Below are 212,007 nucleotides of genomic sequence, written 5' to 3'. Positions count from 1 at the left end.
AGGCAGGAGCCAGGTGCCTCTTCCCAGTCTCCTGGGCCATCTTCTGCTTTCCCAGGCCATGGCAGAGAGCTGGATCGAAGAGGAGCAGCTGGGACTAGAACCGGCACCCATATGGGATGCTGGTGCCGCAGCGGGGGATTAAACCACAGTGCCACAGCCCCAGCCCCTCATCGATCTCTCTTTTAAGAGTTGTATTTACTTATTTGAAAGCCAGCGTGACAAAGCAAGAGAGGGAATGATGGAAATTTCCATCTGCTCGTTCTCTCCCCAAATGGCAACAACAGCCAGGTCTGGACTAGGCAGGAGCCAGGAGCCAGGAGCTCCATCAGGTCTCTCACCTGGGTGGCAGGGGCCCACATATTGGGCCATCTTCCACTGCTTTCCCAGGCATGTTAGCAGGAAGCCACATTGGAAGTAGAGCAGCCATGACTTGAATTGGTGTTCTAACATAAGATGCCAGTGTCACAAGTGGCAGCTTAGCCTGCTATGCCACAACAGTGGCTCCAGTTATTTCATCACACAACGTTTTGTTACTAAATGAGAAGATCTCCTGTGTTATATTATCAGGTTGCCAGTCAGAGAAATGCTGCAGTGATAAAGAAAGTCAATGTTAGAAGAACCAGAATCCATACATGCACCCAGCCCAACACAACATTCTTGGTTTTCTTGAGAGTAAAGTCCCTCCAAGTCATTTCAACTTTTTTTTTTTTTTTTTTTTTTTTTTTTTTTTTTTTTTTACAGGCAGAGTGGACAGTGAGAGAGAGAGACAGAGAGAAAGAAAGAAAGGTCTTCCTTTTGCCGTTGGTTCACCCTCCAATGGCCGCCGCGGCCGGTGCGCTGCGGCCTGCGCACTGCGCTGATCCGATGGCAGGAGCCAGGTGCTTCTCCTGGTCTCCCATGGGGTGCAGGGCCCAAGTACTTGGGCCATCCTCCACTGCACTCCCTGGCCACAGCAGAGAGCTGGCCTGGAAGAGGGGCAACCGGGACAGAATCCGGTGCCCCAACCGGGACTAGAACCCGGTGTGCCAGTGCCGCAAGGCGGAGGATTAGCCTAGTGAGCCGCGGCTCCGGCTCTCTCTCTCTTACACTCCTCTCTCTTACACTGTGCCTTTCAAATAAATAAATCTTTAACAACAAAAGAAAAGGAACCCTGGCTTTGTCACTGCTCAAAGATTTCATTTCCTCATGGAGTACGAGGAGAACAGTAACACGTGTTTCACAGGGCGTGCTGGAGAATTCAGTGAAGTAACACGGATGTAGCCCTGGCTAGACGTAGCACGTGCTCAATCCATAGGCATTAGCTGGGTCACATTTTAAGCAGTTGCTTAGGGAAAAAGGCCACGCAGAAACTCGAAATCTGAACTAAGCCTGTCATTTACCAAAGACACATGGAGGGAAGGTGGCCCACACCAGCCAGCAGCCGGACACATGTGACTACAGGCCTTTTACCCATGAAGTCACCCCAACACTCCTGCCTGTGGAGGAGGGACCTCCATATCTGCAGAGGGGAGGAGACCCCACCGCAGCCAACCAGGGAGGGATGGCCACGCCCACAGCATATGCCCCCAAACTACAAAATTGCTGTTGAGGAGGGTGATGATGACAGCCGTCTGCAGGAGGTCAAAGTGTTCGGTACAACGTCCGGGGTCTGTGATGGGACGCCGGTAATCGCCCGAGGGGGTCAACTATTCAGTGTCTCCCGGGGCCTGGGCCTTACTCAGTACTGATGATCAGTGCTGTCTCGTGGCGAGCTTGTGTCCCTATCTATGCTGGGTTTTACCTCTGACGGTCTGGAGGAGCATACGCTGGGCCAAGATACCAAAGGCTGGGCCCCTACTCCACAGTACCAGTTCATGCAGGGACCTGAATCAGGCAGGTGAGCCATACCCAGATGCCAGCAGGGAGAATGGCTCCAGGCAGCCAGCAGGGGGCGTCAAAGACTGTGGCTGTCTTAGCCAGCTTGCCTGACTGGAGCATGTTTGTCATAGACTGGGTGGCTTGTAGCAACACTGCTTTATTTCTGCATGGTTCTGGAAGCTGGGTGTCTCAGATCAGTTTCCCAGCATGTCCGGGTCCTGGGTTGCAGCCAGCGGGGAAGCAGGGAGAGAAGCAAACTTCCTCAGAACTCAGAAAGGCACTACCCCCTCATGACCTCATCTGATCCTAAGAAGCCCCCAAGGGCTCCCCCTCCTAGTGACATCCCACTGGACAGTAGGGCTTCAGAGTGTGAATGCTGGGGCACACAAACGTGGAGCCCATAACAGTGGCTACTGGGGCTTGTCCATGTCCAAGCACAAAGTGTTGAGTCACTGTTAAGGGCTGCATTGTCTTCCCCCAAAACCTCAAGCATTGTAGTCCTAGGGCCCACTGTCTGTTTTGGAAAATCAAAAAATTGAGCTAATATGAGGTCATATGATGGAGGTCCTTATGTGAAGAGGACACTGGGACACAGACACACAGATAAGGAGGGAAGCCGTGTGACAACGCAGACAAGGACAGCGTCTGCCAGCCAGGGAGGGCGGCTGCAGGGAGCCAGCTCTGCTCGCACCTTGATCTTGGACTTGCAGCCTCCAGAGCTGTGCGAGAATAACTCTCTTGACTGAACCACCCAGTCCGTGAGACTTCATGGTGGTAGCTGTAGCAAACTTGTATAATGATCAGATCCTTGTGCATGAGGGCCCTTGAAAACTTTATGGAAATGGAATTAAAAGATAAGTCTGGGAGCTGGCAGTCAGCCTAGTGCTTAGGGTGCCCCCATCCCATACAGAGTCCTGGATCTGATCCCCAACTCTGAACAGATGCCAGCGTCCTGTCTGCCCTGGGGGACAGCGGTGATAGCTCAAGTAGCTGAGTTCTTGCCTCCCATGTGGGAGACTGCATTGAGTTCCTGGTTTCCGGCTTTGAACTGGCCCAAACCCTGGATGCGGTGGGCTTTGGGCAACAAGCCAGCAGATGGGAGCTCGTTCATTCTCTCCCCCCCACCACCGCCTGCCTCTTCAAATAAATCAATGTTAAATTTCTTTTTAAAAAACATAAATCTTGGAGCCGGCGCCGTGGCTCAATAGGCTAATCCTCCACCTTGCGGCGCCGGCACACCGGGTTCTAGTCCCGGTCGGGGCGCCGGATTCTGTCCCGGTTGCCCCTCTTCCAGGCCAGCTCTCTGCTATGGCCAGGGAGTGCAGTGGAGGATGGCCCAGGTGCTTGGGCCCTGCACCCCATGGGAGACCAGGAAAAGCACCTGGATCCTGGCTCCTGCCATCGGATCAGCGCGGTGCGCCCGCTGCAGCGGCGGCCATTGGAGGGTGAACCAACGGCAAAGGAAGACCTTTCTCTCTCTGTCTCTCTCTCTCACTGTCCACTCTGCCTGTCAAAAAAAAAAAAAAAAAAAAAAAAAAAAAAAAAAAAACATAAATCTTGGTGCAAAAAAATTTTGAAACCCACACATAATTTGTTAATACAAGTATTATCCACAAACTTTTTGAAGACCTTTTATAGGGCTTACTGGTGCCAATCCATCTATTAAGTCCTTTACAAATACCTCCTTATAAATCCTCATCACAGCTCTGTGAGCACGGGGGTTAAACCCATTTTAGAGAAGGCAGAACGAGGCACGGAAAGCTCGAGGGACTTACCAGCCATACAAGCGGAAACAGGCAAAGCCGGAAGGCAGGCAGCTTAGTGCCAGAGCCCAGGCTCTTAACCACGTTGCTGTGCTTTCCCTCGAGGTGGAGGGAGTATCTCTGATACTCGGGGAGCGAATGGAAACAGTGAGCAACCGAACAGGAGGACAGAGAAGCTTGGGGGCACCTTGGGGCGATGCTGAGGAATCCTGATAGGCTGCAGTCATGTCGGGGCAGGAGACAGGAAGATGGTGGAGCGCAAAAACAACCCAGCAGTGAGCTGGGACAGCATCACTGGGCAACGTCTCAGGCCCAAGCGCCCCGTGACGGGCCTGGCTACAGCAAAAACCTCCATTCAGGACAGACGCCTCCTGAGCAGAACAGGTGCGGTGGGCTGTACTCAGGGGAACATCACCGGGGCTCAGCCGGGGGGGACAGCCACTGCCTCTCAGGCTGGCCTCATCAGGAGGGGCAGGGACAAAACCCTTCCGATGCGGCTACTTGAGCATAGCTTGCGACTGACCACGTGGGACTCCGGCGGCCTGAGGAGGCAGGAGAAGGAAACAGCAGAAGCTGCGCTTCCCCATGGAGCAGGCCTGCATCGCGCTGAGGCGGAAGTGGCATCGACCTGTCTTTATTTTCTCGCAACTTGTTGCAGTGACCAAACCCAATGGGCTACCCACAGAGAGAGGTGTGGACGAGGTTTACTAGGTTTGCAAGGGAGAGAATGCCCAGAGGCAAACTAGGTCTCAGCTCCAGGGAGGAGCAGTTTCAAAGGCTGTGGAGTTCCACCTGCTCAGTACAAGAACAGCTTCCAGGCCCTTCGAACGCTTCTGCAATGCTGGCATCTGGTGTTTTGGAAACATCATCCAGGCAGGCTATTACTGTCTCTGAAGAGAGAAATCCTTTGAAGACGTGAACTTCTAAGCATCTGGATTGAAGGCGTCCCCGACATGAAGTCGTCCAGCTGCAGAATCTGCTGTTTTTTTGTGGTTTTGTCTTGTCTGTGCATTATAGCACTTCCACTTCCTATCATTTAGATGCTGATAAAGTTAGATTCAGATACAGATATCCACTAGTCATGAATCTATTTTAATATAAAATAAAGCCTTCCAAACCCATTGAGGATAAATGGGCTCATTAAAGAGAAAATTGCATTTAAGCTTTACCAGTGTATTTATATTCAAATACACATAATTAATTCATTCATTTGTGACCAGATTGGATCAAATATTTACAATATGGATTTATTTTTAGCACTCAGATAGCAGCAATATGTTTCCAAGACTTTGTTTGCTAATCAAAGTCTTTATTAACTTGCATCCAAATAATGTGAATGCTTTACTTCAGCACAGCTATTTAAATTTTTTAGAAAATGTTTGTTTACTGAACTACCAGATGCTGCTATAAACTAGCATTACAGCTTTCGCCTTAATGGAGAGAAGAAAAATTAAAATTTCAAAGAAGACACTCAAGCAGCTCTTAAAGTATGTATAACAAAAGTAATCAATGCTGCACTTAGAATTCTGATTTTATAATACATGTGTCATCTGCACTGACCTCATAAATAATATTAAACCACCCATTTCTTACCAATTATGAGCTTGTTGTTTTAAGGCCCTAATCAAGCTAAGGGATTTTTTTAACTGTATTACCAATGCATGTGCTGTGTCTGGCTGGTCCTGTGTTGGAAAGGGACACGTGAAGCAGAAAGGCACTGGACTGTGCCCAGGGGAGAGGTGGGAAGAGGAGCTCTGAGTTTCCCAGTACTTGCCAGGCACGGTGAAGCACACGTAGCCCACCTACCTCCCCCAGAGTCCTCCAGGAATCACACACTGTTACTGCTCCTGTTTACAGCCGGGGAAACTGAGCAGTGATTTGCTGGTAAATGGTAATAACCAGGTTGGGAAAATGAAGCCAGCACTGATTTTGCGGTATTTGCCAAGTTTTTGTGGTATACATACTACCCTAGGGACCAATATCAAGCCAACATTGTCACATCTACAGACGTGCAAAAAAAGTTCCTGAAATATTATCATGTTCTTGGAAGTATATCTACAGGCCAGCACCGGAACTCACTAGGCTAATCCTCCGCCTGTGGTGCCGGCATCCCGGGTTCTACTCCCCGTTGGGGTGCCGGGTTCTAGTCCTGGTTGCTCCTCTTCCAGTCCAGCTCTCTGGTGTGGCCGAGAGTGCAGTGGAGGATGATCCAAGTGCTTGGACACTGCACCCGCATGGGAGACCAGGAGAGGCACCTGGCTCCTGGCTTTGGATCAGTGCAGTTGGTGGGGTGAACCAATGGGAGGAAGACCTTTCTCTCTCTCTCTCTCACTGTCTAACTCTGCCTGTCCAAAAAAAAAAAAACAAAAAAGTATATCTACAAATCACGTTGAATCTGTTGAAAACTAATTAACAATTAAAATTTAATAATTAAAAAGAATTCTTTAAAAGTCGTTGAAGATTTAACAATCAGCTATCTCTAGCCCAACAAGTCACTTGCCCAAGTTCTTACACAACCAATAAATGGAGGAGCTGTGATTTGGACTTGAGAAGTGTGACTTCAAAGCCCCTGTTCTCAACCACTGTGTCAGGGACAATCGCCAGCGCCGTGGCTCACTAGGCTAATCCTCCACCTTGCAGCGCCGGCACACCGGGTTCTAGTCCCGGTCGGGGTGCCGGGTTCTGTCCCGGTTGCCCCTCTTCCAGGCCAGCTCTCTGCTGTGGCCCGGGAAGGCAGTGGAGGATGGCCCAAGTGCTTGGGCCCTGCACCCCATGGGAGACCAGGAGGAAGCACCTGTCTCCTGCCTTCAGATCAGCGCAGTGCGCTGGCCACAGCGCGCCGGCCACGGCGGCCACTGGAGGGTGAACCAACGGCAAAAGGAAGACCTTTCTCTCTGTCTCTCTCTCTCTCACTGTCCACTCTGCCTGTCAAAAAAAAAAAAGTATTAGAGTGGAAAGGACAAGAACAGAAGAGGGACCCTAGCATCCCGGAATGCACCTGAGCAAGAGTAACTGGGTCAGGTAGGGATCAGCATTCAGTACTCTGGAGACTTAAGAAAAGGGAAGAAAGAGAAATCATAGATATAATGAACTCTTAGAGGGGAAAAAATGGACAAATTTGACAGCTAAGTTTGGAGAAATGCCTTTTTTTTTTTTTTTAATAAAAATGCTCAGTTCCAGAGAGATCCTTAGGTGATGGGGCAGTTAAGCTGCCTTTATTGACACAGATTTCTTGAACCACTAAGGAATGGTACATAGCTGGGAGCAGCAACACTCCACAGACTTGTGCCAGGGCAGAGGAAGCCAGTGTTCTGGAACTTTCTTTGTGGCCAGTCCTCATGCCTCTGCATTCTTGGCAGATTTTGTTGTTGTTTGCTTATTTGGGGAGTTTGGAGAGAAAGAGAGAAATACAGAGCTCCTCTGTGCTCATTCACTCCATGGGTGCCCTGGACCAGAACTGTAAGCAGGAGCACAATGCAGGCCTCCCACGTGGGTGTCAGCAATCCAGTTCCTTGAGCCATCACTGCTGCCTTAGCAACATTAGCGAGAAGTTAGAGTCAGGAACTGGAACCAGGAATCAAACTAAGGCACTCTGATATGCATCACCGACATCCTAGGCTAAAGCCCTGCTCCTTATCAGAAGTTTTCTGGAATGTTCTAGAAAATTCTGGAATATTCTGGAAAACATAAAAGGCATTGTTTTTCCAAATCGAGTTATGAAATCCATATGTGGGCCACATTTCATTGCCTGTTACACACTTTGTACCTAGGCACTGAAAGGACAAGAACAGATAAGATCTCTGAGTTCCAGGGTGAGGACTGTCCTGTTGAGTCTGGAGGCTGGTGAGGGGAGTGTGGTGAGGGCTGTCCCAGGAGCCAGGGCTGCATAGGATTAGTGGGCGCTTGTAGGAGATCAGGAGCCCCATTTTAGGGAGCTAGGAGGTAGGGTTATCTGAGTGGAGACCCAGGGGTTTCGTGAGTCCTAAGGCTTATCAACTTTAAGAAAAGGAAACCAGGTTACCAAACTGGATACAAGAGCTTGGCACAGACCCTGAAGCTTGATTAGTTTCATGGTAAGTATGCTATTTCTGCTAAGATTTGCAGAAGAAGTAGGAAGAAGCAGGCCAAAGAGCTGTAGGGACAGGGAGAAAGCAGAGAGGTTGACAAGCACAGCAACAAGCGTGTGTGTCCCACCGGCCTTCCATCCCTTCTCCAGCCACTCAGAGGCAGCCTTCTGAGCTCGGTGGGCCAGCAGCCTGAAGGGCCTTGGAAGCAGAGAAGCAGGAAGCACAAGACGTAAGGTCCAGTCCCCAGCCTGGGGAACTGTGGAGCCAAGACTCGCTCTATGAGGACCCCAGGCACCTGTCAGAGCAGAGTGAGCTGTCAGGATTGCTATGATAATAATCCTCTACTGGAAGAAGCAGCCTCTTCTACTGGAATGCTCAGTCTCTCACATTTGGGACCAGAACACTTTTTACACAGCACAACTCAGGACGGGCATGAACAGTTTCAGAAAACACCCTTCCATTTAACGTGCAAGGTACCCTGCTGTTTTCTATTCTGCTCCATTCCACTTGGTAAATGCAGGTGTGACACACTCCATTGCTTTCACTCGCACCAATGGTTGCCAGTTTTGCAGGCTTGATGGAAGGTTTTACGTTACCCACCATCTTATAAGTTCCCACATCTGCCCCACTAGCTGCAAGCACTCCCCCCTCACCACCCAACCCCTGTGTGGGCCACGTCCCTCTCTCCTCTCCCTCTCACCTGCATTCCTTTTCACACAGGGCAGCCCCATTTCATCTCCAAGTCCTGCAGCCCTATCTTCAGAAAGCGAATAACAAAATAGTCACCCATAAAACTGTGCTTCTTGCAGCCTGCTAGGAAATTAAGATTTTCAGGGCAGGCATTTGGCACAGAAGTTAAGATGACACGTGGGCCGGCGCCGCGGCTCAATAGGCTAATCCTCCACCTAGCGGTGCCGGCACACCGGGTTCTAGTCCCGGACAGGGCGCCGGATTCTGTCCCAGTTGCCCCTCTTCCAGGCCAGCTCTCTGCTGTGGCCCAGGAGTGCAGTGGAGGATGGCCCAAGTGCTTGGGCCCTGCACCCCATGGGAGACCAGGAGAAGCACCTGGATCAGCACCTTTGGATCAGCGCGGTGCGCTGGCTACAGCGTGCCAGCCGTGGCGGCCATTGGAGGGTGAACCAACAGCAAAGGAAGACCTTTCTCTCTGTCTCTCTCTCTCACTGTCCACTCTGCCTGTCAAAGAAAAAAAAAAGGATGACACGTGGGACACCTGCTTCCCATGCGAGAGTGCCTGCGGGAGTGCCTGGGTTTGAGTCTCAGTTCCACTCTCAACTCCAACTTCCTGCTAATGAGAGCCCCCCGGGAGGCAGCAGATGATGGCTCAAGTAGTTGGGGTTCTGCCACCTACGTGGGAGACCCAGGTGGGGTTCCTGGCTTCCTTCAGCCTGGCCTAGTCTTGGCTGTTGCAGAAATTTGGAGAATGAACCAGCAGACGGGAGATTCTCTCGCTCGCTCGCTCGCTCTTTATAAATCTAAAAAGAAATTAAAATTCCCTTGAAATCAGTACATGTTTCTCTTTTCCCTGCTGGATATGAAGAACTTTAGAAGACAGACTCTGGGTCCTCAGTCAATGTTGAATAAATACATTAAGTAACAAGTTAACCAATTTAGTGATGTTAGCCCCATTTTACAAATTAAGAAATGATGTGCGTGTTTCCGGAGGACGTGGCGGCTCTCGCCTGGGTTGCTTCCCAGCTTCACTTCTCCTGACTCAGCTCCCCAGCCTGGGCAGCCCGAGCTGCTGCCACCGCTGCCCTCGTTGCCACAGCCATGATCTCCATAACGGACACCCAGAAAGTTGGAATGGATTCACAGGATTTGCAGTGTCTTTCCTGTTCTTTGGCGTGATTCTCCTTTTTGACAAAGCACTACTGGCTATTGGAAATGTTTTGTGGCTGGCTTGGCTTTTGTAATTGGCTTAGAAAGAACATTCAGATTCTTTTTCCAAAGACATAAAATGAAAGCCACTGGATTTTTCCTGGGTGGTGTATTTGTAGTCCTCGGCGGTTGGCCTTTGATAGGCATGATCTTTGAAATTTATGGATTCTTTCTCTTGTTCAGGGACTTCTTTCCTGTGGTTGGCTTTATTAGAAGAGTGCCAGTGCTTGGATCCCTCTTAAATTTACCTGGAATTGGATCATTTGTAGATAAAGTTAGAGAAAGCAACAGGCCGGCGCCGGGGCTCACTAGGCTAATCCTCCGCCTTGCGGCGCCGGCACACCAGGTTCTAGTCCTGGTCGGGGTGTCGGATTCTGTCCCGGTTGCCCCTCTTCCAGGCCAGCTCTCTGCTGTGGCCAGGGAGTGTAGCGGAGGATGGCCCAAGTCCTTGGGCCCTGCACCCCATGGGAGACCAGGAGAAGCACCTGGCTCCTGACTTCGGATCAGCGTGGTGCACCGGCCACAGCGCGCTGGCCGCGGCGGCCATTGGAGGGTGAACCAACGGCAAAAGGAAGACCTTTCTCTCTGTCTCTCTCTCTCTCACTGTCCACTCTGCCTGTCAAAAAAAAATTTTAAAGAAAAAGAGAAAGCAACAATATGGTATAACGACATATGAATTTGAAGACTCATTTAAAATATTGTATTATTTATAAAGTCCTTTGAAGAATATTCAGCACAAAATTAAATTTTGTGAAATAGCTTGTAATGTTCTTTACAGAAGTTTAAAATGCATAGCCTAAAAAGTACCAACAGCAGTTAGCAAAGAAGCATCGAAAGCAGGCTTCTAATCAAGTGACCTGAAGTCAGCAAGCAAGTGAGGGAGAGGAAATCCGTGTTGCAATGCGTATTGGAACTCCTGGAGGCTGTCTTTATTGTTTTCCACCATGTATGAAACAGCCATCTTCAGAGAACTGTGGTGCCTGGTTGTCTTTTATTTCTTTTATTTTGCAAGTTCAGAAGCACCCATAGGCATTTGCTTTTTAGAAATTTCCACTGCAATGGCAAAGATATTTCCAATGCACCATAACTTTGAAAGTGTTGCCTGAGTTAGATTGGATTGTGTCATTTTGATGTATTAGAACCAAGGAAAACCCAGTTTTCACGTACGAATCACTTTTTTTTATAAACATGTGGTTAAAATAAAACTTCTGTGGTCTTTCTGAATCTTAATATTTTACAGCCAGATGAAAATCTGAACTCTATAATAGTCTTTTTTTCTGGAATAGGCAGAGGTCTATTCTGTTACTTCCTAAATTACTGCTGACTAAGCACTTCTCTGGTCAACCACACGCTCTAGAATATGGATACTTCTTTGGAGTCTGAACTCCTGAGTATGTGGACCCTTCATCACATGGAAACATTTAACAGAAAGCATTTTTGACCATGACGCAGTCTGTTACATAGCTTGTCTCATTGAATATTCTCTTACTTATGATACCAAATGATGCAAACCAAGTCGATTTTTCTACATCACGATGTGGTTTTTCTTCTTTCTTTTATTTTTTTAATCTTAGCAGTGGTTTTTTATTTTGTTTTTAATAAATTAAAATTGACTTTTAATGATGTTTACTTTAAGACATAAAGCATGTTAAAAGGTTAAACTTACAACTCTTTCTTAAGGGCTTTTCATTTAATCTGAATCTCCCTTTATTTTCATAATAAACTGTCGCTCCCCCTCTTCATGGAGGAACGACACTAAACCCTGCCTAGGCTTCATATTCGAGTCACGGCACCATTATGTCGCTCCCCCTCTTCGTGGAGGAATGACACAGGACCCTGCGCTGTTCTTTCGTCTGCTCGGCCCTCCCTGGGTTTGCTGCTGGTTCTTCCCGGGTTGGCTACCGGCCCTTCCACCTCTGTGGAAGGGCAGTTCCCCCTGGCCACTTTCCCCACTTCCGCAGGGGAGCGGCACACCGCCGGCCGGCTCTCTCGGGGGCTGCACAGGTGTTCCTTCAGATAGATGTTCCCCTTAGATGTTCCTCCTGCATGTTGTCTCTCTCCTCCTTTATAGTCCTCTTCCACCAATCCCAACTCTGCTACCCACACGCCGAGTACGCTGCCCTCCTCCAATCAGGAGCAGGTCCTGCTGTTTATTGGTTGAACTGGAGGCAGCTGTGTAGAAGCTGTTTCTCCCTTCTCAGCGCCATATTGTGGAAGAGCAGATGCATAGAATAAGTCTTAATTCCAGTAACTTAGTCTAGTCCGAGTTGCTCCCCACAATAAACAAAAATGAATACATGTGACCTGTGCTTCATATGATCATTCTTTGGGTTAAGGAAATGGAGAAAATACTTAAGTTCACATCCTAAAGTTATTTTATTAGAATGAAACTGGCTATGGTTTCCTGAAAGCATGACACTAAAAAGAAAGGGGAGGGGTGCTGATTGACAGCAAGAAACAGCAGTTGTTTCTTTTATAAAAGATGTAGGAGCACATTTCAGCAGCCACAGCACTATTTATTGCACCACTAATGTTTGCACTATTTATTTTTTAACACTTTCAAAGCTTTTTAACGCATAAAATCATAATTGAAATTTGTGGTGTGTGTTTACAAACATGTCTACAAAATATATTACAGCTTGTATTCTCTTTAGTAAATCTTTTGATGTACATAGAACTCCTAACCTTGCTCGTCTAAGGAAGGAAAGACTTGGTCCATAGTCTGATGGTTCAGTCTGGGGATTTCTATCTTTGTTGGTTCTTGCATTTGACTTAAGATGTATTTGTGGTTTTTTTTTTGTTTTTTTTTTGTTTTTTTTGTTTGTTTGTTTGTTTTTGACAGGCAGAGTGGACAGTGAGAGAGAGAGAGACAGAGAGAAAGGTCTTCCTTTTGCCGTTGGTTCACCCTCCAATGGCTGCCGCGGCTGGCGCGCTGCGGCCGGCGCACCGCGCTGATCCGATGGCAGGAGCCAGGAGCCAGGTGCTTTTCCTGGTCTCCCATGGGGTGCAGGGCCCAAGCACCTGGGCCATCCTCCACTGCACTCCCTGGCCACAGCAGAGGGCTGGCCTGGAAGAGGGGCAACCGGGACAGAATCCGGCGCCCCGACCAGGACTAGAACCCGGTGTGCCGGCGCCGCTAGGCGGAGGATTAGCCTAGTGAGCCGCGGCGCCGGCCCATTAAGATGTATTTGTGAAAATGGCGATACATGGAGATGCCTACCTCAATAGTTCGTGGAATAAGAGACCTAGTGTTGTGTCTAATGTCCTTCAAAAATTAATATCCTCACTTAGACAGTGTTGAATATATTTACTTTGAGGGTTGGCTTATATAAGGTGCCCTGTAGGACTCTGTTAAACATAGTTTTGCCATATCGTTCACAGTGGCTCAATCATTTTCACAGCAAGAAGAGTGCTGTTGATGTAAGGAACATCTGTATTGTTTCATTCCTTTGCAGACAGAATTTCTAATAAATTGTTCCTTGCACTGTAGCAGAGATCCCTGTTTCAACAATCTCATTTCGGAAAGCATTCTTGGACTAGAAGGGATTAAATCATCTTTTAGTCTTTAGCAACATTAAGAGGCTGGAGCAGTTTTCAGTTTTAAATGAGTCAAATGCATGATTGGGACTGCTTGGCAGGACTGTACATTTCTTATTCAGAACCCCTGATGAAGCTCTATTTTAAACACATTCTGACAGAAAGTACTATACATCCTATTGTTTCTTCCTTTCTAAAATCAGCCTTCTGTCTTTGTGACCAAAAAAATGTACATTGATTATGTCTATAGAGATGGAGGAAAAGGTCTAATACTGCTTAGCCTTAAGTGTTTCTGTCATTGTTCAAATGTATTTTCCATAACAGAAATATATCTGGAATGCTTTTCCCCCTTATAAATTGTAATTCCTGAAATATTGCTACTTGAAAAAGTCTCATGGTCAGATTATTTAATCTTAACAATTGAATATTGTAAATACACTTGTGTTACCTCTCAATAAAAGGGTATTTTCTACTAAAAAAAAAAAAAATTATGCCTCCTAGAGATTAAGGGATAAGGGCTGCTATACTGGTGAGCTGAGAATCAGCCTTCAAACACAGCCCAGGCAGGCAGGATTCACTTCACCAGACCCATACAGCAGTCCTATCCCGTGTGCCTGAAATGTGCCAGCAACGGGGAGAGAGCTAGCATGGTCTCAGCGTCTCTCAGGTCTGTGTTCTGGTCTATGTGTCTGATGTTGCAGGCCAAAGCAAAAAGGCCTTCAAAAAAAAATGAACAAAAAAACCCACAATTCTATTTCCATTTCTTTTTTTTAAAAAATGATTTATTCTATTTATTTGAAAGGCATAGAGACAGTGAGAGATAAGAGTGCTGGTTCATTCCCCAAACAGCCGTTATGGCTGAGGCTGGGCCAGGCCAAAGCCAGGAGCCAGGAGCTTCATCTGGGTCTTCCATGTGAGTGCAGTGGCCCAAGGGCCTGGGCCATCTTCAGCTGCTTTCCTAGGCAATTAGCAGGGAGTTGGATTGGAAGTGGAGCATCTGGTTCTTGAACCAGCACCCATTTGTGATGCCACAATGCTAGCCCCTCTGTTTGCATTTCATGTTGAAGGGCATCTCATGTGTAGCATAACTTTGTTAAATGTAATGAGTGGCAAGAACAAGTGTGTTAGTGCTTTTCAAATGAGAATGGTATAGTTTGTATCTAAATGAGATTCAGGCCATTAAGGCTATGGGAAAGTATTAAGATGGCATTTACAGCTGACTGATGCAACCATATCACAAAGACTTTCAGTGATTATACTGGAAGTTTATAAAACCAAAAGCTAGTAACATTGTAAAAATGTGTTCAAAATCAGTTTAGACCAACTGAGTATGCAAAAACTGCACACTGTACTTTTCATTTTCTAAAATTACTTATTTATTCATTTTATTTGAAAGACAGAGTGACACAGAGAGAGATTCTCCATCCACTGGTTCATTCCCCAGGTGGGCGGCAACAGCTGCTGCTGGGCCAGGCCAAAGTCAGGAGCCAGCAACCCGCTCTGAGTCTCCCATGAGGCTCAAGTACCCGAGCCAACATCTGCTGCCTTCCAGGGTGTACATTAGCAAGGAGCTGGATCCAAAATGGAGTGGCCTGGACCTGACCCCAAGCCCTCCAAAATAGGATGTGGGCATCCCAAGTGGTAGCTTAACCCCCTGCATCTCAGTGCCTGCCCCAACTTTCCACTCTTTTTTTAAATTTTTTTTTTTGACAGGCAGAGTGGACAGTGAGAGAGAGAGACAGAGAGAAAGGTCTTCCTTTTGCCGTTGGTTCACCCTCCAATGGTCGCTGTGGCCAGCACACTGCAGCCGGCGCACTGTGCTGATCCGATGGCAGGAGCCAGGTACTTATCCTGGTCTCCCATGGGGTGCAGGGCCCAAGCACCTGGGCCATCCTCCACTGCACTCCCTGGCCACAGCAGAGAGCTGGCCTGGAAGAGGGGCAACCGGGACAGAATCCGGCGCCCCGACCGGGACTAGAACCCGGGGTGCTGGCGCTGCAGGCGGAGGATTAGCCTATTGAGCCACGGCGCCACCCCAACTTCCCACTTTTTGAGATGCATAGTGGTTTAAAAGGCTGTTACACTTATGGGATGCAATTATGTAGAGGAAATGTTCAATTCCTGGACAGACCACACAGCGATATACGGTCGTGTGAAGGTACGCTTGTGATAAGGGAGAGAGTACAGAGGAGTTACTTGTTGACGTGGCCATTCTGTCTGCAGTCTTCTCTCCAAGCGTTTTCACATTCTATTAACCTCATTTTGGATGATTACCATGAGATGGAAGAGCCTGAAATGACGAGCCGCGTGAAACATGGCAGTTGAACTGCTCCTGCGCTCCCCGCAGGCTCAAAATTGTCTGTCACACCCTATTCCCCACTCTAGTTGACACTACAAAAACTTAACCACCATCAAAGGCGAGATGCAGACCTGGCAGTCCCACTTCTAGGTACAACCAGAAATAAACTCCCTCGTGTGCACATGACAGGGGCCATAAGAGCAAGACTGGCAGGGAGGCCGGCGCTGTGGCACAGCAGGTTAACGCCCTGGCCTGAAGCACCGGCATCCCATATGGGTGCCGGTTTGGGACCCAGCTGTTCCACTTCCGATCCAGCTCTCTGCTATGGCCTGGGAAAGCAATGGAAGATGGCCCAAGTCCTAGGGCCCCTATACCCACATAGGAGACCTGGAGGAAGCTCCTGGCTCCTGGCTTTGGATCAGCACGGCTCCACGGCTCCAGCTGTTGTAGCCTTCTGGGTAGTGAACCAGCAGATGGAAGTCCTCTCTCTCTCTCTTTTTTTTTTTTTTTTTTTTTTTTTGACAGGCAGAGTTAGATAGTGAGAGAGAGAGAGAGACAGAGAAAGGTCTTCCTTCCATTAAATGGCTGCTACAGCCGGCACACTGTGCTGATCCGATGGCAGGAGCCAGGTGCTTCTCCTGGTCTCCCATGCGGGTGCAGGGCCCAAGCACTTGGGCCATCCTCCACTGCACTCCCGGGCCACAGCAGAGAGCTGGACAGGAAGAGGGGCAACCAGGACAGAATCCGGCGCCCCGACCGGGACTAGAACCCGGTGTGCCAGCGCTGCAGGCGGAGGATTAGCCTAGTGAGCCGCGGCGCCAGCCTGCCTCTGCCTCTTCAGTAACTCTGCCTTTCAAATAAATAAGTAAAACCTTTAAATAAGTAAAGTAAATGAATTACAGGGTAGTCATGGAGCCTGGCAGAAAGCTTCTAGTTAAGATGCCACATTCCATATCACAGCAACTGGGTCTGAGCCCCGGCTGCACTCGGAGTCCCAGCTCCCTGCTGATGTGCACCTGGAGAGGCAGCAGGGGATGGCTCCTGGCTTTGGCCTGGCCCAGCCCTGGCAGTTGCAGCCATCTGGGGAGTGAACTAGTAGATGAAAGATCTCTATCTCTATCTCTATCTCTATCTCTATCTCTATCTCTATCTCTATCTCTATCTCTTCCTCCCTCTCTCTATAACTCTGCCTTTCAAATAGATAAAGTCTTTTAAAAAAAGATAAATAAAACAAAACTCCAGAGATGCAGTTGAGGTCTTCTTTGTTTCCCTTCCTGGTTCTATTCCATTCTTTTCCTTCCTCAGAGTTTTCCAGCACAGTAACAGAGGATAGATCTTTAAAAAAAAAGTTTTTTTTTTTAAATTTATTTCAAAGGCACAGTGGCAGAAAGGGAGAGACAGAGAGAAAAGATATCTTTTATCCACTGGTTCACTCCCTCAAATGGCCAGCGCTGAGCTAAGGTGAAACAAGGAGCCAGGAAGCCTATCTGGGTCTCCCCACATGGGTGGCAGGGGCCCAAGCACTTGGGCCATCATCTGTTGTATTCCCACGTGCATTAGCAGGGAGCTGCATAGGAGGTAGAGCAACTGGGACTTGAAACGGCACGCCCATATGGGATGCCAGTGTTAGGGCAATTGTTTAATGCACTTTACCACATTGCCAGTCCCCCAGTGGATCCTTGGTCCATGCTTTTAGACTTGAACCTTGTATGTCCATCCATCAAAATATATGATATTGTTTTGTTGTTAATTCGCCTAAAAAAGCAAATTTTGTATCTTGTTCTAAAACTTTCTCTTTTCACTCAGGACTGTGTTTTCAATACTTGTCTTATTTTATATATGTAGACCTGGTTCTCTCTCTCTCTCTTTTTTTTTTTTTTTTTTCAGTTTGAGAGAGAGAAGAGTATGATTCCATCTACTGGTTTACTCCCTAAATGCAAGCAATGGTTGGGGCAGGGCTGCGGCAGGCCAATGTCAGTAGCCAGAACTGAATCCAAATCTTCTTTGTGTGTGCCAGGGGCCCAAGCACTTGAGCCATCTTCTGCTGCTTTCCCAGGCGCATTAGCAGGGAGCTGCACCACAACACCAACCCTATCAGAGTCATCATACTTGTGTGGGCTCTGTGCGGAGCCCTGGGGTGCTTTGGTGATGCTGAGCCTTCACGGCCCTGCTTCTTTGTGGCTCACACACTTCCACGGCACCTAAGGTTACCATCCCCAAAAGACAGACTTGGCATGGCTGGCATTTGTGCTTTCTCCATGAGGTCCCAGGGCCTGCCTCAGTATCTGGTTCCAGCAGGTACTTCATAATAATTTGGTGAATTAAATTTTAAAGCAGGATGTTTTAGTAAAACATTTACACAATTTGGAAAGACGTTATAAAATTGTATATACTAATGTCACAACATAAGCTCATCTACACGACTGTGTGAGAAAAGCTATGAGTTAGCCGTTTGTGACGGGTTAATCACCAAAGGCAGGGGAGATAGCCAATGATGAATGAAGGTTGTCAGCATCATGAATTCTCAGCTGTTATAAGGACGTGGAAGGAAGTGCTAAGTACTGAAATACAAATATGATGAGGGTGAAACTAGGTCAGTTCTGAGCAACAACTGAATAAGCACATCAAGGTCCTGTGCTATACGTAAGGCGAAGGGTATTGGGGTCCTTTCCAAAGTCACAAGTTCAAATAGCTCACTCCCCCCACCGCACCCTCCCGTCCTTGCAGCCGGCCACTCTCGTACAGCCGTGATGCACCGCTCCTCTTCGTCCTCTCCAACGCTGGTGCCTATACCTCCTCCTGCACAAGCAGCCCTTTCGTGTCCTCATCTCTCTCCCTAGTCAAGTTAGATCCATCATCTAACACATCAACCTCCTTCTCACCTGCTAGAACTTGTCCCCATACCACTTCTCATTTCTTGTGTGGGTGAGCTGGGCGTGAGGCCTCTGTAAAACATTTTACTGTGTTCTTTCATGTTCTAGAGCTTGTGCTCAACAATCAGCCCTACCTTCAGGGTCACAGCTGTGTTAAGCTTCCCGAGTCTGTTATGTTCCAGTAATATTTGGATTTATTGGATTGTAGTGCCGATCACACTGTCTTGTGTGCATTGTCCATCTCTCCACTAGCTTCTGCGTGTTAGACTTTCTTTAAAAAAAAAAAAAGAGAGAGAGAGAGAGATTTATTTATTTGAAAGGCAGGGTTACAGAGAGGCATGGGTGGGGTGTCTTCTATCCAATGGTTTAGTCCTCAAATGGCTGCAATGGGTGGAGCTGGGCCATTCCTAAGCCAGGAGCCAGGAGCTTCTTCCAGGTCTTCCACATGGGTGCAGAGGCCCAAGGGCTTGAACTTCTTCTGCTGCTTTCCCAGGTGCATTAACAGGGAGCTGGATTGGAAGTGGAGCAGCTGGGACTCAAACTGGTGCCTATATGGGATGCCAGCACTGCAGGCATTGGCTCTACCCACTTTGCCACAGTGCTGGCCCCTGCGTATTAGACTTTAAAGCACGATGCCTGCCATATAGCAGATGCCTTGGGCAACAAAAGTAGACAATGGAGTGAGCAGAATCTGGCCTACCATTCTCTGTATAGTGTGGTTTTCATGACCAGAACCAAATGCCAAGGCAGGCTACTTTATAAAGAAAAGAGGCCAAAGCACAGGAAGATTGAGCTAAAATGCATGAAGCCTCTTTAGGCCTCGGGCTCAGAACTGGGTGATGGCCCTTCTCACAGGCCACACCCAACAAACACAAGCCACCCCTACTGGGAGGAACAGCAAAGTCACAGTCAAGGACACAACACAGGGAAGATTAGGGATTGGGCACAAAGTGCTTCTCAGAGAAAACACAGACATTTTAGGGGCCTGGGCCAGATGAAGGCCAGGCTAACAGAATGCAAAGAGCGGGGCCAAGGGAGAAGGGAGGCAAGTGCGGGCCAAAGGCACAGGGTAGCAATCAAGTGTCCCCCACTCGGCACTGGCAAAGCCACATGTGAACGCGGCAAGGGCGACAGTGAGAGTTGCCACCGCACAGCGTCCTCTGCAGTGGCAGACAAAACAAAGATGATGATGAAAACTACTTCTCTGCTTTCTGAAGACCAGTGGTCAGGTACACTAGACTGTCTTCTTTCTGGTCCGGCCACAGATTCCTCCCTTGACTCCCCAGGAGGAACTCTGATATGAGTCAAGCAGAACAAATGAGTTTCCGGAGGGCGCGTAACAGGCCTCTTTAGGGGGAGGCAGAGGGCTTGGTTTCTCTCCAGCTGCCCCTGGGCCTGGAGGGGTATGGCCTGGCTGGGGAGCCTTCTCGGGGATGGTTTAACTTCTCTCCAGGCTAACGGGCCCACGTGAGGCTCAAGAGGAAGAGGTCTGTCCGTGCAGGTGGTATGGTATGAAAGTGCCTTGTCTCCCACCCACAATTCATACAAGAGCGGAATCCCCACTGTCATAACTTAATGGTTTTCAGAGTGGAAACAATCCAGCTGCGATGTTTAGGAGTGAGGTCTTTGGAGAGTGATCAGATTTGGAAAAGGTCATTAGGATGAAGCCCCGTGATTGAATCCCAGTGATTTCTTTTTTTAAGATTGATTTATTTATTTGAAAGTCAGAGTTACACAGAGAGGAGGAGAGGCAGAAAGAGAGAGAAAAAGAGAGAGAGAGAGAGAGAGGTCTTCCATCTGCTGGTTCACTCCCCAGTTGGCCGCACTGGCCAGAGCTGCACCAATCCAAAGCCAGGAGCTTCTTCCAGGTCTCCCACGTGGGTGCAGGGGTCCAAGGACTTGGGCCATCTTCTGCTGGATTCCCAGGCCATAGCAGAGAGCTGAATGGAAAATGGAACAGCTGGGACTTGAACCAGTATTCATATGGGATGCTGGCACTGCAGGCAGCGGCTTTACCCACTACACCACAGCACCACCCCCGAGACAGACATTTTGTAAGTGTGTGCTAGTGCCAGGTACTTTCACATATAGTATTAGATTTAATTTTTTTAAAAACTCCTATGAGGGGGACTGGTGTTGTGACACAGCGGACATCCCATATGAGCACCCATACAGGTCCCAGCTGCTCCACTTCCAATCCAGCTCCCTGCCAACGCACCTGGGAAAGCCAAGGAAGATGGCTCAAGTGCTTAGACCCTGATAGAGTTCATTCTAGTCCAGCCCTGGCTGTTGCAGCCATTTGGGGAGTGAACCAAAATGTCCAAAGTGGACAAAAGAGCTCTCTGTTTCTTTTTCTTGCTTCCTCCCTCCCTCTTACTATGTCATTCCGCCCTTGAAATAAATAAATATTTTTTAAAACATCCTAATGGAGGTCAGGTTTTTGGTACAACAGTTAAGTCACTGCTTGGGATGCCCACATCTCACATCAGAGTGCCTGGTTCGAGTCCCAGCTCTTTGGTTTCTGATCCAGCTTCCTGCTGATGCACACCCTGGAGGCAGCAGGTGATGGCTCCAGTACTTGGGTTCCTGCCACCCACATGGGAGACCTGGATGGAGTTCTGGGCTCCGGGCTTCAGCCTGGACCTGTCCGAGCTGTCGTAGACATTTGAGGAGTGAACCAGCAGATGGAAGATCTTTCTGTCTCTCTGCCTTTCAAATGAAATGAAAATAATTTTTTTAATCTTATGATGTAGTCATTATTTTTCACATTCTGCAGACAAGGAAACTGAGGCTCAGAGGAATTAAGTAGCTTACCTACTACAGTCATAATTTTAGTGAGTGCCAGAGTTAGGATTCCAAACCAGGACTTTTGATGCCAAGCATAGCCCTATTTCCCCTACCGTACAGCTTATGAGGATCACCTGGGGTCCCTGGGGTATTCAGCTGCCGTCTGCACAAAAGATAATCACAGGGACTGGCCTGTGGCATAGCAGGTAAAGGCACCACCTGCAGTGCCAGCACCCAATATGGGCACTGGTTCGAGTCCCAGCTGCTCCATTTCCAATCCATCTCCCTGCTAATGTGCCTGGAAAAGCAGAAGAAGATGGCTCAAACCCTTGGGCCCCTGCACCCAGAAGAAGCTCCTGGCTCATGGCTTCAGACTGGCTTCTGGCCGTTGCGGCCAATTGAAGAATGAACCAACAGATGGAAGACCTTTCTCTCTCTCTCTCTCTCTCTCTCTCTCTCTCTGACTTTCAAATAAATAAATAAATCTTAAAAAAAAAAAAAAGATAAGCACTGATTTTGTCCCCTGATATTCATTCATCAGGGGAAAGAGGAGTTCACCTAGTTGTGTAGAAAAGAGAAGGAAATACTGTTTAAAAGCATAAGAGTGGAAACACCCTAGTACTCTATATCAGTTTGGATAATGAAACCTATGCGTAATTAGTTATTTCAACTTGTTCTTTAATCTTTTAAGATCAAAATTTCATCCTGTCCTCTGACTCAGAATGGCTCTGAGATATTCTTGCTGAATTAATGTAATATCATTTTGAAATTGCCATCCTCCCTAGCATTTGAAATTAATTTCTCATAAAACAGCTCTGCAATTTGGCACAAGGCTGCTCGGCATAGACTTTGGTCCAAAAGCTTTGAATTTTAATAGTGTGCTTGGACAAATACCAAAATAATGTTGATTTTTAGCCTAAACAAAAAACAACACTATGGAAAAACTTTTCTTTTTCTTTGATCTCCTAAAAGCAAGATTCTTTTTACGTTTGTTTGTTTGTTTATACTTGAAAGGCAGAAAGAGAGAAAGCAGAGAGAGAGATCTTCTCTCCACTGGTTCACTCCCCAAATGCCCACAACAGCCAAGCAGACCAGCCAGCTCAGGCCAAAGCCAGGACCCTAGAACTCCTTTCTGGGTCTCCCACCTGGGTGCCTGGGACTCAAGTACTTGAGCCATCATTTGCTGCCTCTGCTGCCTCCCGGGGTCTGCAGTAGCAGGAAGCTGAACTTGAGTGGAGGTGAACTCGCGCACTTTGAAATGGGAGGCGAGCATCCTAAGTGCTAGTTTAACCTACTGTGCCACAGTGCCTGCCCCGCAGCAGGATTCTAAGCACATCTTCAGGTGCAGACTGAACAAGGAGGCTCAGCGTGAAAAAGCCAAGAGAACAGCACAAACCTGTCTCTGCTTGTGTGCACCAGCCCCGACCACTTTACAAGCATTGATTACAGAATGTTGAAACTTGGGAAATGTGTAGCTGTGAAGAATGACAAAAAGAAATGCATCATATTATGAACAACGGAGTTAAAATGAATATTAAGAAACAGTCCTTTTAAAGGCTTTTAAATGACCCAAAGTGAGAAAGTCTAGAATCTCTCCTTTTTTTAAGATTTTATTTATATACTTGAGAAGTAGAGTTACAGAGAGGCAGAGGCAGAGGCAGGGGCAGAGACAGAAAGAAAGGTCTTCTCTCCTCTGGCTCACTCGCAAAATGGCTGCAATAGCCAGAGCTGCGCCGATCCAAAGTCAGGAGCCCTGAGTTTCTTTGGGGTCTCCCACGTGGGTGCGGGAGCCCAAGCACTTGGACCATCTTCTACTGCTTTCCCAGACTATAGCAGAGAGCTGGATCAGAAGAGGAGTACCCAACGTGAACTGGTGCCCATATGGGATTCCAGTGCCACAGGTGAAGGCTTAGCCTACTACACCACAGCACCGGCCCCCGGAGTCTCCCTTAAAAGGATTTAATATGAGGTCAAAATTGGACTGTGGTGACTGAAGACTACTAAGCACTAATAAGAAACAGACCAAATTGTACATAGGTTTTTATCTTTGCTTTTATTTATTTTAAAAGCAGAAAGACACCAAGAGAGAGACAGAAAGAGCTCTTCCACCCATTTACTCCCGAAATGCCTGCAACAGCTGGGGCTGGGCCAGGCTGAAGCCAGGAGCCCAGAACTCAGTCTGGGTCCCCAACATGAGTAGCAGGGATCCAACTACTTGAGCCATCACCGCCGCCTCCCAGAGTGCATGTTAGCAGGAAGCTCGAATCAGGAGCAGAGCTGGGACTTGAACCCAGGCACTCCGATATCGATGCAGGCACCCCAAGTGGCATCTTAACCATTGTGTCAAACAATTGCCCCTAGTTACATTTTTAAAACTTTCTCATTAAGACAATCTACTTCCTTTTTTAAAAAGTTTTACTATTATTGGCCGGCGGCACCGCAGCTCAATAGGCTAATCCTCCACCTTGCGGCGCCGGCACACTGGGTTCTAGTCCCGGTCGGGGCGCCGGATTCTGTCCCAGTTGCCCCTCTTCCAGGCCAGCTCTCTGTTGTGGCCCAGGAGTGCAGTGGAGGATGGCCCAAGTGCTTGGGCCCTGCACCCCATGGGAGACCAGGAGAAGCACCTGGCTCCTGCCTTCAGATCAGCACGGTGCGCTGGCCGCAGCACGCCAGCTGTGGCGGCCATTGGAGGGTGAACCAATGGCAAAAGGAAGACCTTTCCCTCTGTCTCTCTCTCTCTCTCACTGTCCACTTTACCTGTCAAAAAAAATAAAAAGTAAAAAAAATTTTTTTAAAAAGTTTATTATTAAGTTTATGGAACGCTACTGCCAACTACAATATGGAAATCCCCTTTTATCCATGCCCCAGAGCAGATGACTTAGGTGTGTTTATTGTTGCTGCGTGGCCCAGTGTGTTTGCTTTCCAGCGTGCAGCCTTCCTTCTTTCTTGATTACCATATAGATGATTCCTGTTCCTTCTGGTTGCCCTCTTTGCTTTCAACATGCTTTACCCTAATTTACTCTACACGCATCCATTGGTCACCCTTGGTTTTCATCCTCCACACACCATTGGAGGTGCAGGGACTCCACACGGCAGACTGTACTGTCATCAGTCCCTGGAGCACCACTCCGAGAACTCTGCCTTCATCCTTGCTGCCCACGGCAACCGAGCCATGAGGAGAGAGCCTCATGCCTGCCAGGCAGATACTCGAAGGCCCCACGGGCAGCCATGTAGCCAAGATTCCATCAATCCTAAGGAAAGTTAACGGCTTTGTTCTTATCTGCTTGTTCTTCCTGTGCTTTTCATGTTAGAATGGAAGCCCCATAAGGTGCCAGCGTTGTGGTGCAGTGGGTTAAGGCTCCGCCTGGGGCACCCACATTCCATATGGGAGCACTGATTTCCGTCCTGGTGCTCGGCTTCTGTTCTAGGCCCCTGCTAATGCACCTGGGAAGCCCAAGAACTTGGGCCCCTGTCAACCGTGTGGGAGAGCTGGGTGGTGTTCCCCGCTCCTGGCTCTGGCCAGGCTGTTGCAGTCATTTGGGGAGTGAACCAGTGGATAGACGATCTCTTTGTCTCTCTACCAAATAAATAATAAATCTTAAAAAAAAAAATAACACTCCATGAAACAAGGTAAATGTTGGTTGGCAGAAAGGAAAGGAAGGAAAAACACTATCCAAGTCAGATGACCTTTGCTTGCCTGGTGCACTCCGCACCCGTTTTTTGCCCATTTCCAGTGGCTTCACTCACTTCCAGGCCTCACCTCCCACTAGCCTTCCTCCCCATGCTTCTCTGTTGTCGTGTCTCCAACTCACTACAAACTCTAGCCATCGAAATGGACCAGGACTGAGGCATCAAGCAGCCAAAGCCAGATGAGTCTGTGACATGGACAGCACAGGAAGAACTCCCTAGCACCAAAAAAAGGAGCACTGTGGGACCAGCACTATGGCTTGGTGGGTAAAGCTGCCGCCTGCAGTGCCAGCATCCCATATGGGCGCCAGTTCGAGTCACGGCTGCTCCACTTCCGATCCAGCTCTCTGCTGTGGCCTGGAAAAGCAGTAAAAGATGGCCCAAGTCCTTGGGCTCCTGGCTCCTGGCTTCAGATGAGCGCAGCTCCAGCCATTGCGGACAATTGGGGAGTGAACCAGCAGATGAAAGACCCCTCTCTCTCTCTCTTTCTGCCTCTGCCTCTCCTTTCTCTGTGTAACTCTGACTTTCGAATAAATAAATAAATCTTTAAAAAACTTTTTTAAAAAAGGAGCATTGAAGGAGCCCTGTGGAGACAATGGACACTTCATGCTTGCTGTCAAACTGGTTAGTGACTTGATTCCAGCTCTGCCGGTTCCAGACCAGCATAGGACACGGCTCAGCTGCTGTGACCCCAGGGGCATAGTAGGGTGCATGTGTAGGGCAGACTCCTCCAGGACTGAGACGCCACCCGTGACGTTTGCTGTGGCTGATCCTGTGCTTTGCTCTTAGCCTTTGCTTTAAGCTGATTAGAAGAGAAAGAGGAAAGGGAGGAAGTGGCATCAAGATGTGCCGTTCATTACCTGCGCAAGGAGTTTGAATTGTGGCACTAACCCAAAGAACCCTCACTGTCCCTAAATCCCCTTACAGGAACGCTTCTCCTTGTGTCAAGCAGGACCTGGGATCTGAGATGCAAAGTTGAAGAATTACTCGGGCCCGCACTGTGGCATAGCCAGTAAAGCCACCGCCTGCAGTGCCGGCATCCCATATGGGCGCTGGTTCAATTCCTGGCTACTCCACTTCTGATCCAGCTCTCTTCTGTGGCCTGGGAAAGCAGCGAAGATGGCCCAAGTCCTTGGGCCCCTGCACTTGCGTGGGAGACCTGGAAGAAGCTCCTGGCTCCTGGTTTCGTATTGGTGCAACTCTAGCCGTTGCAGCCAACTGGGGAGTGAACCAGTGGATGGAAGGCCTTTCTGTCTCTACCTCTCCTCTCTATGTGTAACTCTGACTTTCAAATAAATAATAAATCTTTAAAAAGAAAAGAATTACTGAATTCAAATGCATCCAAGACAGTTTGGTTTTGTTTAAAGCAATTGTTAGAATTAATTTCTTTTCACTAATCCTTGTGAGATATTTTCCAAAGGTTAAGGGTTGACTATGCCTAATATTAGTCTGAATGTCTTCACATTCATGTTTAGGTAAATAAAGAAAACTAGCACTTGCAGACCTGACCTTATGATTCCCTGTGCACTGTTCACAACTGCTCACTGCAGTGTGTTCTTTGAGTCTCATTTCACAGAGTAGGAATCCGATACCTAGAAGTAAAGTACTTTCCTTGCTCAAGGTCACATAGCTAATACATGCAAAACTGGGGTTTTGTTTTATATTTGTCTAAGGGATTTATTGATGTGTTGGAAAGGCAGCATTACAGAGGCAGGGAGAGTCAAAGAGATCTCCCATTTGCTGGCTCACTCCCCAAATGACCAGGGCTGGGCCAGGCTGAAGCCAGGAGTCTGGAACTCCACCCACGTCTCCTACATGGGTGTAATGGCCCAAAGAATTGGGCCATCTTCCACGACTTTCCCAGGTGCATTAGCAGGGAGTTGGATCAGAAGCAGAGCAGCCAAGACTTGAACCAGGATGCCAGCATCACATGTGGCAGCTTAACCTACAATACCACAACACTGGCCCCCAAATCTGAGTTTTTGTTTGTTTGTTTTAGATTTACTTATTTTGTTTGAAAGGTAGAGTTACAGAGAGGCAGAGGCAGAGAGAGAGACAGGTCTTCCATCCACTAGTTCACGCCTCAGGTGGCTTCAATAGCTGGAGGTATGCTGACCTGAAGCCAGGAGCCAGGAGCTTCCTCCAGGTCTCCCACATGGGTGCAGGGGCCCAAGGACTTGGGCCATCTTCTCCTGCTTTCCCAGGCCACAGCAGAGAGCTGGATTGGAAGTGGAGCAGCCAGGACTTGAACCGGCGTCCACATGGATGCCAGCACTGCAGGCGGTGATTCTACCTGCTACGCCACAGCGCCGACCCCCAAATCTGGGTTTTGAATTCAGCTTTGTCTAATGGACCTGAAGAGACTTGAAAAAAATATCTGCTTATTTATTTGAGAGAGAGATTGAGAGCTCTCCCATATGCTGGTTCACTCCCCCCAAGTGCTGGCAACAGCAGGGAGTGGGCCATGCTGAAGCCAGGAGCCAGAAGCTCAATCCAGGTCTCGCCCACTTGGGTGGCAGGGACCCAAGTAGTTGACCAGTCATTGCTGCTTCCAGGAGTCTGGAGTCAGAGCCAGAGCTGGGTGTCAAGCTCGGACACTCCAGGCTGAGACACAGGTGTCTTACCACTCAGCCCAGTGCCCATCCCTGCAGAAAATACCTTGATTCCGTTTTTCCCCTTACAGAGCTGTTGAGCTTTAAATTTTATACAGCAGCTTCTGCCAGGACGGCCTAATGCGTGTTCCATCGCTTCATCCTTCTGAACTCCTAAAAATTTTTATCTTCAGGTCTCTCTAATCCTATCTTTGATAACAAAAACATTTCCTTCCTGTGTAATATCTTTTAAAAATACTTATAATCTTCAATAGTAAGAGCCTCCAAAGTCTACTGAAATTAGATTTGACTGGAAATTTCTAGATACAAATAAGAAATGTGTGTCTACAACAGTGTGTGTGCTGAAACTGAATTGGCAAGATTAATAGAAATCATTCTATATTAGGAGAAGGAGGTGCATCTTTTTTTTAAGATCTTATTTATTTATTTGAGAGGTAGAGTTACAGAGAGAGGGAGAGACAGATAAAAGTCTTCCATTCACTGGTTCACTCCCCAAATTGCCCCAACGGCCGCAACGCCAGAGCTGAGCCAACCCAAAGCCAGGAGCCAGGAGCTTCTTCCGGGTCTCCCATGTGGGTTCAGAGGCCCAAATGCCTAGGTCATCTTCAACTGCTTTCCCAGGCCATTAACATGGAGCTGGGTCAGAAGTGGAGCAGCTAGGACTCAAACTGGCGCCCATATGGAATGCTGGCACTTCAGGCAGATGCTTAACCTACTATACCATGGTGCAGGCCCCGATGTGCATCTTTTTAAAGGTAAAATGACTCATTTTGAAATACACACAATCCATATATTTTATAGCTACTAAAAATTTTCATTGTCTCTTTGAGACCAATATACTGCTTTTCATAAAAATATAAGATATGAATTTTCCCAAAGAAAAATATGTTGAAATCGCCTATTTTGAACTGATGCCCAGCTAAAGGCTAAACTAACCCTTACCAATCTTGACTGCCATTCAAAATCTCCCAACAAATTTTTCTCTACAACAAAAAAACTCAATTAGCAGCCGCAGCAGCAGCGAGGGAAGCTTTTTACTGCCACCTACTGTTGGGAAAAAATACCCTGCTGAGTGTGCAGAACGGGTAGAGGCAGGGTGACCACAAGCCCTGGTTTGCAGAAAGTCCCTTTTATCTTGGCGTCCATCTAGGTTAGCATTTGTCCTGCTCCTTTCTCTCTCAAAATGCAAACGTGGATGATCCATTACATGGCTGTTACCAGCTCTTCCATGCATCATTTAAAAAGGCTTATCTCACCCACTGAAACATACACACACTTTGCCCTGAGCCCTCTTCCCAGCTCTTGTTCCTTCTCTTTCCTGTCTTCATGGCACAGACCATGTCCGCTTCGCTACTTCTCATTCCCTCCTCGACAGCCAGTACTTCCCGTCCTGCCCTCCGTGCTGCTGGTTACCTACCCACCACCACATCAGCAGACCCCGTCTGTCTTCCTTCTCCACGCGCTGACACCACTGCACACAGCGCCTGCCCTCCCTCTCCCCTCCTCTTCTGTGCCACGTTCTCCAGTTTGCCTCCTCTGTTCTGGCTTCTTCTCAGGGTCATTCATGGTGTCCCTCTTCCTCTTGTCACAGCTAAAAGGTGATGTCTCTGTCCATCTTCACTCTACGGACTGTCCCTGGGTAACCTCACCCCACGGAGTCTACACAGTCAATTTGCTAAGGATTCCCAAATTCACTCAGGCACCCATCCCTTCCTTCTCCTTTCCTTCAGTAGATGTTAATGAAGCACCTGCCCAGTGCAGGTCACTGCTCCAGGTTCCAAGGGATACTTCAGTGACTGTAAGGGGGTGGGGGGTAAGGGGGGAGTGGTTTCTGCCCTGTGTAGACAATAAAACAATAAACAAAATAAATAAGTGAGTTGGACAGTATGTTTGAGTGAGAAGTGATAGAGAACAGTCATGGAGGTTGGGAGTGGTGAGGGAGGTTTTTAAACGGAGTGGACAGAGAAAGCCTCATTGAGAAGAGAATGACTTAGGTGACTTACAGGAGAACAGATCTGACTCAGGAGCACCCCTGGGAGTGAGCAAAAAGGAGCATAGTGCCAAAGCCTGAGACAAGATTGAACCTGTCCTGTTCACAGGATCTCAGAGAGGCCAGGGTGGCTCTGGGAGTGAGTGAAGGGAGGGTAATAGGGGACGAGGTAGAGAGTCACGGGGCTCCACTTTATTTGAAAGGCAGATAGATGGGGGGGGGCAGGAAGAGAGAGAGAGAGAAAGAGAGAGAGGAATCTTCCATCCAGTGATTCACCACTGCAATAACCAGGCTGGGCCACACCAAAGCCAAGAGCCAGGAACTCAGTCTGGGACCCAACAACCTGAGCTATCACCTGTGCCTCCAGGGTACACATCTTCAGGCAGCTGAGTTGGAAGTGGAGTAGCAGGGACTGAAACCAGGCACTCAGATACCACATGCACTCAGCTCTTCCACCAAAGGCCTGCCCTTCGTTACATTTTACCAGAATCCCTGTCTTGAGCTAGGTTACCTGGGAAGGAGACTCTGAAACATGGGGTGTGTGTGTGCAGTTTATCAGGGACTGCTCTTGGGAGCACCTGCAAGGGTGGAAGGGAGGAAGACGGAGCAAAGGAGGTAGCTGTGTTGTGATGTGGTTGCCACGGAAGCCCCAGATGGCTCTCCGGAGTTATCCCAAATCTTACCCCTACCCAACCGCTCATCGGATTCAGGAGAGGACTGTGCCCTGGGGCAGGAAGCAACTTTCAACCAAGGGCAGTTCCCAGCGGGACCTGCCTCGGTCCCCAGCAGCCGACACTGGATCCTGAAGGGGGCAGATGCGCCCCCAGACCTCTCAGAGTGACCTGGTGAGTAGAGTGAGGGTCTGGGAACACCCCGCCTTCTGGCTCTTGCTTCCATGGCCCATGTCAAGGCACAGAGAATACTGGTCGTCTGCCTCGGTCCTCCCTACTGTCACCGTTCCTCACCTTTAGCCAGTGTCTCCGCAGCACCACAATCGGAGTAATCCTGCCAGCAAAGGTCAGGGCCCGTCACTCCTTTGCTCAGGACCCATCGAGTAGGAACTCCCCACTCATCTCAGAGTAGAAATCAAAAATCCTCATCGCAATTTCTGTACTATGCTTGCTCAAGACAGCATCTCCAGGGATTGGAGTGGGCATTTGGCACTTAGCTGGGATGCTGCTTGCAATGCCAGCATCACTCCCAGTTCCAGCTCCCTGCTAATGCGCACCCTGGGAGGCAGCAAGTAAGGACTCAAGTGGGCAGGTGTTGTGGCACAGTAGGTGGAGCCACTATAGGGGAGGCCCACATCCCGAAGCAGAGTGCCTGGTCAAGTCCTGGCTCCTCTGCTTCCATCCAGCGTCCTGCTGATGTGCATCCTGGGAGGAAGCAGGTGATGGCTCAGGTGATGGGGTCCCTGCCACCCATGGGGGAGACCTGCATTGAGTTCAGGTCTTCTGACTTTGGCCTGGCCTACTCCTGGCTATTGTGGGCCTTTGGAGAGTGAACTAGCAGATGAAAGATCTTTCTCTTTGTAGCTTTGCTTTTCTTTTCTTTTCTTTTTCCTTCCTTCCTTCCTTCCTTCCTTCCTTCCTTCCTTCCTTCCTTCCTTCCTTTCTATTTGACAGGTAGAGTTAGTGAGAGAGACAGAGAGAAAGGTCTTCCTTCCATTGGTTCACTCCCCAAATGGCCGCTATGGCCAGTGCTGCGCAGATCTGAAGCCAGGAGCTAGGTGCTTCTCCTGGTCTCCCATGCAGGTGCAGGGCCCAAACACTTGGTCCATCCTCCATTGCACTCCCGGGCCACACAGAGAGCTGGACTGGAAGAGGAGCAACCGGGACTAGAACCTGGCGCCCATATGGATGCTGGCACTGCAGGCGGATGATTAGCCAAGTGAGCCATGGCGCCGGCCCCAGGTCTTCTTTTCAAAAAAAATCTTGTGTTTCCTTGAGAAAGAAAATGAACAGTTGAGGCCAGCAAAACAGCCTGGTGCTGGCATAAAAACAGACGCGTAGACTAATGGAACAGAATGGAAACTCCAGAAATCAATTCACACATCTATGACCAACTAATCTTTGACATAGGAGCTAAAATTAATCCCTGGTGCGAGGACAGTCTCTTCAATAAATGGTGCTGGGAAAATTGGATCTCCGTGTGCAGAAATATGAAACAAGACTCTTACTTTACACCTTACACAAAAGTCAACTCAAAATGGATTAAAGAATCTAAAACTACCAGAGGAGAAAATTGCAGAAACTCTGCAAGACATTGGCATAGGTAAAGACTTCTTGGAAAAGACCCCAGAGGCACAGGCAGTCAAAGCCAAATTGACAAATGGGACTACATTGAGCTGAGAAGATTCTGAACTGCAAAAGAAACACTCAGCAAAGTGAACAGGCAATTGACAGAATGGGAGAAAATATCAGCAAACTAAGCAACTGATAAAGGATTAATATCTAGAATCTATAAGAGCTCAAGAAACTCAACAACCACAAAATAAAGAACCCAGTTAAGAAATGGGCAAAGAACTTTAACAGGCATTTCTCAAAAGAGGAAATTCAAGTGGCCAACAGACACTTGAAAAAATGCTCAGGATGGGGCCAGCACTGTGGCACAGCAGATTAAAGCCCTGGCCTGAAGCACTGGCATTCCACATAGGCACCGGTTCTAGTCTCAGCTACTCCTCTTCCCATCCAGCTCTCTGCTATGGCCTGGGAAAGCACCTGCCTGGGAAACACAGAAGAAGCTCCTGGCTCTTGGCTTCAGATTGGCGCAGCTCCGGCCATTGCGGCCAGTTGGGGAGTGAACCATCGGATGGAAGACCTACCCCCCCCACCTCTGTGTAACTATGACTTTCAAATAAATCTTCAAAAAATGCTCAGGATCACCAGCCATCAGGGAAATGCAAATCAAAACCACAATGAGGTTTCACCTCATCCCAGTTAGAATGGTCTTCATACAGAAATCAACAAATGCTGGCTGGCACTGCAGCTCACTAGGCTAATCCTCCACCTTGTGGCGCCGGCACACCCGGTTCTAGTCCCGGTCGGGGCACCGGATTCTGTCCCAGTTGCCCCTCTTCCAGGCCAGCCCTCTGCTGTGGCCCAGGAGTGCAGTGGAGGATGGCCCAAGTGCTTGGGCCTGCACCCGCATGGGAGACCAGGAGAAGCACCTGGCTCCTGGCTTCGGATCAGCGCAGTGCGCAGGCCGCGGCATGCTGGCCGCAGCAGCCACTGTTGAGTGAACCAACGGTAAAAGGAAGACCTTTCTCTCTCTCTCTCTCTCTCTCTCTCTCTCTCACTGTCCACTCTGCCTGTCAAAAAAAAAATCAACAAATGCTACCAAGGATGTGGGGGAAAAGGTACCCTCATCCATTGTTGGTGGGAATGTAAACTGGTACAGCCACTGTGGAAGGCAGTATGGAGATACCTCAGAAAGCTGAATATAGACCTACCATATGATCCAGCCATCCCACTTCTAGCAATTTATCCAAAGACAATGAAATCAACATATTAAAGAGTAATCTGCACCCCCATGTTCATTTCAGCTCAATTTACAATAGCAAAGATATGGAATCAACACAGATGAAGACTGAATAAAGAAATTATGGTGTATATATACACTATGGAATACTACCCAGCAGTAGAAAAATGAAATCCTGTCTTTTGCAACAAAATGGATACAACTGGAAACCATTATACTTAGTGAAATAAGCCAGTCCCAGAAAGACAAATACCAAATGTTTTCCATGATCTGTGGTAACTAAGAGTACCAAAAATGTAATATATAGGAGTGAAATTATCATTTTAAGATTTGATGATTGTTTACAGCTCTTGTCTCTACTGTTGAGGAACAGTGTTTTCTATTTGTTGAACTCTTTACTTAGTGTAGGGTTAATCTTGTAAGTGTAAAGTAGACTGAAAGTAGATCATTGTAAAAATAAGAGAGAGAATAAGAGAAGAAGGATGAGAAAGGGTGGGAGTGTGGGAAGGAGGGAGGGTAGGGTGGGAAATATCACTATATTCCTAATTCTGTATATTTGTTTATTTTACATGAATTCATTTACCTTAAATTTAAAAAATAAAATATATTTAAAAACAAAAAAAGAATTAGAAAAATAAAGACTTTCTACAGAGTAACATCCACAAAATCATACTTTAAAAACATATATTAAACATTTTTGACTAAGAAATTTTTAAGGGCAGTTGTTAATTCATTGTTTGGTGATACAACTGGGGCTTTTACTGGAGTAAGGAGAATCAGCAAGAAGTGACCTTCATATGAAGATGAACAGAACCCTGGAACTGGTAGTCGGGGAGTAGGGGCATAAGCCAAAAGATGTCTACTAGGAGGGCTGGTGTTATGGTGTAAAGGGGTAAGCCACTGCTGTAACACTGGCATCCTGTATCGAAGTGCTTCTAATCCAGCTTCCTGCTTATTCACTTGGGAAAGCAGCAGACAATGGCCCAGGTACTTGGGCAAGTCATCCATGTGGGAGAGCTGGATGATGTTCCCGGAGTCAGCCTGTTCCAGCCCTGGCTGTTGGTGGCCATCTGGAGTGTGAACCAGCAGATGGAAGATCTCTCTCTCTCTCTCTCTCTCTCTCTCTCTCTCTCCCTCCCTCTCCCTCTCCCTGCCTCCCTCCTTCCCTCTCTCCCTTCTTCCATCTAACTCTGATATTCTTTTTTTTTTTTTTAAGATTTATTTATTTGAAAGTCAGAGTTACACAGAGAGAGGAGAGGCAGAGAGAGAGAGAGGTCTTCCATCCAATGGTTCACTCCCCCAATTGGCCCCAATGGCTGGAGCTGTGCTGATCCAAAGCCAGGAGCCAGGAGCCTCCTCCAGGTCTCCCACACGGGTGCAGGGGCCCAAGCACTTGGACCATCTTTCACTGGTTTCCCAGGCCATAGCAGAGAGCTGGATCAGAAGTGGAGCAGCTGGGACTCGAACTGACGTCCATATGGGATTCCGGCGCTTCAGGCCAGGGTGTTAACCCACTGTGCCACAGCGTTGGCCCCGATCTGATATTCTTTAAAAAAAAAATTATTAATTTATTTGAAAGGCAGAGTTACAGAAAGGCAGAGGCAGAGAGAAAGAGAAGCCTTCCATCCGCTGGTTCACTCCCCAAATGGCTGCAATGGCCAGAGGTGGGCTGCTCCAAAGCCAAGAGCTTCTTCCAAGTCTCCCACATAGGTGCAGGGGCCCAAGGACTTGGGCCATCTTCCATTGCTTCTCCAGGCCACAGCAGAGGGCTGGATCAGAATTGGAGCAGCTAAGTCTCAAACTGGTTGCCCATATGGGATGCTGACACTGTAGGCGGCAGCTTTACCTGCTACCGCACCACAGCACTGGCCCCTATCTCTGATATTCTGCCTTTCAAATAAATGAATACATTTTTACAACAAAAGAGGGTGATGGCCAGTAGGAAATTCTAAAGACTGAATCTATAAACAATTTTGTCTCATATCTAGTTTGAAAGCTTCCTTTTTGTATTTGCTTCGGCTGTTTGGTAGGGCCTATTAAACATGCCAGCCAGGGCTTAACTGTGGTGTAGGAGATAAAGGGAGGCTCCATGTCCATGTCTGGAGTCAAAGCAGAAGTAGCCAGTGCTGTGGCCTGGAGAAGTGGTTATGGGTTGGGATGGCTGACAGAAAAGTAGTCTGGGACAGAGGTGCAGGGAAAAGCAAAGCAAGCTTGCCAAAAAGCCAGCACTCCTGGGACCCACATAACTGTTTAGGGAGAGGAAGAGAATTTCTGGAGTTATACAGGTTAAGGGCATGAACCATATTTCTGGGCATTAAAATGGAATTGTGGCTTTCTGTACTACCCGGCGAGGGTCCATACAGTGGGTTTTTTTTAACTTTTATTTAATAAATATAAATTTTGAAAGTACAACTTTTGGATTATAGCAGTTTTTTCCCCCCATAATCTCCCTCCCACCTGCAAACCATCTGATCTCCTACGCCCTCTCCCATCCCATTCTTCATTAAGATTCATTTTTAATTATCTTTATATACAGAAGATCAACTCAGTATATACTAAATAAAGATTTCAACAGATAGCACCCACACAGAAATACAAAGTATAAAGTACTGTTTGAGTACTAGTTTTACTGTTAATTCACATAGTACAATACTTTAAAGACAGAGATCCTACATGGGGAGCAAGTGCACAGTGACTCCTGTTGTTGATTTAACAATTAACACTCTTATTTATGATGTCAGTAATCACCCGAGGCTCTTGTCATGAGCTGCCAAGGCTATGGAAGCCTCTTGAGTTCACAAACTCTGATCTCATTTAGACAAGGCCATAGTCAAAGTGGAAGTCCTCTCCTCCCTTCAGAGAAAGGTACCTCCTTCTTTGATGGCCCATTCTTTCTGCTGGGATCTCACTCACAGAGATCTTTCATTTAGGTCATATTTTGCCACAGTGTCTTGGCTTTCCATGCCTGAGAAACTTTCATTGGCTTTTTAACAGCGTTGTTCTTGATTCGGGGCAGAAGCCGTCCCGATGTCTGGAGCCCTTGATGTCCTGCAAATGAAGGAAGAAGATGTCCTCAAACTCCTTGCAGCAGGAACCCACCTAGCTGGACCAACCTTGACTTCCAAAGGGAACAGTGCATCTACAAAAGGAAAGTGATGGCATCTACATCATAAATCTGAAGAGGACCTGGGAGAAACTTCAACTGACAGCTCGTGCCATTGTGGCCATTGAAAAGCCTGCTGATATCAGTGTGCTATCCTCTGGGAAGAGGCCAGAGGGCTGTGCTGAAGTTTACTGCTACCACTGGAGCTACTCCATGGCTGGCTGCTTCACACCTGAAACCTTCACTAACCAGATCCGGGCAGCCTTCCAGGACCTCGGCTGCTGGTGGTTCCTGATCCCAGGGCTGACCACGGCCTCTCACAGAGGCGTCTTATGTGAACCTGCCTCCCAGGGCTCTGTGTAACACAGATTCTCCTCTGCGCTACACGGACATTGCCATCCCATGCAACAAGGGAGCCCACTCAGTGGGTCTGATGTGGTGGATGCTGGTCTGAGAGGTTCTGTGCATGTGTGGTACCATCTCCCGTGAACACCCCTGGGAAGTCATGCCTGATCTCTACTTCTACAGAGATCCTGAAGAGATTGAAAAAGGAGAGCAGGCCGCCGCTGAGAAAGCTGTGACCGGCTGGCGCTGTGGCTCACTAGGCTAATCTTCTGCCTGCAGCGCCGGCACCCCGGGTTCTAGTCTCGCTTGGGGTGCCGAATTCTGTCCAGGTTGCCCCTCTTCCAGGCCAGCTCTCTGCTGTGGCCCGGGAAGGCAGTGGAGGATGGCCCAAGTCCTTGGGCCCTGCACCCACATGGGAGACCAGGAGAAGGTACCTGGCTCTTGGCTTCGGATCAGTGCAACGCGCCGGCCGTAGTGGCCATTTGGGGGGTGAACCAACGGAAGGAAGACCTTTCTCTCTGTCTCCCTCTCACTGTCTAACTCTGCCTGTAAGAAAGGAAGGAAGGAAGGAAGGAAGGAAGGAAGGAAGGAAGGAAGGAAGGAAGGAAGGGGGAGAGGGAGGAAGGAAGAAGAAAAAGCTGTGACCAAGGAGGAGTTTCAGGGTGAATGGACGGCCGCAGCACCTGAGTTCACTGCTACTCAGCCTGAGGTTGCAGACTGGTCTGAAGGGGTTCAGGTGCCTGTTGCTGTTGATTTCTCAACAATGTTGCAATGGATTCGTTTCTGAGAGGAACAGCGTGGTGGGGGCAAGAGGAGCGGAGTCACCACACAGACCCCGGTAGGTAGTCGGGTGAAAGCAGGCTTCAGGGGAGCAGCTGGCAGACTCGTTTATTTCAGTTGAAACTACGTCTTATATAGCCAAGACCAGCCAATCTGGTCAAGGGGCGGTCTATGCTCCATCCAATCACAGCCTGCCAGGCAGTTTCCAAAGCCATCCAATCACAGCCTGCCAGGCAGTTTCCAAAGCCATCCAATCACAGCCTGCCAGGCAGTTTCCAAAGCCATCTAATCACAGCCTGTTGCCAGGCAGTTTCCAAAGCCATCCAATCACAGCCTGTTGCCAGGCAGTTTCCAAAGCCATTCCTAAGTAACTAATGCTCGCTTGCCAGTGGCCACCTTGGCTTGGCCCTCTCATTCCACCACAGGTGTCCTCTGTACCTATTCAGCAGTTCCCCACTGAAGACCAGGCTGCAGCGTCCACTGCCCAGGCCATGGAGTGGGGAGGAACAACCACTGAGTGGTCTTACGCTGCTTCTCACAGTCTCTGAAGCAAACATGGAAATGAGTTTGATGGAACATAAACACCAGTTTCTACCAAAAAAAAAAAAAAAAAAAAAAAACAAAAAAAACAAACAAACAAACAAAAAAAAAAAACCAGGAATTGTGCTCCCTTTGGGGAAAAATTCAGAACTTATGAACAAGAAGAACTATATAGGCTATAGTGGTTACATCTGGGGAGAAGCACTGGGGTAGGCTCAAGGAGGATTCCACCATTGCACTTTCTTTCTTTCTTTCTTTTCTTTTTTTTTTTTTTTTTTGACAGGCAGAGTGGACAGTGAGAGAGAGAGACAGAGAGAAAGGTCTTCCTTTGCCGTTGGTTCACCCTCCAATGGCCGCCGCGGCCTGCGCGCTGCGGCCGGCGCACCGCGCTGATCCAATGGCAGGAGCCAGGAGCCAGGTGCTTTTCCTGGTCTCCCATGGGGTGCAGGGCCCAAGCACCTGGGCCATCCTCCACTGCACTCCCTGGCCACAGCAGAGGGCTGGCCTGGAAGAGGGGCAGCCGGGACAGAATCCGGAGCCCCGACCGGGACTAGAACCTGGTGTGCCGGCGCCGCAAGGCGGAGGATTAGCCTAGTGAGCCGCGGCGCCGGCCTGCACTTTCTTTTTCATTTGTATTAGTTTTGTATTAAACATAAGGCTCAGGGGGAAACAGAATAACTGAAAAATGATTATAAAATTCATCAGAAATAATATAATTGTGAGACGTAAGAGCAGTGATGGAAAGAATTGCCTTTTGGGTTATAAAATAATATACAAACTAATACATTAAAGGATTATGGTGCTGAGGGAAGGTCAGATTAATGCGAAAATGTGACTCAGAAGCCGGCGCCGCAGCTCACTAGGCTAATCCTCCGCCTAGCAGCGCCGGCACACCGGGTTCTAGTCCCGGTCGGGGCGCCAGTTCTGTCCCGGTTGCCCCTCTTCCAGGCCAGCTCTCTGCTCTGGCCAGGGAGTGCAGTGGAGGATGGCCCAAGTGCTTGGGCCCTGCACCCCATGGGAGACCAGGATAAGTACCTGGCTCCTGCCATCGGATCAGCGCGGTGCACAGGCCACAGCGCGCTGGCCGCGGTGGCCATTGGAGGGTGAACCAATGGCAAAGGAAGACCTTTCTCTCTGTCTCTCTCTCACTGTCCACTCTCCTGTCAAAAAAAAAAAAAAATGTGATTCAGAAACAAAAAACACTGTTGTGCTTAAAATTTTTAATAAATTAAGATGACATAAAATAATAGGGACAAAATGAACTACAGACAATAGTTAGCTCCATGGAATAAATATGTAAACAAATCTATTCAGAAAACATTTGCACCATATCACATTCTCTTTATTTAAAATTTTTATTTATTTATTTGACAGGTAGAGTTACAGACAGTGAGAGAGACAGAGAGTGCACCATATCACGTTCTCAATTAAATTTCAGGTGGATTGAAAAGATGAGTTAAACAAACAAGAATATTGATCAGATCTCATAATCAGAAACCTCCTTGGGGTGGTTGGATGATGCAGCAGTTAAGATACCACCTGGGATGCCTGGTTCGAGTCCCATCTCTACTTCTGACTCCAGTTTCCGATTAATATGTATCCTGGGAAATAGCAGATGATAGCTCAAAAGTTCTTGGGTCCCTGCCACCCATGTGGGAGACCCAAATGGAGTTCTAGGCTTCTGGCTTTGACCTGGTCTAGCCTTGGCTGTTGCAGGTATTTGGAGAGTGAACCAATGGGCAGAAGTGCTCTTGTGTGCTCTCTCTCTCTCTCTCTTTCTCTCTCTCTCACAAATATAAAATGAAAATAAACAAAATTTTTAAAGTGCCGGGTACATAACACATGCTCACTAGAATTCTGGAATGAATAGATATAGCCAAAATTAGGGGTGATTATTCTTTTTGGATTAACTCCTTATAATTCTTTACTCAAAATGTAAATATTTTCTAAAGATTTATTTTTTATTTCTTTGAAAAACAGAGTTACACAGAGAGGTAGAGACAGAGAGAGGTCTTCCATCCGCTGGTTCACTCCCCACATGGCCACAACGGCCGGAGCTGTGCTGATCTGAAGTCGGGAGCTAGGAGCTTCTTCTGGGTCTCCCACATGGGTGCAGGGCCCCAGGCACTGTGGCCATCTTCTACTGCTTTCCCAGGCTATCAGCAGGGAGCTGGATTGCAAGTAGAACAGCCAGGACTCAAACGAGCACCCATATAAGATGCTGGTGCCACAGGCCTGGGCTTCAACCTGCTGCACCACAGTGCCAGTCCCTTCTACTTTCCTAAGAATAAAAATAATATACCCTTTGTGACCCCAGTGATTACTTTCTTGGTGATTTTGGTAACTGAGGTGTAAAAAACAACGCATAAACTCTAAACAAACAGGAATCTCTAACAGATGTGCAGGCACTACATAGTGTCTTTCCTTCTTGCACCAGCTCCTGAGAGGGGGTGTGCAGATCCCGGTGACATCTGCCCACGAGGATTACAGGCTTTTTATTTCCATGTTTCCCACAAGGAGGAAAAACTGTTCCTTCCTGTCTGTAGGGCCCCTGAAGAGTCCCAAAACTGTAGAGAGCAGTGTTTCTGAAAGTTGTGTGACACTGCGAGGGCCCAGTGAGCGTCGCCTCCTGGTGTTCTCACCCTCGTGTGGCCCCACGGTCTATCTGGGCTGCTCTGGGGATCAGCAGACTGACGCAGGAGTGTGTGCCCTCCAAGGCTTCCTCAGAGAAGGCACTGGAGCATCTACCAAGTAAGTAGGACTGAGAAGGTGGAGTCTCCAGTCAAGCCTCAGGTCACTACAGCCCCAGGGGACATCTGCCTGCAACTTTATGAGAGACCCTGGACCAGCACTGAGCTTCCAAATTCCTGACCTACAGAAACTGTGAGTGGGAAATGATTATTGGAAGCCTGTGTTGTGGTCCAGTGGGTTAAGATGCCAGCATTCCATAGAGACACTGGTTCCTGTCCCAGCTGCTCCACTTCTGATCCAACTGCTAACGTACCTGGGAAAACAGCAGAAGATGCCCCAAGTCCTTGGGCCCCTGCTCCCATGTGGGAGACCCAGAAGAAGCTCCTGGCTCCTGGCTTCGGACCAGTGCAGCCCCAGCCATTGTGGCCAATTGGGGAGTGAACCAGCAGATGGAAGACCTCTCTCTCTCTCTCTTTCTCTCTCTCTCTCTGCCTCTCCTTCTCTCTCATGTAACTCTGACTTTCAAATAAATAAGTAAATCGATTTAAAAAAAAGAGTTTTGGGCCGGTGCTGCGGCTCACTAGGCTAATCCTCCACCTGCAGCGCTGGCACACCGGGTTCTAGTCCCACTTGGGGTGCCAGATTCTGTCCTGGTTGCTCCTCTTCCAGTCCAGCTCTCTACTGTGGCCCGGGAGGGCAGTGGAGGATGGCCAAGTGCTTGGGCCCTGCACCCGCATGGGAGACCAGGAGGAAGCACCTGGCTCCTGGCTTCAGATCGGTGAAGCTCCAGCCGTTGCAGCTAACTGGGGAGTGAACCAGCAGATGGAAGACCTTTCTCTGTGCCTCTCCTTCTCTCTCTATGTAACTCTCTGACTTTCAAGTAAATAAATAAATCTTTAAAAAAAAAAATTAAAGACCGTAACAGTAGACAGTTTGCCAACCAACCACAGTCATTTCAACAGTGGGTTGCTTTGGTGAAAGTAAATTAACGTTCAGTGAACCTAGGGGGACAGTGCCTGGGAGGTCTACCATTGGAGCGTTCAGTGACTTTTGGAATAAAATACCTTTTTGTCATTTAATGACAGTTTGAGGTGTTTAGGTGAATTTTCTGGCAACCATTATTTTTTTCTTTGCTTGTTTTTGCTTTTGTTTCTGAAAGGTGGAGTTACAGAGAGGCAGAGGCAGAGGCTGAGAGAGATCTTCCCTCGGCTGAATCACTTCCCCAAATGACTGGGCCAAGCTGAAGCCAGGAGCCAGGAGCTTCTTCCAGGTCTCCCATGTGGCTGCAGGGGCCCAAGTACTTGGGATATCTTCCACTGCTTTCCCAGGCCATAGCAGAGAGCTGGAACAGAAGTGGAGCAGCTGGGACTCGAACTGGCGCCCATATGGGATGCTGGCACTGCAGGTGGTGGCTTTACCTGCTGTGCTACAGTGCCGACCCCTCAACAATTCGACCCCTCAACAATTCGTGTGCCTGGGGATCTTCAGAAAGTTCATGGTATTGTGTGTTTGGAAAAACTCCGCATGGGTTTCTAAACTTTTTTGTACCCAAAAAAAAAAAAAATTTACAGTTCCCTCTTTCAACAAACCTTTTGCAGGGCCCATATAGAATTACCTTTTTTGCCCACAACTTGTAGTAACTTGGGCACACACACCCGGTAAGCCAGCCCCCCTCCGCATCACCGCCGGCCGTGTTTGTCTCCAAGGGGCGCTGCCCAAGCTCCGCCACGGCTCCCCGGCCCCGTCCTGCGGGAGGAAGGCCCCATGCTCGGCTCCCAACGAACCGGGGCGTGGGCAATCCCACCCCCGCTCCCACCATCGCCGTGCTGCGGTCCCTTGGGCGCTGCCCGTCCTGCTCGCCTGCATTCCTAGAGGACAGCCTGGGCAAGGAGCCGGGAACACACTGCACCAGAACTAATCCCTGGTGATTCACCGCTCAAAACGTCGACACACTCGGGCTGCCGTGGCCAGCTCTCCGGGCCAAGGACACGTCAGCAGGGTTCCCCCCACCCCAACACACACACAGCCGGCGGCCAAGAGATACAGCCTCCGGAGAGAGGCAGCGCCGCACTATCTCAAACTAGAGTACTGAGACCGCCTTCAACACGGAGGCGACCCGCAACCTTCGCCTCAGCAGCGTTTCCCTCCCCGGCTTTGCGGGAGCCTGAGCGCCGGGTGTCCCGGCACTACCAAACTTCTACCGCTGGGTGGCAGGAGACGTAGAGTAGGCTTGCGCATGCCCTCTGTGGGACCTCGCGCTTCGCCTTCGCGGCCGCTGTGACGTCGGCACGTGCCAGGGATTATGGGAAATGTGGTTCCTGAGCCTCAGACTTCTCGACGCGCCCCCTGCCTGGGACCGGAACGCGACTTCAGCTCCCGGCAGGCCGGCGGTCGTGGGTGGGGACCCGAGAGAAGGGGGAGGGGCGAGTGGGAGCAAACGGTGGGCGGAGCCGGTGGGAAGGCCGAGCGGGGTGGGCGGGGCTTCGGCCGGCTGAGCCGCCGCTGCCTGCGGTCTAGGGGACCTGAGACGCGGGGCCGGGAGCCGCGAGGATCCCTGAAGGCGGCAGCCGGGTGGGCGGGCGTGTCCGGAGCGGTCGCGCGGGCGTCGGCCTCCGCCCCTCGTCTCCGCACTTCCAGATCCCCTCCCTCTCCGCCGGGACGCCCGAGAGCCCGGCGCGCGGCGGGGGCGCGAGGTGGAGCCGGCGGGGGCGGCCAATGCGAAACTGGCTGGTGCTGCTGTGCCCGTGTGTGCTCGGGGCCGCGCTGCACCTCTGGCTGCGGCTGCGCTCCCCGCCGCCCGCCCGCGCTTCCGGGGCCGGCCCCGCAGGTGAGAGGTCCTGGGACCCGGGCGAGCCGGCGGCCGCGAGGGGCGGGAGGCCCGGCTCCGAGTTGGGTGCCGCGGAGCCCCACCGGGAACTGCTGGAGGGGGCGGAAAGCCACCGCACGCGACGGCCCCCTGCGAGACAAACGGTTCTTTTCATTCTCGGAGCGCTATCACGGGGCAGACTCGAGGGCGGGCTCCGCGTGCCCCCGCCGCCGCTCCTCACCTTCCCGCTCCCCTCACGGGTCCCGCGGCCGGTGCCCGCCGCGGCGAGTCCTTCGGCTGTCCCCCCGGGCCTGGCGGGCGGTGCCCCACTGCCGCCGGGACCAGAACCCCGGGTGCCCTTCAGCCGCCGGCGCCGCTGCCTGCAAGCCCGGGCTGGCAAGTTGGGGTTTTCGTCTCCAAGTTGTGGGTCTTTTTACTCGGTGCAGACTCTGAAGCCGTTAATGCCGTGGGGGGGATGTCTGCGTGTGCGAAAAGGTGGCCAGGTGTTTGCTTTTAAGGAATAGTTTTGCTGCGAGGATAATCTGGTATTCTTTGATGACGATGGAAGTCGGTTAAACAAATCTAGACGTGAAATAGGGCAGGGCTTTTGAGTGGAGTCGTTCCTGTGCGTTCGGTTCCAGTAATGAAATACACATGGAAATCACGCCCATTTGCTTTAAAGCGTAATCTCTGTGGGAGTGAAATCTTTGTTCCTGTAAGGTTCATAGCCTAGAAGAATGCTTTGCCCACAGCAGGTGCCCATTGCACTATTTTATTAGCGGGTTCCACCACCCTGAACGCCAGGTTTTTCTTGTCTTCTTTTTAAGGGCTTGCCCTGGGACATGCAAAGAAACCTTGAAAGCTGTTTTAGAGATGAATAATAGTCATTTTGCTTTTTAAGTGCGCTGGGATATTTTCCTCTTAGCACTTCTCCTCCAAACAGTTGTTTAAACTTTAACACTATTTAAACTCTAACAGTGTTAAAGTTTAAAAGTCAACATTGAGTATTTGCAATTCAGCAGATGGCTCTATGCCTTAACTTACAAGTAGAGTATTTGGCCAGTTCTCAAAACAGTCTCACTGATAAATGAGATTATATTGGGACTGTTTTTGATAACAGTCTTTTCCTACTAGACAGACCACTAGCACTTTGAAAAGGCTATTTGTGTGACCTGAATAGAATTAAACACTATTTCATCGAAGTACAGTGTTAGTGCATTCAAGCTGTTTGCAGGTCGGGGCTTTGTTTTTGTAAGCTGACCTAAGAGTGCCATATATATAAAATGCTTGGTAACGTCTGCTGAATTTGTGCCTTATAGATTTTTTTTTTTTTTTTTGCATGAGCTCTACTGGAATCTACTTGTAGAACATCCTTTTGATATTTATGACCTTAACTAGTCTTTTGTAGTTCAATAGAAGACAAAAACCTCACCGCTAAGGTTAAATCTTGAAAGCTTACCAGACAGTTTCTTAGTTTGAGACAAGTTTTCCCTACTCCCTTAATGTTTGGCTGATGCCTTTATCTGCCATCCAGTTAGACTTGCTGGATTAAGGTAACAAGTAGACCACTTAGAAAAGGACAGGATAATAGAGAAGTGCAGTACTAGCTGTATACGTTAACTATGACTTGAATGGATACTGTGCATCTGGTCAGATAATCTATTTTATTCTGAATTTAACCTGATGAACTCCTTATTTTCCTTTTTTTTCCCTTTTTGTGCTTTGCTTTTTCTTTCTTTTTTTTTTTTTTTTTAAGATTATTTAGAAGCAGAGAGAGAATCTTCCATCTACTGGTTCTCTCCCCATATGGCAGCAACAGCCGGAGCTGGGCTGATCCGAAGCCAGGATCGTCTTCCGTGTCTCCCACGTGGATGCAGGGGCCCAAGCACTTAGGCCATCATCTGCTTTCCCAGGCCATTAGCAGAGAGCTGGATCGGAAGTGGCTTTACCCGCTATGCCACAGCGCTGGGCTCCCCTTTTTGTACTTGCAAAACTAAAATTACTAGAGATATCTTGATTGCTGCAATTTTATCTTTTTTCCTATTGTGCTGTCATGTTTAAATGAAAATATTTGGATATTGTTACATTTTAACCCCACACTTTGAGTAGGAAGAGAAAGCCCAAGATTTTGCAAAGTAGTAGTCTTCCCTTGAGTTGCTATTGTAAGGTTTACTTAGATGTTCTTTTTCTCTTCTGCCTTTGTCTTCAGTTCCATTAAGCCATAGCAGTGTTTTTTGAAAGGGAGATTTACCTCCCGTGAATATTAAAAAAGGTCTTCTGGTTGGAGTTCATTCAGCAGATATTGGAGTACTGCAGTAATCAAGATAAAGTTCCTGCCCTCATGCAGTTTGCAATTTAGAAGGGAAGACTGAGCATAAGGAAATAATTAAAGCTGTCACAAAGAGTAGTGATAAGTATGGTGGAGAAAAGTAAAAGAATAGAAGAGGATAGAGAACGATTGGTGGCTGTCAGGTTGGGGCAGGCTAAGCAGGGACTGAAAGGAAAGGGGTGAGTCCCGTTAGTACCAGGATCAGCAACTTTCCAAATGCAGTGGCTACGTTGAACAGCTGGAACCAGTCAGGAACAACTGGTGAAGAGGAAGCAAGTCTCCTTTTGTGAAATCCCACACACCTTTGGGTGCGAAGACAGGAAAATGGTGGGAAAGGTAGCCGTTGGTCTGGGGAATATGAATATAGAATTTCATTACAACATACTGGTTTGGGGCAGTGCCTCAGCAAGCGTCTTTGATGGTTAATGTAGAAAAATGATGTGAGCAGGGAGGCGTTTGGCATAGTGGTGAAGACACTGCTTGGTACACCTTATTCCAAGTTGGAGTGCCTACACTGAGAGTCCCTTCTCTACTCTGCTGGCTTCCAACTAACATGCACCCTGGAAGGTAGCAGGTGATGGCTCGAGTGGTTGGGTCCTTGCCACCCATGTGGAGACGTGGATTGAGTCTTGCCCAGCGCCTGCTGTTACAGGTGTTTGGGAGTCAACCAGTGGATGGGAAATCTCTGCCCGCCTGCCTTTCAATTATTAATGAAAATGTTTTAAGAAGAAAAGAAAACTGATGTGAAAAAAGAGGATTTCTTTCTAGGATATTTGGAAACAAGGAAACCAAGAGAAAGGAAGAGAACATATCCACTCAAAAATACCTGAATGTCAGGTGTTATGCTTGCAAGGGACTCGCTGTCTGTTGGATGGAAATAGATCTAGGGCAAGTAGGAGGTCAAAGACAAATTGAGCTTGCTTTGCAATTTTGCCCAGGGCTGATTCTTCCAAATTTATCCTTGTATGCTAATTGTGTCTCTGCTTCAGTTTCCTTATTTATAAAATGATGATCTCATAGGATAATTGTGAGGATTCAATTAATAACACACCCAGAACAGTATCTGACCCATAGTAAACACTGCATGACTATTAGGGAGGAATGGTGTTGTGATGGTAGCGGATGCCAATGCTTGATGTGATTCTGGAGGTATCTTCAAGATCGACAAGAGCACACCGTGGTTGTGTGCGTCGTGACTGTCCTCTTCCTTGTCAGTAGATCTGCAGTGGGCGTGCACGTTTTCCTCATTTTCAAGATTTCTGCCTGTTTGGGTTTGATGTCATCTCAGAGCATGCACATGAAAGTGGAGTTTTGGTCTGATTTTTAACACAGTCTGGGCATGTTTTTGAACAATTAGTTTTGAAGTCAGCCTCCCTTGCACTTTAATGTACTTTGGAATATCCACTCTCATCAGCACTTCACAGGTTGCCAGACTCTCGGATTATATCACATAAGTCTTCAAGCACAGAAGGCGCCGTGCCCCTGGGGAGCTCGCTTGGGCTTGTGAACTGTCCCTGACATGTTGAAGACTTGGTTTACTGCTGTGTCTAGGCCGTCTAGAATGGTGGCTATAGGAGATGGTCAGAAGCTGGAATGAATGAATCAGGAGCATATGAATGAATTGTTCACCTATTAAACATTTGCTTACGTGCCTTGATGGCCATGTTTACATTTTTTTCTTATAAAAGTAAAAAAAGTTCTTTGTAGAAACATTTGAAATTAAAAAAAATCCATCTAAAGCACATTCATATAATGTTTTGAGGAAATTAATGTTCTTAAAATGTGATTGATGTACAGTAAATGCATGTCATTGTCAGCTTGGTGTGTTTTCACGCACCCAGCTAATCAGCACCCAGATTGAAGAGAAAGCTGCCGGTGCCCAGAAGCTCCCTCACGCTCCCTTTTCTCACTGCCAGGGGTGGTAACCGTCCTGCTCTCCAACAGAGGCTTGCCTTTTGTACTTCATACAAAGGGAACCAGACAGTGTGTGCATCATCCTTATAGCCTGTTTCTCCGACTTAATTTGGTGTAGAGTAATATTTAATGATGTGCTTCCAACATCATTTTAATGGCTGCATAGTTGTCTATCATGTAAATGCACCATAAGTTATTTAACTGGTGTAATTGTCTTGTGCATTGATGTAGCCTACAATTTTTCAGTGTTAATACGGAACACTGTGGTAAGTAGAGGGCCTTAAGTTCATCACGGATTATTTCTTTAAAGTAGGTCCTCAGATACTGACTTGTTGGAAAAAGATACCATTCTAGGGTATTTGATGTATATTGACAAATTGCAGAAGATTGTACCACATTACGTTTCTGCCAGCAATGAAGCTGTTTTTGAAATCACTATCAACATTTCCTTAATGTACCTATCATTTGGTTATTATCTTTTTTAAAAAAGATTTATTTATTTATTTATTTGAAAGGCAGAGTTACAGAGAGGCAAAGGCAGAACAAGCGAGAGAGGTCTTCCACCCACTGGTTCACTCCCCAACTGGCTGCAACAACCAGAGCTGAGTCGATCCAAAGCCAGGAGCCAGGAGTCGCCTCTGGATCTCCCACTCGGGTGCAGGGGCCCAAGGACTTAGGCCATTTTCTACTGCTTTCTCAGGCCATAGCAGAGAGCTGGATCAGAAGTGGAGCAGCCAGAACTCAAACCGGTGCCCAGTTGGAATGCCAGCACTGCAGGCAGCAGCTTTACCCGCTACGCCACAGTGCCTGCCCGGTTATTATCACTTAAAGAGACATTTGTCAGTTTGAATGTAGGAGAAAATTGATACCTTACTGCTAATATAGATTTGATTCCTAGTGAAGTTGAACATTTTTGCGTAGTTTTGTTGACTGTATACATACATATGTATATATATACACACACATATCTTTCTTTTGTGAACTGCTTTGTCCTTTTGTCTCATGTTTGCTTTTTTTTTTTTTAGCCCCTTCCTTTTTCCTGTTTCCAGACACCAGCATCAAACTAGGTACCTTACCCTTACAAAGGGTAAGGGAAGTATAGACCCAAATTGTTAAGGGGGTCTAGAAACTTCCACAGGCATTTATTAAGGATCCACTTTGGGTTTTATACTGTGTAACATAGACGTCGGGCATCTACTGGGCCGATTTATATTGACGGTTTGTGGTAGAAGAATGTTTTCTCTGCAGTCTGACCTTAGTATGTCTGGAAGTATTATTTCTCTGAAAAGCCTTGTACCTCTCTGCGAGAAAAAGAGAAATGCATAGAAAGAGAAGCAGAACAGAAGCCGCTTAGACCTGGATTAGAAGCAGGGAAGACTGACAGTGGCAGAGGTGGAAGAAGATCAAAAAGTAGTTTACATCTGTAATCCAAGGGATTTTCACATGCCACATGGTTCTCTTTGTATTTATTTGCTTACTTATTTTTAGAAGAATCTTATTTGGCAGTAAGATGGCGAAATTGGGGAGAAACCAGTTAAGATACTCTTGTGCTAGTCCAGATGAATGCTAACAGTCTGAACTGAAGCAGTAGCTAAAATTAATGGTGGAGAAGGGATCGATTTGAGAAATTTTCATGGAGATTTTGAATCATCAAGAAAAGGGTAAATTGTGTACCATGCAGTCTATTTCTAAATGATTTCATTATTCATCAAAAAGATAAATATTTGGCATTAAGAAGGATGTTTCAGTGTTTTTGAAAATTTGTTCAGCAACTTTATTTTCATTTTAAAGTTTTATTTATTTGAGAGGCAAACAGAGAGTGTTCCCACCAGCTGATTCACTGCCCAGGTTCCTTGCAACAGCTGGGGCCAGGTGGGGGTGAAGCCAGGATCACCGTCCAGGGCTCCTGTGTAGGTGGCAGGAACCCAATCACTTGAGCATCACCGCTGCCTCCTGGAATCTACACTGACCAGAACCTCGTGTCGGGAGCTGGAGCTTGGAATTGAACCCAGGCACTCTGACGTGGGACAAGGGGGTCTTCGTCACTAGGCTAATAGCCCAACCCTCCTACCTTGGTTTCTGATGATAAATAAATGCGGCGTTTAGGGTAAATGTAATTTTTGTCTTTTTGTAGCTTTTAATCTATTTCTTTTTAAAATTTATTTGAAAAGCAGAGTGACAGAGAGATGAAGAGAGATCTTTTATCTGCTGGTTCACTCCCAAAAGGGCTGCAACAGCCAGGTCTGGGCCAAGCCAAAGGAACTCCATCGGGGTCTCCAACTTGGGTGATGGGGCTGCCTTCCTAGGCACATTGGCAGGAAGCTGAATCAGAACTGTGAGTGCCAGGACTCCAGGCACCCTATATGTGGGCACCACAAGCTGCAGCTTAATTGTTTGTGCCACAGGGCCGGCCCCAGCTTTTAATCTTTTGAGAAGGCATTTTGAAGATGTAATAGAGTATCTAAACGAATGGGACCAGTGTGATGGTGCAGCAGGTTAAGCTGCCACCTGTAATGCTGGCATCCCACGTGAGCGCCTCTTCAAGTCCTGGCTGCTCCACTTCTGATCTGGCTCCCTGCTGATGCATCTGGAAGGACAGTAGAAGAGTGCTCAGGCCCCTGCCACTCATGTCGGGAACCTGGATGGAGTTTCAAGCTCCTGGCTGCGGCCTGGCTATTGTGGCGCTTTGGGAAGTGAATCAATGAGTCTCTCACTCTGTCTCTTTAACTCTACCTTTGAGATAAATAAATCTTTTAGAAGGGGAGAGGGGCTTCTGTATCTGTTTTCTCTGATTAAGAAACGGAGGCTAAAGGTTTTAATAACTTCCTCCTGAGGAGCATGCTGATGCGGAACCATGTTGGAAATGCTGCTGACTGTATTCGCCTCTCTCCTGTCACTGGAATGCACCTATTTCTGTGTTAAAAAATTAGGGAGGGACATGTCATTATCAGTTTTATGTTAGTATCTAAATTCTCCAAAGTCAGGCTCATTTAGAGTTTCAGCAATAGATACAGCTTTCATTAGTTATGTGTCTGAGAAAAAATGTTGCTGGGCCATGAATTCAAACAAAATGAGTGAGCTGACCATCATCAGTGATCCGCTTATCACTAATTGACCACTTGACCTGCTGTTAGTGATAAAGAGATCAGATAAGCTACATTAGTCAGATAAGCTACATTAAGCTGTATAGCTATAGCGTAGAACAGTGATGAAGACTGGAGTTAATTTGCCTGGGATTAGATCTCAGCCCAGCCATTTACTAGCTCTTCAGCTTAGGACAAGTTATGAATTCCGTGTGCCTGTTTCATTTGTTCGATAAATAGCTCCTTCACAGGGCTTTGAGCCTTGTTATACTGTATATGTAATACTTAGCACACATTAAGTGTTCAATAAATATGTATTAAGCTTAACCATGAAAATTTAGATTTACATTAAAGATTAATTCAACTTGTAAAAGAACTCATTTTGGTACAAGACTCACAGTTGGATGAAATAACATAACTCTATACAACTTCGAATTAAAATATATCTATGAGGCCGGCACCGCGGCTCACTAGGCTAATCCTCCGCCTTGCGGCACCGGCACACCGGGTTCTAGTCCTGGTCGGTGTGCCGGATTCTGTCCCGGTTGCCCCTCTTCCAGGCCAGCTCTCTGCTGTGGCCAGGGAGTGCAGTGGAGGATGACCCAAGTGCTTGAGCCCTGCATCCCATGGGAGACCAGGATAAGTACCTGGCTCCTGGCTCCTGCCATTGGATCAGTGCGGTGTGCCAGCTGCAGCGCTCCGGCCATGGCGGCCATTGGAGGGTGAACCAACGGCAAAGGAAGACCTTTCTCTCTGTCTGTCTCTCTCACTGTCCACTCTGCCTGTCAAAAAAAAAATATATATATGATAGAAAATAAGATATCTATGCAAAAATTCCTGTGTTCCTGTTGTTATAAAGTAATCTTTTAAAATTATCCTAGTGTAAGACTCTGTTCCCTGATTTTGTTAATTTTAATTGGTCCTTTGAAAACATAGCAACCTGTTTTTGTTATGTATTAGACTGACTACCTAGATTCTGTGTCATATAAAAACATTGCAGCTAATGTAGTAAAGATCTCTGGCCTTCAATAATTTATTTTTGGAGATATTTTGGATCATTTCCTACTACTAAAGAAAGATGAAATGGATTTCTCATCAGAGCCATATATAATTATGTAGCTCTCAAGCCTTAAAAATGGTGATGAGAAACAAGGACAAACTATCTTTCTGTTTTCTTTCTAAGGACAAGTTTTAGAAATTGAAATGTAATCCTACCCATTGGAGCTTATGGCAGTAAAAAATTGAGCCATTCACATGACTTGTTACTTGATTTTTTTGTTTTGTTGCTAAGAATGTTGCTTCTCTTCCTTCATTCTTTAGAATATTTAGTAGGTAATACAAGGTTTGCAGGCCGTAGAGTTTTTGACATAAATAAAGTCCTGATACTTCCCAGTAAAGAGGTCCTACAGCTTCATCCTCTAAGCTTAGTAATGAACACTAATGTAGGACCTCATCTTTCATACCACGTTTTTTTGTAATTGTTAATTACTAATTTGTAATTGTTAATTTGGCCTGATACCAAACTAGAATCTTTATTCACATGATCTCATTTAATGTTTACAAGAGCTTTGTGAGAAGTATTATCACTTATTTTGTAGTTGCCAAGATTCTGTGGGCTAATGGACTGTTACTACCTACAATTCTATTTATGTCACATTACCTTTTTTTTTTTTTTTTTTAAACAGGCAGAGTGGACAGTGAGAGAGAGAGACAGAGAGAAAGGTCTTCCTTTGCCGTTGGTTCACCCTCCAATGGCCACCACAGCGTGCTGTGGCCGGCGTACCGCACTGATCCGAAGGCAGGAGCCAGGTGCTTATCCTGGTCTCCCATGGGGTGCAGGGCCCAAGTACTTGGGCCATCCTCCACTGCACTCCCTGGCCACAGCAGAGAGCTGGCCTGGAAGAGGGGCAACCGGGACAGAATCCGGCGCCCCGACCGGGACTAGAACCCGGTGTGCCGGTGACACTAGGCAGAGGATTAGCCTATTGAGCCGCGGCGCCGGCCACATTACCTTTTGAAACTGATTATTATCATGAATGTCTTATTTTGAAGAACTTACATAGTTATGTGAGCACAAATACATACAAATGCATGGAAGACTAAAAGACTACACCAAAATGTAATAGTGGTTATATCTGGATGATGGGTTTATGAGTGTTTAATTAAAAAAAATTTATTTGAGAGCAGAGCATCCTCTGCTAGTCCACTCCCCAAATGCCCACAACAGCTAAAGCTGGGTCAGGCCAAAGCCAGGAGCTGGAAACTAAATTTAGGTCTCCCAAACAGGTGGCAGGAAACCAAACACTTGAGCCATCACCTGTTGCCTCCCAGGTTACAAGTTGGCAGGAAGCTGGAATTGGGAATACAGCTGGGGCAGAAACCCAGATATTCCCATATGGAGATATGGGTGTCCTAACTAGTGGCTTTAAAATTTTTATTTATTAGAGCAAGCTCTCATTTGTTGGTTTACTGCCCAAATACCCTCAATAGCTGGGGCTGTGCCAGGCCAACGCTGAGAGCTGGAAACTCAATCCAGGTCTCCTTCCTGGGTGGCAGGGATCAAACTACTTCAACCATTGTCATTGCCTCCCAGGGTCTGCATAAGCAGGAAGCTAGAATTGGGAGCAGAGCCAGGATTTGAACCTAGGCAATCTGACATGGTATGCCAGTGGTCTCAACCAATGTCTTAACTGCCAGACCAAAGGCCAGTGTTGTGGTATAGTGGGTGAAGCTGCTGCCTGCAATGCTAGGAACTCATATGGGTGCTGGTTTGTGTCCTGGCTGCTCCACTTCAATCTAGCTACCTGCTAATGGCCTGGAAAAAGCAGTGGAAGATGGCTCAAATGTTTGGGCCTCTGTGCCTACATGGAAGAGCTGGAAAAAGCTTCTGGCTCCTGGCTTCAGCCTGGCCCCAGCCCTGGCAGTTGTGGCCATCTGGGAAATAGACCAGGGGGTGAAAGAGCACACGCTTGCTCACTTTCTCTCTCTCCCACTCTCTGTAACTCTGACATTCAAATAAATAAATCTTTAAAATAATAATTAAAATAACCTGCTGGCAAAATGCTAAACCTTACTCATAACTGGCATCTTATTTGCTAGATCAAATACATCCTCTGGGTTTATGGGTGATGAAACCTTTTATTTAAGGTATACAGATTTCATGCATTTCATATATACAAAGTTAGGAACATAGTTTTGGGGAGCAACTGGGAGCAACTCGGACTAGACTAAGTTACTGGAATTAAGACTTATTCTATGCATCTGCTCTCCCACAATATGGCCCTGGGAGAGGGGGAAACAGCTTCTACACAGCTGCCTCCAGTTCAGCCAATAAACAGCAGGACCTGCTCCTGATTGGAGGAGAGCAGCATACTCAGCATGTGGGTAGCAGAGTTGGGATTGGTGGAAGAGGACTATAAAGGAGGAGAGAGACAACATGCACCAGGAACATCTATCTGAACGAACACCAGTGCAGCCCCCGAGAGAGCCGGCCGGCGGTGTGCCGCTCCCCCGCGGAAGTGGGGAAAGTGGCTAGGGGGAACCGCCCTTCCACGGAGGTGGAAGGGACGGTAGCCAACCCGGGAAGAACCAGCAGTAAACCCGGGGAGGGCCGAGCAGACGAAAGAACAACACAGGGTCCTGTGTCATTCCTCCACGAAGACGGGGAGCGACATAATGGTGCCGTGACTCGGATATGAAGCCTAGGCAGGGTTTAGTGTTGTTCCTCCGTGAAGAGGGGGAGTGACATAATGGTGCCGTGACTCGGATAGGAAACCTAGGAGGGAAGGAGTGGGAAAATACCGGAGAGAGAGACTAGCAAAGAGCCTAGGGAAAAGCTGGATGGAAAAGGTGCCGGAAGAAGCTATTGAAAGCCTAGGCACAGACTCGGATACGGACTGTGGGGAGAAGCCAGGAGAAATGAGAGGGGAATATTGTTGGAAGAAAAGTTAGGAAACATACCGGGTAGAGAAAAATATGTTAGGGAAGATGAAGCCGTGGGGATAAGAGAAACAGAAGTTTAGAAGTAAAATGAGAGAAATAGGAATGCTGGCAGATAGAAGTAAAATAGGAGAGAGAGGAATGCCCGGAGATAGAGAAATAAAGAAAAATAAGGCCTCCCCACAACACAGCAATGAGAGAGCTTGGATTTGGTCTGCCTGATTAGTAAGACGATAAGCACCTGTGGGCGGCTGCAGGTCACCAAAGACAGGCACGTTATCAACACCAATAAGTCTCCCCACAATACGGCAATGAGAAGGCTTGGATTCGGTTTGCCTGATTGGTAGGGCTTGTAAGCACCTGCAGGAAGTTCTAGCAGAGCAGAGCATGCGCTGCAGGGCACCGAACTCAGGCACTTATCGGCGCCTAAAAACCTCCTCACAACATGGCGAAGAGAGGACCCGGATTCGGTTTGCCTGATTGATAGGACTTGTAAGCACCTGTGGGCAACTCTAGCAAGCAGAGCAGAGTGTGTGCCGTGGGGCACCGAAGACAGGCGCGTATCAACGCCAAAAATAAAAAGAAAGGGGGATCTGTGGGGAGCAACTGGGAGCAACTCGGACTAGACTAAGTTACTGGAATTAAGACTTATTCTATGCATCTGCTCTCCCACAATATGGCGCTGGGAGAAGGGGAAACAGCTTCTACACAGCTGCCTCCAGTTCAACCAATAAACAGCAGGACCTGCTCCTGATTGGAGGAGAGCAGTGTACTCAGCATGTGGGTAGCAGAGTTGGGATTGGTGGAAGAGGACTATAAAGGAGGAGAGAGACAACATGCACCAAGAACATCTATCTGAAGGAACACCTGTGCAGCCCCCGAGAGAGCCGGCCGGCGGTGTGCTGCTCCCCCACGGAAGTGGGGAAAGTGGCAGGGGGAACCGCCCTTCCACGGAGGTGGAAGGGACGGTAGCCAACCTGGGAAGAACCAGCAGTAAACCCGGGGAGGGCCGAGCAGACGAAAGAACAGCGCAGGGTCCTGTGTCGTTCCTCCACGAAGACGGGGAGCGACAATAGTGATTCTTCCCACCCTCCTGCCTGCAGTCCCACCCTTCTTCCTCCTCCCTCTTCTATCATTTTTTACCAAGATCTATTTTCAATTAACTTTATACACATAAGATTAATCCTACACTAAGTAAAGAGTTAACAAATAGTATGAAAAAAATTTCAACAATGGAGACAAGGGCTGTTCAAAATCATGGCATCTCAGTGTCAATTTTACTTCTATAGATTACTTTTTAGCTCTATTAGTTACCACAGATAGGAAAAACATATTTGTCTTTTTGGGACTGGCTTATTTCACTAAGTATAATGGTTTCCAGTTGCATCCATTTTGTGCAAACGACAAGATTGCATTTTTTAAACTGCTGTGTAATGTTCCATGGGTCCATATCCCATAATTTCTTTATCCAGTATTCAGTTAATGGACATCTGGGTTGATTCCATATCTTAAATATTGTTAATTGTGCTGCAGTAAACATGGGGCTACAGATAACTCTTTCATCTACTGATTTCATTTTCTCTGGGTAAATTCCCAGGAGTGGGATGGCTGGGTCATATGGTAGGTCTGTATTCAGATTTCTGAGGTATCTCCATATTATCTTCTACAGTGGTTATATCAGTTTACATTTCCCCCACATCCATGGCAGCATTTGTTGATTTCTGTATGAAAGCCATTCTAACTGGGATGAGGTGAAACCTCACTGTGGTTTTGATTTGCATTTCCCTGATGGCTGGTGATCCTGAGCATTTTTTCATGTGTCTGTTGGCCATTTGAATTTCCTCTTTTGAAAAATGCCTGTTAAAGTTCTTTTCCCATTTCTTAACTGGGTTCTTTGTTTTGTGGTTGTTGAGTTTCTTGAGCTCTTACAGATTCTGGATATTAATCTTTTATCAGTTGCATAGTTTGCTGATATTTTCTCCCATTCTGTCAGTTGCCTGTTCACTTTGCTGAGTGTTTCTTTTGCAGTACAGAATCTTCTCAGCTCAATGTAATCCCATTTGTCAATTTTGGCTTTGATTGCCTGTGTCTCTGGTGTCTTTTCCAAAAAGTCTTTGCCTATGCCATTGTCTTGTAGGGTTCCTCAATGTTCTCTAATAATTTGATGGTATCAGGTTGTAGATTTAGGTATTTGATCCATTTTGAGTTGATTTTTGTATAACATGTGAAATAGGGGTCTTGCTTCATACTTCCGTATGTGGAGATCCAGTTTTCCCAGAACTATTTGTTGAAGAGACTTCTTGTTCCAGGCAGGGATTGATTTTAGCTCCTTTGTCAAAGTTGGATATAGAGGCATGGGTTGATTTCTGGAGTTTCTATTCTGTTCCATTGGTCTACTCATCTATTTTTTGCCAGTACTAGGTTGTTTTGATTATAACTGCCCTATATATGTCTTGAAATCTGGTATTGTGATGCCTTTTTGTTGTATAAAATTGCTTTAGCTATTTGGAATCTCCTGTGTTTCCATATGAATTTTAGTATATTTTTTCCTAGATTTGAGAAGAATGTCCTTGGTATTTTGATTGGAATCAAATTGTATATTGCTTTCAGTAGTATGGACATTTTGATGCTATGGATTCTTCTAGTTCATGAACATGGAAGGTTTTTCCATTTTTTTGGTATCTTTATCTTCTGTTTCTTTAATGTTTTGTAATTGTCATTATAGAGATCTTTGAAGTCCTTGGTTAAATTTATTCCAAGGTATTTAATTTTTTTTTTGTAGCTATTGTGAGTGAAATTGATCTTAGAAGTTCTTTCTCAAGACTAGCTCTGTGGTACAGTGGGTTAAAGCCCTGACCTGAAGCGCCAGCATCCCATATAGGCAGTGGTTCGAGTCCTGGCTGCTCTTCTTCCAATCCAGCTCTCTGCTATGGCCTAGGAAGGTAGAAGAAGAGTCCTTGGGCACTTGTGTGGGAGACCCGGAAGAAGCTCCTGGCTTTGGATTGGTGCAACTTCAGCCATTGCAGCCATTTGGAGAGTGAACCAGCAGATAGAAGACCTCTCTCTTTCTCTCTCTTTGGCTCTACCTCTCTCTGTGACTCTTTCAAATAAATAAAATAAATCATAAAAAAATAGTTCTTTTTCAGCTGTAGCATTGTCTGTATATACAAAGGCTGTTGAATTTTGTGCTTTAATTTTATATCCTGCCCCTTTACCAAACTCGTTTATGAATTCCAATAGTCTCTTAGTAGAGTCTTTTAGATCCCCTATATATAAAATCATGTCATCTGCAAATTGGGATAGTTTGACTTCCTCCTTCCCAATTTGTATCCCTTTGATTTTTTTGTTGTTGTTGTTGTTGTTTCCTAATGACTCTGACTAAAACTTCCAGGACTATGTGAATAGAATGGTGAGAGTGGACATCCTTGTCTGGTTCTGGATCTCAGTGGGAATGCTTCCAACTTTTAAAATTTTTTCTTTGTGTTTTCTGTAAACCTAAGCCTATTATAACAAACTTTCTTTTATGTTACATATTGAGGTTACTGAGGTGTGACCTATTTCTAATTTATTTTTGCTTATTTCTAGATCAATCAGCTTTATTACCTCAGTGGACATCTAGTCACTATGATGTGGTAGTTGGAGTGTTATCTGCTCGCAATAACCATGAACTTCGAAATGTGATAAGAAGCACCTGGCTGAAGCATGTGCTGCAGCATCCAACATTAAGTCAACGGTATGTTTTCTGAGTTATTCCTATGTCTGGTTTGCTGAAACAAGAACCTTTTTTTTTTTTAAAAAAAAAGATTGATTTATTTATTTGAAAAGTAGTGTTAGAGAAAGTAGTTAAAAGTAGTTACACAGAGAGATTTTCCAACCGCTGGTTCACTCCCCAAACAGCTGCAGCAGCCAGGGCTGTGCCAGGCCGAAGCCAGGAGCCAGGAGCTTCTTCCAGGTTTTCCACATGAGTGCAGGGACCCAGGGACTTGAATCATCTTCCACTGCTTTCCCAAGCACATTGGCAGGGAGCTGGATTGTAAGTGGAGCATCTGGGACTCAAACCGGTGCCCACATAGGATGCCAGCACTGCAGGCTGCGGTTAACCCTCTGTGCCACAGCACCAGCCCTAAAAACTTTATTTTGAATAATCAGAAATGTAAATCAGGTAAGTGGTCTCTTCCTGGGAGATGTAGCTATTTAATTTTTGCTTTTTTTTTTCTGTAGAATTGAGCCCCAAAAGTAAATTTAGCCAAAAATTTAAACTAAGAGATGGTGGCCCCATTGGAGAACAGTGAGCTTACCAGTTAGCATACCTAGTGTTTATGGATAATTGAATGTGGGGTTTTTTAGTTTGCTTTAAGATAGCAATTCTTTATTATTTTTTAAAGATTTGTTTATTTATTTGAGAGGCAGAGGCACAGAGAGAGAGAGAGAGGAAGGGAGAGGTCTTCCATTACTCTCCAAATGGCCACAACAGCCGAAGCTGGGCCAATCCAGAGTCAGGAGCCTGGAGCTTTTTCCAGGTCTCCCATGCAGGTGCAGGTGCAGGGGCCCAAGCACTTGGGCCACCTTCTACTGCTTTCCCAGACCATAGCAGAGAGCTGGGTCAGAAGTGGAGCAGCCAAGACTCAAACTAGTGCCCATATGGGATGCCGGCACCACAGGCGATGCCTTACCCATTACTCCAAAGCATCAGCCTCTAGAATAGCAATTCTTAAGAGGTTGTGTTCCCAAAGAGTTCACTGCTTAGACACACATTTGTAACTGCAATGTGCTTTTCACTAACTTTCTCAGAAACTTACCTTTTTTTTTTTTTTTTTCCAGTTTTACCATGCTTTTCACAGAGCTTGGTTTTTTATGTGTTCTGTGGTGTCTTCTGCTGGTGTGATCTGCATTGTGTGTGATATGCCATGCTCTTCTCCCTGACTGCCCTTCCAGAACAGCTTCAGTAGCCCCTGTCCTGCTGACGTTAAATGGCTCAGTTGTTGGTTAGGATCGCAAGGCCTGACGTTCCCAGAGAGACCAGCCTCTGGGGATTTGGTGGTGAGGGATTGGGGAAGAGCAGCATGGGAAGTTGGACTTGCGGTTACAGGAAGACCCTTAGGTGATAAGTAGAGAAAGTAGTGTTGGGGCTTTATCACACTGGCATTTTTGTGACTGAGTTGCTATATAAATGAACTGCAGTTGTAAATTTTCTTCTCACCAGTAGTAAACATTTATAGATTTTTCTCTCTTATTTCTTTAGTTCATGATCGCAATGATAATAGAAGCTAGTATTAAGCAATTGAAAGCCTTTGTCACTACTATCAGAACTACCTCCAAAATCACACTTCTTTCTTTCTCAGAAAGTGACTCCTCTCTTTGCCTGTTGCTGGGACCAAAAACCCCAGTGCTACATCAGGACGTCTTCCTGATGCCACCTGTAGGTCTTGCCCAGAACTGGACTTCCTCTTTCTACCTTTGCTACACAGTCCTGATGTAGGCCACCATCATCTCTCACCTGCATTTTTGCTGAAGCACCGTTATCTGACCTTCCTGCTTCTACCTTTGGACCCCGCCCCTGCACTGCCTCCAGTGTTCTATTTAGAAGAGCAGCCAAGGTGATCCTTTTGAAATTAGTCAAATTATGTTAATTAGCTTTTTTTTTTTTGACAAGCAGAGTTAGACAGTGAGAGAGAGAGACAGAAAGGTCTTCCTTCCATTGGTTCACCCCCCCAAATGGCTGCCACGGCTGGCGCTGCGCCAATCCGAAGCCAGGAGCCAGGTGCTTCCTCCTGGTCTCCCATGCAGGTGTGGGGCCCAAGCATGGGCCATCCTCCACTGCCCTCCCGGGCCACAGCAGAGAGAGGGACTGGAAGAGGAACAACTGGGACAGAATCCAGCGCTCCAACTGGGACTAGAACCCGGAATACTGGTGCCGCAGGCGGTGGATTAACCTAGTGAGCCAGGGCACCAGCCTGTTAATTAGCTTTTCATACTTCTCCATTGACTTGCCTTTCTTTGTTGGCGTGAAATCCCACGTCTCTTCTGGTCTTTGACCTTGTCCTTGTCTACTTCCCCTATACTGGCTACCTCGCTGTGCTTCAGTGCACTGTCCGTGCGCCTCCTCAGGGCCTTTGCTCCTGCTGTTCCGCCTGCCTGTGCCATCTTCCACCAAGTGTTCCAGGGCTCGCTTCCTTTCAGTCTCTGCTGTGATGTCACGCTAACGGAAAACCCCCTGTTAAATCCTTTTCTGTGTCTGTCGTCTCTGACTTGGCTTGATTTTTCTTTATAACTCCACCAACTGGCATGTTTGTTATGTTTAGCTGTATGTTTATAAATTGTTTGTCTTTCCCCATGAGAAAGTAGGATTCACAAGCAATGGGGCTTTCAGCTTTTTGGATGTATGAGAGGTCCTCAGGAGGGCGGTGGAAAGTGCCTATTATAAAAAAAACTGCATGGATTTCTCTTCGTTTAAAACTCACCTTTTTATTTCATTTTCTGTGAACTTTTAAAATATTCCCAGTACCTAGAGGCTAGCTTCACGCAGAGTAAGGCAATTGACTCAGAATTAAAATTAACGAGGAAAATTCACATTGAGGCATTCACCAGTAATTTATTTGCCATCATAGCAGTCTTGTGTTAATTTAAATTTAGTAAGTGTGGTGGTTTCTTTTATAAAAATGATGGACTATGTATAAAAACAGATAAAACCAAAAATGAGTTGCTGGAGCAGAGTAATATTCAGGATTGAAGTAAGAAGAAAAACAAACTTGGTACATATATTTGATAATGTAGTTGGCAAATTTATTTCTGTTTATACTTTTATTCCAAATGCTGGTTTATTTTATAAAAGATATGCTGCTTTTTTTGGCCACTATCAGAAGAAAGCACATTTCTGTGGTTCTGGCACACTCTCAAGTCTTACACTGCTCTGAGGAGCCAAACTCAACATATATTTCAAAGAAACTTATTTAATTCTAAGCCTTTGCAATAAAACCATAATTTGTCAGTTTAACATATTCATTAAGTATCCGCTGCAGATAGGTAGTGTAATATGTGTGGCAGAATACAAAGATAGATAGGTACACCCTGAGTGTTTAAGGGGGCTTGAAGTTTAGTAGGAGGAAATGGATGTGATAGTGTAAGAAGATGTACAGATACAAAATAGCATGGGTGTTTGGGAAACTCCCAGCAGCTGTGTGTACCTAGAGCACAGGGATTACCCTTGTGTAGATAAGTGACAGAGCATGTGCCAGCGAAGATGGAGGGGCAGAGGAGGATTATAGCAGAGGTGGGAACGTCCGGCTCACAGGCCGCTTAAGGACCTCACAGTTATTTTGTCTGTCCCTGCCAAGACAACCACAAGCAGGAATCAAAATTCAGTAAATCTATAGCAGGCTAGTGTTTAAGTTGACAACTTTGTATGCCCCGAAAATGATGTGATAAATATCCAAATGGCTCTTGGCAGAAAAAAAGGTTCCCCACCCGTGAAAGAGAGGGGGCCAGGCATAGGAGAGATGGGCAGTGACCAGACTGTGCAGAAAGTGTGCTGAAAGGCAAGGCCTTTTCGGACCAGGACCCATGAGGGTTGAATGAAAATAGTGACCTCGGCAGTGTGGCGCAGAAGATAAGCCTCCGCCTGTGGTGCCAGCCTCCTGTGTGAGCACCGATTTGAGTCATGGCTGCTCCACTACTGATCCAGGTCCATGCTAATAGCCTGGGAAAGCAACAGAAGATGGCCCAAGTGCTATGGCCCCAGCATCCATGTGGGAGACCTGGAAGAATTTCCTGGATCCTGGCTTTGGGTCATCCCAGCTCCAGCCATTGTGGCCATTTGGGGAATGAACTAGCAGATGAAGACCTACCTCTCTTTGTAACTCTGCCTCTTAAATAAATAAATAAATCTTTAAAAAAAAAAAACTTTAAAAAAAGATAGGGACCTATCAGAGAATTAAGATCATTGAATGTAGAAAGAGAAGGAGTTAGGGTGTCTGCTAGCTTCCTGCCTGCAACACCAGCATCCCTTATAGGTGCCGGTTTGAGACCTGACTGCTCCATTTCTGATCCAGCTCTCTGCTAATGCACCTGGGAAAGTAGCAGAGGATGGCCTAAGTGCTTGGGCCCCTGCACCCATGCAGGAGACCCAGAAGAAGCTCCTGGCTTCAGCCTGGCCCTGCCCTGGCAATTGTGGCCATCTGGGGAGTGAACTAGCAGATGGAAGATCTCTCTTTCTGTCTCTCCCTCTCTCTCTGTAACTCTGCCTTTCAAATAAAATAAGTAAGTAAAAAAATCTTTTAAAAAACAGGTACTAGATAAGAAGAGCATGTTTCACAGGGAAGCAGCTCTGTTGTGGTGATATTGACTTTGAGGACCCATAGGCAGTGGTGTACTGGTAAATGCTTATTTACTGGAAAAAAGTGCCTCTGCATGTACATACATGTTTACTATAACTTTTATTGGTATAAATACATATATCATAATTGACAAGCAACAACGTAAATCTCTTTATTTTAAATTCCTTGTAGCTGGTTGATGATGCTCATAAAATATTTTTTTTTGACAGGCAGAGTGGATAGTGAGAGAGAGACAGAGAGAAAGGTCTTCCTTTTGCCATTGGTTCACCCTCCAATGGCCGCTGCGGCCAGCGCATCGCGCTGATCCGAAGCCAGGAGCCAGATGCTTCTCCTGGTCTCCATGCGGGTGCAGGGCCCTCATGGGTGCACTCATAGGCCATAGCAGAGAGCTGGCTTGGAAGAGGGGCAACCGGGACAGAATCCGGTGCCCCGAGCGGGACTAGAACCCGGTGTGCCGGCGCCGCGAGGTGGAGGATTAGCCTAGTGAGCCGCGGCGCCAGCCCACTCATAAAATATTTTTTTAAATATCTGTAATCAGCATATAGTAGCAATTTTAAAAAGGCATGTAGTTCTGACATATTTCCTTTAAGTTAAAGAGGAAGACTGAAGTGACAACTTATGTATGTTAGAATTTTACTCTTAGTACCTTCCCAAGTGGGGCTTCAGCACAGTCTGGGTCCCAGAGGTGAAGATGCCTAATAGGTGTGTGATTCTTTACTTAGAAGGTGGGTCCCAGAGCTTCTAATTCAGGACTCATTCCCAGTCTAGTTGAAGTCCTGGGAATAAATACGTTGTCCAGAGAGAGGGGGTGAAAAGAATGAGTAGATGAGAAGAGACGCAAGGACAAGGCCATGACAAGTAGCCGTCCTCAGTCCAGCCTTCTCAACCTGGGAAAGAAGAACCAGTGAAGCCGACTGAGCAGGGCCGTGGGAGAAGGGCAGAGAACGTTTTGGGTAGATGGGCAGTGTTGAGCCGTAGGGAAGTCAGGGAGGTGAGTGTGGAAAAGTGCTGACTGCGCAGCAACATCGGCGGTGCGATAGCTCAGTGAAACGTGGGTCCTGCAGCTGAAATTCCTGTTTCATAAAACGTGGGTGGGAAGTGAGAAACTACAGGCTGCAATTGTAGTTCATTCTTACAGACCTCAGTGTAAAGCAGCAAGGATGGTAGGTTAATAGATTCAATGTCTTGGGGCTGGCGCTGTGGTACAGCAGGTTAACGCCCTGGCCTGAAGCGCCAGCATCCCATATGGGTGCTGGTTCGAAACCTGGCTGCTCCACTTCCAGTCCAGCTCTCTGCTATGGCCTGGGAAAGCAGTAGAAGACAGCCAAGTCCTTGGGCCCCTACACCTGCGTGGGAGACCCGGAAGAAGCTCCTGAATCCTGACTTCGGATGGGTGTAGCTCTAGCCAACTGGGGAGTGAACCAGAGGAAGGAAGACCTCTCTCTCTCTGCCCCCCCCCCCCCCCCCGTGTAACTCTGACTTTCAAGTAAATAAATAAATATTAAAAAAAAAAAAAAGAATTCAATGTCAGGACTTCATCAGGTCTATAATGGGAAGGGTTATGGGGTAACCAGTAAAGTGAGGTCTAGGAGAGGAGGGGACATCCTCTTGGGTAGAAAGATTAATCTTGAACAAAAGGAATACCTCCTGAAATAGAAAAAGGTAAAAAAGAGAATTGCAGACTTAGATAGGTTTTCGAGAAGCCTTCACTCCTGTAGTTTGATTTCAAATGGTCCGACCACTGGCTGTAGCCAGGCTGAATATATTTATGCTGGTTTTCACAGTGTTGCAATAAAGGTCTCACGCACGAGTCACTTGGTAGTTAGCAGCTTTAATTTGCTTATTCCCCCTTTTTGCTAGACTAGAAGAATAAAGGTAGAGAATTAATCTTCATAAATGCTTGTGTCTCCGAGTAAAAGCTCTGAAATGGGTGTGAAGATCAGTAACTGATGTTTAACGCCACCGCATCTCTCAGTGTGCTTGTGAAGTTCATAATAGGTGCTCGTGGCTGTGAAGTGCCTGTGGAAGACAGGGAGGATCCTTACTCCTGTAAACTGCTCAACATCAGCAATCCAGGTATGTCAGCTTCTTCCTAAGATTGCCATCTACAAGTTTGATGTTGGCAGAAGATGCTAAGTTTAATAGTACAGAGTCTTTTTTAGTAGACTGAATATCTTTTATTAACATTTATGTATCATCCTTTTTGACAGATTAATCACTCAGGACTTCTGTAGGAATTCTTTGCAGATACAGACTTTTGGGATCCAAGAGAAGTTTTTTGTTTTGTTTTGTTTTGTTTTGTTTTGATTTATGTATTATTTGAAAGGCAGAGTTACTGAGAGAGGAGAAGCAGAGAGGTCTTCTGTCTGCTGGTTCCTTCCCCCAAATAGCCACAACAGCCTGCACTGGGAGAATTTATTTTCCCAATGTGATTCACGTGATTCTGGAAATTCTGAGTTAGGTAATTTTGAATTACTGAATTTTGAACTTTTGGAAAACTGATTTCACTAGTTAATTTGTAATAGTGTTGACACAACTATTTTGAACCAGCTTTCTCTTAGAATTACTCCCTAATTTTACAAAAGAAACAAACATTAAAAAGTTAAAAATAAGGCAGCATTTCATGAGGATGAAGTAAGTTAACATATATTTAGAAGAGTTCTTGGGACATGGTAGTTATTTAATATTTTTTAAATCTTTTTTTAAGATTTATTTATTTATTTGAAAATCAGAGTTACACAGAGAGAGAAAGAGAGAGGTCTTCCATCTGTTGATTCACTCCCCAGTTGGCTGCAATGGCTGGGGCTGCGCTGATATGAAGACAGGGGCCAGGAGCTTCTTCCGCGTCTCCCACGTGGGTACAGGGGCCCAAGGACTTGGGCCATCTTCTCCTGCTTTCCCAGGCCATAGCAGAGAGCCGGATTGGAAGTGGAACAGCCGGGATTCGAACCGGTGCCCACATGGAATGCTGGCACTGCAGGCAGCGGCTTTACTCGCTATGCCAGAGCGCCAGCCCAGATATTTAATATTGTTAAAGAGCCTGCCTTTTTATAAAGTTGGGTTTTAGGGGCTAGCACTGTGGCTTAGTGGTTAAGTCGCCATCTGCAGCTCCAGCATTCTATCTGGGCTCTGGTTCAAGTCCCGGCTTTTCCACTTCAGATCCAGCTCCCTGCTAATGGCCTAGGAAAGCAGCAGAAGATGGCCCAAGCACTTGGGTCCCTGCACTCACGTAGGACACCTGGATGAAGCTCTTGGCTCCCGACTCTGGCCTAGCTCAGTCCTGGCCATTGTGGTCATTTAGGGAGTGAACCAGCAAATGGAAGATCTCTCTGTCTTTCCTTTACTCCGTAACTCTGACTTTTGAAAAAATGAATGAATGAATAAATAAATCTTAAAAAATAAATGAAGTTGGGTTTCAGTCATGTTTTTAAGCAAATTGGGCTATATATTCAAGTTTGCATTGTAAAGCAGGGGCTTCTTACTTAAGGATGTTAATATTGCAAGCTAAATTTTAAGTATAATTATGTTCTGGGCAGAGAGGTCTTTTAGCGTTCACTGAAGTCTTAGGGATCATGAACCTCATAAAATGTGTTACTGATAATGTGTAACCTATAAGAAATTATGGTGCAAAACTAACCAAAAAATCTTTGGGGCCAGTTAAAGCTCCCACCTGCAATGCCAGCATCCCATATGGGTGCCAGTTCATGTCCCAGCTGCTCTACTTCTGATCCAGCTCCCTGCTGATGTGCCTGGGAAAGCAGTGGAAGATGGCCCAAGTGCTTGGGCCCCTGCCACCCATGTGGTAGAACCAAGTAAAGCTCCTGGCTTAAGCCTGGCACAAAACTGGCCATTGCAGCCATGTGGAGAGTGAACCAGCAAATGGAAGATGTCTCTGTCTCTCCCACTCTCTCTCTAACTCTTTCAAGTAAATAAGTCTTTTTAGAAAGTTTAACTTCAATCAAACTTTTGTTATTCATCAACAGAAAAGGAGCAGCACTTTCCATTCATGGAAAATTTTTATATATGCATAGATATTTACATTAAAACTTTAAAAAACATATAAAACCAGATTAAAATTGTACCTAATTTTATCTTTTTGATGATCCAAAAATCCTTTAGTTATTTCAGTGCCTGGAAATCATGATGTACATTAATCATCATGATACTGTGGATGTGAGGGAGGTTTGATCAATAGCATTATAAATGCAGTGGGATTTCCTATATTCAGATAGCTTGAAATTCAAGGTACATGTTATAATTTGATTAACTGATTGCTTTTTAATAAATATGCTTCTACTGTAGATATTTTTATTTACTGAATATCGTGGAGAGAAAAATTTTGTTATTACCCAGTATGTTTGCAGTCTAGACTTGTTTAGCCAGTGCTTTGTGCAGCTCAGGGCAAAGTCTTTATATTCCTTTTTGCCCTGTTGCTCATGTCTATAATTAGATAGGAGCCATCACTTCCCTTAAGTCACATTTGATTAAGCATCTACTAAGTGTAAAATAGCTTCTAGGAACTCTAAGAGGGGGATCCAGGTGATCTGTGAGCATATGGGAAGGAAATAAAGTTTATTTATCTGAAAATAAAAAGTAATCATAATTAATTTTGAACATATAGACTAGCCACATTATATGTGTATGTGTTAGGGGCTGGTGCTGTGGCTCAGTGGGTAAACTCCCTGGCCTGAAGCGCCGGCATCCCATATGGGTGCCGGTTCTAGTCCCGCCTGCTCCTCTTCCGATCCAGCTCTCTGCTGTGGCCTGCCATAGCAGTAGAGGATGGCCCAGGTTCTTGGCCCCTGCACCCGAATGGGTGACCTGGAAGAAGCTCCTGGCTTCAGATCTGTGCAGCTCTGGCCTTTGTGGCCAATGGGGAAGTGAACCAGCGGATGGAAGACCTATTGCTCTCTCTCTGCCTCTCCTTTCTCTGTGTAACACTGACTTTCAAATAAATAAATAAATCTTTAAAAAAAAATGTTCTCTAAAAAAAAATATATGTGTATGTGTTATAAGTAAATATATGGATACACACACACACACACACAGTTTTTTTAAATGAGCAATTGCTTACTGAATGTCTCTGAACTTCCATGTCTTATCTGTAATTTGGAGATAACGCCACCATCGTACAGTGTAGCTGTGAAATGTAAATATGATAGGGAATGGCACGTAGTGGTCAGTGGTGGTCAGAAGTACTCACTGTGTTTATCTTTTATCAGTGTTTTACTTCAAGAACTCTTCAGTGTTATTTTAAGTGATTTCTGTTGCTTTTAAACTGTACTAACTGGCATCTCACAAATATTTTAAATTGCCTAACAAGAAATGCTTGTGAATTTGCAGAGCAAAACCCAATTTAGTGATTATTTATTACTTTTTATCGCCCTTGTTGATCCAGTTGTTCCAAAGAGATGCCTTCCAGCTGACTTAAATGTATTCTTTGGTGATGGTTGTATACATATATTCACACTTGTTTACGCAGGAATCCAGTAAAGCAGTTCTGATAATTGAATAACTCACATGTGGCAGAAAACTTCATTCTTAGATTTCAAAATGTTTTACTTTTCTGGAATCAGCCACGTTTATCAAGCATTTTTTTATATAAATTCCTGCCGCTTAGGAAGGCATTATAACACATATAATTTTGTAGATTTTGCTGTCAATCCATTTCACTACTTAATATTATTAAAGTAAAAGATTGTGATTCTGTGTGTTCCGTTATCTGAAACCTCTGTTGTCATTACCTCCTCAGTTTTGAATCAGGAAATCGAGGCTTTCAGTCTTTCTGAAGACACCTCTCCAGGACTCCCCGAGGACCGCGTTGTCAGCGTAAGCTTCCGAGTTCTCTACCCCATCGTGATTACGAGTCTAGGAGTGTTCTACGACGCCGGTGATGGGGGCTTCCAGAGGAACATCACCGTCAAACTTTACCAGGCGGAACTGGAGGTATGCACTGCTTTGGACAGGGTTTCCCTCATTTTTGTTTTTCAAAAACATCAACTTTTTCTTATGGTGTATGGTAGATTGGAAGGTTATATAATTCTCTCTGGCTGGGAGACTTCCCACCTTCCTTCACTGATTGATTGCATTGTTGTGTGATGTTATAATGCTGACTTGAGAGTGATTACCTACAAATAAATGTTTCATATCTAGAAAACGAGTTGGGGCCAGCATTGTGGTACAGCGGGTTGAGCCACAGTTGGCGATGCCAGCATCCCATAATGGAGTGCCAGTTCAGTCCCAGCCCTTCCATTTCTGATCCAGCTTCCTGCTGATGTTACTGGGAAGGCAGTGGATGATAGCGTTAAGATGGGGTTCGAGGTTCCTAATTTGGGCCTGGCCCAGCCCTGGTGGTTGTGCCCATCTAGAGAGTGAACTAGAGGATGAAAGACCTCCCTCTTTTTGTCTCTCCCTCTCTCTTTGTCATTCTGCCTTTCAAATGAATGGATGGATGAATGAATCTTTAAAAACCAGGAGTTGGACTGGATTAGAAATGCCCAAACTAAATTCCTTTAATTTCAAAGGAGTTTCGGAAGTTGTTAATGGATGTATAAAACGTTTGAAACTCTTAGGATATATGAGTATCATTGTCTCTTCCAACCCCCAAAGTCTATAATACAAGACTAATAGTTGCTTTAGATCTCTTTTTAAAGTTATATTTATTTTATTTGAAAGGCAGTGAGGGAGACAAAGAAATATCTCCCATCTTTTAGTTCTGTCCTCATCCAGGACTGGGCCAGGCCAAAGCCAGGTGCCAGGGACTCCACCCATGTCTGCCATGTGGGTGGCAGGGACTGCAAGTACCTGAGCCATCAGCTGCTGCCTCAGTAGGAGACTGGAATAGATAGTGGAACTGGGACCCAAACCCAGCAATCTGACATGGGATGTGGGTGTTCCAAGCAGTGGCTTAACCTCTGCCCTTCAGATAAGAGTGTAGAGGGAATAAGTTTTAAAACCACTGAGGTTACTCTGCTCCTGAATTTTGGAAAAATCTTAAAATTTGTTTAGAGGGTATGTCTGAAGTAGTATAGCATGGAGCTATATTTAAGAAAATCTGTTTTTGCAATAGTTTTTATTCATGTAGTTGTACATTTTTAAACTAAGGGCAATACACCGACATGGTTATGTGCATAAAAATTTTGATTTAAAGAACTAAAAGTTTATATACACAAGGCCTGTAAGAAACAGAAGGAAATCGGTCCACATTTTACAGTTAGCAGAGAATCCTGAATGGCACCTGGCCAGGCCACCTTTCCTTTTTACAAATGGGGGGAAGTGAAGTGTGACCTTTCTTGGCATAGGAAGTTAACTTATACTCAATAATTAGGAAACAGGTTCATTTGTGATACCCATTAATTATATAGCCTAGGACCAATATCCCTAAATCCTGTGGTTTTAGATGCTTTCTTCAGTAGCATATATGGAACAACACTGTTTCCTTTACTAAGACTTAAACTAAGTGACTTTACCTCTTAAAAATAGGAGAGAAAATCTCTGGTATTTCTCCTGCCTTTCAGTACCTTTATTAAAAGACTTCTGGCCTTGAGATAATTTTTATTCTCCAAAGTACTGTACTTTTATTATATAACATCCTTCAAAAGACTGAACTTACATCTCAGCCCTACTGACACTAAAAATTTTTAAAACTAAATGATAGTGGTGAAGCTCACTGTATTACTAAAAACTTAGACAACAGACTGTATTAGATGTATGCAAATTAGCCAAACGTTATTTTACAAAGTGAGACGGTTTTTATGTGTAAATGCTATTTCTGAATAAGTGAAATAGTAATTAGAGTAAGAGATAATAAACATTGATGTTGGAAAGATATAAAAATTTATATATCGACCAGCGCCACAGCTCAATAGGCTAATCCTCCCCTGTGGTGCCGGCACTCTGGGTTCTAGCCCCGGTTGGGGCGCTGGATTCTGTCCTGGTCGCTCCTCTTCTGGTCCAGCTCTCTGCTGTGGCCCGGGAGTGCAGTGGAGGATGGCCCAAGTGCTTGGGCCCTGCACCCTCATTGGAGACCAGGAGGAAGCACCTGGCTCCTGGCTTCGGATTAGTGCGGTGTGCTGGCCGCAGCAGCCATTGGGGGGTGAACCAACAGAAAAAGGAAGACCTTTCTCTCTGTCTCTCTCTCTCTCACTGTCCACTCTGCCTGTCAAAAAAAAAATTTTATATATCACCTTAACCTCTATATGCACAGGAGATTGGTAAAATATGGTATGAGAACAAACTAGATATAATTAGGACACTTGAAACCCTAATTGTGAACCTATTTTTAATAATTATTGAAAAAATGAAAATATTTAAAATAATGCACAATGTCTTAAGTCTTCCTAAATCAAGATTTTGGTTAAAATGCTTTTAGTCATATTAAAGCAGAGTGAATGTAGGAAAAAAAATGGTTCTAAATTTATAATAAAGTCATGTAAAATAAAAAAAAGAAAAAATCTGTTTCTGGAATTTAAAAACATATAAAACTTGAGGGTTCCCTGATAGGTGACAACTAACTGAGCACCAAAAAGGAAACCTGTTAAAGTGAAATGAACACTATGAGAAACGGTGACTTGATCAGCCCTTGCCCTGACTGTTGATGAACAACTTAATATGTTATTCCTCTTAGTATTTTTTTTTTGTTTGTTCTACTTAATACTTTTGGTTGAATACTGTAATCAATATACAATTATTCTTAAGTGCTGAAACTTAACTGAAAAGTGATCGCTGTTAAATATAAGAGTGGGAATAAGAGAGGGAAGAGATGTGCAATTCGGGACATGCTCAAGCTGACTTACCTCAAACGGTAGAGTTAGAAACATACCAGGGGATTCCAATTCAATCCCATCAAGGTGGCATGTACCAATGCCATCTCACTAGTCCCAGTGATCAATTTCTGTTCACAATTGATCATAATGATAGGACTAAGAAGCAAAGGGATCACATAAACAAGACTAGTGTCTGCAAATACTAGCTGATAGAATCAAAAAGGGAGAGAACGATCCAACATGGGAAGTGAGATACACAGCAGACCCATAGAATGGCAGATGTCCTAAACAGCACTCTGGCCTCCGAATCAGCCCTTAAGGCATGCAGATCCAGCTGAAAAGCCCATGAGAGTATTTCAGGCATGGAAAGCCAAGACACTCGGGGGAGGGGGGGACTAAATGAAAGATCTCTGCGAGTGAGATCCCAGTGGAAAGAACGGGTCATCAAAGAAGGAGGTACCTTTCTCTGAAGGGAGGAGAGAACTTCTACTTTGACCATGGCCTTATCTAAATATGATCAGTGTCGGTGAACTCAGGGGGCTTCCATAGCCTTGGCAGCTCATGACAAGAGCCTAGGGTGATTACTGATGCCATAAACAAGAGTGTCAATTTGTTAAGTCAACAACAGGAGTCACTGTGCACTTACTCCTCATGTAGGATCTCTGTCCTTAGTGTGCTGTACATTGAGATCTAATGCTATAACTAGTACTCAAACAGTATTTTTCACTTTATGTTTCTGTGTGGGAGCAAACTGTTGAAATCTTTACTTAATGTATGCTAAACTGATCTTCTGTATATAAAGAGAATCGAAAATGAATCTTGATGTGAATGGAAGGGGAGAGGGAGTGGGAAAGGGGAGGGTTGCGGGTGGGAGGGACGTTATGGGGGGGAAGCCAATGTAATCCATAAGCTGTACTTTGGAAATTTATATTCATTAAATAAAAGTTAAAATAAAAAAAAAAGAAAGACAGTAGCCTCAAAAAAAAAAAAAAACAAACTTGAGGGAACTGTACAAGTAGTTAATATTTTGTGATGATTGCCTAGTCACACATATATTCATTATTCATCAATCTGTCTTTTTAAAAAAGATTTACTTATTTATTATTTGAAAGGCAGAGCAACAGAGAGAGAGAGCTTCCATCCTCTGGTTTACTCCCCAAATAGCCACAGCAGTCAGGGTAGTGTCACGCTGAAGCCACAAGCCAGGAACTCCATTTGGGTCTCCCACATGGGTGCAGGGGCCCAAGCACTTGGGCCATCTTCTACTGCTGTCCCAGGCCATTAGCAGGGAGCTGGATGGGAAGTAAAGCAGCCAGGACTCAAACCCGACGCCTTTATGGGTTTCAGGCATCGCAGGTAGCCACTTTACCTTCTATGTCACAATACTGGCCCCTCTGATTGCTTTTTAAGATTCTCTCTTTATATTTAATTTGAAGCAATTTGGTTACATTGTACCTTGATGTAGTTTCTTCCATGTCTGTTCTGCTGAGAATTTGTCAAGTTTCTTTAATCTGTAAATTTATGAGTTGCACCAAATTTGGAAAATTTCAGCTATTTCTTCAAAACTTTTTCCAGCCTACCCTTCTCTTTCCTCCTGGGATTCAAATTACATTTGTTAGATTTTTTTTTTTTTTAAGATTTGTTTATTTGAAAGGCAGAATTACAGAGAAAGAGAGAGGTCTTCCATCTGCTGGTTTACTCTCCAAATGGCCGCAATGGCCAGAACTGAGCTTATCCAAAGCCAAGAGCCAGGAGCTTCTTCCTGTTCTCCCATGCAGGTGCAGGGGCCCAAGGACTTGGGCCATCTTCTACTGTTTTCCCAGGCCATTGCAGAGAGCTAGATTAGAAATGGAGCAGCCGGGACACCAGGTGGCGCCCACATGAGATGCCAGCACTGCAGGCACTGGCTTTACCCATTATGCCACAGCCGTGGCCCTGTATTAGAATTTTTTGAATGGTCCCACGGATCTCAAGACTGTTCATTTTTTTCAGATTTAATAATTTTGGTCAACCTATATACTCAAGATCCCTGACTCTTCTGTCATCCTAAATCTGTGATTAATCTAATGACATTTTTACTTCAGATGTAGTGCTTTTTAGTTCTTCAGTTTACTTTCAGGTGACAAACATTTGGCACAGTGGTTGAGATCTCGTTTGGGGTGCCTACGTCCCATATTGGAGTACCTGGGCTCAGTTCTCAGCTCTGTTCCCTCCCAATTCCAATTTGTGCTGATGCACACTGGGAGGCAGTTGATGCTGGCTAAGTAGTTCACTTCTTGCCAGCTACATGCGAGACCTGGATTGAGTTCCCAGCTCCTGGACATCTGGGGTAGTAAACTAACAGATGAGAGTATGTGTGCATGCTCTGTTTCTCTCTGCCTCTCTCTCTCTCTCTCTTTCTGCCTCTCAAATTAAAAACTTAAATAAATTTAAAATCTCCATTAAATTATTTTTATGGTTTCTGTTCTCTAAAATTTCATATATATTCATTAGTTTTGGGCATGTATTTCTCTAAAGTCCTCACCATAGTCATAATAGCAGTTTTAAAATCGTAGTCTACCAAGTCATCTTGGGATCCATTTTTATTGCTTATAATTTTTTTCTTGAGTACAGATAACATTTTCCTGTTATGTCTTACTTAGTAAGTTTAGATTGTATCCTAGATACTGTGACTGCTTCAGTGGAGAGCTCTGGACCCTCTTACATTCCTTGAAGAGTACTGATTTTCATTTGTTTTAGCAGGCAGTTAAATGGACTCTAAACATTTTTCCTTGCAACAGGCAGCAATTGAAATCTGTATTCAGTTCTTTTGGCCTTAGATGGGCTGCTCGGGTTCTGCCTTGAATGTGTGTTTCATGAGTCAGCCACAGATTTGGGCAGAGTTTACGTGAAGAATTTGTGGTTCTCTCTCTGACTCTTTCCTGTCTGGAGAGTTTTCATCCTCACTTTTTAGTTGATGTGTTTGCCCCCAACTCTGTCCTCTATTTTTTTTTTTTTCTTTTAAGGATTTATTTATTTATTTGAAAGGCAGGGCGACGGGGAGAGATAGAGAGGAAGAAATCTTCTGTCTACTGGTTTACTCTCCAAATGGCTAAACAACCAAAGCCAGCAGCCAGGAACTCCATCTGGGTCTCCCAGGTGGGTGGCAGGAGGCCAAGTACTTGGGCTGTCTTCTGCTAGTTTTCCAAACACATTAACAAGAAACTGGATCTGGAGTAGAGTAGCCCGGACTCCAGCCGGTTCTCTGATAGGGGATGCTGGTGTTGCAAGCAGTGGCTTAACCTGCTGAACCACAGCGTTTGCCCGTTTATTCTGATTTCTCAACCAAAAAAGCTGCAAGTTTTTATTAAAACTTTAGTTGCTGTAGGATTGTACCTTCAAACCAGTGCTTGGGGAGAGGGTACATACCCAGTGCTTTTCCCTTCTTCTAAGAATTGATTGTCCTTCAATGTCTACCTGTTTCTTTGTTTAGTTATCTTTAGGAGAGATGGTCTGATATTACTGGAAGTAGAACCTTGTTCAGTTTTTTACAATATTTTGTATGGATGTTTATTGTTAACAGTAAGGGTGGTCAGGACTCTCCAGTAAATATGTACACATCAATTTAAGATTACATTTTTTCACAATTTTTTCTGTTCTAAAGAATCTGTGGTTTGTTAATGTGTTTATAAACATAACTAACAGGGAATAAGCCGTACCAATGATTCTAGCCATTATGATTAAGTAAGAAGAGCTTTCTCCAGTTACTTGAGAATTTAACTTCTAGTTAAGTAACTCCTGCTAACTCCTAAGTAACTTAACTGTAGGACTCCATACATTATTATGGATAAAGATTTTATTAATACTGAAGCTCAAATAGGTAATTGTAATAGTAGTACTCTGAATTTTACTGTTGTCCTATTTAGGAATTTTTGATAGATTTATTTAATTTTCTTGGTATTTGTAGTTTTGTTTTTTTTTTTTTTTAAAAAAAAAAAAACTATTAATAGCATCTGAGTTATCAGTCCAGTATCTTGGTTCAGCCCTAAGTATTTTGGTCATTTCGATTTAAATTTGCCATATTTTTATCCAGGCAGAAGCTAATAATCTTTGTCCTTAAGGGAGGACCAATTTAAGGGTGTATGCTGATGGGCTCATGGGTAGTCACATGCCACAAAGACTCACTGCCCTGCTTTTGGCATGCATGAAAGAAACAGACATTCTCCATGGAAACATCCTTCACTTTGGAACTTGTGTGTGGTGTTGGTAACTTTGAGACATTTTCCCCATGGCAAGTTGATAGATGAGAATAAGGAGATGTCCTTGCCCAAAAGAAGTGTAAAGGCCTGAAGGAAACAATAGATATGAGAATAAGTCCTCTTTTTTGTTTTGCTTATATTGTCCTTTGAAGATTTTTTTAAGTTTATTTGCATTTGAAAGGCAGAGATAGACACACAGAGAGATCCTATCTACTGGTTCCCTCCCCAGTGCCCTCAACAGATGGAGCTGTAACAGGCTGAAGCCTGGAACTCCATCTGGGTTTCTCTTGGTGTGGTAGGCACACAAATACTTGAGCTGTTAGCATCTCCTGCCTCCGAGGGTACACAGTAGCAGGAAGCAGGAATTGGAATGGAGTTGGGACTTGAAACCCAGCCTCTGATGTGGGATGTGAGCATCCTAAGCAGCATCTTAACCACTGCACCAAACGTCTGCCCCTGAAGGCTGTTTTTTTTTTTTTTTTTTTTTTTTTTTTATGCAAACAGCAAGGGGAAGCTTTATTGATTATCCAGCATGCTGGGGCTGTCTGACCATACATGAACAGAGCAGCCCTGAATAACCAAAGGTTTGGGTTTATAAAGGCAAAAACCACAAAACCGGGAAGGGGGGAATACATGGTTGCTATGCACGGTTGCTATACACAGTTGCTAAAATCAAAAGAGAGTACATAAAATCAAAAGAGAGTATATGGTTACTGGGGTCAACATAACCTAAAACCTAAGTGAAATTAATATTTATCATAATCTTGACAATACCAGTTACAATATTACAATCAGCAATTAGGACTTGACATTAATGTAAGACACAGACAAATCACATCTTCATTATTAGCCCAGGTAACCCAAGTGCAACCTTTTTACTTTTAAGCTTGAGCAATCATGCTAGGGGGTTTTTGTGTGTTGCCAAGGGTGATGTAGTGCACTGCTATTGTCCGACTATTTGAGATCATAGTTTCAGACCAGAGTCTCACGGTGGGGGGGTGCTTTCTCAGAATGCAGTCTCAAGTGCTCCAAAATGGAGTCCCTACTGTCAAGGTGCTACTTCACTCTGTCTTATTTTCACAGCTGTACCAGGAAGGTTTAAACCTGTAAGCTTAAGCTTAACTTTTTACACCCGCACATATACAATTTTAACTCTTCACCAGCACAATACATACAACTCACTGTGTGTGCTTCCACTCCTGGAGCAAAGGTTACTGACTCATTTTGGGCTCTCTGGGAGATATTAAGCCATAGTATTTGATAACCAAAATGTTACTTTGAAGCTATAATGTTTAATCCAGTCACCTTGCCACGAGACCGCTCTGGGACACATATATGTGAATAATTATATGATATTGAACAGCTAGATCTGACCAATGTCCCTTTAGCAGAGGGGGGAACACCCATTCCATGTCATAGAAAGCCCATGGGTCTGACCTTGCTAAGGCAACTGCAAATGGGACTTGAAATTCAATAAACCTGTAGCAGGCTAAATCTTTTTTAAAAAAGATTTATTTATTTACTTATTTATTTGAAAAGGAGAGAGAGAGAGAGAGGGAGAGAGAGAGAGAGAGATCCTCCATCCATTGTTTCACTCCCCTAATGGCCACAATGGCTGGAGCTGGGCCAATCCAAATCAGGAGCCAAGAACTTCCTCCGGGTATCCTGAGCAGGTACAGGGCCCCAGGACTTGGGCCATCCTCCACTGCTTCTCCAGGACACAGCAGAGAGCTGAATCGGAAGTGGAGCAGCCGGAACCCGAACCAGCGCCCACATGGGATGCTGGCACCGTAGACAATGGCTTTACCTGCTATGCCACAGTGCCAGCATCCCATACGGGCACCGGCTCAAGTCCCAGCTGCCCCACCTCCAATCCACTCTCCGCCACGGCCTGGGAGAAGAGTGGAAGACGGCCCAAGTACATGGGCTCCTACACCTGTGTGAGAGACCCGGAAGAAGCTCCAAGGCTCCTGGCTTTGAACCAGCTCAGCTTCCGCCACCGAAGCCATCTGGGCAGATAACCAGCAGATGGAAGACTTCTCTCTGCCTCTGCCTCTCTGTAACTCTGTGAAGGCTGTTTTTGAAAGGGAGATTCCTGAACACTTGTCCCGAAAGAAACCTGTGATCCTTCAGTCTAGTCCGACTCTGAGTGAGTTCTGGTACTACAATATATTGGCTTAATTTAAAAGCACTTCTCGGGGCCGGCGCCGTGGCTCACTGGGTTAATCCCAAAGCCTGCGGCGTTGGCATCTTGTATGGGCACCGGTTCTAGTCCTGGTTGCTCCTCTTCCAGTCCAGCTCTCTGCTGTGGCCCGGGAGGGCAGTGGAGGATGGCCCAAGAGTGGGAGACCAGGAGGAGGCACCTGGCTCCTGGCTTTGGATCAGCACAGCGCTGGCCGGGGCGGCCATTTGGGGAGTGAACCAATGGAAGGAAGACCTTTCTCTCTCTCTCTCTCTCTCTCTCTCTCTCTCTCTCTCTGTAAATCTACCTCTCTCTCTCTCTCTCTGTAAATCTACCTGTCAAATAAATTTTAAAAAAATTTTTAAAAACACTTCTCACTTCCTGTAGTGCTTTTCATTTCAAGGTGCATTTTTTTAAAGTTAAGTGAATTATGTTTTCAGTTTTTGAGAACTTCATGACAACTTTGATTATCTTTAATATCTTTATTTAATAACCATGACCGGGGTGAAGCTGCTGCTTGCAATGCCACATCCCAGTTTGAGTCTCAGTTATTTTGTCTCCAATCCTGCTTCCTGCTGATGGGTTGGGAATGCAGCAGAGGATGGCTCAAATACTTATGGCTCAGCTATTCATGTGGGAGACCTGGATGGAAGTTCTAACTCCTGGGTTTGGCCTGGCCCAGCTTGGCTATTACAGCCATTTGCAGAGTGAATGAATAGATACAAGATCTCTGTCTATCCTTCTTCTCTGTTGTTCTGCCTTTCAAATAAATAAACACATAAATCTTAAAAACAAAGACAAAAACTGGAAAACCCAAATGATGCTGAAACCACAGAATAATGTTAGTGACCACGGTTGAGGCTATTGTGGATTTTGCATGCCCGGATGAAAGGTGTTTAAAAACTTGTCGCGGCCGCCGCGGCTCACTAGGCTAATCCTCTGCCTTGCGGCGCCGGCACACCGGGTTCTAGTCCCGGTCGGGGCGCCGGATTCTGTCCCGGTTGCCCCTCTTCCAGGCCAGCTCTCTGCTGTGGCCAGGGAGTGCAGTGGAGGATGGCCCAAGTGCTTGGGCCCTGCACCCCATGGGAGACCAGGAAAAGCACCTGGCTCCTGGCTCCTGCCATCGGATCAGCGCGGTGCGCCGGCCGCGGCAGCCATTGGAGGGTGAACCAACGGCAAAAGGAAGACCTTTCTCTCTGTGTCTCTCACTGTCCACTCTGCCCGTCAAAAAACAACAACAACTTGTCGCAAGGCTGGTGTTGTAGCATAGCAGGTAAAGCCACCTGTGATGCCACCCTCCCATGAGTGCCAATAAATGTCCTGGCTGCTTTGCTTCTGATCCAGCTCCCTGCTAATGTCCTGGGAAAGGCAGAGGAAGAGGACTCAAATGCTTGGGCCCCTGCCACCCATGTGGGAGACGCAGAGGAAGCTTCTGGCTTCTGACTTGAACCTGGCTCTGCCCTGGCTGCTGTGGCCAACTGAGGAGTGAACCAGCAGATGGAAGACCTCTCTCTATCTCTCCCTCTCTCCCTGTAATTCTTTCAAATAAGTAAATAAATCTTAAAAGAAGATGCTTGTTGCATATGTAATTTATAACACCAAGTATTTTTTCTTTTCCTTTTCTATTTTTTTCCACCCAATTTGTAGGAGGCCCTCTTCGTTGCTCGCTTTAGTCCTCCGAGCTGTGGCGTGCAGGTGAACAAGCTGTGGTACAAGCCTGTGGAGCAGTTCATCTTACCAGAGGTACAGGGTAATGGAAAGTAGTCCCAATGTACTCCTCCATGGAAGCGCGAGTGTTCTCTCAGAGGCAGGCTCTTGATATTGTCTTGTCCCAGGGTGGTGCTCCAGAGTGGTAGATGAGGCAGCCAAGGATGGAAGTACCAGAATGTAGCACCCTGTAATTATATCTTCAGAGAACTTCATAATGCCTCAGAGATTCCAAAACCACAGTTTCTGAAAAGTGTGGCCCGTTGCCATCATTTACTTACAGAGTTAGAGAACTGCATGAATGTTATAATGGCAAAGGATAGTATTAGGTATGGGTTGATAGAAGTCCAGAAAAACAGATGGCATTTATGTAAATCAGGTAGTTTACTTATCTAAAAAATAAAAGAAAAAACGAGTCATATGGGCCACATTTCCAGGTTAGATAAGACTTCTCTGTCTCTACAGGATGGACAGTGGTGCGTGATGCCCGTCCCCAGTGGGTCTCTCTAGGTCAGGTCTTAAGTAGATGTGCTCTGGAGACCAGCTCCCCTACCAGGTGCTGTCAGTCCTGGGAGTTAAACCACAGTGCGGCTGCATGAACAATTAGTCATCCACGTGTCTCAGCCTATCCAGGCTATTTTCGTATGGCCTGGGTACATTTCTGAAGGCAGTGCTGTTGGAACCAGGATAGGGGTCACTTTACTGGGCGTCTCTGGGATTCACTTCAGATCAGCTGTAGGGTTCATGTTACAACATTAAAGCTGATTTAAGATGTGAAAGCTACTCAACTGACGTCCCTTCTGACTAATCAAGAAACTTTACCACCACCTGTCTTTTGGGGTATGTTCATATTACAGTAGCTATGGGTCTTCCAGTTGAGTACAAGTGGTTGAAATTACTTAAGTTAATTCTGTGAATGTCAGAGGGATCCCCTTTCTACCCATATGTGAACCTCCATTAAAAACATTTAAACACAAACAAAACTGAAGCACACTGGGAAAAATGCAAATAAGCTAAACAATGAAGACTACCAAAATTCCATAATTTAGAGATAATCATATTTAACGGTTTCACTTCTATGCATATGTAGGTAATAGGATTGTTCTGTTCGTTGTATCTTATAACTTCCTTTCTTCAACATATCATGAACATCTTTTGATATGTACCTGATCATTTTTTATTAGCCACATAGAATTACACTGTATAGAAATGTTGTCATTTAATCTATACTTGAGTGTTGATGTATTTCTAGTGTTTCACTGCCATGACAGAGACTGAACATCTTTATACCTTTATTTTTTGTACGTAACTGGTTATTTTCTTAGAATGAATTGTTAGACCAGTAAGTATACACATTTTTTAAGATTTATTTTATTTATTTGAAAGAGGTACAGAGAGAGAGAAGTCTTCTATCCGCTAGTTCACTCCCAAAATGGCCACAACCGCCAGAGCTGAGCCGATCGAAAACCAGGAGCCTGGAGCTTCCTCTGGGTCTCCCACGTGGGTTCAGGGGCCTAAGCAGTTGGGCCATTTTCCACTGCTTTCCCAGGTGCATTAGTAGGGAGCTGGATTGGAAGTGGAGCAGCCGGAACTCAAACCGTGCTCATGTGGGATGCTGGCTCTGCAAAGCCAAGGCTTTAAGCTGCTGTGCCACAGTGCTGGCCCCAAAGTATACACATTTTTAAGGCATACAGTTCCTTCTTGGAGAGCTGTTTAGCAATTTGTATCAGTGTGGATAGTCATTAGCAGTATATGAGAATGCCTGTTTCCTTATGTTTATTTTTTTAATTTCATATATGAACTTTATTCCTTTTTAAGCACAGAATGTACCATCGGCTTTATCTTTTAATTAAGAATAGTGGCTCAACTGACTAGTTTTGTCCAAGCATTGTGTCTCAGTTTTTGAAGGAAGCCATTCTTTGCCTTGTTCACTTACTCAGAAAGCATTTATTGAGAACATACTCTGTGCCAACCACTGGGGCCATTATTAAGACATAGTACAGGGGCCAGCGCTGTGGTGCAGTAGGTCAAGCATCCATCTGTGGTACCGGCATCCCATAGGGGTGCTGGTTTGAGTCCTGCTCTACTTCCCGTCCAGCTCCCTGCTGATGGCCTGGGGAAGCAGCATAAAATGGTCCAAGTGCTTGAGCCCCTGCACCCGCATGAGAGACCTGGAAGAAGCTTCTGGCTGTTGGCTTTTGCCTGGCCCAGCTCCTGCTGTTGTGACCATTTAGGGAGTGAAGAAGCTGATGGATGACTTCTCTCTCTGTCTCTCCCTCTCTCTGTCTATAACTATGCCTCTCAAGTAAATAAATAAATCTTAAAAAATAAAAAAAGACAATTCAAACATTTCCGCCCTTAAAACAGCTTGCTCACTATTGGAGAAAGAAGAGAAGAATTAACACTTTATGCTGTGCACTGCTGTAAGAATTTGTTTTGTTTTGTTTGTTTTTTTAACTAATTGGTAAGCTTTTTTGGGATTGAAGCAAGTCAGCAGTAATGAATCTTTGCTTTCTGCTCAGGGCTAGTATGGGCAGAACCTAACTCGGACTTCATGTGCTTCCCATAGGGAGAGCAGTGGTATTCCGAGGAGACCAGGAGCACCAGCATTGTGTTAGGTGTTATCCAGAAAGCTCTGAAGCCTGACGCGGGTTGATTTTTACAAAAGACATGGGGAGATTGGTATGAGTAGGTGTGAGGAAGTGCTACACCTGGCTGTGAGTAGGTGTCTGAGGGCCCGTTTGGGGGAAGTACCTGAGCAGGCACATGTGGGTGCAGCCTGGGCGAGTTGGAATCTCTCCTCCTCTGACTCAGTGGCTTTGTGACCTTGTACAAAGTTCTTGAACTTTGCTGTGTCTGTTGCCTCCTCTGCAAGGTGGAGGTGCTGCACTGCTCTGTTCAGAAGGTTCTTCTGCCAGCTAAATGATCTAACACGCGGACTTCACGTGAAGCCTAGGACAGGACACCACATAGTAGGTGTTTGATCAGTAATGTGTACAGCCGTTATTTCCGCTACTCCTTGTCTGCATCTGGGACACTGTTTCTTCATCAGAGCGTTTGGCCACGGGGCCCATTCGCAGGGCCGGGCAGCACTTGCAGTGGTCTGGGAGCGTGGTGACATCGGCACCTCCAGTGGGTAGAGGGCCAGGGATAATGGTAAACATCCTACAGTGCACACACAGGACAGCCTCCCACAGCACAGAGTGATCTGGCCGAGATGTCTGTCGGTGGTGTGGAGGAGCCACTTCACACGTGGGGCAAAGAGGGAGGAAAACGCGTCAGGCTAATCCTAGTCTTACAGAGTCTGCCCATGATCTTTGTCAGCTTAAAGAATTACAAAACCTGGTTCGTCCATCATCATTTTGCTTTTGAGTGATTGCATAACAGTAAAGGGTGGAGGGAGCGAGAACACATGTGGCCAAAAATGTACGGTTTGTGAGTCGAGGTGATTTGGATGGTGATTTCAGCGTTTCCATAGCCTTGTGGCGTTTCATAAGAGACACTGGGGTGGGAGAGAGGGTTGACGGGTCTTGCTGGTGTTCAGGATGGCGTATCTGGATACCTGTGAAAGGATGTAGTCAGCCAGAATAGGGAGTGGCTGTTTTAGTGGTGAGGACCTTTTTATTTTTATTTTTATTTTATCTTATTTGTATTTAAAAGCAAGATCTATTTAAATCAGAGACCGCCAGCGAGAGTGGCCTGGTGGGGGCTCCAAGAGAGGCAAAATCCGAAGGGGCTGGTGGTAGCGGGGATTTTTAAGCACAATTCCGAGAAGAAACTGTCAGTACAGGGCAGGGACAAACCTATCATTGACCTCATTTATAATCTTTTTACCCTGTCTGGCTTGCCCAGAAGAGCAAGAGGCATCAGAAGGATGGGTATCTAATTTGTTTTACAGTAAGCTGGGCGCTCAGCACTAATCGCCACTCCCTTGCTAGTGAAGACTGAGTGGCTGTAGCTTTGGGTTCTTTATTTCCCTTCAAGCTTTCAGCTAGACAGAGTTGATTTTGTTTTGAGTAGTGTATTTAAATATTTTGTTCTTTTAAAATAAGCACCCTACTTAATAGTAGCTACACCTTGTTGGAGATAGGATTATAGATATTTTTTGTTTTCTTTGTGTCTATTTTCTTTCTCTTTTTTGCCCCCCATTGTGTGTATGTATATCTATTTTTATATGGTCTGTAACAAATATATATTGCCTTTATAACTAAACTTTTAAAAGTAAAAGTCTTTCAGGGATGGTGATGTGGCGTAGCAGGGAAAGCTGTTCCTGGAGAGTCCAACATCACATATGGATGCCGGTTCGAGTCCCTGCTGCTCTACTTCCAATCCAGCTCTTTGCTAATGGGCCTGGGAAAGCATCGTAAGATGGCCTGGGTACTTGGGCCCCTGCTCCTCCCATGGAAGACCTGGAAGAAGCTCCTGGCTCCTGGCTTTAGACAGGCCCAGCTCCAGCCATTGTGGGATTGAACCAGCAGATAGAAAATCTCTCCCTCTCCCTCCTCCCACCCTCCCTCCCCCTCTCTGTCTCCCTCTTTCCCTCCCCCTCCCCCTTCCCTCCCCCAACTCTGCCTTTCAAATAAATAAATCTTTTTTTAAAAAAAAAGCTTTCCTGTTATACAAAAATCCTACTTTTATTGAAAATGTCTTTAATTTTATATTAAGATTCTTTTTGGCTGCATTTAATCAGATTTGACTTATTTTTTTAAAGATTTATTTATTTGAAAGGCAGAGTTACACAGAGGAGAGACAGAGAGAGAGAGGTCTTCCATCCGCTGGGTCACTCCCCAGTTGGCCACAACTACCAGAGCTGCGCTGATCAGGAGCCAGGAGCCAGGAGCTTCTTCCGTGTCTCCCACGTTGGTGCAGGAGCCCAAGGACTTGGGCCACTTTCTACTGCTTTCTCAGGCTATAGAAGAGAACTGGGTTGGAAATGGAGCAGCCAGGACTTGAACTGCCTTGGTGTATTTTTTTAAATTATTTTATTTGAGAGACAGATCTTCTACCACTGATTTACTCTCCAGATACCCACAATGGTTGGGACTGGACCAGGCTGAAACCAGGACATGAAGCTAGTCTCCCACATGGGTGGTAGAAACAAGACTACTTGAGCTATCACTGCTGCTTCCCAGGATCTCCATTGGCAGGAGGCTGGAATCGGGATCAGAGGCTTGGCTTGGACCCAGACATCCCAACACGGAATGCAGGAGTCCAGGCACTCTTAACTGCTCATGCAGGTGCCAGCTCCAGTGATCATTTGTCTGCATATCCATCAGAGAAGGGAAGTCAGTGATCTGCTCATCATTTTGATCCTCTACATCTGATGGTAGACTAGAGTAATATGTCAGCAGTATGACTTGTCATGTAAGCAGATCTCTTACAAGTTTTTCTTTGTGTATTATAAATCTCAGTGGGGGTCACCAGTTTTTAAGTGATGATGCTGTTTCTGTTCAAACATGTATTACTCTGATAATTTCCTTAATAGTGTGGTTGAAACGTAACACTGATTTTGATAAAAAGCAGGCTGTTTTGCCTACTGGAGAAATTATTGTTAGTATTATGAAAACTTGTATGCTTATTTTTTATGAAAGTTGAAATTCTTATATTATTTCTGAAGTCCACCACTCTGAAATGTTAATTTATAAGCACAAAAGTACTGTATGTATTTAAGCTACACTCATGGTTTGGATGAGAAATTAGAAGCATGACACAAAAGAATCAACGTATGAAAGTGATTGGAGACAGATTGTATATGTTATGGATATGTTACAGTATCTCATTTTTTTCTCCCAACTTTTATTTTGGTTTTGCAATCATAGCAGGGATTTGCCGTAAACTTGTTTTGTGTCCCAAGAGATTCCTGGCTTTATGATGAGAATAGAAAGCAGGATGTGGAAGAAGAGGTGAGCAGTAGAAATTGAGCTGTGATGTGGAGCAAGAGCAGATGCAGGAGAGGAGAGGAGAGGACATGGCTCCTCCCTGCCTGGACGCAGAGCAGCTGTGTGGACTCAGGGAAGAAGTCGAGAACATTTCAGAGGGCCGGTGAATTTTTATGGTGATTGTTCAGTTTAATCAATATTGCTGATGCTGTGTCCTGGCAGAGTCAAACACAAAGTGGAAGTGAGCTCCAGGAAGTGGCCTCCGTGAAATATCAAGGCCAATGCCATGTGTCAGTGAAAGGAACAATTCAGAGAATTACTTGTTTCTGTTATATTTTCTAGATTCATAGTTTCAACATGAGGGAGTTTTTTATTTTATTTGGTCACTATAGTTTTCTTTTCTGGTATGGTTCATTATTTCTTTTTCAGTTTTTCTCTTAAGTATTAATCACTGGGATTTAATACCTGGTTTTCTATTTTATTGTATTCATTCTTCCTGGGCAGCGTCCTCCTTAGCCACCTGTATGAATCTGGCATCACAGCCTACCTCTCCTATGAACCCCAGACGGGCTTCTAGTTGCCTACTGAATCTGCGTTTGAGTGTCTCCTGGGCGTCCTGATGGTAGCATTGTCTCCATCCCACCTGCATCCTCATCTTCTGTATTTTCAGTCTTGAATAATGCTGTCTCCTTTTTCTCAGTCACCCAAACCAAAATTGGAATTTATCCTTTACTCTCATATTCAAATACTTAAGTCTTGCCAGTTTTTTTTTTTTTTTTTTAAGAAGAATTATTTCATTTATTTGAAAGGCAGAGATACAGACAGAGATGGAGAGAGAGAGAAAGCGAGCGCGAGCTTCCACCTGCTAGACAGACTGGACAGGCTTCTCCTTCGGTGCACAGAGCCCGCCTGCAGCCTGCCTTTTGCCCCTCCTCTTCGGCCTTGTGCTGCCGCAACGCTGAACTGCTTGGCGTTTTTCTGAGCATGTTGGGCTGTTGCCTTCCACTCGCTCAGTTCTTAGGGTCGTTTGAAATTCTGTCTGAGCTCCCTGCTTAAGCAGGATGACTTCCGTTCATTATCACATCCACCTTGGCATGCTATGATCACTTGAAGACATGGACTTTTCCATTTAAAAAAAAAAAAAGTCTGCAAACACATAGCCCACAGCTCGGTAAATGTTGTCACTCGCAAGTGTAAATAATGGCTCATGTCTGAAAGAAGACTGAGTGTAATTGACTTAGTTATGAGTATATGCTTGGTTAAAAAAACCTTTTTCTGATTATAACTCTGCGAAGATGTGTGCAAGTAATACATTTATTTGAATGTTGAAAATTTGACAAAAATACAGGAAGCTTTAAAGAAGATGATGTCACCTATCTATTGCCCAATATATTTGATGTATTTCTTCCTAGCTTTTTCCCCCTCCATGTATACATCCATTTGTGAGAATGTTTTTGTTTTTATAAAATTCAAATTTGATCTGAAGTTCAGTAGGGAGTTAGGGCCACCTAGGGGAAGTGTGGAAACAATCAGCAATTATTTCAAAAATAAGAAAATGGGAATATTTTAAAGTGGCAGTTCACTTTCTATATGGCTTCTAATGGTAATAAAGCGACTGTTTTGCTGAACAGAAAACACAGGGCTTATGTTTGTTGCCTCTGTTCTAAACATCCCTTTTGAGGAAGATATCATATTCTCTATTTTAAAAGATTAGGAGATGATGACACAGCTTGAGGTGTATCTGCAAGATCTCTTCTGAGTAACTCCAGGGCCCCACGCAGTGCACTAGGGAGTTCACAGATATGTTGGATGGGAGTCCATCAGTGGAGTGGAAAATGACAGACGTCCTGACACACCCAGACTCTCGCAGTGGCTTACTGTTTCAGTAGAAACAGTTTTGTTTTTAAAAATTTGTAAGCTGCCGACCTGATGTATCAGACAAATTTGGTGTGGTTTCTTGATAATGCTAGCTAAATGAGCTACTATTGTGTTTTATCTCCTAATGTTAGAAGATATGAAATTTTAGTTATTAGAGCTATATTTTTCATGCTGTATGCCATAAATAATTCTAAATAGCTTTTTGTTTAGCGTTATTTATCCAGCAAACGTTTTGGAGTTTTTAGTTATTTCAGATCTTTTGAGGGCTGGGGATGGAGTAGTTGGTAGGGCAGATTATGTCCCAGTCTGATGGTGCTTGCATTCTAATGGGGGCAGAGTTTGACAATGGAAAAATAAACAAATGTCAGAGTGATGAATGAGGTAGGAATCTAAAGCTAACTGTGCAGGAAGCTGGGAGCTGGGATCTTCTGCATCTCTGCAGAAAGTCTAGGGAGTGACGGTGGAGCCGAGACCTGGGCAGTGCTGAGGAGCCAGCTGTGCACAGAGTTGAAAATGAGGACCGCAGAGAATTAGAGGGCATTAGGGTTGCATTGTGCATTGGACTCTGGAGTGGGGGAATGTCACTTTCTAAGCTCTAACTTTAATAGTAATAATCACAGAGGGAAAGTTTAATAGACTTGACAAGGTAAAATATATGGACTTCTGAATTTCAAAAAGGAAATACTAATTTGCGAGCAATTCTGAAAAAAAAATTTAGCCTGTGCGCAAGATTAGGGTAATTACTCCATGAAAAGCTCACATAGATTAATTTTAAAAAAAAAAAAAAGGAAACTCAGTAGCCGGGTAGCCAAAAAGCATGACAAGGCAGCTCTTGGAAGAGAAGATACAATTTATAAACATGACGAGGAATCAGAAGTACAGCTAAATGAGGAATCATTTCCTTCAAATCTGCTAAACTCAGGTACACTTCTTTGGGTTATATTCCATCCTAGCGAGCACGTGGTGCAGTTGGCATTCTCATAAATTGCTGATGACCCCGTAGCTCAGTAAAAACTGCTGTTGAAAAACAATTCGGCAATGTGTATCAAAACCCACAAAAAATATCCCTGATCACACTAATGTCACCTCTGGAAACTTATTTTAAATAGTAAAGAAGAGAACTGGGGGGAAAATAAGCATTTATAACAGAATGTTCGTTCCTGCAGTATTTTAGTACATAATCTGGTAGCAGCCAAGTACCTGACAACCTTTGGAAGTATCTCAGGAAGGCAGATGCATCCATTCAACGCAGGTTACACACACTGAACAGAATGGTTAACAGCTGCAACCACTTAAGGAAGTGTTTTGACAAGCAGCAGTGTGCAAAATTGTCTATATATCTTTGCAACTGTTTTTTAGATGTATGTGGAAAAAATGATCTAGGGTTATGCACAGAAATGGTAGCAATGGTGTGTTAAAGTTAGATAAAAATTTGGTTATGTTTTGGGGGAAAATAACTTTTTTCTAAAATTTTACCTAAAAACCTACTTAAAACCTAACTGGCAGCAGTAAAGAAATTGACTCACTGTTCATGTTTCCACAAAAGAGCTTTGAAGGTACCATAGTGTGGGAGAGCCAAGACCTCCACGGGCTGGTGTCAGGAAATCTTCACAAAGTGACGGTGAATGATGGAGGGGGAGTTCTCAGAGTCATTACAGTAAGTCCCTTTTTATTCTTAGCTTATTTATAACATATTTTAGGTTTTTCTAAATACACAAAAGGGGTTTAAAATTTGTTTTCACTCCAACCTAGGCAGTCTGAAACAGTGACTCTTGTGCATTTTCAAACACACATGGTAGAAAATGTGAGTCATCACAGTAAGACACACAAAGCTTGATTGTTCTATATGATTCTGTATTCCACTGTTAGTGAATAAACAGCTGTCCTTAAGACTGGTGAATTTTTAAGTGTGGTATTGTTTACTTGAGCCATTGCTGTAGCCTCCCGGGGTCTGCATTAGCAGGAAACTAGAGTCAGGAGCTAGAGGCAAGAATCAAACGCAGTTACTCTGAAGTGGACCCCAGGCATCTTAACCACCAGGCTAAACCCCTGCTCCCTCCAGAATTTTTGGGTTAGCCTTCTTTAAAAACATTTGCTCAGTATTATTCAGAATATTCACCATCTCACCTTGATAGCATGAAGTCAGTTAAAATACCATAGATGAAAATGCTGGGGGGCCACGCTGTGGTGCAGCAGGTTAACGCCCTGGCCTTGGGCGCCAGTTCAAGACCCAGCTGCTCCACTTCCAATCCAGCTCTCTGCTATGGCCTGGGAAAGCAGTAGAAGATGGCCCAAGTCCTTGGACCCCTGCACGCGCTTGGGAGACCCGGAAGAGGCTCCTGGCTTCGGATCTGTGCAGCTCTGGCCATGGCGGCCAACTGGGGAGTGAACTAGCGGATGGAAGACCCCTCTCTCTCTCCCTCTCTCTCTCCCCCCCCTCCTTTTCTCTCTCTGTAACTCTTTCAAGTAAATAAATAAATCTTTAAAAAAAAAAAAGTGTTGGAAAATAAGATGGAATACTTTCGTTTTTATTATTGAAGCAACTCTGGGATTTCTGATTCTCAAATTTTCCTGTAAGTTTGCTTCAATTTTAAAACAAACTCGAATTTGACAGGTAAATTTCTCAAAGTAAATATAGGATAATACAGTGTAAGCAGACTTAAAGTGATAACTTCAAGACAGGCACTTAGCCTGGGATTAAGACGCCTGTGTTCCATGCTGGAATGCCTGGGTTTCATTCCTGCCCCTGTCTCCCAATTCCAGCTTCCCACTGGTGTGGGCCCTCACAGGCAGCAGAAGATGGCTCAAGGGGAGCCTGGACTGAGTTCCTGGCTCTTGGCTTCCACTTGAGCTGTTGCAGCCACTTGGGGAGTGAACCAACAGATGGAAGCTGTCTTACTCCTTCTGTCTCTCTGCCTCTGAAACAAAACAACTTTCAAGTAAACAAGTGATTTGTGTGGTGGTGTCTTAGACAGTCTTTCATTCTCCTTGATGCTGTGATCTAATGATTACGAATACTCTTGCTATTTAAATTCACAGGCTTACTGATTTATTAAATATTAACCTCATTTGTATTAATTCCTGAATTTGAAAGGACTATCATGTGATATGTTATTACTCATTCAAAAACCACTTATTGCACACCTATTTTATTTTTTAAATTCTTTTTTTTAAAAAAAGATTAGTTTATTTATTTGAAAGAGTTACAGAGAGAGGAAGAGACAGAGAGAGGTCTTCCATCTGCTGGTTCACTCCCCAGATGGCCGCAATGGCCGGAGCTGCGCCGATTCAAAGCCAGGACCCAAGAGCTTCTTTCGGGTCTCCCACATGGGTGCAGGGGCCCAAGGGCTTAGGCCATTTTCTATTGCTTTCCCAGGACATAGCAGAGAGCTGGATCGGAAGAGGAGAAGCCAGGACTAGAACCGGCGCCCATGTAGGATGCTGGTGCTTCAAGCCAGGGCTTTAACTCACTGCACCACAGCGCTGGCCCCTAAATTCTTATCTTCTAACACCTATGCTAATGTGCTTTTTATGATTTTATTTATTTATTTGAGAGGCAGAGATACAGTTAGAGGGAGAGACAGAGAGGTCGGTCTTTCATTGACTGGTTCATCCCCCAAATGGCCGCAACAGCCAGAGCTGGGCTGATCCAAAGCCATAAACCAGGTGCTTCTTCTGGGTCTCCCACGTGGATGCAGGGGCCCAAGCACATGGGCCATCTTCTACTGCTTTCCCAAGCCATAAGCAGAGAACTGGATCAGAAGAGTAGCCACTGGGACTTGAACTGGTGCCCATATGAGATGCTGTTGCCACAGGCAGAGTATGCAGCTACACTGGCCTGCACACCTATTTTAAAGCAGGAAAAGTGGCAGACAAAATAGGCCCATCACCGGCTCACTGGAATTTACAGTCCAGGGATTAAGAGAGAGACTAATTCAGTTTCATAAGCAAGTACAGTTAGCCTTTTGGGCTATGTTTAGAATTTTGTTCTCATGGAAAATTCTTTAAGATAGAATTTTATGGAATTTATAGTTTTTTCTTTCCTTATTTCCAGACAAGAACGTTTAATATCTTCATTCCTTTTCTATTTATGAAACTTAAAAATATTCAGAAAATGCTGAAATTCTTATCTGAGTTACTTTCACTAAACCAAGTAAATTTACTTTTGAATTGAAAGCTAAATTCAAATATAAAGACTCAAAAGTAGTATGAGGAGGTTAAAGATAGCTTAAATATTCAGTAACCTTGGAAAAACAAAACAGGTAACTTAGTAGTCCATTCTAAGAAAGCTCATGTGTAAATGAGGGTTTTATCATAAATCAGAACAGAGTTTTTGCCAAGTATTGCTCTCTTTGCAACAAGATGCCAAAAAAGTTTCAGAGCCAAATTAAAAGCCAAGTTGAGACCTTTCAGAGAAAAAACAATAAACAAAAAGTGCAACCAAGTTTTCAACAAACGAAACGGTGTGAGGTATTATAAAAACAGTAAACAACCTTCTATGGAAGGAGCTACAGAGTTGGGATCTTTGTTGTTCACCTGTAGTAGTTTCCTCCACCTTCAGTTCCAAGTGATTGTTTCTCAATGTTCAGTTACAGATTTTTAATTATGCAGACAATTCTGCTAAAAAGATCTGTTTACAAAAGAATAGCCAAGCAGGTGGCTGTTCATCTGAATGTGTAGAAGAAATCCTGTAAAAAAGCTGAACTGTAACCGACAGTTTGATCCATTTCATGGCAGCTAGAGAACAGCTCTGAGAGATGTGCCCACTGGTGTGTGATGTGCAGAGGCACAGAGCGAGGACACGGGGTACTTCATGAGGTGAAGAGAGGTGGCGGTCTGACAACTGGAGCACCTCTTAGCCTAAGAGGCAGAAAGGAGTGTTGTTGGCTGTGCCACGAGAGTCTCTAGACCCTCTAAACCACATCAGTAGTCACAGGGCTCCATCTGAACCATTTGGGACAGACTGTTGGTTTACAAAAGCTTTCCTCCACATGCTCACTTAATTTTATTTATTTATTTTTATTTTTATTTTTTTTGACAGAGTTAGAGAGAGACAGAGAGAAAGGTCTTCCTTTTCCGTTGGTTCACCCCCAAATGGCCGCTACGGCCAGCACACTGTGCCGATCCGAAGCCAGGAGCCAGGTGCTTCTCCTGGTCTCCCATGGGGTGCAGGGCCCAAGCACTTGGGCCATCTTCCACTGCACTCCCGGGCCACAGCAGAGAGCTGGCCTGGAAGAGGAGCAACCGGGACAGAATCTGGCGCCCCAACCAGGACTAGAACCCGGTGTGCCGGCGCCGCAGACAGAGGATTAGCCAAGTGAACCCTGGCGCTGGCCATCACTTTTTTTTTTCTTTTTTTTTTTTATTTATTTAATGAATATAAGTTTCCAAAGTACGAATAATGGATTACAATGGCTTCCCCCCCATACCGTCCCTCCCACCCACAACCCTCCCCTTTCCCACTCCCTCTCCCCTTCCATTCACATCAAGATTCATTTTCGATTATCTTAATATACAGAAGATCAGCTTAGTATACATTAAGTAAGGATTTCAACAGTTTGCTCCCACACAGAAACATAAAGTGAAAAATAATAGATGATTTTTTTTTAATGATGATGAAATCAGATCAGACCTATTGTCATGTTTAATCCCAGTGAGAGTCAAGTTGGGAGTTGATAGTTTCTTTTTTTTTTTTTTTTTTTTTTTTTTTTTTTTTTACAGAGGATCAGTTTAGTATGCATTAAGTAAAGATTTCAACAGTTTGCACCCCCATAGAAACACAAAGTGAAATATATTGTTTGAGTACTCGTTATAGCATTAAATCTCAATGCACAGCACATTAAGGACAGAGATCCTACATGAGGAGTAAGTGCACAGTGACTCCTGTTGTTGACTTTACCAATTGACACTCCTGTCTATGGCATCAGTAATCTCCCTATGCTCCAGTCATGAGTTTCCAAGGCTATGGAAGCCCTCTGAGTTCTCCGATTCTTATCTTGTTTAGACAAGGTCATAGTCAAAGTGGAGGTTCTCTCCTCCCTTCAGAGAAAGGTACCTCCTTCTTTGAAGACCTGTTCATTCCACTGAGATCTCACTCACAGAGATCTTTTGCCAGAGTGTCTTGGCTTTCCATGCCTGAAATACTCTCATGGGCTTTTCAGCCAGATCCGAATGCCTTTAGGGCTTATTCTGAGGCCAGAGTGCTATTTAGGACATCTGCCATTCTATGAGTCTGCTGAGTATCTCACTTCCCATGTTGGATCACTCTCCCCTTTATTTATTCTATCAGTTAGTGTTAGCAGGTACTAGACTTGCTTATGTGCTCCCTTTGACTCTTAGTCCTTTCATTATGATCAATTGTGAACTGAAATTGATCACTTGGACTAGTGAGATGGCATTGGTACATGCCACCTTGATGGGATTAAATTGGAGTACCCTGGTATGTTTCTAACTCTACCACATCAAGTTGCTAGAGAACATTGGAGAAACCCTTCAAGATATTGGCACAGGCAAAGAGTTTCTGGAAAAGACCCGGGAGGCACAGGCAGTCAAAGCCAAAATCAACTATTGGGATTGCATCAAATTGAGAAGTTTCTGTACTGCAAAAGAAACAGTCAGGAGAGTGAAGAGACAACCGACAGAATGGGAAAAAATATTTGCAAACTATGCAACAGATAAAGGGTTAATAACCAGAATCTACAAGGAGATCAAGAAACTCCACAAAAACAAAACCAACAACCCAATTAGGAGATGGGCCAAGGACCTCAATAGACATTTTTCAAAAGAGGAAATCCAAATGGCCAACAGGCACATGAAAAAATGTTCAAGGTCATTAGCAATCAGGGAAATGCAAATCAAAACCACTTTGAGGTTCCACCTCACCCCGGTTAGAATGGCTCACATTCAGAAATCCACCAACAACAGATGCTGGCGAGGATGTGGGGAAAAAGGGACACTAACCCACTGTTGGTGGGAATGCAAGCTGGTCAAGCCACTATGGAAGTCAGTCTGGAGATCCCTCAGAAACCTGAAGATAACCCTACCATTCGACCCAGCCATCCCACTCCTTGGAATTTACCCAAAGGAATTTAAATTGGCAAACAAAAAAGCGGTCTGCAGCCTAATGTTTATTGCAGTTCAATTCACAATAGCTAAGACCTGGAACCAACCTAAATGCCCATCAACGGTAGACTGGATAAAGAAATTATGGGATATGTACTCTTTAGAATACTATACCGCAGTAAGAAACAACGAAATCCAGTCATTTGCAACAAAATGGAGGAATCTGGAACACATCATGCTGAGTGAAATAAGCCAGTCCCAAAGGGACAAATACCATATGTTCTCCCTGATTGGTGACAACTGACTGAACACCAAAAAGGAAACCTGTTGAAGTGGAATGGACACTATGGGAAACGGTGACTTGATCAGCATAGCCCTGACTGTTAATGAACAACTTAATACATTATCCCTCTTAGTAGTTTTTTTGTCTGTTCTACTTAATATGACTGGTTTAATTCTGTAATTAATACACAGTTATTCTTAAGTGTTGAAATTTAACTGAAATGTGATCCCTGTTAAACACAAGAGTAGGAATAAGAGAGGGAAGAGATGTATAATTTGGGACATGCTCAAGCTGGCCATCACTTTTAAAATACGCCAGGGCCAGGCCGGCGCCGCGGCTGCAGCGCGCCAGCTGCGGCGGCCATTGGAGGGTGAACCAACGGCAAAGGAAGACGTTTCTCTCTGTCTCTCTTTCTCACTGTCCACTATGCCTGTCCAAAAAAAAAAAAAAAAATACGCCAGGGCCAGCGTCTAGTGCGGTAGGTTAATCCTCCACCCGTGGTGCCGGCATCTCATATGGTTACTGGTTCTAGCCAGCGTCTAGTGCGGTAGGTTAATCCTCCACCCGTGGTGCCGGCATCTCATATGGTTACTGGTTCTAGTCCCAGCTGCTCCTCTTCCAATCCAGCTCTCTGCTATGTCCTGGGAAAGCAGTGGAGGGCTCCTGGCTTTGAATTGGCTCAGATCCAGCTGTTGTGGCCATTTGGGGAGTGAACCAGTGGATGGAAGACCTTCTTCTTTGTCTCTTGCTCTCATTGTCTGTAACTCTACCTCTCAAACAAATAAATCTTTAAAAAATATATATGCCAAAGTGAGTTTGAACTCATGAGGATTTTCATTCTCTAACAACTTCAAGGTGGTAATAATTTGTTTTATTGTAGTAATTTCTATTAAGTTGTGGGGTTGGGATATAAAGTAAGTTGGTTTTCATACTGTTACGATAGCAAGTACAGAAACATATGCAGTTGGACTTCTGAACACTATGCACCTCTAATAATACCTGATCTTTAATATTGTATTAGATAACCAAAATAGTAGACTGTTGTATGCCAGCCTGTTTTAAATGTCTGGTACGCCAGCATATCTGAGATGGATTTATCTGCTGCAGTGGAGTCATAGTATGGCCTTTGTCAAGCCACCTTGAAAATGTAATGGATTTACTTTCAGTGATGAGACATTAAACACTCCTGTTCTCATTCCTTTCAGGCAGGGGAGGGTGCACTGCCTCGTGAATTCATGGAAGGTGTGGAGGGAGTTGCAGGTGGTTTTATTTATACCATCCAGGGTAAGTTGGCTGGTTGAAAAGCATACTGGATCTCAGTCTTACTCTACTTGTCCTTTGACATAAAAGGTGATTTTTTTTTTGTCATTTTAAACTCAGCTTTATTGAAATAAAATTCTCACACTTTAAATGTTCAGTGGTTTGTAGTATATTCATAAAGTTCTCATAAAACTTTGCAACCATTCCCACTAATTTAAGGACTTTGTCACCACCCCAGAGAGAAGCCCCATACATACCTATCGTCACTTCTTTCCTTCCAGCCCCTGACAACTACTCATGTGGTGTTTGCTTGTTTTGATCATTTCCTGTACATGGAGCCCTACAGTATGTGGTCTTTATGTGAGTTCTTTGGCTTAGCGTAATGTTTTCAAAGTTCATGTCATACGTGTACCAGTGCTTCGTCACTCTTCCATTGCGTACGTGTCCTCACTGCATTTTATCTGTTCACTAGCTGATGGGCATTGGATTACTTCTGTTTTGTGCAGTTATGAATAATTCTTCAGTGAACTTTCATAATCAAGTTTTGTGTGATTGCGTGTTTTTATTTCTCCTAGATAAGTAGGAGTGAAAGTGCTGGGTCAGATGGTAATTCTTTGTTTAATCACGTTAGGCACTGACAGGGTTCTCCAAAGCAGCTGCCCCATTTTTGTGTTTCCACAATCAGTCCAAGAGAGTTCCAGCTTCTCCACATCTTCGTCGACGGTTAACTGTGTTTTTAATATACCCATCCTGGTGGGTGTGAGATGGTATCATGGTTTTGACTTATATTTCCATAATAACTAACGATGTTAAGCATTTTTTCTTGTGTTTACTGGACCTTTGTATCTCCATTAGATAAACATACATTCAGATCCTTTGCTTATTTTAAAAACTGGATTATTTAGTTTCTTATTTTTGATTGTAAGAACTTTATGTTCTAGCTATAAATCCATTATCAGATATATGATTTTCAAATACTTTTATTTTGCTCTAGGGTTGTCTTCTTACTTTCTTGATAGTGTTGCTTAACACATAAAAATTGTAAACTTTGATAAACTCCAAATTTGTCACTTAGGTTTTTGGAGTCATATCTCAGAAACTCTGTCTAATCAGAGGTCACAAAGATGTATGCTTTTTTTCTTCTGAGAGCTTGATAGAGTAGCAAGCACTTCCATGTAGGCTTTGATCTGTATTAAGTTAATTTTTATAGATGGCATGAAGTAGAGGTTTAGCTTTATTCTTTTGCATGTGGATATCCAGCTGTCTTGGCACCACTGGTTGAAAATCAGTGGCTGTGAGAATGTAAATTAGTACAGCCATTATGACAAACAATACAGAATTTCCTCAAGAAACTAGAAATGGAACTACCATGTGATCTAGCAGTCCCATTTTTGATTATTTGAATGATTCGAAATCATTCTGTTAAAGAGATCCCTGCACTCCCATGTTCATTGCAGAACTGTTCATAATAGCCCAGATATGGAATAGCCCAGTGTTTATCAGCAGATGAATTGGTAATATAGGCTGTGTGGGTGTGTGTTATGTAATATTATTCCAGTCTTAAAAAGGTAATTCTGGGGCTGGTGTTGTGGTATAGTGGGTAACGCCACTGCCTGCGATGACAGCACCTTATATGGATGCCAGTTCACACGCCAGCTGTTCCACTTCTGATCCTCCTCCCTGCTAATGGCCTGGGAAGAGTAGCAGAAAATGGCCTAAGTGTTTGGGCTTCTGCCACCCACATGGGAGACCCAGATGAGGCTCCTGGCTTCAGCCTGGCTCAGCCATGGCTGTTGTGCCCATCTGGGGATTGAACCAGCAGATGGAAGATAGCTCTCTCTCTCTGTCTTCCCCTCTCTGTAACTCTTTCAAATAAATAAATCTTTCAAAAAAGGTAATTTCATCATGGCAACAGCATGAATGGGATTGGACAACATTATGTTAAGGGAAATAAGCCAAACACAAAAAGACAAATACCACGTTCTCTCACTTACATGTGGCATTTAAAACAGTTGAACTCACAGAAGCAGAGTAGAATAGTAGCTACTAGAGATTGGAGTGGGGGCAAGGGGAGCAGTTAGATTGGAATGTGAAGATCGGAATAAAGAGGTGCAAAGCTTCAGTAGGATAGGAGGAATATGTTTGTTTAGTTATGTTGATTTATTTGGAAGGGGCAGTGACAGAGATCTCCTAACCATTGGTTCATTCAGCAAATGCCTGCTACACCTAGGACCAGGTCAGGCTGGAGCCAGGATCCTGGAACTCCATCCAGGTCTCCCACTTGGGTGGCAGGGACCCAGGTACTCTAGCTGTCACTTACTGCCTCCCAAGGTATCCATTAGCTAGAAGCTGGATTAGAAGGAGAGCCAAGACTCAGTCCCAAGCATTCTGATATGGGATGCAGGCATCCTAAGCCATGGCCTAACCCATTGCACTACAACACCCGCCCCTGTTTTTGTTTTTTCCGAGATTGATTTCCTTAGCACGGTGAAGATAGCTTATAATTGTATACTAGGGCTGGTATTATAGCACAGCAGGCTATCCCATTGCTTGCAATGCCAGGATCCCATGCTGGAGTGCCAGTTGAAGCCCCAGCACCTCTACTCCTGATCTTGCTTACTGCTAACATGCCTGAGAGGGCAGTGGATAATGGTCTAAGTGCTTGGGCCCCTGCCACATATATGGGAGACCAGGATGTCCTGGCTCCTGGCTTTAGCCTGGCACAGCCCCTGCTGTTGCAGGCATTTGGAGAATGAACAGGTGATTGGAAGATCCCTCTCCCCCTCCTTTTCCCTGTCCTTCACCCAATTCCACGTAAATAAATGAATACATATTTTTTAAAAATTAAGAACTGTACATTTAAAAATCACTGAGTAAATTTCAACTGTGCTTAACAAAAAGGATTAAACATTTGAGTGGCTGGCTCCAGTTAATGTTCTAGCTGTTCCTCTTCCTATCCAGCTCCCTGCTAATGTACCTGGGAAAGCAGTCAAAGATGGCCCAAGTACTTGGGCTCCTGTACCCATGTGGGAGACCCAGAGGAAGCTCCTGGCCCAGCCCTGGCCATTGCAGCCATTTGTGGAATGAACCAGCAGATGGAAGATTGATCTCTAACTCTGCCATTCAATAAATTTTTAAATCTTTAAATAAATCTTTTAAAAAAGTAAGCATTTGAGATGATAACCATGTCAGTTTGATGTACTCATTCAACATTGTATACAAAATCATGTCAAAATATACAAAATCGTAATATCACTTTGTACTCCAAAAAGACATATAATTTATACACACTTTTAAAGACTTTTACATTTTTATTTTATTTTTTAAAGATTTATTTATTTATTTGAAAGAGTTACACAGAGAGGGAGAGGCAGAGAGAGAGGGGTCTTCCGCCCACAACAGCTGGAGCTGCGCCAATCCGAAGCCAGGAGCTTCCTCCAGGTCTCTCATGCGGGTGCAGGAGCCCAAGGACTTGGGCCATCTTCTTCTGCTTTCCCAGGCCACAGCAGAGAGCTAGATCGGAAGTGGAGCAGCTGGTACCCACATAGGATGCCGGCACTGTAGGCGGCGGCCCCACCCACCATGCTACAGCACTGACCTTAACTTTTACATTTTAAAAAGACAATCAGGGAATGTAAAATGGAAGGAATTAGTTCAGTTCAATTCCATTGATCTGTGTGTCAATCCTTAGGCCATTACTACAGTATCTTACTTAGTTTTCCAGTAAGATTTGAAATCAGGAATTATAAGTCCTTTGATTTGTTCTTTTTACAAGCTTGCTTTGACTTTTCTGGGTCTGTTGCACTTCTATATGAAGTTTAGGATGAGTTTGTCAATTTTTGTGAAACAAAACGAGCTGGGGTTTTGAAAAGAATTACATTCAATCTGTAGATCCGTCTTTGGAGTATTGCCACGTTAACAGTCTTAAGTGGGGCCGGCCTTGTGCTGCAGAGGATCAAGCTGCTGCTTGCAGCACTGACATTCCATATGAGTGCTGGTTTGAGTCCCTGCTGCTCTACTTCCCATCCAGATCCCTGCTAATGCGCCTGGGAAAGCAACAGAAGATGACCCAAGGACTTGGGCCCCAGTCACTCATGTGGGGGACTCTGATGGAGTTCCAGGCTCCTGGCTTCAACGATTATGCCCATTTGGAGAGTGAACCAGCAGAAGGAAGATATTTCTCTATACCTGCCTACCTACCTATCTCTCCATCTATCTCTCCATCTACTTCTCCCCCTCCCTCTCTCCCTCTAATAAATCTTTAAAAAAAAGTATAAAGTGAAGGGGCCGACATTTGTGGTATAGCTGCCTACTGCACCGGCATTCCATATGGATGCTGGTTCATGTCCCAGCTGCTCCACTAATTTTTTTTTTTAAGATTTATTTATTTATTTGAAAGAATTGCAGAGAGAGGTCTTCCATCTGCTGGTTCATTCACCAGTTGGCCGCAACTGCCAGAGCTGCTCCGATCAGGAGACAGGAACCAGGGGCTTCTTCTGGGTCTCCCATGCAGGTGCAGGGGCCCAAGGACTTGGGCCATCTTCTGCTTTCCCAAGCCATTAACAGAGAGCTGGATCAGAAGTGGAGCAGCTAAGACTTGAACCAGTGCCCATGTGGGATGCCAGCACTACAGGCAGTGGCTTTACTCGCTATGCCACAGAGCCTTCCCTCCACTTCTGATCCAGCTCCCTACTAATGTGCCAGTGGAAGATGGCCCAAGTCCTTGGGCCCTGCATCCACAGGGGAGAACCGGAAGAAGCTCTAGGCTCCTGGCTCTTGGTTCCTGGCTTTGGCCTGGCACAGGTAAACCAATGGATGGAAGACCTTTCCATCATTTTCACTCTCTCTGTCTCTGTAATTCTGCCTTTAAAATAAACAAAATTTTTTAAAAATCAGTTTATCTTTTTATTCTGTTTTACACAAACTTCTTTTCCAAAATTTGCTTATTTGAAAAGCAGAAATAGAGAGCACCTGGGATTCAAACTGGTACCTATATGGGATGCCAGCACTGCAGGCAGAGGCTTAACCTTCTATGCCACAGCACTGGCCACAACAAAATAAATCTTTTAAAAATAAATAAATAAATAAATAAATAAATAAAAACAAGGGGCTGGCATTGTGGCACAGTGGGTTAATCCTCCACCTGCGGCACCGGCATCCATATGGATGCCCCTTTTCCGATCCAGCTCTCGCTAGGAAAGCAGTAGAAAATGGCCCAAGTTCTTGGGCCCCTGCACCTGCGTGGGAGACCCAGAGGAAGCTCCTGGCTTCAGATCGGTACAGTTGCGGTCATTGCAGCCATTTGGGGAGTGAACCAGTGGAAGGAAGACCTTTCTCTCTGTCTCTCCCTCTCACTGTGACTCTACCTCTCAAATAAATAAAATCTCTTAAAAACACAAAGAAAACCCTCCTGCTCCATTTAGATTAAATAATAATTTAATTAATATAATATAATTATATAATTAAATTATATATAAACATATAAATATATAATTATATAATATAATTAATAATTAAATAATTTTACTTTCAGAAGTATTAAATATCTGATCCATTAATATGGGATATTGTTCCATTTATTTATGTCTTAATTAAGTTTATCTCAGTGATGTTTGGTGATTAGCTTTTTTTTTTTTCTTTATTTGAAAGGTAGTGTTAGGAAGGAAGGGAGAGATAGAGGGCTTCTATTCGTTGGTTCACTCCCCAAATGGCTGCAACAATTTGAGCTGGGCCAGGCAGGGGCCCAAGCACTTGGGCCATCCTCCACTGCTTTCCCAGGCCATCAGCAGGGAGCTGGGTCAGAAGTGGAGCAGCCAGGTCTCAAACATGCGCCCATAAGGGATGCTGGCCACTGCAGTTGGCAGCTTAACCCACTATGCCACAGTGCTGGCCCTGATTTGTTAATTCTTTTTGGTGCTGATGTAATTGGAATTATTCTTTAAATTCCTGTTCTAGATTGTTCACTGTTACATAGAAATGCAATTGATTTATATATATTGATTTTGTATGCTGCAACCTTGCTTAACTCATCTGTTAGTTAATAGTTTCATAGGTATCTTAGGATTTTCCATCTACACAATCATGTCATCTATAAGTAGATAGGTGTTTTGTTTTGTTTTTTAGATTTATTTATTTATTTGAAAGTCAGAGTTAGAGAAATCTTCCATCCACTAGTTCACTCCCCAAATGGCCACAACGGCCTAGGCTGAGCCAGGGTGAAGCCAGGAGCTTCTTGGGGGTCTTCCACTTGGGTGTAGAGGCCCTGTGACTCGGGCCATCTTCCCCTGCTTTCCCAGGCACATTAGTAGAGCAGCTGTGACATGAAGTAGGACCCATATCAGATGCTGGCATCCCAGGCGGCAGCTTTACCCAGTGCGCCACAAAGAAGGCCCCGAGTAGAGATAGTTTGTTGCTGCTTCCCAATCTGGATGCCTTTACTTTCTTTTTCATATGAATTGTCCTAGCGGTAACATACAGTACAGTGGGGAGAGTGGACATTCTCATTTCTTGTATACTTTTGTTTTTCAGATATATTCAGTATAAAAAAAAGAATAGTGTAAAAGGCTTATATTTAATTTCTTTTCTCATCCTATTATGAGCTTTTTCAGTTACTGCAATTTTGTAACATTTTCCTTTCAATGTTAAATTATTTATATGCATCCTTTAAAGAGGGGATGTTAACAATGGAATGTAGAGTCATAAGGGAGGAGATATGGTTTACACCTGTGTTTCTCAGAGTGTAGGCTCTGGCTGTCCCTCGCAGAGATGGCCTGAGCCTCGCCCCAGACCTACTGGGACTCTGGGCTTGGGGCCCAGGAACCTGTATTTTAGTAAGCATTCCTAGGGACCACTGATTCAGCTCAGCTAGCTCTGTACGGGTGATGACGCTGCAGCCCAGGGGTGTCACTGGGGATGCTTGCAGTGTGTCCTGTGTCTCAACGTGGTGGTAGAGTGGAAACCACGTATCCCATAGGTCCTCAGGCCCCCACCCTGTTTGCAGTGAGGAGGAGTGGAGTCCCACACTGCTGCTTCCTGTCCCTTCTCCATGTGTCAGCAACTCTTTTTTTTTTTTTTTTTTTTTTTTTTTTAAAGAAGTCTTCAGGCCGGCGCCGCGGCTCACTAGGCTAATCCTCCGCCTTGCGGTGCCGGCACACTGGGTTCTGTCCTGGTTGCCTCTCTTCCAGGCCAGCTCTCTGCTGTGGCCCGGGAGTGCAGTGGAGGATGACCCAAGTGCTTGGGCCCTGCACCCGCATGGGAGACCAGGGGAAGCACCTGGCTTCTGCCTTCGGATCAGCGCGGTGCGCCGGCTGCAGCACGCCAGCCGTGGCGGCCATTGGAGGGTGAACCAACGGCAAAAGGAAGACCTTTCTTTCTGTCTCTCTCTCTCACTATCCAGTCTGCCTGTCAAAAAAAAAAAAAAAAAGTTTTCAGATCACCTTAATTTCTAACTGCTGAATTCTGTTAGGTGAGTGTATTACAATGTCTCTTAATGAGTGAGACGCTGAGAAAATTCTGACCTACCCTGCCCTAGTGAACGAATTGCTGCCTTAAATTCCCAGGCTCTGGCCGTGGTTCCTGCACCCACATTGTAAATTATTTATGAGATGGCAAATAAAATGCCTTTAGTCACATTAGTAATCATTTTTATTATGACACGACATAAATGCCAGAAATAGGAGTGGGTGTTTTGTTAAAATGCCACTTGGAACGCCTGCATCCCATCTCAGGTTCAAGTCCTGGCTCCACCCCTCCTCCAGCTTCCTGCTGACGTACACCCTGAGAGGCAGTGGGGGTGGCTCAGGTACTTGGGTTCCTGCCACCCATGTGGGACACCTGGATTGAGTTCCCAGCTGCTGGCTTTGGCTTGATCAATCCCTGGACTGTAGAGGACATCTGGGAAGTGAACCAGTGGATGAGATCCCCTCCCTACCTTCACCCCCAATAAATAAGTAAATTGTAATAAGTAAATTTCCCTTGAAGAAAAAGAAATAGTACTATAAGAAACATCACAGTACCCATTGCTCAGAATTAACACGTTTATGTTTTATTATATTTACTTCCAGTTTTCTTTTTTTAGAATAAAACACTACAGGAACAGTTCCAACCCCTCCCTTCCTGCCTCTGTTCTCTCTCCCCCTCAGAGGGGCTGTCACTGCCCTGAAATTCACATGTATGCTTCCTGTTGTTCCTATTCCAGGACACATTTACGCGTCTTAAATAGCATATAATCCTGAGTATTTTACAGTTGATATCTGGTATCATAGCATATATATCATTTAGCAATTTTCATTCTACATTTTTCAGTACCATTCCTTTGAATATGCACAATCAGGTTAATTTTTTACTGTTGTTTTCTATTAGAATATGCCACAAATGTTGCTGTTTTTCTGTCAGCATTGAGGTTTGTTTCACATACACTCCCATTTTCCCCCTGTTACAAAGAATACTGCATTGAATATCCTTGTGACCACGCACAGCAGTATCTCTGGGGATAAGATCTACCAGTAGGTTTACCAGAGCAATCTTTAGTCTGGGTGTTGCCAGATTGCTCTCCAAAGTTTGTGTGTCCATTTACTCTCCCTCTAGCAATAGTAGGTAGTCCCCACTTCCCTCCTTAAAGTTTCTAGCAAGTGTATTTTTCTTGGGAAAAGAGTTTTAGTGTATGTACATCATATAAATTCTGGTCTTAAGTTTGCAATCCAAGCACGTTTCTGTAACTCTCAACTTTTCCTTTTAGAAGGGGACGCGCTCCTACGCAGCCTTCATTCCCGCCCTCGGAGACTTACTGATCACATAAGAGATCTCCACGAGGAAGATGCCTTACTGAAGGAGGAGAGCAGCATCTATGATGATATTGTTTTTGTGGATGTGGTCGACACTTACCGAAATGTTCCCGCAAAATTATTGAACTTCTATAGCTGGTAGGTTATAAAACTTTTGGGTGTAACTGTATTTTATTGTTGTTATGGTATAGAAACATCAAACCAAAAAATACAAATAAAGAAACCTAAGATGGCTGAATATCTGGGATGTGACCTGTTGTATCTCAGCTCCTTTTGAAAAATGCCAAAAATGCTGTCCGTCCCTTGCGTACTTTGATGAGCAGATCTGTGGCGTGAACGGCATGAGCCAATCAAAATCAAGCCAAAGACTGATGTGCTGAGAGTCATTTCTGTATGCCTTGGTTGTGAAGCTAGCATTAGATGAGAATCCATGAGTTTGGAAATGATCCCTTTCAGTTATATTCATACCCAGTCTCCTAAATTCCCCCATTACAAGCACTCATGCCCAGGTTACTAATTTGAATTCTGTTCCAGTGTAAGTTACTTTCTACTTCCATTCTCTAGTCTACCCATTTAAAAACTACTAGCCTTGATTCCAGAACTCTTATACAAGAGCACTTGGAGAAGTCTGTGGAAAATAAAAGATTATTTTGGTGCCAAAAAAATTGAAATCCATGCATACAGAGGTCTTCACAAAGTTCATAGAAAGGAGGCTGGTGCTGTGGCATAGTGGGTAAAGCTACCGTCTGTGCGCCAGCATCCCGTATGTGCGCTTGTTCATTTCCTGGCTGCTCCACTTCTGATCCAGCTCCCTGCTAATGGCCTGGGAAAGGCAGTGGAAGATGGCACAAGTGCTTGGGCCCCTGCCACCCACATGGGAGACCCGGATGACGCTCCTGGCTTTAGCCTGGCTCAGTGTTGGTTGTTGCAGCCACCTGGAGAGTGAACCAGTACATGGAAGACCTCTCTGTAACTCTTTCAAATAAATAAATAAATGTTTAAAAAAAGAAAAAGTACGTGGAAAGTATGTATTATGAAAACACTGTGCATGGATTTTAAAAAAATTTTAGGGTGAAAATCTCTCAATTCTATTTTCAACAAACTTTTTCAAATACCCTCATATAGATGGCTCAGTAAAATTCAGCAGCCCTTAGAATCTATCACACTTCTAACTCCCTAGACCCTTCATTGTTTCTTGGATCTTAGTAATCCCCACCTTTATAATATGATGATAGCAACAATAATATATAATAATAGCTCTCTGTCTAGGGTATTCCAGTCTTTGTCCTTTCTTTCTTAAAACTGTGTCTTATTTATGGACTGCTGGTGTGGGTGTGGCCAAGACCTCTTTTTGTTCTTCTCTATTGCCCTAGGCAGAGTGGGAAGTTATTAAATACCTTATGGCTATGGTTCCTGGACCCATGAGGGGTAGGTAGTCTAATAAGTTTATTAATATAATTTTGGAGTCAAGAGGAAAGGCGAAAATGAGGGCTGGAAATTTGGGGTTATCTAGAACAGGACTGTATCTAGAACAGACAGCTATTAACACACACACACACTTGTAACTCACAGCCACCCAGGGGAGTCCCAGTTGTAAGTGAGGCTGCAGTGGGGGAGTGAGGGATGGAAATGGAGGTCTGGGAGCTGGGGAATCAGGCCTGTGCGCTTCTAGGCTTTTCTGCAGGGGATGCTTCCCAGTTCTGGAAGTTCCACTGAGTGCAGAGAGCACCTTCAGTGTTTTCTCTTCCACGCCTCCTCCAGCTGTGAGCTCTGAGCCTGTCCCCTCATCTCCACTATCCTGTCTATTTCATGCCGTCGCCTCTGCACCTGGTTTTCTGTAGTAGCCTTGCAGTGGGAATGTGCTGCTTCCCGTAGCGCGGGCCACCTGTCTCTGTCCACACTGAGAGTGGTATCATTCCTTTATTCATCCAAGTCTGACTTGTATGTCCTTTGTCACAAAATTGTATTTCTAATTAGCAAGTAAATATTATAAATGCCTTTTGCTGTTAATAAGAAATAAACTTAAGAAACAGGTCTATGCTATTTGGAGTGGATGCACTGTTAAATTTTCCATTCTTTGACCGAATACAGCTTTCTCTGGATTTCTTCCATGGAGAATTCTGTTATGAGACTGGGTCGTGAGCAAGACTCTGCATTTTTAAACAGTGCTGCATAGGGATTGTTGAGATGACATGAGTGAGTCCATTTTGTCTTTCGTTGCCAGTGTATGCTTTCTGGTGTTTGGATAAATGAAACTGCCCTCCTGTGCTGTCCAGACGGTCCTCTACGTAATAGATTGTTACAGAACAAGGAAGCTCCACCGCTTGGTGCACACATACCGAGCGGCAACACTGGCCTTTTGAGAAAGAAAGGCTTCCTTTTTGTGACCAGCCAGCAAGGAGTCACCCCCTGCCTCCAAATCTGCGTCCATGCAGGCGGGTCTGGGGTGAATTACATGGGGTTAGGAGAGAAGTCAGCGGTGGACACACTGGAGTTCAGTGTCTGGTTGGTCGGCCCTGCGGCAGGACTGTGGGGAGGTGGGTGTGAGGAAGCGTCCGCCCCGCGGGTGTTAGTGCCTGTCGGCTCTTCTTTTTCTGCTTGGTCTCCAGTTTTTGGTTTTGGAGTGGGCCTCGTGGGGTGAGGTTCACTTTGGTTCCAGGTGTCATCGGTAAATCTCAGTGCGGTTTTGTACGTGTGCTGCTCAGCTAGCCAGCCTGCGTGACTGAAACTAGTTTAGGCTAGCTTAGTGATAAGGTCTGTAAAGCCAACTTAAGAAATAGGGACTTTGTAACTCAACTTTGGTGACTAGCACCAAGCCTGTTTCATAATTGCTGGAAATTAATCCCAAGGGAAAAATAGGATTCCGTGTTGCGGTTGTTTTTTAAACCATAACATAGCTTGAATACAACATATCTGGAAGACTGTGGAAGCATCCTGTACAAGAGTGCTCTCTGTGAGAGGCCCAGAGATAGCACCTGTCCCATTGTCCTGGGCCTTTGTCACTGGGAGCACGTGGGGCAATGTTCAAAAACACATCTGGCAGCCTGAGCTGAATGATGCCTAAGAAGCACTTGTGTGCACATTTGTTCTACTTTATGTTTCATTGTGTTGTTTTTCCTTTACCTTTTAAAACCAGCTTGGTACTTGCGAACACCAAGTGAGGGCGAGAGCAGCAGTGTGCGGTTAGTGCTTTGAGGACAGAGACGCTGAGAGCATCCAGGAAGTACGGGCAGCTTTGAGTGGAAATGTTAGTGATGCCCCCTGAGGTGGTGTCTCTCCATGTGGTCACGATGACTTCACGTCCCTTTTTTGTCAACAGGACTGTGGGAACAACCAGCTTTGATTTGTTGCTGAAGACAGATGATGACTGTTACATAGACTTAGAGGCTGTATTTAATAGAATCACCCAAAAGAATCTGGATGGGCCGAATTTTTGGTGGGGAAAGTAAGTTAAATGTTACTACCTATTGGCATTCATGTACCTGAGTAAGTGTAATTAATTTAGAATGAAATATGCAAGTTATTTTTCCACAAGGAAAAAGTGGTTGAGATATGAAGTGTCCTATGTTAGAATACATTTGTGGCCGGCGCCGTGGCTCAATAGGCTAATCCTCCACCTAGCGGTGCCGGCACGCCAGGTTCTAGTCCCGGTCGGGGTGCCGGATTCTGTCCTGGTTGCCCCTCTTCCAGTCCAGCTCTCTGCTGTGGCCCGGGAGTGCAGTGGAGGATGGCCCAAGTGCTTGGGCCCTGCACTCCATGGGAGACCAGGAGAAGCACCTGGCTCCTGGCTTCGGATCAGTGCGGTGCGCCAGCCGCGGCGGCCATTGGAGAGTGAACCAATGGCAAAGGAAGACCTTTCTTTCTGTCTCTCTCTCTCTCTCACTGTCCACTCTGCTTGTTTAAAAAAAAAATACATTTGTGACACATTTCTGAAACCATTTTCTGTGCTTCCTCAGGAATACGGCATGGATTAGTGATTTTGTTTTTTCATTGCATTTTTGGGGTTTTTTTTTAGTACACATTTACATGGTGATCTGATGCTTCCTATTCAGCAACTCCACAGTTGCAACTTCGAGAGGTTTTAATATACTAATCTTTTATATGCAACTTCAGTGATCAGCGGTTGTTAGATTAAAAATAGGTAGTTTCTTGTTCGTCCCGCCTTTTACAAGCTTATTCCTTTGTATCAGTGATGAAAGAGACCAACACAAAGAGCCACATTATTCTGAATCTCAGTTTCAGATTGAATTGGGCCGTTGACCGAACCGGGAAGTGGCAGGAGTTGGAGTACCCCAGCCCTGCTTACCCTGCCTTTGCGTGTGGGTCGGGCTATGTGATCTCCAGGGCTATAGTTGGCTGGCTGGCGAGCAACGCGGGAAGATTAAAGACCTATCAGGTAACTGAACACTCGGACCTAAGCTTTGATTCAGCAAACAAAGTTTCCATCACACAAAGCACGGCCAGCAGTCCGGGGACACACCCCTCAGAGGTTGGAGCACCCCTGCCAGCCCACGGACTGTGGCTCTCATCTATCCCTGAGTGCTGCTTGAGCCTCCTTACTGCGTTTTCGGCCTGCTGTTCAGCAGTGTGGTCCCCTGGAGGAACAGGAGTGTTTCTGTTCCTGAGGAGGGAGACTAAAGGAGTGCTTCCTCTGCTGATTCGGGGCCTGAGGCCAGCGAGCAGCTCTGTGTGCATCCACTGTGTCTTTAATACTATTAATGCCTAAATTCTTCAGTTTAGGGAGCATGAGAAGAGTGGGCTGTCTATGCTGGCTGTATTCTCATGACCTTGTGCTGTGGTTCTCTCACACGAATGGCCGCAAGCTTTTACTTTGCACATACTTAGAAAATTTGTATATTGAGAGTGGGTATGGCATTGCCTTTACAAATGAAAAGGCATTTAACGTTTTACATTTAAACTTTATGGGACATGTGTAGGGTGAAGATGTAAGCATGGGCATTTGGATGGCTGCCATAGGACCCAGAAGATACCAGGTAAGCAACCCTGGGTGGGGGGGGGAGACTGGCCACAGCGTTAAGGGTTGAGGAAATGGGCGTGGGCATTCGGCACAGAGCTTAAGTAGCTGCTGAGGATGCCTGCATCCACATCGGAGTGCCTGGTTCGAGTCCTGGCTCCTTCACTTCCAACCCAGCTTCCTGCCAAATGCAGACCCTGGGAGGGAGCATAGCCTTGCCCCCCACATGGGAGACCTAGATGGAGTTCCTGGCTCCTGGCTTTAGCCTCGCCCAGACTTGGCTGTTGCAGGCATTTGGAAAGTGAACCAGTGGATAGAATTGAATTCTCTCTGCCCTTCAAATAAAATGAAAAAATTTTAAATGTGTTTTAAGTTAAGGAAAAGATATTTCTGTATAGTATGTATCTAACTCTGGGCAGAAAGAATGGAGAATCTTCCAGGAGACAAACACTGGTGCAATGACTAAGAAGCTGGTGAGGCCACTGGCTGTGTTCAGCACCCCGCCTGCAGCTCCTCAGGGGCCATGGTGATGGCTGAAATGGTTGGGTTTCTGCTACTCACATGGGAGACCTGGAATGTGTTCCTGACTCCCAGTTTCGGCCTGTTCTGGCCATTACAGGCATTTGGGGAGTGAATTAGCAGATAGGAGCACGCTGTGTGTCTCTCAAAGAAAACCTGGCATCATCATTATGCCCTACACTTAATCTACAGTAATTCACCTAGACTGTTTCTCGTGGTATTTTTAAAATGTATATTTATTTATTTATTTATATGGCAGAGAGAAAGAGGTCTTCTGTTTACTGGTTCATTCCCCACATCCCTGTAGTAGCTAGGAACGTCATCTGGGTCTCCCACATGGGTGGCAGGGACCCAAGAACTTGAGCCATCCCCTGCTGCCTCCCAGGGTATGTGTTAGCAGGAAACCGGATCTGACAGACAGCTGGGGCTCCAACTCAGGGACGCAGGATGTGGACATCCCAAGCTGTGTCTTAACCACTATGCTAAGTGCTCACCCCTCTTACGGCATTTTTTCTGAATCCAAGCCAAAAAGAAATGTTATAAATCGAAGTTCTACCTGTAAATGATAATTCAACTTCACAGATTTGATTGGAAGTTCTTCACAGCTTTAAAATGTAATGTAGAATCTACTGACTTGATTTCCTAGCTTTTGACCGTTACAAAGAAAACACTAGATAAAATATCATAGGATGGTTTAAATATAGGATTACTGAACCAGAAAAAGAGATAACATTTCAGAGACCCAAATGGAGAGTAGGCAGAAAGCAAACACAGAGCTGTCCTCTGCCTCAGATTTCTGTGACATTCTGGATTCTTGAAACTTGCACTTGGGTTGTAGAAGGTGCGGGGTCAGAAGGAACGCGCAGTGCCTGTGGGTGGGAACTCTTCACAGAACTGAGACCTCGGAGCAGCGCACTCCGTGTTCCAAGATGGACAAGGAACAGACCCAGCTGCTTCGGGGCAGCTTCGACTTTGCTGTTTCTTTGTCATACCTCTGGACATAATGATTTTCTCTGTGGTCATTTCTGATATCTGTGGTTTGGGCAAATCTGGTTCTATAGTCTTTCTTTAGACTATTGGTCATGGAGTGTTTCCTGATGTGTCAAGACTTTTTTTTAATCGTGACTTCTTGTCTTTGTAAATGGAAGCCAGTATTAAAAAAAAACTTGAAAGCGAGAGGAGAGCGGGCCAGTAAGCGAGCAGTTTCCACCTGCTGGTTCACACCGCAAATGGCTACAAGAGCTATGGCTGGGCCAGGCCGAAGCCAGGAGCCTGGAACTCCATCCACGTCTCCCCTGTGGATGGCAGGAGCCTAAATACTTGGGCTATCTGCTGCTGTTTTCCCAGGTGCACTAGCAAGGAATAGATGAGAAGTGGAGAAGGCAAGGGACTTGAACCAGAGTTCATATGTATGCTGGCGTCGCAGGCGGCAGCTTAACCTGCTATGTCACAACACCAGCTCCTAAAATGCATTTTTAAAATTTATTGATTTGAAAGGCAGACTTCAGAGAGAGGAGGAGAGACAGGGAGATCTTCCATCCAATGGTTCACTCCCCAAATGGCTGCAATGGCCAGGACTGGGCCAGCCTGAAGCCAGGAGCCCAGAGCTTCTTCCAGGTCTCCCACATAGGTGCAGGGGCCCAAGCACTTGCGCCCTCTTCCTCTGCTTTGCCAGGCACATTAGCAGGGAGCTGGACTGGAAATTGAGCAGTTGTATCTGGAATCAACATCCATATGGGATGCCAGCATTGCAGGAGGCGGCTTAACCTGCTATGCCACAGTGCTGGCCCCCTAAACTGCATTCTCATGGAGAAGACTGGTGTTTCTGCCACGTGCCCAAGGGCACCAGAATCTGAGTACTTCAGATTTCTCACTTGGTGCTTTGGGGTTACAGATGCTCATGGAGGAGGAGGCCTTTCTGTCCCTCTCAGGCAGAGGTGAGAGGCCAACCCCTTCGGTATAGAGTTCGGGGGTTTTCTTGGAGCCTGCTTTGGGGCTCAGCAGGTTAAGCCACCACCTGCAATGCCAGCTTCCCATGTGACCATTGGTTTGAGTCCCGGCTGTTCCACTTGTGATCCAGCTCCCTGCTAATATGCCTGGGAAGATAGAAGAAGATGGCCCAGATGCTTGGGTCCCTGCCACCCACATGGTAGACCCATGTGGAATTCTAGGCTCCTGGTTTCAGGCTACCCAGCCCCACCCCAACCATCATAGCCATTTAGGGAGTGAACCAGTGGGTGGAGTATCTCTATATCTCTCCTGCTAACTCTGCCTTTCAAATAAGTAAATAAATCTTAAAAACTTTTGTTTTCTTAGTAAAATCTCTGAGGATTACCATCTGCTGGTTCATACCCCAAAATGGCCCTAATAGCCAGGGATTCCATTCTGGTCTCCTGTATGGGTGGCAGGGGTCCAAGTTTCTGGGCCATCTTCCACTGCCTTCCCAGGCACAAAGAAGCTGGACTGGAAGCAGAGTAGCTGGGTCCTGAACTAGCACTCCAATATGGATGCCAGCATTTTCATGTTCTCTAATTGAAGGGTTTCTCTATGTGTTCCACTGGCTGGAAACAGATGCCAGTTCCTAGAGCAGGAAAGCAGTCTAGTGGCTAAGAACTTGGACTTAGTCTGTAATCCGTCCTGACACTTTGCCAACACTGTGACCTTGAGCAAATTACATAATGCTTTGTTTCAGTTTCTCATTTGTAAGAAGGGAAATAATCCCTACCTCACAGGGTTACTGTAAGATGTAATGTTTATAAACACTTGGTATAGTCTAGTCTGCAATATGATAGTAGCTATTAATACTGCTATATAACCATGTTTTCTTGGTAGCAAATATTAAACTCCGCACTTATGGTTTCCAAGCTTCATGGAATTCCACTGGCTAACTCTTAATCCACATACCCCGTGGTTTCCTTAGTCCACAGCCACTGGATTACAGAGCTGGCCCCTTCCCAGCATGAAGAAAGGCCACCCCTGCCCTTTCCAAGTTGCTCTACACTGGAATCGTTCCAGCCTCATTAGAATACATACAAGCTGCCGCTGGCGCCGCGGCTCACTAGGCTAATCCTCTGCCTAGCGGCGCCGGCACACTGGGTTCTAGTCCTGGTTGGGGCGCCGGATTCTGTCCCGGTTGCCCCTCTTCCAGGCCAGCTCTCTGCTGTGGCCAGGGAGTGCAGTGGAGGATGGCCCAGGTGCTTGGGCCCTGCACCCCATGGGAGACCAGGAAAAGCACCTGGCTCCTGGCTCCTGGCTCCTGCCATCGGATCAGCGCGGTGCGCCGGCCGCGGCGGCCATTGGAGGGTGAACCAAAGGCAAAGGAAGACCTTTCTCTCTGTCTCTCTCTCTCTCACTGTCCACTCTGCCTGTCAAAAAATAAAAAAAATAAAAATAAAAATAAATAAAAACATACAAGCTGCCTGTGTGCATGCTTTCGGTCCCTCTTCACACAGTTCCAGAACTTCAAGTCAGCTTGTGTTGTTTTCCAACAGGACAGCCTGTGGCTGTGTGAGAAGACCTGTGAGACAGGGATGTTGTCTTCCCCTCAGTACTCACCGCAAGAACTAACAGAACTGTGGAGACGGAAGGAGTTGTGCGGCGACCCCTGTCAGTGTGAAGCCACGTAACCGTGACTGGAAGTGGCAGTGCGGGAAGTGTGGTAGGTGGATGGTGAGCTGCGGCAAGCCCGCGGTTGGGCAGTAGACAGCAGGGCCAGCCCTGTTACCTGTAACCAGTGTGGCATTCTTCCCACACGCACGGATGTCCTTTGTAAAAACCACAAATACTATAGCATAAAGAAGCTTTTATCCGTATGTTGGAAGATAAAAGTTCCACATTATTTTATAAAAGAAAGATTTCTAAGTCATGACGCATATGGCTAATGCTAGTTAGTAGTCATCATTACTTATCACTTCTGGTTAAAACTTGGCCGCATTCAGAAAATCTGAGTAGTACATGGAGAATTTCAACTTCAGTGTGAATGGCAGAATAGCTTAATTAGGATAACTGGGGGCCAGAAAGAACTCACAGAAATGCTGTGTGATCATAGGGTGTTTTCTGTGCACTGGTCACTTATACCAAAGTTGGGGATCTCTGAAGTGTGTGACTTGAACTTGACAGAGAGCCAATATAATTCTAAGTTCTGGACCTTCGTTTTAAAGATCATTTCTATAGTAGATTGATTTTGCTGTTGAACTTAAGTCCTAAAGATCACAGTTAGGTACTCCTATTTTATAAAAAAAAAATGCCAAATTCTCGTGAATAAGAAAAAGCAAACACTTCTCAGGGCTTTAGTGCCGTCAGGACTCTGTTTCTTCCTGCCACGGCCCAGTGCTCACCCATGCAAGTGGCATTCATTCCGAGCTGGCAGCCTTCTAGAGAAGGACACGCTCAGTGGAGGTGTGTCTGTGGGAAGGCAGGTGACTGGTCTAAGTACTCTACAGCTAGTACAACTGAGAAGACAGATGATAGCATTTATGTTATGCATAGTAGAGGTCATGTTTCCTTAAGCGTAAGGGACATGTCCCAAAATGAGCAACCAAATCATTTTAGTAACCTTTTAAAAGTAGTATCCATAGAGAATTCCATTATTACTAGTCTTATGGCAGACATTAACTATGTTCAGACTTCATTAGACTAGCTAGTTTCTATTTAATATTTAAATCTACACATGAGATGCAATGATGAACTATAAAAATAAATATGAAGATCAGAAAACCTTTATTATGGTATTATATACAAACCCTAGAAATAGTTTCCTCCCAACAAAACATACATCCTTTGTTTTACCTGAATCATTTATTTCCAGTGAACCCTGGTCATGATACACAGTTTAGTCTCTAAATTGTATTTGTTGGTGTTACCATCGCACTAATAGACAGTCTCCACTTTCCACAGAATAAAACTGCAGTGACTGTAGGTCATTTTCTAGTATAATTTCTCTGCCCGGCATCTAAAATTAGAACAAAGGTTGAGGGAGAGAGGATTAAGACCGATCTAACAAAGCATGTTCTATGTACCCTCCCTGTCAGAAACAAAACCACCGGCACACTGCCTGGTAGACATGTGATCCCATTTGCAGTCAGTGTTACAGGGAGACAGCTGGAATCGCTTGCCAACAGTGGGGAGCTAGGATTGGCTTTGCATTTTGCTGGGCAACTTACTTTGGGACTTTCATAGGACAGCTGAAGTTCTGACACAGGAACTTTGAGAAGACGTGACAGCAGTCCTTTCACCTTTTGAACTGTCATGGAGTCTGTCAAGGAAAAGAAAAATCCCATCAGTTCTCTCACAAGGACAGGTACCTGTAAAACTAGCTCAGTGCCGAGAGCAGGCCTGGAGGGACAGCTGTGTCTGCAGTTTCCTGCTACCCACATAAAGGGCAGAGACGCGAGTTGGCTGACACTGTGGGAACTGACCCAAGTGCCCTTTGACGACACGCTTTCACTCCATTTTAGTACTGTTTGCTGTTTCTTCATTAATCTGAATAAACCAGAAATAGTCATCCCTGCACAGAACAATCAGTGGCATGAAATCATTACATTTTCTCTTTAAACCTTTGTGATTCCTTCCTTACCAATTATTGAAAGAACTCTGGAGGGGGCGTAGGTGCCTTAGCTTCCTCCTTGTAAAATGAACATGTAGACCCCACGTAGCATTGCATTCGTAACTACACAGTGTGTGACTGTGTTAAATACACACCCAAGTGACCGCCAGGCACGGGAGTGGGGCTGAACAGTAAATGCTTTGGTTTGTTCAGAAAACACTAAGAACTTCTTTCCAAAGAGGGTTGTGGTAAATATTGGATATTTTCCTTATGAGAAATATAGTTTCTTTGAAGCTTTAGCTGGAGGTACGGCAATAGTGTGGTGTTCCTACAAATATCACAGTGTATTCAAACAAATATTTTTCTATCAAATCATTTTTTTAAAAGCTGTGTGTTTTTATGCAACTTGTGATAATAAATGTTATTTTAGAATAAAAACCTGGTCTTTTCTTTATGGATTTAATGTACAGATATATTTTAGTTACAATTTTGTTGGTAAATAGGTGGTAATCTAGTCCTTTCAAAGACGTAGGTTTCATTTAGAGCTGGCAGTCTTCTAGAGGAGATGATATGCCCATTTTAGGTGCCTAAATCTATGCCAGAAACAAAAAGTTTGGTCATAAAACAATTCTGGGGCCCATGTTGTGGTACAGCGGGGTAAGCTGCTGCTTGCCACACTGGCTTGCCCATATCTGAGTGTTGTTTCTAGTACCTGTTCCCCCGCTTCCCATCCAGCTCCCTGCTAATACACCTAGGAAGACAACCGAAGATGGCATGACGGTGTGGGCCCCTGCCCAGTGTAGCCATTTGGGGAGTGAACCAGCAGATAGATCTCTACTTCTCTGTCAGTCTGCCTTTCAAAGAGATAATACATCTGCCTACTTGCACTCAGTCTGTAGAAGAAAAGGGTGGGGAAAGGGGGCTGGCACTGTGGCACGGCAGGTAAGTCACCACCTGCAGCGCCAGCATCCTGGCTGCTCTGCTTCCTGTCCAGCTCCCTGCTAGTGCACCTGGGAAGGCAGCAGAGTATGGCCCGAGTGCTTGGCCCCTGCCACCTACGTGAAAGACCTGGAAGAAGCTCCTGGTTTCAGCCTGGCCACTGCAGCCATTTGGAGGGTGACCAGCAGAAGGAAGATCTGTCTCCCTCTCTCCTCCCCATGGCACCATGATTACTTTAACATTCAAAAATATGAACATTGTCAATTACTTGTCTTTTCATCTCCCTATGACCAGTGTTAAAATTTTGGTGTATAAGGGTGTGTGAAGCCTGGAGCTTTATCTGGATCACTCATATATTTGGGCCATCCTCTGCTTTTCCCAGGCCTTTAGTAGGGAGCTGGATAAAGTGGAGCAGCTGGGACACAAACTGGCACCAACATGGAATGCTGGCGTTGTAGGTGGTGGCTTCACCCGCTACACCACGATGCCAGCCCCATGTGTTCCTAAACCTTATGCAAGAAAAGTAATGTTTTTGCCTATCAGATTAGCAAAATAACAAACTATAATGGCTGGAATAAAAAATGAGTAAATCCTTTTGGTGAAATTGTAGGGGCTGTAAAAAATTAGTTTACAGTGGGAAAATGTTTGGATAAACTCTGGTACAAGCGTACAATGCACTATCATGCATCCAAGGAGAAAGAAGGTCTTAAACTGATATTCAGTATGGCTGCCACTAGCCTCATGTTTATGTAGCTTTAAGCTCATAGCTTAGTTTCAACTTCTGTTTATTACATAAGATAATTTTCAAAGAGTTCATGGAATTAAAAAGTTTATTTTGGTTCAAAAAATTTTGAAGTTTGGTGCTAGCATTGTGGTACGGCAGGTAAAGCCACCACCTACCACACCTGCATCCCCTATGGGCACCAGTTCAGGTCCTGGCTGCTCTACTTCTGACCCAACTCTCTGCTAATGGCCTGGTAAAAGTAGCGGAAGATGGCCCAAGTGTTTGGAACCCTGCCACCCATGGGGAGGATAAGCTCCTGACTTTAGTCTGGCTGTTACAGTCATCTGGGGAGTAAACCAGCAGATGGAAGATCTTTCTCTTTGTCCCCCCAGTCTCTAACCCTGACTTGAAATAAGTTAAAAAAAAAAAAAATCTTTAAGAATACATGTAATCTATTGACTTACTGCTGTGTTTATAGGATATAGAACTGATTCTGAATAGCTTAAAGCAGTGTTGTTTTTTTGTTTTTGTTTAGGATTTATTTTATTCATTTGAAATAGTTTCAGAGAGAGGTAGAAGCAGAGAGAGAGGTCTCCATCCGCTGGTTCACTCCTCAGATGGCTGCAACGGCCGAAGCCTCACCGATCCAAAGCCAGGATCCAGGAGCTTCTTCTGGGTCTCCCACGCGGGTGCAGGGGCCCAAGGACTCGGGCTATCTTGTACTGCTTTCCCAGGCCACAGCAGAGAGCTGGATCAGAAGAGGAGCAGCTGGGACTAGAACCGGTGCCCATATGGGATGCTGGCACTTCAGGCTAGGGCTTTAACCTGCTGCGCCAGCCCCAGCAGTGATTATTAAATATAATTTCTGTGGCTAATTTTAATCTCTGCTACTTGTAAATGGAACATGGACATAGTAAGTGTTCTCAGAATGAGTAACTGAATCTCTAGAGACAGGGACACCACTCAGGTGTGCAAGTAGAAGAAAAGAAGGGGATGGGACTGTCACCACAGGCCAGGACTGCAATCCCACACAGGCCTAGACCCCAGTCCCCAGCTCTGTCTCAGTGCCTTCCCAGAGAGCCTGGAGGAGAAAGCCCAACTCAGGCCTAATTACGATATTCTTGGGAAAACAGCCCATAGTGGTAGCAGTCCCATGCATTGATTTGTCTGCAAAGAGAAAGGAAAAATGCAAAGACATCTGAAGCCAGTGCCATCACCTAAAGGTCCTGGTCCTCTTTATTTACGTCGTCGGCCCTAAGAGGGCCTTTACGGACAGTGTGAAGAACTGTAAATTCACTGCATAAAACAAGCAAAAGTACAGATCCCAGAAACAGAAATTAATGGTTAGTAAAGCAAAAAGTGGAGAAATATTGGTAAATTAACATGAACTTGATGCTTCTCAATCAGAAAGGTATTTGGAACACGACCATGGCCTCCCACACGCAGTGTCAGAATGAGCTTGTTTATCTGATACAAGCTAATTTAAAAATCAATGTGAATTTACTGCGCTGACAAGCAAAGAAGGTTCACTGGTCATGCAGGCCAATTTTTACTTCATTTCATCTTCAGATCCTTACTGTTCTACATTTAATATGTTTGTATTTCAGCATTTAGTTATGAACTGAGTTAATCTTGAGAATTCACAGTATCATAGCACACTCAAATATAATTTTTCTTTTGAGTAGAAGCTGAAGGTAAGTTAAATGTTGATCTAATTTACTGCCACCAAAGTATTTATTTTCCACATTAAACTAATTCAGTTCCAACAGCACAAAAATTTTAAAGGTTTTTTCTTCTTTTTTTGAAGTAGTGTTTACAAAGCCCATTTCGGTGCATCTATCAGAAGATAGCATCTAGGGCCGGCACTGTGGCACAGTAGGTTAATCCTCTGCCTGCAGTGCCGGCATCCCATATGGGTCTCTTGTACAAGCAATCATGCTAGGAGCTCTCCTCCACCCTCAAACCTTCAGGTCTCCGATGTTATCAGCTCAGTTAGAAAATGGTTTTAGGGGCCTGCGCTGTGGTGCAGCGGGTTAAAGCCCTGGCCTGAAGCGCAGGTATCCCATATGGGTGCCGGTTCTAGTCCCAGCTGCTCCTTTTCGGATCCAGCTCTCTGCTATGGCCTGAGAAAGCAGTAGAAGACGGCCAGAGTACTTGGGCTCCTGCACCCGTGTGGGAGACCCGGAAGAAGCTCCTGGCTTCGGATCAGCTTGGCTCTGGATATTGCAGCCATTTGGGGAGTGAACCAATGGAAGGAAGACCTTTCTCTCTCTCTCTCCCTCTCAAATAAATAAAGAAGACGACAGCATCTGAGAATGGTGCCTGCAGGAGCTCTGGTCAGTACGGACAGGATGTAAGAGTCACAGATGTCGCAGTGACTCACAGTCCGATTCACTAGGACCTGCTCCCTCTTCTTGAGGGGAGGATAAGAACGACCCTACCTGCAGGCTAACGACCTGAGCAGTACACAGCAGTGGGCTGGGGGCATTCCTCTGAGCATGTAGGGGTTTCCAGTTTTAATAAGAGTTATAGAGAGGCAGAGACAGAGGTTTTCCATCCACTGGTTCACTCCCCAGATGGCCGCAACGGCTGGAGCTGCGCCAAGCCAATCCAGAGCCAGGAGCCTCCTCCGGGTCTCCCACGCAAGTGCAGGGGCTTAAGGACTTGGGCCATTTTCACTGCTGTCCCAGGCCAAAGCAGAGAGCTGGATTGGAAGAGGAGCAGCCAGGACTAGAACCGGCGCCCATATGGGGTGCTGGCACTTCAGGCCAGGGCATTAACCCGCTGCACCACAGCACTGGCCCCTAAAACTGTTTTCTAAATAAGCTGATAACATGGGAGACCTGAAAATTGGAAGGGTGGAGGAGTGGTTCTAGCATGAGTGCTTGTACAAGAGACCTTCCAAAAGCTCCTCAAAAGTATGTGTTATGGAAAAGCAATGCCTAGATTGCAAAAGATTTTACACAAAAATAAACTTACCTTTTTTTTAATTTCATTGTTTCAAAAAGTATCTGCATGTTTTAGAACATGTAAGACTAATGAAAACCTCTAAGTTCTGAGGTCCAGACTTTGAGATATGAATTGGGTGTTTTCATTCCAGTCGACTCCTACCTGGGCCAGTGAATAGAAATACATGGAAGGAAAAGAGGCTCTCATTCATACCTGGCAGTTGTTTCTCCAGGACTTTCTGATCCATTTCATTAAGATATTTTATCTTCAGTGCTTTAAAGAGAAAAAGGGAAATGGCTAATTGATACTATGATGAGGAATTACATCATACAAACAAGTTAATGCAGCTGTTCAGTATAACTTGGATCAAACCTATTAAAGAAACAAGTCTTGGGACTGGCGCTGTGGCATAGCAGGTAAAGCCACTGCCTGCAGTACCAGCACCCCATATAGGCGCTGCTTCGAGTCCTGGCTGTGCACTTGTGATCCAGCTCTCTGCTGTGGCCTGGGAAAGCAGTAGAAGATGGCCCAAGTCCTTGGGCCCCTGCACCTACGTGGGAGACCTGGAAGAAGCTCCTGGCTTCAGATCAGTGCAGCTCCAGCCATTGCGGCCATTTGGGGAATGAGCTAGTGGATGGAAGACCCCTCTCTCTGCTTCTCTGTAACTCTTCCTTTCAAATAAATAAATTAAAAAAAAAAAAAAAAAAAAAACAGGTCTCAATGATTTGAAAATCCCTTCAATTCGTATTTCCATATATTTCCATGAATCAGCAACAAAAAATAGCCAGACCAACATCCTGTGGCTTTCTCTCTTCCCCTCAGTCTGCCTTTGCTGACACTTCTCACACGTGAAAAGCCAGCTCTAAAGTCAGGCCGCCAACTCACTACTCAGATCCTTCCCCTACTTGTAACACGTTGGGTTTAAAGCTTGGGAGCTGCAAAAACATCCAACCTAAGAACTTAGATCTAATGGTTGAGAATTCATCATTTCTCACAGACTCAGGCACTGACCTAAGAGAAATACATCCCCATCCGGTCATTGCTATGTACATTAGCAACAGGCTGTATTTGAATGTGGGACTCACTTAGCAGCTGGTTTTTGAGCATAAATGGTTGTTGTATCTGGAATTCCGCATCCTCAGGTGCACCATATTCTGTTTAAGAAACAAAAAGAAATGAATGCTAAACCAAAGGCCTTGCAAGGAATTAGTCTACAGGTGGGTGTCAGCAGAGCCTTCTCCCTCCCCAGGATACTCTAGCATCAGCAGGAATGCTAAGCTGTGATCTGTTTCCTTTTATGCAGTTGTTAGAAGAGTTAGGCGGCCACACCTCCAAGGGTGGAATCCTCTGTCACTTGTGTGCCACCTTCTCGTTCCTCAAAGGCCGACGGTGCCCTGACTCCAACTAGCAAGATACAACTGTGCTTGCACATCGGCGAGCGTCTGTCCAGCTTCCCCTCTGCTAACAGTTTCCTTTCTTGCTGCGGCCTGAGGGGAATGTCGGGTACTGTGGGGACACCAGTCATAGGACACATTCAGCAGGTTTCTGCCAGGTCATGCAGTACTAGGCTGGGTGGCAGGGACACCACCGCACACTAACTCCTGTGCCTGGAGTGCACACCCCTGCTGTGTTACAGGATTCCCCAGTGAACGCCAGCAACCACAGCTGCAAGTGGACATCCGAAAGCACACAGGAAATGGAATTAGGAGTTTACTTTGGTACCGAAAAAAAAATCCGTGTGTAGTTTTTTCATAACATACATTTCCATGTATTATGGAAAAGTTTATACAACTTGTAAGAGTACAGAAGCTCTTAACTTTTAATTCCATTTTCCGTGAGCCTTTTGAAATAAGCCATAGTAGTGAACACTATATATACTACGCTATTTCCTAAATAAACATACCAGAGATAATGTATATAATTTGTGAATTAGATAAATTAATACAGCAATTACAGTAGACTAAAAAGTTACATGAATGTGGTCACTCAATATCTTCCTGTGCTTTGACCTTTTCACTTAATGAGAACTGCAAAGCCTCTCTTCAGCATATCTGAGTCGCCAGCGTCACTGTGCTGTGGCTTTGGGGCCGTTAAGTAAAACAGTGGTTACAAGCACCGTGACACCCTGACAATGCAGATGGCTACTCAACTACAGGGCAGGTAGGGTATATGGCATGGACCAAAGGGACAAAGGATTGATGCGTGTCCTGGGGGAGAGAGCGTGGGAGAGCTCAAGACTTCATGCCAGTCAGAATGGCCCACGATTTAAACCTGGAAGCCAAGCGTTAGAGGAGGAGGATCTATTGTTACTTTCTCTTGCCTTAGGCCAACCAGCCAGATTTCCTCTGCATGCCCCCACCGATCTGCTTCCGCCTTTGGCATTCTTAGCCAAACGACCACAGTGCCCCACTGCTGCAGCAGAGCCTGCCTGTCCCTACCCCCACGTGATTTAGAATTCACCTAGAGTGGCCAGGAAATTGGGCCAGCTAATGGAGTAATTTGAAAGCAATTCCCAAAGGCGGCTTTTCTTCCTCAAAGATAATGTTCCAGCCTGAAGCGTTTATGCAGTGAGCTTCTTGCATTAGGAAATATATAAAAAAGAAAATCACATAAAAGTGAGATGTAGAATGATAATGAAATCAAAACAAAATGGGAAAGTACATCACGGACAAAGACTCAGGAGGTCTTAGCTTCCAAGCCCGAGGAAGCACCCTCCATGGCAAGCCCCCAACACGCCCTCGGCACCACAGCCTGGGTGGGAGCACCCACTCTCAACTTCCCTGCACCGTAGTGAGCCCTGGGAAGCTGTAACAGCCAGGCACCTTGGTGTGCTTCCCCCTTCCTGGGTGAAGAGTGTGACCCACCGCCTGCAGCTACCCTCTCTGGTGAACACACGCCACCATGAGAGGGACTTCGATTTAAGGGGCGCCTTCCCTTCCCTGTGAACCTACATGGGCTGCCAAGTTCCTGCCCAGGGCTGCTCATCTACCTGCCTGCCCCAAGGGGCCTACAGTCCATTTAAATGAGGACAGGCCGAAAGCAGCAGGAGAACCTCCCTCGATACCCAGGGGCAATCTGGCCGGTGGAGAGGCAGCCCCGCCCCGCAGTACGTACTAAGGCAGAGTAACTGGAACCTGGGGTGCGCGGCGAGGAAGTCTTCACTGGGCCTGTTTTTGTCCGGATCCTGATGCCCACCAGCCTTCTTCCAGTCACTTCCGAAAGCCTTCCGGTAGTCGAGCTCGGCTCCACGCCTCTCCTCCGGCAGGACCTAGGTGGATAGGAGGGGCAGGGAGTGCACTGGTAAGGCCTTCTCCAGCGAGTTCCGTACGGGCTTTCACTCCCCGCCCTTGCCGCTGGCCGCTGCACTAACTCCGACCGCACTCAGGAGTCTCACTGAGAGGGAGAGAACGAGCACGTGTCCATCCGAGCCAGTTCCCAGGGTCAGCCTGGAGGTGCCCACGCAGGAGGAGCTGGCTGACTCCAAGAGGCGGCCCCGGCTGCCGGCCAGGGGAAGAGGGGCCGAAGCAGAGGAGGGAGGCTTTCCGCCGCCTCGGCCCCCAGAGCACCAGAGCATGCTGCGAGCACCAGAGCATGCTGCGAGCACCAGAGCATGCTGCGGGCCCCAGCCTGCGCGCGCGGGGGCAGCAGCACAGCAGGCTTCTGCCGCAGGAGTCTTCAGTGCCCTTACCAGGGCGCAGCGCGGCGGGATCGGCCCGTATTCAAGTAGGATTTCTCTCCATACTTTGTGATAACCTATTTTACAGTCTGAAAGAGAACCCCCAAGCCCCGGCCCGAGGCGGGCGCCCACCTCGCATTTGTTCAGGGTCTTCAGCTGACCGATCTTGGCGATGATGAGCTGCCGTGTGGTCTGCGCTTCTTTGCTGTCTGGGCTTGCGGCCGTCAGGGGGTTCCTCAGGCAGGACAAGGCCTGCAGCCTCTGTAACTTCTCGAGCTCATTGATAAACGACCACTAAACCCACGAAGGGAAAGAAGAAAAGCATCATGTTCCAGGCCACTCTGTCAGTGATCTGAACTGGCGACAGAGAAACAAAGCCCCAGGCTCTAATCTGAGGCTGGGAATTCCATCACATACGAGCACCACACTAGCAAGACCACTTGCTCTTGCTCCATTACTGTGCCATTTAAAGAGTGTGCTTTGGGGCCCGCGCTGTGGCGTAGGGGTTAAAGCCACCGCCTGCAGTGTCAGCATCCCCTAAGAGTGCCGGTTCCAGTCCCAACTGCTGCTCTACTTCTGATCCAGCTCTCTGCTGTGGCCTGGGAAAGCAGTGGAAGATGGCCCAAGTCCTTGGGTCCCTGCACCCGTGTGGGAGACCTGGAGGAAGCTCCTGGCTACTGATCGGCACAGCTCCAGCCACAACGGCAGTCTGGGGAGTGAGCCATTGGACAGAAGGCCTCTCCAACTCTGCCTTTCAAATAAATAAACCTTTAAAAAATAAATACAATTTGCTTAAATGGGAATAAAACTAACTTCTTGATATTTCGACTTCCTAAGAGGAGTTTCACTGTTTTTAACAGAAGGAACCTACCAACCCCACCAGGAGAGTGCACATCAGCGGTGAGGTGCTGTGCACACTGGAGACGCTCTTACTTGGGATATCCGGTTGTCGTTTACTACAAGGTACTGCAACGACGGGAACATAGATGTTTTGCACCCTAGAAAAAAAGGAGAAGGAGGTTACACAGAGGTGAAAGAAAGAGTTCAAGGATGGGTGAAGGAAATTTTATTAATCTTACATACCAATTTCAGCATCCGGAAAATGGATGGAAGAAATCCCAGTGTTAGAAAGGATCAGTTGTTCTAATCTGAAATTTAAAATGTTAAATCTTACTACACAGAACAGTATGAAACGCCATAGGCTTATCAACCAGACTAGCTTTCTAAGTTTTCCCGCACACCCTGAGATTCCATCCTTTGGGAATGCTTCGAACCCACAAAGTCCATGGCAGGAAATGCATAGAGACTCCATGCTGCATCCTAATGATGCCACCATCCTCTAACAGCTCCGGGAGCCTGTGGCTGAGCCAGGTGCCAAGTAGTCTCAGAGGACAGAGTCATGCACGGTCTTACTTCCCCAAGTGTAATGAACAGAGACTGGCATTCTCACCAGGGTCAGCTCAGTCATTCAGCTATCGAGTACAGACATAGTCTACATTGTACATGGGTTGCAAGTCAAGTCTCAATGAATTCAAAGAAAAATTCTCCAAAGAGAATTACTCAATTTAGGAATTCCATCATCATGTTTCTGATAAGAAAGTATATATAGCACACAAAAGTTCATTCACTAACAATGTATTAAGCATGAGCAAAATGGGCATCTTAGGTACAGATTACCTGGGCAGATATGCTATCAGAAACAGCTGATTCTCATCAATTGATTGATTAGAGGAAAGGTCTAATAACTTGACCATCTGTAGAACATCTGTAGGCCTGTTTGGAAAATAAATTTTTTCAACTTGAATCACCTCTTAATTATCTCAAAAAATAAATAAATAAAAAGCCCTAGGACAGCGGCATTTGGCGTGTGTATGACTATAAGGGTAACCTGGGGGATCCTTGTGGTGCGAGGTTCCTGACTACCTGTCACTGTCTGTGACTCTAGACCAGTTTTGCCACCTGTTCCCAACCGGGGAAACGGCAGTAGACTCAGGTAATCTCTATTACTACTACTTTTTGTTGTTGTTGTTAGTTCCAAGAGTTTTCTTTTTTTTTTTTTTTTTTTTAAGAAAAAAGTGATCTGTACCCCCATATTCATCTCAGCACAATTTACAATAGCTAAGATACAGAATCCAACCCAGGTGACCATCAAAAGAGGACTGCATAAAGGAATTATGGTGTGTATATATACACTGTGGAATACTACACTGCGGTAAAAAATGAAATCCTTTCATTTGCAAGAAAATGGATGCAAATGGAAACCATTATACTTAGTGAAATAAGCCCGTCACAAAAAGACAAATACCATATGGTCTCTCTAATCTGTGGTAACTAATAGAGCAGCTAAAATGCAATCTATAGGAGCAAAACTGACACATAAAGATGCGTTGATTTTGATCAGCCTTTGCCTTGACTGTCAAGGAACAATTTTTTTTTTCTTCATACTAATCAGAACTCTTAGTGTAGGGTTAATTTTATGAGTATAAAAGTTATCTGAAAACTTGACCTCTCTAAAAAGTAAGAATGGGAAAGAAAGAGGGAGGAGAAATAAGGACAGGAGTATGGGTGGAAGGAGGTAGGGGGGGAAGAATCCTGATGTTCCTAAATCTGTATATATTAAATGCATGAAGTTGCATTCCTTAAATAAAATAATAGAGTTATTTCCAAGAGCTTTTTTTAAAAAATTTATTTATTTGAAAGGCAGAGATACAGAAAGAAAAGGAGAGAGAGAGAAAGAGATATCTTCCATCTGCTGGTTCACTCCCCCAAATGGCTGCAGCAATCAAGGCTGGACCAGGCAGAAGACAGAAACTTCTTCCAGGGTCTCCCACACGGATGCAGAGGCCCAAACACTTGAGCCATGTTCCTCTGCTCTCCCAGGCCATTAGTAGGGAGCTGGATTGGAAGTGGAGCAGCTGGACTGGCACACATATGGGATATTGGCATTGCAGGAGGAGGCTTACTCTCCTATGCCATAGCACTGGCCCCTCTATTCTAACTGTATGTGATTCTGTCTCAAACTGTTTTTGAAAATACCTGTGGGGCTGGTATTGTGGTGTAGCAGATAAAGCCACTGCCTGAAATGCCAGCATCCCATGTGGGTACCAGCTCAAGTTCCGTTTCCAATCCAGCTCCCTGCTAATGCGCCTGGGACAGCAGTGAAAGATGGCCCAAGTTCTTAGGCCCCTGCACCCACGTGAGAGACCCAGAAAAAGCCCATGGCACCAGCCCTGGCTGTTGCAGCCATTTGGGGAGTGAATCAGTGGATGAAAGCTTTTTCTGTGATTCTGACTTTCAAATAAATACATAAATCTCTTTAAAAAAAAAATACCTGCATTTGCCCATATAATGAATGAAATCATCATGTACAACAAAAGCTTATTAAATTAAATCCTTTAATAATTTGTTGTAAATTTTCCCATGCTTAAGTTCATTTTACATAGTAATTTAGTGATACTAATAAAAAGATTAGGCAACAACACATCTACTTCAGAGAACAGGCTTTTCCATGCACTTTAGTACACTAGCCTTAAACAGATAATTAAAAATATTATTTAATCCCTACAACATATCCTGTAGAACTTCCACTTAGAAACAGCAAATTAAATATATTTATGCAAAACTTAGAAAATTCATGATTTCATGTATATTTTATTCAGGGCCTTAATGATTCCCCTTGATTCAAACCAATCAGTGACGTTTCAGTTGACATTTGAAGTTGGGAAGGCAGTGAGTAAGTATTTTTCTAACTGTTATTTGCAAACCCTTCAAAAAAGTAATCATATAATTGAGACCATTTACTTATCCAGAATGACTCAATGGTGACCTACACTTAAATCAAGTCTTGTTACCTTTCTGAAATGCAAATATTGTCAGACTCCAGGTAGAGCTCCTCCAGCACGGGCCACGCAGAGGCACACTGGAGCACCTGGAAGGGAACGCAAGTCAGGGGGACGGCCTCCATGGCCGACTCCTGCCCCGTGCCCACTCCCAGCACCCGCACGGAAATTCAGTTGCTGTTCCCACAACAGCACCTCAAGCACGTTAAAGGCCTGCATGTAACACCGCAGCACAGAGCCACCGCGGGAGGTGGCACTGCCCGTCGGGGTAAGGCAGTTACAAAGTGAACTGGACATGCTCACTGTTCGCTTAGCCAAAGGAAGGAAACTGAGGGTAAGCACCTGTTCTCAATTCTAGATGTCAGCCTGGGTTTGCAAAGAACATACTAGGCCGAGAAGATTTCTCAACAACTGCAAATGTTCTTACTTCAGCGTCCCTGCCCTCTCTACCACCGGGTGCCCTTCCTGGAGAGGGAGGAAGCGCCTGACAAGGAAGGAGCCGAGGCAGGGAGCACCATGGCTGCAGGCACATTAAGGACACAAGTTAAAGGGCGGAGCTGGGGCGTAGCAGGTAAAGTTGCCGCCTGCAGTGCTGGCATCCCATATGGGTGCCGGTTTGAGACCTAGCTGCTCCACTTCCAATCCAGCTCTCTGCTATGGCCTGGGAAAGCAGAAAATGGCCCAGGTCCTTGGGCCCCTGCACCCACGTGGGAGACCCAGAAGCAGCTCCTGGCTCCTTGCTTCAGATGGGCACAGCTCTGGCTGTTGCAGCCAATTGGGGAGTGAACCATCGGGTGGAAAAACCTCTCTCTCTCTCTCTCTCTGCCTCTCCTCTCTCTCTGTGTAACTCTTTCAAATAAATAAATCTTAAAAAGGGGGGGGGGGGGCTGCCTCTGTGGCATTCCATGCATGAGCTGGGGATGGACTTCTGTGCACCAAGTTTGGAAGTGGATAAGTGGATAAGCCTGGATAAGTGAAGTCAGTAAACCCCTGAAGAAATAGTGCCAGATAGGTGCCCAATGCTCCCGGGCCAAGGACCCACACATCCACTTTGAACCTTGCCGAATACAACAGTAGATTCTAGGAGCTAAACTGCAGATGAGAAAAGAACGTGAGAATCTTTCTTTCTGCCACTTGGCTCCTGCTCTAGAAAATCCTGCAAGTAGGCTAAGCTTCTGCCTGAGGCACCGGCATCCCATGTGGGCACTGGTTCAAGTCCTCTTCTGATCCAGCTCTCTGCTACGGCCTGGGAAAGCAGTGGAGGATGGCCCAAGTGCTTGAGCTCCGGCACCCACCTGGGAGACCCGCAAGAAGCTCCTGGCTCCAGCCGGGCCCAGTCCCAGCCATTGCATTAGGGGAGTGAACCAGAGGATGGAAGACCTTGCTCTCTATCTCTCCCTCTCTAACTGCCTCTCAAAAAATTTTTTAAAAAATATTGCAGGAAAACTCAGGGAGCTAAAAGCTCAATAAGCCATGGGACACTAGGGCTTTTAAAAGCTTGGCATGCATTATACTGCATACCACTGTGAACATTAAGTCACCAGAACAAATCAAATTGAGACAAGACAGAGAATGAATGAGAATACGGATTCTTAAATGTAAAATTCTACTTAACGACAATGACTTTTAGCTCCTTTCTGTAAGGCAGCTTAATGAATCCTATTATTTGGATAACAGGATGATTAATATGAAGACACAGTGTCCTTCCATCTCTATTATACCAAACAATTTAAATTGTGTAATAAAGCAAAGAAACATGATTACCTCAGCCCATGTTATCCCTGTTCGATTAAGGACTAACACCTTCAGCGAAGAGAATGTCCCCGTTAGAGGTGGTGAAACCGAAGGGAATTTGAGTTTATTTTCACTGTGTAGAAAAAGAAGGTAACAATGCACTTCTTGGTATACAGTAGGCTCAATGGAAACAGTCATGGCAAGCAACAAGTTGGGATTTAATCTGAGGGACTTGGTTTGTGGGAACCTTATAATAAAATTCTAGTAAAAACAAAATGAATCCAGGCCACCTGATTTTTAATATTTACAACATACAACTTTGGGGTGTCTGACAGGCAATGGTGTTGAAAACAAGGTTAGGACAGCATCGGGAGGCTGCAGATTTCCTGAAACACAGGCATTTGTCAGGCTGCCTCCCAGCTTCACAAGATGCAGCCCTGGCCACTGCAAAATGAAGTCCTGCTCTCGGGCCTTGCTGATGGGCTAGGTGGCGGCCTACAGGTTGCCTCTCTTAACAGTCTGTCCTTTTGCTATTAGGATGGATGAAATAAATGACTGCCCATTAAGTTCTCTCGAGAGCCTCATCTCAGAAGGCACTCAATCCCTCCAAAAGAGGACAGCATGAAAAAGCACTACCCATATTTTCAGAACAGGAGACGTACGCTGCGTCACATTTCTACACTCATTTCCACTACTTTGAGGCACAACTAATTTAGGCCTGGCTACCTGCCGTACTGTACCTGCCTCCACCAGGCACTGCTCACATGCATACATAAAGATGGTTCAAATCTGAAAGGGGATGCCTGGATAAGCCCTTCGAAAAATTAAAGTTAATTAGAATTAATCATCAACTCAGGAAGGCCTGGAAAATCGTGACAGCAGTAACACAGGGAGATTAGTGAAAAATCTATCAAGAGGGAATTAACATTATCCCAATGAAATTACTCATTCCTATTGCAATCAAAGGCTAGCAACTTCCAAATAGGTAAGTTCTTTGAAAAATATCCCTCTCCTCCTCCACTAAATGTTCCACTTTTTTATGGTCAGGTTTACGTAAGAAGTATAAAGATCTAGCTCAGTACATCAGCCTACCTCTTCTCCCACCCAACTGAAATAGCAAAACATGGCTTCCTAAGGAATCACTTCATATTAGGAAGTTCATGTTCGGTACATTCCGGGAACCAAAACCCGCCTGCATCAGGACACTGACCAGGCGGCAGCTTTAATTCCATTCTCTTCCCTATCTTGTCCTCACAGAAGCCCTGTGAGGCGGCCAGGAAAAGTTAGGTAGGAATTTGTTTCTGACAATCCCAAATTCATACCTGAGATTGAGAACTTCCAGGTGCTGGAGTTGGTCAGCAATGCATATCACTTCTTCCCACGACGACAGCAAGTTTTTTGACAAATCTATTTTCCTAATATCTAAAAGCACGTGTTAAGAAGCAGCAATTCAACAGATTCATAAAAGACAAGGAAAAGCAAGAGCAGTTCCTTAAGTCTAGAGCACGGAATCTTTCAGTTTTTACTTTGCAGCCTTTACCTTAATTCTGCTGGAGTTGTTTCGTGAATATATGGTACTTTCTTATCTTTTATGCAACTGTTCATTCAGAAACTAAAAGGTTCACTGTCATAGGCTCAAAATGTGAGACAAATATCTACAATCAAATGAGTAAGAACCAAAGTCAAAGAGAAACCACTGGCATTAGCCAACAAAAAAGGAAAGGTGCAAAGCCAGCGATGGCGACTTTGAGTTAGTAAGCACCTGCAGTGTACCCCCCAGGCCTTCCCTCTGCACAGCTTAGCACCTGCTGGCTTCACACCCAGCACATGCCCTGCGCCCACCGTGTGCTGTTACTATGCCCCCTAGGAGTCCCTAGTAAATATCACTCCAGGGCGGACATCAGGGGTTAGCTTAGATACATGTTCAAAAGTGCTAGGAATGATGTGGGAACTTCGAGGGTCTCCAGCGGCAAGGCAGCAGTGAGCACGAGGGGCGTCACTTGGCAAGGTGCCCTCACACAGACCGGAAAGAAGCCTGGAGCAGGCCTGGGCCAGCTGGGGGAGGGTTACACACTCGCACTTGTGTAGATTCTGCTCCAAGCACAGCAGTCACTGAAGGCCGAGGAGAGCAGTGAGCAAAGCCAAGTCTCTGTGGGGGAGACGTGGACACACAAGGCCCCCAGCATGCATCAGACACAGCCTGTGCTCTGGGCGCTAGGGTAGGGTACGCAGGAGAGGGGGCGAGCAGGCAGTTTATAGGAAAGACCACTCCCTCCAACACGGTGACATGCAAGCAGGGGACTGACAGGAACGTGGGAAGGCACACGGAGGAGCGAAGGCCTGTGTTTGGAACGCGTTCCACCTGGGACAAGGGCCACCAGCTCCGAGGGACCTGGGGCAGCCGGGCCGGGGAGCTGCAGAGGAGGTCACAGAGGCCGCTGTGACAAAGGGCCTCGAGGGCCACTTCAAAGGCTACGCCAGTCTCTGGCTACCATGGGAGCTCTGGGATGTGGGTCAAGTGCAGGGAGCTGACTGGGTGGCAGGGCAGCAGAGGGCAGGGGTGCAGCAGCCAGGCTCAGCACAGGGACCCTGCCCTCAAAGTGGCGCTGACGGCGTTTGCCCATGCACTTGCATGTGGGACGGGAGAAAACAAAGGTCCAGGACAACGGCATGATCTGGGGCCGTACAGTCAGGGCTGTCATTTCCTGAGAGCCTCGGGATGAGCAGCTTTGAGGGGACAGCATTTGGGATGGGCTACACTCTAGATGCCCTGAGGTACCAGCAGGGGCTGCAGAGGAGAGTATGAAAGGGAAGGTCATGCAGGAGGAGCCAGGACCCCCAGCACTCTGCCTCCAGGCAAGGGGCCTGTGGAGGAGCAGCCAGAGGGCCAGACCTGAGATCCAGCAGCAGGGACAGCGTGGCCGCCGTGGCCGCCATGGCCGCCACCACACCTGCTGCTGCTGCTGTTCCCTACAACCCAGGTGTGGTGCTCACCGCTGTGGTCTCCTTGCTCACAGAAGAGGCTGAGGTGGGGGCAGGCGGAGAACTGGGTGAGTGTGGACTGAGCAAGTGTGGATTGAAACCGCCACCTAGCATCCATAATGCAACACGGTGTCACCGAACGTGGCTAAAACCCGGAGAAAGGGTCCTGCTTGTGTTTGGTTTGACACTAACAGCAGCGTCCTACCTGAGGACTGGCTGGAAAGGAAAGTGTTAGGCAGGAACCAGATAGGAAAGCTTCACCCGTGGATCAGGAACAGGGAGGGGAAGGCAGTGCGATGCAAGGAATGGGAGGGTGCTGAGCCAGGCTGGCGGCTAGGCCTGGGCCCGGAGCCAGCCCGCAGCTGCCTGGGTTGGTAGGGCCCAAGAGCTAAGAACAGTTTTGGTATTTTTGAATGGCTGAATTTGAAGTGGCAATGCAAGTGCCTACACGGTTATGCCTATCGCCCACAGGCCTAGAGTATTCACTGTCCTGCCCTTTAAGAGAAAGCTCACCAACCCTGGGCCTAGGAAAGACCTAGGGCACAGGTGGAACACAGAAACTACTACCACTCTCTTTTCTCTCTGTCTGCCTGTCACTTGATTTTTCTCTCGGTCTCTCTCTTGGTCTCTCTCTTACTCCTGTTTTTCCTTCTTCTTCACCCCTTCCCTCTGCCTTTTGGGTTCCCCCCAATAAATCCTTTCCCTAAAAAAAAAATTACCAAGAAATTCAGGACAGAAGTATCATCCCCACCCCCGAGATGCCACATGGCCTGGTGCTGTCAAAGCAAGGCAGCGAGGGAACCGGGTCCAGCAGGAGGGGGAAAGCCACAGGCGCGGGCTGTGTGCAAAGCGGGACCCGGCACACGTCGCCCAGGTCCCTCGGGCTCCTTGTCCGGCACCGTGGCCTCACAGCTGCCCACTGGCTTCTGGGGCTGAGGAGGCCTATCCAGATGTGAGCTGTTGCTGCTGCTGCTGCTCCAGGCTCCCCACGGCCCTACCTCCTAATGTCGGCCCTGCAGGCGGGGGCGCTTTGGGTCATCAGGCTAGTCCAAAGGGTTTAAGCACAATCATTCTTCCCTCATTGATACTTCTCATTATGTAGGCTACGGCTAGAAATACTGCTACTGGCAAGGCCAGCACGCGACCACCAACATGCTAACATCAGTGCTGGACAAACAGTCTCAGTTAATAGAGCCCCACCCGCCACCGTCAGCCATACACGCCTCCAGGAGCTCCCCTTGCTACTGTGGACAAACTCTCCCCAGCACAGAGCCAATCTCCCCACCACCACCATCCCAGGGAGCTCTCCGACTGGACACGCTGAGGCCTGCCACACTCCCACTCCCCAGTCCCTGCCTCCAGCCTGGCCCTCAGAGATGAGCCCCAGGGAACCTGGCTCCACTAACCACACCCAGCAACACTGCAGCCTCTGGCAGGAATCCAACCAGGGTCAGCAGGAGAGGCATCGCCGGATCTGCCATCACCCACAATGGCCTCATGAGCTCTGGAAACCTCCTTCCTTCAAGTCTGGGGGCGACTGTTCCCCACGAAAGAGCAGAGAAAACAGCACTGTGCGGATGGTCAGGGCCACTCCTGACCACTCTCATCAGCCACTCAACCCACGTTCTCAAACCCGTCCACTGACCCATCTTTCCTCGTGTGCTGACAAGAACCAAGGCACCACCCAATTCCTGGGCTTCTGAAACCATTTTGGAGTAGGACCAGAGCATGGAACGTTCCCGACACTTGCCTGGCACTGTGCTCCTCACCACATGCTCTTCCATGTCCACTTCCATTCCCCTCACCCTCCACAGCCGCCTCACCTACACAGCAAAGAGCCACTTCAGTGCTGCACACTGGGGTTAATGAAAGTGCAGCGGCGGGCCCCTGGGCCTCGGAGCACACTGATGGGAACAGCTCTGCTCCAGTTTCTCTCAGGGCATTGTGCTCATCCGGCATCCCTTCACTCAGATAAAACTGACCATAAATTGTCAGGCAAAGGCCTGCTATAGTTTTAGTTTGGGGCACAAAAGCAATGTGTGGCAAAAACAAACAAACAAACAAACAAAGAACACCACTAATCAGAGAGCTGTTTAGGAAGAGAGTCAAGGTCAATCGACAGGGCAGCCAGCACAGGAACAAGGATCAAGTCCAGAACCAACCTGTCAGCGAAAAGGATACTAGGACATGCTTTGGCGATTCCTCCTTTGTCACCAGCACCACTTACTGCACAGCTTCTCAGAGAAATGTCTTGCAACTTGCTCAGCTCACTGTGAGAAAAAGAAGAGTTCACACGTACATATAAGCAGGCTAGGCACTGGTCCTTTTAAAACTTAGAGAGCATTTCAGACACATAAAGTACCAAAAACATACAAATTCCAGTACCCACCACCCAAATCAAGAGATAAATTGTTGTCAGAGGGAGGAGGAGAGGAAGGGGAACAAAGAGAAGACAATCGAGCTTCACAATGTGGCTGAAGTCCTGGGCTCCCCCACTCCTCAGGGGAAATCTTACACTGATTTACTCGTAAGCTTTTTTATTACTTCTGCTATATAATTCCAAGTCACTACACCATCACAGCAATTTTGTACGTTATAAAACTTGATGTAAGGGAGCCGGTGCTGTGGCGTAACGGGCTAAGCCTTCACCTGCAGCACCAGCATCCCACATGGGTGCCGGATGGTGTCCTGGATGCTCCTCCTCCAATCCAGCTCTCTGCTGATGGCCTGGGAAAGCAGTGGAAGATGGCCCAAGTGCTTGGGCTCCTGCACCCACGTGGGAGACCCGGAGGAAGCTCCTGGCTTCAGCCTGCCCTAGTCCTGACCATTGCAGCTATTTGGGGCATGAACCAGCAGATGGAAGACCTTCCTCTCTGTCTCTCCATCTGTTTGTAACTCTACCTCTCAAACATTAACAGAAAAAAAAAAAATTGACATAAATGGTACCCTGTAGAGTCTCCTGCTTCCTACCTCTTTCTCCCTCACCAGTTCAGCAGCGAGTTTAGCATCACAGACACATTCGTTCTCATGCTTGGAGATTTTACTACATGAGAGACAAAAATTTACTTCTCTTCTGCTGAAGTCTAGATTATCTCCGGCAGGACTGAAGGAAACACCCCCGGGTACTTCTTGTACTCGCAGGGGTGGGCCCTGCACAGCGTGCATAGCTTCAGCTTCACCACCACTCCCAGCAGCCAGTCAACCTGTGTTTTCTAGTCACTAGAAGATTCTGAACATTCTAATATCGAGGAACACAGAAACCAGAGCCAGACTGCTGGGATTGACTTTGACTTTAGGGCAAGTTACCAAATATCTCTGAGCCTCAAATCTGGAGAGTGCCATGGTGCACACTCAAGTTCACAGCAGCATCACTCACAACAGCCACAAAGGTGGAGACAACCCAAGCGAAATGTACCTCGTGCATACAATGGGCCACCGGCCTTCAGCAGGGAGGTTTTGCATCCCACTACAACAGGGATGACCCTTGTGAAACCGTGGAAGTGAGATAAGCCAGTCACAACGGATAACTAAGATTCCACTTACATGCGGTTTGTAGGATAGGCAAATTCAGTCACAAGGAAAGTAGCAAAGGGGCGAGTGCTATGGTGCAGTGGGATAAAGCCTTGGCCTGCAGCACGGGCATCCCATATGGGCACCAGTTCAAGTCCCTGCCACTCCACTTCTAATCCAGCTCTCTGCTATGGCCTGGGAAAGCACTGGAGGACGGCCCAAGTGCTTGGGCCCCTCCACCTCTGGGGGGCACTCGGAAGAAGCTCCTGGCTTTGGATTGGCTCAGCTCCAGCCGTTGCAGTCATCTGGGGAGTGAACCAGTGGATGGAAGGCCTCTGTTTGTCTCTACTTCCCTCTGTAACTCTTTCAAATAAATAAGATACATCTTTAAAAAAAAGAAAAAAGTAGCACAGTGGTTGCCAACAGTTGGGGGAGGGGATGGGGAACTGAGTGCTTAACAGGACAGCGTGTCAGTTTGGGACACTCTGAAAGTTCTGAGACTTGGTTGTAAAACAATGTGCACTGAGTTAATCCTACTGAACCGTAACACTTTAGAATCACTTACTGAAGATGGAAAATTTTATGTGCCCTATGTTTTGCTACAGTTTATTTAAGCACTACAATAACATAGTAAGCTAACATTTGTGAAGCTCTCAGAATACTCCTGTTATCCAATGATTCATTTTAGAAGTATTTAAAAAAGTAAACATGATGGGGCCAGCACTGTGGCGCAGCGGGTTAAAGCCCTGGCCTGAGGCGCCGGAATCCCATATGGATGTTGGTTCTAGTGCCAGCTACTCCTCTTCTGATCCAGATCTCTGCTGTGGCCTGGGAAAGCAGTGGAAGATGGCCCAAGTCCTTGGGCCCCTGCATCTACGTGGGAGACCCGGAAGAAGCTCCTGGCTTCGGGTTGGCACAGCTCCAGCCATTGCGGCCAATTGGAGAGTGAACCAGCAGATGGAAGACCTCTCTCTCTGTCTCTAGCTCTCTCTGTAACTCTGTCTTTCAAATAAATAAAGTAAATCTTAAAAAAAAAAAAAGTAAACATGAAACTGACAACAATTGGGGAAATACAAGATCAAAATGCAAGGCATGAGGGCCGGCACTGTGGCCTATCAGGTAAAGCTGATGCCTGCAGTGCCGGTACCCTGTATGGGTGCCAGTTTGAGTTCCTGCTGTTCTATTTCCAATCCAGCTCTCCGTTGTGTCCTGGGAAAGCAGTAGAAGATGGTCCATATCCTTGGGCCTCTGCATCCACGTGGGAGACCTCTGCCTCTGCCTCTCTGTAACTCTTTCAAATAAATAAATCTTTTTTAAAAATGCAAAGCATGAGTGATTACAACCCTCAGGAACTAGGAAGACAGCAGCAGGAGTCAAACGTGGCGTAGCGGCTTAAGCTGCTGCTTGAAAGGCAAGCTTCCTATATCGGAGTCCTAGCTGCTCCACTTCTGATCCAGCTCCTTGTTAATGCGCCTGGAAAGGCAGAAGATGACCGAGTGCTTGGGGACCCTGCCACACACGTGGGAAACTCAGAGGGAAATTCCAGGCTCCTGGCTTTGGCCTGGCCCAGCCCTGACCATTGAGAACATCTGGGGAGTGAACTAGCAGATGGAAGATCTATGTTTCTCCCTGTTACTCTGCCTTTCAAATAAACCAAATCTAAAAAGGTGCAGCAGAGCTCCAGGGCAGAGGCGCCCCACCTTCCTCAGTTCACAGGACCTTTGGTGTTTCTGTAACTTTTGCATGGTGTTCCCACGCCAAAATAAATACCCAATGTTCCAATTTAGGGTGTAATCAGGACCAAACAACATAACAACTGCTAGGCCCTAACAACTTCATGTCTGCTGAGCACTTCCCAACCCTTCAGTAAGGTTAAACACCACCACCCCCATTTCTTGTTCTATGCCGCTTTTCATCATGGCCCTTGTCCAAAATCCAGCTTTGCTGGAATATGACATCATCAAAAGGGACTGCAGCAATCTCAAACTATAGACGACCTCAAACTAGTAGTTCACACTGTGTCTGACAGATGGCGCTGTTTCCCTCTAAAATTTGAAATACCCCTCCTTGGCCAAGACACTTGGTACAAAGCATGGGAACCAGGTCTCATTATAGGCATCACCCCATTGCCAAAGCCATCTCCAAGAGAAACTATACACAATGGGTTTTATTTGTTTTCATCCTTTTATTGTAAAAGACTTTCTCAGAAGTACAAACTCAAAGCTGGTCAGCTGGATAGTAACAAAGAAATGATATTTGGGGAATGAACCAGTGGATGAGAGATCTCCCTCTCTTTCTGCCTTTCAAATAAAGATAATTTTTAAAAAGACAATGGCTTAAAGTAGAGGTTTCTATCCAACACTAACAGCTGCCATGAATTGCACAATCACATTTTTTATTCACAACAGCGCTGACATATTAGGTACTATTTTGTAAAGAACAAAACAGAGACTAAGAAATGAAAAGTGTCTCCAACCTGTGTTGCAGCCAGAAGTGGCTTAGCTGACATCTGAATTCAGCTGGCCTGACTCTAACACTGGCTCCATTCCATCAAGATGCCTCATAAGTTCTTAAATCAATCTTGAACCAACGTAACAGACTACTTCTGAATCTCTACCATTTTAGCTTTTCAGTCAAGAGATGCACCAGCTTACTTTGAACTGCAATGATCCTCAGTAGCAGGGCAATTCATGAGTTATGTGATGGCTGTTTATAAACCAGGGGGGAAATCTGCTGGCAAGCTGTTAGAATTCACAGAGCCCATGGGATTCTCTAGAAGAGATTCACCAATAAGAAAAAAAAAAAAAAAATCTGCATTTAAACACCTGTATTTAAATGGAAGAACAAAGCAAAGAACTCCTAACACTATGAAGCATGTTGTTCTTCACAGCCAAGTTGATCGGCAGGATAAACAGCAAAAACTACTCAAGATTAGCTATTTTTAGGTAGTAGCATTAGCTATAACTTTCTTCTGTTCTATTTATATCATCTAAATTCTCAAAAAATGTATTTTTTTTAGAATTAAAGAACAAATTCTTAGAATAAGATTCTTTTTAAAACTTTTTTCTAATGGGAGCTATCTATCCTAAAAAGTAGATGTGCCATAATTTCTTCATTGTACCCATATGCACTTTAATTTTATATTATGTTTAATCTTAACAGATAGCAAGGCATTTCCTTTAGAAGAACCAGAGCGTCTATTTTTTAGAGGCTGAAGGTAAAAAACTACAGGCCTAGATCACCTGGCTGCAAATGACTCTTCATAGCAGCAGCAGGTGTCACTACTTGGATGTGTCGTCCAGGTCAAACACCAGGGCCCACGCGCACTGAGGAATGAGCTGCTCTGCAGTCACAGTGCACGCAGGCAGCAGCAGCAGCTTTAAGGAAATTATTTAGTGCCCTTGGGCTGGGGCTTGCTTTTTTTTTTTTTTTTTTTTTTTTTTTTTTTTTTTTTTTGACAGGCAGAGTTAGACAGTGAGAGAGAGAGAGTGACAGAGAGAAAGGTCCTCCTTCCGTTGGTACACCCTGCAAATGGCCGCTACGGCTGGCACTGCGCTGATCCGAAACCAGGAGCCAGGTGCTTCCTCCTGGTCTCCCATGGGGTGCAGGGCCCAAGCACTTGGGCCATCCTCCACTGCACTCCCAGGCCACAGTAGAGAGCTGGACTGGAAGAGGGGCAACCGGGACAGAACCAGTGCCCCGACCAGGACTAGAACCCAGGGTGCTGGTGCCACAGGCAGAGGATTAGCCTAGCGAGCTGCGGCGCCAGCCTGGGGCATCTCTTAAAAGCAAATTCCAGGGTTGGCACTGTGGCACAGCAGGTTAAAGCCCCAATGTGCAGTGCCAACATCACATATGGACACTGGTTTGAGTCCTGGCTGCTCCACTTCTGATCCAGCTCCCTGCTAAAGTGCCCTGGGAAAGTATCAGAAGATGGCCCAAGTGCTTGGGCCTCTGCACCCACATAGGAGACCCAGGGGAAGTTCCTGGGTCCTGGCTTTGGATCAGCTCATCTCTGGCCGGTGTAGCCGTTTGGGGAGTGAGCTAGAGGATGGAAGACCTCACTCTCTGTCCAAACTTTGCTCTGTAACTCTTTCAAATAAAATTAAATTTTAAAAAAATTTTAAAAAGGCAAATTCCTGGAGCCCATTCTCCCAAATTCTGTTTCAGTGAGTCTGGGATGGGATCCAAGATTCCACATGCTTCAAAGGTCCCCAGGGGAAAAAGATGTGAAGCCAGAGGTAGGGATGACAAGATGGTACCAGCACATGACACAGGTGACAATTCAGACTGCTTCCATTCCTAACTTATAATCCAACTGGAAATGTTACCACCCAATAGCAATGGACCAGAATGTCAGCATTTGTTATTTAATAACTACTCAACAAATATGGTATAAATATTAATAATTAACAAGTGAGTATTTTAATTTCAATCTAGAAAAATAATTTCCCTGATGAGTCAATTCTTGGATTCCTCAGATTTCCATTCGCTATTAACATAGAAAGGACAATCAATTTGGGAGCAAAGTTCTGGGGCTCAAAATACAGTCAAGGGAACTTCAATCCAGAACCTCGATGAAACCATGAAAAAAAGTCAGCTCTGCCGTTATCAACTCCACTTACCTTTGCTGTTTTATAACAGAGTCAAAACCAATAGTTTCCACAGGTTTATTTCCAATTACAACAACTTGCTCTTTTCCATCTTCTTCTGGTCCATCTTCTAATATATAGCGGTTCTTAACTGCAGTAAGAAAGTCTATTCCAAAATTCACCTTGTTTGGACGAATAAAAGAGCCTCCTGTTGGGTGCCTGGGAATGGAGAGAACACAGAAAATACAGTCCAGCAGGAGAGGCCACAGGGGTGGGTGTTAGGCCTAGAACCAGGATGCCACTTGGGATCCCACATCTCATATTGGAGGCCACGGTTCAAATCCCAGCTCAACTTCTGATTCCAGCTTTTTGCTATATGCACCCTGGGAGGCAGCAGAGGGCAGTTCAGTTAGTTGGGTTCCCAGTTCTGGCTTGGACTTGGCCCAGCTGCAGTTGTTGCCAGTATCTGAAGAATGAACCTATGAGTTGGAGATTGATCTCTCAAATTACTTTTTTAAAAGTGTATAAATGCAATGTTATAAAGGTTTTCAAACATTTCTATATGCTAAAAAAATTAAAATCAGTCAACAGTAAAAGAGGGGTGTACTTTGTGGCATAGTGGGTAAAACTGCCACATAGATGCCCACATCCTATACTAAAGTGCCTGGGATCAAGTCCTGCCTATGCTTCTGATCCAGGTTCCTGCTAACACATACCCTGGGAAGCAGATGATAGCTCAAGTACTTGGGTCCCTGCCACCCATTTGGGAGAGCTGGATAGAGTTCCAGGCTCCAGGCTTCAGACTGGCCCAGACCCAGCTGTTGCACACATTTGGGGAGTGAACCAGGAGGTGGAAGATTTGTGTGTATGTGTGTGTGAGAGAGAGAGAGAGAGAGAGAGAGAGAGAGAGTGTGTGTGTGTGTGTGTCTTTCAAATAAAAATAAGAATTTTTTAAAAAAAGGGACATAATAAAGAAAAAACAGAATCAGCTTGCTTGATCATAAAGGGTTATGAGTTTATAAAAGAATGTAAAATCTCTATAGAAAAGCAAAAATAATTGACATTAGAGGAAACAGAACTATTAAATCCATGAGGGAAAGTTCTACTTTGCTAATGATCAAGAACCATACATTTGGGGCTGGCATGTGGCACAGGTCACTTGATGCTTGCAATGTCAGCATCCCACATTGAAGTACAGGTTCAAGTCCTGGCTGCACCGCTTCTGATCCAGCTCCCTGTTAAAGCACCTGGAAAAGCAGCAGAGAATGCCCTAAGTAGTTAGGTCCCTGCCACCAACGTGGGAGACGTCAATGGAGTTCCTGGCTCCTGGCCACATCCTCACCCAGCCTTGGCTGTTGCAGTCATTGGGAAATCAGCTATTTGGGGAGTGAACCAGCAAATAGATCTCTGTCATTCTTTCAAATAAGTATTAAAACAAGAAATAAAAATTCAAATAAGTATTTAACAAAAGTGGCAAAAGAAAAAAAATCATAAAACTTCAAAGCTGGGTTTGCCTATGATTGTATAATCATACTTCTAGGTCTCCTGACTGGCAGTGCTCTGTTCTTTCCCATGTTTTTCTCTTGGCTTATTCTTCTAAATGGAATCAATCTCCTGACTTAAGCTCCTGGTTAACACACATGTTCCTAAACCTGGAGGTGGGGAGGGGGCAGCATGAGCTTTGACGTTAGACTACTGTGAGTTTAATTCCTGGCTCCATTACTTACAAGCTGTGTGGCTTCAGGCAACTAATGTCTATCTCTCAGCTTGTGTTAGCTCATCTGTAAAACCCTGTGCAATGAGGCTTGTCTATAAGGATTGAATAAACCATTTACTTTATGGCACATGACTATCTGTCCTTTAGGGGTAGTTATTGTATCTAATATTCTGTGAGAAGTAAACCCACTTATCCTGAAATACTGTGATAACCCCAGAGGTCATACTCTCTAAACCCAACCAGTGGCTCCCACACTTGTTCAGATGGGCCCCTGAGTACATGGACCATCCATGACGACATAATTTCATCACACAAACTTTTGCTATCAGAAAATACAGTAATAAATATAAACAAGATAGTGTTACGGTCTCAGGTATCAAGTTGACTGTTTCAATTACCTACTACTGCATTACAACTCCGTAAACTACATTGCTTAAGACCATGATCTATTTCTCACACCTGTGAGTGTTCATGGAGCTTAGCCAGGTTGTTTTTCTGTATCTCAGAATGTCATGCGATAGCATTCAGCTGGAAATGGCTAAGGCTGAACCATCCAAGATGGCTTCACTCAGATTATTGGCACCTTGGCTGGGATAGCTAGCTGGGTGTTGTGGTGTGGCAGGTAAAGCCACCGTCCTGCTGTGCCGGCATCCCATGTGGGCACCGGTTCGAGTCCTGGCTGCTCCACTCTGATCTAGCTCCCTACTAATGTGCTTAGGAAATAAGCAGAGAATGGTGCAAGTGCTTGGGACCCTGCACCCATATGGGAGACCCTGTTGAAATTCCTGGCTTCGGCCTAGCCCTGCACTGGCCATTGTGGCCACCTGGGTAGTGAACCAGTGGACAGAAGATCTGTCTCTCCTGACTCTCAAAAATAAATAAATCTAAAAACAAGGAAAAAAAAAAAGAACTCATAGTATTACTGCTGCCATCTGTCATGGTCAGGCATGGGTCAACCAAGATTCAAGGAAGGGAAAAACAGACTATCTCTTCCTAGGAGAAGCAGTGTACGTGAACAATGAACACAGATGGGAAGGATTGGCAGCCATCTTTGGTGACAATCTACCACACTTCTACCACTTGCTCATCCCCCCAAAAGGCAGCCACATTAAGAAAGCTTGTATTGTCTAACCATCCAAGCCTCATGGTTTCACATCAATGAACGTGACACTGCTGAGGCAGAGGACACCCTCTGCTACAGGTTGACTGTGGACGCAAAGGACTTAGTGTGCCTCAGTCTAGGTGAAACAAAGAACAAGACAGCATCACTCACTGTGGGATTTGCATAGGCCAAACTTACAACCAAATCTGAGCTGCTTCAAGTCATAGATTTTAAAATAGGGAAGAACAAAATATTTTTAAACTCATGAGTAAAAATTTCAAGACATATAGCATCACTAATCTATAAATGTTCTATCATTAAGCTTTCTTACACAGTAAAAAAGCATTAAACACCAATGTTCTGGACATTCTGTGGGAGCTTCATCGTTTGAGAAACTACTGCTCTATAGTGACATTTTTGAGGGACTACTATGTACCAAGAATGGTGCAAAGTGCTATTATGTTACAAATATCTCAATTAAAAAAAAGATCTATTTATTTACTTGAAGAAAGAAAGGAAGAAAGATTAAAAAGAAAAAGGATAAAGAGAGAAGGCGAGAAAGAGAGAGAGAAAGAGAAAGGAGAGGAAAAAAGAAAAAGACTGAGAAAGAGAAAGAAAAAGAGAGAAAGATAAATGGCCTCAACAGCTGGAGCTGGGCCAGTCCAAAGCCAGGAACCAGGAGCATCTTCCAGGGTCTCCCACATAGGTGCAGGGGCCCAAGGACTTGGACCATCTTCTGATGCTTTCTCAGGCTCATTAGCAAGGAGACAGATTGGAAGCAGAGCAACCAGGACTCATACAGGTGCACATATGGGATGCTGGTACTGCAGACAGTTGCTTAACACCTGTGACACAGTGCTGGCCTCACAAATAACTCAATTTAAATAGGATTACATAGGGCCCTTTTTGTTGTTGCTGCTGCTTAAGAGGTAGAGAGAGAAAGACCCTATTTGTTGGTTCACTTCTCTAATGCGCATGAGTGCCATGGCTGGACTGAGGTCAGGAACGGGGAACTCAATCCAGGCATCCCATGTGGGGAGCAGGAACCCAATCATTTGAGCCATCACTGCTGCCTCCAAAGGTCTGCTTTAGCAGGAAGCTTGAATTGGCAGCCAGAATTGTGTGTTGAACCCAGGTACTCCAATATAGGATTCAGCATCCTAACTGGTGTCTTAACCACCAAGCCAAATGCCCACTCCAAACTCTTACATTTATTGGAAAGATGCTTCCAGGAAGCAAAAATGGGTCCCAGCCAGGAACACTCTACGCCTTAGAGTCGGGGAATGGCACCATGTGGCAGGCTGGATTTGAGAACCATTAGTGACCTCTGCGTGCTCTGCTTTCACCCTTTGTGAACACAAGTATCTATTGCAGTTATTCTGTCCCAGTTTCTTTGATCCATATAGGATGTGAAGGAGGCTGCAATGGTTTGGATGTGGATTGTCCCCTCGAAAACTCATGTTAAGGTTTGCTCCTCAACGTAACAATGTTGAGAGGTAGCAGGACACTTGGGACACTAAGACATAATTAGGTCACAGGATAGGGGGAGGAGGGTATACCATCTGTACCTTTGGGAAGGGATTAACATAGTTCCTGCAAGAGTAGCCTATTATAAAATGAGCCTAGCACTTCTCTTCACTCTGTGTGTATGTGCGTGCGTGTGTGTGTGTGTATACACATACATACTTTTTTTTTTTTTTACTTACTTTACTTATTTGGAAGTCAAAATTAGAGAGGGGTCAATGCTGTGGCAGAGTAGGCTAAGCCTTCCTCTGCCTGTGGTGCCAGCATCCCATAGAGGTGCCAGTTCATTTCCTGGCTATTCTTCTTCCAATCCAGCTCTGTTTATGGCCTGGGATAGCAGAAGATGACCCAAGTGCTTGGGCCCCTGTACCTGCATGGGAGACCCAGAAGAAGCTCCTGGCTCCTAGCTTTGGATTGACCCAGCTCTGGCTGTTGCAGCCATTTGGGGAGTGAATCAGAGGATGGAAGACCTTTCTCTGTCTCTCCCTCTATAACTCCACCTCTCAAACAAAATCTTATTGAAAAAAAAAAATTAGAGGGGGCTGGCGCTGTGGCGTAACAGGTAAAGCCACTACTACAGTGCTAGCATCTCTCTCTGTTGTAACTCTGACTTTCAAATAAATCTTAAAAATGAGAAGGAGAAACAGAGACATCTTCCATCTGCTGGTTCACTTCCCAAATGGCCATAATGGCTGGGGCTGGGCCAAGCTGAAGCCAGGAGCCAGAGCTTCTTCTGGGTCTACTTCATGGGTGCAGAGGCCCAAGCACTTAGGCTTTCTTCCATCGCTTTCCAAGGTGCATTTAGCAGGGAATCAGATGGGAAGTGGAGCAGCCTATACTCAAACCAGCACCAATATGGGATACTGGTGCTGTAGATAGTGCCTTAACCTGCTGTACCACAGTGCCAGCCCCAGTTTTTCTTAAGATTATTTATTAGCAAGGCAGAGTTGCAAAGAGAGGGATTCATTCCCCAAATGGCCTCAATGGCTGGGACTGGACCTGGCCATAGCCACAAGCCTGGAACTCCATCTGCATCTCCCACACAGATGCAGGGGCCCAGTTACTTGAGTCATCTTCCACTGCTTTTCCAGGAGCTTTAGTGTACAGCCAGATTAGAACTGGAGCAGCCAGGACTCAAACAGTCTCTCATATGGGATGCTGCTGTTGCAGGCGGTGGCTTAATCTGTTGTGCCACAATGCCAACCCTTCTTTATTTCTTACGCAGTGCTTCTTTCTTTATTTCTTTCGTGTGCTTCTTCCACATGCACCCGTTTTTTCCTTTCCACTTACTCATGACATGATGCAACCCGGAGATGCAGGCACTTGACTTTTGTCGAGTTTCCTGCCACCAGAACTATGAGTCAGAATGAACCTCTTTTGTTTTTAAATCACTCAGCCTCAGGAATGCTGTCATGGCAACACAAAACAGACTGAGACAGGGGCAGATAACTTGCCACTTCATAGACCTCTGGATCAAGGAGCTCATCCCAAGCACTCACACCAGAAGACTTCTCTCCAAGGAGCTTCATCTGCATCTGGAACTAACTCAACTGATTATCTCCTGGACTGTGAGAGGAGGGGTGAGGGAATTTTACAATGGGAAGAGATGTGAACTGTTGTGACCAGAAGGTCTGATAGGTTACGTCCTCAGATGTCTCCACATGCCCACTGGCAATGAAATTTGGCACTTGTTCCCATCAACAAGTGGAGTTATTTCCCCTCTGCTGACATCTGGACTTGCCCAGTAACTTGCTTTTTACCAACAGGGAGATCCAAGTCTTAAGCAGTCTGGCAGTTTCCAATTTTGCCCACTTGGAAAGCAGACAATGTGTGAAGAAGCTCAAGCTAAACTGATAAAAGGTCATGGGGCAACAAAGAGACTGATCACCTTCAGAGTGACCCAAGGTCCCCCCAGTAAGCAACCAGTACCATGTCCCCAGTTGTGTTAGGCCCTTTTGGCTCCTCCAGCCAAAAATCACCTGGAGCAGGGACAAGTGTCTCCCCTAAATCCTGCTGAAGCTCCTGGCACAGAATCAGGAGCAATAAAATAGACACTATCAGCCACCAAGCTTCGGGGTGGTTTCTTACAGCTAACTAAAAACAGGCTGTAGGGAGGGGGATTGTTACTTTGACTGACCTGTAATGAAAATTCATTATCCCATTTCACTGTAAGTCCAGCAGCAAATCATAATAATATCAAAAGGCATCCATCACCAATAGAAATCAGACATTTTCCTGTCACTTTACATTTGTTAGACATTTTTTAAAAATCATTATTTCAAAATTTAGTGGTTATCAGACCCACTGGTATTTTTATTAACTTATTTAATTAAAAAAGTATGTTATTTGTATAAACTTTTAAAAATACTTTAATTACTAGGCCTCAAAATTATAGATTCCCTTTGTGAGGCAATATATTTTATTTCTGGCTTTTAAAAACTATTTTTTTTTGTACAGTAGGCATTTGTTGCAGGAGTTAAGATGCCACTCGGAATGCTCATATCCAAAAATGCCCGAGTTCAAGTTCTGGCTCTGCTCCTGATTCCAGCTTTACTCCTGATATACACTTTGGAAAGCAGAAGATGATGGCTTAAGAGGTCATGCCTGAGGCCAGCACTATGGCGCAGTGGATTAAAGCCCTGGCCTGCAGCGCCAGCATCCCATATGGGCTCTAGTTCGTGTCCCAGCTGCTCCACTTCCAATCCAGCTCTCTGCTATGGCCTGGGAAAGCAGTAAAAAATTACCCAAGTCCTTGGGCCCCTGCACCCACGTGGGATTCTTGGAAGAAGCCCCTGGTTCCTGGATTTGGACCAGCTCAGCTCTGACCATTGTGGTCATTTGGGGAGTGAACCAGCAGAATGGAAGACCTCTCTCTCTCTGGCTCTGCCTCTCTAACTCCATCTTTCAAATAAATAAAAATAAATCTTAAAAAAAAAAATTAAAGGTCATGCGTGTGCTACCCACATGTGAGTCCAGATGTTACAGGCATTTGGGGAGTGAGTGAATTGATGGGAGATTTCTGTCTCCTCCTTTCAAAAATTTTGAGTTTTTTTTCTTAAGATTTATTTATTATTTACTTGAAAGGCAGAGTTACAGAGGCAGACAGAGAGCGAGAAGTCTTCCAACTGATGGGTCACTCCCCAGATGCTACAAATGGCCAGGGCTGGGCCAATCTGAAGCCAGGAGCTTCTTCCAGGTCTCCCATTTGGGTACAGGGGTCCAAGGACTAGGGTCGTCTTCTACTGCTTTCCCAGGCCATAGAGAGCTGGATCAGAAGTGTATCCAGCCGGTGCCGTGGCTCAATAGGCTAATCCTCCGCCTTACAGCGCCGGCACACCAGGTTCTAGTCCCGGTCGGGGTGCCGGATTCTGTCCCGGTTGCCCCTCTTCGAGGCCAGCTCTCTGCTATGGCCTGGGAGTGCAGTGGAGGATGGCCCAAGTGCTTGGGCCCTGCACCCCATGGGAGACCAGGAGAAGCACCTGGCTCCTGCCTTCGGATCAGCGCAGTGCGCCGGCCACAGCGCGCTGGCCACGGCGGCCATTGGAGGGTGAACCAACAGCCAAGGAAGACCTTTCTCTCTGTCTCTCTCTCTCACTGTCCACTCTGCCTGTCAAAAAAAAAAAAAATTGTATCTGAACCAGCACCCATATGGGATGCCAGCACTACAGGCAGCAGCTTTACCTATATGCAATAGCGCCGGCTCCTTAGAAGTTTAAGGCTCATTTCCATTTAAAAAAAAAAAAAAAAAAAAAGCCTGCCAAAAAGATCTACAGCACACACATAAATCTCTGGTCTAGAGTAAATTCAAAGAAGTAGAATCGGAGTTAGCTCTTGAAAAATGAGCAGCATTTTGGTTTAAAAAAAGAAATTCTAGTTATTTCTATACTACCACAGGCATGAAGGGGGACCCTAAATATAAATTTCTCCAAAAATAAAGAAGTAAGGGTGTCAGCATAGTGGTACATTGGATTAAGCTGTGGACTGGGATGCCAGCATCCTATATGAGCACTGGTTCAAGTCCCAGCTGCTCCACTTCTGATCCAGATCCCTAATGTGAATGTGCCTGGGAAAGCAGCAGAAGATAACCCAAGTGCCTGGGCTGCTGCCAGCCATGTGGGAGACCCAAATGGTGTTCCTGGCTTCTGGCTTTGGCCTGCCCCAATTCAGACTGTTACAGCCATTTGGGGAGTAAGCCAGTGAATGAAAGATGTCTCCCTCTTTGTTTCTCCCTCCCTCCTCCCCCTCTTCCTCTCCTTGTAACTCTTTCAAATAAATGAAATAAATATTTTAAAAAACAAATACATAAAGCAAGAAGGGGCCAGCATTGTGGCGAGTAAAGCTGCTGCCTGCAACACTGGCATCCTATTTGGGCACTGGTTCTTGTCCCAACTACTTCACTTCCAATCCAGATCCCTGCTAATGGCCTGGGAAAGCAGTGGAGAATGGCCCAAGTGCTTGGGCCCCTGCATCCATGTGGGAAATCCGGATGAAGCTCCTGGCTCTGGCCTGATCCAGCCTTGGTCGTTGTGGCCATCTGGGGAATGAACTATTGGATAGAAGATTGATCCTCCCTCCCTCCCTCCCTTTCTCTCTCCTTCTAATTCTGACTTTCAAATAAATAAGTAAATCTGCTTTTAAAAGCAGCATAAAAAGTACTACTACTGGAAATAAAACATTTATAAACTTTATTAATAAAGTACTATGGGGGCTGGGCTGGTGCTATGGTAAATGGAAGCTAGCTCTTTGCCTCTTCTCCTTTTTTTTTTTTTTTTTAATTTGACAGGTAGAGTTATAGACAGAAGAGAAAAAGGTCTTCCTTCCGTTGGTTCACCCCCCCAAAATGGCCGCTACAGCCGGCACACTGCACCAATCCGGAGCCAGGAGCCAGGTGCCTCTTCCTGGTCTCCCATGCAGGTGCAGGGCCCAAGCACTTGGGCCATCCTCCACTGCCTTCCCAGGCCACAGCAGAGAGCTGGACTGGAAGAGGCACCCATAGGGGATGCCAGCACTGCAGGTGGAGGATTAACCAAGTGAGCCATGGCGCCGGACCCCTTCCCTAACTCTTTCAATAAATAAAAATCTTTATCTATTTGTCAGATAGAGTTAGACAGTGAGGGAGATGGACAGAGAGAAAAGTCTTCCTTCCATTGGTTCACACCCCAAATGGCTGCTACAGCCGGAGCTATGTCGATCCAAAACCAGGAGCCAGGTACTTCTTGGTTCCCACACGGGTGAGGTGCCCAAGCACTTGGGCCATCCTCCACTGCCTTCCTGGGCCACAGCAGAGAACTGGACTGGAAAAGGAGCAACTGGGACTAGAACCCGGTGCCCATATGGGATGCCAGCGCCGCAGGCAGAGGATTAACCAAGTAAGCCAAGGCGCGGGCCCCCAATAAATAAAAATCTTAAATAAAAAGTAGTATGGTTTAAACAAAGGTTATTTTTCTGAAAAGAATTAAAGATCACCTTTTTTTTTTTTTTTTTTTTTTGGACAAGCAGAGTTAGTGAGAGAGAGAGAGAAAGGTCTTCTTTCCATTAGTTCACCCCCTATATGGCCGCCTCAGCTGGCACGCTGCACCGATCTGAAGCCAGGAGCCAGGTGCTTCCTCCTGGTCTCCCATGTGGGTGCAGGGCCCAAGCACTTGGGCCATCCTCCCCTGCCTTCCCAGGCCACAGCTGAGAGCTGGACTGGAAGAGGAGCAACCAGGACAGAATCTGGCGCCCCAACCGGGACTAGAACCCGGGGTGACAGTACCACATGCGGAGGATTAGCCAACTGAGCCACAGAGCTGACCCAAAGATCACCTCTATGTTATGTCCTTAAATGTTCTATTATTACAACCTACAAACAGATCTTGTGTTTACTAACAACTAAATGAGAATAATGTCAAACACTTTAACATATGTGAAGGTGAAAGAAATACCAAAGCATGTTGTTAGATGTTGGAAATATAATTCTAGAATAACAGTTTATATACATTAATCTACATAAATATGTACAAAAATGGGTTTGCATCAAGCAAACTGTTTTGTTTCTAGTCTAATACTAATGAAACCGGTTTTGGCTCATAAAGTAAGGAAAGCTGAAATTTTAGTGAAATTATTTAGTGTATGAAATTTATAAAACGGTATTAGGAAAATTTAGGGGCCAATACTGTTGCGCAGGGGGTTAAGCCGCACATGGGCACTGGTTCAAGTCCCAGCTGTTCCGCTTCCAATCCAGCTCCCTGCTAATGCACCATTTTCTGCTGCTTTCTCAGGCACAAGTCCCTGGATCCCTGCACCCATGTGGGAATATCCTTGCTCTGCCATGGCCTAACTCCAGTCATTGTGGCCATTTGGGGACTGAACCAGCGGATGGAGGACTTCTCTGCCTCTGCGACTTTCAAATAAATAAATAAACCTTTAATTTAAACCATATAATGTTTGAAAAAAATTTTTAAACACTACACATGAAAGTTCAAGTTTATTGTGTTTTAAGATTTTATTTGAAAGGCCATTACAGAGAGAGGTAGAGACAGAGAAAGGTCTTCCATCTGCTGGTTCACTCTCCAAGTGGCTACAACAGCCAGAGTTGAGCTGATCTGAAGCCAGGAGCTTCTGAGTCTCCCATATAGGTGCAGAGGTCCAAGGACTCGGGCCATCCTCTGCTGCTTTCCTAGGTGCATTAGGAAGTATAACAGCTGGGACTCGAACCAGTGTCCATATGGGGATGTTGGCACTGCAGTCCAGCAGGGCTTTAACCCGCTTCACCACAGCGCCAGCCAAAAGCTCAAGTTTAAACAACTTTAGTAGACAGGTATTTAGCCTAGTTAAAATGTCTACCATATGCCACATCAGAGTACTTGGGTTCAATACCTGACTCTGGTTCCTGACTCTAGGTTTCTGTCTGTGCAGATCCTGGGAGGCAGTAGCGATGGCTCAGCTGGGTTCTAGCCAACAAAATGAGAGACCTGGATTAGGTTCCCGGGTCCCGGTTTTGGTTCTGGGCCAGCCCCAGCTGTGGTGGGTATTTATGGAGTGATCCAGTAGATAGGAGTTCCCTCTCTATGCCTCTCTCTCGGTGTGTCTCTCTCTGCCCCTCAAACAAAACAAAACAAAAAACCTAGTAGATTCCAGAGCAGCAACATGGCAATCGACTAAGAGATGCAGACAACTGTCTCTCCAGAGAGACACCAAGTTATTCACATGCCAGACCACCTTCACAAGAGCTATGGAAGCAGATGAGGGATAACAGTGCTGGGTTTTGGTATAATAAGAAAAGATGCACTGAAGAAGGCAGGAGGGAACAGACAGTTGAAACACCTTTCTCAAGAAGCACAGTGTAGAGAAGGACGCCTCCCACTTGAGGGAGGGAGAGGGAATTAAGTCCAGATGTCAGATCTGAAACCCAGTACCGGGTCTGCCACAGTGAAACTCAGTGCCAGGGGTCAGAGCTCTGGTGTCCCAGGTTAAGCTGCCACCTGCAGCGCTGGCATCTCATATGGGCACTGGTTCGGGTCCCAGCTGCCCCACTTCTAATCCTGCTAATGTACCTGGGAGAGCAGCAGAAGATGGCTCAAGTAGTTGGCCACTACATCTACCTATCAGGGAGAAGCTGATGAAGTCCCTGGCTCCTGGCTTCAGCCTGGCCCAGCCCTGATCATTCTGGCCATTTAGGGAGTGAAGCAGCAGATGGGAGATTCTCTCTCAGCCTCTCCTCCTCTGTAACTCTTTCAAATAAATAAATCTGAAAACAAGGAAGAAGAAACCCAATGCCAGCCCTGGGAACCTCCTCAGGCAGTCAGGGATGACCTCCAACTTCCAGCAGATAGTGTAGCAAGGCCTGAGCTGATTGGGAGTAGAAGAGGAAAGTGAGCTCAGGAGTTTGCCTTGGAGCACAGTGCCAGAACCACAGTGGTGAGACCTAGCACCAGAAAAAGCCCAAAGGCCTCTATCCTCAGGCAATGCTTTCATGCCTCTAGATCTGCCCCAGCAGAAGGCACAGACCTGGGGCTGACGCTGTGGCATAGTAGGCTAAGCCTCCGCCTGTAGCACTGGCATCCCACATGGGTGCCAGTTCAAGACCCGCTGTTCCACTTCTGATCAGCACTCTGGTATGGCCTGAGAAAGCAGAAGATGGCCCAAGTCCTTGGGCTCCCGTACCTGCGTGGGATACTCGGAAGAATCTCCTTCAGATTAGCCCAGCTCCAGCTGTTGTGGCCATTTGGGAGTGAAGCAGCAGATGGAAGATCTTTCTTTTTATGCCTCTCTGTAACTCTGCTTTTCAAATAAATATTTTTTAAAAAATCATCTTCAGGGGGGCCGATGCTGTGGTGCAGTGGGTTAATGCCCTGGCCTGAAGCGCCGGCATCCCATATGGACACCAGTCCTAGTTCCGGCTGCTCCTCTTCCGATCCAGCTCTCTGCTATGGCCTGGGAAAGCAGAAGATGGCCCAAGTGCTTGGGCCCCTACATCCATGTGGGAGACCCAGAGGAAGCTCCTGGTTCCCAGCTTTGGATCGGCACAGCTCCAGCATTGCAGCCAATTGGGGATTGAACCAGAGGATGGAATACCTTTCTCTCTCTACCTCTCCTTCTTCCTCTGTGTAGGTCTGACTCTCAAATAAATAAATCTTTAAAAAAAAAAAAAAGTGACAGAGGAACAGATCTAGAAAAAAATGCTAAAATTCATATGGAGGAATAGGAGACCTTGAATAGCTAAAAAGCAATTTTATTTAACAAAAACAAAGCCAAAGGCTTCAAGACATTCTACAGGGCAGTTATAATAAAAACAGCCTGGTACTAGTACAAAAATAGATGGATGGATCAATGGAACAGAAAAGAAACACCAGAAATCAATCCAAACATCTACAACCAACTTATATTTGACAAAGGAGCTAAAACCAATCCCTGGAGCAGGGACAGTCTCTTCAACAAATGGTGCTGGGAAAACTGGATGTTCACACGCAGAAGTATGAACCAAAGCCCCTACCTTACACCTTACGCAAAAATCCACTCAACATGGATTAAAGATCTAAATCCACACCCTGATACCATCAAATTGAGAACATTGGGGAACCGCTGCAAAGCACTGACGCAGGCAAAGAATTCCCAGAAAAGAGCCCAGAGGCATAGGCAGTAAAAGCCAAAATGAACAAATGGGATTACCTCAAATTGAGAAGTTTCTGTATAGCAAAATAAACAGTCAGTAAAGTAAAGAGGCAACGGACAGAATGAGGGAAATTATTTGCAAACTACGTAACTGATAAAGGATTAATAACCAGAATCTACAAAGAGATCAAGAAACTCCACAATAACAGAACTAACAACCTAGTTAAGAGATGGGCCAAAGCTCATGACAAGAGCCTCAGGTAATTACTGACATCATAAATAAAAGTATCAACTGTTAAATCAACAACAGGAGTCACTGTGCATTTGCTCCCCATGTAGGACCTCTGTCCTTAATGTGTTGTACTATGAGAATTAATGGTAAAGCTAGTCTTCAAACATTTTCAAGCATTACTTTATACTTCGTGTGTCTGTGTGGGTGCCAACTGTTGAAATCTTTACTTAGTATAAAGTTGATCTTCTGTGTATAAAGATTAAAAAAAGATTCATTTTTAATTAATTAGGCAGAGTTAGACAGTGAGAGAGAGAAACAGAGAAAAAGGTCTTCCTTCCATTGGTTCACCCCCCCCCAAATGGCTGCTACAGCCGGCACACTGCACCGATCCGGAGCCAGGAGCCAGGTGCTTCTTTCTGGTCTCCCATGCAGGTGCAGGGCCCAAGCACTTGGGCCATCCTCCACTGCCTTCCCGGGCCACAGCAGAGAGCTGGACTGGAAGAGGAGCAACCAGGACTAGAACCCGGTGCCCATATGGGATGCTGGCACCGCAGGCTGAGCATTAACCAAGTGAGCCACAGCGCCGGCCCCTAAAAATGAATCATGATGAAGAATGGGATGGGAGAGGAAGTAGGAGATGGAATGGTTTGCAGGTGGGAGGGTGGTTATGGGGGGAAGAACTGCTATAATCCAAAAGTTGTACTTTCGAAATTTATATTAAATAAAAATTTCTATAAAAAAAGAAAAACACAAGAGAAAGAGATGGGCCAAGGACTTAGACATTTTTGAAAAGAGGAAATCCAAATGACCAATAGACACATGAAAAAATGTTCAGGATCACTAGCCCTCAGAGAAATGCAAATCAAAACCACAATGAGGTTTTACCTCACCCCAGTTAGAATGGCTGTCATATAGAAATCAACAAACAACAAATGCTGGAGAGGATCTGGGGAAAAGGGGTACCTTAACCCACTGTTGGTGAGAATGTAAAGTGGTATAGCTACTGCGGAAGACAGTATGGAGATACCTCAAAAATCTGAATATATATCTACCATATGACCCAGCCATCCCACTGCTGGGAATTTACCCAAGGGAAGTGAAATCCGTAAATAAAAGAGCTATCTACACCCCCATGTTTATTGCAGCTCAGTTCACAATAGCTAAGACATGGAATCAACCTAAAAGCCCATCAACCGAAGACTGGATAAAGAAATTATGGGGTATGTACACTATGGAATACTACACAGCAGTAAAAAACAAATCCAGTCATTTGCAACAAAATAGATCAGGCTGCAAAACTTCATACTAAGTGAAATAACCCAGTCCCAAAGAGACAAATACCATATGTTCTCTCTGATCTGTGAGAATTAATAGGGCTCCTAAAACGAAAGCTACAGAAGTGAAATTGACACTTTTAGAAACAATGACTTGAATAGCCCTCATCCTGACTGTAGAGGGACAGTTTTTTATTGTTGCTTTTTATTTTGAATTTTTTTGTTTTTCTTTTCCCTTCTTCATATTGTATGTTGAACTCTTTACATAACAGCATTAATCATATGCATATAAAGTCAAGTGAAAAAAGATTCCAGTAAAAAGAGGGGGAATAAGAGAAGGAGGAGGTAGTCTTTAACTGTAAAACTGTATAGTTCTGTATACAGTCCTACAGACTTACTTCTAAGGGTACAGCCTAAAAACTTGTCATGGGACTCCAAACCCATTAAAATTAGTGGTATAAATGCCATCTTAATTGTTAAAGTGATCATATTAAATGTTAAAGTCAACATATAGATAGGTTTAAGTGTAAAAGTGATCATATAAATAACATCAAGTGCCTAATAATAACAAAACAGAATTAAAAAGGAGGGAATGTCCAATATGGGAAGCAGTCCACACAGCAGACTCCTAGAATGACATTCGCTGTAAATAACACTCTGACCTCAGAATCAACCCTTAAAGCTTCCTGGTCTGGCTGAAAGACCTGTGAGAACATTTCAGGCATGGAGAGCAAAGACTCTGTAGCAAAAAATATCTTATATAAGGATCTCTGAGACCTCAGTGGAAAGAAGGGGCCATCAAAGAAGAATGTACTTTTCTCTGAAGGGAGGGTTGAACTTCCACTTTGTTTATGACTGTGTCCAAATAAATGATGGAGTCTGGTCACAAAAGGCTTCCATAGCCTTGGCAGTCCATGGTAACAGCCTCAGGGGATCACTGATGTCATAAATAAGAGTGTTAATTGTTAAAGGAACAACAGAAGTCACTGTGCACTTGCTCCCCGTGTAGGATCTCCCTCCTTAATGAGTTGTACTAAGGGAATTAACTGCAAAACTTGGTCTCAAACTGTACTCTCTATATATATTGTGTGTGTGTGTATGTGTGTGTGCAAACTGTTGAAATCTGTACTTAACATACAGTTGGTCCTCTGTATATAAAATCAAACTAAAAATGAACCATAATGAAGGAGGAGATGGGAGATAGAGTAGGAGGTGGAATGGGAGTCGGGTGGGAGGGTGGGTATGGGGGAAAGAACCACTATGTTCCTAGAGTTGTACCTATGAAAAATGCATTCATTGAATAAAAACTTTAAAAAGATAAAATTAAATTTTTAAAAAGTGACAGGAAACTGATTCAGCAATACACAACAAAGGGGCATAGGAAATATGAAGAAGCAAGGCAATGTGACACCCCCAAAGGAACACAGTAACACTTTAGGAACACTGCAAAGAAAAGAATGACGAAGTTCATGACAAAGAATTCAAAAAAATGATTACAAGGATCCTGAAAGAGGTACAAGAGAATAGAGTTCACTGAAATTAGGGAAACAGTGCATGATAAAAATGAGAAATTCAACAAAGAGACAAGACTTTTTTTTTTTTTTTTTTTTTTTTGACAGGCAGAGTGGACAGTGAGAGAGAGAGACAGAGAGAAAGGTCTTCCTTTTTGCCGTTGGTTCACCCTCCAAGTGCTGATCCGAAGCCAGGAGCCAGGTGCTTCTCCTGGTCTCCCACGGGGTGCAGGGCCCAAGCACTTGGGCCATCCTCCACTGCACACCCGGGCCACAGCAGAGAGTTGGCCTAGAAGAGGGGCAACCGGGACAGAATCCGGCGCTCTGACCGGGACTAGAATCCAGTATGCCGGCGCCGGTAGGCGGAGGATTAGCCTAGTGAGCTGTGGCACCAGCCAAGAGAGTCAAGACTTTCTAAAAGAACCAAACAGAAATTGTGGTAATGAATAACTTAATAAGTCAAATAAAAAATAGTGAAAAGCCTCAGCAACAGACTAGACCAAGAGGAAGAAAAAATATCTGAACTTAAAGACAGATATTTTAAAATATACTACTTAGCAAACAGCAAAGATAAAATATGAAGACAGGGCCAGTATTGTGTCATAGCCACCTGCAACATCAGCACCCAGTATGGGCAGCTGATTCGTGTTCCTGCAGCTCCACTTCTGATCCAGATCCCTGCTAACAGCCTGGGAAAAGCAGAAGATGGTCCAAGTGCTTAGGCCCCTGCCACCAACATGGAAGACCTAGATAAAGGTCCCGATTCCAGGCTTCAGCTGACTCAGCCCTGGCCATTGTGGCCATGTGGGAAGTGAATTAGCAGATGGAAGACACCTACCTCTCTCTCTAACTTTGCCTTTCAAATAAATAAAGCACTAAAAACCAAACATAATGAAGACAGCCTCTGATACATTTGGAGCATCGTTAACAAATATTGAAATTTGGGGATTCTTGAAGGAGAAGAAAGGAGTAAAGGCAAAGAAAATCTATTCAAAGAAATAACTGAAAGGGGGCTGGCATGGTGGTGTAGTGGGTAAAGCCGCCACCTGCAGTGCTGGCATCCCACATGGGTGCTGGTTCGAGTCCTGGCTGCTCCACTTCCAATTCAGCTCTCTGCTATGACCTGGGAAAGCAGTGGAAGATGGCCCAAGTTTTTTGGCCCCTGAACCCAGGTAGGAAATCCTGAAGAAGCTCCAGACACCTGACTGGATCGGCACAGCTCCAGCCATTTTGGCCATTTAGGGAGTAAAACAGCAGATGGAAGACCTCTCTTTCTCACTGTCTCTGCCTCTGTAACTCTGCCTTTCAAATAAATAGATAATTCTTAAAAATATATAAATAACTGAAAAACTTAAGATATAGACATCTAGGTATAGGAGGCCCATAGGACTCCAATAGACATGAACAGAAAAGATCCTCACCATAATATATTAGAATCAAACTCTTAAAGGTACAATACAGAGACTTTAAAAATATGCAAGGGGTGAGGGGCACTGTGCTTAGCGTAGCAACTAAGACACTGCTTGAAATGCCTGCATCCCATATTAGAGTATTTAGGATACAATCCTACTCTGCTCCCAACTCCAACTTCCTGCTAATGCGTGCCCTGGGAGACAGCAGTGATGGCTCAAGTACTTGGGTCCCTGCCACCCATGTGGCAGACCTGGATTGAATTCCAGATTCCCAGTTTTGACCTGGCTCAGGACCAGCTATTGTGGGCATTTTGGGAGCGAACCAGCGAATATGAGATCGATCTCTTTCTCTCTCCTTTCAAATAAACATAAAGTTGTAATTTAATGTTTAACTTCTGTTTTTACATTAAGGAAAATCTGCAAGAGAAAAGTGCCAAGTCACATTTAAGGGAGCCCTAATTAGACTAACAGACTTTTCAGCAAGCTTTACAGGCCAGGAGGGACTGAATGATATATTTCAGGTTCTGAAAGGGGGGAAAAAACACTTATCAAACAAGAGTACTATACCTAGCAAAGCTATTCTTCGTAAGTGAAGGGGAAATAAAGACATTCATTCCAAAACAAGCAAAAACTGAGGGAGTTTTTCACCACCAGACTGGCCTTGTAACACATGCCTAAGGCAGTCCTATATATAGAAGCAAAAGAAAGACTAACAACATGAAAATATGTATGAAACCCACTAGAACAACAGATACACAAAACAGAAAAGAAGCAATTATCAATACAACAAACCATCAAAGCACAAAGATGAGCAAAAAGAAAAAAAAAGATACCAAATACACCAGAGAAATTTTTAAATAACTCATTCCTTATCAAGAATAACCTTGAATGTAAATAGACTACTAAGTTCACTAATTAAAAGATACCAACCGGTTGAATGGATTTTCAGAAAAAAGACTCAACTATAAACTGCCTACAAAAAATTCACTTCAGGGGCTGGCACCATGGTATAGCTGGTAAAGCCCGCCACCTGCAGTGCTGGCATCCCATATGGGTGCTGGTTCAAGTCCCGGCTGCTCCATTTTCAATCCAGCTCTCTGTTACAGCCTGGGAAAGCAGCAGAGGTTGGCCCAGGCTTGGAAGACCTGGACGAAGCTCCTGCAGCCGCTTGGAAGACCCAGAAGAAGCTCCTGATCTGCCCAGCTCCAGCTACTGCAGCCATTTGGAGAGTAAACCAGCAGATAGAAGACCTCTCTCCAACTCTGCCTTTCAAATAATAAAATATTAAAAAAATTTTCACTTCATCAAAGACATATACAGACTGAAAATGAAAGGATGGAAAAAGATATCCAATACAAAGAGAAAACAGAAGTGAGTATAAACAGCACACTAATATCAGACAAAACAGACTTTAAGATAAAAATTGTAAAAAAGACAAATAAAAAAAAAAAAAAAGCAGCAGGCACTGTGGCGCAGCGGGTTAAAACCCTGGCCTGAAGTGCAAGCAACCCATATGGGCGCCGGTTTGAGACCCGGCTGCTCCACTGCCTGGGTGAAAGGAGCCAAGAGCCGCCATAAAAAATAGCCTTAATAAAACAGTCCTGGGAAATGGGGAGTAAACTAAGTTCACAGAGAAAGCAGATAGCTACTACCCAGAGATAAGGGCTACTACCCAGAGATAAGGGCAACAGAACATCCTGGTATGCACCTAAGCCCCCTCCCCTGTGCTTGTTCAAGCTTAACAAAGAAACCATGAGGCACGTAGGGCACGTAGCCACCCCTTTCTGCTCTTCAAGGACCCCCTCCCCTTGTCCAAGCTTAGACACGTAGGGCACGTAGCCCCCGTTTCTCCTCCTCCTCGACGACCTCCTCCCCTTGTAGTTACCCAATAAACTTACGCCACCCTATAGTATGTTAATTTTGTGGTTTTGCCCCTTAAAAGCTGTGTGAGATAGCTGCTCGGGGCTCCTCTCTCTTGCTCACTGCTTGCAGCAGTAGAGGGCCCATTTGCGCAAATGAAATAAAATTGCCTCCTGCCTTTTGCATCGTCTGGTCTGGAGTCTGTGTTTCTGGGGTCGTCACAAAAGGACACCGCTTTTGGGGTCCTACATGGGAAAGCAGTAGAAGATGTCTGTCTCTCTCTCTAACACTGACTTTCAAATAAATAAAAATCTTTAAAAAGAGAGGCAAAAGAAGGTCACTATGTAATGATCAAGGGGTCAACAAAAAGAACAATTGAAGATGCATATGCACCTAATGCTGGAGCACCCAAATATACAAAACAAACAAGATTATCTAGAGAGAGACAAGCTCTAGTGTCACACAATCATAGTGGAAGACTTCCATACCCCACTTTCATTAATAAAGAGCAAAAACAGAATACACGGAAACATCAGAATTAAACTATACTATAAATCATATGGACCTATCAGGCATTTATAGAACATTTCACCCAACAGCTGTAGAATATACATTATTTTCATATGCACATGGAATATGATCTAGAACAGACCCCAAAAAGAAGTCAACAAATTTCAAAAACATCAAAATCATATCATGTATCTTTTCTGGCCACAATGGAATAAAACTAGAAGTCAACAGAAGAAATTCTAGAAATTATACAAATACATGGAGACTGAACAACATGCCTCTGAATGAGCAATTAGTCATTCAAAATATCAAAATGAAATTTGTTAAACTCCTTGAAACAAATGAAAATGAAAACACAACATACCAAAACTTACAGGATATGGTAAAAGCAATAGTGAGGGTGAAATGTATAGCAATAAGCACCTACATTTAAAAAAAAAAAAAAAAGGATATCAAATAAACAACCTAACAATGCATCTCAAGGACTCAGAGTAGCAAGAACAAACCAAATCCAAAGTTAGAAGGAAAGAAACAAAGATCAGAACAGAAATAAATAAAACAGATTATTTAAGAAACAGAAAAGAAATGAAGAGTTGGTTTTTTGAAGAGATAAACTCCATAAGCCTTAACTACACTAATCAAAAAAAAAAAAAGATTAAAATAAATAAAATCAGTAAGTGATACCATAACTGAAACCACAGAAAAAAAGATAGGGGCCGGTGCTGTGGTGTAGCTGGTAAAGCCGCCACCTGCAGTGCTGGAATCCCATATGGGTGCCAGTTTGAGACCCAGCTGCTCCACTTCCGAGCCAGCTCTCTGCTATGGCCTGGGAAAGCAGAAGATGGTACAAGTTCTTGGGCCCCTGCACCCACTTGGGAGACCCGGAGGAAGCTCCTGGCTCCTGGCTCCGGAGAGGCACAGCTCCGGCTGTTGTGGACAACTGGGGAGTGAACAAGCAGATGGAAGATCTCTCTCTCTCTGCCTCTCCTCCTCTCTCTGCATAACTCTTTCAAATAAATAAATCTTAAAAAATAAAAAAAAAAGACAATCTTAAAAAAAGATAATTAAGGACTAATATGTCAACAAATTGGAAAACCAAGAAGAAATTTATAATTTCTGGACATGAATAAATTATCAAAATTGAACTGGGAAGACAAAGAAAACCTGAACTGAATAGTTATGAGTAAGGATATTGAATCAGAAGTAAAACGTCAACCAAGAGGGGCAGGTGTTTGGTCTGGCAGTTAAGATGCTAGTTAGGGTACCTGTGTCCCCAGGTCAGAGTACCTGGGTGCAATTCAAAGCTCTGGCTCCCGATTCCAACTTCCTGACATGCAGACCCTGGGAGGCAGTGGTGGTGGTGGCTCAAGTAATTGAGTTCCTGCTATACACATTGGAGACCTGGATTGAGTTCCTGGCTCCCAGCTTTGTCCTGGCCCTGCCCTGGCCATTGTAGGCATTTGGAGTGTAAATCAGCAAATAGTAGCATTCTCTTTCCTCTTTCTTACCTTCTAATGAATATTTTTTTAAGTCAACAAATAAAATCCAAAAGACCACATGGCTTCAAAGTTGAAGCCTACTAAATTGTCAAAGAAGAACTAACTAACACTGATAGTTCTTAAACTATTCCAAACAACTCAAAGAAAGGAAACCCTTCCAAACTCATTCTACAAGGCTAGCATTACCTTGATTCTATAACCAAACAAGAACACAACAAAAAAAGAATATAAACCAGTATCTCAGATGAACATAGATGTAAAAAAAATATATTAACAAAGTTAATCCAGTGCATAAAAAGCTGATTCATTGGGGCCAGTGCTGTGGTGCAGCAGGTTAAGGCTACTGCCTGTAGTGCTGGCATCCCATATGGGCGCTGATTGAATCCTGGCTGCTCTACTTCCAATCCAGCTCTTTGCTGTGGCCTGGGAAAGCAACAGAAGATGGCCCGAGACCCTGGGCTCCTGCACCCATGTGGGAGACTGGGAGGAAGCTCCTGGCTCTTGGCCTCGGACTGGCGCAGCTCCAGCGGTTGTGGCCAACTGAGGAGTGAACCAGCGGATTGAAGACCTCTCTCTCTTCCTTTCCTTCTCTGTGTAACTCTGACTTTCAAATAAATAAATCTTTATTAAAAAAAAAAAAAAGCTCATTCCTCATTCACCATGATCAAGTAGAATTTATCTCAGGGATGGTTCAACATGTATAAATATAAATCATACATCAAGGGCCAGCACTGTGGTGTAGCAGGTAAAGCTGCCACCTGCAGTGCCAGCATCCCATATGGGTACTGATTCGTGTCCTGGCTGCTCCACTTCTGATCCAGCTCTCTGCTATGACCTGGGAAAGCAGTCGAAGATGGCCCAAATCCCTGCACCTGCATGGGAGACCCAGAAGAAGCTCCTGGCTCCTGGCTCCGGATTGGCGCAGCTCCAGCTATTGCGGCCATCTGGGGAGTGAACCAGCTGATGGAAGACCTCTCTCTCTCTCTCTGCCTCTCATTCTCTTTCTGTGTAACTCTTTCAAGTAAATAAATAAATCTTAAAACAAAATACATCAACCAAATGAAGGATAAATATATGATCATCTCAATAGACAGAGAAAAATTTGGTAAAATCCAACATTCATTCATGATTTTCAAAAGACAAAAATACCTTGAGTCAATTAAATACAGAAGTAACCTACCTCAACATAATAAAGGCCATATGACATATCCACAACCAACATTGTAAGGAATGGGAAAAATTCAAAGTATTTCCTCTAAGATCTGGAGCCAGAAAAGAATGTCTGTTCTCACAGCTCCCTTTGAATATAACACTGGAAATTTTGGTTAGAACTATTAAGCAAGAGAAAGCAAACAAATGACAAGAAATATGGTAAGAAGGAACTTAAATTATTCCTGTCTGTAGATAACATGATTCTAGACTATCAAAAGTCTGCAGCACCGGCATCCCACATGGGCCCTGTTTGAGACCCGACTGTTCAGCTTCTCATCCAGCTCCCTGCTAATGAGCCTGGGAAAGCAGAAGATGGCCCAACTCCTTGAGCCCCTTCACCCACATGGGAGTCCTGAAAGAAGCTCCTGGCTTCGGATCGGCTCAGCTCCAGCTGTTGTCATTTGCGGAGTGAACCAGCAGATGGAAGATCTCTAACTCTACCTTTCAAATAAATGTAAGTCTTTAAAAAAAGCTAATTACTTGAGGTAATCAGTTTATGTTGTATACATGTTCAGAAATACTGTACCCTATAAAAGGTACAAGTATTTTGAAAAAAACTTATTTAAAAATCCATACACTTAAAGAACAGGTCTTCAAAGAAGGAGGTACCTTTCTCTGAAGGGAGGAGAGAACTTCCACTTTGACTATGACCTTGTCTAAATAAGATAAGAGTCGGTGAACTCAAAAGGCTTCCATAGCCTTGGAAACTCATGACTGGAGCATAGGGAGATTACTGATGCCATAAACAGGAGTGTCAATTTGTAAAGTCAACAACAGGAGTCACTGTGCACTTACTCCTCTTGTAGGATCTCTGTCCTTAATGTGCTGTACATTGAGATTTAATTCTATAACGAGTATTCAAACAGTATTTTTCACTTTGTGTTTCTATGTGGGTGCAAACTGTTGAAATCTTTACTTAATGTATACTAAACTGATTTTCTGCATATAAAGAAAATTGAAAATGAATCTTGATAAGAATGGAAGGGGAGAGAGAGTGGGAAAGGGGAGGGTTGCGGGTGGGAGGGAAGTCATGGCGGGGGGGAGCCAATGTAATCCATAAGCTGTACTTTGGAAATCTATATTCATTAAATAAAAGTTAAAAAAAATCCATACACTTATGATAAATCAGACAGCAACACTGCCAAAAAAAGAAAAAACTCATATACACAAATGGCATGGCTGGCAGTTTTTTCCTAAAGTTACACTTCTTCAAACAGTGATAATGAACAAGTCAACAGTAGAGTTTTATTACTGTTGAGTTCAGTTGCAAGCAGATGAAAGGAATCAGGAGTAGCGTTAGGTAATTGCAGCGTATGCTATGTCCTTCACAGATCAAAGGCTAACATCAAAGATCATATCTTTTCTGGAATACTCCCAGCAGGTTTCTCAGAAAACAAAACAGAACAGCAAATAATCAAAAATCCTAGCTGATTTGGTGCTCATCAGTAACAACTGATCTCCAAAAACGTGTGATGATTTACATAGACTCTACTGAGATTCTAGATTAATACAAAGATGTTATATCTGGGGGTTCACCACCATCTCCTGGAGCTTATAACTACAGCCGCAGACAAATCCACCAAGCAAGGGTCCCACCCACATCAAAACCATGGCTACTGACTCACAGGGTCTCACTGCAGATGAGCAGGAGGCCCTGGTGGAGTTGGAGGCTCTGTTGATTTAAACACCTTTTAAGTCGGCCGGAGCCGCGGCTCACTAGGCTAATCCTCTGCCTGCAGCGCCGGCACACCGGGTTCTAGTCCCGGTTAGGGTGCCTGATTCTGTTCCGGTTGCTCCTCTTCCAGTCTAGCTCTCTGCTGTGGCCTGGGAAGGCAGAGGAGGATGGCCCAGGTGCTTGGGTCTTGCACCCGCATGGGAGACCAGGAGGAAGCACCTGGCTCCTGGCTTTGGATTGGCGCAGCGCGCCGGCCATAGCGGCCACTTTGGGGGTGAACCAATGGAAAAGATCTTTCTCTCTGTCTCTCTGACTCTGCCTGTCAAAAAAAAAAAAAATCTTTTAAGTGATTTTCCTGACACTTTCCCACCATATTCTCCACTTAGTTGAGCAACTTGCATCTTAAGGAAGAGAAAAATCAAAGCAGATACCAAATGGTACTGTTGTCAAGACCAATGCTAACGTGGAGAAGACAAATGAAGAAGAGAGACAGGACAGAGCTGCCGAGTCCTTGCTCAGCAAGCTTATCAGAAGCAGCATTGTCCAGAACACAAGCCATGTGAAGTCCAGCCAGAGGCATCCCAACTGCCACCTCTATTCAGTGGAGTTTTTGAAGAGCCCCAGTTGAAACTACAACTTCTCCATAGAGTCTTTGCCATGGGTTTCAACTATCCATCCAAGATACAAGAGAACGCTTTGCCTTTGACACATGCTGAACCCACACAGAACTTGACCGCTCAGTCTCAGTCTGGTACTAGTAAAACAACTGCCTTTGTGTTGGCCATGCTCAGCCAAGTAGAACCTGCAAATAGATACTCCCAGTGTCTATTCCTCTCCCCAGCAACTTGCCCTTCAAATGAGAACAGTAGTTGAGTAGATGGCCAGATTTTTATCCTGAACTAAAACTTGCTTATGCTGTTTGTGGCAATAAATTGGAAAGAGGTCTGAGGATCAGTGAACAGACTGTCATTGGCATCCTGGGGACCACCCTGGACTGGTGCACCAAGCTCAAGTTCATTGACCCCCAAGATCAAGGTGTTTATTCTGGAAGAGGCCAATGTGAGGGTCAGAGCATCCATATCCAGAAGATGCTGCTTTTCTCTGCCCCCTTTGAAGGCTCTGTGTGGAATTTTGCCCAGAAAGTGGTCTCAGACCCAAATGTAATCAGGCTGAAGTGTGAGGAGATGTTGGACACCATCAAGCAGTTATTACATCCTGTGCAACAACAGAGACAAGAAGTTCCCATCCTGTACAACATGTAGGGGACCATTACCATCACTTGGTCAGAGGATCTTCCATATACGCAAAACAGCCAGCTGGCAGCAGAACTCTCAAAAGATTGAGTGCTTCCCAGGAGGCAAAGAGAAGATTCTGGTGTCCACCAACATGTGTGCCCATGCTATTGATGTTGCAAGTGTCTGTCATCTTCAACTCCGATCTTCCAGTGGACAAGGATGGGAACCCAGAGAAGGCCTACCTGCACCAGGGTTTGGGTGCACCAACCACTTTGGCTGGAGGGGCCTGGCTGTGCACATGGTTGACAGCATGAACACCCTGAACAGAACCCAGAAACATTTTAGTAAGACAGAAAGATTGCACACTGATGATTTGGATGAGATTGAGAAAATAGGCAGCAGAGAAGTTCTACCTGTCACTGTTGACTGCCCTTAGCAATGCCGCTGCCCAGGAGACAAGAGTTTTCACAGGCCAGACCTCCAGAGTCAACGAGACAAAGGCACGCATAGACAAATTACCTGCCCTATTTTAAAATACATCTGAACTGGACAAAAAGTTGTGAAATGATAGGGGATGGTGGAAAAACACGTTTACACAACTCTGGAAGAATAGCCATGAATCCCCAAATACAAAGATGAATACCCCTTTCTCTTTGTCTCTCTCTCTCTCTATCCACTCTGCCTGTCAAAAAAAAAAAAAAAAAAAAAAAAAAAAGCCTTATAAAAAAAAAGATGAATACCCAAAAATTACTCTTCGTGAAGAAAAAAAAACTTACATCTGAACACTGAAATTCTGAAACCTGTCCAAAGAGAAAAATAATGGAGGGCAAAAGGGAGCAGGGAGAATAAATGGAGGAAAGTCCAAAATGTTTCTCTTCAAAGTATTCAGCTTGTTCAAGTTTCTTCCTCTTTCTGCATGCCAGTTAAAAATGTTAACTAAATTGATGTCATGACCATGGCCCTTGTGGAAATGGGAGGGGTTCATGAAGCCATTATAAGATTCAGAATGTCTTATATCTCCAGTAGGGTTCAAGATAAAATTTAGGATGCTCAGAGATGGCACTGTGGTGCAACGGGTTAAAACCCCAGCCCACAGCACTGGCATCCCATTTGGGCACTGGTTTGAGTCCTGGCTGCTCCACTTCCTATCTAGCTCCCTGCTATCACCCACACTTGCACCCACGTGGGAGACCCAGAAGAAGCTCCTGGTTCCTGGCTTCAGCTCAGCTCAGCTCTGCTGCAGCCATTTGGGGAGTGAAACCAGCAGAGGGAGAGACCCCTCCCTCTGTCTCTACCTTTCAAATAAAAATAAATCTTTTACAAAAAAAAAAAAAATCAGGATGCTTAATGAAATTTGGATTTCAGGTAAATAGCAAATCATTTTTAATACACTTTTATGGGACACAATATTATACAAAAAATTGTTATTTATCTGAAATCCAAATTCCACTGTGCATTTGGAGTTTTCATTTGCAGAATCTGGCAATACTACTCAAATGGAAAGGGTCTCCAACAGAGTTCCCAATTCCCATAGTAAGCTGCTTTCCATGCAGATAGAAAAAACTAGGTCTCTGAAGTTTCTAATAAGTAATGTTAATATTGATACCCTATTTGCTTCAGACATAATTAGGTTTTATTCAACAAGATCATATAACTACCATTCATCATAAGAGAAATCTGTCCTGTATTTTCAGTGCTATAATAATTAGAGACCTGACCTGGTGAAGTTGTTTTTCCATGGTTGGAGAAGAGGGGGAGGCAATCACACAGTAGACAAGCATTTGGTTGTAGACTGTTTTTGAGGGACACAATTATGATTTTGCCCCGATTCAAGATTGAGAGACTTTAAAAAATGAAATTGATCTATGTTCACCTTTTTGGGAGAAGCTGTGCCCTGCCTGCATACTCTCATTATGCTCAGTGCTGTTTTAAAAAACTCTTCAAACATTTCACACCATATCAGGAGATTTTATACTGATCCATTAAGGCACATCTAAAATTAAGGCACATCTAAAAGCCTCAAAACACTTTCCAACAACCTTATGACTCACACAAGATGAATAAATCAAGGGCTTTATTTCCTAAGCTGTCCAGTATCTTGGACATGGTCTGGAACAGTCTGTTCTCTGATGCCAAGTATTAAAGTTAGATTCCACTCATTGGTACTGAAAAGTCACAGTTTAAGATTTATTTCCCATCAGATAGAGAAATTGTATTATTGCTTGGAAACCAAATTTTGAAATAAAAGCTGAGTAGGTGGAATACTGACCCAGACTGTTCAGTTTAGAACACAAGTACTTCAAGTTAAAAGAAAAAAGCTGGAAATCACTGTCCTGGCTTGGGACAAGGTATCGAGGACTTGAAGAGTGATTATTGTATTCATACCTCTCAGCGCCCTAAGAGATGACAGGTAGGGAACAGAAACACCCAGGAAAAATGTTCAAGACTGATCCACAGTCATAAATTTTGAATAAACCTGTAAACTTCTATCAACATTATGTTACAAATATAACAGCTCAGGAGATTGTCATATTTACCTTAGGTTGTACAAGAGAAAAGAAGAAATCAGAAACTAAAGAGTAACATGAAATCAAAGCTCATGCTTACAGAAGACCTTCCACAATGCTCTGGTCTGTTTGCTAGTCTTCTTCTGACTGACCCACGAACTATTACAGGAAAAAAAAAAAAAAAAAAAACCAACAACCCACCCTGCTTTTAGAGATCTAAAGTGAAGAGTAGTCCAGAGCCTGGATTTTAGCTCAACCAGCTTTTAATTGCACTCATGACCATTACTTTATTTGGTCCCTCAAAGAAAGATATTAGTAAGTCCTGTTATAATTACTTCAAAAAGAATGAGGAACACATGATAAAATATGAATAACCGCGAATGATCTATAAAACTGTCTATTCCATGGGTGAAAGCCCATCCTATAGTCTAAGATAACTGATAAAATTGAGATTAAATTCCTGCAAATATTATTCTGTTATGCACTGGAGTCTTATAAGATCAATGTGAGCTGAACTGGTTGGCCTTGAAATCAGTCTATTCCAAAGTTGTACCCTAGAGGCAGAACCTAACCGAATAATCTGAACACTGGTGAACTCAGAGTCGTAAATATTCTCACACATTCCACTCAGTTCTTCCTGATATTCTCTCCAAGCAAGCAAACTTTTGCAGATTTGAATGACCAAGTGAATAACTTCATTGTTATATGCCTAACACACTATCAACCACTTGATACTAAGACATACTTTTATTTATATAACAGGTGTTTTTTTAATTTTTGAAAGGCAGAGAAACAAAGAGATCCACCACCACTTGGTTCACTCTCCAAATGCCTGAAACAGCCAGGGCTGGGCCAGGCTGAAGCAAAGAGCCCAAGACTCAATGAGTCTCCTAGATGGATGGCAGGAGCTCAAGCACTTGAGCCATCATCAGGGTACACATTCAGGAAGCTAGAATTAAGAATGGAGTTGGAACTCAAACCCAGGATCTCAGATAGGGGACACTGGCATCCTAAGCAATGTCTTAACCACTGAGCCAAACACTTGCCCAAATACAACAACTTTTGACTCATCTTTTGCTTACTTAAAACAGGTATACCATTTTCCCAGAAACTATTTCACAGTCATACTATTTTCTCATTTTTTTAAAATTTATTTGTTTGAAAGGTAGAGTCACAGAGAGAGGAAGAGAGAATTTTTCCATTTTCTGGTTCACTTCCCAAATGGCAGCAATGGTTGTAGCTGGGCCAGCCCGAAGCCAGGAGCCTCCTCCAGATCTCCCACATGGCTGCAGGGGCCCAAGCACTTGGACCATCCTCCATTGCTTTCGCAGGCACACCAGCAGGGAGCTGGATCAGAAGTGCAGAAGCCACTATCAGAAGTGAAGTGGCACTCACAGACACCTGCGATGCAGACAGCAGCTTAATCTGCTACACCACAATGCTGGCCCCACAATCATAATTAAAAGTAGTTATGTAAAAAATAAATAGGGTCGACACGGTAGCGCAGTGGGTTAATCCTCCGCCTGCGGCACTGCCATCCCATATGGACACTGGTTCAAGTCCCAGCTGCTATGATCCAGCTCTCTGCAATGGCCTGGGAAAGCAGTGGAAGATGGCCCAGGTGCTTGGGCCCCTGTACCCGCATGGGAAACCTGGAAGACCTGGAATTCCTGGGAGACTTGGATTTTTTAAAACTTTAAAAAAATTTAGTTGAGGCATAAAGAACAAGAGTCAGAGACAAGGGAGAGAGACAAGGCTTCTACCTGCTAGCCCACTCCCCTGATGCCTTAATAGCCATGATGGGCCAGGCTGAAGTCAAGAATCAGAAGTTGGCAGTCTGGAACTCAATCCAGAACTCCCACATGGGTGGCAGGGGCCCAACTACTTGAGACATCACCTGCTGCATCCCAGGGTCTGCACTGGAAGGAAACTGGACTCAGAAACTAGACCTGGAAATGAATCCAAACAATTGAGATGTGGGATGCTGGTATATTTTCTGTTACCTTTTTTATTTTCATTTGTATTTCATTGTATTTGAAAGGCACTGTGGCATAGTAGGTTAAGCCTCCGCCTGCGATGCCAGCATCCCATATGGGCACCAATTGAAGTTCTAGCTGTTTCACTTCTGATCCAGCTCCCTGCTAATGGCTTGGGAAAGTAGTAGAATATAGCCCAAGTGCTTGGGCCCCTGAACCTACATGGGAGACCTTGAAGAAGCTTCTGGCTCCTGGCTTCAGATTGCCCAGCCGTGGTCACTGTAGCCATTCAGGGTGTGAACCAGCAGACAGAAGACCTCTCTGTCTCCTGTCTCTCCCTCTCTGTAACTCAACCTCTTAAATAAGTAAATCTTAAAAAAAAAAAAAAAAAAAAGAAGAGAGACAGAGAAATATACACACAGAGATCTCCCATCCTCTGGTCCACTCCCCAAATGTTGCAACAGCCAAGGCTGCATCAGGCTGAAGCCAAGAACTCATCTGAGGTCTCCCATGTTAATGGGAGGAACCCAAGTACTTGAACCATCATCTGCTGCCTCCTGAGGGTGTGCATTAACAGGAAGTTGGATTGGAAGCAGAGTAGACTCCAAACAGTGCACTCCAATATGGGATGCAGATGTCTTAACTGCTGAGCCAACTTCCCACCCCCTAATCAACATTTTAGCCACTATGCCCAATACCCATCACCTCCCGGTGTGAGTTTTTTAAGTCAACAAAATACCAATTTCAATAATTTGAAAGAGAAGCAACTGTATGTGGCACAGTGGGGTGGGTTAAGCCACTGCTTGGGAGGCCTTCATTCCCCTGTTCCATTGAGTCCTTGCTCTGTTTCTCATGCAGCTTCCTGCTAAATGCATACACTGGGAGGCAGCAGATGACCAATCTAGTCCTTGGGTCCCTGCCACCCACATGGGAGAACAGGATGGAGTTCCTGGCTCCTGCCTTCAGCCTGGCCCAGCCCTGGCCACTGGAGACTGAACTAGTAGATGTATGATCTTTCTGTCTTCTTCTCTATCACTCTCTCAAACATTTTTTAAAATAAAAATAAATTTTAAAGAATAACTTGGAATTAAGTAGTTTATAGGGGCTGGCATTGTGGTGCAGCAGTAAGGCCACCTCCTGGGACCCAGCATCCCAAATAGACGTAGGGTTGTGTCCTGGCTGCTCCACTTACAACCCAGTTCCTGTTGGTGGCCTCAGAGAGCAGCAACAGATGATCCAAGTGCTTGGATCCCTGAGCCCATGTTGGAAACTAGAGAAAGCTCCAGGCTCCTGGCTTAAGCCTGGCCCAGCCCTAGCCACTGTGGCCATATGGGGAGTAAACCAACAGAAGGACCATCCCTGTCTCTCCCTTTCTCTCTGCAGTTCTTTCAAATAAATAAATAAATCTTAAAAAATAATAGTGTAAAGTTACAGAAGTCAATCAAACCGGTTGTTATATAATTCTTTGTTTTTTTAAAAGATTTATTATATGGGGTCAGCACTGTGGCGCAGTGGGTTAAAGCCCCAGCCTGCAGCGCCAGCATCCCCTATGGTGCTGGTTCGAGTCCTGGCTGCTTCACCTCCGATCTCGCTCCCTGCTAATGTGCCTAGGAAGGTAGAAGAGGATAGCCCATGTGCTTGGGCCCCTGCACCCACGTGGGAGATCCGGAGGAAGATCCCTGCTCCTGGCTTTCGATCAGCTCAGCTCCAGCTGTTGCGGCCATTTGGGTAGTGAACCAGCAGAGGGAACACCTTCTCTGTCTCCCTCTCTAACTCTCAAATACATAAAAATAAATCTTTTAAAAATATTTTTATTTATTTTATTTATTTATTTTTTTGAGAAGCAGAGTTAAGTTCAGAGAGAGGGAGAGACTGAGGGGTCTTCCATTCAATGGTTCACTCCCCAGATGTCTGCAACAGCCAGAGAGCTTGGCCTATCTGCAGCCAGGAGCCAGGAGCTTCTTCCAGGTCTCCCACATGGGTATAGGAGCCCAAGTGTTTGGGCCATCCTCTACTGCTTTCCAAGGCCATTAGCAGGGAGCTGGATTGGAAGTGGAACAGCCGGGAATCGAAGCACCACCCACATGGGATGTCAGTGCCACAGGCAGAGGCTTAACTTACTATGCCACAGCGCTGGCCCCATCTGACTTGCAGTTTTAGAGCTCAGTAAATTTTGTCTTCTTCAGGATAATAAAGATTGTTCAAAACAGATTAGAGGACTCTGATTTCCAGGTCAGTATTGTGCTCACTATACCACACCTAAGGAGAAACAATTTCATAGTAAGAAATCTTTCTGAGAAACTGAAAGCTAAGGAAAACAAATAATATTTAAAGAGACAGATGCTATACCATAAGCTTCCTACCATCTTTATCAGAGCTTCATGGAGTTTCTCTGATATCAGGCCATTAAAAATACTAGTAGATATACAATATGCAAATCCTTCTATGACAAGAACTTATTTTTTAATGCTAGCTCAGCATTCTACTATTCAGATGTTATGTATTTTGTGTAACAATTTATTCTTATCTGATACATAAGCTATTTCTCTTTTCTATTATTCACTTAATGTATTATAAACTGTTAATGAACCAATAAGAGGCTGATATTCAAATTTTTAAAAACTGTAAAAAGAAAAAAAAAAGCAACCCCATTTATAACACTGAGCCAGAATTCTTTAAAACCTCTACAACCAACAGTGGTTAAGGCAATATCAAAAAAGTACCATTTTAGAATACCTGAATTATACATTATAACTACCCCGTAAGTCAAACAATATTTCTTCCTTTTCATTCAACTATTAAACAATATCTTGACTAAATTTTCATGCCAACTCAAGAAAAATTACCTGCATTTAAAATATACAGTCCCTTCATGGCTCCCATCATGTTTTCCTCTTTCGGGGTTGTCCCATTCTACTCCTAACCAGAGTCCTAGCAGAATAAGAAAAAACAGTTGAGTAATGAGAGAGGTAAAGTTTCATTTTCCTACAAACAAATATTATTTATCATGGAAACTGTATCACATAGACACCACTGAAGAAGAAAGAAATGTTGGGGGTGGGGGGATCAGTGCTGTGGCATGGCAGGTGAAGCCGTCACCTACAGTGCCGGCATCCCATGTGGGTACTGGTTTGAGTCCCGGCTGCTCCACTTCCAATCCAGCTCTCTGCTAATAAAGTCCTGGGGGCTCTACTTCCAATCTAGCTCTCTGCTATGGCCTGGGAAAGTAGCAGAGGATGGCCCAGGTCCTTGAGCCCCTGAACCCACGTGGGAGACGGAGGATGTTCCTGGCTCCACGCTTTGGATCGGCACAATTCCGGCCATTGTGGCCATCTGGCAGTGGACTAGCAGATGGAAGCCCTCCCTCTCTGCCCCTCTGTAACTCTGCCTTTCAAATAAATAAATCTTAAGAAAAAGAAAAAAAGTTAATGGAAAACGGAATTAAAGACATTTAAAAAAAAAAAAGAAAGAAAGAAATGTCTTAGGGAATGGACAAGTTAATGCTAAATTAAGAACTTCAATCATGGTAGGGAAAGAACACAATCTCCAAGACAAAAATCAAGTAAGATGACAGATATAAGCCCACATTATCAATAATTAAGTGAAACATAGCCATAGTATTATAATTAAGTGTGTAAGCAAAAAAAACTGTTGAAACTTTGAGAGGGATTGCACTGAATCTGTGGATGGCCATTGTTTTGGGTAGCACTGACATTTTATTTTATTTTTTTTATTTTATTTTTATTTTTTGACAGGCAGAGTGGACAGTGAGAGAGAGAGACAGAGAGAGAAAGGTCTTCCTTTGCCGTTGGTTCACCCTCCAATGGCCGCCGCTGCAGCCGGCGCACCATGCTGATCCGATGGCAGGAGCCAGGATCCAAGTGCTTTTCCTGGTCTCCCATGGGGTGCAGAGCCCAAGCACCTGGGCCATCCTCCACTGCACTCCCTGGCCACAGCAGAGAGCTGGCCTGGAAGAGGGGCAACCGGGACAGAATCTGGCGCCCCGACCGGGACTAGAACCCGGTGTGCCGGCGCCGCAAGGTGGAGGATTAGCCTATTGAGCCACGGCGCCGGCGTAGCACTGACATTTTAACAATATTAATCTTTCAATCCATGAACATGTGATGTCTTTCCATTTCTTACATCTTCTTTTATTTCTTTGAGCAATATTTTTTCTCCTTGGTTGATTTCTTTGTATGTATTTACTGCATCAAAAAAGGATAAAATACCAAGAAAAGAAATTATGACACACACAACACACATGAGTCTTGAGGACATTATGCTAAGTGAAGTAAGTCATTCACAGAAGGACAAATTACTGTATGATTTATATGAGGCATCTAAAGTAGTCAATTTCATAAAGACAGAAAGTTGAATGGTAGACACCAGGGACTAATGGGAGAGGAGAATGGGAAACTATTGTTTCTTAGGAATGGAGTTTCAGTTTAGGAAGATAAAAATATTCTGGAGATGGACGATGATGATGGTTGCACATGAATGTGTGTAATGCCACAGAAGTATACATTCAAAAGTAGTTAGATTGGCCAATTTTATATTACATGAATTTTACCACAGCAAAAAAAATAAATTTTAGAAACAAGGAGACAAATCACAGAGTCTGTTCTCTGACCACAGAGGAATTCAGTGGGAAGTAACAAAAAGTGACTAGAAAATTCTCATATGTTCTTAGTAAGCTTTTTTTTTTTAAAGATTTTACTTCTTTATTTGAAAGAATTACACAGAGAGAAGGAGAAGCAGAGAGAGAGAGATAGAGACAGAGACAGAGAGGTCTTCCATCTGATGGTTCACTCCCCAACTGGCCGCAACGGCCAGAGCTGCGGCGACCCGAAGCCAGGAGCCAGGAGCTTCCTCCAGGGCCCCAACTTGGGTACAGGGTCTCAAGGCCTTGGGCCATCCTCCACTGCTTTCCCAGGCCACACCAGAGAGCTGGACTGGAAGTGGAGCAGCCAGGTCTCGAACATCCTATATAGGATGTCGGTGCTTCAGGCCAGGGCGTTAACCTACTGCACCACAGCAACGGCCCCAGAAAGTAAGCATTTTTCTAAAAATCACCTCACATCAAAAAATAAATCACAATATAAATCAGCAAATATTTTAACTGACTAATGAAATACTACATGTCAAAATTTGTGGATACAGCTAAAAGATGTGTTAGAGACTTACAGAGTCTCTTACTCTAAACCACCTCAGTTTTCTAACAGGATAGATGTGTAAACCAATGGTTATTAGATAAGAGAAACCTTGTGATAAAAGTAAGTACAGATGTTACAGAAACAATGACAGTATTTGTTGGGGAGGCATATGGGAAAGACAGAACAGAAACAGCAACATTTGAGGTAAACCCAGAAGAGAAAATACTTGAGACAAGGAATAGTCTGAGACTTCACTATCTGTTTAGAGAATTTCAAAAAATCCAATATAGCTGGAGCTAAGTGTCACTCAGAGGTCAGGGCAAGGGCTTATGGCAGGAGGAAAAGATTAAAGGTGAATAGAGTTGAGTCCCGATTATATATAAGAGGTAAGGCCCTATTGTCCAACTCATATTACACTCTACAAAGCTTGAACTTATCCTGCTTCTCACAGAAGCCCTATTCAATAAGCACGAACAGAGATGATCTCAGTTTAGAGATAAGAAATGCAAGTTCAGGAAAAATGTGACTTGCCAAAAATAACACCACTAACAAGGACCAGCCCTGAACTAACACACACACCTATTTCTCATGTCCCAGTACACTTTTTGGCAAACCAAAGCCTTTATATAAGAAATAAGCACAATTAACGTAATTCATAATAAAAACTATCCGGGGGGCAGGCGCTGCGGTGCAACGGGTTAACGTCCTGGCCTGAAGCGCCAGCATCCCATATGGGCGCCGGTTCTAGTCTCGGCCGCTGCACTTCCCATCCAGCTCTCTGCTGTGACCTGGGAAAGCAGTAGAAGATGTCCCAAGTCCTTGGGCCCTTGCACCCACATGAGAGACCTGGAAGAAGCTCCTAGCTCCTGGCTTCGGATCAGTGAAGCTCCGGTCATTGCGACCAACTGGGGAGTGAACCAGCAGATGGAATACCTCCCCCTCTCCCGCCTCTGCCTCTCCTCTCTCTGTGTAACTCTTTCAAATTAATAAATATTTAATAAAAATAAAAAAGGGGCCAGCATTGTGGCATAGCGGGTTAACTCCCTGGCCTGAAGTGCCAGCATTCCATATGGGATCTGGTTCAAGACCCAGCTTCTCCACTTCCTATCCAGTTCTCTGCTGTGGCCTGGGAAAGCAGTAGAAAATGGCCCAAGCCCTTGGGCACCTGCACCCATGTGGGAGACTTGGAAGGAGCTCCTGGCTCCTGATCGGTGCAGCTCCAGTCAATGCAACCAACTGGGGATTGAACAAGCTGATGGAAGACTCTCTCTGTGTGTGCAACTCTGACTTTCAAGTAAATAAATAAAGCTTTAAAAAAATAAATAAAAAATAAAAACGATCTGAATCAGTTCAGCTGAGGGACATTATCAAGTAGAACACAAAACACAATGCTGTTCTTTCATATGACAAAGAACAACTCCCTTCTCAAGCTAACACCCATGGAGGGAGCAAGCATTTGATTGTGATTGGCTATAACTCTGAAGAAAAATAACTGTTGTTTGCCAAGTTTTTATTAAGCCAGTCCACTGATGGATGCTGGAGTAGGAAGTACAGTATCAGACAGAGGGAGCGGACAGAAGTGATACTTGGCTACCTCGCCACTCAGGTCCCAACAGGGATCAGTCCAGGCTTCTGCTTGATATACCCTCGGGTCACATCCCAGAAGCCTCAGTCCAGCAAATCCAAGTGCACAAGTGACTGAAGCAGCCACCGGAACACAAGCTTATTAGTTTACAGTAATGAAGCTGTCAAACAAGCCCAAATATTCTAGTCAACAGGATTTGTTTAATCTCCCTGGATTCAAGCCACATGAAAAGTCAATCATAATCAGACCCAACTTCACTAAAATCAGAAGAATTAAAAATAATTAATCCAACAATCCAGCAATCATGCTCCTTAGTATTTACCCAAATGAGCTGGAAAACCCCTGCACACAGATGTTTATTGCAGCTTTATTCATAACTGCCAAAACAAGAATGTAACGAAGATGTCCTTCAGTAGCTGAATGAATAAACTGTAGCACATCCAAACAACAGGTTATTACTCAGTATGAAAAATAGATGTGCGAGGCCGGCAACATGGCTCAGTTGGTTAATCATCCACCTGCGGCGCCAGCATCCCATATGGGCGCTGGGTTCTAGTCCTGGTTGCTCCACTTCCAATCCAGCTCTCTGCTATGGCTCGGGAAGGAAGCGGAGGATGGTCCAAGTGCTTGAGCCCCTGCGACCCACATAGGAGACTCAGATGAAGCTCCCGGCTTCAGCCTGACCGACCCAGCCCTGTCTCTTGTGGTCTTTTGGAGAGTGAACCAGCAGATGGAAGATCTCTTTCTCTTTCTGCCACAATTCCTCCCTCCCTCCCTCCCTCCCTGTAACTGTTTTTTTTTTTTTTTTTAATTTAATTTATTTATTTGAGAGAGTTACAGAGAGAGAGAGAGGAAGAGACAGAGAGATAGGTCTTCCATCCACTGGCTTACTCTCCAAATAGCTGCAATGGGCTGATCTGAAGCCAAGAGCCAGGACCTTCTTCCAGGTCTCCCACATGGGTTTCAGGGGCCCAACTAATTTGGCCATCTTCCAGTGCTTTCCCAGGCCATTAGAAGAGAGCTGGATTGGAAGTGGAACAGCTGGGATTCAAACCAGCACCTATATGAATGCCAGCGCCACTTAAAAAATATGGGGAAAGTTAAATGCATGTCATTAAGCAAAAGAATTCAGTCTGAAAAAGTTACATACTATATGATTCCATCTGTAGAATATCCTGGAAAAGGCAAAAATTTTAGACAGATAAGGGTTGCCAGGAGTTAGAAGGAAAGATGAACAGGTGGAGCACAGAGGATTTTTAAGGCAGCAGAACTCTGTAGGGGTAGATAAAGGTAGAAACATGTCATTAGACAATTGTCCAGACCTATAGAATGTACAACATCAAGCATGAACCCTAAAGAAAGCACTTTGGGTGATAACAGGTAGTGTAGGCAGTGTAGTAATAACATACCATTGTGGGAGCCAGCTTGGTGGCATAATGGGTTAAGCTGCCACCTGCAATGCTGGTATTCAACATGGGTGCCGGTTCATGTCCCGGCTGCTCCACTTCTGATCCAACTCTCTGTTAATGTGCCTGGGAAAGCAGTGAAGGATTGTCCAAGTGGTTGGGCCCTTGCACCCACATGGGAGACCGGGATGAAGCTCCTGACTTCAGCTCCGCCCAGCCATAGTCATTACAGCCATTTGGGGGGGTGAACCAGTGGATGGAAGATATTCCTCTCTTTTTCTCTCCCTCTCTGTAACTCTTTCAAATAAATAACCTAATCTTTAAAAACAAAGGCATGTACCACTGTGGTTCAGGATGCAGATAACCAGAGAAGACTATGCACCTGGAGTCAGGGCATACATGAGACACTATTCTTTTCACTCTATTTTGCTGTGAATCTAAAACTGCCCTAAAAATTAAAGTCTGTATTCTAAAAAGATAAAGATTCCCTGTGTTCAATGCATTCTACCCCTATTAACAGACTACCACAAGAAGCTACTTTATAATCAGAAGATTGCTTACTGAAGGTGAAATCCAAACCAGAGTTCAAAACTGAAATATTTAATGGAATTGGCAAATGTATCTAGATTCATCCATCTCACAAGGTCAATGACCTTAAAAATGAGGTAGGTCTGAGTCTTCTGGCTTTAACTACTGAATCTACATTCACACTAGGACTGGTCTGGCCTTCACAGAAGCATATACTCATTCAAGGGCCAAGGATTCAGTACCTTTGTCTTTTCCCATGGATACTACCAATATTTGCCTTGGCGATTCTTTTGCTCCTTGGCTTTCTGGCCTAATTAATTCTGAGATAACATTTTGGTGGTGGGGGGCAAATAACTACAATTAAGTCATGCAAGACTGAGGAATTTGGAGAGCCTATCTGCATTAAGTGATACTGTTGTCAGATGGCTGGGTACAGGTTCTTGTCTCCAACACAAGAAGGAATTCAAGGACAAGACATAAATAAGGTACAGTGGAGGGTTAAGATTTATTTGCCAAGCAAAAGTACCCACTTGAGGAATCTGGGCATGCTCAAGAGTGAACTGTACCTAACAAGATTCTCAAGTGATCTTGAGAGCAGAGGAACAGAATATTCATGGGAGGCAGCACTGGGTGCAGGGTTTTCCAGGAATGGGTGGAGAGTTCTAGGAATTTGATGTTTGCCCATTTCCTGGCCTTTTAGGAAGTCTCTGAAGTAACATGGTGTCAGGTGCATAACTGGAGTGTGTCAGTTAAGGCAATTTTACATTAATGTTATCACAATGAATTATCATGGCAGGACCACTTCCAGGGGAGGTAGTTCTGCAGCAATAGAGGGTTTTAGGTTGCTCAGCTATCGGAGGAGCTTTGGAGGCAATCCTGCAAGAAAGAGGGTGTGGTGACATATTTCCTTCAACTCTTTCTGGATCCCTGTCTCCTTACCTATCTCAATATTGCTAATCTGATTCATTCTCTATTGACTTCTATTACTCTCGGAGATCATCTCTTTGGAGCAGATAGCTAGAAGTTGAAGTTTCAATACCTCTATAGCTAGAATCACATAATTTCAAAGTTAGTCTAAAACACTGCAGCTTTTTGAAATTAGCACCACCCTACACAGTCAAGCTAAGAATGTTCTAATGCCTGCTGGATAGTTTCTTGCTTTTAAAATTATAACTTGAGAATGTCTAAGATATTAGAGGGGCAGGCGCTGTGGCATAGTGGGTTAAGCAACCACCTGCAACACCGGCATCCCATATAGATGCCGGTTCAAGTCCCAGCTGCCCCACTTCTGATCCAGCTCCCTGCTAAAGCATCTGGGAAAGCAGTGGAAAATGACCCAAATGGTTGGGCATCTGCACCCATGTGGGAGACTCAGAAGAAGCTCCTGGCTCCCGGCTCCTGGTCTCGGATCAGCTCAGCTCCAGCCGTTAGAGCCACTTGGGGAGTGAATCAGCAGATGGAAGAGAAGGAATATTTCTCTCTGCCTTTCAAATAAAACAAATAAACCTTTTAAAAATAATTATAAATATAAATAACAAAATTAAAAAAGGAATACTTGGGGCAGGAGTTTGGCATACTGGTTAAAGATTTTTTATTTATTTGAAAAATTACACAGAAAGAAAAAGAGAGGCAGAGATAGAGAGGTCTTCCATTCACTGGTTCACTCCCCAATTGGCCACAACGGCCAGAGCTGCACCAATCTGAAGCCAGGAGCTTCTTCTGGGTCTCCCACGTAGGTGCAGGGGCCCAAGGACATGGGCCATCTTCTGCTATCTCAGGCCACAGCAGAGAGCTGGATTGGAAGTGGAGCAGCTGTGACCCGAACATTGCCCACATGGGATGCTGGCACTGCAGGCGGTGGCTTTACCCGCTACGCCACAGCGCCGGCCCCAACACACTGGTTAAGACATCACTTGGATGGGCCGGCACAGTGGCTCACTAGGCTAATCCTCCGCCTGTGGTGCCAGCACCCCCGGTTCTAGTCCTGGTTGGGGCGCTGGATTCTGTCCCGGTTGCTCCTCTTCCAGTCCAGCTCTCTGCTGTGGCTCGGGAAGGTAGTGGAGGATGGCCCAAGTGCCTAGGCCCTGACCCACAAGGGAGACCAGGAGAAAGCACCTGGCTCCTGGCTTCAGATAAACGCAGCACGCCGGCCATAGTGGCCATTTGGGGGGTGAACCAACAGAAGGAAGACCTTTCTCTCTGTCTCTAACTCTGCCTGCCAAAAAAAAATAAGACATCACCTGGAAAGCCCACATTCCATATTTGAATTCCTGGGTTCAAATCCCAGCTCTTCTCCCAATTCCAACCTCCTGCTAATATGCATTCTGGGAGCAGGCGCGGTGGTACAGCCAGCTAAGCTGTCACTTGTGATGACCACATCCCACACAGGAGTGCCAGTCTGAGAACCAGATACTCTGCTTCAGATCCAGGTTCCTGTTACTGTGCCTGGGAAGGCAGAGGATGATGATCCAAGAAGTTGGGCTCTTGCCACATACATGGGAGACCTGGATGAAGTTCCTGGCTCCTGGTTTTGGCCTGGACCACCCCTAGCTCTTGCAGTTGTTTTGGGAGTGAATCAGTAGATCTTGATCTCAGACTTTCAAATAATTTTTAAAAATCTTAAAAAAACAGCAAAACAAGTAACAGTAAGGTGCATCCTGGGAGGCAGTAAATGATGGCTCAAATAGTTAGGTTTCTGCCACCCATGAGGAGGACTTGGATTGAATCCCCAGCTCCAGGCAGTTGGACAGTGAATCAGTGAATGGGGCTCTCTCTCTGCCTCTCAAACATTTTTTAAAATGTTAATATTTCAGAAAAAAGTGGTACTAGAAGATCAAAAGCCATTAACAAAAGAAAGTGAGGGTGAGGGAGGGGGCAGGAGAGAGAGTATAGAGTAGCAGGGACATAAGAAGCATTAGAAGAGAACCAAGCGGCCGGCGCGGCGCTGTGGCTTCTGGCTTCTGATGGGTGTAGCTCCAGCCGTTTCAGCCATTTGAGGAGTGATCCAGCCATTGCGGCCGTTTGGGGAGTGAACCAGTGGAAGGAAGACCTTTCTCTCAGTCTCTCCCTCTTACTATCTATAACTCTACCTCTCAAATAAATAATCTTAAAAAAAAAAAAAAAGAACAATTGAAAAAATCAGTGAGGTATAAAATGCAATTCTAAGCTTCCTTACAGAAACTCAAATAAAATGCAGTGTTAGAATCACATCACGGCCGGCGCCACGGCTCACTAGGCTAATCCTCCGCCTTGCGGCGCCTGCACACCGGGTTCTAGTCCCAGTCGGGGCGCCGGACTAGAACCCAGTGTGCTGGCACCGCAGGCGGAGGATTAGCCTAGTGAGCCGCAGCACCAGCCATGTAACTTTAAGTATAAACTTATTATTTCTTTTTTTTATTAAAGATTTATTTATTTATTTATTTGAAATAGTTGAGAGAGAGAGACACTTCCATCCAATGGTTCACTCCCCAGTGGGCCACAACAGCCAGAGCTGCGCCAATCCAAAGCCAGGAGCTAGGAGCCAGGAGCTTCTTCCGGGTCTCCCACGTGGGTACAGGGGCCCAAGGACTTGGGCCTTCTTATACTGCTTTTCCAGGCCATAGAGAGCTGGATCAAAAGTGGAGCAGTCGGGTCTCGAACCAGCACCCATATGCGATGCCGGTGCTCAGGCCAGGGCATTAACCCACTGTGCCACTGTGCTGGCTCCATATACTTCTTATTTCGAGTTTCTGACAGGTGACAAGAAAGCAGCATGCACTAGCAAAAAGTAATGTATTGTGATTTTCCTACAAATGGAAATAAAGTGACTTGAGAAAGGAGTATCTACAAAAATTCACAACAGCAAAAGCAATAAAAATCTCTTAACACCTAACAATGCTCATATTTCCTGCACCATTCTGTTTTTTTGTGCATTAATTCATCAAGTCCACCTTCAATGTAGACCTTCGCTTTGGCACAACTGTGGGCTTCAGCAACAGCACTAATCTGCAGGAGCACAGACTCCCTCTCAGGAAGCAGCCCCAGCACCGGCATTGTGGTGCAGCGGGTTAACTCGTTGCCTATGATGCCGACATCCCATACTGGATCTCTGGCCTGGTCCGTCCTGGCTGTTGCAGACATTTGGGGACTGAACCAATGGAAGATCTTTCTCTGTCTGTCCTTCTGTCACTCTGCCTTTCAAATAAACAAGTCTAAACAACAACAACAACAACAACTTATAACTGTTCACAAACTTGACCATATAAATCAAAACAAATTTAAAACATACATACTGTTTTATAAGAAAATGTATATTTTCAGAGATGCACAGTGAAGTATTTTGGGATGAAATGCCACTGTAAGTGTAATTTTAAATGCTTAAGCAAAAATAAGACATGAAATACACATGGCGAAATGTTAAGAATTGTTAGGGGGTAGGGGTGGGGAAAAAAAGAATTGTTAAATTGACAAGTACATATGGGTATTATATTATTAGACTACTTTCTCCTTTTCTATATGTTTGAGACCTTTTACAATAAATACACAAAAACACCACATCCTCTCCTTTAATCTACTGTCCAAGAATTTATCTTACAGATACAACCTGTCCACTGCAAAGAATTAGAAACAATGACCAACTCAGTAGCAACGAGCACCTTCACAGCCCAGACTGTAGCCTCCAAACGCTATTTGCCACTTAAAAAAGGGGGGTGGGAGGGAGGCAAGAAACGTAAGACAAACCTTACACATTTGATGGCTTGTTTATCATATCAGGAAACATTTCCAGCTTCTGGTGGCCGCACACACGCTCAACCTCCCTTCCCTCCTCACGGCACTCTGCGACGGACTCTCCCCCCTCCCTCTTCCACTTCTTAAGAGTCCTGTGATTACGTTGGGCCCACCTGGATAAACCAAGCTACTCTCCCAATCCTAGTATCAGCTGATGAGCCACCTGAATTCCCCTTGTAACCCTAATTCCCCTTGGGCATGTAACCCAACATAACCACAGGTTACAGGGATATTTTTCAGGAGCCATTATTCTGCCCTCTTCAACATCTTTTTTGTTTTCCATCTTTTTTTTTTCCTAAGATTTTATGTATTTATTTGAGAGGCAGAGTTACAGACAGAGAGCAGGAGAGACAGAGAGAAAGGTCTTCCATCCACTGGTTCACTCCCCAAATGGCCGCAATGGCCAGAGCTAGGCCAATCTGTAGCTAGAAGCCAGGAGCTTCTTCAGGGTCTCCCAAGTGGGTGCAGGGAATCAAGCACTTATGCCATCTTCCACTGCTTTCATAGGCCATAAGCAGAGAGCTGGATTGAAAGAGGAGCAGCTGGGACACAACTGGGGTTGCAGGAGGAGGCTTAGCCTACTATACCATAGCGCCAGCCCCTCAACACACCATCTTTACTTACATCTAAACAATTTTTTTAAAGATTTCTATATTTATTTGAATGTCTGAGTCACACACACACACACACACAGAGAAAGATCTTTCATCCGTTGGTTCACTCCCCAATTAGCCACAAGGGCTGGAGCTCGCCGATTCAAAGCCAGGAGCCAGAAGCTTCTTCCGGGTCTCCCACGTGGGTGCAGGGGCCCAAGGACTTGGGCCATCTTCTACTGCTTTCCCAGGCCATAGCAGAGAGCTGGATTAAAAGTGGAGCAGCCAGGATATGAATCAGGGCCCATTTGAGATACAGGCACTACAGGCGGCAGCTTTACCTGCTACACCACAGCACTAGTTAAGATATGATACTTTCTGGGGGCTGGCACTGTGACACAGTGGGTTAACGCCCTGGCCTGAAGTGCCGGCATCCCATATGGGTGCCGGTTCGAGTCCCAGCTGCTCCACTTCTGATCCAGCTCTCTGCTATGACCTGGGAAAGCAGTGGAAGATGGTCCACTGCACCCACGTGGGAGACCCGGAAGAAGCTCCTGGCTCCTGGCTTCGGATCGGCACAGCTCTGGCCTTTGCAGCCATTTGGGGAGAGAACCATTAGATGGAAGACCTCTCTCTCTTTGCCTCTCCTCTCTCTGTGTAACTCTTTCAAATAAATAAATCTTTTTTAAAAAAAGATATGATACCTTTTTTTTTTTTTTTTTGACAGGCAGAGTGGACAGTGAGAGAGACAAAGAGAAAGGTCTTCCTTTTGCCGTTGATTCACCCTCCAATGGCCACCGCCAGTGCGCTGCGGCCGGCGCACCGCGCTGATCCGATGGCAGGAGCCAGGTGCTTCTCCTGGTCTCCCATGGGGTGCAGGGCCCAAGCTCTTGGGCCATTCTCCACTGCACTCCCTGGCCACAGCAGAGAGCTGGCCTGGAAGAGGGGCAACCGGGACAGAATCTGGCACCCCGACCAGGACTAGAACCCGGTGTGCCAGCACCGCAAGGTGGAGGATTAGCCTAGTGAGCCACGGTGCTGGCCTGATACTTTTTTTAAAACTGTATGAGGTTGTGGCCCGGGAGTGCAGTGGAGGATGGCCCCAGTGCTTGGGCCCTGAACCCCATGGGAGACCAGGATAAGCACCTGGCTCCTGCCATTGGATCAGCGTGGTGCGCCGAGCGTGGTGTGCCGGCCGCAGCGCGCCGGCCGCGGCAGCCATTGGAGGGTGAACCAACGGCAAAGGAAGACCTTTCTCTCTGTCTCTCTCTCTCTCACTGTCCGCTCTGCCTGTCAAAAAAAACCAAAAACAAACAAACAAAAAAAAAACAACAACAAAAAAAACCTGTATGAGGCTATCACAGAAATATCTTCAACTACAAACAGCCATTTCAAAAATTTTAGGACTGGCCGGCGCCGCAGCTCAATAATCTATTCCTCCGCCTGAGGCGCCGGTACACCGGGTTCTAGTCCCGGTCGGGGCGCCGGAGTCTGTCCGGGTTGCCCCTCTTCCAGCTCTCTGCTGTGGCCCTGGAAGGCAGTGGAGGATGGCCCAAGTGCTTGGGCCCTGCACCCACACAGGAGACCAGAAGAAGCATTTGGCTCCTGGCTTTGGATCAGTGTGGTGTGGATCAGCGGCCATTTGGGGGGTGAACCAATGGACAAGGAAGACCTTTCTCTCTCTTCTCTCTCTCTCTCACTGTCCACTCTGCCTGTCAAAAAAAAATTTTTTTTTAGGACTGGGGCCGGTGCTATGGCCTGGCGAGTGAAGCCACCACCTGCAGTGCCGGCATCCCATATGGGTGCCTGATCCAATCCCGGCTGCTCCACTTCCGAACCAACTCTGCTATGGCCTAGGAGGGCAGTAGAGGATGGCCCCAGTCCTTGCGCCTCTGCACCTATGTGGGAGACCCAGAAGCCCCTGGCTTTGGATCGGAGCAGCTCTGGCCATTGCAGCCAACTGCGGAGTAAACCAGCGGATGGAAGACCTCTCTCTCTCTGCCCCTCCTTCTCTCTTTGTGTAACTCTTTCAGGTAAATAATTAAATCTTTAAAAAACAAATATTCAGACTGTGGAATTTACTTTTTTGTTTTTAAAGATTTTATTTATTTGAGAGGTAGAGTTACAGACAGAGAGAGGGAGAGACAGAGAGGTCTTCTATCTGCTGGTTCACTCTCTAGATGGCCACAATGTCCAGAGCTGGGCGGATCCGAAACCAAGAGCCAGGAGCTTCTTCTGGCTCTCCCACGCATGCAGCTACAGGGGCTCACAGACTTGGGCCATCTTCCATTGCTTTCCCAGGCCAAGGGAGATAGCTGGATTGGAAGAGGAGCAGCCAGGACACAAACTGGTGCCCATATGGGATGCCAGCACTACAGGTGGATACTAAGCCCACTATGTCACAGCACAGGCCCTACTTTTTGCTTTTTAAAGATTTATTTATTGGTTGGCACTGTGGCTCACTAGGCTAATCCTCCGCCTGTGGTGCCAGCACCCCAGGTTCGAGTCCTGGTTGGGGCGCTGGATTCTGTCCCGGTTGCTCCTCTTCCAGTCCAGCTCTCTGCTGTGGCCCAGGAAGGCAATGGAGAATGGCCCAAGTGCTTGGGTCCTGTACCCGCATGGGAGACCAGGAAGAAGCATCTGGCTCCTGGCTTCGGATCAGCGCAACGTGCCAGCCATAGCAGCCATTTGGGGGGGGTGAACCAAGAAAAGGAAGACCTTTCTCTCTGTCTCTCTCACTGTCTAACTCTGCCTGTCAAAAAAAAAAAAAAAAAAAAAAAGATTTATTTATTTATTTGAAAGGTGGAGTTACAGAAAGGAAGAGGCAGAGACAGAGACAGAGAAGTCTTCCATCCACTGGTTCACTCCCCAACATGGCCACAACGGCCATGGCTCAGCCAGACTGAAACCAAGGAGCCAGGAGCTTCCTCTAAGTTTTCCACATGAGTGCAGGGGCCCAAGCCTTTGGCCATCCTCTGCTGCTTTTCCAGGCACATTAGCCAGGAGCTGGATCAGAAGTAGAGCAGCTGAGTCTTGAACTGGCACCCATATGGGATGCTGGCCCTATAAGTGATGATTTAACCTGCTATGCCTCAGTGCCGGCCCCTGAATTTACTTTTTAAATAATTTTTAAAATATTTATTTATTTACTTATTTGATACACAGAGCTAATATTGAGAGGGAGAGACAGACAGAGAGATAGATTTCATCCACTGGGTTCACTGTCCAAATGACCACAACGGCCAGGGCTGGGTCAGGCCAAAACCAAGAGCCTGGAACTCCATCCGGGCCTCCCAAGTGAATGGCACGGGCCCAAGTACTTGGGTTATTCTCCACTGCTTTCCTGGTAAGTTAGCAGGGAGCTGGATCAGAAGTGGAGCAGCCAGGAGTTTAACCAGCACTCATATGGGATAACAGCATCACAGATAGGGTTTAACCTACTGTGCCACCACACAGGCCCTTTCAAGAAAGTTTTTAAATGTTTTTACACCAGACAGTACATAGAGAGTGTTACACAACAAATTTAATAAATAAAAATTAAAATAATATGTAAGTGTTCATATTTGCTAAACAACCATTAAAGATATACACCCATATCATTGTATTTGTAAAATACCAACCAGGACTTACTTTATTTCTCGGTATTACTGCCTAAATAATACATTATAACAATAACATACATAGAGTTTACATTGTATTGAGTATTTTGATGAATCTAGAGATGATTTAAAGTATACATAGACAGGAAGACATGGGTAGGTTATATACAAATACTATACAATTTTATGTAAGGAACCTGAGCACCACCAAATTTTGGTATCCATGGATGCACAGGGAAGGGATCCTGAAACCAATCCCCTGAGGATGCCAAAGGACAATTACACACACACACACACACTTATTTACCTGCCACAGGAGGAACAATGCCAGAAAAACGCACTGTTGCAAGTTCTCCATTAACTTCAACTCTTCGCCCAATGACATCTGATGTCCCAGTGTCACTCATTATAATGTAGCCAAAATATGAGTCCTGGAAAGGGAATTATAACATTGATAAGAACTTAATGAAACTCCTTGAACAGATATTTTTTTCCTTATGCTTCATGTAGCTATTTAGTGCTTCTGCCCAACTCAGTCTTCATACTTCAGTGAAGAGAACTTGATGATTATGTACCGTACTTTATAGAAAATTGATTCTACTAAGTTTATTTTAATGGTTTAGTATTTTTAAAATCTTATTGTACTCCAATGAGTTCACATCACATGATCTGTCTATTCTGTCATTTACTGAAAGAGGTAGGAAGGACTAGAAGGGAAAAGACCAAAAATGATTGGGAAAAGACAAAGGGAATGTGCAACATGAGCAATGTTCTCTCCCCAGGAGGGGAGAAAAATATAAACCAACAGGTGCAGGAAGCAACATGCATAATATATGACAAATGAAATACAAAACTCTAGTGAAAATACAGAATCTTAAGAAGAGGGTAGGCATTTGGTCTGGCAGTTAAGACCTTAGTTAATACACCTATGTCCTGACTTCAACCTGGCTCCAGTTGCTGATTCTAGCTTCCTACTAATACAGACCCTGGGAGGTGGCAGTGATGGCTCAAGAAATTAGGTTCCTGGGGCCAGCGTTGTGGTGTAGCAGGCAAAGCCTCTGTCTTTGATGCTGGCTTCCCATAGGGGTTTAAGTTCAAGTCCCAGCTGCTCCACTTCTGATCCAGCTCCCTGTGAATAGCCTGGGTAAAGCAGTGGAAGAGGGTCCAAGTGTTTGGGCCTCTGCTACCTACATGGGAGACCCAAAAGAAGCTCCTGGCTTTGGCCTGGCTCAGCCCTGGCCATTGCAGCCATCTAGGGAATGAACCAGAAGATGGGAAAGCTCGCTCTCTCCCTCCCTAACTCTGACTTTCAAATAAATAAATCTGGAAGGCAGGAAGGCAGGAGGGAAGGAGGGAAGGAGGGAAGGAGGGAAGGAGGGAAGGAGGGAAGAGGGAAGGAGGGAAGGAGGGAAGGAGGGAGGGAAGGAGGGAGGGAGGGAGGGAGGGAGGGAGGGAGAAAGAAAGAAAAAGAAATTGGGTTTCCGGGACCTGTTTGGGAGACCTGACTGAGTTCCCAGCTCCAAGCTTCAGCCTAGCCCAGCCTGGCCACTGTGGTCTTTGGGGGGTGAAGGAGTTGGTAGTAAATTGTCTACCTCTCAAATAATTTTTTTTTATTTAAAAATAAAGAGTTCTTTAAGTGCACCTGAGAGAAAAGTTTCCATCTCTTAGAAATAACTAGATGCAACGCCCCCTCACAGAAGGCAGAGGAATGACCATTAACAGACCAATGAAACTCCACAAACAAGTCTGCTTCTTTGCCAAATGAAGTGCAAGGAGAAAAAGAAAGGAGGAGGGAAAATAGACATTGAAATAAATTTAAGAAATATATCAGGGCCAGCATTGCAGCTCAGCAGGTTAAGCTGCTGCCTACAATGCAGGCATCCTATATGGGCACTAGTTCAAGTCCTGCCTATGCCACTGCTCACCCAGGTCCCTGCTAATGCAACTTATAAAGCAGCAGATGACTGATATGAAAGACTCAGAAGGAGTTCCCGGCTCCTGGCTTCAGCCTGGCCAAGCCCCAGCTGTTGAGGCCATTGGGAAGTGAACTAATAGATGGAAGCTCCCCTCACCCTGCCCCTTAACTCTTTCAAATAAGTCTTTCACTTTAATATATATACACACCATGGATACATGGATTTTTTATTGGAATCTTAATTCAGAAAAAAATGCAAATAAACTGCTAAATAGATTATGAGAATATTGAAATTTTGAACATGGTACATTTGATGTTAGTAAAGGATAACTGTTGGAAGTTTAGCTGTGGGACTAGCATTGTGCCTGGTTCATTTCCTGGCTGCTTTATTACCAATCCAGCTCCCTGTTAATGGCCTGGGAAAAGCAGTGGAAGATGGCCCAAGTGCTTGGGCACCTGCACCCGCGTGGGAGACCTGGAATGAGCTCCTGGCTGCTGGCTTCAGCCTGACCCAGCCCCAGCCATTGCAGCCATTTGGGAAGTAAATCAGTGGATGGAAGCTCTCTCTGTCTCTCCCTCCCTCTGTATAACTCTTTCAAATAAAAAAAAAATTTTCTTAAAAAGATACATCACCAAAGAACTAGAATTAAATATATAGTTTGCCATTATTTGTGTTAGAAAAGAATATGTTTGCTTGTATAAGATATAATAAAGCTGTTGAGGGAGAGGCATTGTGCCACAGTAGCTTAAGCAGTCCCTTGGGACACCCACATCCCACATCTGAGTGGTTTCAGTCCCGGTTACTCCCCAAATACAGCTCTAGGAGGTAGCTGATGATGGCACCAGTGCTTAGGCTCCGCCTTCCACGTGGGAGAACTGGACGGAGTTCCTGACTCCTGGCTTTGGCCTGGCCCAGCCCCAACTGTTGCAGGCATTAGGGGAATGAACCAGCAGATGGAAAATCACTCTCTGTCTCTGTCTCTCCCTTTCTGTCACTCTGCCTTTCAAATAAATAAATAAATAAATAAATAAAAAAGAAGAAGAAGAAAAAGAAAAGCTTTTGCCAGTGGGAAGACTGGTAGAAATAAAAGGGAGCTGTTACCATATTCCCTTTGATACTTTTGAGTATCAACTATTAAAAAAAATAAAGTAGCCAGGTGGTTAAGTTGCTGCCTGGGTTGTCCATATCCCATATGGGAGTGCTTGTTTTAAGACCCACTACTGGGACCAGCTCTATGGTGTAGCGGGTAAAGCAGCCGCCTGCAGTGCAACATCCCATATGGGTGCCGGTTCAAGTCCCAGCTGCTCCGCTTCTGATCCAGCTCTCTGCTATGGCCTGGGAAAGCAGCAGAAGATGGCCCAACTCCTTGGGCCCCTGCACCCACGTGGGAGACCCAGAGGAAGCTCCTGGCTTTGGATTGGCACAGCTCCGGCTGTTGCGGCCATCTGGGGAGTGAACTAGCGGATGGAAGACCTCTCCCTCTGTCTCTCCTTCTCTCTGTGTAACTCTGACTTTCAAATAAATAAATAAATATTTTAAAAAATAATAAAAGACCCGCTACTCTGCTTTCGATCCAGATGGCTCAAATACTTGGGTCCCTGCTACCCACGTGGGAGAGTTGGATTGAGTTCTGAACTCCTGGCTTCAGCCTGGCCAGGCCCTGGTGATTGCAGGCATTTGGAGAAGTGAACCAGGGGATGGAAATCCTTGATCTCTGTGTGTTATCTCTCTGCTTTACAAATCAAATGAAAATAAATATTTAAAAATTAACTGGGCCAGCGCCGTGGCTCAACAGGCTAATCCTACGCCTTGCGGCGCTGGCACACCGGGTTCTAGTCCCGGTCGGGGCGCTGGATTCTGTCCCGGTTGCCCCTCTTCCAGGCCAGCTCTCTGCTATGGCCCGGGAGTGCAGTGGAGGATGGCCCAAGTGCTTGGGCCCTGCACCCGCATGGGAGACCAGGAGAAGCACCTGGCTCCTGGCTTTGGATCAGCGCGACGCGCCGGCTGCAGCGCCATGTGCCAGCTGCAGCACGCTGGCCACGGCGGCCATTGGAGGGTGAACCAACGGCAAAAGGAAGACCTTTCTCTCTCTCTCTCTCTGTCCACTCTGCCTGTCAAAAATAAAAATTAAAAAAAACAATTAAAAAAATTAACTGGAGGGGCCGGCACTGTGGTGTAAGGGGTAAAGCCGCCGCCTGTAGCACCAGCATCCCATATGGGTGCCAGTTCTAGTCTGCTCCACTTGGGCCGCTGCACCCACGTGGTAGACTCAGAAGAAGCTCCAGGCTCCTGGCTTCAGATCCGATCAGCTCTGGCCATTATGGCCAAATGGGGAATAAACCAGTAGATGGAAGACCTCTCCCTGTCTATACCTCTCTCTCTAACTCTTTCAAATAAATAAATAAATATATAAAAAAAAAAGAAAAGAAAAGAAAAGAAAAAGATTGGGGTGGGAATGTGGTACAAAAATTAAGACCCAGTTTGGAGGGCCAGGTTGTGGCACAGCAGGTAAAGCCACCTCCTGTGATGCTAGTATCCCATATTTGTGTCCCGGCTGCTCCACTTCCAAGTCAGCTCCCTGCTAATGACCTGGGAAAAGCAGCAGAAGGTGGCCCAAGTGCTTGGGCCCGTGCGACCCACATGGCGGACCCAGAAGAAGCTCCTGGATCCACCCTTTGTTTTTTTTTTTTTTTTTTAAGACTTATTTATTTATTTATTTATTCAATAATTAGAGAGAGACAGGGAGACAGGGAGAGACAGAGAGACCTTCCATGTGCTGGTTCACTCTTCCAGTGGCTGCAGTGGCCAGGGCTGAGGCAGGTGGAAGCCAGGAGCTTCATCCAGGTCTCCCATGTGAGTGGCAAGGGCTGAAGTATTTGGGCCATCTTTCACTGCTTTTCCCAGGCCATTATCAGGGAGCTGAACCAAAAGTGGAGCAGTTAGGATATGAACTGGTACCCATAAGGGATGCCCACATCGCAGGCAACAGCTTAACCTGCTACACCACAATGCCTACCCCATCACTCTGCCTTTCAAATAAATAAAATAAATCTTAAAAAAAAAAAAAAGCAGGGATGGCTGGCATTGTGGTACAGAAGATTGAGCCACTGCTATGACGCTGGCAGCCTACATCAGAGGTATGGTTCAAGTCCCAGCTGCTCCACTTCCAATCCATTGCCCAGCTAATGCAGCTGGAATAGCAGCAGATGCCTTGGCACTTGGGTCCCCACCACCCACATAGGAAATCTGAATGGAGTTCTTGATTCTGACTTGCTCCTGGCCATCACAGTCATTTGGGGAGTGAGTGAGTGGATGGAAGATCCTTGCTATTCTCTGTGTCACTCTGCCTTTAATTAAATAAAAGAAGTCTAAAAATAAATAAATAAATAAAGGATGCTCATGTTCCCTATCAGAGTGCCTGAGGCATTCTGCTATTCACTCTAGCTTCCAGTTAATGCAGACCCTGGGAGCAAGCAGTGATGTCTGGAGTAACTGGGTTCCTGTAACACACATTGGAGACCTGAATTGATTTCCCAGCTCTAGGCATCAACCTTGGCTCCGTGCAGTCTGTTTTGGGCATTTGGGAAGTGAACCAGTAAGAGTTCTCACTGTCTTATTTCTCTGTTTCTCAATTAACAGGGAAAAAAAAAAAAAAAAAGGTCCATGACAAAGTTCAAAGGCTTCATCAGACTACTAAAGGAAAAGAATAAATTAAGGGCCGGTGCCGCGGCTCACTAGGCTAATCCTCCGCCTTGAGGCGCCGGCACACTGGGTTCTAGTCCCGGTCAGGGCGCTGGATTCTGTCCCGGTTGCCCCTCTTTCAGGCCAGCTCTCTGCTGTGGCCAGGGAGTGCAGTGGAGGATGGCCCAAGTGCTTGGGCCCTGCACCCCATGGGAGACCAGAAGTACCTGGCTCCTGCCATCGGATCAGCGCGGTGCGCCGGCCGCGGCAGCCATTGGAGGGTGAACCAACGGCAAAGGAAGACCTTTCTCTCTGTCTCTCTCTCTCTCACTGTCCACTCTGCCTGTCAAAAAATAAATAAATAAATAAATAAATAAAAAAGAATAAATTAAGAAAATTTAAAAAGATGAAAGGAATTCAAGGCAGCATCAACAACATAACAAATTATTGAAACTAAACTATTTAGCACTTTGCAGAATGCTTTAATTTTTATCTCAATGGTATAGTACTAGTCAAAAACTATAATAATTTGTTACTGTTATTTTTAAAGAGTATAAAGATTGGGACTGGCACTGTGGTATAGCAGGTACAGTTCAAGCATCCTACATGGGCACTGGTTTGAGTCTCAGCTGCTCCACTTCTGATCCAGCTCCCTGCTTAGTGGCCTGAGAAAAGCAGCAGAGGATGGCCCAAGTTCTTGGGCCCCTGCACCTATTTGGGAGACCCAGAGAAAGCTCCTGGCCCCTGGCTTCTGCTTCATCCAGCCCTGGCCATTGTGGCCATCTAGGGCATGAACCAGCGGACAGAAGAGCCCTCTCTCTGTGTGTATGTGTGTCTCTTCCTCTTTCTCTGTAACTCTGACTTTCAAAATAAATAAATGAATCTAAAAAAAAAAAAAAAAAGAGTATAACGGTCTGTGGTTGGTGCTGTGGTACAGTGGCTTAAGCCACAGCTTAGGTGCCAGCAATCACATATTGGAATGCCTAGGATCAAGTCCTGCCCACATCTCTGATCCAGATTCCTAATAATGTACCTAGGAGGCCCAAGTACTTGGGTTCCTGACACCCACAGGAGAGACCCAGATGGATCTCCTGGCTCCCACCTGGCCCACCTGTGACTGTTGAGGGCATTTGGGAAGTGAAACAGTGGATGGAAGATCTCTTTCTGCCATTCTGCTTTTCAAATACATTAAAACACACACACACACACACACACACACACACACACACAGGGGACAGTGATGTGGTGTAGCAGGCAATTAGGCTGTGACGCCTGTTATGCCAGCATCCCATGTAGGCATAGGCACAAGTTGGAGTCCCAGCTGCTCCTATTCTGATACAGCTCCCTGCTAAGACCTAGGAAAGCAGCAGAGCCCATAACCCAGAGGTCCAAGTATTTGGACACCCACATGAGAGACCTAGAAGAGGCTACTGGCTCCTGGGCCCACCCCTGGCCTCTGCAGCCATTTGGAGGGTGAATCAGAGAATGGAAGATCGATCTCTCTCTCTCTTTCTCTCTCCTCCTCCTCCTCTCTGTAACTCTGCCTTCAAATAAATAAATAAATCTTTAAAAAACTCAAAAAAAATAGAGTAGAAGAAACAACCTGGAAAAGCTACTGTGGACAAAAAGCAAAAGTTCTACCTGCACTATTAAAATGGACCTCAATTATGTTCTGCCTTTTTCAGTCCAGCATCTTTTTTGCCAAGTACACTTTCCCTGCCTCCTGGGGCTGTCACTCCCTCATAGGGGTGGACACATGGCCCAAGACAGCCCATTGATAGCTCCTCACCTCTATCTCCTCGTTCCCAGCAACAGACCCATGTGTGAACACCCTAACCCAACCAGAGCCGATCTTCTAGGAAATGACATGGACCCTTTATGCAATCACTAGCTCTTTCTCCCAAGACCTTAAAAACAAGGGTATCTTGGCCAAAGGTGGGGGGGGGACCCTAATCTGAAAATAAGAACAGAGAGTTGACCCAGCTATGCCTAAAACCTTTTATTATCTTAGTTAAGTAAATTACTATCATTCCTTTGATTATACTGCTTTGAGCCTGGTTTCTTTCTTCTGCAAATCAAGGGATCCTGAAAAACATCTAATAATTCAAGTAATATTTCCTGTTATATAACATTATGTGGATATTTTGTGCAGCCACTCTGCTGGGTAAAATTTGTTGTTCCCAAATTTCAAGATATAAGGCACTGGATGATATTACTTCTCTGTATTTGTTTTCTCATCTATAAAATGTAGACAATAGTAGTATCCACTTCACAGGGCTGTTTTGACAATTGAGACACATATTAACAATTAATACAGTCAATAAATGTTAGCCATTTAGACAAGGGGAAATAATCAGTAAGTTCAAAGAAATATGTTACAAATTCAGAATGGTAGTAGCTGACATGGTAAATTTTAACCACAGTAAGCCTACTGCTCATAGTAGGTGTAGACTTGGGTATCAGTTATCACTTTTCCTATCTTCTTTGTTCATCAAGAGATCCAAAAAGCCAGGGCTGGCCTGGTGGTGCAGCAGGGTTAGCCACTGCCTATGTCAGCATCTCATTTGAGCGCTAGTTCAAGTCTTGGCTAATCCATGTCCGATCCAGTTCCCTGCTAATGTGCCTAGGAAAGCAGGAGAGGATGTCCTAACTGCTTGGGCAGCTGCCACCCTTATGGGAGATACAGATGGGAGTTCTAGGCTCCTGGCTTCAGCCTGGTCCAGCCATGGCTGTTGCAGCCATCTGGGGAGTGAACCAGCAGATGGAAGATCTCTTTCTCTTTTTTTCTGTCCCTCTCTTTAATTCTTCCTTTCAAATAAATAATTAAATAAATCTTTAAAAAAAATAAATTAAGGGGCTGGCGCTGTGGCACAGCAGGTTAATACTCTGGCCTGAAGCGCCGGCATCCCACGTGGGCGCCGGTTCGAGACCTGGCTACTCCACTTCTGATCCAGCTCTCTGCTATGGCCTGAGAAAGCAGTGGAAGATGGTCCAAGTCCTTGGGCCCCTGCACCCTCGTGGGAGACCTGGAAGAAGCTCCTGGCTTCAGATCAACGCAGCTCCAGCCATTGTGGCCAATTGGGGAGTGAACCATTGGAAGGAAGACCTCTCTCTCTCTCTCTCTCTGCCTCTCCTCTCTCTGTGTAACTCTTTCAACTAAAATAATAAATCTTTTTTAAAAATTAATTAATTGGCCAGCGCCGCGGCTCACTAGGCTAATCCTCCACCTTGCGGCACCGGCACACCGGGTTCTAGTCCCGGTCAGGGCGCTGGATTCTGTCCCGGTTGCCCCTCTTTCAGGCCAGCTCTCTGCTGTGGCCAGGGAGTGCAGTGGAGGATGGACCAAGTACTTGGGCCCTGCACCCCATGGGAGACCAGGAGAAGTACCTGGCTCCTGCCATCGGATCAGCGCAGTGCGCCGGCCGCGGCAGCCATTGGAGAGTGAACCAACGGCCAAGGAAGACCTTTCTCTCTGTCTCTCTCTCTCACTGTCCACTCTGCCTGTCCAAAAAAAAAAAAAAAAAAAAAAAAAAATTAAATTAATTAAAAAGGCATCTGATGCATGACAGAAAGGTTTTAAAAACATTGGAACTTCATGAATATTATAAAAAAGATTTTCCAATATAGATTCTATTACACTTTTAATTTATTTTTAAGTAACTTTCAAAATCATAAATCACTCCAATGTTCATTCTAAAGTACTGTTCACACACTGACACTATTTGTGACACCTCTCAAATAGAGAAAATCAACATCAATGAGAAATACACTTAAATGGGAGTTGGGGACTCTGGGTAATAATCGTGGCACAGGCACTAACAAAGTGTGAATCCTTACACACTTTAACCTTTCTGTCATGATGAAGAGCATAAGGAAGTAAAGACTCTAACAAGTAATTTAGTCTCACTGGGAGAGACAACTAACATCAAAACATTCAGACCTAAAATTAGGAATGCAAGGCGCAAATTCAGTGATGGAGGTGGATTAAGAGTGACAAAAGGTTTCACATGTAAACCATGCGCTACTTAATGATACAAATGGGCAGCTTATAAAACACCAGGAAGAGTATTCCAAGGAGGAATTATAAGAGGGTTTCATTGATTGGCGGTTCATGATGGAGACTAGGTGAAGAATGCAGGAACACCTATAAACATAAACCTATAAAAAGCCATTTGCTTTTTAATTACCAAAAAGTAATAATTAATCATTTCTAAGTGTGTAGTCAAATTTTAAACAAGCCTGTTATCCTTTTTCATTCTTCTAGTGAAATACATATAAGTTGTCATTGCAATCATCTTAAAGCATACACTTCAGTTGTATTAACTACACTTACACTGTGGTACAACCAATCTCCAATCTTTCTCATCTGCAAAACAGAAACTCTGCAGCCAAAACAGAAACCTCTACCATTTCCCCTTTCTCCCAGTCCCCACTTTGTTTCTGAGTTTGATTACTCTAGTTACCTCATACAAGAGGAATTAGCACTGGCTTCTAGAGGTTTATTCCATTTAGCATACCGTCCTGATATCCTTACACACATTGTACCTAATGCCAATGCCTGTGTAGAAATTGAACTACATACTCACAGAATTTCTTCACATATTGAATTATCTCATATCATTTTAAGTAGCATTCCCAAAGGGGCTGAAAGCATGTCTTCTCTCTAAAACACCAATGATCTAAATCCACACAATTTTATGATAAAACTATATATGAGATGGGGCTGGCGCTGTCACACAGCAGGTTAAGTGCTGCCATCACTTATGGGTGCTGGTTCAAGTCCCAACTGCTCCACTTCCAATCCAGCTCCCTGTTAATGCACGGAGGAAAGCAGTGGAGGATGGTCCAAGTAATTTGGCCCCTGCCACCCATGTGGGAGACCCAGAAGAAACTCCAGGGCCCTGGCTTCAGTGTGGTCGAGCCTCAGCCATTGAGGCCACTTCTCTAACTCAGACTTTCAAATAAAGAATATTTAAAAAATAAATGAGAGAGGCCAGCGCCATGGCTCATTAGGCTAATCCTCCGCCTGTGGTGCCAGCGCCCCGGGTTCTAGTCCCGGTTGGGGCACCGGTTCTGTCCCAGTTGCTCCTCTTCCAGTTAAGCTCTCTGCTGTGGCCCAGGAAGGTAGTGGAGAATGGCCCAAGTGCTTGGGTCCTACACTCGCATGGGAGACCAGGAGAAGCACCTGGCTCCTGGCTTCAGATCGGTGCAGTGCACCAGCCATAGCAGCCATTTTAGGGGTGAACCAACGGAAAGAAGACCTTTCTCTCTGTCTCTCTCACTGCCTAACTCTGCCTGTCAAAAAATAAATAAATAAATAAATAAAAGAATAAAAGTAACTAATGAAGTACTAAGACTCTTTACATCAACAAATCTTCCAAAGTCACTCCTGCACAAATTCATTTCATCTACTCCTTAAAATTGGAAAAGTATGTTTTCCCTTTCTGGTAGTCCCTACCTACTTTCTAAATAATGTTCATTTAACCCTTACGAATATTCATATTACTTTCTTTTAACATTTTTTAAAATTTTATTTATTTGAAAAAGTTACAAAGAGAGGTAGAGACAGGGAGAGAGAAATCTTCTACCTACTGCTTCACTCCCCAAGTGGCCACAACGGCTGGAACTGAGTATATTTGAAGCTAAGAGCCAGCAGCTTCTTCCAGGTCTCCCACGTGGCTGCAGGGGACCAAGGACTTAGGCCATCCTCCACTGCTTTCCCAGGTGCATTAATAGAGAGCTGGATCAGAAGTGGAATAGCCAGGACTCAAAACAGCACCCATATGGGATGCCGGCACTGCAGCCTGGGGTTTTAACCCGCTGCGCCACAGCACTGGCCCATCATATTACTTTTAAATTGTCTAACCTGCACCTATTACCAGCAAAATGCCAAGGTAGGAAAAGTATCATAAAACTTTTATAAACTTTGAAGTACTGGGGCCAGTGCTTTGGCATAATAGGTTAGGCTTCTGCCTGCAGTACCGGCATTCCATGTGAGTGCCAGTTCCCGTCCTGGCTGCTCCTCTTCCAAATCTGCTCCCTGCTGGTGGCCCAGGAGAGCAGTGGAGTATGGCCCAAGTGCTTGGGCCTCTGTGTCCATGTGGGAAACCCAGAGAAGGCTCTTGGCTCCCAGCTTTGGATCGGTCCAGCTCTGGCCATTGCAGCCATTTGGGGAGTGAACCAGCAGATGGAAGATCTTTCTCTCTGTCTTCCCCTCTCTCTGCCTGTAACTCTATCTCTCAAATAAATAAATAAAACCTTAAATGAAAAAAAAAAAAAAAACTCTGAAGTACTAAGTATACAATAGTCTATTAAAATGCATGATAAATTGATTTAAATAAACCAAAAAGAAAAAAAAAAACACCAGAAAATAGTAATAATTACTAGTTTTATTGTTGAACATCCACACCTTGTAAGAATAATTAAATTATGAGATGATCCAGGAAGTCTGTTTAAAATCAGCAGCTTAAAGGTTAAAGCAATATTTTTCCGCAGGGTTAAATTTCGGATTAGATTCAGTTAAAAATTCACAGTAAATTTACACGTAAATGTAAGCCACTGTAAGTACAGAAGAGTATAGAGTGTATCTTCCAAACAAGTAGATGAGGAAAAGTGAAAAAATAAACTTCAATCCAAAAAATAAAAGGAGAAAAAAATGCAGAAAGTACAAACTGTAAGATAGCAGAAAAAGTCTAAATTCACTCACTCAACAATCATAGAATGGCAACAAAAACCAGATGGTGTTTTTAGGCTCTAGGTATACGCAGGAAATCAAAATCATTAAAAAAAAAAAAACTTGCCCTCAATTAGTTTCTATTGTAGAGTAGAAAACTTAACAAATGAAATAAATGAATAAATCACACAGCATGACATCTGATGATGAGCACAAGGACAATGCATCCAATGGAAACCCTTGAGGACTGCGGAAGCCTTGTCAGGAAAGGCATCACTGAGCAGGTAATATTCCAAAACATGAGAAAGAGATAAGATATCAAACCGTGTGGACAAATGGAGTAAGACCATTACAGGCAAAGGAACAGCAAGTGCAAATATCCTGAGGAGGTTAGAGTAGAACAAACAGGAGTAAGAGGTAAGACCAGACATGAAGCAGAACCGAGTCATACAAGACCCAAGGGACCACACTGAAACTCTGGCTTTTACTCTGAGTTAAAGCAGTAGTCCTTGGAGGATATCATTGAGAGGACAAAGATGATCTGATTTATTTTCTTTAGGAGGGTCACTCTAGATGCCGTGATGTAGACTGAAAGAGGAAGCAGCAGACTAGTCAGATGGCTAATGCAACAACACAAGTGACAATCCTAACTTGGACAAGTGAAGGTGGTGGGAAGAGCTGAGAGGGGCTGGCGCTGTGACGTAGTGGGTAAAGCCACTGCCTGTGACGCCAGCATTCCAGACGGGTGCCAGTTCAAGTCCTGGCTGCTCCACTTCCAATCCAGCTCCCTGCTAATGCACCCGAGTCAGACACCCACATACCATACTGGAGGGTCGGGGTTTGAATCCTGGCCCCAGGTCGGATTCCAGCCTCCAGCTGATGTGCACCCTGCGGGGGCAACACGTGACGCTCAAGTGGTTGGGGCCTTGTTACCTGCACGCAAGGCCTGGATTGAGTTCCCACTTCTGGGCTTCTAGGGAATGAAACAATGGAATATTGCTATCTCTGTCACTGTTTTGCTCATACTTCCTTTTTTTTTTTTTTTTAAGATTTTATTTATGTATTTGAGAGGTAGAGTTACAGACAGTGAAACAGAGAGAGAGAAAGAGAGAGAGGTATTCCATCACCTGGTCCACTCCCCAAATGGCCACAAGTGCCAGAGCCCCGTCGATCTGAAGCCAGAAGCCAAGAGCTTCTTCCTGGTCTCCCACGTGGATGCAGGGGCCCAAGCACTTGGGCCATCTTCCATTGCTTTCCCAGGACACAGCAGAGAGCTGAATCAGAAGTGGAGCAGCCGGGACATGAACCGGCGACTATATGGGATGCTGGCACTGCAGGTAGAGGCTTAACCTACTGCACTGCAGTGCCGACTCCTCTCATTCTTTCAAATAAGATTAAAAAACAAAACAAAACAAAACAAAAAAAAAACTCCAGCAATATGCTGCTTACAACAGCATAAAAAAATACGAGCATAGAGAAAAGTCAAAAGTTAAAAAGACGTCAAGTTATTCATAACCTGAGCGGGCCTCAACAGAGAGCTAAACATCTCGCATCTCTACCATCTCCAACTCCTCTGTCGCTTAACAGTTTGGCATCTGTTTACCCTGTTTTCCCGACACACTGCTTCTTGCGGATTGGGATGTCACACCCTCACATCTAAAGACAACCACATCTTAGAACAGCATCCAGTTGGTAGGAAGCGCAGTGTACTGAACGCTACTTCTCTTTCACCCCAAATGTTAACTAAATGGGAGAACGGGCTGTTTCTCTCCCACGATGACACCAAGTAAAGTTGTTGGTCGCCTGTACCAATTTCTCCTCTTCCAAAGTGGCATGCCAATCCTCCGTGAGAAGCTTAGCAAACAGGGGATCACGTTCCGCTGCTCCTAAATAAGGCTTTTCACCGAGCTGCCAAACCAGCCTGCCCGCCCCGGGATCAGGCCAGAGCCCCCCCTTGCCCCAGCACACCCGCACTCCCCGCACTCCCTCCAGGACCGCAAAGAATGCGCTTAAAGCCCCGGGGAGCAGGCAACGCCCAACTCTGGCAACCTGGGGAGGCTCTAGGAAAGAAACAAAAAAAGACACCAAGAGCACTGCAGGATGACGCGCTGGGAAAGAGTCAGCCAGAAATGCTCGGCTCCCCCAGCTCTTCAAACTCCCAGGAGCTCACCTGCTGTGCCAGCGGTCTGCGAGCCAGCCCCTCGCGCGCGCCTATCCCAGTCTCTTAACTTCCGGCTCCAGTAGGAAGTGCGGTAGAAAGACTGGAAGTCCCGCCTCCGCGGAAAGTGAGCGACGGCCGCGGACGCTGCGAGCATTATTAACGCTGGAGGCCTGGTCAGCGCACCCAAGACCAAACTCCGCCCCGGTGCCGCCCCAGTGATTGGCTTGGGGCTGAAGCTTGGGATGACAGAGCAACTTAGTGCGTGTCCCTGTTGCAGTTTGCTTGATATTACGAAAGCGTGTTATTTTATACCCGTATGAGATTCATCTGCATGCTTATTGAGAGTCTACCACGCAGGAGACATGTGGTGGAGACAGTTTTGATGCCTCTAAAACTGACCGCCCCCCCCCCAAAAAAAGTTGTTCTTATTAATCAGTTAACACATAAGGCAGAATTAAAGTAAATGCCAAAAATAAAGTAAATGTAATTATTGAAAAGGAAAAACCAACTAACTACAGGAACCCGAGTCTGACCTAGTGGTTAAGACGCCTGTTGGGGCGCCTGCGTCCTCTATGAAGCTCCTGCTGCTCTGCTCCCAGTGCCAGCTTCCTGGTTATGGCTCAAATTCATATACACCCAGAGGGGAGGCCTGGGCTTGATTCCTGGCTTAGAGCTGAGTGAACCGGTGGATTGGGGGGGAGCATTCCTGCTCCCTTGCACTCTTGCTGTCTCGCTCTCCCCCCCCCTCCCCCTCCCATCCCAAATAAGTTTAAAAAAAATTAAAATGTCAAATGTGATTCTAGACAACGTATAAAAAAAAGAAAAACTACCTTAGAGATGTGAATTTCTTTTTTTTTTAAGATTTATTTATTTATTTGGAAGAGTTTCAGAGAGATAGAGAGAGAGAGAAAGAGAGAGAGAGAGAGAGAATGAGACTGACTTCCATCCACTAGTTCACTCCCTGAATGACCACAACAGCTGGCCGGAGCTGCACCTATCCAAAGCCAGGATCCAGGAGCTTCTTCTGGGTCTTTCACGCCGGTGAAGGGGCCTAATCACTTGGTTCTTCTTCCACTGCTTTCCCAGGCCATAGCAGAGAGCTGGATTGGATGTGGAGCAGCCAGGACTCAAACTGGCGCCCATATGGGATGCTGGCACTGCAGGTGGCAGCCTTACTCGCTAGGCCACAGTGCCAGCCCCGAGGTAATAGTCTTGCTGAACGTTAAAGTTTGAGCATATTTCAACAGGTAGAAATAGATACCCATTGAGAATCCAGAACGCAGACTGAGAAAGTTTGTTCCCTAAAATAACTTGAAGAAGCTTTGCTGTTGGAAATTCCAGCAGTAAGAATGGAACATCCCACCCTGGCCTGAAGGATGTGCACCATCATGTGGGTCATTTTGACACCTTCCTCATCCAAGTATAGAGCTCCAAATAAAGGGCTTTCAGATACAACATCTCACTTTTGTTTTAACTTTAGTTTCAAGGACTCGAGACCTTGAAGCAGCATCATAGCCCAAGCCTGAGCCTAATGCTTAAACTCTAGCAAATCCCTGCTACCTCATCTCTTCATTTTTTTTTTTAACTTAGATATCCTTAGTTCTGTTGAAACACAAGGAAGTCCAGGTAAACAGGTTAAATGCTGTGTATTAACATCTATGCTGTATCTGTGTTTCTATGACAACCAGGCAGAGCCTGGTGGCTGATACATTTTCTGCCATGTAACTCCTTGGCTGACAGCCACTATTGTGTAAATCCTGGATAGACAGAGGCCAGTGCTTCTGTTATTGGCTGCTGCTGTTGCTGCTGATGCTGGGTAAAGCATGTCCCGTCTACCATCGGATCCATGAGTGTTCTTCCAGTTTCCAGGCTCTGAGCGCTTCCATGTCCAAGGTGGCTGAGCACAGATCCAACATCTCTGGTGTGTGACTGCCCTTGTTTCAGCAAGTTAATAAACCCAACTCTGTTGGACTACAAATGGTCATTATCAAATGGCCTTTATCATGATCTAACTATGTCTCCTGCATTCATGAAGGTTAGCAAGCACCTTCAGCCTCAACTTAGACAAAACCTGAAGCAGAACAAAGGTTGATTATTTACTGAGGTTCATCTGTGCCCTGAAAAGATCTCTGGGCTTTTTAACATGAAAGTGCTTAAACTACCTTTTTTGTAGAGAAAGACCAGTTTTGTTTATATTTATTTATTTATTTTATAGATTTAAAGAGAGGCAAAGAAGGAGAGACAGAAACAGAGACAGAGAGATCTTCCATTTGCTAGTTCACTCCCCGAATGTCTACAATAGCCAGCTGAGCAAGGCTGAAGCCAGGAGCCAGGAGCTTAATCTGGGTCTCCTATATGGGTGCAGAGACCCAAACACTTGGACCATCTTCTGCTGCTCTCCCAGGTGCATTAGCAGGGACCTGGATCATGAGTGGAGCAGATGGGACACAAAATGGCACTCATATGGGATGCCCAGTGTCTTAACCTACCACACCACAATGCTGGCCCAAGAAAAAGTAGTTTTTGAAAATCACTTGCATCCACTAAATTCAGACCAGCCCCACAACAGATATATAAAACACAAATCTTCCTTTTCTTTGTAAAATACTTCTTTCTCTCCATTAAATTGTGGCAATACTTGCCTAGTTTCACTTAAACTGAAAGGATGCCTCTTTCCTGTCAGTCTTTGCACATTGATCCAGTGCACTGCCACCTCAATCGGGTTACTGTCTTACTTTCTCTGCTAAACTTCTCCCATAAAAGAAATCTATACACTCTGCCTCTCATTCCTCACTTCTCACTTTAATCCTTTTCAGCCAAGCCTTCGGGCTTTTCTCCTCACTCAGTCCTTCCAAAATTACTTTCTCTGAAGTCATCAGTTGGGGCCAGCGCAGTGGCATAGTAAAGCTGCCGCCTGCAGTGCCAGCATCCCATATGGGCACCAGTTCGAGTCCTGGCTGCTCCACTTCCGATCCAGCTCTCTGCTATGGCTTGGGAAAGCAGTAGAGGATGCCCCAAGTCCTTGGGCCTTTGCACCCACATGGGAAGATCTGGAAGAAGTTTCTGGCTCCTGGCTTCAAATCAGTGCAGCTCTGGCCATTGTGGCCAATTTGGGAGTGAACCAGAGGATGGAAGACCTCTCTCTCTCTGCCTCTCCTTCTCTCTCTGTGTAACTCTTTCAAATAAATAAATATTAAAAAAAAAAAAACATGTGGGGGCACATCTGCCCGTGGACTTGCGCTTGTATGGCGTGTTCCTGCTTCCTTTAAAAAAAAGTCATCAGTGACTTGAAATCACTGGATTTCTCTCCCTGCATTCCAGATTTCTTTATAACATAGGCTTACAGAATTCATTATTTTCCTTTGTTATAAAAAAAGAAAAAAAGTAAAGCATTGTGGGAAAAAAAGCTCAAACTTGAAAGTCAAGTATTTTCATTGCAGTTCATCCTGTGTCTCATGACTCATGCCTTAAGTAACTATTCAGTAAGTGCCAGCTTTACAGTAAACATTCTTTTTAAGCCCTGGCTATCTAGCAGTGAAACTGAAATGCAGTCCTGGAGAAACATATGTTCAAATGGTGTGAGACATAAATAAATACATAATTTCAAGTTGTGCAAAGTGCAATAAAATAAGTAGATGGGAGAGGACAACAAAGTAGGAGAGTAGAGGGAGGTGAACCTCAAAGGTGTATTTGACCTGAGAGCTACAAGAGAAGGATCCAGTAATAGAGAAAAACTGGAGGAAACGCATTGCAGCCCTAAAGAATGGCAAATGTGGAAGTCCTGAGCAGGCAAGTACTGATTTACAGCTTTTCAAGATCTTTCTAGTGCCACAGGTTAAAGGCAGCGGAGAGGGAAGTGGTTGAGCAGAGAGGCCACTTAAGAGCAATCATAGCAGGCCTACTTGTGGCGCAGCAGGTTAAGCATCTGCTTGCAACGCTGCACGCCATACAGGAGTGCCAATTTGAGTCTTGACTGCTCCGCTCCTGAACCAGTTTCCTGCTAATGTGTCTGGAAAAACAGTGGAAAATTGTCCAAGTACTTGGGCCCCTGTCATTCCTATGGGAGATCTGGTTGGAGTTCCATGCTCCTGGCTTTGTCCTGGCTCAGCCCTGGCCTTTGTGGCCATTTAAGGAGTGAGCCAGCAGATGGAAGATCTCTTTCTCTTTCTGTCTCTTACTCTTTCTCCGGCACTCTGCCTTTCAAATAGGTAAGTTGTTTTTTTTTTTTTTTTTTTAAGAGCTATTGTAGCCTTTTTTTTTTTTTTTTTTTTTTTTTTTTTTTGACAGGCAGAGTTAGACAGTGAGAGAGGGACAGAGAGAAAGGCCTTCCTTTTCTGTTGGCTCACCCCCCAAATGGCCACCACGGCCAGCACGCTGCGGCCGGCACGCTGCGCCGATCTGAAGCCAGGAGCCAGGCGCTTCCTCCTGGTCTCCCATGCGGGTGCAGGGCCCAAGAACCTGGGTCATCCTCCACTGCCTTCCCGGGCCACAGCAGAGAGCCGAAGAGGAGCAACTGGGACAGAATCCAGTGCCCCAACCGGGACTAGAACCCCGGGGTGCCGGCGCCACAGGCAGAGGATTAGCCAAGTGAGCCACAGCGCCAGCCCTATTGTAGCCATTTCATCTAGAGCACACACACACACACACACACACACACAACAAAGGTGGTTTAAATCAGAGAGGTAGGCGCAAAACAGGAAGACTGGGGTTGCAACTTAGAGGTCAAGTAAGATAAGAGACAGTGGTTAGTTTGGATTTTGCAAGATAAATGTCAGTGTTCCTGACAAGGAGTGTTGACAGAATGGTGGACTCAAAGCCAGACTGGAATGAGTTAAAGTGGAAAGAAAATTGAAAGAACATAAGCCAGATGACCTTTCTAAAAAGTGACCTCTGTACCAAATGCAGCAAACATTTTTCAGTCAGTATCATGTTGGATGTCTCTGCTGCATTTATACTTTGACAGTTCACTACTTGAAGCTAGACGTTCAGTGGTTCCTTTTTCTTCTTTCTGGAGTGTGTGGGTGTGAAGGGAATGTTACAAACCACTTTGGAAAGCTGATCAATAGTACCCATATGCATGCAAATTTTTTTTGCACATGATTTCAGTGAGTTCATCAGTCCTTCCAAGTCCATCAAGAAGCCCTGAATGAGACCATGGGTCCCAGATCAAGAATACTGTATCCTTATTTGGCTGGCCTCTTCTTCCCTCCTGGGTTCCTCATTCCCTTACTTTCTCTCTCCTGGCATCAGTTCAGTCTTCTGCTCTTCTTGTTCACCCTCTCAGGGGCCCATCCACTTTCTTGATTTTTGTTATTGGAGCAGTGACACCAATTTTAGTCAAGAACATGTTGGAGTTGTAGAGTAACTTGAAAGAAGATCAAGACCAGTTAAGCTCACTAAATTTTGGGAAATTTACTTTTTAAAATTTACTTATTTTGAAAGAGAGAGAGAGAGAAATTGAACATCTACTGGTTCACATCCCAAATGTCTGCAACAGCTGGGGCTCGCCAGGTTGAAGCCAGAAAACTAGAATTCAATCCAGGTATCCCTTATGAATGGCAAGGACTAAGTAGGTAAGCCATCACCTGCTGTCTCCCAGGGTATGCATGAGCAGGAAGCTAGATCAGAAGTGGAGCCAGGACTTGAATCTAGGGACTCTGATAATGGAATGTTGACGTCCTAAGCAATGTCTTTAGCCACTTAGCCAAACACCCACCCCTTGGAGATTTCTTTGATCTCAGTGTTGCTAGACATCAAAGGAATTTAGGTTATGAATAATTCTTCATAAGACCAATCTAAAAAAAGGTTTATATGAGAAAAAAATCAATCTGGCCCACCTCCTAGTGCCTGAAACCATCTGTGTCTGTCTTCCTAGGTCCTCCTAGCTCCTTTCCTGGAGTCGTGGCTCTCAAGCTGGATTTACTGTGGTAGTGGGCAGCCTCACAACATTCCCTGTCACTCAGCCCTGGGAGTGAGCCCAGCCTCCCCACGAGGGGAAGCAAGGTCAGCCTGGTGCCCACATGAGAAGGAGGGGGAAATGCCTAAAAAACAAGAGCGGTGTGAGGAAGAAGGTTAGAAACAAGAAACACAACTAAGAGCATCAAGAAAAGTACTGTAGATTTAGCTAAATACCCATGAATGCCAGAGATGGCAGAAGAATAGAGCGTTTTGCTATTCTTATAATGCTGTACAGAAGTTATCAGTTTGTGCACAGTGTGGAAAAACAGCGTTCATGGTGAAGTCTTCTGATTATGTCAAAAAGCATGCTGGCATGTACAGTACAATGGTGGTGCACGCTAAGATTTCTGGGAAGCACAAGTATGCCATGGTGGCAAATGTCTCAGTATACTTGCCTGTGCCAGTCCTTTAACTGATGTTGAGTGTGCTGAGTGTGAATGAGGTTATGGGATCATGGAGGCAGAATATTCAAATTCAATTGCTCTTTTTGCCATAACTTTCTCTGTAAAGATGATCAATTTGGATATCAAGCCAGCTGCCAGGTTTTAGAGGCAGAAACATTGAAATGTGCTTCATGCATTTGGCTTTGTCAGCATTCGTATTATGTCCATGTGTAAGGCTTGTTTCTGTGATGATCCTACAAGGGGCAAAGTGTTCAAGCAAGACAAAGGAAAACAGCCTCCTTGCCTTAAAGGTGGACATGAAACTCAGGAGACCAAGGATCTCAGCATGTCAACATGCTCCTTAAAATTTGGCAGGCAGGCTGGAGGTGAACAGGGTAATGAGGAAAAAAAAGGGGGTGGGGATGCACAAAGGAGCTTCTGGGTATGCTGCGTACTGGGAGAAACTTTCATCTGTCAAATATGGGGAGTGCGGCTACCATGGTGAGAAAGAGGGTGAGGATGAAGCAGAGAATGAGGAGGAGAAGGAGGAAGGCAGAAAAGATTCAAATGCTGAGTCATCAGAAACGTGAATTGAGCAAGGACCTATGCCAGTGGTTATGCACACTATGAGGAGCAAGAGAACCAGGAGAGCTGCTTGCCTGTTGGTGACCACGTGAGAGACGAGGAGAAATGTGTGTTTGCTGGATGGAGGCAGATGTACAGATGTTCAAAACAATATCACTGGGGCCGGTGCTGTCTCTCACATGGTCTTCAATAATGAGCCGCGGCACCGGCCTTTCTTTCTTTTTGAATACATCTGGTATTTCACATAAAAAAAAGAAAAGTATCAAAAGCTACTTTTCTCATCGCATAAATTCCCAAACTTCTAGATCCTTCCTCCTCCCTTCTTCCTCAAAAGCAATGAGCCATTTGCTGGGAGTGCAACAGCAGCAGATCAAAGTATTCTCCAGTCTTCTTCATTTGAACTTTTGACACTTTCTGACCTGCCACTATTCCTTTTGGCATGCGGATTATGATGGCTGATTTTATTTATTTATGAAAATATTTATTTGACAGGGAGGGAGGGTGGGAGGGAGAGTGAGTGAGAGAGAGAGAGAGAGGGAGAGAGATCCCTGATTCACTCCCCCAGATGCTGTCAAAAGAGCTGCGTCAGGCTGAAGCCAGATCAGAACTCAACTAGGACTCCCATGTGGGTGGCACAGACCCAGGTAGCTGAGCCATCACCTGCTGCCTCCCAGGGGTGCAGAAGCATGCCAGGACTTGAACCCAGGCACTCCTATATGGAATGCAAGTGTCCTTAGAGGCATCTTAACCATTGTACCAAAAACCTACTCTCCTTTTATTTAACTTACAAAAACTGTGTACAACATGATGTGTTAAAATAGATGTACATTGTGGAATGGTTAAGTGAAGTTAATGAACATATTCATTACCTCATTTTTTTTGATGGGAAGAACACTTAAAATGTACTCTCTACGATTTTCAAGAATACATTATTAACTATTGTCACCATGCTGTAAAATAGGTTTCCTGAACTTATTTCTCCTAACTGAAATTTTATGTCATTTGTCCAACATCTCCCTTCCCAACCCCACCAGCCCCTGGTGATCACTATTCTCAGTTTCAATTAGTCCAACCTTTTTAGATTCCACATATGCACTTAAGTGAGAACATGCAGTATTTGTCTGTGCCTGGCATATTTTGCTTAGCATAATGTCTTCTGGGTTTCTCCCAGAAGGATTTCCTTCTTTTTAAAGTTGAATAGTATTCCATTGTGTATAGATACCACTTTTCTTTATCATTTCATTCTTTGATCAACGTAGGTTGATTCCCAGCCTTGGCTATTACAATGAACAAGACAGTGAGATTATCTCCTTGACATCCTAATTTCATTTCCTTTGGCTGTATACCCAGTAGTTGGATTGCTGGATCATGATAGCTCTATTTTTAATTTTTAAAAAAAGATTTATTTAATCATTTATTTATTTTAAAAACAAAGTAGGAGAAAGAGAGACATATTTTGCATCTGCTGGCTCACTCCCCAAATAGTTACAAGCGCCAGAGCTAAGCTAGGAGTCCAGTACTCTATCTCAATCTCCCAAGTAATTGGGCCATCTTCCACTGCTTTCCCAGGCCCATTAGCAGGCGGATCAACCAGGACTCAAATGGGTACTCTGATAGGGGAAAGCAGAGTTGCAAACTGGTGGGTTAACCAGATGCACTACAATGCTGACCCATTTTTAGTTTTTTGTTGCATTCTCATACTGTCTTCATAATGGTTATAGAACAATTCTTTCAAATCAATCTCTCCATATATGGATATATGCATATATGATATCGGAAGTGACACCCTAAAATATATACGAAAATGTGGCCCCCTAAAGATCCCCAGAAGCACCGTCTGGGATGCCACATGTTACCAGAATTTGGGGTGCCACACGATATCACCATATGCTTATTAATAAATCCCCAATATTAATAAACCCGAGAGGGTTCTTGCCTAATATTT

At 45.3% G+C, this 212,007-nt stretch overlaps 2 protein-coding genes, 1 long non-coding RNA gene and 3 pseudogenes across 10 annotated transcripts; 5 read left to right on the top strand and 1 right to left on the bottom strand.

Moving 5' to 3' along the window:
- The first annotated feature begins 9,478 nt into the window (after nt 1–9,478).
- On the top strand, nt 9,479–25,748 carry LOC127483403 (vesicle transport protein GOT1B pseudogene; annotated as a pseudogene).
- A 16,856-nt stretch (nt 25,749–42,604) lies between these two features.
- Nucleotides 42,605–116,228, top strand: B3GALNT2 (beta-1,3-N-acetylgalactosaminyltransferase 2). Of its 4 annotated transcripts, none has more exons than XM_017347726.3 (13): nt 42,605–42,707; nt 57,967–58,114; nt 64,690–64,790; nt 68,467–68,660; nt 79,547–79,642; nt 88,910–89,020; nt 95,914–95,992; nt 104,706–104,889; nt 108,071–108,196; nt 108,988–109,147; nt 109,689–109,745; nt 113,737–113,903; nt 115,424–116,228. In XM_017347726.3, the coding sequence occupies exons 1-12, from the start codon at nt 42,620–42,622 to the stop codon at nt 113,869–113,871; spliced, it is 1,479 nt and encodes a 492-aa protein (XP_017203215.1). In that variant the 5' UTR covers nt 42,605–42,619; the 3' UTR covers nt 113,872–113,903; nt 115,424–116,228. The 4 variants fall into 4 exon arrangements, with proteins under 4 accessions (XP_017203215.1, XP_002717369.1, XP_051676690.1 ...); XM_002717323.5 differs by lacking the exon at nt 42,605–42,707 and adding an exon at nt 42,841–43,137; XM_051820730.2 differs by lacking the exons at nt 42,605–42,707; nt 108,071–108,196 and adding an exon at nt 42,891–43,137.
- LOC138844978 (uncharacterized) lies at nt 74,032–78,207 on the top strand. Its single transcript, XR_011381518.1, has 2 exons — nt 74,032–76,179; nt 77,791–78,207. It is a non-coding gene; the product is annotated as an uncharacterized lncRNA (long non-coding RNA).
- TBCE (tubulin folding cofactor E) lies at nt 114,948–203,334 on the bottom strand. 5 transcript variants are annotated; one of them, XM_002717344.5, is made up of 17 exons: nt 203,146–203,334; nt 189,013–189,136; nt 173,921–174,005; nt 140,769–140,954; nt 134,815–134,903; nt 130,974–131,073; nt 129,682–129,784; nt 127,930–128,006; nt 125,756–125,851; nt 125,162–125,226; nt 125,012–125,076; nt 124,211–124,372; nt 123,517–123,670; nt 121,488–121,556; nt 120,616–120,675; nt 115,408–115,499; nt 114,948–115,196 (listed from the first exon to the last, which is right to left on the bottom strand). In XM_002717344.5, the coding sequence occupies exons 2-17, from the start codon at nt 189,110–189,112 to the stop codon at nt 115,104–115,106; spliced, it is 1,596 nt and encodes a 531-aa protein (XP_002717390.1). In that variant the 5' UTR covers nt 189,113–189,136; nt 203,146–203,334; the 3' UTR covers nt 114,948–115,103. The 5 variants fall into 5 exon arrangements, with proteins under 5 accessions (XP_002717390.1, XP_051676687.1, XP_017203213.1 ...); XM_051820727.2 differs by having other exon boundaries at nt 114,948–115,499; nt 203,146–203,327; XM_017347724.3 differs by lacking the exon at nt 120,616–120,675 and having other exon boundaries at nt 203,146–203,327.
- LOC108178139 (ATP-dependent RNA helicase DDX19B-like) lies at nt 165,291–167,239 on the top strand (annotated as a pseudogene).
- LOC138845080 (zinc finger protein 330-like) lies at nt 201,197–211,385 on the top strand (annotated as a pseudogene).
- The last annotated feature ends 622 nt before the right edge of the window (nt 211,386–212,007 follow it).

This window comes from Oryctolagus cuniculus, chromosome 13, assembly GCF_964237555.1.
Source record: "Oryctolagus cuniculus chromosome 13, mOryCun1.1, whole genome shotgun sequence".
In the NCBI taxonomy this organism is placed as follows: domain Eukaryota; kingdom Metazoa; phylum Chordata; class Mammalia; order Lagomorpha; family Leporidae; genus Oryctolagus; species Oryctolagus cuniculus.
This window is presented reverse-complemented; position numbering and strand designations above follow the sequence as displayed.

Bases quoted from the DNA above. Each gene is read 5' to 3' on its own strand.
- B3GALNT2 (XM_002717323.5), top strand. From the start codon at position 43,026: ATGCGAAACTGGCTGGTGCTGCTGTGCCCGTGTGTGCTCGGGGCCGCG. The intron at 68,661-79,546 runs GTATGCACTGCT...CCCAATTTGTAG, and splicing joins TTTACCAGGCGGAACTGGAG to GAGGCCCTCTTCGTTGCTCG. The intron at 109,148-109,688 runs GTAACTGAACAC...GGACATGTGTAG, and splicing joins GAAGATTAAAGACCTATCAG to GGTGAAGATGTAAGCATGGG.
- TBCE (XM_051820727.2), bottom strand. From the start codon at position 189,112: ATGAGTGACACTGGGACATCAGATGTCATTGGGCGAAGAGTTGAAGTT. The intron at 131,074-134,814 runs GTATCCTTTTCG...ACGTGCTTTTAG, and splicing joins AATCGCCAAAGCATGTCCTA to ATATTAGGAAAATAGATTTG. The intron at 121,557-123,516 runs GTACGTACTGCG...TTTCTTAAACAG, and splicing joins GTTCCAGTTACTCTGCCTTA to AATATGGTGCACCTGAGGAT.